At 39.0% G+C, this 277,631-nt stretch overlaps 72 protein-coding genes and 1 pseudogene across 73 annotated transcripts; 34 read left to right on the forward strand and 39 right to left on the reverse strand.

Annotated features, from left to right (window-relative positions):
• Positions 1–5,179: 5,179 nt before the first annotated feature.
• Positions 5,180–11,078, forward strand: GCK72_007053 (uncharacterized protein; the record flags this gene model as incomplete). The annotated part of the gene is made up of 22 exons (XM_053725957.1): positions 5,180–5,201; positions 5,253–5,321; positions 5,384–5,461; positions 5,520–5,843; positions 6,228–6,317; positions 6,372–6,512; positions 6,562–6,621; positions 6,669–6,761; positions 6,811–6,918; positions 7,331–7,423; positions 7,822–7,881; positions 8,204–8,290; positions 8,747–8,833; positions 9,123–9,200; positions 9,382–9,483; positions 9,554–9,676; positions 9,744–9,806; positions 9,876–9,974; positions 10,115–10,261; positions 10,329–10,676; positions 10,730–10,846; positions 10,903–11,078. The coding sequence occupies 22 exons, from the start codon at positions 5,180–5,182 to the stop codon at positions 11,076–11,078; spliced, it is 2,565 nt and encodes an 854-aa protein (XP_053590151.1).
• Positions 11,079–14,792: 3,714 nt separating this feature from the next.
• Positions 14,793–16,958, reverse strand: GCK72_007054 (uncharacterized protein; the record flags this gene model as incomplete). The annotated part of the gene is made up of 3 exons (XM_053725958.1): positions 14,793–15,155; positions 16,303–16,632; positions 16,713–16,958. The coding sequence occupies 3 exons, from the start codon at positions 16,956–16,958 to the stop codon at positions 14,793–14,795; spliced, it is 939 nt and encodes a 312-aa protein (XP_053590152.1).
• Positions 16,959–19,117: 2,159 nt separating this feature from the next.
• GCK72_007055 (uncharacterized protein) lies at positions 19,118–19,535 on the reverse strand (the record flags this gene model as incomplete). The annotated part of the gene is made up of 2 exons (XM_053725959.1): positions 19,118–19,402; positions 19,452–19,535. The coding sequence occupies 2 exons, from the start codon at positions 19,533–19,535 to the stop codon at positions 19,118–19,120; spliced, it is 369 nt and encodes a 122-aa protein (XP_053590153.1).
• Positions 19,536–19,976: 441 nt separating this feature from the next.
• GCK72_007056 (uncharacterized protein) lies at positions 19,977–20,386 on the reverse strand (the record flags this gene model as incomplete). The annotated part of the gene is made up of 2 exons (XM_003109885.2): positions 19,977–20,202; positions 20,310–20,386. 2 exons carry the CDS (start codon positions 20,384–20,386, stop codon positions 19,977–19,979), a joined length of 303 nt encoding a protein of 100 aa, XP_003109933.2.
• Positions 20,387–25,668: 5,282 nt separating this feature from the next.
• On the reverse strand, positions 25,669–26,067 carry GCK72_007057 (uncharacterized protein; the record flags this gene model as incomplete). Its single annotated transcript, XM_003110195.1, has 1 exon — positions 25,669–26,067. One exon carries the CDS (start codon positions 26,065–26,067, stop codon positions 25,669–25,671), a length of 399 nt encoding a protein of 132 aa, XP_003110243.1.
• Positions 26,068–28,811: 2,744 nt separating this feature from the next.
• GCK72_007058 (uncharacterized protein) lies at positions 28,812–30,950 on the forward strand (the record flags this gene model as incomplete). Its single annotated transcript, XM_053725960.1, has 3 exons — positions 28,812–28,954; positions 29,386–29,665; positions 30,816–30,950. 3 exons carry the CDS (start codon positions 28,812–28,814, stop codon positions 30,948–30,950), a joined length of 558 nt encoding a protein of 185 aa, XP_053590154.1.
• Positions 29,354–31,777, reverse strand: GCK72_007059 (uncharacterized protein; the record flags this gene model as incomplete). The annotated part of the gene is made up of 3 exons (XM_053725961.1): positions 29,354–29,716; positions 31,122–31,451; positions 31,532–31,777. 3 exons carry the CDS (start codon positions 31,775–31,777, stop codon positions 29,354–29,356), a joined length of 939 nt encoding a protein of 312 aa, XP_053590155.1.
• Positions 31,778–34,376: 2,599 nt separating this feature from the next.
• Positions 34,377–34,772, reverse strand: GCK72_007060 (uncharacterized protein; the record flags this gene model as incomplete). The annotated part of the gene is made up of 3 exons (XM_053725962.1): positions 34,377–34,466; positions 34,515–34,629; positions 34,672–34,772. 3 exons carry the CDS (start codon positions 34,770–34,772, stop codon positions 34,377–34,379), a joined length of 306 nt encoding a protein of 101 aa, XP_053590156.1.
• Positions 34,773–35,520: 748 nt separating this feature from the next.
• On the reverse strand, positions 35,521–35,942 carry GCK72_007061 (uncharacterized protein; the record flags this gene model as incomplete). The annotated part of the gene is made up of 3 exons (XM_003109791.1): positions 35,521–35,640; positions 35,687–35,798; positions 35,863–35,942. 3 exons carry the CDS (start codon positions 35,940–35,942, stop codon positions 35,521–35,523), a joined length of 312 nt encoding a protein of 103 aa, XP_003109839.1.
• A 1,095-nt stretch (positions 35,943–37,037) lies between these two features.
• On the forward strand, positions 37,038–38,606 carry GCK72_007062 (uncharacterized protein; the record flags this gene model as incomplete). The annotated part of the gene is made up of 6 exons (XM_003109910.2): positions 37,038–37,098; positions 37,144–37,233; positions 37,280–37,435; positions 37,833–38,204; positions 38,250–38,357; positions 38,470–38,606. 6 exons carry the CDS (start codon positions 37,038–37,040, stop codon positions 38,604–38,606), a joined length of 924 nt encoding a protein of 307 aa, XP_003109958.2.
• A 641-nt stretch (positions 38,607–39,247) lies between these two features.
• On the forward strand, positions 39,248–42,050 carry GCK72_007063 (uncharacterized protein; the record flags this gene model as incomplete). Its single annotated transcript, XM_053725963.1, has 7 exons — positions 39,248–39,361; positions 39,650–39,799; positions 39,847–39,972; positions 40,218–40,322; positions 41,482–41,619; positions 41,674–41,872; positions 41,920–42,050. The coding sequence occupies 7 exons, from the start codon at positions 39,248–39,250 to the stop codon at positions 42,048–42,050; spliced, it is 963 nt and encodes a 320-aa protein (XP_053590157.1).
• A 1,977-nt stretch (positions 42,051–44,027) lies between these two features.
• Positions 44,028–45,715, forward strand: GCK72_007064 (uncharacterized protein; the record flags this gene model as incomplete). The annotated part of the gene is made up of 8 exons (XM_053725964.1): positions 44,028–44,287; positions 44,437–44,573; positions 44,622–44,808; positions 44,856–44,954; positions 45,001–45,144; positions 45,194–45,334; positions 45,377–45,535; positions 45,583–45,715. The coding sequence occupies 8 exons, from the start codon at positions 44,028–44,030 to the stop codon at positions 45,713–45,715; spliced, it is 1,260 nt and encodes a 419-aa protein (XP_053590158.1).
• A 1,298-nt stretch (positions 45,716–47,013) lies between these two features.
• On the forward strand, positions 47,014–47,961 carry GCK72_007065 (uncharacterized protein; the record flags this gene model as incomplete). Its single annotated transcript, XM_053725965.1, has 2 exons — positions 47,014–47,402; positions 47,451–47,961. The coding sequence occupies 2 exons, from the start codon at positions 47,014–47,016 to the stop codon at positions 47,959–47,961; spliced, it is 900 nt and encodes a 299-aa protein (XP_053590159.1).
• Positions 47,962–49,769: 1,808 nt separating this feature from the next.
• On the forward strand, positions 49,770–50,675 carry GCK72_007066 (uncharacterized protein; the record flags this gene model as incomplete). The annotated part of the gene is made up of 2 exons (XM_053725966.1): positions 49,770–50,158; positions 50,207–50,675. The coding sequence occupies 2 exons, from the start codon at positions 49,770–49,772 to the stop codon at positions 50,673–50,675; spliced, it is 858 nt and encodes a 285-aa protein (XP_053590160.1).
• Positions 50,676–52,543: 1,868 nt separating this feature from the next.
• On the reverse strand, positions 52,544–52,976 carry GCK72_007067 (uncharacterized protein; the record flags this gene model as incomplete). The annotated part of the gene is made up of 2 exons (XM_003099892.2): positions 52,544–52,650; positions 52,706–52,976. The coding sequence occupies 2 exons, from the start codon at positions 52,974–52,976 to the stop codon at positions 52,544–52,546; spliced, it is 378 nt and encodes a 125-aa protein (XP_003099940.2).
• A 7,755-nt stretch (positions 52,977–60,731) lies between these two features.
• Positions 60,732–61,693, forward strand: GCK72_007068 (uncharacterized protein; the record flags this gene model as incomplete). The annotated part of the gene is made up of 3 exons (XM_003099873.2): positions 60,732–60,806; positions 61,243–61,495; positions 61,578–61,693. The coding sequence occupies 3 exons, from the start codon at positions 60,732–60,734 to the stop codon at positions 61,691–61,693; spliced, it is 444 nt and encodes a 147-aa protein (XP_003099921.2).
• Positions 61,694–62,876: 1,183 nt separating this feature from the next.
• Positions 62,877–64,613, reverse strand: GCK72_007069 (uncharacterized protein; the record flags this gene model as incomplete). The annotated part of the gene is made up of 4 exons (XM_003099841.2): positions 62,877–62,968; positions 63,016–63,457; positions 63,831–63,929; positions 64,512–64,613. The coding sequence occupies 4 exons, from the start codon at positions 64,611–64,613 to the stop codon at positions 62,877–62,879; spliced, it is 735 nt and encodes a 244-aa protein (XP_003099889.2).
• Positions 64,614–69,348: 4,735 nt separating this feature from the next.
• GCK72_007070 (uncharacterized protein) lies at positions 69,349–71,360 on the forward strand (the record flags this gene model as incomplete). Its single annotated transcript, XM_003099825.2, has 3 exons — positions 69,349–69,667; positions 70,683–71,204; positions 71,251–71,360. 3 exons carry the CDS (start codon positions 69,349–69,351, stop codon positions 71,358–71,360), a joined length of 951 nt encoding a protein of 316 aa, XP_003099873.2.
• A 1,134-nt stretch (positions 71,361–72,494) lies between these two features.
• GCK72_007071 (uncharacterized protein) lies at positions 72,495–73,863 on the forward strand (the record flags this gene model as incomplete). The annotated part of the gene is made up of 2 exons (XM_003099877.2): positions 72,495–72,509; positions 73,606–73,863. 2 exons carry the CDS (start codon positions 72,495–72,497, stop codon positions 73,861–73,863), a joined length of 273 nt encoding a protein of 90 aa, XP_003099925.2.
• Positions 73,864–74,176: 313 nt separating this feature from the next.
• Positions 74,177–75,484, forward strand: GCK72_007072 (uncharacterized protein; the record flags this gene model as incomplete). The annotated part of the gene is made up of 3 exons (XM_003099812.2): positions 74,177–74,388; positions 74,473–74,825; positions 75,237–75,484. 3 exons carry the CDS (start codon positions 74,177–74,179, stop codon positions 75,482–75,484), a joined length of 813 nt encoding a protein of 270 aa, XP_003099860.2.
• A 338-nt stretch (positions 75,485–75,822) lies between these two features.
• On the forward strand, positions 75,823–76,068 carry GCK72_007073 (uncharacterized protein; the record flags this gene model as incomplete). Its single annotated transcript, XM_003099843.2, has 1 exon — positions 75,823–76,068. One exon carries the CDS (start codon positions 75,823–75,825, stop codon positions 76,066–76,068), a length of 246 nt encoding a protein of 81 aa, XP_003099891.2.
• A 1,119-nt stretch (positions 76,069–77,187) lies between these two features.
• Positions 77,188–77,559, forward strand: GCK72_007074 (uncharacterized protein; the record flags this gene model as incomplete). The annotated part of the gene is made up of 1 exon (XM_053725967.1): positions 77,188–77,559. One exon carries the CDS (start codon positions 77,188–77,190, stop codon positions 77,557–77,559), a length of 372 nt encoding a protein of 123 aa, XP_053590161.1.
• A 652-nt stretch (positions 77,560–78,211) lies between these two features.
• On the reverse strand, positions 78,212–78,601 carry GCK72_007075 (uncharacterized protein; the record flags this gene model as incomplete). Its single annotated transcript, XM_053725968.1, has 3 exons — positions 78,212–78,256; positions 78,300–78,441; positions 78,495–78,601. The coding sequence occupies 3 exons, from the start codon at positions 78,599–78,601 to the stop codon at positions 78,212–78,214; spliced, it is 294 nt and encodes a 97-aa protein (XP_053590162.1).
• A 2,581-nt stretch (positions 78,602–81,182) lies between these two features.
• GCK72_007076 (uncharacterized protein) lies at positions 81,183–85,185 on the forward strand (the record flags this gene model as incomplete). Its single annotated transcript, XM_053725969.1, has 6 exons — positions 81,183–81,326; positions 82,051–82,316; positions 82,369–82,477; positions 83,774–84,025; positions 84,751–85,130; positions 85,176–85,185. The coding sequence occupies 6 exons, from the start codon at positions 81,183–81,185 to the stop codon at positions 85,183–85,185; spliced, it is 1,161 nt and encodes a 386-aa protein (XP_053590163.1).
• A 44-nt stretch (positions 85,186–85,229) lies between these two features.
• On the reverse strand, positions 85,230–87,210 carry GCK72_007077 (uncharacterized protein; the record flags this gene model as incomplete). The annotated part of the gene is made up of 6 exons (XM_053725970.1): positions 85,230–85,246; positions 85,290–85,583; positions 85,817–86,117; positions 86,378–86,575; positions 86,619–86,727; positions 87,164–87,210. 6 exons carry the CDS (start codon positions 87,208–87,210, stop codon positions 85,230–85,232), a joined length of 966 nt encoding a protein of 321 aa, XP_053590164.1.
• Positions 87,211–87,270: 60 nt separating this feature from the next.
• Positions 87,271–89,077, reverse strand: GCK72_007078 (uncharacterized protein; the record flags this gene model as incomplete). The annotated part of the gene is made up of 6 exons (XM_053725971.1): positions 87,271–87,561; positions 87,616–87,896; positions 88,082–88,418; positions 88,472–88,657; positions 88,703–88,971; positions 89,014–89,077. The coding sequence occupies 6 exons, from the start codon at positions 89,075–89,077 to the stop codon at positions 87,271–87,273; spliced, it is 1,428 nt and encodes a 475-aa protein (XP_053590165.1).
• A 205-nt stretch (positions 89,078–89,282) lies between these two features.
• GCK72_007079 (uncharacterized protein) lies at positions 89,283–91,843 on the reverse strand (the record flags this gene model as incomplete). The annotated part of the gene is made up of 6 exons (XM_053725972.1): positions 89,283–89,327; positions 89,878–90,173; positions 90,223–90,580; positions 91,267–91,473; positions 91,525–91,724; positions 91,780–91,843. The coding sequence occupies 6 exons, from the start codon at positions 91,841–91,843 to the stop codon at positions 89,283–89,285; spliced, it is 1,170 nt and encodes a 389-aa protein (XP_053590166.1).
• Positions 91,844–92,346: 503 nt separating this feature from the next.
• GCK72_007080 (uncharacterized protein) lies at positions 92,347–93,922 on the reverse strand (the record flags this gene model as incomplete). Its single annotated transcript, XM_003099885.2, has 5 exons — positions 92,347–92,524; positions 92,587–92,714; positions 93,090–93,263; positions 93,316–93,409; positions 93,774–93,922. 5 exons carry the CDS (start codon positions 93,920–93,922, stop codon positions 92,347–92,349), a joined length of 723 nt encoding a protein of 240 aa, XP_003099933.2.
• Positions 93,923–94,391: 469 nt separating this feature from the next.
• GCK72_007081 (uncharacterized protein) lies at positions 94,392–97,573 on the reverse strand (the record flags this gene model as incomplete). The annotated part of the gene is made up of 6 exons (XM_003099898.2): positions 94,392–94,484; positions 94,551–95,057; positions 95,235–96,416; positions 96,537–96,804; positions 97,237–97,486; positions 97,534–97,573. The coding sequence occupies 6 exons, from the start codon at positions 97,571–97,573 to the stop codon at positions 94,392–94,394; spliced, it is 2,340 nt and encodes a 779-aa protein (XP_003099946.1).
• A 6,090-nt stretch (positions 97,574–103,663) lies between these two features.
• Positions 103,664–107,210, reverse strand: GCK72_007082 (uncharacterized protein; the record flags this gene model as incomplete). Its single annotated transcript, XM_003099850.2, has 8 exons — positions 103,664–103,767; positions 104,421–104,636; positions 104,888–105,047; positions 105,565–105,650; positions 105,841–106,003; positions 106,469–106,584; positions 106,631–106,830; positions 107,131–107,210. 8 exons carry the CDS (start codon positions 107,208–107,210, stop codon positions 103,664–103,666), a joined length of 1,125 nt encoding a protein of 374 aa, XP_003099898.2.
• A 2,651-nt stretch (positions 107,211–109,861) lies between these two features.
• Positions 109,862–112,728, forward strand: GCK72_007083 (uncharacterized protein; the record flags this gene model as incomplete). Its single annotated transcript, XM_053725973.1, has 5 exons — positions 109,862–110,200; positions 110,247–110,362; positions 110,411–110,625; positions 111,295–111,701; positions 112,585–112,728. The coding sequence occupies 5 exons, from the start codon at positions 109,862–109,864 to the stop codon at positions 112,726–112,728; spliced, it is 1,221 nt and encodes a 406-aa protein (XP_053590167.1).
• Positions 112,729–112,836: 108 nt separating this feature from the next.
• On the reverse strand, positions 112,837–113,958 carry GCK72_007084 (uncharacterized protein; the record flags this gene model as incomplete). Its single annotated transcript, XM_003099901.2, has 3 exons — positions 112,837–113,064; positions 113,117–113,427; positions 113,901–113,958. The coding sequence occupies 3 exons, from the start codon at positions 113,956–113,958 to the stop codon at positions 112,837–112,839; spliced, it is 597 nt and encodes a 198-aa protein (XP_003099949.2).
• Positions 113,959–116,275: 2,317 nt separating this feature from the next.
• GCK72_007085 (uncharacterized protein) lies at positions 116,276–118,123 on the forward strand (the record flags this gene model as incomplete). Its single annotated transcript, XM_003099902.2, has 7 exons — positions 116,276–116,489; positions 116,597–116,650; positions 116,824–116,886; positions 117,000–117,670; positions 117,731–117,904; positions 117,949–118,023; positions 118,070–118,123. 7 exons carry the CDS (start codon positions 116,276–116,278, stop codon positions 118,121–118,123), a joined length of 1,305 nt encoding a protein of 434 aa, XP_003099950.2.
• Positions 118,124–118,279: 156 nt separating this feature from the next.
• Positions 118,280–118,975, reverse strand: GCK72_007086 (uncharacterized protein; the record flags this gene model as incomplete). Its single annotated transcript, XM_003099861.2, has 2 exons — positions 118,280–118,547; positions 118,599–118,975. The coding sequence occupies 2 exons, from the start codon at positions 118,973–118,975 to the stop codon at positions 118,280–118,282; spliced, it is 645 nt and encodes a 214-aa protein (XP_003099909.2).
• Positions 118,976–121,689: 2,714 nt separating this feature from the next.
• On the reverse strand, positions 121,690–122,351 carry GCK72_007087 (uncharacterized protein; the record flags this gene model as incomplete). The annotated part of the gene is made up of 2 exons (XM_003099869.2): positions 121,690–121,924; positions 121,975–122,351. 2 exons carry the CDS (start codon positions 122,349–122,351, stop codon positions 121,690–121,692), a joined length of 612 nt encoding a protein of 203 aa, XP_003099917.2.
• Positions 122,352–124,462: 2,111 nt separating this feature from the next.
• On the reverse strand, positions 124,463–126,609 carry GCK72_007088 (uncharacterized protein; the record flags this gene model as incomplete). The annotated part of the gene is made up of 7 exons (XM_053725974.1): positions 124,463–124,534; positions 124,588–124,740; positions 124,785–124,964; positions 125,152–125,352; positions 125,440–125,595; positions 126,311–126,454; positions 126,553–126,609. The coding sequence occupies 7 exons, from the start codon at positions 126,607–126,609 to the stop codon at positions 124,463–124,465; spliced, it is 963 nt and encodes a 320-aa protein (XP_053590168.1).
• A 1,065-nt stretch (positions 126,610–127,674) lies between these two features.
• GCK72_007089 (uncharacterized protein) lies at positions 127,675–128,804 on the reverse strand (the record flags this gene model as incomplete). The annotated part of the gene is made up of 3 exons (XM_003099807.2): positions 127,675–127,822; positions 127,870–128,670; positions 128,725–128,804. The coding sequence occupies 3 exons, from the start codon at positions 128,802–128,804 to the stop codon at positions 127,675–127,677; spliced, it is 1,029 nt and encodes a 342-aa protein (XP_003099855.2).
• Positions 128,805–129,970: 1,166 nt separating this feature from the next.
• On the reverse strand, positions 129,971–130,635 carry GCK72_007090 (uncharacterized protein; the record flags this gene model as incomplete). The annotated part of the gene is made up of 3 exons (XM_053725975.1): positions 129,971–130,205; positions 130,257–130,371; positions 130,431–130,635. 3 exons carry the CDS (start codon positions 130,633–130,635, stop codon positions 129,971–129,973), a joined length of 555 nt encoding a protein of 184 aa, XP_053590169.1.
• Positions 130,636–132,291: 1,656 nt separating this feature from the next.
• GCK72_007091 (uncharacterized protein) lies at positions 132,292–133,440 on the forward strand (the record flags this gene model as incomplete). The annotated part of the gene is made up of 5 exons (XM_053725976.1): positions 132,292–132,397; positions 132,452–132,573; positions 132,622–132,759; positions 133,106–133,179; positions 133,224–133,440. 5 exons carry the CDS (start codon positions 132,292–132,294, stop codon positions 133,438–133,440), a joined length of 657 nt encoding a protein of 218 aa, XP_053590170.1.
• On the reverse strand, positions 132,469–134,357 carry GCK72_007092 (uncharacterized protein; the record flags this gene model as incomplete). The annotated part of the gene is made up of 9 exons (XM_003099854.2): positions 132,469–132,564; positions 132,613–132,765; positions 132,818–132,873; positions 132,943–133,186; positions 133,240–133,436; positions 133,484–133,799; positions 133,844–134,031; positions 134,082–134,294; positions 134,342–134,357. The coding sequence occupies 9 exons, from the start codon at positions 134,355–134,357 to the stop codon at positions 132,469–132,471; spliced, it is 1,479 nt and encodes a 492-aa protein (XP_003099902.2).
• Positions 134,358–135,482: 1,125 nt separating this feature from the next.
• Positions 135,483–137,657, reverse strand: GCK72_007093 (annotated as a pseudogene). The gene is made up of 9 exons: positions 137,642–137,657; positions 137,382–137,594; positions 137,150–137,337; positions 136,790–137,105; positions 136,546–136,742; positions 136,249–136,492; positions 136,125–136,180; positions 135,968–136,068; positions 135,483–135,597 (listed from the first exon to the last, which is right to left on the reverse strand). Coding segments are annotated over exons 1-9 (1,446 nt in total).
• A 426-nt stretch (positions 137,658–138,083) lies between these two features.
• Positions 138,084–140,948, forward strand: GCK72_007094 (uncharacterized protein; the record flags this gene model as incomplete). Its single annotated transcript, XM_003099844.2, has 8 exons — positions 138,084–138,249; positions 138,295–138,534; positions 138,584–138,771; positions 138,815–139,130; positions 139,178–139,374; positions 140,371–140,614; positions 140,687–140,742; positions 140,787–140,948. 8 exons carry the CDS (start codon positions 138,084–138,086, stop codon positions 140,946–140,948), a joined length of 1,569 nt encoding a protein of 522 aa, XP_003099892.2.
• Positions 140,949–143,631: 2,683 nt separating this feature from the next.
• On the forward strand, positions 143,632–145,543 carry GCK72_007095 (uncharacterized protein; the record flags this gene model as incomplete). Its single annotated transcript, XM_003099855.2, has 8 exons — positions 143,632–143,791; positions 143,839–144,078; positions 144,128–144,312; positions 144,356–144,671; positions 144,719–144,915; positions 144,969–145,212; positions 145,282–145,337; positions 145,382–145,543. 8 exons carry the CDS (start codon positions 143,632–143,634, stop codon positions 145,541–145,543), a joined length of 1,560 nt encoding a protein of 519 aa, XP_003099903.2.
• A 1,314-nt stretch (positions 145,544–146,857) lies between these two features.
• Positions 146,858–149,493, forward strand: GCK72_007096 (uncharacterized protein; the record flags this gene model as incomplete). The annotated part of the gene is made up of 10 exons (XM_053725977.1): positions 146,858–146,873; positions 146,920–147,159; positions 147,216–147,400; positions 147,444–147,756; positions 147,804–148,000; positions 148,054–148,297; positions 148,367–148,422; positions 148,485–148,622; positions 148,670–148,738; positions 149,251–149,493. The coding sequence occupies 10 exons, from the start codon at positions 146,858–146,860 to the stop codon at positions 149,491–149,493; spliced, it is 1,701 nt and encodes a 566-aa protein (XP_053590171.1).
• Positions 149,494–149,911: 418 nt separating this feature from the next.
• Positions 149,912–150,532, forward strand: GCK72_007097 (uncharacterized protein; the record flags this gene model as incomplete). Its single annotated transcript, XM_003099823.2, has 2 exons — positions 149,912–150,300; positions 150,352–150,532. 2 exons carry the CDS (start codon positions 149,912–149,914, stop codon positions 150,530–150,532), a joined length of 570 nt encoding a protein of 189 aa, XP_003099871.2.
• Positions 150,533–159,189: 8,657 nt separating this feature from the next.
• GCK72_007098 (uncharacterized protein) lies at positions 159,190–162,307 on the forward strand (the record flags this gene model as incomplete). The annotated part of the gene is made up of 10 exons (XM_053725978.1): positions 159,190–159,312; positions 159,366–159,428; positions 159,581–159,736; positions 160,187–160,360; positions 160,414–160,482; positions 160,544–160,654; positions 161,407–161,561; positions 161,608–161,733; positions 161,783–162,022; positions 162,073–162,307. 10 exons carry the CDS (start codon positions 159,190–159,192, stop codon positions 162,305–162,307), a joined length of 1,452 nt encoding a protein of 483 aa, XP_053590172.1.
• Positions 162,308–163,260: 953 nt separating this feature from the next.
• GCK72_007099 (uncharacterized protein) lies at positions 163,261–164,092 on the reverse strand (the record flags this gene model as incomplete). Its single annotated transcript, XM_003099834.2, has 3 exons — positions 163,261–163,371; positions 163,420–163,494; positions 163,547–164,092. The coding sequence occupies 3 exons, from the start codon at positions 164,090–164,092 to the stop codon at positions 163,261–163,263; spliced, it is 732 nt and encodes a 243-aa protein (XP_003099882.2).
• Positions 164,093–167,912: 3,820 nt separating this feature from the next.
• Positions 167,913–168,246, forward strand: GCK72_007100 (uncharacterized protein; the record flags this gene model as incomplete). Its single annotated transcript, XM_003099832.2, has 2 exons — positions 167,913–168,058; positions 168,105–168,246. The coding sequence occupies 2 exons, from the start codon at positions 167,913–167,915 to the stop codon at positions 168,244–168,246; spliced, it is 288 nt and encodes a 95-aa protein (XP_003099880.2).
• A 1,356-nt stretch (positions 168,247–169,602) lies between these two features.
• GCK72_007101 (uncharacterized protein) lies at positions 169,603–170,252 on the reverse strand (the record flags this gene model as incomplete). Its single annotated transcript, XM_053725979.1, has 3 exons — positions 169,603–169,815; positions 169,863–170,036; positions 170,085–170,252. 3 exons carry the CDS (start codon positions 170,250–170,252, stop codon positions 169,603–169,605), a joined length of 555 nt encoding a protein of 184 aa, XP_053590173.1.
• Positions 170,253–170,970: 718 nt separating this feature from the next.
• GCK72_007102 (uncharacterized protein) lies at positions 170,971–171,827 on the reverse strand (the record flags this gene model as incomplete). The annotated part of the gene is made up of 4 exons (XM_053725980.1): positions 170,971–171,132; positions 171,277–171,305; positions 171,353–171,512; positions 171,612–171,827. 4 exons carry the CDS (start codon positions 171,825–171,827, stop codon positions 170,971–170,973), a joined length of 567 nt encoding a protein of 188 aa, XP_053590174.1.
• A 1,526-nt stretch (positions 171,828–173,353) lies between these two features.
• Positions 173,354–174,122, forward strand: GCK72_007103 (uncharacterized protein; the record flags this gene model as incomplete). The annotated part of the gene is made up of 4 exons (XM_003099893.2): positions 173,354–173,517; positions 173,564–173,701; positions 173,750–173,935; positions 174,050–174,122. The coding sequence occupies 4 exons, from the start codon at positions 173,354–173,356 to the stop codon at positions 174,120–174,122; spliced, it is 561 nt and encodes a 186-aa protein (XP_003099941.2).
• A 3,530-nt stretch (positions 174,123–177,652) lies between these two features.
• GCK72_007104 (uncharacterized protein) lies at positions 177,653–179,484 on the forward strand (the record flags this gene model as incomplete). The annotated part of the gene is made up of 8 exons (XM_053725981.1): positions 177,653–177,716; positions 177,905–178,002; positions 178,049–178,102; positions 178,146–178,211; positions 178,259–178,345; positions 178,869–178,946; positions 179,101–179,307; positions 179,359–179,484. 8 exons carry the CDS (start codon positions 177,653–177,655, stop codon positions 179,482–179,484), a joined length of 780 nt encoding a protein of 259 aa, XP_053590175.1.
• Positions 179,485–180,814: 1,330 nt separating this feature from the next.
• On the forward strand, positions 180,815–182,703 carry GCK72_007105 (uncharacterized protein; the record flags this gene model as incomplete). Its single annotated transcript, XM_003099818.2, has 6 exons — positions 180,815–180,881; positions 181,002–181,513; positions 181,563–181,677; positions 181,722–181,865; positions 181,918–182,028; positions 182,531–182,703. The coding sequence occupies 6 exons, from the start codon at positions 180,815–180,817 to the stop codon at positions 182,701–182,703; spliced, it is 1,122 nt and encodes a 373-aa protein (XP_003099866.2).
• Positions 182,704–183,301: 598 nt separating this feature from the next.
• GCK72_007106 (uncharacterized protein) lies at positions 183,302–183,612 on the forward strand (the record flags this gene model as incomplete). The annotated part of the gene is made up of 2 exons (XM_003099837.2): positions 183,302–183,428; positions 183,479–183,612. 2 exons carry the CDS (start codon positions 183,302–183,304, stop codon positions 183,610–183,612), a joined length of 261 nt encoding a protein of 86 aa, XP_003099885.2.
• An 8,109-nt stretch (positions 183,613–191,721) lies between these two features.
• GCK72_007107 (uncharacterized protein) lies at positions 191,722–195,042 on the reverse strand (the record flags this gene model as incomplete). The annotated part of the gene is made up of 7 exons (XM_053725982.1): positions 191,722–191,793; positions 192,036–192,304; positions 193,605–193,670; positions 193,810–193,921; positions 193,984–194,099; positions 194,574–194,768; positions 195,003–195,042. The coding sequence occupies 7 exons, from the start codon at positions 195,040–195,042 to the stop codon at positions 191,722–191,724; spliced, it is 870 nt and encodes a 289-aa protein (XP_053590176.1).
• Positions 195,043–196,804: 1,762 nt separating this feature from the next.
• GCK72_007108 (uncharacterized protein) lies at positions 196,805–200,722 on the forward strand (the record flags this gene model as incomplete). Its single annotated transcript, XM_003099864.2, has 5 exons — positions 196,805–197,116; positions 197,168–197,282; positions 198,008–198,140; positions 198,186–198,980; positions 200,611–200,722. 5 exons carry the CDS (start codon positions 196,805–196,807, stop codon positions 200,720–200,722), a joined length of 1,467 nt encoding a protein of 488 aa, XP_003099912.2.
• A 678-nt stretch (positions 200,723–201,400) lies between these two features.
• On the reverse strand, positions 201,401–211,169 carry GCK72_007109 (uncharacterized protein; the record flags this gene model as incomplete). Its single annotated transcript, XM_053725983.1, has 9 exons — positions 201,401–201,590; positions 202,204–203,195; positions 203,846–204,727; positions 205,187–205,576; positions 205,624–207,207; positions 207,679–208,816; positions 209,097–209,913; positions 210,448–210,680; positions 210,958–211,169. The coding sequence occupies 9 exons, from the start codon at positions 211,167–211,169 to the stop codon at positions 201,401–201,403; spliced, it is 6,438 nt and encodes a 2,145-aa protein (XP_053590177.1).
• A 338-nt stretch (positions 211,170–211,507) lies between these two features.
• GCK72_007110 (uncharacterized protein) lies at positions 211,508–212,498 on the reverse strand (the record flags this gene model as incomplete). Its single annotated transcript, XM_003099798.2, has 4 exons — positions 211,508–211,677; positions 211,907–212,099; positions 212,151–212,319; positions 212,368–212,498. 4 exons carry the CDS (start codon positions 212,496–212,498, stop codon positions 211,508–211,510), a joined length of 663 nt encoding a protein of 220 aa, XP_003099846.2.
• A 3,433-nt stretch (positions 212,499–215,931) lies between these two features.
• GCK72_007111 (uncharacterized protein) lies at positions 215,932–220,647 on the forward strand (the record flags this gene model as incomplete). Its single annotated transcript, XM_053725984.1, has 15 exons — positions 215,932–215,977; positions 216,173–216,948; positions 217,062–217,141; positions 217,194–217,394; positions 218,116–218,307; positions 218,358–218,447; positions 218,492–218,536; positions 218,593–218,655; positions 218,701–218,763; positions 219,233–219,289; positions 219,337–219,492; positions 219,764–219,934; positions 219,978–220,076; positions 220,132–220,177; positions 220,540–220,647. The coding sequence occupies 15 exons, from the start codon at positions 215,932–215,934 to the stop codon at positions 220,645–220,647; spliced, it is 2,193 nt and encodes a 730-aa protein (XP_053590178.1).
• A 298-nt stretch (positions 220,648–220,945) lies between these two features.
• GCK72_007112 (uncharacterized protein) lies at positions 220,946–222,833 on the reverse strand (the record flags this gene model as incomplete). Its single annotated transcript, XM_053725985.1, has 6 exons — positions 220,946–221,053; positions 222,046–222,132; positions 222,189–222,434; positions 222,492–222,575; positions 222,626–222,676; positions 222,762–222,833. 6 exons carry the CDS (start codon positions 222,831–222,833, stop codon positions 220,946–220,948), a joined length of 648 nt encoding a protein of 215 aa, XP_053590179.1.
• A 930-nt stretch (positions 222,834–223,763) lies between these two features.
• On the forward strand, positions 223,764–227,396 carry GCK72_007113 (uncharacterized protein; the record flags this gene model as incomplete). Its single annotated transcript, XM_053725986.1, has 5 exons — positions 223,764–223,882; positions 223,930–224,026; positions 224,071–224,650; positions 226,924–227,108; positions 227,154–227,396. The coding sequence occupies 5 exons, from the start codon at positions 223,764–223,766 to the stop codon at positions 227,394–227,396; spliced, it is 1,224 nt and encodes a 407-aa protein (XP_053590180.1).
• A 1,206-nt stretch (positions 227,397–228,602) lies between these two features.
• GCK72_007114 (uncharacterized protein) lies at positions 228,603–231,804 on the reverse strand (the record flags this gene model as incomplete). The annotated part of the gene is made up of 11 exons (XM_053725987.1): positions 228,603–228,669; positions 228,723–228,862; positions 229,068–229,180; positions 229,349–229,463; positions 229,527–229,712; positions 230,036–230,134; positions 230,230–230,352; positions 230,547–230,571; positions 230,820–230,891; positions 230,938–231,077; positions 231,754–231,804. 11 exons carry the CDS (start codon positions 231,802–231,804, stop codon positions 228,603–228,605), a joined length of 1,131 nt encoding a protein of 376 aa, XP_053590181.1.
• A 6,294-nt stretch (positions 231,805–238,098) lies between these two features.
• Positions 238,099–240,436, reverse strand: GCK72_007115 (uncharacterized protein; the record flags this gene model as incomplete). The annotated part of the gene is made up of 3 exons (XM_003099822.2): positions 238,099–238,850; positions 239,142–239,427; positions 240,248–240,436. The coding sequence occupies 3 exons, from the start codon at positions 240,434–240,436 to the stop codon at positions 238,099–238,101; spliced, it is 1,227 nt and encodes a 408-aa protein (XP_003099870.2).
• Positions 240,437–241,106: 670 nt separating this feature from the next.
• On the reverse strand, positions 241,107–242,343 carry GCK72_007116 (uncharacterized protein; the record flags this gene model as incomplete). Its single annotated transcript, XM_053725988.1, has 6 exons — positions 241,107–241,179; positions 241,227–241,366; positions 241,468–241,580; positions 241,660–241,906; positions 241,983–242,249; positions 242,299–242,343. The coding sequence occupies 6 exons, from the start codon at positions 242,341–242,343 to the stop codon at positions 241,107–241,109; spliced, it is 885 nt and encodes a 294-aa protein (XP_053590182.1).
• A 1,697-nt stretch (positions 242,344–244,040) lies between these two features.
• Positions 244,041–245,337, reverse strand: GCK72_007117 (uncharacterized protein; the record flags this gene model as incomplete). The annotated part of the gene is made up of 5 exons (XM_053725989.1): positions 244,041–244,113; positions 244,169–244,308; positions 244,406–244,518; positions 244,862–245,243; positions 245,293–245,337. The coding sequence occupies 5 exons, from the start codon at positions 245,335–245,337 to the stop codon at positions 244,041–244,043; spliced, it is 753 nt and encodes a 250-aa protein (XP_053590183.1).
• Positions 245,338–246,086: 749 nt separating this feature from the next.
• Positions 246,087–246,748, reverse strand: GCK72_007118 (uncharacterized protein; the record flags this gene model as incomplete). The annotated part of the gene is made up of 5 exons (XM_053725990.1): positions 246,087–246,159; positions 246,206–246,345; positions 246,398–246,510; positions 246,599–246,665; positions 246,713–246,748. 5 exons carry the CDS (start codon positions 246,746–246,748, stop codon positions 246,087–246,089), a joined length of 429 nt encoding a protein of 142 aa, XP_053590184.1.
• Positions 246,749–247,804: 1,056 nt separating this feature from the next.
• Positions 247,805–248,269, forward strand: GCK72_007119 (uncharacterized protein; the record flags this gene model as incomplete). Its single annotated transcript, XM_053725991.1, has 3 exons — positions 247,805–247,884; positions 247,942–248,019; positions 248,065–248,269. The coding sequence occupies 3 exons, from the start codon at positions 247,805–247,807 to the stop codon at positions 248,267–248,269; spliced, it is 363 nt and encodes a 120-aa protein (XP_053590185.1).
• Positions 248,270–254,537: 6,268 nt separating this feature from the next.
• Positions 254,538–255,943, reverse strand: GCK72_007120 (uncharacterized protein; the record flags this gene model as incomplete). Its single annotated transcript, XM_053725992.1, has 7 exons — positions 254,538–254,610; positions 254,794–254,933; positions 255,036–255,148; positions 255,228–255,303; positions 255,350–255,520; positions 255,576–255,854; positions 255,902–255,943. 7 exons carry the CDS (start codon positions 255,941–255,943, stop codon positions 254,538–254,540), a joined length of 894 nt encoding a protein of 297 aa, XP_053590186.1.
• Positions 255,944–257,425: 1,482 nt separating this feature from the next.
• GCK72_007121 (uncharacterized protein) lies at positions 257,426–257,803 on the forward strand (the record flags this gene model as incomplete). The annotated part of the gene is made up of 3 exons (XM_003099838.2): positions 257,426–257,433; positions 257,482–257,559; positions 257,605–257,803. The coding sequence occupies 3 exons, from the start codon at positions 257,426–257,428 to the stop codon at positions 257,801–257,803; spliced, it is 285 nt and encodes a 94-aa protein (XP_003099886.2).
• A 1,505-nt stretch (positions 257,804–259,308) lies between these two features.
• Positions 259,309–260,861, forward strand: GCK72_007122 (uncharacterized protein; the record flags this gene model as incomplete). The annotated part of the gene is made up of 4 exons (XM_053725993.1): positions 259,309–259,376; positions 259,487–259,813; positions 259,943–260,605; positions 260,690–260,861. The coding sequence occupies 4 exons, from the start codon at positions 259,309–259,311 to the stop codon at positions 260,859–260,861; spliced, it is 1,230 nt and encodes a 409-aa protein (XP_053590187.1).
• Positions 260,862–261,099: 238 nt separating this feature from the next.
• GCK72_007123 (uncharacterized protein) lies at positions 261,100–262,207 on the reverse strand (the record flags this gene model as incomplete). Its single annotated transcript, XM_053725994.1, has 5 exons — positions 261,100–261,229; positions 261,274–261,342; positions 261,386–261,579; positions 261,628–261,952; positions 262,152–262,207. 5 exons carry the CDS (start codon positions 262,205–262,207, stop codon positions 261,100–261,102), a joined length of 774 nt encoding a protein of 257 aa, XP_053590188.1.
• A 554-nt stretch (positions 262,208–262,761) lies between these two features.
• GCK72_007124 (uncharacterized protein) lies at positions 262,762–263,826 on the forward strand (the record flags this gene model as incomplete). Its single annotated transcript, XM_053725995.1, has 4 exons — positions 262,762–262,888; positions 262,947–263,305; positions 263,355–263,510; positions 263,560–263,826. 4 exons carry the CDS (start codon positions 262,762–262,764, stop codon positions 263,824–263,826), a joined length of 909 nt encoding a protein of 302 aa, XP_053590189.1.
• A 398-nt stretch (positions 263,827–264,224) lies between these two features.
• Positions 264,225–269,024, reverse strand: GCK72_007125 (uncharacterized protein; the record flags this gene model as incomplete). The annotated part of the gene is made up of 9 exons (XM_053725996.1): positions 264,225–264,340; positions 264,386–264,534; positions 265,262–265,440; positions 265,660–265,799; positions 266,162–266,434; positions 266,484–266,911; positions 267,859–268,203; positions 268,251–268,422; positions 268,526–269,024. The coding sequence occupies 9 exons, from the start codon at positions 269,022–269,024 to the stop codon at positions 264,225–264,227; spliced, it is 2,301 nt and encodes a 766-aa protein (XP_053590190.1).
• Between the last annotated feature and the right edge of the window lie 8,607 nt (positions 269,025–277,631).

The raw sequence follows: 277,631 nt of genomic DNA on the forward strand, positions 1-277,631 counted from the left end.
CATATACTTTTTACGTTTCCTGACAAGCAAAAGGCATACGCTATACATATGTCTGCATTTCAAAAAATGTATTTATTGTGCCTTGATATTTATTTCCCAATTCCAATCGTGCCCTCTCACTCTTTTCATCTCATAAACACTAAATGGTGTCCTGTTACCTCCTCACACATTTCGTGTGTTTCTCTTTCTTCGCCTCCTCTGGCCTTCTGGCACGCTGCCAGAACAGACCACTCCCCATGACTCAATCTCGACACCACAAGTGACCTTTTGCGATGAAAGATCCACTGATGCTGGTGTTGGGAAATTGATGATCTCTGATCTGATCCATGTCATTCATATTCAAATTATTAGAATAAAAATGTTGGAGAATGTAGAATGAAGGGTTTTGAATTAAAGTAACTTTTATTTTCAAATGTTCTGAGAAGATTATCAGTGAAAAGATGAATTTATCTGCAGTACAACAAGGAGCCGGAAAAAAGTGACAAAGGATTTGAGCGGAGTGCCGTGTGGCTTGTCACTGTAGTTTTTCACTGTAAGCCGGGATATAGTGTTAAAAAGGCAAACATTGGCAAAAAAATCATACTGGTTTTGAGTTGTCTGGCATATGTGCAAGTACATTGTCAAAAAATTGAATGGAATCGTATGCATGTTTCTCAGTCATTCATATTATGTTAAACACGGTGTTGAAAAATTGTCTTGTTTGTCAAGCCTCGTCCTCCACGAGACCGTGTGAGCAGGACACCAAAACTTTCAAAACATATTCCCAAATTTTATTTTTGTATGTACTATTTGTATCAGTTGACCTTGCAATCTGTATTACAGACCTTTAACATTCCCTTGAGGTCATTCCACAAGTTTCAATTATCAGAATTCCATCCCCATGTCATTTTTTCCTGACGGTCACCCTCCCTGCCGCCTATGGCATTCAAGTTTGCAGTTCGACCAATCGCTGCATTTTCAGAACTACCGTACACACCAGCAACAGACATTTTTCACATTCATGAAAAATGGAAATGTTATTTGTTTTCCAACTCACCTCCCAACACGGTGGTTGGGGAAGCAGCGAGGGGCATCGACCACGAGTACATGATAAAACGTGGGAATCTCATATCGCATTCAATAGCGATCGCTCCAGAATCAACACGAATGTACCTCGTGGTATGATACGAATTGTGTACATTATTTGGAATCTGATAGCCTTTATTGTCAGAGGTGAAGGGTATACATAGAATTTAGGATCCTGGATTATCTAATCCCCGCCTAGCTACTGAAATTGTCCTTCTAAATTAGTACCGAACAGTTTTCCCTAGTCATTTCCCAGTTCTCAACACTGCCTTCTATGTACATTTACACTTTCTGGTCAGTTACCCTTTTTCATATACTTTTTTCATCACTTTGTCACTATTTGGCCCAACGACCAAACCCCTACATGTTTCCTTTTGGTGTTTTTCATTTTCCACCACCACCTGTCATTTTTATTAGGGTCACTTGCACTTTTTCATAAACTTTTTTCATCGCCTCGTTATAATTCGACCCCACTCACCACCTGCTCATCGCTACTTTTCTGGCCTTGTCATGTACTTTCCTTTTTTAAATTTATATACTTTCATGTCTTTTCTCTCATAAACAGGTCAAACTTTTTTCTATTTTCATTATATGGCACTGACCCCCACCCCATTCAGTTTTACGACTGGGTGGTGCCTTGGAGCCGAGGACAGATCACAGGTGTGGTATAGTTCATGTTTTCAACATAAAATAAATAAATTGTGTGTCATTTCTAGATCATGTGACGTTCAGATTAACAGCGAAACAGAACAAAAGAAAAATAAACCATTTTATGATATGTTTTTGTTTTGATTGCGAACACTACACTCTTTTCGTCTATTTCCTTTTCTCCTTTCTTTTATATCTTCTGTGTCATCGTTCATTATTTATTTCATCACTGGTATATTGTTAACCGGGAGGTCCAAAAAATGTAAGTGCGCTCCATTGATAAACTGACCATCAAAAGAATTTTTTTGGGAGTTTTCGTATGTTTGAAGACTTCTCTTTGGTTTTCGAAATTAGGTGAAGTATTGTTTTTTTTAATTCTAGTAATATGAATTTTGATGTTTCGCCGTATGAAAGCGTTCTTGTGTCGCCTCAAACACATGTTTGTACTCTTTTGTATCTATACAACATGTCTGGAACATTTCTATAGTCTCGTTTGAAAGTACAATCTATAGATATTCATTCTCATCCCTTCATCAATAACGCATTACATCCTCCCTTTTTTATTTCGAACAATCAACAACTAGCTGGACCAGGTGGCCTAATAGTTGTACGAATCTAGCTAATCCGTCGCCACTGGGTACTGCACAAGTCCCGCCCATTCCTTTCTAATACCGTCTCTGTGTACACCCCGCCACCGTTCATGATGCGCATCAACAGATGTTGATTGGTGCATCTATTCCTTTTCTCAGTGGCGACGTAAATAGTATTTACTAAAACTGTGACGTAGAAGACCAATTTGGCGTACAGGAATACCGCAGGAATACAGACTCTATGTTATGATAGGACCGTGTGAGAGTCGTAACCATTACCATTTTCTATATATATATAGACACCGGTACTGACCACCTAATAAACTAGTAGTCACTCTGCATAAAATTTGAATTCATCACATAGTTCATAGGTATAAATCATAGGGTCATACTTTAATAGCGGGTCGTTTGATTTTTATTGCTCATTAATTGGGCTCATTAACATCATGCAAGTTGTCACTTTACACTTGTCGAGGACTTTGAAAACTTTTCATCACAATTTGTATCCTTTCTGTTTCTCTTTGTTACTCGTGATATCTGCCCGTATGTCTATTCATCCCTTGGCTCGTTGTTACCAATACGCAAACGACCTTTTTTTCCTAAACGCACTTTGCTCATTTCACTTTATTCTGATGTCTCTTCTCCCCTATTTTCTACACAATCATGTACCCCACTTGCACCCACTTACAACCGCCCGCCTTTTGCTATCTGCGTCTCTCTTCCGTATAGACCTCACAGGAAGACGTTCAATGGTTAACGCCTCCCCATTCCATGTTGTTGTTTGTGTCAGAATGGTCAGTTACTAACGAGAGTCATCCACCTCCAATATCATAAAACGCATTTTTCGTCTATGGGAAAAAAAGACCATATCTGAACAAACCCAGAGTCAATAGAAAAAATTTGATGGACAGATGTGCGCGTAGTCATTGATCATGAATTTTATGCTTGGGTCTTGTAGCGAAATTTTAGGGTGAGATAGCCTCTACCACACTTTGCTTAAACATTTTTTTTAAAGCGGCCACCTTTTCAACCTCTCCGTCATTCCCAATATTCTGACGATCATTAAAGCCGTTTTAAGCTTTTCAAATTCGTAACCTGGCTCGGTCAGACTTACCAACAACTTAGAACCGTCGAGTCCATGTTCATCCTGAGTTCTTCAAATGTATCCTCAAAACCGACACTCCAATCATATTTCTGTCTGTGCATCTTTTTGTCCACCTCTCAATGAGGTGAGACACACCTTTCTAAAAACGGCGACCATTTCAACTTCTCCGCTATTTCCCACTACATATTTCGAAAGATTTTATTTTGATAGACCGCTTATGTCCTAACTATTAAGATTTTCAACTTTGTAACCGGACTCGTGCAGACTGACCAACAACATCAAACCATTTCTTCCATGTAGTGTTCATTTTGAATTATTCAAATGTATCCCATTTCTGTCTGCGCACCTGTTTGTCCACCTTCCAAAAGTCTCTCTTTCATTACTCCCCCCGTTTCTCAATCAACCATCTCAAAAAATTTCAAATCAACAAGACTTTTTCTAACTACATGCCTCCCTTTTATCTTCCCGCCGTGCCAAACACAGCAAGACACAGAGGGACTTATTCACCCTCGGAAATGAAAACATACCCCCCCCCCCCATTGACCGCCATGGAACTTCCCGCCCAGACGATATTCAAATATTTCTACTTTTCTCTTGCAGGACGTTCTCTTTTCAATTTTCAAATCATTAAGCGTAGTATACATAAAGGGCGACCGACAGGGTGGTCGACACAGTCATTTGCACTTTTTGCACATTTTTCAAACTTGGTTCCCTTCAAATTTCTTTTCAAAACGTTCTATCCACTCAAATGTCTGTCTATACCCCTGTTTGTCCGTCCACCCCATAATTCCCCGCTTTTTATTTCGAAACGTACTCCCAAGCTGATTACTCATATCAAATTTTTAGCCCCTCCCCCTTCTTTGCCTCTCACTCGACACTTTGTCATCATTTTGTAACCGCAACAACACAACCTTCTCTTCCCCAATTTTCATCCCATACATTATTTTCACATTATTTTGATATTTTGCAATGGTTTGCTCTCACTTGTTTTGCTGATTGTGAGATCAGGTAGAAAACTCTTCTGACTCCCTAGAATACAATTCTTCTGGGAGCAACCTCATGCAGAGTAGTCTCTTCTGATTTTGGAATATCTGACATCTTGTAGTCTGAATAAGACTACAAAACGCTCTGCATACTCAAATAGGTTTCTAGGTACACACGTTTTTTCTATTTTTTAGTTTTCTCATATGACTCACTGGTCGGAAATGTTTTGGCTTACTAACGATACCTCCTCTGTTCCAAGAAGTGTATCAGTACCCTTGAATTATAGAACTTCATATTTCGGACTACTACACACGGATGCGAGGCGTAAGGTCCGCAACGAAAAGTTTCGTTGCGTGCGCGTCGTGTTTTTCATTGAAAGATACGACAAACACGCGCTAAACTTCCATTTGGCACTCAGCCAGGTCTTTTTGGCACCATGCCAACCGCTGTGCGACGGTGCACGTTTACGTGACCTTGAGCTTCGCATCCCTGTGCTAACATACTACTTTTCCCCTCCACTCCCTTCAAACAATCCTTTTAATTTCATTCCAATTTTTGAATCTCGTGTCAACAGCTCCACTTCGACTAATCCCTGCTCCCATAGCTCTCATTATTACCATCAATTGTGAGTATTTGGTTCTTGCTTTACATTTTCCAACCCTGTAAACAAGGAACCATTTTTTTATTTCTCTCGTGAACTCTTTGTTATCGTCACGAGCCTTATTTTTTTCTTCAAAACTACATAGTTTTTTCCCAGATCAATCCATACTTCAATACTTTGCCTACAATGCAAAACTTCAACCACCAAGGTAAGAGTCACATCGTTTGAATTCCAGTTTTCATTATAATATATTTTTCAGGACAAGGCCCTCAAGGTCAAGGTTTTGCTGCTGGAAACTGGTTCCAGCGTCAAGGAGCTCCACAAAGAGGTATGCTTTCTATATCCTATCTCTGATATTTTCAAAATCAGGCTATTCATATTTTGTTTCAGCTCCTCAAGAGCACGAAGTCATCGTGCTTGATGATGACAATGATGATGTCGTGGCAATTCCACCAGCCACTCCAGGAGGTGAGTTACTAACAGAAACTGATGGCTGAGATTTCTATACATATGCTTCATATTTCAGCTCCACGTCATCCTCAAGGGATGCCAGCTCCCCACCCATGGGAAGGAATGCCAGGTTTCCGCCCTGAACAGGGCGTTCCGGGTGTCCACCCTGGACATGGGGTCCCAGCTGCCCACGCTGGGTATGGTATGCCGGCTCCTCATCCAGTCCAGGGCATACCAGCTCCCCAAGTCGGCATGCCTCATCCACCATTCGCCATGCCACCGCCACAGGAAGGAGGAGCCGCCCGTCAAGAAGGTGGCCGTCCGGCCAACAGAGCCAATCGCCCGGCCAACGATGGACAAGGAGCCGACCGTCAAAGAGCAGGGCGTCGAGGAGGAAAAGGTAGGTTTTTGAAAAGCTTGTAATAATTCTAAAAACGACTTTCGAAATTTTCAAAGCCCTATTTATGGGTTGTTTCGAGAAATTGAGAATGTACTGGACATTCCTATGCTACTACCCAAAAATCCTGAAAAACTCCTCAAGCCGCGAAATTTCGGAATTTCAAATTCCAAAGTGATCACTGCTGGCTGAACTTTTTGTTTTGTGATTCTAGGTCATTGAAAGTGACCACTTTGGGATTTCCAACATTTCCAGGCTGAAAGTTTGCGGCTTGAGGAGTTTCCAGGTTTCTTAACATTTTGTAACATATTCTCAAATTCCCGAAATCTACCTTTAAGTCGAATTACGATTTATGTATACAAAACACATAGATTTTCTAATTTTCAGCTCGTGGTGAGCGGGAAGAGCGGGCTGGTGCCCAAAGACATCGGGCTGTCCCATACCCAGGACGACAGCCAACACCACAGGAAGTGGCAGGTGAGTTATTTAATCTCGTTTTGTCTATGACAGGTTATTGAATACCTGTTTCAGCTTTTGAGCAGCAACGGGCTCTCATGGAAGCCCAGCACCGTCACCATGTAATGGCCTTCAACCAACGCCAGCAAATGGCTCACTTTCAAGGAGCCCCAATGCACCTTATGCTCCATCCTCGGGGATTCCAAGGCCAAGAAGGTAATTTTAGAAGGGTTAACCTGCAAATTCTCTAATCCTGGTTTTTCAGTCCCTCCGGTCCAAATGCAAGCCCCACTGCTCCATCGTGCTCTGATTGGAGAGCCAGGAGGTAATTGGAATAATTCATTACTATTTGCTAAAATTAATCAATTTCAGTTGGACAGCAGCACCAGCACCCACAGCAGATGCAACAGCAACACCAAAATCAACACCAGCTGCAACAACACCAAATGGGAGGCAACATGCCGGGTTTGTTACTCCTTAATCACCAACTTTTATAAAAACCCAATTATTTCAGCCAACTACCCACCACCACCATCTCCCGCACTCTACCAACACCAACACCACCATCAACAACAACAGCAACAACAACGGGAACATGACTTCATGGCACCAAACAATCCAGGTATGTTTTCAATAAAACTTCGACTAACCCAAGATCCAAAAAACATGAAAAAACTGAAAAAAAAAAGATTTTTTCTACATAATGCAGGAGAGCTAGAAATTAGTTGTCAATCAATAAAATGTTCAAAATAAGACTGGTGATTCATTTCGGGAAAGATTTTAATCCAATCTTTAGAAAGAAAAATGTCCGTTTACCTGAGCGAGACGTTGTCTCTTAATACCATTTCCGCAATCCTGCCAAACCGCAAAGCTTTATCACCGTTTCAAAATTAAAAGTAACCCAAAAGTACCCATTAAATAATGTTTCCGGGACTTCAAGAACCATCAAGAAATTTCCCGTCATGTCAAAAAGATACAGATACGGATTTTCCCTTTTTCGACAATACGAAAACATTCATAAATATTCATTACAGCTCACCACTTCCCTCCACAATCCCCTGCACCCCACATCCAACTCCAGCAGCATCAACAGCCACATCAACGAATTCAGGCAGTAAACGAGCCTGGTATGTTTTTCTAATTTAATTTTCAGAATCAACTTGTAAAACCGAGCCGGGCTGAACTTTCTAACGGACCGATAGGCCTGGTCAACCTGGATTCAAAAACGGATACCTATTTTTTGACAAAATCCTTCCAAATGTACTGAAATTATCAAACATATGCAGCTTTTAGTTGAAAACTAGTTTTTTTTTAAATAATTCAAAATTTTAAAGTTAATCCTGTTAAAGCCAAACCGCAAAGCTTTATCACCGTTTCGAAACCAAAGGAAACCCAAAAATGCCCATTAAATAATGTTTCTGGGGCTTCAAGAATCATCAAAAGTTTTCTGAGCACATCAAAAAGATACAGATAGGGTTTTTCCATTTTTCGACAATTGAAAAACATTCATAAATATTCATTACAGCTCACCATTTCCCTCCACCATCTCCAGCACATCTCCAACTCCAGCAACATCAGCAGCCACGTATGTTTTCTATCTTGATTTTCGAAATCACCTTGTCAAACCGGGCCGGTCTGAACTTTCTCTGACCCGCAAGGCCAAGTCAGCCCGAATACAAAAATATATACCTATTTTTTGACAAAGTTCTTCAACATTTTCTGAAATTTCTATCTTGATTCTATGAATCAATTTGTAAAAACGAGCCGGTCTGAACTTTCTAACGGACCGAAAGGCCTGGTCAACCTGAATTCAAAAACGGATACCTATTTTTTGACAAAATCCTTTTTTCACCGTTTCGAAACCATTTTTCGACAATTAAAAAAACAATCATAAACGTTCATTACAGCTCACCACTTCCCTCCACAATCCCCTGCACCTCACATCCAACACCAGCAACATCAACAGCCACACCAGCAGCAAATGCAGGAGCCACGTATGTTTTCTATCTTGATTTTCGAAATCATCTTGTCAAACTGGGCCGGTCTGAACTTTCTCTGGGTGGGCCCGCAAGGTCAGGTCAGCCCGGATACAAAAATGGATACCTATTTTTGACAAAATTCTTCAACTGTTTCTGAAATTTCAGAGAAAACATGGTTAGAATGCATATGCAGCTTTTTATTGATAGACTTTTTCCAAAAAAAAATCCTAAAATTTCAAAAAATTTTAAACTTTGGTTCGAAACATGTTTTTTGTTATGTTTTTCTATCTTGATTCTCCAGATCAATTTTTAAAACCGAGCCGGGCTGAACTTTCTAACGGACCAAAAGGCCTGGTCAACCTGGATTAAAAAACGGATACCTATTTTTTAACAAAATCCTTTTTTCACCGTTTCGAAATTTTTTTTCCCATTTTTCGACAATCCAAAAACAATCATAAACGTTCATTACAGCTCACCACTTCCCTCCACAATCCCCTGCACCCCACGTCCAACTCCAGCAACATCAACAGCCACACCAGCAGAAAATGCAGGAGCCACGTATGTTTTCTATCTTGATTCTCTGAATTAATTTGTAAAACCGAGCCGGTCTGAACTTTCTCTGGGCCCGCAAGATCCGGTCAGCCCGGATACAAAAATGGATACCTATTTTTGACAAAATTCTTCAACATTTCCTGAAATTTCAGAGTAAAAGTGCATACATATAGCTTTTTATTGTATTCTGAATTTTTAGCTGAAAACTAGACTTTTTCCAAGGTCCGGCCCGTGATTAGTCTGGTATTTTAGATCGTTATACAAAGCAAAGACCTTTCAAAATAATTTGTTTCAGTCCATTTCAAACCTCAAGATGCCTTCCCCCACCACCAAGAACAACAACCACAACAACCACCACCACAAAATCAACCCAGTAAGTTTTCTATCTTGATTTTATAATTCACCTTTCAAAAACGTTGAGTACTTTTACTTTATTCTTATAAGGGAGCTACATTGAGTTTAGAAAATAATAAAATTTAGAAGGGTCCTAAAAATAAAAATAGCATTTCAGATGTTTATCCAAACCCAAAACCTTGCAAAATATTTCATTTCAGTTCACTTCCCACCTCAAGATCTCTTCCCCCATCAGCAACCACCACAACAACAACATCTACAACCACAAAATCAGGAGGAAGTGATCCTAGAAGAAGCCCCATGTATGTTTTCTTTTCGAGTCAGAAATACATATTTCGATATAGCGGAAATCATTCAAATTCTCCAATTCAGATCATTTTCCAACACAAGAAGGCTTCAACCATCACCACCAACAGCAACAACAACCACAGCAACCACAGGAGCAACCACTGGAGCCACAACCACAGCAAGAGATTATTGTAGAAGAAGGAGCATGTATGTTTTTCTCACTTTTTTGAGTCAGAAATAATGGACATAGATAAACGTAAAAACCAAGTTTCAGTCTACATGCATCCACACGAACCACATCACCAACAAGATCCAGAGGCCTCCCAAAACCAACCAAGTAAGTTTTCAAAACTTTTATTAAAGAAGAAATCAATACTGGTTTGTTACTACGAGTGATTTATTTCAGTGCTCCCATCACAAACGCCGTCCCCCGAACAGAATGCCGTGAAGGAATTGGAAACCATCAATCGAGATCTCCAAGAGAGATTGGGCCAGAGGGAGCAAAGTCAGTTTAATTCGAAATTATAGAAATAGTCAAATATTACAAAATGTTTATGATTTTTGAGTGGAGTATTTCCTTTAAGTGCAAAAGTTTTGTTGATTAAAAACAAGCATCACTGATAGTCAAACCGCAAAAAATTTTAGGAGTGGCTGAGCTGGAGAGGAAAATCAAGCATACTGAAGAGAAAGAGGAGATAAGGAAGGTCGCGGATGGCTTCAAAAAGGAGGAAATGGAATTGAAAGATGCTGAAATCGCTCGCCTGACCAGACAAGTCGAAATGCTTCAAGGAGGTTTGTTATCAGTTTTTATTCATTTTTTACTGAAAAAATCTGCCGTTACTCAACATTTGTTTTCCAGAGCTCCAAGTCGCCCTCTCCGTTCGCCTGCCCTCCAAAATCGACCAGGAGACCCAGTCCAAACCCACTCAGGCCACCCACTCCGCGCAAACCTCACCACCACCGTCTCCGCCAGTCATCCCGAGAACGATGCCCTCCACATCGGACCCATCCACGTCTTCTGCTCCGCCACCTCTCCAGATTAAGAAAGAGGAGGACGACGTCAAGGAGGACGACGTCAAGGAAGTCGGCGTGGTTCTCGCGCCAATGGCCCGGCGGCGTGTGGAGGCCCATCCGGAAGCTGTGGCGGTATGGAGGGAGAAGTTTGAGGGGTGGCAACATCCAGGACTGGCCATTGGAGAGGAGCTCGGTGAGTTTTCAAATATAAATATAGCAACGTTTATAAAATTGATCAGTTTCCAGATCTCGCCTGCTACTTCTTCCGGCCGGCGGATCAGGAGTCACCAGTGCCGCAGGTGGTGAAGAGGGCGGCCAATCCCAAGAGCCTCTACCAAAACCAACACCCGGTTGGGGCTAACAGTGAGTTTTGATATAGAGAGAGGTGAAATAGTGGCTAAATTAACTTTTCATTACAGATGCCCCATGGTCCGTTCTCGGGAGGGAGGAGAAGGATAAGTGGCGAGCAATCTGGGATCAAGTGCGAGCCGAGCAAGATCGCCAGGCGGAGGAGGGATTGGTAATGTATAAAAGTGGAGAGAAGAAAGAGAAGGGCAAGAAGGAACTGGTATGGATCAAGCAGGAGCTGGTATAACGGGTTATAAATATGTTTTACGGGTTTAATTTCATTTTCATTGTATTACGGGTTCGATATCTTTGTTTTTTAGTTGTTAGGTTTTTTTCAAGTGTTATTGTATTACGGGTTCTTGTTGTGTGTTGTTTTTTTTTGTTGATTTTTTTTGAATGAATTTTTTTTTTTCAAAAACTGTTTTGAGTTTTCTCACACAGATGGTTTCAGGTATTTCAGAATCATCATGTATCGTTCGGCCTTCTGAATAATATGCGTTATTCTTTTATTCAATATTTTTGAGTGTCCGAATAAATGTTTTGTGGAGAAGAACTGTTTTGAGATTTTCAGAGACCTCAAAATTCAAAATGGGCTTCAGAACTTCTATTTTAGAATCATCACAACCGGAGGTCTCTACCGTTTCAACCATTTTGAGATCACATATGTTCAGTCCAATGAAGCGAGTTTGCATGCCCCTTTTTCAGATTTCTCTCCCTCGACAAGAACACAGGCGACACTCCTGCTTGCGTCCACCCCCATCTTTCTACACAGTATCCCTCTTGCATGTGTGAGTGTATATGTTTTCTAGCGAGTGAGTGAGAAGGAGAGAGTGCGCGCGAGGAAGGGAAAGAAAAGAGGAAATAGTATTGGGAAATAGCGGAGACACACGAAACTTGGATGGTTGCCAGAAAGGAATGATGAAGGGATGCATAGGAATGGTACGGGGGTCGGGGGACTTTCGGGATAGCATGAAAAATGGAATTTGGATCTACTGGAACCTTCCAGAGCAGGATTCAGAATAGCATTTACCATATCAGGTTGTTATTTTGAGACTATGAAGACATCTGGATTATGAAGAATTTCAACATTTCAACAAATTTCCGGATTACAAATATCCTAACATTGATCTGAAAGAGGAACGTGTTCCACGAACCTCTATCAAGCTCTGCCCAATCATCTAATCACAGAAATTGCAATTTCACAAAGAAGGTCTTTGGGGGCGCGGCGTTCAAACTATCTATAAATTTGGTCATAGGTACTTTCTACTACGGGGAGTCTATTTCTGCAGTCAAAACTGGCTAAATGTCTCTGGAAGCCGAGTTATGAGCTCTCAAACTTTTCATATGGTTAAGCTTTTTCGCATGGAATTCCAAATCGCAACCGCGCGGTTCCATTTGTGTTCCACAGCGGTTTACCCGTGCCGGTACGTTACGAAAATGAGAACATCTTTGCGTATACTATTTACCGATTTGGAATTCCATGTGAAAAAGCCTAACTATATGAACAGTGGGTTTTGACGGCAGAAATGGACTCCCCGTAGTCGAAAGTACCAGACCAAATTTATAGGTCGTTTGAAAGCCGCATCTCCAAACCAAAGACTTCCCTTGACAGGATTCTCAATATCACATCAGCATATCCTATCTTTGCAAATCTCTGTCCAATGTTTTAAACATCACAAATTGCATTGAAATATCTGAGATTCTGACTAGGACACCCCAAAAACGTCTTCTTCATAAGCTGCACTCTCTTCAACTCTATCAATTCCCTCTCTGCTTCACAAAGGAAACGTCATAATTTTTGAGTCTCTACACTCTATCATTCGCGAAAACCTTTCAAGGACGACGCGATTCGCAAAAATCTGCGTCGCCTCCTGCTCCCCTGTTATCTCTTACTTTTCTCTGTGTTCTATAATTCTCCCTGATGGACACTTATATCATATAGCTCTGCTTCTTCCCGACACTTTCGACACAGACACCTGCAGATGGGTGTGTGTGTAACTGGTCATCGCAAATATAGACTTGAATGAGTGAATGAAGAGAGACACGGCAAGTAACAACATTGGTTGGGTGTTACTTGAGAAACGAGTTAGGGGAGGATGGAAAATTTATAAGGAATATGAACAGGAGGTGCAATAGAAAGACTTGAACTTGCTTGGAGGACAACCTGGGGTTATGGAAATGCGCCATGTTTCCAGCACTGAGAATAATAGAAGGTTTAATTGAGTGCCCAATATACGAACCTGGAGTACAAAAAATTATGTATGGGCTGAACAGAACAAAAATAGGACATCATTTTTGTAGTTGACCATTTTTTTGTAGGGGCACTACAATGAAAGTTACAGGTTGTCAAAGTGAACAGCTCCAAAATTGCACTGAAATTTTTCGATCTCAGGGAGGTATGATTTCGACAGCCTGTAACTTTGAAGGTAGTGTGCCTACAAAAAAATGGTCAACTACAAAAGTGATGTTCTATTTTTGCTATCTCCAACCCATACAAAATGAAATTAGTCGGACAATCAGATGACACCGAAATACACTGTCAAAATTGATAATTTTCCACTAAAATCAGCCAAAGTTGGTAACTTTTTGAGCGGTGCTGTAGGTTCATCTGTGTCTTTTTGTACCGGTTATGGTTTTTCATGTCCCTTTTCCACATGTTTTTTTCTGTTTTCAATGCAGATTTTATGTAATTTTTTCTACATCTCAAGTTTTCAACAACTCGCTCTCAAAAAATTTATCGTTCCATATTTTATGTTTTACAGATGTTTTTGTAGTAGAACCAATAAAGTTTGTGAGTTGAGAAACCTCAGAATGGGCCTGACAGGTCTAAAAATGCCTAAAAATTGACAAAAAATTTACCTAAAATGCCTAAAATTTCTGACAAACCTGTAACGACTGAAATTTCTCAAAAAACAAATTTTTTTTGAAAAACGGGTAATTTTTGAAAAATAGGGCTGGGCCTGAAATTCCTGAGATTCCTGAAACGCCTAAACTAGCCTAAAAATCTGAAACTGCCTAAATTCACTCAAAATATTATTTTTTTTAATTGCCTGAAACTCCTGAAAACCGCCTGTAAATGACCTGAAAACCCTAAGTCTTGTGACCGTAAAACGTCTGAACAGCCTTAAAAAACCATACCTACAAGCCTACAGGCTTGAAAGGACCCACAAGCCTACAGGCTTAACTACATGCCTACAAGACTGCAGGCCTAAAAGGATCTACAAGCCTATAGGCCTAACTACAAGCCTACATGCCTAAAAAGGTGCTCCGCGTTCATTCGGACTCAATATCGACAGATTAGGTAGATCAGAAGGGGTGTGGCTTGGCGAAAACGTTGTGGTCGGTTTTCGAAGCGTTGTGGTCGCGCTCTTTTAGATTTCGGTGGAGCGCAGTCGCATTGAGAGAAAGCGCGCTCCACTGATAAGGCGCTACGACGATCCACGCGGTATCCAACTATAAGGAGAGGCCGTTCATCTGACAATGAGCACTCAACCGAATCCGATTGTAGAGGTACCGTACCTCCTGATTGACGACTACACGCCGTCGGTCGATATGAATGTGATGTTGTTGCCGCAGTTGTTGAGCAAATGGACTAAAATTGTTTTAAATTTATTCACGATTTCGTGAATTGTATAAGAGAAAAAGAATACAAATAGCAATACAATTCAAATAAGAAAGAGAGACACGTACACAAGAATTGGGATATGGGGTCGGGTTGGTATTACACGTAATAGGACGATGAATGATTGGAATCTAGAAATCTGAACGTACCTAAGAAAGACCTGAAATACCAAGATTCTTGAAGAGTCACCGAAAATGGTGTGACAATAAAAGAGTCAGACGGTATTCATGAAGGAGAAGGGGATCGAGATATTATCGAAAGTGGGGGAGTGCTGGGAGGAGGGGTCAAAAAATTCACAAAATTAAAAATTGGGAAAAGAAAATAAATCAATAAAGTGAGTTATTGGAGCGAAGTGGTGGCCATCATTCCAGCGAGACTCTGCACAATGTTGTCGTTGAGCATCTTGCTCACTTCATCGGCGATGTGTCGCTTTGGATCCATTTTTCCGACGTTCTTGATCGCGAGCTCCTGATCCGTCATGTCCTTCTCGTCCTCCAACGTCTTCTTGTAGTTCTTCGCCAGCTTCAACATCGCCTTCAGATGCTCCTTGTTCGCTTCGCCACACTTTGTGTAGTTCTCCACACTCACTGCGTCCATCCACGATAATTTGTTGAGATTCAACAACATCTTCTGCTCCAGATCGTGTGTTCGGTACGCAATGGGAATCGAGTAGTAGTGACGATTGAGGCCATGGATCAGTGCCTGAAATGAAGAGAAAATTAGAGAGTTTAGAGAGAATTTCAGCTAAAATATCGATTTTTGAGCGGAAAACTAGGAAATTTGACAGAAATTCAGGATTTCGGAAGCGTTTTCGGATGGAAATGAGGAGATTTTTAAGCTGGAAGCGCAATTCATCGATTTTCAGACATTTCTAGCAGAAAAATATGGATTTTGAGCGGATTCAAAGCGGGAAGTCTATGTAATTACGAGAAACTACAATTTTGACAAGAAATAATGAAATTTGTACGGAAACACGGCATCAACGCAACAAATAGTAACCAAATGACACTTCTAGTCGTTACGAAACGAAAAGTTGTGAATTAGAGTGTTAGAAACCTACTATAAGCTCGAAACGCTAGTTCAACCATTTCAAAACGGAAAAAGGTAAATTTGAGACATAGTTATAGAAAATGTTCTCGAAATCTTCCGTTTTAGCGTCGGAGACGCGGAAAACAGCTTTTGCTTTTGTTATGTGAAGAAACAGAGAAATGAACACGGAAAGCAACAAAATCTATGAAAAAATTCGTTACGAAATGGAATTCCGATAGATTTAAGACAAAAAATACTACGGAAATACTGTTTTCAGCTTGAGCCAGAAAATTGGAGCAAAAAAAACTAAATATTGGCTTCTAAACATCGTAAAATAAATAATTTTTCCAATTTTCGGCATAATCTTCAGGTAAATTAGATGTCCGAACGTTCTAACATCTGGAGAATGCCAATCCTTGCGACTTCAGCGGAAAACGACGAAATTTGAACAAAAATTGCAGTTTACAGCAATAAAATGCTTGCAAAATGCAACTTTTCCGAGTGAGTGAACCGAAAATTGAAAAATTTAATCGATTCGAACAGAAAATGTGCTCAAAATACGATAACTTGGTGTCCGAGAAGCAGAAAACCTAGTTTTAGGAAGAAACTATCCGATCAACGCCGTCAAAAGCTGGATTCCAGTGTTTGAGATAGAAAATCAGCCCAAAATGATTTAAGTCGGCTCTTGAGTGCGAAAAGACGTTATTTTCGAACTAATTAGCAAAATTAAAAGATTCCTAGCTCAATATATCGATTTCAGCGCTGTGAACGACGAATTTTTCCAATTTTCCCGCTGAAAAAGCCCGATTATTGTACAAACCTGTATGCTGGGCTTCTGCAAGTGTCCCAAATTGCTCGTCGTCTGGCGCGGCTCCTGATTGGGGGCCATCGACGGGGGGTTGATGGTCCGGAACGCATCGATGACGACTTTTCCCTTCACCGACTGGATTGGGTCCACGACGACTGCGACTGCACGATCGGAGAGCGCTTCGAACGACTGCTGGGTGTTGACATCGACTCCAGACAGCCAGCAACCGAATCCAGGATGGGAATGGTACCATCCGACGACCATTTCGGGGCGGCCCGTCTGCTTAAGCATGTCGAGCATCTTCGCTTGGAAGACTGGATCCACGGCTTCGACGGAGACTCCCTGAAAGCAAAAACAATAATTAAAATCGTCATTTTTCAGTGAAAAACTTGAAATTTTCACTAAAAACTCCAAAAACTCACCGTTCCGGACTGTGGCATTGCGAACACGTCGATGACGTTGACAGTGTAGTCGTCGACAAACTCTCCAAGCATCAGACCCATCACCTCCATCGGTACTCCGGCTCTTCCGTGTTTGAGCATCTTCAGGAGCGCCAACGACGAGATGTACACCGTCTCGGAGGTGTCCACTTGATTCGAGTCCTGTGGGCTCGTGCCGAATTGTCCGATACCACCGCCCATATTACCGAGTCGGAAGAATCGTTCCATTCTTTTCTGAAAATTGGGAAAAAAAGGTTTTGAAGTTTTCACTCAAAAAAAACGAAAAAATTACGATTCCAAGCACATTACGACATGAAAAACAATGAAAATTGCCATTTTTAGATGAATTTAGTAAATTTAGTGCTGAAAATAGTCGAGAAACTCAAAAATAGATGAGAAATGGTGGAGGATGACAATTGGGGTGTACGCAAACACCGCGACGCAAATACTGCGTACTTTGCATTATATTTGCCGCGCAAAACTAAAATCAACATTTTTAGATGATTTCAGATGGATTAATTCGGATTATTCTAGTTTTTGCAGATTTGCAGATGAAAAATTATTAAAAATTATTTAAATCCAAAATTTTAAATAATAGGGGAACTCTAAAAAGTCAATAATATCGGTAAAAAGTCAGTGAAGCCAGAAATCGAAGTTGTAAAATGATTATACGTAATTTTACCGCTAAAACTTAGCTAAAATGATGATTTTTTAAATAGAAAATAGAACAAAAGTGAATAAATTGAATGATTTTCACTAAAATATTCTAAAATACTCCAAAATGCCTGAGATTTTCACCGAAAAATGGAAAAATCAACGATTTTAACCAATTCCAGCTTTCAAAGAAATCAAAAAACAATTTTGAGCTGAAAGCGATGCAACGAACTTACTCTAGAAAGTAGGTAAATATAATAGAAACATTTTCAGTAGCTCCATAATTTTGTCAACCAGGTGTTACAAAAAACATTTATTATTCATTATTCCTTATTATATTATAATTTTTACAAGCAAATATATAGCTTCGGGAAGTAGTGCGCCCTAATGAAAAAATAGAGAGACAACTTTCTCTGCGTCTCCTAATTTTCAGTGCTATTCTCATATCATCATTGGGGCGCACTTGACTTCTTATTAAAGGAAAAATAAATTTTAACATGCGAGATGGAGAGAAAAGAAGAGATCATCAGAATTGCATATCGTGCCACACGAAGAAATCAATCCAGCCAGGTTGATGCATGACTGTCCCGATCATTCCATCACTCTTTCTCTCGAAATCCAGACCATTCTTGCAGTCAATTTCTTTCATATAAGACGGTTGAAATTTCAAAAGTTCAGAAAGTTGAAGAAAATTTTCAAAAATGCAAAATTTTTTGGACCTCTCTAATTAATACTGAGCAGATTTATTAAAGTATAAAAAATGGACAGAAGAACGGGGGCAGATTTTCCAAGTTTAAAATTCTGGACCAACATTGAGGGGCAGATTTTCCAAGTTTGAAATTCTGGACAAAATTTGAAGATCTGAAAAAAAGAAAAATTTCACGTGAAGTTTATTTTGGAGCAGATTTTTCAATTTGAAAAATCTGGACAGAAAAAATAAATTTTGATATTTTTGCCGTGAGTTCCAACTCATCCGTTTTTCGTGGAAGTTGAAAACTGAAACTTTTGGATCGGGCGGTGTGTTGAGAAGCTGAAAAAATGTAAATCTTCTGCTTCTGAAATATAAAATATCTCATTCAACACCGAGCTGCAAATATTATTAATTTTTTTGAAAAACGAAAAAGAAGAAGAAAATGCTGAATTCTCAAAACACTTGAAGTCTAATCAAGTGTTCTGTAAATTTTGAAAGATTTTGTTGCTACTGTTTCGGTTCTGTTCAAAAATTAATAATATTTGCAGCTCGGTGTTGAATGAGATATTTTATATTTCAGAAGCAGAAGATTTACATTTTTTCAGCTTCTCAACACACCGCCCGATCCAAAAGTTTCAGTTTTCAACTTCCACGAAAAACGGATGAGTTGGAACTCACGGCAAAAATATCAAAATTTATTTTTTCTGTCCAGATTTTTCAAATTGAAAAATCTGCTCCAAAATAAACTTCACGTGAAATTTTTCTTTTTTTCAGATCTTCAAATTTTGTCCAGAATTTCAAACTTGGAAAATCTGCCCCTCAATGTTGGTCCAGAATTTTAAACTTGGAAAATCTGCCCCCGTTCTTCTGTCCATTTTTTATACTTTAATAAATCTGCTCAGTATTAATTAGAGAGGTCCAAAAATTTTGGATTTTTGAAAATTTTCTTCAACTTTCTGAACTTTTGAAATTTCAACCGTCTTATATTGTAGATGAAACGCTCTCTGAAAATTAATATGAATGAGGTTTAAGAATTGAAATCTTACTTGAAATTTCTTGGTCCCTTCTTCTTTTCTTTCTCATCCCATACTCCATATTCAATCCCTTCCAGAATGTGTTCCCAATTCGGCTCCTTTTTGAAACGGTTCAGTCTAAGATGCTTCAGTTTTGGATTACTCCCAGCCATCCAATGGCTTATGAACTTTTTGACGTCTTCCACTGTGAATGAATGATGTTTCAAAAATGCCGTCTCACATTCCATATTCAGTAGATCATCGAAAGTGAGCCATCGAACCTTGACAATATAGAGCCGTGGAAGATTCAGAATCTGTAGTACATTAGGGAAACAATATGAAAAAGTGAAAGGTTGAACTTACGTTTCTCGGACTAAAACCTTCTTCGATATGACACTTCAAAGCGATCCCAATCGTGGGTTTAAAAATTTCCAGTATTCGTGACATACCGTCACTTGACAATATATCAGATTTGCCACTGGCAACTTTAATTAATTGACAATTTTCAAATTGGAGATTTGAAAAAAGAAAAGAAGAAGTTTCAATATGAGATGGTCGAATCCTGACAGTGACAGTCTTATTATGGAAAAGATCAGACACATAATTGAAGAGATGCACTAATTGAAAATCAAAGTCTTCCTCTTTCAGTTCGTTGTGGAGAGAGCACCTCAAGCTTTTCTCATTTTTCTCACTGAAATACTTTTTCTTTTCGAAATTTCGGTCATGTCGAGAGTGTATTTAATGTTCTCACTATGTCTGTTTGTGAAGTTATGTACTCGATTGTACACTGTACACTCTCCCACTTTCGGGCCCCAAATTAAAAAAACAAACTAAGTCCCTGCTGTAAGTCAACAATACAAAGTTCTTTGCTCTACCGAAACCATTGACCTACCAAACATCAAAGACTGTCTCTCCCATTCTCAACTGTCTCAGCACATCCTTTTCCACGTTCTCCGATGTCAGATAAATAGCGAACTGCGAGTTCTCATCATTTTTCTCAATCACACGAATCATTAGATGCTTTTCTTTTTTGAACAGATAAATCGGTTCGATTCGGCGTCTTGAATATTTGATACGGGCGAACAATCGGTTCGATGTATGGGAAAGTTCAAACCTGAATTCTTCAATTTATTCTACGAAAAATTATTCAAAAACTACTACCCAGCACGAATTTGATTACCAGGGTGAGAAAAACGTTTGTGACCATAACTAATAACTTACACGTCAATCATATCCATCAGTTTTATAATCTTTTGGAATACTATAAACGGAGTATTCATTAATTTGAAGGGCTCCATTTGGAAGGGAAAAAGAATAAATGTATCGATTTGGCTACTAGTGAGGGAACCCCTCTGCGCGGCTGGACAGTATGTAAAACTCCTCTGTTGGTTTAGGGTGTAATGCGGTGGCCCTCCATCAATTTGAATGTAGCAACTGCCAACGGCCCGGGCTAGTGCAACAGGTGGCCTCGAATTGAGTTTCCTCGTCCGCGATGGCGGTATATTCAAGCACTGATTCTAGGGAACCTCGAAACCAGTTTCTTGGCAGATTTTAGATTTTTTGACATTTAATTAAAGAAACTGACAATATTGACTTTTATCGGTGAATCAAATGTGCATAAAACAGGTTCGAAATCGATCGAAAACCGAAAGCCAAAAAGAATGGCCCATATCTAAAGAACTGGATTGGATTTTACTTTGAAACTTTGCGGGAACACGCAGTGTGACTCGTTAAATCTTATTTCATAGTCGGTATCAGCATCGAGCGTCTCAAAATTTCGTTTTCGGGCTGAAAACCCACTTAAACATTTTACGAAAGGCTATAGATTGTCTCAAATTTCTGGAACTATCAGTTACTTACTTGAAATAATTAAAGAAATAGTAATTAGTGATTGACAACTAATTAGTTAAAACAAAATAATTGATAATAATTTTTTTTAAACAATAAACAAACTAACACTCGTGCTGGAAATACGGTTTTCCTGATGTCAATGACTCATGGACCCCCTCGCTCCTCCCCTGTGTGTTGCGGTGCCTAAAACAATCTGTAAAAGTTAATGGTACTTATTCAGAGAGTCGGTCAGAAAAAAAGATATTCGCAGATTGGTGTTAACTGATAAGAGTTTTGAGTTGAAAGATGGTGTAGTATGTGAAAAATGATAAGTTAACATTTTAAAGGTTCTCAAAGATTATTTTTTCTAGCAGAAATGCCTCCCATCAAATAGAAGGTGAAGTCCTGCAAAGAAAATGGTCACAAAAGTATTCAAAGACAACTGGCGAAATCAAAAGTAGAGAACTCTCTGATAGAAGCGAGCAAAAAAACTGATTTGACTACTATCGAGAACATAATCATGACAATGACAAGAAATGATATATCGATGTCAATGGATGAAGTAAACTTCTGGAAGGAGAGTACAGTGAAGTTGGGATAGGAGAAGGACATCATAAAATTTGAGATATCAGAAAAAACTCTTCAACTGCAGCATCTTGAAAACCAGAAAACTTTTATGATGAAGGAGCGAAACGACGAGAAAAAGTGTTGAAGAAGAAAGAAGAGTCATTAAACACCTTTCAAGATGCATTAGACAGAAGTACAGTAGCGAGCATAAGTGAGTATACCTCCATACTTTCATATGTATCTCAGCTGAAACAAGTCCGTTTTGCATAAACTTTTTTTTACAAGATAGCTGAAGTATCCAGTAAAATTGATATAAGTTTTTTGTTTAAAGTGATTAGCTGATTTTTAAGATTATCGATTTTTCCTGATCTTGATTTGAAAATCCGAAAAAAACTTTTTATTTTTGAACTGGACCCTATGATTTTTTGAGTTGGAAATGTTGAGCAACGTTCATAAAAACAAATAATAATGTTTGAATGTTTCTGTGAATCTTCATCATCGTGCTACAGCTCCAGAAGTCCAAATCGGTATGCTTGGTTAAATCGTTATTACTCATCGAAAAATAAGTCAAATTGGTTGAAAATTGCGGGAAAAGATGCGTTATATGTTAATCAACAATCCTAAATTCAAAAATAATAATTTTGAGAAAAATGTTTTTCGAATTTTTTTCACTCGAAAAATTTTGGTTTCCAACTTTTGCCCAATTTTTCATGTTTTTTGATTATGAAACAGCTGTAATTAAATAAATGAAAATCTAAATTTGATGTTTCATGTAAAATTCAACACAAACTCGCAAATTGTTACTGTTTTATAGTCAAAAAACATGAAAAATTGGGCAAAAGTTGGAAACCAAAATTTTTCGAGTGAAAAAAATTCGAATATTTTTTTTTCAAATCTATTATTTTTAAATAGAAGATTGTTGATAAACATATTACGCATCTTTTCCCGCAATTTTCAACCAGTTTGAACCATTTTTCGATGAGTTATGACAATTTAGACAAGCATACTACTTTGGACTTCTGGAGCTGTAGCACGATGATGAAGATTCACAAAAGCATTTTAACAGCATATTTTGTTTTTATAAAAGTTACTCAATATTTTTGACTTAAAAAATCATAGGGTCCAGTTCAAAAATAAAAAGTTTTTTTTCGGATTTTCAAATCAAGATCAGGAAAAATCGATAATCTTAAAAATCAGCTAATCACTTTAAACAAAAAACTTATATCAATTTTACTGGATACTTCAGCTATCTTTGAAAAAAAAAGTTTATGCAAAACGGACTTGTTTCAGCTGAGATACACATGAAAGTATGGAGGTATACTCACTTATGCTCGCTACTGTAAGTTACAGTCTCCAACTGCTGGAAAACGTCTTGCTCTTTATGAAAGTGTTTCAGATAGAAAAACGAAGCTCCAAAGATTTGGACTAGCAATTAATGCTATTAAAAAATTGTTGGATCCTTGAACATCGATTCATTTTTGAAGATGTTCTTCAAATATGTGAATGATTCGGCAGATTTCAATATTAGATATCAACTAACAGACTTGGAAACGTTTTACTGCTAAGCTCGGTTCAATTTACCTGACGGATTCTTCCGGTTGTCCAAGAAGTATTATAAGGAGATCACTGGATTTGATGTATTCAGTTCTAGGCACGACATTGCCGATATCCAGCGTAATATTTCTGTCTCTAGATTTTATCATGTATCAACAAAATCCATCCAAACAAAAACCTTATCTGAGGCCGTACCCATGAACGTTTTCCGTGTGGAAAATGAACTTGGAAAACCATTTTCTTAGAAAAAGGTTTCGCAACGAAAAATTGCATCATCTTCTGCCAGCTTCTCATTTAAGACGTTGGCTAGACAAGCCGTGGACTCGCAGCGGCGGTACTTCTCTTTTCTTCTTTTTCTTCTTTTTCGTTTTTTAATTTGTCATAACCTTCCAAAATTTCATAATACGTATCACGCGACGTCAAACTGGCAGAAATTCGCTTCTTCATTTTCTAAATTTTTCAACATCTTCTTCTGTCCAGCCAGCGAGTCTGGAAAGTCAATTTCTGCTTCGTCATTGTTATATCGTTAGGTGGCAGGAGAGTGGAGTATAAATAACCATTTATTTACATAAGGAATAACCGAAAACTATTAGTTCTCTAGGCTTATATAGGCAGATCTTCTTGCCACGTGTGACCTCAGGGTTAGGCGATCACTAGGCTAGGCCATGCTAGTTCACGCCACAACACCTCTTCAACGAAAGTACATTTGTCTACTGTCTTCTGAATCGTCATTCTTTCACGACAGCCGCTGCTCAGACTCCACAGCTTTTCCTTCAACTGGACATCTGTCCCGATCTCTGTCCTTCTTCGGTCCATCGACGCCACGACACACAATCGGAGACTTTTGTAACTGTAGGGTTCCGTGGAAAACATCCCTTCCACTCTATCGATCTTTTTTCTTCTCACTGCAATTTTATCGTTTGCTGTCCAAAATGGAACGAGCAGGAAGGTCGTCAACCTTGGGATCTACAGATGAAGTTGAATTGGAGCTTACAGTGGAACATCTGCTACGATTCATCTTGATATGACTAAAAGTATTTGAATTTTTTTTTTCTTCTTAAAAATTGATTTCAAAAGTTGAACTTTCAGGTGGAACAGCTGGAACCAGACTATAAACAATTTTTTGTCTAGTGGGAATTCTAGTGAAAAACGAGTCAAATGGGGGGTCTCTGTTGCTCCAAATTTGTCAACATTCTCTCAACTTTTTTGAGTTGAACTTCTTTCTTCTTTCGAGGAAACAAGATATATTGTTTGACTTGAAACGATTTTTTGATTAATTTCAGATAACTCACTGGCCTTCGTTCGAGAATTTTTGAAGGAAAAATCAGATCCAAGTAAGTTTTTATATTTGCATTCAATCAGGAATGGGGAAATTTTATTTTGGGAAAAACTCTTGTCTGGAAGACACAGTATTATTTAGGAAATGAGGCTACTGTAGTTTTAGAGATTAGAAAGTTAAACATTTAAAGAGTTCTAATTCTTCAATGTTATAATGGTTTTTCAGTCCCATCTAGTTTTAAAATCCAATTTCTTTATTTTTGTTTTTTCTAAACTTATTTTTTCAATGAATACTTAAGTTCGACCAAACGTATCTGTGAACTGCTTTGGAAAATTAAAGATAATGCAACTGAACCTTTCAAGTCGGTAAGTTAGAGCTCCACCAGATTTCAAAAAATCAATTGAAATTTCAGATATAAAAACATCTGGAAATGATTTGATGAAGAATAACAATGGGATAAAGACGAGTTTGTTTGCAGCTGGTTAAGCGGATAACTTTACAGTCGATGGAATTCAGTTTCAATAATTTGAGTACAGCACAGTCTCCCAAATTCCGAGAAAGAACTACAAGAAAATGTTTGATCTCCCCTCATGAAACGAAAAATTTCAGAAATTTGCAGGTCTAAAGTATGTTTCTAAAAAAACATTTAGCGTAAAGCTCAAGGTCGGAAAAATCACTTCAATAAAGGTCAATGTGGTGAATAAATCAAGAAAAACTATTATTCTTCTAAAATCCATGATATCATGTCATTTGTGTGTTGCATTTGATAATTTTTCTAATAGTAAGTAAACACCACTTTCCACTGAACATTTTTTGACCAATTCTCGACTTCAAACTGTATCCAGCTCTCTATTTCTTGACGTTTCCATCTAAATTAAATAAAGCTGACAAAATCCGCAATAAATAGATCTTCAATTTCTGATGGATGGGAAACTTTTGTATTTTTGCTCCAAAAATAGTTTTCTTTTTTCCGAAATGTTATTTTTGCCTTTCTCGTTTTCTGTAATGGACAATTTTTACTATTTACTTCCTTTATTGTTTGTAATTCAAATAAAATCAAAATTTTCAGTTGAAAAACTAATTTAAAAAATGTTCTGACTACTGTAGCGCGCGGTGTTTGCGCTCTGCTGAGAAATTTCGCTTGCAGTCTTTTTTCGCTGTGTGGGAATAAAATAAATTTTTTCTTTATATACATAAATGATACTCCAAAATGAAATTTATCGTACATATATGTCAGATCGCGTGAAAATACCATTTGGAAAGTCAATAATGCATGAGAGATGAGAATAAAAACCAGAGAGAAAGTCGGATTCAGATAGGAATAGCTGCGTCTTCAGCAATTGCTGGTTCTCAAGCAATATTAGAGTTTTTTGCAATAGCTTCTCTCTCAGCAATCAGATCATAAACGTCATAAGATGATTCCATTAAACGATCAAAACGTTCCTTCGGTTCTTCTCGATTCCATTCTGTTTTTGGTGTATCACTGGTAATGTATGAATAGTCCCAATCTTCCAAATCGCGGATAGCACGGTCACATAGCCTATCCAATCTAATTGCGTATTTGAAACCATCGGCAATTGTAGAAGCAGTATCAATGGGTGGATACTCATCCCATACTTCTACTTCAAGTTTTGTCACGGACGACTTTGGCTTCCGAGCAGACGTTAAACTCTGAAGTAATCTGGCTATCATTCCAAGACAACCACGAGATGGAGTCTTTTGTATATCAGTCGGCTTGCCGAGTTTCATTTCTGAAAAAAAAACATTACGCGATGAGACCAAACATGAATGGCTTACGGAGATGTAGAAATTAGTGATAAATGAAGAATACACGTTCAAACTGAGTAACAGAGATACAATAAGTAATATTAATATTAGGGGGACACGGCAATCAATCAATTCGAAAATGCGTCTCTTCCAGGGCACTTTTGCAATAGACACTGCGTGCGATGTTGAGGATAATGTTTTGTTTCACATCCACGACGCAGCAGCGTGCGTCGCGTATTTGTGGGCGGAGCCTCATTAGTCAACAATCAATGAAGTGTGGCGCAGTGGGTGTGTACAGCCAATCAACGCGCGTCCACTGCCTCTGGGAAGGTATAACACAAGGAGAGTCGCCCCACGATACACAGCCTCCCGCACGCGAAATGCGCAAGCAAACTGTGATTTTCTCTAGCACTCTCCACTCTCTCGCCACCACGCCAAATTTAACTGCTCAGTGGAACAACTTAGAGAGACCGTAACTCGCTAGAAAGCGTTTGTGCAAAAAAAGTTGTCAACTGTGAAAATGAACCCCTATGTCTGATCTACGGCCCGTTTTAAAATTAGACCGTTGCAACAATTATTTCACTCGTTATGAATTCATAAAAACTGCCGGGTTTGACAGTGCGTCACCGCGTCCCTGATTGTCAGAAAGAACCAATTTTTGAAGGGTATGTAGATTAGGTGTAGAGCTTCACTTTTTTAGTTGATGACTTTTTTCTACAAACGCTTACTAGCCAGTTGCAATCTAAAACAGTAGTCTCGTGCAGAGTTTGGTAGATTCGATGGAGGAGTATAACTTTTCAGAGCAGAGAAATAAAAGAAAGTTTCATGAAAAAGTGAAGCTCTACACTTAATCTACATACCCTTCAAAAATTGGTTCTTTTTGACAATCAGGGACGCTGCGTCCGAAAATCGTTCCGAAAATCCGAAAATCGGCTCATTTTCGGAACGGAATTCCGATCGGAATATTCCGAAAAAATAATTTCGGAATGAAATTCCGATCGGAATATTCCGAAAAAAAAATTTCGGAATGAAATTCCGATCGGAATATTCCGAAAAAAAAATTTCGGAATGGAATTCCGATCGGAACGTTCCGAAAAAAATTCGGAATGGAAGAGAAAGTACTGTATTAAAGGCGCATGCGCACTTTTCATGACGGGTATCGAGCAAATTTTTTTCTGCAGTTTTCAGGCGGTTTTTTTTTTTAATTTTCGTCTTTTCGCAGTGTTTTTTTAACAATAAAACGGTTTTCAGCATTCGATATGGGTAAATGGGACAATCTGTTGAAAAAAAATGACGAAAATCCGAAATTCGGAATATTCCGACATTCCGAAAGTCCGAAAATCCGAAATTCGGACAATTCCGAAATTCCGAAATTCCGAAAATCCGAAATTCGGAATAGTCCGAGATTCCGAAAGTCCGAAAATTTGAAATTCGGACAATTCCGAGATTCCGAAATTCCGAAATTTTGAAACTCGGACATTTTTTAGTGTCCGAAATTCCGAAATTTTCCTGTCCGCACACCCCTGGGGACGCTGTGACGCACTGTCAAACCCGGCAGTTTTTATGAGTTCATAACGAGTGAAATAATTGTTGCAAGGGTCTAATTTTTGAACGGGCCGTACATCAGACATAGGGGTTCATTTTCACAGTTGACAACTTTATTGTACAAACGCTTTCTAGCGAGTTACGGTCTCTCTAAGTTGTTCCAATAAGCATCAGAATTTGGCTTGGTGGCGAGAGAGTGGAGAGTGCTAGAGAAAAACACAGTTTGCTTGCGCATTTCGCGTGCGGGAGCCTGTGCTAGTTTAAGCATTTCAAAACGGAAAAAGATTAACTTGAGACATAGTTACAGAAAATCTTCTCGAAATCTTCCATTTTAGCATCGGAGAAGCGGAAAACAGCGTTTGTTATGTGAAGAAACAGATCAATGAACACTGAAAGCAACAAAATCTATGAAAAAATGCGCTACGAAATGGTATTTTTCTAGCGCTCCGATTGATTTGAGACGAAGAATAGCGGAACAACGATTCAGCTCATCATCTCGATTTTCAGACATTCTTTTTGCAATTTGTACGACAATCACATGAAACTAACGATTTGTCAAAGGAAAGAAAAAATAAATAATGTATCGATTTGACTAATGGAGAGGGACCCCCTCTGCGCGGCTGGTATGTTTGAGGGACTCCTCTGTTGGTTTACGGTGTAATGTGGTGACCCCCTCGATTTGAATGTAGCTACTGCGCAAATTTTGTGAGTTGTGACACCTGAGAATGGGCTTGACAGGCCAAAAATGTCTAAAAATTGGCAAAAATTAATGTTTTGAAAAATAGGTCTGTAATTTGGATGAGCCTGAAATGCCTAAAATTTCTGACAAGCCTGAAGCGGCTGAAATATCTCAAAAAATAAGTATATTTTTGAAAATCGGGTCACTTTTGAAAAATAGGTCTGTAATTTGGATGGGCCTGAAATTCCTGAAATGCCTAAAACGCCTGAATCAGCCTGAACATGCCTAAAAGCCCAAATTCACTTAAAATCTTTATTAAAAAATTGCCTGAAATGCCTAAAATTTTGCCTGACTAGCCTGAAACTCCTGAAAACAGCCTGAAAACGAGCCTTGCGTTGTGACCGTAAAACGTCTGAGCAGCCTTAAAACCATGCCTACAAGCCTACATGCCTTAAAGGGCCTACATGCCTTAAAGGGCCTGCAAGCCTACATGCCTAAAACCATGCCGAAGCGCACTTGCGATGAGAGAAAGTGCGCTCCACTGATAAGGCGTGTCGCCTCATTGTCACTTTCCAGACAATGCTACGACGGTCCAACTACAACGGAAGCCGCCCATCTCACAACGAGCACTCGACCGAATCCGATGTTGATGGACTAGAATAAAATTTCAAATGGACTAAAATTGTTTTAAATTTATTCACGATTTCGTGAATTGTGAAAGAGAAAAAGAATACAAATAGCAATACAATTCAAATAAGAAAGAGAGACACGTACACAAGAATTGGGATATGGGGTCGGGTTGGTATTACACGTAATAGGACGATGAATGATTGGAATCTAGAAATCTGACCGTACCTAAGAAAGACCTGAAATGCCGAGATTCTTGAAGAGTCACCGAAAATGGGGTGAAAATAAAAGAGTCAGACGGTATTCATGAAGGAGAAGGGGATCGAGAGATTATCGAAAGTGGGGGAGTGCTGGGAGGGGGGTCAAAAAATACACAAAATGGAAAATTGGGAAAAGAAAATAAATCAATAAAGTGAGTTATTGGAGCGAAGTGGTGGCCATCATTCCAGCGAGACTCTGCACAATGTTGTCGTTGAGCATCTTGCTCACTTCATCGGCGATGTGTCGCTTTGGATCCATTTTTCCGACGTTCTTGATCGCGAGCTCCTGATCCGTCATGTCCTTCTCGTCCTCCAACGTCTTCTTGTAGTTCTTCGCCAGCTTCAACATCGCCTTCAGATGCTCCTTGTTCGCTTCGCCACACTTTGTGTAGTTCTCCACACTCACTGCGTCCATCCACGACAATTTGTTGAGATTCAACAACATCTTCTGCTCCAGATCGTGTGTTCGGTACGCAATGGGAATCGAGTAGTAGTGGCGGTTGAGGCCATGGATCAGTGCCTGAAATAAAGGGAAAATTAGATAGTTTAGAGTGAATTTCAGCTAAAATATCGATTTTTGAGCGGTAAATTAGGGAATTTGACAGAATTTCAGGATTTCGGAAGCGTTTTCGGATGGAAATGAGAAGATTTTTAAGCTGGAAGCACAATTCATCGATTTTCAGACATTTCAAGCAGAAAAATTTGGATTTTGAGCAGATTCAAAGCGGGAAGTCTATGTAATTACGAGAAACTACAATTTTGACAAGAAATAATGAAATTTGTACGGAAACACGGCATCAAGGCAACAAATAGTAACAAAATGACACTTCTAGTCGTTGCGAAACAAAAATTTTCAAGTTAGAGTGCTAGAAACCTACAATAAGCTCGAAACTGTTCATTGTCAGCAACGGAGCAGCAAAAATTGCTTTTGGCTAAACAAACTAACGTTTTCATTAAGAGTGAAATACAGAAAAGATGAAATCTGGGCGAAACCTGATAAAACGACAATCTTGGAGCGAAAAAACTTCTTCGGCACGCTAGTTCAAGCATTTCAAAACGGAAAAAGGTAAATTTGAGGCATAGTTATAGAAGATCTTCTCGAAATCTTCCATTTAGCATCGGAGAAGCGGAAAACAGCGTTTGCTTTTGTTATGTGAAGAAACAGATCAATGAACACCGAAAGCAACAAAATCTATGAAGAAATTCGTTATGAAATGGCATTTTTCTAGCTCACCGATTGATTTGAAATGAAAAATACTACGGAAACACCGAATTTCGGGTTCAGAATAGCGGAACAACGGTCCAATCATCCCGATTTTCAGACAACCTTTTTTTGCAATTTGTACGACAATCAGATGAAACTAACGACTTGTCAAAGGAAAACTACAAATTTGAAGGATTCTGACACAAAATTGAGATGCAAATCTAAATTTCGGCTTTTAAACATCGTAAAATACAGAATTTTTCTAATTTACGGAATAATCTTCAACTAAATTAGATGTCTGAACGTCCTAACGTCTGGAAAAAGCCAATCCTTGCGAATCCCGCGGAAACAACGAAATTTGAATAAAAATGCGCAAATTCTCCGAGTGATTAAACCGAAAATTGAAAAATTTAAGCGATTCGATAAGAAAATGTGCTCCAAATACGATAATTTGGTGTCCGAGAAGCAGAAAACCTATTCCGAATGGGATTGTGCTAATATCAGAGCAGTTTTGCGTGAAAACTATGCCACCAACGCCGTCAAAAGCTAGATTCTAGTGTTTGAGATAGAAAATCATCCCAAAATGATTAAATTTGGCTCCTGAATGCGGAAAAAAAAGAAGCTATTTTCGAACTAATTGACAAAAATTGAAAGATTCCTAGCGCTTCCAACACGATTTTTTTAAAATTTTCCCGCTGAAAAACCCGATTATTGTACAAACCTGTATGCTGGGCTTCTGCAAGTGTCCCAAATTGCTTGTCGTCTGGCGCGGCTCCTGATTGGGTGCCATCGACGGGGGGTTGATGGTCCGGAACGCATCGATGACCACTTTTCCCTTCACCGACTGGATTGGGTCCACGACGACTGCGACTGCACGATCGGAGAGCGCTTCGAACGACTGCTGGGTGTTGACATCGACTCCAGACAGCCAGCAACCGAATCCAGGATGGGAATGGTACCATCCGACGACCATTTCGGGACGACCCGTCTGCTTGAGCATGTCGAGCATCTTCGCTTGGAAGACTGGATCCACGGCTTCGACGGAGACTCCCTGAAAGCAAAACAATAATTAAAATCGTCATTTTTTCAGTGAAAAACTTGAAATTTTCGCTGAAAACTCCAAAAACTCACCGTTCCGGATTGTGGCATTGCGAACACGTCGATGACGTTGACAGTGTAGTCGTCGACAAACTCTCCAAGCATCAGACCCATCACCTCCATCGGTACTCCGGCTCTTCCGTGTTTGAGCATCTTCAGGAGCGCCAACGACGAGATGTACACCGTCTCGGAGGTGTCCACTTGATTCGAGTCCTGTGGGCTCGCGCCGAATTGTCCGAGACCACCGCCCATATTACCGAGTCGGAAAAATCGTTCCATTCTTTTCTGAAAATTGGGAAAAATAGAGTTTTGAAGTTTTCACTCAAAAAAAAACGATAAAATTACGATTCCAAGCACATTACGACATGAAAAACAATGAAAATTACAATTTTTAGATGAATTTAGTAATGTTTGTGTTGAAAATAGACGAGAAACTCAAGAAATAGATGAGAAATGGCGGAGGATGACAATTGGGGGTACGCAGACTCCGCGACGCGAACACTGCGTACTTTGCATTATATTTGCCGCGCAAAACTGAAATCATCATTTTCAGATGATGATTTCAGATGGATTTGTCTAGTTTTTGCAGATTTTCAGATGAAAAATTATCAAAAGTCAATTCTAAAATGTTCAAATTATTAGGGGAACTCTGAAAAACCAATAATTTCAGCCGAAAGTTAGTGTAATCAGATATTAAAGAAATAAGGAGATTTAACCGCTAATAACTTGCTAATATAGTGAAAAGTTAATAAATGGAATGATTTTCACCGAAATAAATAGAGTTGTTAACTTCGTGGCAAAATATCTTTAAAACTGTGCTGTCAGGATAGAAAATGAGTATTTCAGAAGAGTTTTCGCGGATAAAATTTTGAAGGATTCTGACACAAAACTAAGATGTAAGCTCAAATTTCGGCTTCTCAACAACGCAAAATACAGAATTTTACCAATTTTCGGCATAATTTTCACCTAAAATAGATGTGTGAACGTCCTAAGGTCTCGAGAAATCCAATCCTTGCGAATTACGCCGAAAACGACGAAATTTGAATCAAAATTTCGTTTTTCAGAGATGAAATGCTTGAAAAACGCTAATTTTCCGAGTGAGTACACCGAAAATTGAAAAATTCAAGCGATTCGATAAGAAAATGTGCTCGAAATACGATAATTTGGTTTTTTTGGCATGAAATTTATAGGAAAACGGCACCAACGCAATAAATGGTAACCAAACAACAACTTCTAGTGGTTTGAAAACGAAAATGTGTGAATTTTAGTGTTCGAAACCCAAAATAAGCTCGAAAATGGTCACTTTTAGCATCCGAAAAGCAAAAAATACCGAAACGCAATTTTCCGACAGCCCAATTAAAAATTTGTACGAAAATCAGATGAAACTAACGATCTGTCAACAAAAAATGACGAATTTGAGAAATTGAGGCAGAAAATTGGAGAAAAAACCAAATTCCCGCTTTCAAACACCGAAAAATACAGATTTTTGTCAATTTTCGGCAAAATCTTCAGCTAAATTAGATGTCCGAACGTCCTAAGGCCTCGAGAAAGCCAATCCTTGCGAATTCCATGGAAAACCACAAAATTTGAATTAAATATCCGATTTTCAGCGAAAAAATGTTTGAAAAACGCAACTTTTCCGAGTGATTGAACCGAAAATTGAAAAATTTGAGCGATTCGAAAAGAAAATGTGCTCGAAATACGATAATTTGGTGTCCGAGAAGCAGAAAACCTATTCCGAATGAGAATTCGCTAATATCAGAGCAGTTTTCCGTGAAAACTATGCGATCAACGCCGTCAAAAGCTGAATTCTAGTGTTTAGGATAGGAAATTGGTTCAAAATGATTAAATGTGGAAGAAAAAACTTCAAAACGGATTTTTCATCGAAAAAAAGTGAAGAAAAATTCCAAAAACTGGGAAGAATGACAAAAATCCGCTTGAGCTAGAGAGAAAAGTGAAAAAAATTGGCGCCGGCGCCGCTGAGGATTACGGTGGGCATTAAAGGCGCATGACATTTATCGAGAAGTCTTCTCGAGACCCTTCAGTCTCGTGGATTTACGATCCTTTGAGTTTACCGAAAAAACCGAAAAACTGAAAAAAAAAATTCACTGAAAAATAATAAATAAACTCTGAAATATCAATAATTTCGGCGAACAATCAGTAAAACCAGAAATTTAGAAAAAAAAGTGACTTTACCGCATGAAAATTGCTCAAATAATGATAAATATTTCAATAGAAAATAGGTAAAACGTGAATAAATTAAATTATTTTCACAGAAATACAATAAAATACTCTCAAATTTCTGTGATTTTCACAAAAAAATAGAAAAATCATCAATTTATCTTATATCAATTAGGTCTTTTGACTTTTCTCATAGCCCTGGAAGGCTTAAAATTAGCCGAAAGAGCGAATTACTGAAAAGGTGACCGATGGATAAGAAAATTACTGAAATGGTTACTGTTAAATGATCTGGGTATATCGATTTCTTAATTAATTGAAAACCTATCCATCCGCCTATTCGAATATTATGTCTGTATATCCTGGCTGATCAGAAATCATAGAAAATCTACAGTACTCCAAAACTAAAGTCCTATTACTAGACACCTAAAAAGGTTATAAATACCCGCTCATTTCCTCGAAAATGTGTGCTTTGAGCCCTCACACTCAGTTTGTAGTTTCAGCGGTTATTTCTATCTCAAATAACGATTTCTGCACTTTTCATCCGACAAAAAAATTGTTAGAAATGTATAGGATTAAGGACTTACGTGGGTGACGATGACCTACTACAATCTATCAGAAGCAGGACGAAGATTTTATTTAAGTTTTTTTTCAATTTTGGAATAATTCATGGATTTCAATAATTACACTTCAACAAACCTTAATTAGTTCGACCTCTGCTGCAAACACAAATCTCCCTGCATTTGTGTTGATAAAGCTCATCCATAACCACATCGTTGAAGTTGTCCGGCTATAATATAAATCAATTTATATTTGGACAAAGGAAATTGAAACCAACTACGTGTTCATCAGAATTCAGCATCGAGTTCAAATATCGAATGTATTTTATAGCGAGACGAATAACTTTGTATTGAGGAATTGGTTTTTCAATATCCCTGAGATACGGTATTGACCTGAAGTTGAATTTTTTTCTGAAAAACCCAAACCAAACTCACATTTTCAAAGCCATTATACCACCTGATAATCTCTCCACATAATTTCTTTGAATCTCAGATCTTCTTCTTCTTCTTAATCTCTCTTCTTCAGTTAAATCCATTCCTCGAATAAACACGGTAGTACATTTAGAAAAATAAGAAATATACGAAAAGCCAAAACTAAGGGCGACTACAAAACGAAATCTCCAGTTAGCAACAAAATGAATGAAAGTAAGAAAGCGATGCAAACGCGATATGTAGAAGTCCGCGGAGCATGACGCTGGGTTTATCACAGACTAATACAAATCTTCTGCTTGAAGTTGGGGTTTTACGCCTGAAATTATTTGTGTTTTGTGGCAGTTGCAGATTTTGCCACTACAAAATCTATTCATTTGAAATCCCTGATTTCAGGTTATAGGACTAGTATTTCTTTTAACGATTAGGTGTCATGGTGGCATTCAGAAACTTCTTATTCAGTAGTATCTGTTTCAGCAATAGCCAACTCATATTTTCAAATTCTACTAGATTCTACCACGTTTGATTTTAGTGTATACATTACAGACTCCTACAAAAAATATTATATTCACCCCAGCTATTTCTGTCTAGCACCTTCCAACCACTGCAATCATTTTTTGGATGGTCGAATTTGTATCGGATTTAAGTCAGAAGCGTGACGAAAAGAAAGAACTACGGAGTCTTGGTTCTGACCTTGTTGCCAAAATTTGCACCTTTTTTAACGGGAGTATGAGAATCACTCTAATTTAAATATTTCCTGTTTATTATCAAATTCACAAGTTAGAACCGACATATTTGGATACAATAGAAAAAATTTCGTGTCAAGTTGATAAATGACATGGAACAAGAATATAGTTAGGCGTACCCGTCTCTCAAAGAGACCCTGCCTCTGTAGTATTTATCTAATCGTGGTTTCGATTGCCTCCATTCTATACCATACACTTTGACCATGACAAACTCATGGAAGTTCCCAACCTGAAACTAAATCTCGATTAGAAACAACAGAAAAGAAAATAGTTACCTGTCCATTAGGCTGAAGACATTTCTCCAGATACTTGATGTATTCCGTTGCGCACTCATAGATTATGGAACGAGGCACAATGTGCTTCACGTCTTTAAGATAGCGTATTGACCTAGAATTGCCTTTGATTAGGTGAATAAACTTACTCTGAAAAAATCGGAAATGAGACAACTAACCTTTTCAAAACCTCCGTCGCCTCAGTTACTTGTTTTCTTATTCTCTTTCTTTCAAACTCGTAATTTGGCTTTGTTTTCATAATTTTACCTTCTTGGGGATAAAACTTTAATCTTTTTAAAACCAAAAAAGGAACAAGAATTATAAAGCAAGAACGAATAATCACAACCTCCCTCTAAAGCTTCAAGATAACTCAATATCAAAGAGAAGAAAATGTAGACAGGGCAAAAGAGCGGAAGCGGAAATCCTCTAATTTGAATTTGCACAGGTAGGAAGAGACAGGTGACAAACCTGCCCATTACCTAATGTCTCCCGAAATGTAGACGGGCGGTGCTCTTTGAGAATTCACTTGAGAAAGAAGGAGTCTTTCACGTCGTCATTTTTTTAGAAAAAAGCCCGTATCTTTTTATGACGTGGATCAATCTGGAAACGGACGACACGTTTGGAATCTCCTATTTTTTCTGAATCCGATGGTATCAAAAAATCTTTGACGTCGTCACTTTTTAGAAAAAAGCCCGTATTTTTTTATGACGTGGATCAATCTGGAAACGGACGACACGTTTGGAATCTCCTATTTTTTCTGAATCCGATGGTATCAAAAAGTCTTTCACGTCGTTACTTTCATAGTTTCTTTCTTATGCTCTCTCTCTCTCTGTAGCTAAATTTGCCGAGTGTCTTTTTCTTTAATCTTCCAGGACGGATCCCTGGTCTCTGGTAGGTCTCAAAATAACCACTGCATTCAAGACTGAACTTTTTAAATTTTCACAATTTTTCTAGCTCTGTCTCTTTAAAATTCTCATATTTTCTCATTCTCTTTTTCGTCAATTGAAAACTTTGAAATTATTCAAATGTCACTAAAATCACCGCCTTATAGAACCTCGTGCTACATGTCTCTAGGGGTCTTCAAGATAATTGAATAATATCATTATATTTTTTCACTGTTATTTTAGGTTCATTTGATCTACATAAATGTAGACAGATGAAGAAATAAATCAGGAATATCACGTAGCTCAAGGCTAGAAGATTACCTTCTATTTGCATGTCGCTGATCATACTCGAATTGCCTACGTGATTATTTCTATAAAGTATTCAGACCTGTCCTTTTCTTTCACTATATAATTTATGTACCTCTAGCCACAATTAAATAACTTCCTGTTTTATTGTTTCAGATACAGAAATGGTTACTACTGGACAAGACCAGCAAGCAATGTTGAACCCATACTGGTTCCAATGTCAAGGTAAGAAGCTTGTCTATTTGATATATCTAATTCACTGATTTCCAGAAGAAACAATTACCACTCTTCGCCATCAACTAGAGCAGACGAATCATTGGAATAAAAAACTAAACAATCATCTTTATACTCTGACCACGGGTATTTTATGATAGTTGTTTTCTTTCCATAAAATATTAGTTTTCAGAAAACAAACAGCAGGAGCAGGAAATTTTGGGTTTGAGGTCACAACTCGAAGAGAAGAATCAAGAGATTTTATATTTAAAAGGGAAGTTGCCGAATCCAATGAAGAGAATTCGGAGACGAAGATCCCCGGAAATCAAGAAACAAAGAGTGTCTGATGGTGAGTTGATTAGAAGTGTGTCAGTTCTTGCTAGGGAAGGCCTCCAGATGACTGCGGAATTATAGGACGTGACCTATATCATGGCAAGTTAAGAAAACCCTGATTCCAAATATGTGTTAAGTCTTTGCCCTCGTGACCTCGTAATCAAGAAAAACGAGGTAAACGTTTTCTGATTACGAGGTCTAGAAGACAAAAACTAAATATGTATTTGGAATCAGCGTTTTCTCAGCTTTCCAATGATATAGCTCACAATTTTTATAACTCCAGGGGTCACCTAGAGGCCTTCCCTAGTCAGTTCTATTTGCCCGATAGTTCAATACATAGGCTGCTCAATGCAACTTCAGACACCTCCTCGTTTGTCCTGATGCTCATTTACAATCTTTTTTGTCTATTTCAGATTCCTCATCCCTGACAATGAGCTATCGTACTTCCCAAGAAAGCCCAGAAACATCAATGACCCAAACATCAACCCCTTCCTCTTCCAATACTCTCTCAATGTGCGAAACTCCATTGGCTACTCTGGAAATGCCCCCGGCTCCCGACTTCACGAACTATACTTTTACTGGTAATGTCCATTTTGATGGAAAGCAATTCACATTTGATATTGGAGGCGACAATCATGACTCTCTCCAAGTCGAAGAATCGACACTAGATGAACAGGACCCGAGGATCAATGAAAACCCAATCACTCCATTCCAAGATGCGTTGGCTTTCTGGAACCAGAACTACAAAGAGGTCGATAAATTTGGAACGCCGCTTTTTGGACTGGGTAATTTAGAATCATTTGTGATTTAGATATGTAACCTTCTTTCAGACATTTCGACCTTATTATTCAATCCAAATGGACCTCAAGTCATTCCCCAGCGAGTCATCAAAATACGGAATGAGAGGGAGTTCCAGGAGATGCAAAGAGAAAAACGAGGTGAGTATGAGAAGTTACTGAGAAGTGCCACTAGGCATAGAAACATATTGAACCTCAGCTTTAAAGAACAACATAAACAGAATTCCGGGGCTAAACTATGTTTTTTTTTCAGGTCAAAAATGGGAGAAGCTCTCAGACTTCCGGAAGAACCAATGGAAAGAGAAATTGGCATATATGACCGAAATTCAAAAGGAACAGTTGGCTGCTGGATTAATTGTATTTTCGAATGAAAATCACCGATCAACATGAGTTTTTTTTCTTTTACCTGAATTGTTATTTCCTGATTCTTACCTTGTTTTTTTTCGTGTTGTCTCATTCTTGCTGACAGTGTAGCCTCTAATCAGTACTGCTATGAATCAGGACTCCACCAAAATCAGAAAACGAATTTTGACTCTGGCAGTTCTGATTTGTATCTATTCTGATCAGAGGAAGCAGCGCCATTGTTTGTTGGGTATGAAGCAATTTCTCTTTGTGTCGTTTAATTTTACCTTTAAATTCTTTTTCCAACTAAACTCAAAATATCTTCTCTGGTTTTTGTTTTCTGTTTTAATATGAAAACCTTCTGAAAATATCCAAATTCTGTGTATACTGTAATTGGCGGCGAGAGAGTGTGCCAAAACGAGAGAGCGATGAGAAACGAGCGCATTTTCTGCAAATTTTCTTTTTTTTTAAATCGCCGTTTTTCATTCAATTTCTCGAGTTTTTAACCGATTTCTATACATTTTTCTTCGGAAAATAATTGAAAACACTTTTAAATTTAATAAATATTGTCTTTTTTCAGCCAATTTATCGAAAAACGGCACAAAAATCGACTCCGATTGGTTTATAACTTCAGGTAAGTGGTTTATAGGCATTCAATTACTCATTTTTTTCAATTTCAGGTTCGAAAAATGCAGAAAAATCGAAAGAAAACGAAAAAAGCAATTGGAAATTCGAATAATCAAAACAATCAAACGAAAGAAGTCAAAGGAATCGTTGCACACGTCGAGTCGCTGAATGATTTAGTCAGTTTTCGGAATTTTTGCTGTAAAAATCGGTTTTCAGGATATTTTACTGGACAAAATCGATTTCTATAGCGAAACAATGCGATTAAAAGCTCAAAAAACTGTTAAAGATAGCGAAAATAAGTAGTTTTTGAGTAAATTGCAGATTTTCTAAACTTTGTCGCATGCTTTTTAAAAAAATAGTTTTTCTAAGCAATTTTTATTAGTTTTTGTGAATTATTTTGGCCTCATTGTCTGCAAAAATTGTATAAAGTTCTTATTTTTTCAATACCAACATTTACTTTTCAGATTTCTCTGCTTCCTCTTCCGCCGTCCCATCAATCGGAGTCCGAAGTCAATATCAGTTTTGGAGAAAAATGCGAAGAACAGAATAATGAAGTGTCAATCATAGTATCCGATGATGATGATACGAATGAAAAATCATCTCTTATTGAACAGGTTTGTCGAAATAATTCAATTTTGTTCAAAATCGCATAAATTTTTAGATTTCTGAGTTGCAATCGGCGAACGAAACTCTCGTAAAGGAAAAACGAGTGTTAATCCAACAGATGGAAGTACATAAAACCGAAGAGCTGAAGAAAAATGCTTCGATTGAAGAACTACAGCAAATTGTGAGTGAAAATTGTAAAATCGCAACAATTTTCATTTTCAGGTCTCTACGCTACGATCAAGAAACGAATTCCTCGAGCGACCCCTTCCCGGTCGAATCTATATGATTAAAAAACATCAAAAAGAGGTGGCGGAACTCAATCAGAAGATCGATTCACAAGCAAAAGACAATGAGAAAGTTGTAAGAATATTTTAACCTTGAATTATGAAAAAAACTATTGAAAATCCCTATAATTTTGATTTAAAGGTCTCCACACTTCGATCAGAAAACGAAATCTTGGAGTTATCGATATACAAGAACGACCAATTGATGAAAACACAGGAGAAAAAGACGGCGGAATTCAATGCAAAGGTCAATTTGGAGGCAAAAACTCATTGTCTACAGAGATGCTCCTTTAAAACTATGTTGCTGAGTTTTTAGAATTTATAATATATGCTTACAACTTTTTCATTCTCCATCGCTTGCAAATTGGGACCATTTTTCTCATTGACTACACTTTTCTCATTGACTCCACATTCACAATAACTACAAAGTCTCTGTGACTACACAATTCGTGGGATTCTCTCATTGATTACATCTATCTAAATGGCATTAGCCGATCTGAATTTATCACATATCTCAGAAGCATTATCTTCCGAACAGAATTAGAAAAAGTAGCGGACTGATCAAATTAAGATTCAGTTTGCATTCATGAAGGACACTGGATTTTTCTTCCGCAATTCCGAGTCAATGTGCTGAAAGAGGAACAAAGTTTACACAAACTTTCCACCATTCTCTTAGGCTTAGGTTTCTTAGCAATTCCGAAAAAAATTGACAAAAACGGTTATTAATCGTTTTTGTCAATTTCTTTTCCCCAATTTCTAACTAGGGAATGACTTACACAAAGTATGGAGATACACAACATGACCTATATCGCTGGAAAGCTGACGTTTCCCTGATTCCGAATCTATATTCAGTTTTTGCAGTGGCCCTCTCAGTTTTGAGAAATCCGGCTCCAAAGTTTGGGTAAATGGAGCCGGATTTCTCAAAACTGAGAGGGCCACTGCAAAAACTGAATATAGATTCGGAATCAGGGAAACGTCAGCTTTCCAGCGATATAGGTCATGTTGTGTATCTCCATACTTTGTGTAAGTCATTCCCTAGTAAGAAACGTAAGCCTAAGAGAAAGCGCAGGTAACAAAAAAAGGATTTTTTTAAACTAAAAACTGAGTATCGCATTCTTTTTGGAGAGTACTGTAGATGTAGTCAATGAGAGAATCCCACGAATTTTGTAGTCATTGTGAGCTGTAGTCAATGAGTTTTTGCCCAATTTGCAAACGATAGAGAATGAAAAAGTTGTAAGCATATTTTATAAATTCTGAAACCTCAGCAGCATAGTTTTAAAGGAGCATCTAATTTATTGGAGATATCGCGGAATGGTCTCGTAGTTGAAAAAGATCAAATATGTCGTTTTCCGCTTCCATACCATTCCGAACAAATTAGATGCGCAATTAGTGATTCTCATTTATAGATCTCAATGCTACAATCAAGAAACAATATCTACGAGCAATCGATAAGCTACAAAAATCAATTAATAAAAAAACAAGAAAAGGAGATGGCGGAACTCAAGCAGGAGATCGATTCGCAAGCAAGACAAAATGAGAGAGTTGTAAGCATGACTTAACCAAGCATTATGAACAATATTGAGACAAACTGATTCCAGATGCTGTCAAAACAACAGTGGCATGAAAAAGATAAATGTGTTTTGATCAGAAGACACGAGAAAGAGATGAGTGAATTGAGAAATCGTATTACGAGCAGTTTTCAAAAGGAAATCAATACACTTCGAAAGGAGCAGAAGTCGTTCATTCGATGGCTTCTGAGCGGCATTTGGAGTGGATTCTCGAATTTGTGCGGGAAAAGTAAGCTTGTATTTTTATTCTAAAAACTAAATTCATTTGTTTTTCAGTCATGAATCACTTCTGGAGACAACGACTGCGCTGGAAAATCGTCTATATATTTTTGTTGTTCATCTTGTTTGGCTTTTATATAGATCGGGAGTCAGTGTACTGCCGCAATTGTTGGATTCGGATCCGATAAATCAGAAGAGTTCAATATTTTTTGAGAAAATTGTATATAGATTTGAATTTTGGAATTTTGTATTTTTCGAAAAGCGAGTTTTGAATAAATTCTTGATGTTTATGAAATTTTCGAATAGGTAGAATTTAAAATATTGAAACCAATCATTTTACAAAAAATTCTTTCTTCGGATTCGGTTCTCACTTGGCCATTTTGCAGATTGAACCGTTTGGTAGCGGTTTTATATTCGGAGAAGGACTTGATTTGGCCAAACATTTGGTATGACTATTTTAAAGTAAAATAAAAGTGTTAAAATACTTATGATTGGGGGTTGTACGGACCCGGGTATATCATAGTATTAGAAGATCTGCATCCTCATCTCTCGATGAGAATCCTAGGCTTCATGTGTTTAGTGGTTCATCATTGTAAGACATCTCTCAACACTTTAAGTGTTTATTAAATGAAATCAAATAGTAGATAAGACTAATCTAAAACGGTTGAATCTCGTTAGGACACCTTATTAACACGTTGGTCAATTCTACATATTTATTCAAATATAATCAACTAAAATCAAATAAAGATAAGACTAATCAAAAACCGACCTCGAATACTCTGACAAGGAGTCTTTTAGACAATCCTTATCCGTAGCATTCTCGGTCGGAGAAACATCTAGTAAAAGGCGTTGACGTCAGAGCTTGCGTCCATGACATCCCCCACCCTGAAGACAAGCACGTCCCGGGCGTAAAAGAAAATTATACATCATTCCAGGATTCATCCAAGAGTTTTCTTTTCAGGGCCTCTAGTTCTTCTTTCATTCGCAGTTAGAGCGTCACGATTTTTCCCATTCCTGTCTCAATGGATGCACAAGTCTTTTCGATGTTCTTTAGCTTGCTCTCTGCCAAGGATTCTTCCAGTAGATCCTCCATTGGAGATCCCTCTGTCATTTTGAGGTTCTGAAATGTACTTTGTTTGACATTTCAAAGCCATGAATATGGATAGAAAAGGAACAAAAAGTGACAAACAAGAAGAAAAGGAAAGTAAATCGGTTTCAGTTTTCTCCTTGTTTCTTTCTCCCGTTTAGCAGCATTTTTATAGGCATTTTCTCCGATTCTCTCGTTATCATTAGAGATATTGTGATATTTTATAAAAGTAAGATCACGAATTGAAATCTCACTATGACTTCAAAGAAGCTCTTCGCTGACATTAACTACCTTGATCGAAACACCGAGTCGTTTGCAGCTCTCATTCAAGAATAAGAATAATAAGAATCCGAATAAAAATGTTTAGAATTTTAGAAAAATCAATAAGAGAGAAACTACCATTCCGTTAGGCAGTTTGAGAGGGTGTATGGTCTTATCAGTATTCGAAACGATTCATATATGTGCATAGTTATTATGTGTTTACTCTGAGGTTGATGAGACAACATTGTAGTGGACATAAAAAGAAAGAACACAGTTTGCTGATAAAATATCAAAAGAAAGGGTGAATTTGGAGGTAGACAACTGGGTATCTACAGTACCTTGCAATATATAGATTTGAGGGAGAAATTACTTTGTTGATATGCAACTCTCTAGGAAGTGACCGTACAAAAAAGTTGTCAACTACAAAAATGGAGCTCTACCTTTGTTCTATCTGATCCATTAAAAATCTTACTGGGTGGGACAATCAATGATACCGTAACACCCTCTCGAAATTGGTCATTTTCATGTGAAATAGTCCAAATTGTATATCTTACTGCACTGCACTGTAAGTATGCTAGTGAGCTAAAAAAAACGTTTTTGAGATTATAAGCAATCACTGACACGTTTACAATTTTACATCAGAAATAGCTATTTTTTAAATGTTCAGTTTTGAAAATCGCTCTGATAAAGATCTCTAGAGTTTCAAGATAACATCTCAATATTTTTCTTTGAACTTTGATAAGAATCTTATCAGATCTATACTCCTATATAAGCTCCTTTATAGTTAAAGAAGATTCAGTTTGAATACCCTTCAAAGATGAAACCTCTTTGGTTTTCGCTTCTCATCCTCGTCCCCTACTGCATTGGACAACGTCTCACCAGGGAATATTGTGTCAAAAGAGTCAACGGTTTCCGAGCTGAATTGGCTATGGAGCGTCAAGTTGCCAATATGAACGAGTTGGTGTACAATCAAACATTGGAAAAGAAGATTCTGGAACAACTGTCGATTATTAATAGATGCCCAAAAAGAGGAATGACAATCACTCATGACGGTTTCAATATCTATTTGCCTGTCAAGTTCATTCCTAATGACCTCGGTGCATCACGGATTACGGCAATAGCTTGTTTTGAATCTTTTTGTATGGAAAATGGCGAAAAGTTTTTGAGTATTGTGACTGATCATTCGTAAGTGAATCCTCTGAAAAGTTTGTATCTTCTGTTTTTAGTGATTCCTCCCCAATTTCTGGAACTCCAGGCTCCCAATGCCCCGCTGGAAGATCTTCTGGTTCGGACAACTTATGTAGCCTTGGAAAACCTAAAGTACACAGTGCTTATATTCGTAAAGGGTCTCGTGACATTCTTAGTAAGTTTTTATAAACTGAGCTAAAAAGAAAACTTTATGAGTTTCTAGAGTTTTCTGATGAAAGCCAAGAGAAATCAAAGAATCAATATGTCCGGAAAAATGTACTTGGAGACTATCCTGATGCACTTAAGAATGGTATACTGGTCTCCTACGGCCCCCTTCCTCCGACGAATAAAGGCGCTTACATGCGAAAAAGTGGATGGGACTCACAATCAGAATGGAAATCTCAGAATGAGTGAGCTGAAAATAGTACCTGAAAAGAAACTGTATTTGAAATTTCAGAGAATTCGGTGGTATTTCTGATGTGTGGGTAGATGGTGGTTCTGATTACTCGCAAGAAGCTGACAATGATTTCGAAACCACAGAAGACCCTCTGGATCAGTAAGCTAGGGAATGAGGAAGGACATTTTTTAAACTCTTAATTCAGGAGTGTTCTCGGCTCTCGTGATGCCGAAAAACCGGTTTACACTACTACTGATTCTTATGATGATGATGATGATGATGATTGGTTCATAGTAGTTGACAATGATTTCGAAACCACAGAAGACCCTCTGGAAGGCCTTCTGGATCAGTAAGCTTGGGAATGAGGAAGGACATTTTTGAAACCCTTAATTCGGGAGTGTTCCCGGCTCTCCTGATGTCGTAAAACAGGTTTCTACGACAACTGATCCTCATAATGATGACAATGATGATGTCTGGTTTTTGCCTTTTGAGGCAGAAGTTGACAATGATTTCGAAACCACGGAAGACCCTCTGGATCAGTAAGCTCGGGAATATAGAAGGACATTAAAAACCGTATTCAGGACTGATTCCGGCTCCCCGGATGTCGAAAAACCGGTATTTACTACGACCACTTTTCCCAAGAATCATTATGCGTCACATGTAGGCCCTCTTGATGATGATTTCTTGGATGCGGCAGCAGAAGACTATGATTTCGAAACCACGGAAGACCCTCTGGATCAGTAAGCTTGGGGAATAAAGAAGAAAGTTCTAGAAACCTCTTATTCAGAAGTGCTTCCGGGTCTCCTGCTGTCGAAAAACCGGTATTTACTACGACCCCTTTTCCCAAGGATAATTATGCGCCATATATAGCCGAACTCTCGGCTGCAAGTAAAGAGTTGTTTAAAGCAGCAGAAAAGTGAACTCAAAAATATAACAAAATTGTGAAAATATTTATTGCAGAATCAATTGTAAGCCTCCTGCTGCCCTTTTTCCCAATGACCATTATGCGTTACATGTAGCCGATCTTCAAAAAAAGAAGGAAGACTCGGATACCCTTCAGTCCAATATTGATTCGTGATAATAATTGTGTTTCTGAATAAATGCGTACGAGTGCATTTTTTTTTCAAATTTTTTTTCATGATCGGTTTAGCGGTTCTTAGCCGTACGTACTCAGAGGATGGATGATATTCTGGAATGATAAAATGTTAGACGGAGCTACGAATGCTTGCCCCCTGTAGAGCAATCCACGTCCTTTTTCGAATAGTTTTAGTCAATCAACAAACTAGTGAGAATCGAAACTTAGTTCATAGCAAATGACGGATTTTGAAACAGAGCTATTATCGAAATAAAAAAGTTCCGACATTTTTTCCTCGTCGGTGTTTGCGGACTCAAGCCAAAATTATCAAATTTTGGCTTGAGTCCGCAAACACCGAGGGGGAAAAAATGTCGGAACTTTTTTGTTGCGACAATATAGTCCCATTGACAGTTTTTAGTTGTCAATACATCCAGAGGATGTTAAACGACAGTAGAAAACATTTTCCGTTTTAATTAACTATTTTCTTCTTGAAAAGTGTACAAAATGTAGTCAATCGCTGTTAATTGTTAATTGTTAATTGTTTGTTTTGACTTCGCGAGTCGTGAAAATAGACCAGAATCAGTACATACATAATACATAATTAACACGTAGGCTGTGGGGGTGGTATTGTGACAGAGAGTTAAAAAGAGAGAGGGTGTTACAAAGCTTCTCACTAGAGAAGGTCACCGAGTTACCGTGGAGTTATGGTACGTGACTTGTATAACTGGAAAGCTGAGAAAACGCTGATTCTAAATATATAATCAGTTTTTGCCCTCAAAACCTGGTATCGTATTCAAGTATTCAAGAAAAATGAGGTCAACGTTTTACCATTGACAAGGCATTGTCGGCCACGCTGACGATATTTTTCCCGGTACGGTAATGACTTGTCAGGGTTTAAAACGTTGCGTTTTCCTCGCCTTGTTTTTCTCGAAAACCAGGCTTCAAGGGCAAAAACTGATTATATATTTGGAATCAGCGTTTTCTTGTGAAATAATTGATAAAGATCTCTCGAGTTTTGAGATAAAATCTTCTCCAATTTTTTAATTGACTTTGATAACGATCTTATCAGATCTATCCCCTTATATAAGCTGCTTCAAAATCAATCTTCCTCAGTTCAAACTTCTCCCACGAAGTCCCTCAACTATGAAATCATCATGGCTGATTTCCGTGCTCCTCCTGGCTCCTGCCCTCATTTGTCTCGTTAATGGAGCCCAATTCACCCGTGGATTCTGTCTCCAACTGATCAACAATGGGAAGAGTGTATTCGCTGAAGAATACCATGTAGCAAACATGAATGGTCTATCGTATGATAAGAAGTTGGAAAAGAAGATTCTGGAGCAACTATCGTTCACTAATGGATGTCCTGAACCATCAATAATCTCTCACAAAGGTTTTGATATCTATTTGAATATCAATAACGAGGAATCGATTATTGATTTGTTGTCTGGAGTTGGCAAGACAACTATGGCTTGTATCAAGACAAAGTGCGAGGAGAGTGGAGAGGAATTCATCAGTATTGTCACTGATTACTCGTATGTTACACATTTATTAATTTTTCAATTTTCAATTGTTTTTTTCAGTGACATACCAGCCATCTCTGGTGCTCCAGGCTCCCAATGTTCGGACAGCAAAACGGCCAACTCTGATGGATTGTGCATTCGTGGAAATCATCGTAATGGCTACAAGCGTAAATTCCTCGATGCATTGGGTAGCATACTCAAAAAAGGATATGAAAAAACAGGAGAAATCGGTATTGGTATTGGTCAAACAATTTTAGATGGTACGACTGCTGTAGGAAAGGAACTAAGCAAAACCGTTGGCGATAGTGAGACCAAAGTTGTTCACAAAACGAGTGTGCTTAGTGAAGGTGAAACATCGTTGGGAGACATTGTTAAAGATGTGGTCAAAGATATAACAAAAATGGCAGAGGAACAAGGCAAATCTAATAGAAAATACGCTCGTAAAGGATTATGGGGTATGGCGTATACTTCACCACCATTCGTTCCATATCCAAAATATCAGAAAAAGGAAGACAATGAGTACCTCTCAAATGAAAGAACATACTGGCCCCATAATCCATTCTTGGCCTAATATAGAACTCATTTTTGATATTTTTGTGTGTGTCAATAAATAGTATTTTATGACTCGGATTTTTTGTTTTACATCTACTTAAAGTACCGGTTAGAAGGTTTCGGAATTTGGCCGTTTTCAGTTAAAAATGTCCAATTTTGAGAGTGTTTCATGTTGATTCTGAGTGTTTCATAAAATAGATGTTTGATGAATAATACAGACCAAGAATATAACTCTATTTTTGTAGTTGACAACTTTTTTGTACGGACATTACCTAGAGAGTTATGGTAACTTTAAGACAACAGCTCAAAAATCATTATATTTTGCGCTGAAAGTGATCGATTGGTCTTGTTTATCAAAAAATTGAAGAATATGAAATAGTTATACGGGTGACAGTACGGAGATTTAGTATTCAAAGGAAAATTGGAATTCGAGTATTTATTTATTGAACATACTTTTTGTGTAAGTTAGACACTCACGCGATTTCAATTATGTGTGTTTTTTCTACTTCAGTAGTGAACTCGCCTATTACTAGGCGAGTTCACTACTATTTTTGCCTGATTTCTGAGGTTTTCTTCTCATTTATGTAGTGAATAGCTTCTTGATCTGCTCCATAAAAGCAATTAGAACTCATGGTGAGAGAAATTGTAAATACCACCACTAGAGGAACCACGAAAATTATACTTCGAGATTGAATCGAGTTGGAAATGTGGTAAACAAGAACACCTGCACGGTCTCCTAGGATGATTTTAGGGGCAGATTACGTCATCAAACGTGGAATATCACGAAAAATGAAAAATTACAGAAAATTCACACGTGAGGGCTTTTTTGAACGGGGAATGAAGTGGGCATCCATTTTCTCGAGAACCAACGCGTTTTTCTAAAATCGGCTCACTCAGTTTTGTTCGAAACCGTGTTCTGAACCCACCAGTAATTTTTTGTGTTTTTCTGTTGGGTAACTTTTGAGTTATCCTTTGTTGAAAAATCAACTGAAAACACCCGCCTTTTTTAATAAATTTGAAATATCTGACCTCATTTTGCATATATCCAAAATCCATTCACTCTACTTTTTTCTTATGTTCATTGGCTACCATTTGCACTCATTCATTACGTGTTTGCTTCTAAACTGACCGAGTTATATCACTTTATGCTTTGACACTATTTTCTTGTCAGAACTGGAATAGCTGTTATAACTCGGTCAGTTGAGAAGCAAACACGTAACGAATGAGTGCAAATGGTAGCCAATGAACATAAGAAAAAAGTAGAGTGAATGGATTTTTGATATATGCAAAATGAGGTCAGATATTTCAAAGTTGTTGAAAAAGTAGGAAATTTCAGTTGATTTTTCAACAAAGGATAACTCAAAAGTTACCCAACAGAAAAACACAAAAAGTTACTGGTGGGTTCAGAACACGGTTTCGAACAAAACTGGGTGAGCCAATTTTAGAAAAACGCGTTGGTTCTCGAGAAAATGGATGCCCACTTCATTCCCGTTCAAAAAAGCCCTCACGTGTGAATTTTCTGTAATTTTTCATTTTTCGTGACATTCCACGTTTGATGACGTAATCTGCCCCTAAAATCATCCTAGGAGACCGTGACCTGTTCAGATTTTCGTTCAACTCAACTCTAGTAGTGAAAGAGAGAGACATTGTTTTTGGTGATTTGAAACTTGTGAAATAATTGATAAAGATCTCTCGAGTTTTGAGATAAAATCTTCTCCAATTTTTTAATTGACTTTGATAACGATCTTATCAGATCTATCCCCTTATATAAGCTGGTTCAAAACCAATCTTCCTCAGTTCAAACTTCTCCCACGAAGTCCCTCAACTATGAAATCATCATGGCTGATTTCCGTGCTCCTCCTGGCTCCTGCCCTCATTTGTCTCGTTAATGGAGCCCAATTCACCCGTGGATTCTGTCTCCAACTGATCAACAATGGGAAGAGTGTATTCGCTGAAGAATACCATGTAGCCAACATGAATGGTCTATCGTATGATAAGAAGTTGGAGAAGAAGATTCTGGAGCAACTATCGTTCACTAATGGATGTCCTGAACCATCAATAATCTCTCACAAAGGTTTTGATATCTATTTGAATATCAATAACGAGGAATCGATTATTGATTTGTTGTCTGGAGTTGGAAAGACAACTATGGCTTGTATCAAGACAAAGTGCGAGGAGAGTGGAGAGGAATTCATCAGTATTGTCACTGATTACTCGTACGTTACTAATTTTTTCATTTTTCATTTTTCAATTGTTTTTTTCAGTGACATACCTGCGACCTCTGGTGCTCCAGGCTCCCAATGTTCCGACAGCAGATTGGTCAACTCTGATGGATTGTGCATTCGTGGAAATCGTCGTAATGGCTATGAGCGTAAATTACTAGATGCAATTGGTGGTTTACTAGAAGAAGGAGCTAAAAAAACAGGAGGATATGGTCTTGGTATTGGTCAAACAATTAAAGATGGTACGACTGCTGTAGGAAAAGAACTAGGCAAGACCTTCGGCGATAGTGAGACCACAGTTGTTCAAAAAACGAGAGTAGTTAGTGAAGGCAAAGTATCGTCTTCAAAAAAAACAGTAGCAGACATTGCTAAACAACTGAAAGAGGTAGCTGAAGAAGTGGCAAAAGGGGCAGAACTTGCGCTACCTGATAGAAAATACGTTCGTAAAGGAATCTTCGATGACCTTACGTTTTCTTCGATGACCTTACCTCCACCAATCATCTGGAACTAATTTCTGATATGTTTTGTGTTTCAATGAATAGTCTTTTGTGACTCTGTGTTTTGTTTTACATCTACTTACAGTACCGGTTAGAAGGTTTTCGGAATTTATACAGATAAAATGTAGAACTCCATTTTTGTGGTTGGCAACTTTTTTGTACGGACACTCCCTGGAGAGTTAGGGTCACTTCAAGACGACAGCTCAAAAATCACTATTTTGCACTGAAGTTGCTCGAGTGGTCTGGTTTATCAGAAAAGTTGAAGAATATGAAATAGTCATGACAGTACGTTAGTTCAGTTTCCCGCAGAATATTGGAATTCGAGTATTTTTCATTGAAAATAAATTGCGCCTTATTTATTTTTTGTTAGGCACTTTCGCCACTTTGAACACACCTATTACTTTACTTTTTCCTGATTTGTGAGGTTTTCTTCTCATTTATGTAGTGAATGGCTTCTTGATCTGCTCCACCAGACCTCATGATTTGAACTCATGGAGAGAGATATTGTAAATACCACCACTAGAGGAACTACAAAAAAATTATACTTCGAGATTGAATAGAGCTGGAAACGTGATAAACAAGAACACCTGTTTCGAAAATCTCCAGTTTTTTGGACAAGAAGAAGAAGAAGAAAGATAAGATCAGCAACATTAAAGTACAGAGTGAATTAAGGGAAATTGAATGGGATGTTTAATTTACCGTAAAACCTGAAATCGCTAACAAGAGTTTATAGCATCCTATCTCGGCTGTCTTTAAAAATATGAATATTTTTTCAACTGAAGAAATGTTCTATGATTATTAAGCTATATTTTGTTAGTTTACAGGTTTTTGATATCTCCTCTGGGAACTGAGATATACCGCTGCGAACAGGCACTCTATTACAGGGTTTACGGTATGCTTTATTCACAGACAAGCAACCTTATATTGTTACGGAAAAATTAACTTCAGATTGGACATTTTCCAGCAATTGTCATCTGAAACGAAGTGAAGAGAGTGATTTGACAGTTGTGAGGAATCCGTGAAGAGATTCTAACGACAGTCGAAGTTGGCATGTTTGATGTTAAATATGAACTGGTTGCCTGCGAATGGCGATTACGCAAGAATTTCAAAACGAGCTATAGTTATGAACTTACTGCAGTGTACACAAAATACAATAGCAAAATTTGTTCTAGTGTGATAGTAAGAACCACAGAATGGCAAAACTCAAAGTCGCCAAAACGCGCTACGTCGCACAACGATTCCAGAAAAGACTTGGCTGAGTGTCAAATTTGAATTTGGAACAGTGACAATAGTTTATACGTTCATTTTTCATATCTTTGAGCCGCGGTGCGGCCAATATTACCGACGCAAAGCGACTCACTATCAGAAAAACTAAAATCTGTTCATTGCGGACCTCACGTCTCGAAATTCTGTAAAGAAACCCTAAAAAGCAGAGTAGGGGGCCCCCGACGGCTTCACACACTATTTTTGGAAAACCAGATGCGGACGATGTCTCTCCTCTTGCTACCATCGCTATAACTAGTTCCATTGCCCTAGACTCTTCTGAAAACCTTCGAAGATTCTCTCAACTCTATCTACCACATTTTCCTCGCTTCCTAAACCCCACCCCCTCCTTGCTCCAACTAGACCACCCCCAATCCTTTCCCTTCCAACAAGCTCCCCACCATCCCAAGAACGACCCGGCTGCCAAATAAATGAATTTATTGCTGACATTGTTACTGACTGAAGGTAAGAATTACACTAATTATAGGTTTTTTGCATTACAATTATCAAAAATCAAACAAGAAAGACAAGATTTAAGACAAGACATTAAGATACTTCGGGAATGGTTGAGACATCGGGACAAGACGGGACAGGATCGAACAAGAGAGGATGAGCCAATTTATACGTTCTTCTTCTCTGGGCACGCGGCGGTCTTGATGAAGTCCTCGGTGCAAGCCTTCTCTTTTGAGCAGCAGATGGTGGAGAGGTTGATGTTGGTTCCTGGGCCTGGAAACATCACAATGAGAAATATGAAAGGGGTCAATTGACTACTGTAACTTACTGAGTTCTCCGCAAACTTTCAAGGTGAGGTCCACAACACGACGTCCACAAACTGTACGTCTTCCCCGAATCTTTGCCTCTCCTTCTGAGTACCTCTTGAGCTCATTGATCTCAGAGAACATCTCTGCATAGGCGACCAGTTGTTGATGCTCATAGCCTTCGAGTTGCATTTCGAGTTTCTCCAGTCTTTTGGCGGCCTTCTCGAGATTGAAGGAATGAACGACGCACAAGGAGAGAGTAAGAGTAAAGGCAACGAAGAAAAGGAACTTCATGGTTAGGGCAGAACGACGACGGGATAATATGTACCTTTCGAATTCATAACCCATTTTATACATTTTGAAACGAGGGCGGAGCATAGAGGAAAATTCTGAAATTTGACCAGAAGACAAAAATTTGAACTTTGGGGGATGTTGGGTGGAGTCAAAGGTATGAGTGTTTTTTCAGAAGTTGCTCCGCCTCTGGAGATACGACAACGTCATGGTCAGAAAGGGAAGAAGGACTAATGAAATGGTTATGAAGAGAAGGAGGAGTAGATTGAAAACGTATAGAACCTGAAGCTTGGAAATATGAAGGATAGTTAGTTTTCGAGTTGGAAGCGTGTGGTTATTCAATAAATATGGAACAGAGCATTTATGATACTGGATTGAATATTGTAGAACGGATTTTTTTACCCTATGACTGATGAAATAATTCAAACTGTTCAGGAAACACACCGAGCTCACGAAATTATCGCAAACAGAAGAAAAAACGATTCGACTGGGTTCGATTAGATTTTTTGTGCGCTTGTGCCCAGCAAGCAGTGGCTGAAGCTCTGCAATTCAAACTTACACTGACACTTTTTTTAAACTTTTACACTGACACTTTTACAAAGACAATTTTTAAATTCACACTGATCAGTTACAGGGGCCAAAATTTTGAGTCTTTTGAATAAGGACTTTCCTTATAAGTCGTTCTGGAAGCAGGGACGATCAAACAGGTGTGGAAGATGTCGCGGAATTAATAGGTCTCAATTCACGACCTAACACAATATACCAAAGCCACTCCGGCACAAACACACTTACAATGGTCCCCACCGGACTACAACTTCACATGAACAATATACTAACTAATTCACGTGGCCTTTCAACCTTCCTTCCTGGCAAAGCAACTCCTCTCGATTCTATCAAATACCCGTGACCTTGGCCTTCAATCGTGACCGCCCGACGTGCCCTGGAGATAACGATCTGCCCTACTTCCAGTGCATATAAGGAAAGAAAATCAACCAGAAGATCACTCTCAACCAGCTTCCTGCGAAGCCGCTTACTGCCAATCTCCCCGCCATCAACATGTCGTTGCCGCCGTCATCCGTCAAGAAGGAGTCGTCTGCGTAAGAAGAGAAGAAGACCGTCCAGGCCGTCCCTATGGAACTTGGAGACGCTCCTCTCGTGAAACCGAAGATACCTCTCACGAATGAACTCGGTTAGTATTTGTATCCTTGTGTAATAAAGTTGTTAACCTCTTCTTGTTTTACCTCGCCAAACTAGTATGACTTGGGTCCACTCCTATAAGTCGGAACAGAAGACGTCTGGTAGAATCGGATATCGGTACCGGTTATAGCTTGAATACTGCAATTTGATGGCACCGACTCAAATCTCAAAATTCTACAGTTATACACTCAATTTTTGCCAATAAATTGCAAAATTTTGATGTGAGAGCATCAGAAAAGCATAGATTGAAATACAGTAACAAAAATACAGTGACCAAGTTACACCGTTCAATCTTGTTTGTCAGTGTAACTTGGTCACTGTAGTTTAGGTTGATGTGGTCGGACTAGAACGGTTTTTTTTTGCCATTTTCCCGTATTTTTTTTAATTTAATAGTTGTGGAATGTTTGAAAATCATGGTATTCAGCAATTAGAATCCTAATTGAACAACCGATATGAACCATTCAGCAGAATCTAGAAAGCGGTATTTTGATAGCCGTGATACATATCCAGTCAAGAATTCTAAAAACTTCAACTTTTTACAAAATCCATTTTTGATTTTTTGTTCCATGATTCATGATTTCTTGAACAACCATAACAATTCTAGGTAATGACGTCCTAGCATTTTCCCCAGAGACCTGACGACATCGTCACCAAACTTCACTTTTTCCGTCAATGCTCGAAAGATAATTGGTACTTTCAAATCAAGCTTGATCCTATTTTCGGAACCAAAAGGTCTGTCTATCACCTTTCCATTTTCTTCCTGATCACAGTTTTGTATAATCCAGACGAAAGTTGTACTGGTAATCCAATCCCCGATTTCAAAACTTCAAATATGTGTGGTTTCTCTTCTTGATCTACTTTAGTAGTGGACACACCTTCTATGTACTGTACTTTTATTTCGATATGGAAATAAATGTCTTCGTGATCTGTTCCTCAAGAACTCATGATTTGAAATCCGAGAGTGTTGAAATTGTGAATGCCTCCACTAGTACAACTACGAAAAATTAGATTCAAGAGAGAGGGGAATATAGTGGTAAACAAGAACACCCATTTCCAAAATCTGCACGGCTTGCATTCAAAAGTATACAGGGAGTTCAAGGAAACAAGGATCAGCACCGCTGGAAGGAGGAAGTATGAAGATTTTCAGAGAAGTTATGGAGCATGACAGCACCCACAGGGTCATAAAAATTTGTGTAGAATTAGCGCGAAATTCAAAAAATTATCCAAAAACTTCTTCTGTGTGTTGAAAGCTTCTATTTTCCTTTTTTTTTTTGATGAATTAAATACATTTTGTGCGAAAAAATGGAAGAACCGTGAGGTTCATTCGAAAATTTTTACTTCCTATTGTTTGTCCACGTTATAAACACGCGATTTGGCTGAGCGGCGACTCAACCTGCCAAGTAGTGTGCAAACGCGCTTCACTAGACTTCCGGTTTCGCGGGAAAATCATTTGAATTCATATGGACTAAGAATGACCATGTGAGCACGTTTCAACGGTCTACACTCTATTAGTAAAATTCTTTTAAATTAGATTGGATTACGGTATACGAACTCAGATACTGTAAATCCTTGTGAATGTGTTTATCGGTTAGTGCTATAATTATACCATACTCCTCAAGTCTATCTTGAAACTCAAGAACAAAGATTCGAACTCATTGGACACAATCTCTTTTCCTATCAAAAAAAAACTCTTGTCTCTGTCTTGTGTACTTTGAAGTTATTGTAGTTCAAGCGGATTAGTGGTATTATTATCCGAAATGTTAGAACTTGTTGTTTTTAATTTAGTTGCTTCTGACCGGATATACGAGCCTACTGTAGTGACTTTTGTTTTTTAGAGCGAAAGGAGGAAGTTGTAAACTTTGAGAGCGTGTGTCAGTGTAGTTTTACTGGAATAAGGATAATCCAGATAGCAGAAAACGTAGAACCTTGCGTTTAATTGAACAATCCTTGATAGGATTCCCAAGGAAGATTTGATTTACAAAAAACACTAGATGGATTCAATGCAGAAATGGTCGATAGCAGTATGAACTGTCGAGAGTGACGTTGAATTACATTTTATTAATTTCTGTAAAATGTCAGTGTAACTTTGTCAGTGTGCATAAATTGGTCAGTGTAACATTCATCAACGTGCCACAATGTATTTTTCTGCTCAATTTCGAAATGTTTATGTTAGTTTTGCAGCGCAAAAGTAGCTCTTCATTGTCCTATCAATTCAATTCCTATCAGATAGGATTTCAAAACATTTAAAAGCTGTTAGTGCATGCCTGACTTACCTCTTAACTCAATCTTTCATATCAATCTACAAACATATTTCTCAGATAAACACTTCCTGGATAACCGCGACACCGTCCATTAGGTCACATGCACTTCCTATAACTTGTTTACATCTCGAATCCAACTTATATTTTGCTAAAATTGAAACATTTCAATATTGAAACTTGATGTTAGAATTCAATTCCCAAAAGATACAAGTGACACCTATCATTAACTTGTCTCAAATGTTATTCCTATTTTCAGATCGAATTTTGACTTGAACAAATGCACTTCACTCCCATTTGACTCTTAATTAACTGAAACCTTTAGAAGAGTTAAAAACATTTGAAATATGAAAATGAGAGAGATCGTCACAAAGATTGAAAATCTCAAAAGACTCAAGGCTATTTTTGATGATGAGAGTGAAACAATGATGATACTTTGTTTCAGGGGAATTACATACTTGAAGGGAAAAACAATGTGACGTGGATCATGAAGAAATATCTTTGAAGATAGAAACAAGTGATCTGTTGGAGGTATTCAGGTTGGAATTTGATAATTTAATAGGAAAAATGTAGTTTATTTAAGACGCGTTACTGTTCAACGCATTTTTTACTTGGAAAGCTGGAAAACGCTGATTCGAAATGTATATTTAATTTTTGGCCTTGAGCACTGGTATTCGAGAAAAATGAAGTCAAAGATCGGACCGCTGGTTAGTCAGTACCCTCCTGGTCTTGAGGCTAATGATTCGCCAACAGTCCGTTCATTGACCTCTTTTTTTTGAATACCAGGTCTCGAAGGCAAAAACTGAATATATATTTGGAATCAGCGTTTTTCCAGCTTTCCAACAATATGGGTCACTGACTCCATGACTTTCCTTAACCAGTTTTTAGCGATCGTATTCCAGGACCTGTGACGGGTTTTTATTTTCTAAAGTGATTGGAATTTCCAACATTATTCTGAAGGATTCATAAGCAGCTCTCATCTTTCATGATGGTATTCCAAAATAATTTGTTCCTTTAACATCACTTGTATCAGTAATATGACTACAAAAAAGTTTATGTTTTCGGAGACAGACGCGCTAATCTTTTTGAGTGGGATGCCTATTCGTTACGTAAGAATACATTTGGAGTGAGTTTTCCAGGTTTTTGTATTCCTCTAGACAGATAGTGATGAGTAATAAAACATAGAACAGGTGGGATAACTCAGGATGTTTAGTTTGTGAAAAAAGAAAAGTCTGGGACTTTCGTTTGGGGCTATTATGTAATTTTTTGTGTGGGATTCCGTCTGCAAAAGTTGTCAACTTCCTGGAAAACGCCCTGCGGTTTGTCCAGATGTCTAAAGACTTAGGCACAGGTTATCTGTTAAACCTTTTACCCCTCGAGAACATTTTCTACAACTTTTTCTACTTTTTCTTGTTTTGCAAATAGTTTTGCAAATAGTTTTCGTTTATTTGTCTGCAATTTCTCTTTTCCAAATTCTACTAAACGAGACTCTGTGATGAATGCACTTTTCTCTCAGTTCTCACTACTCAATTCTTCCTTTCTTGTCAATAACAAACCAATTTTCAGATTAGAAATCCAATATTTCACACACGAATTCAAGATGTAACAATTCCAGTGCTGTGTATAATTATAACTTATTTTGAAACCTGCACTTTTTTCCAGCCAAGTTTTCTAGTTGATGAAGTTCAGTCGAGGATGAGGGAAGCTTGAATTTTTTATTTCCTCACAAAGATCTGTTAGACTTGGGCGACCCCAAGGGTGCGGCGCTGTACATTCCTATTTTCAGATAGATTTTCAGACAAAAAAACAAAGATGATGCAATGAAAACTAATGACAACTAGAATAGCCTTCAAAGATTATAACATTTCCAGTTTGTAGTGAGTGTTTTGAGCACATTATTTGTAGATAAGAGATTGTCTAGAACAATACAAAACTGGTAGCAGACAATTTTTGAACTGCATATTTCAACATTGGGACCAGACAAATCAAAAAATCGAAAAGGACTTCCGGATCCTGTTACTCGTTAGCAGGTTTCAGTTACTCCTAGTGCAGGGGTCTAATTAAAAACCGAAATATTACCCACAACTCAAATTTTCGCCTTCTGTTCGATTATCGCTTTTTTCAATCTTCCGACGTTGTCACAGTTCTCCACGTCACAACCTTCATCTTTTGAACAAAAGTTCCTTTTCTCCAAACCAAGATTCAGAGACTACAAAGGAAACCCTTCATTTATATTCACCGACACACTGGTACCAACTGGCTGGCACCGACTTTTGCCGTGTGCGACAAAAAGTCGTCTCAATAATTTTTGAAGAAATCGGATACAAAAGAGATCAAAGTGTGCTGTACTTTTAGTTAGTACAGAGATCGAAACTACTGGAATCTCTGGGGGCAAAGGGAATTGGAATGTTCCTGAAAGAAAACTTTTTAAGCGTGGGGGATATTGTTATGATATCAGTGAGATCAGTGAGATCATGACAGAGAGCAGTATTGTTTGTGACGTAGGTTGGGAATGGTTATTGAGCCAAACAACGGGAAAAAATCAAATGATTAGATATAATTATTTAGGGGGACTCGCCCCAGTTTCTCAAATTGATGCGTTTTCCTTTGAGTTCAAAATTTTTTGGGGTCAAACGTCTTACTGTAAGCCTTTCGAAGTAACACACACTTTCCATGAATTGTCTGAAAAGGCTGAAATTCGCTATATGTCTAGATCATCCCCGAAGTGCTCCAAGGTTGGGAAATCTGGACCTTTTGGGAGAAATATTAACTTGCAAGTTCAGAAAGAGATTGGTTTTACAGTGAGTCAAGTGTAATGGACATCCGGACTCCCGTAGACACAGACAGACATTGAAAAGGCTTACAGACACACAGATGGACATCGTAGAGTCTTAAAACTTACAAAACTTGGACATCTGGACACACGGATACATAGAAATAATCGAAAATCTCAAATTTTGAAATTCAAAGTATCTTTGGTGAGTTTCCAGTCACATATTGTAAAAATAAAATACCGTAAATACTGTATTATAACGGCATGCCGTTATATTTTTCAACTGCCTCCGAGAGAAGTTTTGTGGTTTCAGAAACTCATTAAAATTGAACGAAAAAACTTTTTTGGACGTTCTATTTGCTGATCTAGAAGTGACCAAACACGTTGCTTTTAATCAGAACCGAGAAAAAAACCCCTGATAAACATTTTTATGGATTCTGAGTAGAGATGGGGTGCCGTTGTAATACAGGTGCCGTTCTATTACAGGTGCCGTTATAATACAGTATTTACGGTATTCGGATACTGTAAGTCAAGAACCTTTAGAAAAGTATTTATAATTATGACAAGGTCTCAATCAATCTTCTCGGAATTCATGTTTTATTTTCAGTATCACCGCTTCCTGGGCTTTCTGATTTGGTGATTCAACTGGCAACTGCTGTAAAAATCTCGTTTATTTTCTAATTATTCATTTCAACTTGAAAAACTAAAAACTCCTGCACCCAACATCAGTCTTCGTCACTTGTTTACCTCTTCCCAAATACCAAGTGTTCAATTCAACCAATTCATTGTATCTATCTCTACAAATGTACATTGTCTACTGTACTTCAAATAAGTCAATTTCGTATGTTGAAATGTACGTGGATTAGCACAAGTAATGCTATTGTCAGAATAGCCGAGTGTCTATGACATTTGGAGTTTGTTAAAATTTTGTGTCGTTAACGACAAGATTGCTTCTGACAAGGAAAGTGAATCATTCCAATGACAAGAAAATATGAAAAAAACTTTAAAAAAGTGAGAAGACATCTGGATAAACAGAAAGACGGACAGACAGGCTTCCTTCACAGATGTGTTCTCCAAAATGCAAAACATTTTCCTAGTATCCAACCGACGTAATTTTAAACAAGGTTCCTTTTTATTGCAGCTGCTCTAATTACATCTTTAGTTTTCCCCCACCCCCCACCAGGTAGACCAAAGATAAGATTTGACCGGACCCTTCGATTCTCAAGGTCCCCTTTCAACGAAATAGTATGGCTTCATAGAAGAGACTTAGAGAGACAGTGGAGTGGGGCCAAATACACTATTCAGGCCACCCCGTGTGTGCGAATACACAAAACGCACTCTTTCTTCTTCTCGTTCTCTATCTCTTTTTGCCACACACGTAGAACGGAGAAAAAGAAAATAAGCCTGAGCAAGGAGGATAAATTGATTTTTGCTGGTTTCTTTTTTACTTTAAACATTTTTTAAAATTGATGATGATGTTGGTTTTTCTATAAATTTCTTGTCAATTTTTAGAAACTTGGCTCAACGAATATGTCGACCACCACTGTCCAAATGCCATCTGGAGTGAACTCGCAAAGAATTGCGGCGCCTGATTCAGAGGCTTTGGTGAGTTTTTCTTTTATAGTTTTTGTTGGAAAGCATAGCTCGCTTAAAACAAAATGTTTTGAGCTGACAAATATACCAAAATGTAGATCTCGGCGAGATCCATGTCACTGATTTACTACAGACCTAGAATGGCTTTTTTGGCACCTTTACCCGGCCCGCGGCACATTTAGAACTCGGTAGTAGGTCACGGACATATAACTTGCCGAGATCTACATTTTGGTATTTTTCAGTTCACAAAACTCAATTTGAAGCAGTATGTAAACTAATACAGAATGATCTAGCAATAATTTGAAATCTCACAACATTCGAGTTACTGTATTACAATTTTGAAAAAGAAGAATAGATTTTTGTAGTCAACCGTTCAATCCTCAAAATCTCATTGAACTATTATAAAACCTGTCAAAAACCTGTCAAAAACCCCGTTCCTTCCTTCCAGACCACCTCCACCCTCGTCGACGACATGTTCCGCACATTCGAAGAGGAGAACTCACGTCTCCGGGCTCTTCTGAAAGAACAGAAGAAGTTCCGTGACGTCAGTGACCAGCTCATCGAGAGCAACAAACAGATCCGGAGAGACATCAATTCCCTACGGGTCGAGCTGGCCCTCGCGGAACAGTCGAAAATGGTTCCCACGGTCAAGAGATTCTTGGTTGGTAATTGGAATGCGGTATGCGATACGTGCAATGCTGGTAAGTGGTTTTTAGGGTTTTTAGTCATCTAGAAACCGTTTAGAACAAAGTGGAAGAAATAGCATAATTTTCTATTTTTCAGTTGACCGCTGGTTCTCGGAGATCGAGGAACCGATCGGCTGGATGGCCTGTGCCGGACTATTCGCCGCAATGACTGCTGTGGCTGTTGTCAGAGAGATCAATCGGAGCGGCTATTAATTTTTCGTATAATTTTCTGAATAATTTTCAAAACCTGTAAATTCTTTTTTATGTAACATCTCGCTTGATCTGTTAATACAATTCTCAGGGATTTCAATAAACAAATTATTTTTCAATCTGATTTCTTTTCATGTCGATTTGTTGGAAGCATAGTTTGTTTTTTTTCGAATAGTGAATTTCCTCACGAAAAAATGAGACAAGAAAAATCATTATCATTCCAATTCAGAATCCTAAAAAAACTTGAACTGATTGGGGTACTGTACTGACGTTTTGGTAGAAATGTAGGGAGGTTGGATCTTGATTGGGAATCAAAACTAAAAACGAAAAAAATCAAACTGAAACTATATGATAACAAAAATCTGGTAAGAAACTTTGGAAAACCCAAAAAACGGTTTGTTCTCAACTTTGATCAGTTATAACTATGAATTTTCGAAAAATTTCAAAAAAAAATCGGGTCGGACCGAACGGTGCAGTAACGCTTTGGAACTGTTGCGTTTTGGAACTGCTACGCTTTGGAACTGCTACGCTTTGGAACTGTAACGTTTTGGAACTCCTTTAGCCTTAGAGCGCGATTGCATTTTCCACTCAAATTGGTGATTTCAAGCCATATTTTAAATATTTTTTTTCTCAATTTCTATCAAACAAAGTAAAAATACCAACTCCTTTGATAGAAAATGAAAAAAAAATTTAAAATATGGCTAAAAATCTCCAATTTGAGTGGAAAATGCAAGCGCGCTCTAAGGCTAAAGGAGTTCCAAAACGCAACAATTCCAAAGCGTTACTGCACCGACCGAACTTTCTCTCAGTCCGGTCAGCCCGGATTCAAACTTTAAAAAAATGTCAGGAAAATTTCTGGCAATTCAGATTAAAAGTTCCTTAATTATATTACACATTCACCTTTTGATTGAATTTTCAATTCTTAGATCAAAAACTAAAATTTTTCGAATAAAAAATAAAAAATTCAAATTTTTTGAACTAGTTTCAGGAGCGGACCGTGACAAGTCTGGCCGCCGTTTCCTGTACCAATAAATTTCGAAGTTCAAAAGTTTCACACATGTATAAACTCTCAATTAAAAAAAGAGACACAATTTCATCAGAATTTTCTTGAGCGGAAACAAAACATGAGTATACAATTATTAGAAACTTCTTGTGCGGGAACAGAGACTGAGTGCATAAAAATCGATTATCTGGCGAAGAGAAGAAGGGTTCCGATGACGGGGAGACCAAACTTGTACATCCAACTGATCGTTTTGGCGGAGAAATAGATGGTAAATGCTGGAAGAATGTCTTGTTTTCATGATGGATCAATTATAAAAGCTTACCATTCTTCACAAATAGTGGGAAAACTGGAATCCGCTTCATCCAATTGTTCCAAAATTGTCTCTTCTGAACTTTCACAACTTCATTCGGAACTTTTTCGATTTTTTCGATGAGTTGAGAGAATTCTTTTTTTCGCTCCAAGTGATGCAATTCGGTTTGTTTCGTTTGTTTCGCGAACAATCCTTGAATATAGTCCCTGAGTATCCGAATATCTTCGTTGCTCGCTGGAGTCGACTTCTCCCTTTTCTCGAATTTCAATTTCAGTGATTCCACAATTTTCTCGTGTTCGGCTCTTGAAATCGAGTCGGATTTTGTCGAATTCGAAGTGGAACGGCCGATTTTTGACTTGAACTTATTCAACAAAGTATTATAATCATCTCTGCTCATGAATTTTGAAGTCGTCTGTGTTTTGAAATCGTTGAATGCATTTTTCAGCTTGGAAGCCTGAAAATTATCAACATAAAGCTGTAATTTTTTAGATTTATATTCTGCAAAACGTCAAAAAGTACTAAAACAAGACCTAAAGAATATTGTTCACCGAGAACCTCAGTCTTTAAAGCCTACATTTCCATCTAAACAAGTTTCATTCAGTTTACAGCCGAAAAATCTTATTTCACTTCTATTTTTTAAGAAATTCATGCTTTTTAACAGAGAAAACGATAAAAACTAGGTGAAATACGACCACAATGCGTTATTCTTAACGATAGACACGTTTCATTGCAGCTTTTTCGGGATTTCTTGTCAAATCGTTGCGCACGAAGTTAAATACTCTTCTAAAACAAAGCTACTTCTGACATTTATTATATCTTTTTCTTACCTGAAATTGTTCTTCTTGCCAACGTTTGTGTAATTCTGTTGTGTACTTCTGTTTGCATGCTGTTTTTACATTATCGAATCCATTTTGTAATTGGGATACCTGAAAAATGATATCTTCGGTAGCTTTTAATTAGCATATGGATTTCTGCTGTTTTGACCTGCTCTACTCTTCTAACGTGTTCTCTCGCCGTGATTTATTAGCAAATTTCAGAAGAAAAATCTCATATTTTGTGTGAATATTGCCTGGATATGATGGGAAAACCTACCGTTCGTTGAAAATTGTTTTGAACATTTCGATTTATTTAGATCATTTTCATGGTTTTTAGAGAAATAATGATTTTTAAACAAAAAATCAACAATCGCTGTTCAGTCACAAAAAACTCAATACAACTATAAATTGCACTTTTTGAGAATTTTTACTGAACAAAACAGAAAAACGTGCAATTTCATCAGGGAAATGCATTTTTCGATGATTTCTCTATATGAGATTTTCTCGCTGTAAAATTGATTTTCTGAAATAGTTTAGAAATCTGTCAATAGTTTATTAGAAGGATAGTTCAAATTTTAAACTTTTTCCAGCAGAAATCGAATCCGAACGTCGACACGCTAAGAAAAGAAACACGCAAGAAGAGTAGAGCTCCTCTGACCACCAGAAATCTGAAATAATAACTATTTTACCTACCGTCTCTTTCATTTTCGCCGCCGCCACGTCACGACTTGGGGCCATCTTAGTCATTTTTGTTATTCCATCGGATAGTTTCTTTTTCAGTGAATTTGAGAGCATTTTCTGAAAATATCAATGTTGGAAGGGTTCTGTATACTTGGAAGCAGAAAGGTGATACACGGCCGCACTGGGTAACAGCCACTGGGTAACAGCGATGAACCTCGCGAAAACGCGCTCCGTTGATACGAGAGCCGCGTCGCCTCGAACGGAAAAAGCCGCGATGCGGCGGACGGCGCTGGACGCTATGAGAAATCTGCTTTTTCCACTGAAAACATAATAGAAACGTGTCTGTTTTGAAGAAAAAAAAGTCAAAATCAATTAGAATTACATTTTCCTGTTTCAGGAAACACCATTTTGAATGTACAGACTTTGAAAAATGCGAGAAAGACAAAGAATTTTTAGGAGATTTTAGACACGGAAAACTGTGAGAATACTAATAGCTGGTGGCGTTTACAACAAAAAACTTTCGAATAACATCAATTTTATTAAAATAGTAAAACAAAAACAAAGAAAAATTAGAGAAATAATGAAAAATTTACACTGAATTTCGAAGAAGCGTTGTTGGTGTGAAGTTGCGCCGAAGATTCGCAATTTCAGCTGCTGTCAAGACGTAGAAGTAGAAACCTGAATGTTTTATTCATGAATCTACGGGAAAACTGTCTAAACGGAAAAAATACGTGGAAAAAATAACCTGAAATGTTCGCCTTGACTTGTTCATTGATAATGTCCTCTTTTCGCTGCATTAGTTGACTGAAAAACGATTTTTTCGGTTCTGTAATAATATTTCGAACGAAAAACAAAGTAAATGTACGAAAAGTCGGTTTTAAACAAGAAAAAATGAAGAAAATTGAGCTTTTTTGACGAAAAAACGAGCTTCGCGGCTTATCACTTGAAGGGAGCCGCGACGCGCACGCAACGCATCTCTCTCGGTGTCGATTTACGAGATTGAATTGAGGTTCATCGCTGTTACCCAGCCGCGGCCGTGCACGACAATGAAACAGAAAAAAATAGAGCTAAAAATGCGCCTAGTCACGTTTTTAGGCAGATTTTCAGCAAATGGAGGGAACATTGCATTAGTTTTGAGAGTTTTCAGCTAAATATTGATCGAAACGAATACGTAGCACCGGAAATGTGAAGTTTTCAGCTGAAAATGATAATTTGAGCCGAAAATAAAACCCAAAAGAAGTTTCGCCAGCAATGAACAAAGTTTTGAGATAAAACTTTTGAATTTTGAAATCAAAACGTTAAAATTGGGCGATTTAATGTATTTTCGTGATGAATAATTGAATTAGAACAAATTAAAATGAAAACCGTGCACATATTCGTCTCAGAGAACACATTTTTTTCTCTACAAACAATTTTTAAAGTAAAATAACGAAAATTCGAACTGAAAAACAATTATTCGTGTTAGAAAAATACTTGTGGTGCTGATTGATATTATAATTAAATTAAAATCTGAATCAATACACAAAAAACGAAGCTTCGACTTGTGAAATACAACAGGGGTGTGCGGACAGGAAAATTTCGGAATTTCGGACACTAAAAAATGTCCGAGTTTCTAAATTTCGGAATTTCGGAATCTCGGAATTGTCCGAATTTCAAATTTTCGGACTTTCGGAATCTCGGACTATTCCGAATTTCGGATTTTCGGAATTTCGGAATTTCGGAATATTCCGATTTTCGGATTTTCGGACATTCGGAATGTCGGAATATTCCGATTTTCGCACTTTCGGAATTTTTTTTCAACAGACTGTCCCATTTACCCATATCGAATGCTGAAAACCGTTTTTTTGTTTAAAAAAACACTGCGAAAAGACGTTAATTTTAAAAAAAACCGCCTGAAAACTGCGGAAAAAAATTTGTTCGAGACCCGTCATGAAAAGTGCGCATGCGCCTTTAATACAGTACTTTCTCTTCCATTCCGAAAATTTTTTTCGGAATATTCCGATCGGAATTTCATTCCGAAATTTTTTTTTCGGAATATTCCGATCGGAATATCATTCCGAAATTTTTTTTTCGGAATATTCCGATCGGAATTTCGTTCCGAATTTTTTTTTTCGGAATATTCCGATCGGAATTCCGTTCCGAAAATGAGCCGATTTTCGGAATTTTTCGGAATTCCGAATTCCGTTCCGCACACCCCTGAAATACAATTTTTGGACAATAAACGAAACTCTGAGTGAAGAAAATGTGTCAAAGCAGTTCGGAGAACATTAAGATGAAAAGGAAAATCAATTATGCACTGAAAAACGGTAATTCGAAGAAAAAGGTCACTAAATTTAAAGTTTTAATTCGTTTTTTACATGAAAAAAGAGCAAAAATGAGAGAATCACGGCCTGCTGCGATTGAAAAAAAGTCGGAGAAATCGCGCGTTTCTTTTCCCTCTCTCGCTGCGCACACTCTCTCGCCGCCACTACAGTAAAATGGAATGAGACGTTTCTGAGTCCGTTTTTCACTGTTTTTCAGAATTTCATATCGAAAAAAGTTTAAACATGGTTGAAGGAAGGCATTTTGAATATTTTCTCACATAAATTTTCTCAAATTTTCAGTAGGAAACATGAAATTTTTACTTTGATCCATTGGAGATCATTGTCGATCTATGATTACATCAAAGTATAAATATTTGGTTCGAAACCATCGAGGAATATTAGAAAATAAGGTTGCCTAGCCCCTTAAACATAAAAAATGTATTCAGTTAATCGAACAAGTATCTCAGTGAGGAGGCACTAGTGAGGTGTTGAGAGGAAGACAGAGAAAAAGTTTGAGGCGATTGTACAGGCTCCGGAACTGAGAAAAAGTTTTGAAACTTTGTGTATAAACAGATCAATCCTTTTACTTTAATTTTCTAGTTGGTCGTTTTTTGATGCGGGTCTTCCCTGGACTGTTGTACTTCACTGAACATAACTGAATATCTATGCGCTACAGTAAGCCAGGGAGGGGTCCTAGGAAAAAAGTGACCAACTAAGAAAATGATATGATAGGTTTGAACATTCTACTCACAAATTTGCATGTTTACCGGTCTGTTTTCGAGCTCAGGGCAAGTTGTGGAAGTGAGAAACGACTATTTCTCAATACATTTTCGCGGTTTAGGAAGTTAGAAAATTTTTGGGCGCTGTCAGTTTTGGTGCTAACAAAATATTTTTTTTGGAAAGGATCCGGAAAGACTTTCTTCTGAATATGAGCGTAATTCTTATTAAGTTTTGTATAAATCTTTGACATTGGACATCCGGAATTCAGGACAAACAGACACACAGACAGAAAGTTTAGTTTTGTTACGCCATATCAAAGCACGGATAAGACAAAAAAGAAAAAGAGAATTGTAAAATTGACTAAAATACTGAAAAAAACGCCTCAAATATTATCAAAAAATCTCTGAAAAAGTTTTGTTTTGCTTTTTATTCAATTTCAAATTCCATGAGATCGATAAAACAACTCCTCCAAAAGTTTCCGCAATTCGAAATTCAGTGATGAGGACTATTGTACATGTAATAACTTTGAGAGCACATCCCGCCATGATCAGTTGTCTTATCATTTTGAAATTTACCGATCTTATAAAACTGACCCTTATCTTCATTTTTGTAGTTGACAACTTTTTTGTACGGACACAAGAAATTATTTTGTCGATATGTAACTTGCTAGGAAGTGTCCGTACAAAAAAGTTGTTAACTACATAAATGAAGAACTAGGTGTATTCTATAAGTTACAGTAAGATTTTGAATTTTTTAAATTTAGTTTTTAAAATTGTTTCTATTCCAAAAAATAGTTTCCCTCAGCTTTCCCTGTGTGATGGCCGCATTCTACCGTACTCTCATTTTCTACCGTATACCTCTTTTTTCGTTGTGAGACCTAAAGAAAAAAGACGCGTCGTTCATCATCATCTAGTCTGTCTTACTCATTCATTTCACTCTGTGTACGTTCAGTCTCCCCCCGTTTTTCTCTCTCATTCCCTCTCTTTTCCCGCAGACGACACTATTTCAAATGTCATTTTCTCCCTCCCTCTCCCCCATTCTCCCGCCGATTCCCCCCTCTTTTCGCGCTGGCCTAGAATTTATGTGTTGCGAAAGTTAGTCCTCGGCACTTTTTTTTCTATGGAATAAGTTGAAATTGGGGTTGTCTGTTGGTTAATCATTTCGAAAACTATTTTTCAATTTTCTGAAAAATTTTAAACATTTTTTAAAAACTATTTTTCGCAATTTTTCCTCTGAAACTCCCTTTTCCTTCATATTTCACCCCTTTTCGGACAGTGGCCTAGAAAATAAACTTTCGCAAAAACTAGTCCCTCTTTATCGAGTGATTCAGAGACACCCACAGTTTTTTTTTGTTGATTCATCCAGTTTTAGTCCGAGAATAAAATTCATTTCCGTCAAAAATTCCAAAAAAAAAATCCAAATTCCAATATTTTTTCCAAAAGTCCAGAATTTTTATACAAAAATCTTTTTTTAGACTCCAATTTGTTTTCCAAAATTCCAAAAAAAAAAGTTGAGATGTATTTTCTCATAAATTTAGAAAATTTTCCTTATTTTCAGATTCTTGACCTAAAAACCATCTTTCCAAAATCTAGTCCATCTAATTTATTGAGTGACTCTCAGTTCTTCTTACTATCTCTACCACCCTCTTTCCTCTCTTCCATGTGGCCGTGGCCTAGAAAACCAACCCTGTAAAAACTAGTCCCCCAGAAATTTTGTATTTATTCTGTTTGTTTTTTAATCGAATTTTTATATTTTAGACCAAGTTTTCTTACGGTTTTCTATGTTTTTTCGTTGAAAATTCAAAAAAATTATTCAAATTTTCAGAGATGTCATACAGCACTCGCCGCAGCACTTCAAAGACCGCTCCAGTCGAAGAGCCAGTCGAAGAAAAGAAGAAAGATCAAGAGATGGAATCGGAGGATGAGAAGGAAGTCGTCGAATTGGAGGACGAAGACGACGAGGATTCAACGCCACCAGTACTCCAGTTGGAGTCTCCAACTCAGGAGGAAAAGAAAGATGAAAAGAAAAAAGAAGAGGCATCCGATCTGGCGACCGTACTTCGAAACTGCTTCGGATCGCTGATGGATAAGAAAAAGAAAAAGGATAAGGAAGAGGATGTGACAGATCCATTCCCAAAGGATGTCGGTAAGTGATGGGAATTTATTAAAGGAGAGTAAAATGTTATAGAAGTGATATAATTTCCGACTTTCTCACTTTTCAGTTGAAAATTACAAACTTTGAGAATGTGCCCCGGAGCTACCAAATGTCGTATTATATCAATTTTGATTGAGTTTTGTAGATTAAAAATAGCACTTCATTTTTGTAGTTGATAGGTTTTATGTACGGTTTTTTTTTCTAGAGAGTTCGAATCCATCAAAACTTCAATAGTTTGCTTTTTAAAAAGGATAGCACGTAACTTTGCTGAACTGTAACTTTCCAGGGAGCTTTCTCACAAAAAAGTTGTCAACAACAAAAATACAGCTCTTGTTTTGATCTTCATTTTTATAGTTGACAACTTTTTTGTACGGACACTCCCTAGAGAGTTATGGTTATTTTAAGGAGATAGCTCAAAAATCACTCTATTTTGCACTGAAATGGGATGATTTGAGGAAGAAATTACTTTGTCGATACGTAACTTGCTAGGGAGTGCAAAATGAAGATCAAAACTTTAGATTTATTTTTGTAGTTGACACTGTTTTTCTATGGTCTTTCTCTAGAGAGCGATCCATCAAAACATGATTTTGCTCTTCAAAAAAATATTTTTTTAGTGAGAAATATTTTTGCTGAACTGTAACTTTCCAAGGAGCTCTCTCACAAAAAAGTTGTCAACTACAAAAATAAAGCTATAGTTTTGATCTACAATCCCCATATTCATACTTGTCAAGGCCCGGCTCGAAAGTCCTGGTACTTGGCGCCAAAGTTTAAATTTCAAATTTTTTCGAATTTTTTGAATTTTTTTCGCGAAAAAGTCAAATTTTCGACTATCTTTCAGAAATAGAAACACATCTGAAAAATCATCAAAAAAGTTCAAATTTCCAATGAAAAATGTGAAAAAAGGTTCATTTTTTGAAGCCCGAGCCTTGACAAGTATGCCAAGATTCAAAATTATGTACAGCATCTGGTTGAAGATTCATCTGTTTCCAACTCTTCCATTTTTCAGATCCACTCGCCCTGCTCAACAAACAGCAGGCAGGTCCATCCCGCGCCGCTCAGATTGCCCACGCTGCGAAAGTTGGAAAAGGACCACAACGTCACCTCCAACCGCGCTCCTACCCGGTCCCGATTGCCCCGGCTCGATTCGTCGTGGGCTCCAACACCACCAAGGGACCCGCGCGTCTTCTGGAAAACCGGAAGAGGGAGATGGGGTTGGCTGGATTGAGACCACCACCAATGGTCGTCAAGAAGGCCACCCCGTTGGCGACCTATAATGGAGGTCAACCGGGACAAAAGTTCGGAAGACCGTCGACGTCTTCTGGCTCTTCCGGAGACTCGGTGTCTCCAAGATCGTCCCCACCAGCCATCGTCGACATTCAAAAAATGTTGGGTGCAACGCCACCGGTGAAACTGGAGATGAAAAGAGACGGATGCCACGAGAGCGAGAAGAAGAAGGAGTTCGAAGAGCTCCAAAAGGAAACATTGTCTCGAGTCACCAAAGACTCGAGCAATCACACCGTGCTCCTTGGTGAGTTAGAGGATCCTACGTTATCATATTTATTTCATTTTTTCAGGGACGATGGTGCTCAATGGACTGAACCAGCTCAAGGAGCGCGGCGGAGAGGACTACCGCGCCTTCTCAAAGGAGGTTTTTGGGCTGCTCCAGAAGTACAAGATCCAATAGAAGAGATAATTTTAGTCCCCCCCCCCCACCCGTTTCCTGATCTCCGTTTGTTCACCATCTCTACCGTAATCTCTTCTTTCTTTGTTTTTTCTTTCCATCCATCTCTAATTCATCTCGATTGTAAACCCATCCCATCCATTCCTCTCCTCTTCTGTCTCTCATATTTTTTATACGATTCCCCATGACTTTTCATGTTATAGGCACACAATCTGCTTCGATTACCTATTTTCGTGTTTTATTTACATTTCACTTCCTCTTTCTTTTTTTTTGTTAATATTTCAAAACATTAATAAAGTAATAATCTTGAAAATCGAGAAAAACTGTTTTTTTTGATTGCAGAGATGAGAAAAACTGGCGCTTCTTAGCAGAAAACGACCAATTTAGAGAGCATGTCCTGAAATGGCTAATTGTCTGAAATTATCAGTTTTTTTACGACTTGTAGATAAAAACTAGAACTCCATTTTGGTAGTTGTCAACTTTTTTATGCAGACACTTCCTGAAGAGTTACAGTACCGACCAAATTAATCTCATATTTTGCCTTTTTCAGTTTGAAAATGCCTAACGTTGAGAACGTGTTCTAGTAAAAAAAATTCCCACAAAGTAAATTTTTAATGTATTGCACAGATCAAAACTACAGCTTCATTTTTGTAGTTGTCAACTTTTTTGTAGGAACACTTCCTGAAGAGTTATGGCCATTCAAGCTGGTCACACGTAGCGGGTCAATTTGTGGGAGGACTTACTTTGATGAGTCGGAACTTCCTAGGAGGGTCTCTTACAAAAAAGTTGTCAACCACAAAAATGAAGCTGTAGTTTTGATCTATAAATGACATATATTTTCAACATTTTCGGATAATATGAGGAGACAGGATGCACTTTAAAAAACCGACTACCGTAAAACCTGTAATTGAGGCGCACCTAGCGGTACCTGTTCGCAGCGGTATATCTCGGTTCCTAAAGGAAATATCAAAAAACTGATACCAAAATATAGCCTAATATTCATAAAATATTTCTTCAGTTGAAACAATTTTCACATCTTTAAAGATAGCCGAGATAGGACGCACCAAACTCTTCCTCGCGGGAGTTTTTTTTTAATTTCTGAGAACAGAAATTGTCGCATTTTTATAACCATTTGAGATGTTGGAGTTAGCGGTAAGGTTTGATTTAACCTGTTAAAGTGTTTGTAGCCTTTATTTAGTCTGAAGATCAGCCTTTAACATACTTTATGCGAACTTCGCCCCTGAATTGTTAGCCACAATTTTGTCGGTCTTCCCTTCATTGGTAAGACACTACGACTTCCAGAAAACAAGTCGATTTGAAACCAAATCCTCCAATTAGCAACTCAAATGTTTTCCCCATATCATGCTTATCAAGGCCTAGCTCGGCATGGCCCGGATTTAAAAAAATCTATTTTTCCTATTTTTTTTGTCATTTTTTTCAATTTTCCATCGAAAATGTGAACATTTTTTATGCTTTTTCGAAATTTGTGCTAAAAAAGGAAGATGAGAAGAGAAAAGGAGTCGATTCAAGACATACGGGATGTGTGGGCCGAACATTGCATGGTAAAAATGCAAGTTCTACAGCGCCAAAACAAAATGAAGAGAAGAGAAAAGGAGTCGACATTGTACATTCAAGTCATTCGAGGTGCGTGGAGGAATCTTCCGTTTAAACGTGTACTAAGGTCATTTCTGATTTCATAAATAAAGTATGTGTGTTTGTGAGTTTTTTTTCATATCAAAAGAATGTTTCATTCGGTTTGAAATCCGCTGAAAGCGATCACAGGTGAGTTTGGGCATTTCTGTGCCCTTGGAGCATACTAGAAATTTCACTTTGAAAATGTTGGTTTTTCAGGTTTTTATTGTTATTTTTTCTTTCATTCTTGTAGCATTCCCATCAATTTTTAGTTATTTAATATCAAATTCATTTAAAAAAGAAAAAATTCGCCCCTAAATTGTCGGCCACGATTTTGGCGGTCTTACCTTCATTGGTAAGCCACTTCGACGTCCAGAAAGAGAGACAAGTCAAAACCAAATCCTTCTATTAACAACTCAGATGTTTGCACACCCTTCCCACCACGTCATAATTGCCGCACTCAACGTTAACATCTGCTGCCACCATGCAGAAGACGTATCGACTCATCTGTTCTCCTCTCCATTTTCCTTTCTACGTCATTTGCGAGTCTACCTGTTTGCCATACCGCCTTTCTTTTCTTGCCTAGTATAACACAAAACACCTCTTCACTTTTCAGAATCTCCGAATCTCCACGATGGCTATGACTGGAGAAGTTCAACTTCCACTACCAGCCGATGTCCTCGTCGCCATCGCCGAAGGAGAAGAAAAGAAGCTCAAGTCAAAGATACAGCGCCAGAAAAGAAATATAAGAGAAGAAAAAGAGTCAATTCAAGACACTCTGGATGCGTGGGCTGGACTCGTCATGACAGTTTATTTGGTTTCTTTTGTTTGGATCGTCCTCTGTTTCATGGAGGAGAAGCGTTATGTGAAGTGAATAAATAATTCCTCTGTAATTTGTTTTTTTTCATTGTTAAGTTATATCCAGAATTATCACGCCCAGTCCTATGTTAAGAATGGGGTCTCGTAACCACGTATTGCAGGAGGTCATCATTAGCGCAGATGTGCCTCCAATTTTAATCGGTTCTTCCCACAAACCTCCTCCGTCCAGCTCTCGTCGACGTCTTCCCTCATTCTCCTCCAAACGTTTTGCACAATCTGTCGTATTTTTCCTCTCCTCTCTCCAACCTATTCCCTCTTTTATTGATTAGTACATCTTCCAATCATCTTAGTTTCAAGAAATATTCGTCATGCCCACCGAGGAAATCCTCCAACGCCTTGACGAGACTCAAAGCATCATCGAGACGAGAAACACGATGCTCGTGAAGAAGATCCGCACCGAGAAGCGGAAGAATGATTTGAGAAGGCTCGCCATCGAGGATCACGATCGGGATGCGTTAATTGGACGCTTGATGATAATGATTATATTTGTTTGGATTGTCCTCTGTTTACTTCATAAGACGTGAATAAATGTTTTCTCTGAATTTGTTTTTTATTCATAGTTAAATTATCAAGATTCATCACATCTAGTCCTAATGGATATTAGATACAATGCGGGCGGGACAACGGAACCTCGTAGCCACGTCACCAGTAGCGCATACGAGACTCAGAATCTAATCGGATCTTCCCACAACCCTCCTCCGCCCAGCCCTCGTCAACGTCTTCCCTCATTCTCCTCCAAACGTTTTGACCGATCTGTCGTATTTTTCTCCACGTTTCCAGAAATGTCCGTCATGTCCACCGAGGAAGCCCTCCAACGGCTTGACGAGGCTGAGATCGTCATCAAGGAGAGCAACACGACGCTCGTGAAGAAGATTCGCACCGAGAAGCGGAAGAATGAACTGAGAAGGCTTGCCATCAGGGAACAAGAGGAAGAAGAGGACGAGTTCAGGGACTTTAGTCGGGATGCGTGGGTTGCGCTCTTCATGATACTGTATTTAGCTGTTTTTGTTAACTTCTGTTTAATTCTTAAGAAGTGAATAAATATTTCCTCTGTAATTTGTTTTTTATTCATAGTTAAATTATCAAGATTCATCACAACTAGTCCTAATGGATATTAGATATGATGCGGGCGGGACCACGGAGCCTCGTAGCCATGTACTGTAAGAGGTCATCAATTAGCACATACGAGCCTCAGAATCTAATCGGATCTTCCCACAACCCCTCGGCGTTTCCCGCCCAGCCCTCGTCGACGTCTTCCTTCATTCTTCTCCAAACGTTTTGTACGATCAGTCATGTTTCTTCTATCATCTCTCCAACCTATTCCCTTATTTATTGATTAGTGCATCTACAAAGTATCTAAATTTCCAGAAATGTCCGTCATGCTCACCGAGGAAGCCCTTCAACGCCTTGACGAGGCTGAAAACGTCATCGAGACGAGCAACACGATGCTCGCGGACAAGATCCGCACCCAGAAGCAGAAGAATGGCTTGAGAAGGCTCGCCATCAGGGACCAACGGGAAAAGGACGAGCAGTTTGCCGAGGCCGCCATCAGCATCTTTGGGGCCGCAATCATTATGATAACATTTGCTGCGATCTTCGTTTTTGTCAAATATTGATTGTCTGTATTTTTCCGAAACTAAAAAAAAGTAAATATTTTTCAAATTGTGTGCGAAATTGAGAGACTCAGAGAAAAAGAGACATTTCTCAAAGGCATTTCGGTGGAGCGCAGTTGTAAGAACCATGCCGAGCTAATACTGTAAGAGGTCACTATTAGCACAAAAGATCCTCAGAATCTAATCGGATCTTCCCACAACCCCTCGGCGTTTCCCGCCCAGCTCTCGTCGACGTTTCCTTACCAGTCCACCTCATTTCATTCCCCTCCGAATGTTTTGTACGATCTCTCTTCACTGTATTCCTTTTATTATTGATTAGTTCATCTTCTAAACTTTCAGGAATGTCCGTCGTCAGATCAACCGAGGAAGCCCTCCAACGCCTTGACGAGGCTGAAAACGTCATCGACACGAGCAACATGATGCTCCTGGACAAGATCCGCACCCAGAAGCGGAAGAATGGCTGGAGAAGGCTCGCCAGGGACCAAGAGGAAAAGGACGAGCAGTTCGCTGAGGCCGTCATCAGCATCATCTGGGTCATAATCGTCATGCTAGCTCTTGGTGTCAGCTTTGTTGTTCTCAAATATTGATTGTCTGTTTTTTAATACTCAATAAACTTGTGACTCAAACTTTCGTGTTCTGTTATTCACATACTCTCACAAAAAGTAGTCATCATTACTGCATTTGCCCGCGATAAATCCGATTCAAATCTTGAGCAAGAATCGATATTGTACCGTCGGCTCGCTATGGCCCTTTTTTCTGTGCACACACCTCTACGTCACCGTCTTCATATGACGATTGTCCCATAGGCAGAATTCGTCAGATCAGCTCATTCCATCAGCTCGCCTGTCCCTCATCGTCACGGAGAACAGATGTTTTATGACAAGATAAATGAACAATTAGGCCGATCGTATTATTTCTTTGAATTGGAATGAAGGATTAGTATAGTGCTAGAAAATTCAGATGGAGACAGGAGGGAAGTGTTAATAGAAGGATATTATTGAAGGTGAGATGGTGGGAACCAACAGGATCGGAGAAGAGGGATTAGTGAAATCGGGAGAAATTTTAAATCTAATCCAAACAGAGTTCTTTTACTTTCGATAATTAACTGAATTTCATTAAAACCACTCCGAGGATCCCAAGCATGACTTTTCAAGCATCTGACCATTCTTTTTGTGCATCCGACCATCCGGATGTCATTCTATGCACCCGACCGTCCGGATGTCTGTCTGTTGATCCGACCGTCTGGATGTCTGTCTTTTCATCCGACCGTCCATATCTCTGTCTGTGTATCCGAGGGTCCGTATCTCTGTCTGTGTATCCGAGGGTCCGGATGTCTGTCTATGCACCCGAGCGTCCGGATGTCTGTCTGTGAATCCGAGCATCTGGATGTCTGCCTGTTCATCCGACCGTCCGTATGTCTGTCTGTACATTCGAGCATCCGTATGTCTGTCTGTGCATCCCAGAGTCCGGATGTCGGTCTGTGCATCTGACCGTCCGGATGTCTGCATGTGCATCCGACCCTCCACTCATACATTGATTTTTCTCCTGTCCTCCATTTTTGCTTGTAGCAATGTCTCTGGGGAAAATAAAATCTACACGATCTCAATTCTCCCAATGACGTCTGTCAAGAAGACCTCCTTTTTGTTTACTCATCCATTGATTTTTTCCAATTTTACTGTTTTTTTTCCAAAAACTCTCTTTACAGAATGGGTAACTTGCACTCCAACATCACCCAGCGAATCCAACAATTCGAGTTTTTCGACAAAAACTGGTTCTCCGGAATCATCGGAAGACTACGAAGACTTCGGGAGGAAATCGTAGAAAGGGCTTACGCCCTCGTACGGAATTTCCAATTTCAACAAGAGCCTGCTCATCGTCACATTGCCTCTACTGGAACCGGAGGACCGGTGACTAGAAGCAGAAGCAGAAGCAACGTGGCAATCGAGAATCCATCAGACTTTGGTGTGCTTCAGGACAGAATCGAGGTTTATAATAACAATGAGATGAAATTGGTTTATTTTGTGTGTGTTGTCAATTTGCTCGTGTTGGCTTTTCTGTTCAATTGGGTTTTTATTTGAAGAAAAAAGCTAATCGAATAAATCGTTCTTTTAAATCTTTTATCGTGTTTCAGTTTTCTATACCAATAAGACATCGCACATTTCTGCAAGAGCAAAGCACACAAATTGAAAACCATCGTCTGCACAACTTTATTCATTTTGATCACTAGGGTTATCCAGAAGAGTAATAATCAGTTCTTTTAAACTTCTTCTCATTTTGTATAATAATAACAAATAATTATAATAGAATGTAAATTACAGTACCCCTCCAAAGGTTATCAACTTTGGCTGTTTCCTATGAATGAGGATCAAGTTTGTTAGTGTATTTTGGTGTCACCTGATTGTCCGATAAATTCAATTTTGTATGGGTTGGAAAGAGCAAAAATAGCACATCATTTTTGTAGTTGGCGATTTTTTTGTAGGGATACAACCATGAAAGTTACAGATAATCAAAGTAATTTTTCCCTGAATCCGAAACTTTGAAATTTCGGAGTTTTTCCTTTGACAACCTGTAACTTTCATGATAGTGTCCCTACAAAAAAAGATCAACCACAAAAATGGTGTGCTATTTTTGCACTCTCCAACCCATACAAAATAAAACTTGCCGGACAATTAGGTGACACCGAAATACACTCTCAAACTTTTATTTTCCTGTGCTATTCGGAACAATGACTTAAGTACCGTTAGAGCTGCTTGTCACCTTGGATTCCTTCATCAGCTGAAAATAAGATTAATTTTTGCTAATTTTCCAAAAAACTTACTTCAATCTTTGCTTTGATACCCAAAAAATTTTTAACCGTGTTCCGGTATTGAGTAGAAATTGCGAAGCATATCGGAAAATGAGTGATGGTAGTGGCGGAGGAAATGACAATGGTCACTAGCATCATGTTGAACGCTTCACTACTGGAAATTGAAAAAAAGATTTTGAATAAATTGAATTCCAAAACTTATCTCACCTACAAATATTGTTTTGACAAAGAGCTTGATGCACGTACAAAACTCCTAGAGGGAGCACAGAAATCATATAGGAAATCGCCATGCAGATGACTAATCTCGTAGTCATATTAGATCTGAAATCAGCGGATTTTCATTGTGAGACAAGTGAGGTATCTTACTGTTGCTGATTTTTCCCTGAAAACATCCTTTCCCGATTTGTTGCAAATTTATGCAATTGTCTGATCAAAATGAAAGTAAACACAGGGAAAATTATAGCTGGAATGATCTGAAACATGCTCAGATGAGTATAAAAATTGAGTTATATGTAGCAATTCACTTTTGACAGAACGCCATCCACAACCAAATAAATTTTAGACAATAGAGAACTCTGCCAAGAGGACAAATCTGACGCTATCTGTCCGTAAACTGGCCTTGTATAGTTTTCCGAAAAGAGACCTTGACATCTGTAATAGAAATGTTCAGAATCATCCTATCTTGTCAACATGCTACTAACGCCAATGCTCTTGGTGTCCAATCACTTATGAATCCTACTGTAGATCGTAAATGATAACATAGAGAGATAAGAGAGCTGAATAGAAAGACAACAAGACAAGTTTTCCAGCCAAATGATTGCCGAGAGATGTCACCGAACCTGGAAGATCAAGAGGTCAAGTTAGTACAGTACCGCTCAAAACGCTCAGCTTTGACTGTTTTCTGTGGAAAATGACCCACTTTGACAGTGTATTTCGGTGTCACTTGATTGTCCGATCAATTTTATTTTGTATGGGTTGTACAGAGAAAAAATAGCACATCATTTTTGTAGTTGACCATTATTTTGTAGGGACACTACCAAGAAAGTTAGAGATACATACATATTCAAAGCCATTTCTTCCGACTGATTTCAGGGCATATTAGCGAAACTTCGGAGCTTTTCAATTTGAAAGCCTGTAACTTTCAAGATAGTGTCCCTACAAAAAAATGGTCAACTACAAAAATAATGTGTTATTTCTGCTCTGTCCAACCCATACAAAATAAAATTTGTCGGACAATCAGGTAACACCGAAATACATTGTCAACGTTGGTATTTTTCCACTAAAAACAGCCAACGTTTGAGCGATACTATAAAAGACGGTTTAACAGTCAAAAACCTGAAACCCCCAAGTCCAAACCAAATGTGTACTTACTTCTTCGAAGCATTTCCAGTTGGATTTCTCAATACAATAACTCGAATCACAGCCATAGATGCACCCAAGAAAGCACTACACCTATTGAAATCATCTTGAAATGAGTTTGCTGTCCAAGACAAAACTACGGTCATGTAAGAATCGGGAACCCAGCTGAAAAGAGTACTTGGCATTATCTAAAACTTTTTATCATTACCACGGACTGTATAGAATCTTGTTCCTGACGAATTTCCAAACGGAATGAAATGAAATATAGAGATTACATATAGCTATCCCAATCATTATAACATTTGTAGAGGAGGTTCTCATTGATTTTTGAAGCAATATTGTCAAATGGACGGAATTAGTTATGAAGGAAACCATTGATATGTAAGGGTCTGTGGACATTAAGTTTATGAGCCATCTTCTGAAATTCAAATAGTTGAGGAAAAATCCATCTAAAAAAGAACTCACGGCATTCCAGCAGACATTGTTTAAGATATACGTTTCAATAGTTCTCAAAAAATAGAAATTGACTTTAATTAGGTTGACACCTATTCCTGATTGGATTTTCAATCTTTTTCAAGGTTTTGGTTATTCTTGCAAGTTACTTTTTAATTGGTTAAAGACCAATGAGATTAGAACATTTGGGAGCAGGCAGATGTGTCTGTCTGTTTGAATGTCTTTCCTTACTTTCTTTCTAATTAGTTCAATGGATCTAGTTTTTGTATTCGATCACGGGGTCTGGAAGTGAGTACTGAAATTAAACGCGTTCCACTTTATTTGAAGGGAAATTCAAATTGTAATGTTTTCAATTCAGCCTTTTACACTGGCTTTTGATACGCAGCTTAATCGACCACTTTTTGAGCCAATTTATTTCAGTTTTCCCCATTTTTGGTCAGTTTTTTTGACTGTCGCGCGTCTTCGCTAAAATTTTCGCTTATTTCAGCGGAGCGCGGTTGACTCACTTCCAGACACCATCATCAAAGTTGTTTTGTTATAATTTCAGTACGTCTAACAATAATTGGTCTAAGTTCAAAAAATTACATGCTTCATACCTTATCATTATGTCTAAAAATTTTACTTCAAAACTTCTATTTTTCATTCCAATTTCTTTTTCCTCCACATGGTTTTCGTGTTGAATATCACAAATGATGATGATTTGGTAGTTTTCGAATGTGATTCCTCCTATGATCCTTGGATTGAAATTCTAAAATGCATACTTCAAATTTCCTATCTTATACCTGGAGGTAAGTGTGTCCAGTGTTCTCCAGACATTTTTACTTTCAGCTTATCTCAATTTCAATCTATTCAACTGATTGTTTCGTAAGTTTCCTTATGATTTTCTGTGACATAATCAGTCGATTCATTATGTACGTACCGCCCCTTTGTCCGATATTATCCCCATATTTCTTTGGTCCCCAAATATTCTTCAAGGGTGTTATGATTGTGGTGAATCACTCGAAAACTTGCAAATTTATAATTCAATCTTTGCTGGTTTTGAATCGAATGACATGTGTAATGTATCCAACTTCTCATATCAAAATGTGGATGAAGCGAATGAAATGGTTGATGGTCTTGATCTTTGTGACACCAGCGGCTACTGATTGGAACCTAGTTATTTCAAGAGTTTACATGCAACCATTGTTCGGTGGATTTGCTTCTGAATACACGAGAAAAGTTCCATGGGTTTGTTGTTGACATCTACAGTACTTGTCTAAGGCCCTGAAGTCAGTTCGGAGATATGGGACGCATCTTATATCATTGGAAATTAGGAAAAACGCTGATACTAAATGTATATTCCGTGGGTTTGACCTCGTTTTTCTTGAATACCAGGCCTTCAGTGCTCAAACTGAATATATATTTAGTATCTGCGTTTTTCCAGCTTTTGAAAAATATTGGTCAGATCACAAAACTCCAAACTGACTCCATGAGCTTCCCTAGTAAAGGTTATGGAATTTGACTGTTTTCAGTGAAAAATGACCAACTTTGACAGTGTGTCATGGTAATTCTGATTGTCCCATCAAGTAGATCTTTAATGAATCGTACAGATTAAAAGTAGAGCTTCATTTTTGTAGTTGACAACTTTTTTGTACGGGCACTCCCTAGAGAGTAATGATCATTTTAAGGGGGCAGCTCCAAAATCACTCTATTTTGCACTGAAATGGATCGATTTGAGGGGGAAATTACTCTGCCGATATGTAACTTGTTAGCAAGTGGCCGTACAGTAAAGTTGTAAACTACAAAAATGAAGCTCTACTTTTGATCTGTATAATTCATTAAAAGTTTTTTTTGGTGAGACAATCAGTGATACCGTAACACTTTCTCAAATTTAGTAATTTTCATCTGAAAGACCAAACTGTACCTCTTACTGCACGGTCCTGTACTCTAGACTGTTCAGAACTGTTTCCAGGCCAAACAATCTCGTTTCCAATTGTTTTTCATCTCCGTTGCATTATTCTTCACTATCACCTGCTATTCATACACTCTCCACTCCCTTATAACCCTTCCCAACCGGATCATAACTGCAGAAAAAACTTTAACGATAGCAACCGCCTATGTATCCATCGGATATGTGGTTCTCGCTGGAATGCAATTTTTCTTTGCCTTTTTCCCTTATCTACTTAGCGATGCATTCTACGCAATCTCTACACTTGCATATGACTTTTTGAATGTTGGGTAAATAAAGGAAATTGTGAAATTGAAGCATTTGAAGGAAAGTTTATTTCAGGAGCCCCGTCATTATGATAATGGTGACTGAAAGTTTAAGACACCATGTATTCAGATCGAAATCTGCTACACAACAAAATCAGAATTCAGGAGATCATGTGTTCTTGGTGGTGAGCAGTCGCAGGTTGGTTTCTACAGTACTGCTCAAAAGGTTATCAACAGTGATCATTTTCAGTGGAAAATGCCCAACTTTAACAGTGTATTTCAGTGTCACCTGATTGCCCAGTGAATTTTATTTTGTACGCGCTGAGCAGAGCAAAAATAGCACATCATTTTTGTATTTTTTTTTGTATTGCACTATCATGAAAGTTACATGTAATCAAAGCCATTTCTCCCTGTAGCCGACAAATTCAAATTCATGTTGGCGAAATTATGAAGATTTTCACTTTAACAACCTGTAACTTTCAAGAAAGTGACAACACAAATTATGTGCTATTTTTGCTCTGCTCAGCGCGTACAAAATAAAATTCACTGGGCAATCAGGTGACACTGAAATACACTGTTAAAGTTGGGCATTTTCCACTGAAAACAGCCAAACGATAACTTTTTGAGCGGTACTGTAGCTTTATTTGAGAATTGAAAGTAAATTTTCCGATTTCAGTATATCTTGAAATTTTTATCGTACAATGGAGTCTTCTTTTCGGTCGAAGACACAGAATGAGTAATTCGTCAATTCCATATGTGGCTTTTTCAGCTGAAATTTATAAACTTTTATACTTGAACTTCTCGAATCTCATTCACCTTCTCCCCTTTCCCTATAATTTCCAACAACAATTCCTTTTTAGTTCTACTTGATTAAACAAGCCCGCGCCAATTTTATCAAAGAGAACATTTATTATCACGAACGAAATATTTACAAAATTGTAGGTATCGTTCAAATCGAATTACTAATCATAATTAAAGTTGTTTTGTTAAAAATTTCGGACATAATTGATCTAAGTTTTAAAAATTACATGCTTCACACCTTATCTTTATGCCTAAAAATTTTACTTCAAAAAATTCTATTTTTCATTCCACTCTCTATTTCCTCCACATGGTTTTCGTGTTGAATATCACAAATGATGATGATTTGGTAGTTTTCGAATGTGATTCCTCCTATGATCCTTGGATTGAAATTCTAAAATATATCCTTCAAATTTCCTATCTTATACCTGGAGGTGAGTGTGCCCAATTTTCCAGACGTTTTTTTTCTTTCAGCTTATCTCAATTTCATTTTATTATTCACAATATGGTTCAAACATCGGGACACCTACCTTACAAGTCCGTTTTTTGTAATCTATTCAACAGATTGTTTCGTAAGTTTCCTTATGATTTTCTGTGACATAATCAGTCGATTCATTATGTACGTACCGCCCCTTTGTCCGATATTATCCCCATATTTCTTTGGTCCCCAAATATTCTTCAAGGGTGTTATGATTGTGGTGAATCACTCGAAAACTTGCAAATTTATAATTCAATCTTTGCTGGTTTTGAATCGAATGACATGTGTAATGTATCCAACTTCTCATATCAAAATGTGGATGAAGCGAATGAAATGGTTGATGGTCTTGATCTTTGTGACACCAGCGGCTACTGATTGGAACCTAGTTATTTCAAGAGTTTACATGCAACCATTGTTCGGTGGATTTGCTTCTGAATACACGAGAAAAGTTCCATGGGTTTGTTGTTGACATCTACAGTACTTGTCTAAGGCCCTGAAGTCAGTTCGGAGATATGGGACGCATCATATATCATTGGAAATTAGGAAAAACGCTGATACTAAATGTATATTCCGTGGGTTTGACCTCGTTTTTCTTGAATACCAGGCCTCCAGTGCTCAAACTGAATATATATTTAGTATCAGCGTTTTCCCAGCTTTTGAAAAATATTGGTCAGATCACAAAACTCCAAACTGACTCCATGAGCTTCCCTAGTAAAGGTTATGGAATTTGACTGTTTTCAGTGAAAAATGACCAACTTTGACAGTGTGTCATGGTAATTCTGATTGTCCCATCAAGTAGATCTTTAATGAATCGTACAGATTAAAAGTAGAGCTTCATTTTTGTAGTTGACAACTTTTTTGTACGGACATTCTCTAAAGAGTTATGGTCATTTTAAGGGGACAGCTCCAAAATCACTCTATTTTGTACTGAAATGGGTCGATTTGAGGGAGAAATTACTTTGTCGATATGTATCTTGCTAGGAAGTGCTCGTACAAAAAAGTTGTAAACTACAAAAATGAAGCTCTACTTTTGATCTGTATAATTCATTAAAAGTTTTTTTTTGGTGAGACAATCAGTGATACCGTAACACTCTCTCAAATTTAGTAAGTTTCATCTGAAAGACCAAACTGTACCTCTTACTGCACGGTCCTGTACTCTAGACTGTTCAGAACTTTTTCCAGGCCAAACAATCTCGTTTCCAATTGTTTTTCATCTCCGTTGCATTATTCTTCACTATCACCTGCTACTCATACACCCTCCACTCCCTTATTACCCTTCCCCACCGTATCATAACTGCAGAAAGAACTTTAACAATAGCCACCGCCTATGTATCCATCGGATATGTGGTTCTCGCTGGAATGCAATTTTTCTTTGCCTTTTTCCCTTATCTACTTAGCGATGCATTCTACGCAATCTCTACACTTGCATATGACTTTTTGAATGTTGGGAGCCCCGTGATTATGATAGTGGTGACTGAAAGTTTGAGACACCATGTATTCAGATCGAAACCTGCTGAACAAGAAAATCAGAGTCACGTGTTCACGGTGATCAAGAGTCGCAGGTTGGTTTCTTATTTGAGAATTAAAACTAAATTTTCTGGTTTCAGTGTATCTTGAAATATTTATCACACAATGAAGTCTTCTTCTAATTCCATAACAATTTATGTGGCTTTGTCATCTGAAACATATAAATTTTTATACTTGAACTTCTCGACTCTTACTCACCTTCTCCCCTTTTCTTATAATTTCTAACAGCAATTCCTTTTCAGTTTTACTTGATTCAAATTCCAATGGGCATCCATTCAAAGTCTCTTCCAGATCAGTCTTCTCAACCATAGTATAAAAATGAGGATTTCTTTCGAAAAAATCAAGTATGTTAAGCTTCACGACATCCTTCCAAACTTCTACACAATGACACGTGGATTCCAGGTCTTGATATTGATGGTATTGGGTTTCCAGATTTGAAATTATTCTTTCGATGTAGTCTTCTGGAGTTTTCGAGGTGTTTTTGCTTTCTGAAAGATTAGAAAAAGGTATTAGCTCGGCACAGTTCTTACAACTGCGCTCCACCGATATACCCTTGAAAAATGTCTCTTTTTCTCTGAGTCTCTCAATTTCGCACACAATTTCCTTCAGTTTCGGTAAAGTGCGGTTGAAAGAAGTGTGCCGTCCTAATAAGATTCGAAAAATTTGTTTTTGCCATCAAAGAACGGTCGAGGATCTTTCGCCCTCCGGATAGCTTCCTCACTTGTCATTATCATTCTCATATGCCTCAATTTGCATTTCAACTGATCTTCATCTACTTCCAACTTCCTTTCTAGAAGTTTTTCTAGTATTTGTACAGTCAAAATTCGCATTGATAGTTTTGATTGACTCGTGTTATTTGACATTTTTGCTGTCTCATGATCGGCGTGGTCATCCAGAATGCAATCCGCACAGAAATTGAAAGTGTCGAGATTGAGATGAAGAGTGTTTAGTTCGAACCAGGTAAAATCGAAAAATGGATTGGTGGTGGCGTTGTGGCAGATTCGACATTCTATAGGTTTGTTCTGCAGAAATTGTTTTGATCTACACAAGATTCTTGACCCACGTAAAACCTGAAATAGAGGCTCACCAGCTAACAAAAGTTTGGAGCATCCTATCTCGGTTGTCTTTAAAGATGTCAAAAAATTGTCAACTGCAGAAATATTCTATGAACATTAAGCTATATTTTGCCAATTAGCATTTTTTTATATTTCCTTTGGGAACCGAGATATACCGCTGCGAACTGACTAGGTTCGCCTCTATTACAATTTTAACTGTAACTTACCTCATCCTTCAAATAGCCACGATATTTCTCCTGCTCTTCCTCACTTCCCTTGTCAAACCTATACCTATCTTGACACTTCTGACAATGAGCATACTTCAAAATGTCAACGTCCTTCAAATCTTTTTTCTTCTTACATGTCATACAGATTCTCAATAACTTATGATCCAAGCAGTTACAGCAAACTCCTATTCCAGAATTCTGAAATTCAAACTTAAAGAACATCAAAACAAAATAGGCTCACAAATTGCTGCCACCACTTCTTGAACAGTTGAAATACATTACTTTCATACTGCTCAATGATGTTTGTGGATCCATAGTTGACTGTTCCATTGATGAATGCATTTGATCTACTGCAGATTGGGCAAGATATATTTGGATTTGATTTGGCACAAGTTAAACAAATGGAATGGCCACATGTGCCGACAAAAGCTCTTCGTTTTTCATTGTCTGATAAATAAAAAGGAATTACAGAACTTTCTTTGGAAAACTCACCAAAGAAATTCAGATTTTGATTGGTTCGACAAGCGTAACAAACCAAAGATTCCAAGTGTAACATTTTGTAAGAAAAGACAAAATAGAAAATGCTTGGTAAGAAAAGAAGAAGCAAACAGATCAGAGATAGATTTATTGGATGATAGAAATCAAGAGAGTACAGAGATACAAACAAAACGTCGGAAGAAGGAGAATACTTAACATTTGATGGAGGTTAAAAATCATAGAAAAAGATTTGTTTTCAAAACTTTCCGCCCGGCCAATTTTTAGCCGTCTGTTGGAGGGAATTCATACCTGTCAAAGCTGGCGGGCAGGGCTCGAGACGAAGCTTTCCAAGCCATGTCCGACCCGTGATTTGACAATTATGTTAGAAATAGATGAGAAACCAGACAGAAGCAAATTTATTCCGTCCCTCTCAAGTTCCACGGCGTGTGTTCCTCGAATCGCCAACTATCAGCTGCATCTGGATAAATCAGATGCCCAGGATCATTGTAGACGGAACTGGGTAGGGTTTTTATGTGCTTTAAAAATGACTCGGATTGCTCTCTTCCTTCCGCGAGGTGTTGACTAAACTCTTTGTCTTCTGAATATATATTCGATTTCTCATTTCTCTTCGCTGGAAAACAATAAACATTTCGAAAGCGGCCTCGTCTAACTTCTTTGAATATATCCATTTTGAATGGTTGAGTCAACTGTAAAGACTTCAATTTAGAGTAATCTATGTATATGTTTTGAAAATTACTCACCGGTTTCCCTTTCTCAATTAGTTTTAAAAGAGACCGTTTCTCCGGTCCGCTTGTTGGCAACTGATACGGACAAACGTCAAATTTCTTCTCCAAATGAGCCTTATCGGCCATTGAGTGGAAGTGGGGAGATCTTTCTTTGAAATCAAAAATGTTTAGTCTGACAACATCATTCCATAGGCCGACGCATTTGCATACTGAATCCAACTTCTGGAATTGATCATACTGAGTGACCAAGCTTGATAATGTTTTTTCGATTGTTCCTTCTCGATTCCGATATTGATCTGTGAATCAGGAAGGTATTGTTCACAAGTTTTGCTAATTTTTCGTAAGTTAATAGAGTACTGCGTTTACTCGAAAATTTCCAAACGATACAAAAAAATTCACTCACTTGCTCTCACTGTATCTCATTCTATCCTTCCCATTGTTCCATCTTCCATCTTTTCCGCCATTTTATCTTCTACGTAACAGTACGGGTTTTTCAATAACTTGATAAGTTCATCCATAGTCAGCATCATTCTTTTGTATCGAAGTCTGCATTTGACCTGTTCTTCATCCACATAAAGTTTCTTTTTCAACAGTTTCCTCATTATTTCTGCAGCTGTATCTCGAACCGAACGCCATTCTTTGCTTAGATGAAGATGAATTGTCATAACCACTTGGTGCCCCTCATGGTTATCCAAAGCGCAGTTGGCGCAGAAACAATATTTTTCGAATGGATAATCCGATCTACGTTCAAGTAAGCTACCATCAAACTTCAGGTCCGTTGTCTTCTTGTGGCACAAGTGACATTCACTTTTCTCACTCTGAACTAGTCAATGAATACTGAAAAGTGGTTAAAAGAGGTTCGAACAATTACTGTCGGTTCCATGTGATCTCGATATCTCTCCAGCTTTTTATCACCATATTCAGCAACTGCACAACTATCACAAACTGCATAACTGAGAATATGCATTCCTTTGTACGGTTTCGTGTCTTTGCAAGTCAAACACAATTTCAAGTTGTCCTTTTGAAAGCAATCTGCACAATAACCAGGATATCGAACCTGAAAAATATAGTAAAATTCCGAGAGATCAAGTTTTCAAGTTACCTCTCTACCAAGATCTGAGTGACCATACTCATAAATTTGGTCTTCAGTTGTTGTTGTATCCAAATATCCTTGCCACCACTCCTTAACTTTTTCGAAGATGTGCTTCTCGTATTCTTTCGGTATATCCAATGCAGCATAGTTGACGGGTTGATTCAAAAATGCTTCTCGTTTATAGCAAGTCGGACATTTCACTTTAGGATCAGCTTCTACACACACTTCGCATATCGAATGGCCACATGTGCCACGAATCGGACGACAATTCTCATTATCTGAAATATGGAAAATGACTAGAATTTACGAGCTATTATTACCAAATAATGTTACATTGGATTCATCTCGACAGCCATGACAAATTAATGAATCCAGTCGAATCATTTTCTCTCAATGAGTAAAATGATGAAAAGAGACAAAAGGATGTGAAGAAATAAACATTATACGGGAGATATCGACCGGATGTCTCAAAGATTGTTTATAATGATTTTAAGTTTATTTGAAAATTTTATAAACAAATTTGAAAAAACGATTGATAGAATATGTACATATAACCTGCGTTTATGAGATCTGCTCGCTTCAGGCATAGTTAGTTTCTGTCAAGCACGAAGATTTGTTCATGAGGCGTAGTTAGCTGAAAACAAAAACATTTTCCTTATTGTAGCTGACACTTTTTTTGCATCAAACCTCACTGTAGATCAGGGATAAGTTAAAAATTTGTTTCTCAACTTCAAGCATATCTGAGAAGAGTGTCTTACTGTACCTACATACAGCACCGGTCAAAATGATATAATCTTACCTTTACTTGAAAATTTCCAACTTTGAGAGGGAGTCATGGTAAAACTGATTGTCTTACAAAGTGAGTTAAGTGTACACCATACAGAACAAAGGTAGAGCTTCAATTTTGTAGTTGACAACTTTTATGTGCAGGCTCTCCCAATTATAGTCATTTTTGGTGAGCAACTCAAAAATTGTACAATTTTTTTTTGATGTGTAACTTGCATGGAGTACTACTTTGTATGATTGATGAAAAATGTACTTTTTAGACAATCAATGATACCGCGATCATTTAAAGTTTGACATTTTCAACTGAAAAAGGTCAAATGGATACATTTTTGTCCGGTACTGTAGATAAGTTTCAACTAAATTTCAGGTGGTTTCTTGATTCAGACACCAAAACTCACCACTTCTCCCTTTTCAATAATCGTCAATAACTGTTCTCTATATTTCCGACTTGTCTCGAAATCATACGGACAACCATCCAAATCTTCTTCTGACTTTGGTTTCTGTGCCATTGCAAGGAAGTGAGGAGGTAGTCTATGGATATCGAATATGTTCAGTCTGACGATTTCATTCCAAATTTCCACACACGGACACGTCGATTCCACCATTTCCAGTTTACCGTATTGCTTCTTTACGTTAACCAGTATATCCTCGACTTGGCCTTCACAGATTTTCGGTCTTCCGATTAGTTTGGGTTCTGAAAATTAGCCTTGATAATGGGGACATCTGGGCTCACCGACACGTACCAGGACAATCCTCCTCCGTATACAATGGATAGTGACAACTTGCCCAATAGAGCGCTTCCCTTGCACTCAAATCCAATCTCATCTGCCTTAGCTTGCACTTCATCCCAATTTTCTCTTCCAAACTTCTCAATTTTATCATCAACAGTTTTTCAACAATCCCCACAGTATTGTGTCTAATCGAGTAGTCCTCAGCAGCTTTGGTGGTTTCATGACCCCGATGGTTTTCGATAACACAGTCAGCACAAACAGAGAACGTATCCACATTTATATTATTTGTGGAGGCGTGGAAGCAAGAGGTGCAAACGTGGGGGTCGTCTGTTTCTTGTTGGCAGTTATAGCATTGAACATTTTGGGCGCCCTGGAATATTTGGCAGTATAGAGAAGTCGTATCCAAATGCAATATCCCACATCAGTGCGAGGCGTAAGGTCGTGAAAACGCTCTGCGTCGCACAACGTTTGGTACGGAGCCAAAAAGGTTGGCTGACAAGGGAAATCTTTGGAGACGCGGCTTTCAAACGATCTATTGATCTGATTATAGGTATTTTCGACTGCGAGGAGTCCGTTTCTGCCATCAAAACCGGCTAAATGTCTCTGCGAATCGAGTGATGAGCTCTCTAACTTTTCAAATGGTTAAATTCTTTCCCATGGAATTCCAAATCGGCAAATAGTATACACAAAGATGTTTTCATTTTTCCAACGTTGGGAAACACAAATGGAACCGCGCAGTGGCGCATATGCCGCCGATTTGGAAATCCATATGAAAAAGCTTAACCATTCGAAATGTTTGAGTACTCATAACTCGACTCGCAGAGACATTTAGCATGTTTCAACCGCAGAAATGGACTTCCCGTAGTCGAAAGTACCTATAACTATATTCACCGTGTCTTCAAAGACTTCCCTTGTGAGTGCCACATTCAAAGTTTTCGTTTATTTGTCGTATTTTTCAATATAAACCGCGACGCACACGTAACGCGACTCGGAAAACAATTCAATTCAGTTCGTTGCGGACGTTACGCCTCGGTCTGCTGTATGTCCAGAACTCACTCTCATCCACTCTTTGGCTTCAATTTTATCACAATAATGAACGGTCCGACCTCCTTTCGACCTTTCTATCTTTTCATCAGCACATTTGTGACATAGAAAAAAATTAGTCAAGCTGACATCTTTCAAATTCTGAGCCTGTTGACAAGTCACACAGATTCGGAGGACTTCTTCCGAAGAGCAACTCGAGCAGACACCGATTCCCGTTTCCTGGAGCAGAGATATACAAATTTCTAGAATACCAAAATCCCAAAGACTTACCAAAGTTTTCCACCATTTCCCGAAAATCTCGAACGCCTTCGTTTTGAATTCTTCGATTTGACGCATCGCTTCATAATTAACCGTTCCATGAATAAATGCATCAGGTTTCCTACACAACGGACAGTTTCTATCGGCTCTCGAGCATGTCAAGCACACGGAATGCCCACAAGTCCCCACGACTGCTCTTCTTTCTTTCTCATCTGATATTTATATTCTCATTTTTCATGTTTTTTTGGCCTTTTAAAGATTTCCTACCGAATAGATTCCTGGTGTGCTCAGTTTGACAAGCATAGCAAATTAGAGATTCCAAATGGATCATGCTTTTGAATTTCTGTTAGAATACTAGTGAAGAGAGAGAGAGAGAGATGTTTAGAGAGGAAAAGAAAATTCGAATGTTGCTTGAGGCAAACAAGATGGAAAAGAGATGGAAGAAAGAGATATTTTTGTTTAGAAGCGGAGTGGAGAGGCGAGAGAAAAGGGGGAAAAGAAGAAGAATGATGTGTCGGTGACATTGAAACTATGTGTTAAAAATTTGAATCGAAACAGAAAAAAAAGTTTGAAACCAAGGGGAATCGAACCTTCGATGGTTTACCAAGAGTCAAAAGTGGAACCTATTGCGCCATGCAAACACTCAAGACTGACATCACGACGACAGTGATAAGCGGGTAGAAATTGAGTTTGGAACACGACGTTGTTGCGACTTGCTGTTCAACTTTATTCAGAGCTCACAAAACATAAGTTTCATAAAAATAGATACTTTTATTATAGATTATCACTAAAAACTGACAAAAACAGAATGATAAACCTAAAACAAAAAGAAAATCAATTCTCCTCGGGTATCGGTTTCAACTGAATCTCCTCCTCCTTCGCTCGATTCGTCACTTTCGGCAAATCCCGACAAATTATCGATATTCTTCGGTTTCTCGGCACCTTTTCTCCTTCCCAACAGCTTTCCGACTCGCCGAGCACTTCATGGGTGAACTCGTATCGACCGGGGCCTCTGAAATTTCGAAGTAAGACAAAATGCATGTGTGTTGTGTCTGAAAGTCCGCATGTCCTTACCCTAATCGATATAGACTTCTTCTTGGCATCAGCAAGTCCACAATCAATTCCTCTTTTCGGTTTTTGTGTCGTAGTCGCATGATGGCGTCGGAGAGCAGGGAGACACCGGTGATGACGTCACCGCAGTACTGAAATTTTTGACATTGTTGAGTGTCTGTATGGACTGGGAAAGATCGAAACCCCCCTTTCTGATACATAGTGATGACACTGTCTTCCAAAATCGAAATAGCAAAATGACAAAAAACAAAATGTCGTGGGAGAGGGTCGAACCCCGAATCTCCCACTGGCGTCCCCGCTTACTACCACTTAGCCACTGAAGCCGAAGTGAAACAATAACCCGGAAGGGAGTGACAAGAGTGTGAAGCCTTGCGGAGCAAGTTTCGAGCTAGTTTTTTTGAGCTCCGGAGTGGGAACGGGCAAAAAATTTTGTTACCATCGTATTCAGAATTGTTGAAACTATTTACTTATGAGCCAATTTTCAGCAAATTCTAGCAAAATCTCACCCGAATCGAGTCGATATGGGGCTTAATCACTCCATCTTTATGCAAATCCAAAATATGCACATATGTCAAATGTTCCGTGTTGACACCGAACGATTCGCTCCGAATCCGGGAGATCACCTCCAGATTCTCGTCTCGCCATTTCCTTTGCTCTCGTTCTCGGTAGAGGTGAATCGCCTGAAAATATGTCTGTCTGTGTGTCTGTTCTGTCCGAATGTCCACCACTCACGTCGTCCCAATGACTTTTCTCGTATCGTAGTCGTTTCATGTGTGGCTCGACTTCGGTGAGCAGCGATTTCTCCTCGACTTCCGTGATGAAATCTCTGAAAAATATGAAATCTGTTTATGCTCCGGTTTAACCGGATGTCCGCACAAAAACGCGTCGATGGCACGCCAGACAGAAGAAATTCACAATCTGGCGCACCTTTAGCGCTTTTTTTCTCTTCATGTTTGCATTTTCTGCCTCATAGACGGTGAAATGAGCTCAGAAGCGTCAAAGGCGCGCCAGAGAGCCGACAATTTCACAAACTGGCGCGCCTTTAGCGCTTTTTTCTCTTAATTTTTGCTTTTTCTGCCTCATAGTCAGTTAAATGAGCCCGAAAGCGTCAAAGACACGCCAGACAAAAATAAAATTCACAATCTGGCGCGCCTTTGGCGCTTTTTCCTCCTAAAACCTCAAATACTCACTTTTTGACATAACAGCACGTTTTCATCTCTTCCGCCAACTCTTTCGGCCATTTTTGGAGATTATGGAAGTAGATGAGCGCCTTCTGAAGGTTGCTTCTTGAGATTCTCATGATTTCTAAAATATTCCAGCCTCGAATACCCTGAATCATCTGAAAATCTGTATTTATTTTGGTATTGTGACCTCTGAAAGCAACGAGTAGAAAGGGGGATTGTAAAATCACAATGATTTTATCTTGTCAGGGTGCATATTGAAAGAGAACAAAAATAGAAGAGATTATGCACACAAAAATACATGCAATTAGAGAAAAATTACAGAGAAATAATTTCAGTATTGGATGGGAAATTGAGCGATTTCTTATGTAGAAAGAGATGTATTTACAATTGAATTGTTACCAGTCAGAAGAGTTTTTTGAGGGGGGCTTTTGGTAGAAATTTGATGAGAAGTTTTTTTGGGGGGACATTTTTTCAGGGCACAAGAAGGGGAGATTTCTAATAAACAAGACAAAGAAATGGGCATTGTACACGAAACAATTAGAGAATGAAGACGATAAAAATGAATGAACTAAAAGAAATGTGGTTAGGGGGAGATGAAAATCAGAGAAAGTCTTCTTTGGAGCATTATTGAGCCTTCTTTGGAGCATCGAGAGCCTCGGCAAGCTTCTTCATGTCGTTGAGAGAGCGTTTGAGCTCTTCTCGGAACTCACGGGAGCTCTGAAATAAATCAAATTTAGAAATGGAAGAGAAATCGGTTTTCTCGGCCGTGGCCTAAATACTTACCGTATTGTCAGCGGATCTCTTGCTGGAGATGTGGAACGAGAGGGTGTCTTCTCCGGCGACGATGTAGGACACTCCGTATCCTCTATCAGCAACTGGTCCGAATCCTCCTCCAGCGGTGATGAGTCTCAATCTAACTTCGTTAGAGAGTCCCTTCGCATCAGCCTCACATTGATTCATTGGAGTTTGGGAGGTGGAGAGCAAGTAGGTTGGCGGGAAAATGTTGTCGAAGAATGGCGACTCCTCTTCCAGATATCTCTTGATCACGTAGAGCGCGAAGAGATGGCGATCTATTCCCTGGCCACACATAGCATCTCGATAGAGCTCTTGATGCTTGTCGCACGCTCTTCTGAGGAGTTGGAGACGTTCCTGTGGAGTCTTGGAGTCGTCGAGCATGGAGCGGACGAAGTCAGAGGATTGGACGGTACAGGAGCGGACGGTTTCCGTTCTTCCTTCACGGAACAGACGGGTCATGGATGCTTCGTAGGTTAGGGAGAACTTGTTTTGGTTCTGAAAGAAATAAGGGATTATATGTGTAATTTTTATGATTTTCTTGGTGAAATTCACTAAAATTGTTTGAAACTATAGGGAAATTTCAGCAAAAAGTCACGAAAACGCAGCCAACACATGATTTTTCAGGACTTTTTTATTAGTTTCCACACAAAAAGTGTTTTAAAATGTTCTCACCTTGAAGTACGTATATTGGAGCGTCATTTGCAAGAAGGCATCTGGCGAAACCTTCAACTTCTTGGCGAATCCTTTTCCATAGTCCGTCCAAACCAACAATGACATCTCGACGTCGGCAATCAACGCGTTTGCCACCTCCATAGATTTCCGAATCTGATCCAGTGCCGGAGCCGGGATATCCCACTTCAGTCGTTCCGGAGTCAGCTTCTCCTTCGGCTCTCCTTTGCAACGTCCATTCTCGTCGTATCCAATGAAAACGATGTCTTGAAGAAGACTCCATTCAGTGAAGTGAGCCATAACAGCGGCGTCTCCCCAAGAGTGCTCAGTGTTGATTCCGACGTGTCCGTTCTTTGAGATGATAAGATTGAATGATTTATCGAACCAACGATCATGAGCCTTTCCGTGAAGCAGATTGTGTGCCCAGTGATCCAACTTCGATGGGTCTTCTGGATCATAATGCGTCTCCTCATCATCCAAAATCACAACGAACGCGGCTCTCTCAATATCATTCAAAGACGTCTTGTTTACTCCACTTCTGAAGTGAGCTCGACGAGTCTTCGCCCAATCGGCACGTTCTCCAGCGGTCAACGAAGCAAGGTGCTTCTCTCCCTCAGATGGCTCGTGGGTATGTGCAAGAATGGCATCATATTGGAGCTGAAGTTCGCAAGCATCAAGGAGTCTCTTTCCATTGTGCACGACGAGCTTGAACCAAACTCCTCGGCAATAAACGGCGACGTGTTTGGCATCATCCCAATGAAGAAGTCGGTCCACTTCCTCTCCTGGCACACGACAAGTGTTGAACAGTCTCTCGTATTGCATGGTGCAGAATGGAACTTTCGTTCTTGGCGAGATCGAGAATGGCGAGACTTCTTGACGGTCGACCATACGACGGAATTGGAGTGAAGTATAGGTCAAGTTGGCGGCACGAGCAGCTTGATTCTTCGTTGGATGCTCATTCAACGTGTCGAATCCGTAGTAGTTGGAGTTGATCATGATCGGTGATCGTTGTCTCATGTAAACAAACTCCTCCCACCAATCGGTGACATAGTTGGAAGAGAACCACGACTTGAGGGTGAGGTATCTTTGAAGACGGCGTCCAACTCCCTTGCGGAATCGTTCGGAGAGGAATTCCAGCTCTTGGTACTCGTCGTCACTGAGGATTGGTTTCATGGAGAGAAGATGCTGAAAATTTTCAGTGAAAAGGGAAACGATTTAGTTGGTTATTCTGAGGTTTTAGGAAACTGAAAATGCTTCTAGACTTCAGAATGCAACTAATAATCAAAATGATATCCCAAAAATTACCTTTCTCACGGTGTCATCCAGGTTTGGAAGTGGGAGACGTGGCAGAGCTCCTTGAAAAGAGTGAAGCATTGGTCCGGCCTTTGAGATGATGTGCAAGACACCAAGCCAGAGTTTCGTGGCTTTCGACACTGGTTTTCCGGGTGACTCGTACATCCATCCTTTGTATTCCAGAAGAGTTTTGATTGAGAGACGGAGCAATTGAACGAAGATGAGCCAGAGGAGTGCTCCGGCGACAGCGATGGAGATGCTTTGGCCGAGATAGCCATCTCTGAAAATTGGGAAAGTTGAGTTGATTTCAATGATGTTATAGTGTATTCTAGGCACTCATGTTCTCTTACTAGGGAAGATTATGGAGTCAGTTTGGAGTTTTTATGGGACGTGACATTTCATTTATTATTGAGAAGCTAGGAAAACGCTGATTCCAAATATATATTCAGTTTTTACACCTCGAGAAAAACAAGGTCAAAGTACAGAAAAATGCCAAAATATTACCTTCGAGGGTCAGAAAGGTAATAATTTTCAGAACTTTGGTAATAATTTTCAAAACCTCGTTTTTCTCGAATACCAGGCAACGAGGACAAAAACTAGATATATATCTGGAATAAGCGTTTTCAGAGATTTCAAATGATTATAGGCCACGTCTCATAACACCAAACTGACTCCATGACCTTCCCTAGTTAGTTTTGTAGTCAAAACTCACCCAAACACATAGTGAACAATATAATTCTGGATAAACGGGAAAATTCCGAACGATAAATCGTGTTTGATCACCGAGAACACGGCGACTGCTCCGACGACGAGCCCGAGAGTCCACGAGTTGGCCGGGAACATTCCATTCATGAAATCATTACGGAATCTTCCGGTACGTCGCTTGTACGACCGACTGATTCCGTGCCAGATATCACGGAGAAGCTCCTGGTCGTAACTCACCGACACTCCATCGTGAGTGACTGAAAATTGAAATTTTGTGCAAAAAATCGCTGTTAAAACTACTTACCGGCAAAAGAAAGAGCGGCAGCACTGCGTGCCTCAGCCATGGCTCTTCGATTTCCTTTGGAAGGTGTATTGGGGAGTGGTGGTTAGTGTTTCTTTTGAAGAATGGCACAATTCGAGATTTTCCTTGAGGTGTGATGTTAGTGTCCCGTATTAATGACCCTGAAAATTTATGAAATTCATGGATTTCAATAATATAAGGAAGAAGTTAAAGCGAAACTAAAGAAAGTCGAAAGAACAACGTTAAAACGTGGGAAAAAAACGGGCGGTGCAAAGATTTTTTCGGATTTTGATGAGGCCACGCTGTATTTAAAAACAATTTCACTGTTTTTTCGCGGCTATTGGGGCTATTCACGAACGGTGAGAAATGTACTTTTTTACATGTTTTTCTCCCGTTTTTCTCCCATTTTTTCCCTTTTTCTATTATAAATTCACAACACTGCGCCGCATGGCTTTAAAGGCGCATCCCACTTATTAGAAATTTCGCGGAATGGTCTCGTAGTTGAAAAAGATCAAATACCCTATTTTCGAGCTTTGCAGGTCTAAAAATAAATGCAAATAATGTTTTTCGCTTCGAGACCATTTTGAACAAATTAGAGGCGCCAAAAGCCATGCGGCGCAGTGTCGTGAATTTATAATACACTTTTTTCACCGTTTTTCTACAGTTTTCCGTCATCATTTTGGCAGTGAACATCAAAAGAATGCCACCCGCGTTGAGATATTCCTAATTTAATAATTCAATGCGCTGTTTGGTGTTCACTGCTGATATGATGACGGAAAACTGTAGAAAAGCGGTTAAAAAACGTATAGAAACAGGGAAAAAATGAGAGAAAAACATGTAAAAATACATTCGTGAATAACGTAAAATATGCATTAAAATACATGTTTACATGACGACCTGAATAACCCAATAAATGAGCAAAATAACAGCTAAAACTGCGTCAAAATTGTGTTTATTCCAGCAACCAGACAGTGTCTGATCAAAGTGATCAACCGAAAAAAAGGGAAATCACAAATAAAATGTTTTGTTTATGTTATTCTTTTCTCATTTTCCATTTATCAGCCCGTCTTCTCTCCCCCAAGGGACGCCAAAACTGATAAATAGAACTAGAGAAGAAAAAGGTTACAAGTTGTATCTTTCTCACAACGTGCGAAAGTGTGGAAGACGGAAAAATAACGTTGTTTTCCTTCTTACCACGTCTTTTTCTTCAGTTTTTTTCTTCGAATAAAAACAAGCAAGTCGAGACTAAAAACTAGGTCAAACTTCTTCCAAATTCTTGGGATATTTAGGATATCTTGACGCCTTTTCGCCCAAATAGAAGTTATCCAAACACTGGAGATATGATAAGATAAGCTGATCAGCTAACATGGAGATCATTGAAATGATTCGTTTTAGGTCAGATTCATGAAAAAATACCGCGTCGAGCGGAAGATTTTGGAAGAAAATCGAAGGATATCGGAGCTGAGTTTCGATTGACACAGAGGAGTTTATTCTCAAATCTCATTCAAAAAACCAGTGAAACCCACAGAAAAATCGTTTTTTCTTCACAGAACCCCATACAAAACGTTGAGAGTATATAAAATTTCTCCAATAAACTTTGGGAGCCCCCAACTTTTCTATTTGAAAAACGAGAGCGGGCAAAATCGACAATTTTCTCTCGGTGAAAGAGAGAGATGAGACACAGAAAGCTCCGCGGGAGAGAAAGAGAGGGTAAACAACAACAAACGCAGCTAATGGCCGAATTTTGTGCCGTGTGGCCGAGTTTTCTCAGTGAGCCGCCCGATTGTGCTCAGATTTTGCTCAGTGCACGTGGAGTAAATATGTACTTTATGATAAAAAGAAAGTACATAGACTAACCGTTTCTATCTTTTTCTCAATTAAATTTCAAAAAGAGAAGTTAGTAGGAGTGTCTAACCAAATGTACGAAATAAAGTGAACTTGGCGATCTTTTATCATACTGCGGGAGTGTCTACCTTATCACAACGATTTAGTGTACTTTCGTACATTCAAAGAAGCAGAAAACCCAAAAGAAGGACAAGTGTGGCAAAAGTGACTCGGACACGATTATAATTAGAGACTGTTTACGATTGATAAGGACAAAATTCAAACAGTGAAAGTTGATGACTGATAAATGAACACTTAATAGTCGAGCACGTGGTCAGCGGAGCCCGAAAGACGTGGGAATGAACTTTGAACATGGTGATTTCAAAAGTTCAAGCTATTGGTTGACTGGAAGAACAGTCAAGATTTCGTTTTTTTTACGAAATCCTAAACTTATTGAAGACAACTCGACAAAGTCTGAATCCGTTAGATTTTGAACCATTCTGAGAACTGAAAATTGTTTAAATGACAATATCAATTTGAAAATGACTGAAATAGCCAGAATAAGTCGTGTGAATTTTCCATTTTTATGTGGAAAAAGTCCATTCTTGAATTTACAGTCGATTTAATGAGCCTATTCACAAGTGAAATCAGGGAGCTTAGTTTTTAGATGTGAACCAGAGCTGTGCGGAAGTAAAATTTTTGAAAAGGGAAGAAGGAAGAAGGAAGTAAATTTTTCAAAAGGGAAGAAGGAAGAAAGAAGAAAATAGTGAAAAAAGCCCGGAAGAAGGAAGAAGGAAGGAAGAAGGAAGTTGAGTTCCGAACCGGGAAATTGGAAGTTAATTTTTAAAATGACAAATTTGAGGAAACTTTGTTCTAGTCATCTCTGAAAACGAATTTTGATGTTGTTTCATACAAAATTCCGTCAAAAACCACCAAAATTCCGCCAAAATTCCGTCGAAAATTACAAAATTTTAGTAAACTTTTCAACGGAAAAAGGAACAAGGAAGAAGGAAGTAAAATTTTAGAAAAGAAAGAAGGAAGAAGGAATAAAAACGTGAAAAAAGCCCGGAAGAAGGAAGAAGGAAGTCGAAGGAAGGAATTCCGCACAGCTCTGATGTGAACCGTAAAAAATCTGCTGGACGTCCCAAAAAAATTCAAATGAAAATCAAGAAAAAAATCAACCAGAATCCACGTCATTCTCATAAACTTTTGGCATGTTCTGCTAAACGACCAACGTACGACGGTCACGGACACACACAATCGGACCGACGTGGCGGGGAAAAGATATGAAACAGACGGTGCAAAGTACATTTCACTCCTCCCTTGATTTTGTTTCGCTTCCTGCGTCTCATTAGGCGCTCGGTGTGTCTCATTTCCAACGAGCGGGAGGAGAGGAAACGTAAAGAAACGAGTTGATGATGCTGAAGATCACGAGGAGGAAAAATTGGGGGGTTGTCAGTTCGGTTATCAGTGATAAAATAGTGTGCGAGACAGAGAGACGCAGGAGGCAGTTGTGTTCGAACTGCATGAATGATGAAAGGAATAGGAGGAAGAGAAGAGGTCTCTGAACCGATGGAACCCCAGAGAGGACAAAGTACATCAAGGTCGTCAAGATTTGAATATTATACCTATATTCGGACATTCCGGTGCTTGGAAGCATACTTGCAAACCGGGCCACCGCGTAATTCGCTTCAAACACAGTTTTATGAGCTAAAAAATATACCAAAATGTAGATCTCGGCGAGTTCTACCTCGTTGATAAATAACGGGCCAGTAGTTGGCCAGTGACATTGAGCTCGCCGAGATCTACATTTCGGTATATTTCTGACCTTTTAACATTGAGTTTTAGCGAGTTACGCGCCAGCCCGGTTTGCCAGTATGCTCTGATATAGTTCAAAACAGTAAAAAAGAAACGATAGGTCAATATAATGGACATTTTCCGGAACTATTGTAGAAGAACATATTAAAATCTAGAATAGTCGAAAATCAGGAACAGACAGGAACAAACTCACACAGGTCGACCGATAATGAGACTGGCTGTATGGCGAACACCGTTCAGAGATCAATATACCACATTGGACGAACCCGTTCCTCCTCCTGGCCATTCTAGAATGTTCGCTATCTTCCTCTCTCACCCTATTAATCTAGTTCAACATCTATTCACACCATAATTGCTGTCGTAAATCAAAATGTCAACTACAGAATGGTGCACAAAGTGACTACGTGTAGTTTGGAGTGTGAGAAACTACTGCCAAGAGAGAAATAAGGTAAACTGGCTCCGACGCTAGCTGTATAATCTTGACAGAACAAAGTCCAACTTAGTTATCCGAAGTTTTCGTACCCACTTCTCTGTTGTTTTTTCCTTTTTTCTCTTCTTTTTTCAGTGCAGTGATACGAAAAAGTGTAAAATGACGCCACACTGACACCTGTCGAAAACCAAAACAAAATATCATCTTTATCGAGACGAAAAATGTTCAAAAACGTCGGAAAACCAAAATAAACAGTGATTTTAATGATAGTCAAAAACGATTTTTGATGATCGCTGTTTATACTTTATTTGTAAACAAATGTTTCGAACGAGACGAAGATCGGTGTTTTGGAAAATGCAAGAAAATTGTGGTTTTTAATTATTTTTTGAAGAAAACTGTGTAGTTTGAGTAGTGAATTCGGGGTTTTGGACGAAAAAACTTCATAGAAAAACGTCGTTTCGTCATGAAATGGTGCTTAAAATGCAAAAATATATTGGAAATGTCACTTTTTGACAGAATCTTAGTTTCAAACAATTATGCTACGAAAATTCCGAGGCCGAAGATTTTCAGCAATTTGTGAGTGGAAATTGAGAAAACTGGGAGAATATATCATGTTTGGATTCAAATTTCACTATTTCCTGACTAAATTTTTCAGAAATCGGCAATTTTTCACTATTTTAGTCAGGAAATTTCGCTATAAGCAGCGCTAAACTAAATTTTTCTAGTTTTAACGATGTTTAGCAGCGCTGAGTTCAAAAATCGCTAAAAACTTCATTTCTGAGTCGATTTTCTCGGAAGTTTGTCATTTTAGTGTCATTTTAGTGGGTAAATGCCTGTCCCGGACCGAAAATTCGCAAAAAAAAAAATGTTCGTTCTGGACGAATTTTCTTCGAAATCATTGTTTTTTTCCACTATTTCACTTGAAAAATGTCAACTTTTGAGCGATTTTCAAGTTTTTAACGCATTTTTAAGGCAGCGTAGCATCGCTGAAGTTAAAAACGTCAGTCAAAATGCGATTCTACATGAAAAAGCTGAAAATCTCAATGCTGGATGTTGGAATTCGCTTTCAAGTAAAAAATTGAAGAAAATGCTGAAAAAAAGGTTTTCTCAAAGATTTTGAAGAAAAACCTGCTTCTAGCAACAATTCTGACCAGAAAGCTTGATTCTGAGCATAAAAAACGAAAGTGCTTTTGATTTCGAGTCAAAATTCTAGCTGAAAGCTGAAAAAAAACGAGTTACGCACTTATTTTCTCATTCTTCGACTCAATTTCTACAAATTTCGGCGAAAAAGAAGCTTTTGACCCTGAATTTGTAATTTTCAGTAGAAAAATAAAATAATTTCGTGCCGAAACAACGCAATTTGAGTTTTTCGAGAAACCAATAACGAATTTTTGACAGAAGTGAAAGTTTCTAGCGCACATTTTTAGATTAAATTTGAAAAATATGGCTGAAAGCTGTGAAAATCAGTTACAAAAAGGAAAAATGACAAATGGAAAGACGCCAAAAAATTAAAAAATGATGACATTGAGTGTTTCAGTAAACATGCTCCAATGAACTACAGTAACCTTTTCGGAATTTAAAACTTTTTCGCGCGAAGATTTATGCATTTCTCTGCGAATTTCTTGTACTTTTCCTTCGTTGTAGCCTCCACAAGGTCGCATTTCTTCTCTCACTTTCTTCTTTATCTACGTGTGTCCCCCACGTGTGTCAATCCCCGGGACAAAGTGCGTCGATAGGGGGGGTACAAAGTACAAAGGAGAAAGAGAAACAGTGAAGAAAAACGGCAAAAAAATTTATTTTTATTGGGCTAGGTGAGGGTTTCCGCTGCAAAAAAACTATAGTGAATGTTTTTGATTAGAAAGAAAGAAAAAGAAGAACCAGTGACAGAGAAAGAGAGGGAAAGAATTACAAAAAGAAGCGGGACCTGCCCATAAATTACAGGAAAAAGGGGATTGGAGACAAGCATTTTCATACAAGAAAACGAGGGGAAAATGCAAATAGAAAAAAATCTGGGATACAATAAAATGGGTTCTCTTTTTCAAAAAATCTGTTGGGAATGTTCTAGGCATCCGGATCCTCCGCCGGCTTGGAGATCTTCTCCCACGATTCCTCCGAACCGGAGTCCGACGAGATGTTGAGTTCGTCGAGCTCGTCGACGAGGAATGCTGGAATAGGGGTGAAAATTAGGGAAAAATCAAGAAAATTCGATTTTTGGAGTCAACATTAAGCTGAAAACGTTAAAAACAGCTCATTTTTCAGATGGAACCATGACATCTACTGAAAATCTGTCTGTCCGGATGTCTGGATGCGCAAAGTAGCAATTTTTAGATGAAAAATCACGCTGGAAAGGCACATTTCTTTGAGAAATAAGGATCTGTAGGTCTGTCTGTAGATCTGTTTCTCCAGATGTCCGAAACTACAGTTTTGTATCAATCTGCTGAAAATCTGTCTGTCCGAATGTCCAAAAGTCCAGATTTCCATTATTTTTACCCGATTTCCGCAATTTTTTAGTCTGTTCGTGTGTCTGTGAGTCCGGATTTCCACAATTCGATCATTTCCAGGCGAACTCGGAAAATTCCGTTGAAAATCCGAAAGTGTCTATCTGCTGAAAATCTGTCTGTCCGGATGTCCAACAATTCAGATTTTCTCCATTTTCAGCCTTTTTTGAGCTGATTTTTCATATTTTTCAACTGAAAATAGAAATTTCGGCTATCCGGATGTACAGATACACCTCAATGGTTATTTTCTTGTAAATATTAAGATTTTTTCAGATTTTTTGCCCATCAATCCTAAATTATTCCATTAAAACTACACTTACACATATCAGGATCTGAATCCTTCTGCTCCTCCTCGTTCTCTTCGTTTTCTTCTTCGACTTCTTGCTTCTCGTCTCGCATCGAAAACGGGACGAAATCGATGTCCCGTTTCAGCACCCGACCCTCTAAATGAGCGATGAGCGTCGTTTGAGGAGGGATGAGTGGGCGACGGTTACGGATTTCCGTTATACGCTCTTTGAGAGACGGATCCGTTATGCCTGAAATATAAATTTGTGCTTTTTTTGTAGGTTTGAGGGATACGTACTTGAACATTTTTGATGATCTTTCAGAATTTCGTCTAATTCTGAATGATAGTAAAAAATATGACTTTTTCGCGTAAAAAAATCAAAAAATTCGGAAAAACTTGAATTTTGGTGCCAAGGCTTAAGGTCCGGGCCCCTTGGCAAGTTTGAAGGGATATAGGCTATCTGTCTGTGCATCCAGCTATCCGGATGTCCTCTCAACTTACTCTGAGAGCTCAACCCGAGCCATTGAGCCACAATATGAGCCAACAATCGATCCGACGATGCCGGATAGTGGCCGATGAAGACGGCCTCCGTATCCTGTTGATTCCGAGCATCGATCCGGAAGACGTTTCGCAGCTCCTTCTCCAGGAAATCAACGAAGGCCTGGAAAAAAGATATTGATGGAAAAAAAGTAACGAAAATCGGGTTTTCAGTGGGAAAACGCGAATTCTTTAAAAAAATGAATACATTTTCGAATTTTCGAACGCTTTTGACCAAAAAACGAAGGAATTTGAAGGTTTATGATGATAAAAATAATTTTTTGATTAAAAATCCCGGAAATTTTAAGAAAAACTGTGAATTCGGCGATTTTTCGTCTAAAAATCTGAATTTCCGATCGTTTTTCGGTGAATTTGAAGGTTTTAAGCGGAAAAAATCGACGACAATTGGGTGTTTGAACTGAAAACTCGGATTTTAGTGGGAAAAACTTGAAAATCATAGTTTTGAGCACTAAAATTGAATTATTTCACGAATTTCCTTTCAAAATTGAACGAAATCACGTTTTTCTTCTATCGAAAAGAGTCGAAAAAAAAACAATTTTCGATTAAAAAAATAGATGATTTTCTGTCTGAAAATTGTCAAAAATCTGTTTTCCGGCATTAGAAAAACAGAAAATGCTTACCCAATTGACCTTCCGACCGAGAAGAGCCATCCGACTCTTGTAGTCGATACGATCGAAGCACGCAGCTCCAGAATACGGAGAGAAGCCTGAACAGTTGGAAATTCGATAAAAACTTTTGCAAACGTTAGCACGGCACGCTTTTTACAACCTCGCTCTACCGAAACCGAAGAAAACAGTGAGCAAAAGTGAGAGACTCAGAGAAAAAGAGACTTTTTCGAGGGAATTTCGGTGGAGCGCGGTTGTAATAAGCGTGCCGAGCTAATAAAAAAAACTCACGCTTCGCCGGCTTCTTGGTGGGACTTTTCCCGCTGCACGAAGTCGCCGGAGTTCCTTTTGAAGTCGTTGGCGTGTCGACGACCGACGGCTTCTGGAGAGACGACGTCCCATTGAGGATTCGACGTTGCTCGACTTCGTCTCTCGAGCAGAACTCGTTCCAGAGCTGAAAAATGAAATGTTTTCAGTAAATCACATGGCTGGCGCACTTTTGACGCGTCGTATGGAAAAATATGGAAAATCTCATACTTGCAAACCGGACCGGCGCGTAGATCACTTTAAAAAAAACGCAATCTTATGGACTGAAAAATATACCAAACTGTAGATCTCGACGAGTTCTATGTCAATGACCTGAAACTGGCAGGATGGCGGATCGGTATTGTGCCGCTGGCCGGGCTAGAATGGCTTTTTGGCGATTTTCGCGATTTTTGGCACCTTTTCCCGGCCCGCGACACATTAACGACTAGTCACCCGGCCCGTACTAGGTCACCGACATAGACTTCGCCGAGATCTACATTTCGGTATATTTTTCAGTCCATAAGATTGCGTTTTAAGCAAGTTGCGTGCCTGCCCGATTTGCGAGTATGGGCCTGGCGCACTTTTGACGCGTATTTCACATAGAAAATCTCACTTTCATGTTCTCCTTGTCGGCAAAAAGCTTGTCGAATGCAGTCGTTGGCTGGGAGGCGATATCCGAGCCATCCTCACAGATGTCCTCGAGATCAGTGAAGGTGAGCATGATTCTGGCTGAAAATTGAATTTTTTTTAATTGTTTCGAGACTTTTCCTCTTACCATGCTCCACTCTTCTCCACTTTCTCATTCCCATATTCCTCTTGACATTCACTCCATCCGTATCGATTTCATCGAATCGATGGGTTTTTTGAGCCATTTTCATTTTCTTCGCATTTTTGTTGCGGATCGGATGGAGCTGCTCGACGGAGATCCGACGAGCCAAGTCATTCATCTCGTCGGCGGACTCGGCGAGATCATAGCTGGAAGATGGTTGAGATGAGGGAATGAGAGAAGTGAAGGTCTTTTTGAATCAGAAAAACGCGACAGAGGCGCGCCAGACTCATGTTTTGTATCTTAAGCCTTATAGATGACTTTGAGCGCCGTTTTGAAAGGTATTTGAGCTTTCTGAGCCAGAAAAACGCGTCAGTGGCGCGCCAGACCCTTTTAAAGCTGTGAATCAAGCTTCTGAAGGCTCTAGAGGGCCTGTATGTCACCCATATTGATTGAAAACTGACAATTAGCGACCATTTTTCTCTTTTTTGAAAATAAATAAAGCTTACTTTGCATAATTATTGTATTCATCCGTGTCTTCGACACGAATTGGCCGAAATTCGGCAGGTTCCTTGCGTGGGACTCCCATGATTGAAGTTGTTGGGTAGCTGAGGTGCTGCTCGGAGCAGAAGTGAGTGTCGAAAGCTGGAATAAAATAAGGAAAATTGACGGGAAAACACGAAAACAGATGAGTTGGCAACGGAAAAAGGTTTTTTACAGAAAAAAATCGATTTATTGGGAAAAAAATTACAGAAATCAATTTTTCATCAATTTCATGGTCTCCCACTCTGCGAAAAAATAACTTTTTTCACGTTTTAATTCAATTCTTTCATTTTTTGCAGTTAAAAAAAACAGTATTTTCAGGTTTTAGACATCACAATGTATGAAAAAGGTCCCATCGATCAGAATTTTAGAAAGTAAAATTATCTATCTTATGAGCCAAACAAACGATAATTTTGGTAAAAAATTGACTTTTAAAATACAAAAAAACTGGTTTTCAGAAAAATGAGATTGTCAGCCATCTCAGCCAATATTTCATTTTCAAAAAAAATTGTAACAGTTTCAGAGGATCTTCAAGTACATTAAGTGCAATTTTTATCAGAAACCGTTTTCTGCCAAAAAAATTATACTCAAATTTCTGAAAATCGGTTTTTCTGTTTCAAGAAAGTCAATTTCAGACCAAAATTCACGTTTTCTGGCTCATTCGATAGAGAATTTCATATTCTGATGGATGGGACCTTTTTCATCCATTTCGAAGTCTGAAAACCTGAAAATACTGCATTTCCAAAAATGAAAGAATGAGATTAAGTTTCTCGCAGTTCTTTTTGCAGTGTGGAAGACCGTGAATTTTCATATAGCTTTTTGTAAAAATCACTAATCAATGAAGCGCAAACAAGCTTCCGATCATGTGACAGTTCTCACCAAACACGCATAAAAAGTGAACAGAGAGAAACCGATGGAAAAATCAATTCACAATGCATTTGATTTCCCATCGCGTGGCGCGAGGACGCGGAGGCGAAGAGAAGAGAAAAGCAGAAACAGATAGCCCTCGTTTTCCACTCATTCAACAGCAGTTTAGCGCTTTTGTTAAATATTTCTGAGGAAAGATTGAGGAAAAGTAAATAGATAATTGAGAGGAATAGATGAAAGAGCGAAGTTGAGTTGATCGGAGTGAAAAAAGTGGAAAAATGCAATTTTGATAATTTTCCGAAAAATCAAAATTATGGCTGGTGTCCTTTCGACGCGTAAAAAAAAAACAAACTTATCAGAACGAAATTGTAGAATTACCAGAACCAAAATGAAGAAAGAAAACTGGAAAAATCAGTTTTTGATGGAAAATTCTGATTTTTTGGATTAAAATCCAAACTTTTTCGCTCAAAAAACCCTATTCTTGAGGCATCCGGACATCCGAACATCCAGACACACATCTCGTCAAGAAAATAATATTTTTTGGTCTTAAAACCCCGAAAATTGGACACCCGGACACACGTTTGGACATATCAGTTTTTTTGGAAATATCAGTTTTTGGCTGGAAACTTCGGTTTCTAGACTGAAAACGCTCGATTTTAGACTAAAAATGACGAAAATTGGACATGAAACGCGCTTGCTGGCATTTATTATGGTCAAAAGCTGACAGAAAACTGACCAATAAGACGAAATAGCCTCTTCTCCTAACATCCTATTCAGTTTTCCTTGGGTCTCCAAGATCTTTGTGACGTCATCGTCATCTGATGCAACACGGAGAACACATGGAATCTACCATCTGCACGATTCTCCTTCTCTTCTCTATTTCTCCTAACACGCACATGCAAACGCACACACTCTCTCATTTCAAAGACAGAAATGTGTATAGCGGAGAAAGGGGGAAATGTTCTCCGGAGTGTGGCCATGGGCTCCCCCGGCAAAGAGGCGTACAGAGGAGCGCATTTGTTGAGGAAACAGAAAACGATGGAAGGGGACCTTTGAGCATTGAATAAATGGATTTATGTACTTTTTGAGAAGAGGAAAGAGTAATGTTTGTTTTTCATATAGAATTTGTTTTCAGGTAATCATATTTTTCCAATTCTCCTTTTCTAAATACACTCCTTTGAGAAGAACTTTTTGCAATAACTTTCCAAACTTGCTCCAGTGCTCTGTAGATCATAAAACGGTCGATATGATATCTTATCACTTTTTCTACTATCGCTATCTCTAATGTGGCGACCCCAGGCGGCTCATTCTGCACACTACTTACTCTTTTCTTTTTTTGCTTTGGTTTTTGTCGTCTAGTAGTTAGGAATCCCAATTTTTAATCAATCTGACGAGAAATATTTGGAGACGCGGCTTTCAAACAATCTATAAATTTGGTCATAGGTACTTTCGACTACGTGGAGTCCATTTCTGCAGTCAAAACCGGATAAATATCTCTGCGAGCCGAGTTATAAGCTCTCAAACTTTTCATATGGATAAGCTTATTCACACGGAATTCCAAATCGGCCGCATATAGGCTACCGCGATGTTCCCTGGGTATTCCCCAGCGGATTTGGAATTCCATGTGAAAAAACTTAACCATATTAAAAGTTTGAGAGCTCATAACTCGGCTCGCAGAGACATTTAGCAGGTTTTGACTGCAGAAATGGACTCTCCGAAGTGGAAAGTACCTATAAAAGGTTTATAGATACTTTGAAAGCCGCTTCTCCAAAGACTTCCTTTGTTAGAAACTAAATTCATACTGTAGCCAACACTCCCAGTTTCAGAAAAATGGACAAACTCCACAAGGGATGGTTCACCGAGTTCTCTCCAGATGATCTGGAGAAGATGAATTCAAGTGGAGAATCCCAGGAATCATCGTCAAAACTTCTAAAGTCAGATGGACAAGAGATGGGCGGTGCATGGCCAGGACAAGCGTTCTCACTTCAAGTGAAGAAGGTGTTGTACCATGAGAAGAGCAAGTATCAGGATGTGCTCGTTTTTGAGAGCACTACCTACGGAAATGTTCTTGTCCTCGACGGGATCGTTCAAGCTACTGAAAGAGATGAGTTCTCTTACCAAGAAATGTTGGCTCATCTCCCACTTTTTGCTCATCCAAACCCCAAGAGAGTAAGCTATCAATTTTCGAGGTTCAAATAAAAAATTAATATTTTAGGTTCTAATCATTGGTGGAGGAGACGGTGGAATTCTCAGAGAAGTCTTGAAACACGAAACTGTTGAGAAAGTGACAATGTGCGAGATCGATGAGATGGTTATTGATGTTGCCAAAAAGTAATAATTTTTTAGAAAATCCGTCAAAATCTTATCTTATTTTTCTAGATTCCTTCCCGGAATGTCGTGTGGCTTCTCACATGAAAAACTCGATCTCTACTGTGGTGATGGATTCGAATTTTTGAAGAATCACAAGAATGAGTTCGACGTCATCATTACTGACAGCTCGGATCCGGTTGGACCGGCAGAATCTCTCTTTGGACAGAGCTATTATGAGCTTTTGAGAGATGCTCTCAAGGAAGACGGAATTTTGTCGTCGCAAGGTGAGAAATAGGTGGAAATCATACTAGGGGTACTTGGCGCAAAAGTGTTGAAATTTCAAAATTTTTGAAATTTATTGCGAAAAAGTCAGATTTTCCACTATCATTCAGAATTAGAAGAAATTCTGGAAAATCATATAAAATGTGAACATTTTAGATGAACAATTGAAAAATAAAAAAAATATTCCCTTTTTGAAGCCGGGTCTTGACAAGTATGAATTTTACGTCCGATAGTGCCTTCGAGAGCGAAAATTCTAGATAATTGGGAGAAAAATCACAGAAATTTGATTTTACACTAAGAAAAATGAGAACATTGACGAGAAAAGTGGGAAGAATAGCATTATAGAAAATTTTTGCTTTCAAAAAAGGATGTTCATTACAAAAACTTTTAAAACATTGATAAATTAAAGCGAACACTGAAATTTTAGTTATAAAAACGCAGAAAATAACGAAAAAAAACTACAGTACTTTAAAGGCGCATGCACTTTTTTCTAACTGGGTTTCGATACGATAACGTAGTTTTTTACTAGTTTTGCACTAGTTTTACCTGTTGAAAAAATTTGAAAACAACGAAGAAAAGGTTTAAAATTAGGAAATAAAGCAAAATTTTGAAAAAAATCATTATTTGAAGAAACCTAGAAAATCAGGTTTGACAAGAAACCCTAATTCTAGGCGAGTGTCCATGGCTTGACCTGAAACTCATCTCCACCGTAATCCGTTCCGCCCGTGAGCTATTCCCAGTGTCAAAGTATGCAGTTGGCAGTGTGCCAACATATACATCTGGGTTGATGGGATATATTGTATGCGCGAAAGATAAGGTGATATATGCATGGCTACTTATTGGTTGTATTGGTGCTAACAAAATTGATAATGGAATGCCCTATACTGTGGAATATCGTAATCTTGTGTTTGTACCGTGCTATTCAATTTCAGGAGAATCCGTGTGGCTTCACCTTCCACTAATCGCACATTTGGTGGCATTCAACAGAAAGATTTTCCCAACGGTCAACTATGCTCAGTCAATCGTCTCAACCTATCCTTCAGGAAGCATGGGATACTTGATTTGTGCTAAGAGTGAAGTGAGTGTTTGCGATGATTAGGGAAATCCGGACTTCCAGGACCTACAGTAACCCGGGGAGCCGCTACAGAAAAGTTGTCAACTACAAAAATATAGAACTAGACTATAACAATTCATATACCAAAAATTGGAAATACATCACATTTACAAACGGAGATACACACAGTCAAAATTAAACATCTATAACAAAACGAGGCCAAAATGGAAATTTCAAAAAAAGTACAAAACCATTAGACCAAAATAAAATGTGACTAAATGAAATGTGACTAATAGTCTTCTAACACTAATATTGTGCAACAAATTGATTTTTGATTCGATTCCTATCCGTCCGTCCCCGTACTTTTCGTGTTTTGTAAGATTTCGCAATCTTTCGCAAGGAGGAACACTTCTGACCGGCTTGCGTGTTCTAAGGAATTTTTGAGTGTTGTGATGTTCTAGAATGGAGATAGACAGATTAGAACCATATTGGGACGTTTCGGAACTTTTTTCAGTTTTTCTTTGTTTACTAAGGAAGGTCATGGGTCAGTCTAGAAATATGGAACATGACCTATATCACTGAGAAGCTTTAAATCACGCTGATTCAAAATATATATTCAGGTTTTCCCCTAGAAGACTGGTATTCGAGAAAATCAAGGTCAAAGTTTGGACTGCTGGCAAGTCATTACCTTCCTGAAGTGGGAAAAATATTGGCAGCGTGATAGTGAGACACCTTTTTGAGCTCGTTTTTCTCGAATACCAGACATCGAGGCAAAAACTGAATTCATATTTGGAATCAGCGTTTTCTCAGCCTTCCAACGATATAGGTCACGCCCCATAACTCCAGACGGACTCGGTGACCTTTCCTAGTTAGTGATCCTAATCAAAATAATTTTCATCATTTTCAGAACCGCGATGTCTCCACTCCAGCTCGTGTGCTGACTGACGATCAAGTCAAATCTCTCAACTTGAGATTCTACAATTCGGAAGTCCACAAAGCCGCCTTTGTGCTTCCCCAGTTCGTCCGAAACGCTTTGGAGGAGAAGAAATAAATTCCGAAAATTGTGATTTTTACTAATTGTTCGCTAATGTGCTAATTAGGAAGAATAAATTAATTGTGAGATGATTCTTTGATGAAAAAATAAAAAATTTATTCATTATCAATCATTCGAAGCATAATAATCAGGATTTTGGATTGGAGATACGGGAAAAAACTGACGAATTCTCGAATTCTTGTCATTCCCGGGGAGCAAACGGGATGCATGTGCCAAATTGAATATCGGAGAGGATGATGGAGAAGAAGTGGACGGACGAACCACCAGAGCCTGAGCAAGAGATGAGGTGGGACCCGGTAGAGAGTTCCAGCTAACCTTAGCCTTTTCAAGATCCTGAAAAGTAGAAATTTTGGACATCTGGACATACCGACACACACAAACTAACGTTCAGAACCTTCGCCTTCTCTACCAAACCATTGACTTCCCGAGTCAACTGTTCATCCGTCTTGCCGGTTATTGTCTTCGCCAGAGCCATATTCTCAGCATGTCTTTTCAGCTGAGCATCATAAATAATCTGACGAATCGCTGCGTTTTTCAGTTCCATATCTTCAATGAGCTTCTCTTGCATTAAAGCTATTTTCTTGGGGCTGATTGGAGGGGAAGACAACGGAGACGATGGACTTCTCTTGAGAAATGGCTTGATGAAGGAAGAGGAAGAAGTCGCTGCGTGAGATGTGGCGATTGTCTGGGGAAGTTCTGAAAATTTTTGAAATTATACATACAGTACCGCTCAAAAGCTTGTCAACTTTGGCTCTTTCCAGTGGAGAATGGCCATCTTTGACAAAGTATTTCTGTGTCACCTGAATGTCCGACAAACTATATTTTGAATGATTTAGACATAGCAAAAATAACACATAATTTTTGTAGTTGACCATTTTTTCGTAGGGACACTATCTCAAAAGTTACAGGTTGTCAAAGTAATTTTCCCTTGAAACCGACTAATTTCAGAGAATATTTGCGAAATTTTGGAGCTTTTCACTTTGACAACCTGTAACTTTCATGATAGTGTTCCTACAAAAGAGTGGTCAACTACAAAAATGATGTGCTATTTTTGCTCTGTCCAACCCATACAAAATACAATTTGTCGGGCAATCGGGTGACACTGAAATATACTGTCAAAAAAGATCTTTTGAGTGGTACTGTAAGAATTTTCTCTGACTGAAGCTCACCTGGATTCCGAATGTTCGAAGCAGAAGGGGTGCTGGTGCTATTTTGTTGTTGGCTCATCTTGAAACTTTAAAAATTTGCAATATCTGCCAACGGAGGAAAAGTGACAAAATCGTATCCGATGTTTTCCACGTGTTGATAGGCCAATCCAGTACATCCGGTCATTTGAGTTCATGCCGGCTGACCTTTACGTTTTATCTTTTTCCGTAGTTTTAATCAGAGCACGGTCACCAACACAGCGAAAAAAGAACTGCAAGAAACGTGAAGTCGATTTTTTCGCGTTTTAATTCAATTATCTTATTTTTTGCACTGAAAATGCAATATTTTCAGGTTTTTAGACGTCGTAATGAATGAAAAAAAGTCCCATCCATCAGAATTGTAGAAAATAATATTCTCAATCGAATGAGCCTGAAAACGTTAATTTTGGTCTGAAAAATAACTTTGTTGATAAAGAAAAACAGATTTTTAGAAAAATGTATATATTTTTGGAAGAAATCATTTTCTAATAAAAATTGCAGTAAATGTACTTGAAGATCCTCTGAAACTGTTATAATTTTAGAAAAAGAAATATTTGATGAAACGCTAGAATGAATCCAAGAAAAAATAAGCTTGTTCTGATTTGTTTCATTCAGAAATTTTTCTCTCTTTCTACCCCTGACAGCTGTCCTCGAGAGTCGGTTGACCCACATCAAAAGATTATTCTCTCCTCTTTCTATTGGGAACCTCGTTGAAACTTCTTGACATGAAACCTTGTTTAATTCTCTAAAAAGTCCAGATCATGGAGGTCAAACATCAAAAGTTGGACTCGTTTTCCAGAGTTCTTATCAGTGTCGCTTCGTTGCCAGTCGCCGTGCTCTTTTGACCATCTCATTTCGTTGAAATAGTAGGTTGCATTTCAATGTTCCCACGACCTCAGACTATATTCTAGTGTATAATTATATTCATTTAACTTTCTCAACCTTGCTCCTGGTTCTACCTCATTATGTATGCAGGTACACTCAAGATCTGCTAGCAGCCTTCATCCCCTCACCGGCTTGATTAATAACAAGGTGACCATGTGTTCTTTTTTTCCTTCTCTAACCCCAGAAAGAACAAAGGTAGAGCTCCATTTTTGTAGTTGGCAACTTTTTTGTACAATATACTGTAGGAGGTTACTGTTAGAGTCTATTCTGATTTGCTCATTTTTTGTCGCTATTTGCAAATTTAGTTTGAGTCACACATAAGGTATCATAAGGTAAACCATCATAAGGTAAACTATCGGTTTCACCTCATCTATTCCTGACAGGCGGTACTTTTTGTTGTCGTTTATCTTCGTATTTGTTCTGAACAGTTTTTTTATTGTTTCTTTGACATTATTTTCCAATAAATTCACTTCCGTCGATAATCGAATATACACATTCCTCCTACTCAAAGTTGATGATTGTTTGCCTTCATGCAAATTGTATTGTCTTCTTTTTCTTTGGTTTCTCACTTTTTTGCTGGGCGCCCTCTCCTCTCCAATTTTTCCGTTTGATAGTTTCTGAACGACTTTTTCTCTGCTCAAATCGATGTTCCCGTTTTCTTTATAATCTGACACTTGTCAACTGGTAATTCTATTCGGCAACGGTTGTAAAATCTTGCTGTCATATAAATTGCCAGATGGACTCCTCCCCCGAAGATTCTTTTCTTGCGCATTTTCAACGAACCATCGTCTTTTTTTCTCTCTAATACAAACAAGGTTATTGCTCTCTGATTCCTCCTGACTCTGACTCTCATTGCATCATCATAAACCAGATTGTGTGACTCCTTCTCTGACACATCAATATGCCTTCACTAGACATTTTTCGATCTTCTTCTCTTTCTCATCTCACTTGACCAATTCAACATACTTGTACACTCCCACAAGACGTTCTGCTTCTCTCGTTTCATTATGCATGTCTAACCATTCTTGTCAGGACTGTATTGCTAGGCCACGGCCACCGAGACTACCATCTAAAATGATGATTTTAAAAGTTCATCAGTGTTTGGAAGGATATTTCGCTTCTGAAATCTCTTCACTCTTTCATAGTTTTCTTTGAGTTTACTATTATCGGTTCACGGACACTTGTCGGAAATGTTAAAGGCGCATGGAATTTGCTCGTATGGGTCTCGTAGTTGAAACCAAAAAAAACCGTAGTAAAACTACACATTTCAACTACGAGACCCATCCGAACAAGTTCCATGCGCCTTTAACACCCCCGTGGAGATCGGCGTCGCATAGTTGTTTTAGGAGCTCCCCCCTTTTCGCACTGTCTGTCTCATTTGTTCAAATGTTCGCCCTCTCTTTCTTGCTCTTTTTTGTTCACCAATTGTTTCTCCAATTTATTTTCAATTTTCCAGAAACTACCGATTTCCTAAAATGAACCAGTTCTCAAAATTGAGACAAAACGAATCTTCTCGCGAGGATTTGTCCGACTCCAGAGAAGCCATTGGAACCGAAAAAGATCCAATCGTGATCGAGGATTCGGTAGAGAAGCCAAGGGATTACTCCCATGTTGTTTTCAAGAAGGGATCCTTCGGAGGATCTCAAGCTAGTGTGGAGACAACGCCACCTGCTTCTTCACAACCGATTGGTAAGATTTTTCAGACAGTACATACTTCTTTTAGTAGTAGAGATGCACTAGGAAAGTAAACACGGATTGCCTAAAATATTGACGCAGATAAACTAAATTTTTTACAGTAGCGCCTGTCCGAACTCTATTCGAAGCTCCACAACAACCAGTTCGACGTAGAAGTAAGTTTTTTTGAATCTGCTTTCGAGAATAGTGTTCGACAAACTGACACAATGACCTTCATTAGTTAATATCGACAACCTTTCGTAGTCTATAAAAGACAGACCCGGGCATAACTCTTATGATCAAGCGAATTACCAAAAAACATATTCCTGTTCAAATTTCAAAATTTCAGTGCTCTCCGGAGGACGAACGGCGGCAGATCCCGAAATCTACGAGAAGGAGGCAAAAGCAAAAGGTCCGTTTTTTCACAACGCCTTGGTTTCTCACTGAGTATACTTAAAGAAAACAAAAAAGTGTTTTTCTGAGTCCTTGGAGTTTTTAGTCTACTTTTCAAACGTATTTTTTCAGCACTTCGAAGAAGAGATGATGCCGCAAGGAAGGTTACTTCCAATGTTTCGGAAGGATGTGAAAGAGGAGAAAAGGAAGAAGAAGAGAAAAATGAAGTGGAAACTGAAAAGGAGGAAGATGTAGAAGAGAAAGAAGAAGAAAAAGAAGAAGATGCACAAAAGAAAATGGAAGCTGAAAGTATGGAAAAGAAGAAGAAGGAGAAAAATAAGAACGAAAGAATGAGAGTCAAGTTGGCAACAAGTCGGATTAACCAGGAAACTGACGAATTTCAGTTGGAGTGTGCAGAGAAACGACATCTACTAGCCACTATAAAGGAGGATGAGTTCATCAAGGATAGTCAGGAGGAAAAAGACATGGAGGAACAGATTCGGAAGATAAAGAAGCAAACCCAAAAAAGACGTCTCAACCAGGAATTAAAAAAGAAGGAAGATGCGAAAAAAGATGAGAAGGAGTATGAGACGATTAGAAAGCTGAAAGAGGAAGCCATCAAAATGGAGAAGAAGACTGCCCGACTTCAATTGGAGTCTGCCAGACTGGTGCTTGAGAAGGCCGAGAAGGAAAAAAAGGAGATGGAAAAGAGTCTGAAGAAAAGACGTGACGATATGGAAGAAGATAGTGAGGATGGAGGACAACCTGGCCTTTCAAATAGGTTGACTAGACAACCGTCTGGAGTAAGTTCACTTAAAAACACTTTTACACGGACATTTTTTCTCATAAAGTTTATGTTTCAGAGAGCCTTGGCACCAGGGAGATGCTCGTCGATCTCCAGAAATGTCAAGAAAGAGCTGGAAGAAGAAAAAGTGGAGAAGAAGAATTTGAAAAGGAGACTCCAGGTGGAGGATGTTGAAGATCTGGACGAAGATCAACCCGGTTCATCCAGCCAGGAGGTCACGAGATCGCCAAAAGTAAGTTCCCTTTGGACATTTTTTTCATGAGGTTTATGTTTCAGAGTCCGGCTACTCCAAACAAGAAACCTTCTTCTCCGCGAAAGAAGTCATTGAAGAAGGCCAAAAAGTGGAAAACTGTAAATTTCCAAACATTCTAGCAAGAAAATAAGAAATTGTTTACAGGACGACGTGTACAAGAAAGTCTACCCAAACAAGGCAACGCGCTACAATAACTGAATGGAAGAGGAATCCTACTTCGATGTAGTGCAGATAGACAAATCAGATAGAAGAAAAGCAGGTATCCTTACAAAAATCACAGATGAAAAACAAATTTTCACAAAAAGAACACTTTATTCTAATTTTAAGATGGTTTTTTAAGACTTTATTCTAATTTTAAGACACTATTCTAATTTTTTTTGATGGTATAATAATGGATGGTATAATAGATGGTGCCCTGACTTCAACATGCACTACATGATACTCGGTTGTCTGCACGTACATTGTTTTCTTAGGGATGATGATGTCGACCATGTCATCCCATAAATTTTTTCGAACATAACCGTCACGATTATTTTTCACTTTGCACAAGTTTCCATCAAAGTCAACTGTTCTACCATCCGAACACTGGGAACCGGGAGTTCCAGAGATCGCTGGAGAGTCACTGAAAATAAATGTTCAAGTTATTTGAAATTTGGGATTCTGGGAAACTTACGAAAAATCAGAGATAATACTGACAAAGTCTTCTCCATTTTCCGAGCATTTTGTAGTGATACAAGCCATCGACGTGATACCAACTCCCGAAAGCAACTCAATCATCGAATCGTCGTTTTTGACATTCAAATGATTATCAAATCCTTTGTGAGAGATAATTGATGATTGTGGACATCCCTCAGTCAACGATAGTTGCTCCAGAATCTTCAACTCCAATTTTTTGTTATAGACAAGGGCATTCATGTTGGCCAGTTGATGTTTCTCAGCGAATTTGCCTCTTCCTTTGTTGATCATATGGAGACAGGATCCTCGAGTGAAATCTGTGGCACACAGGACGGCAGGAGCCAGGAGAAGCAGGGAAATCAGGAGTGACTTCATGACTTCAGAAAGAAGTTTGAACTGAGGGGAACTACAGTAGTCCCAGCTTATATAGTGGGATAGATCTGATAAGATTGTCATCAAAGTTCAATGAAAAAAGTTATCAAAGAAACTAATCTGAAGATCATTATCACTGGGGTGACACGTTGGCGAATTGTTATGATGAAGTTCCATTATTGCGGGGGGCTTCACGGACCAAACAAATGCCCCTCCTCCACAGAAATGAGAAAACTACAGTAACCCAGCATGTCTGGAATTGTCTGGGAAAAATTGGATAATGAATTGTGTTTCAACTTTGGAACATTTATTTGGAAACAGCACCTTTATAACGGATTTCACAGTAAACAATGTATAAACCACACAGAACAAAAGTAGAGCTTCATTTTTGTAGTTGACAATTTTTTTGTACGGACACTCCCTGGAGAGTGCAACATTTATTCGGGAACATCGCATAATAAAGGATTTCATAGAAAATTCATTTAAAATTTCATTTCATTTAAAAAGAAAATCTTTGGTCAAACTTAATTTTTTTTCATAGTATAACGTGCTCATTTCAGAACTTCCAAAAGTACAACTGAGCTCCGAATTCTTCGACTTCTCATCAAATTCTCTTTCGTCGGCGCTGGAACTCCACTCCCCAATCAACTTTTTTTTCTTACACAGGTTCCCCTGCTTCAATCATGGCGTCTGTTATTTTCTTTTCTTTCCCTTTCACACAGCTCCTTCCACTACTCTCCCTTCGTCCTCTTCTTTTCTTTTCTTGTCTTCTCCGCATCAGTTTCTTAAAATTCAGTACTTCATTTTTTTTCTCTCATTCGGAGCTCCCCTCTTTCCAAAGTTCAATTTCTCTAGATCTTCTACCAAAGTCACGATTGTCTCTTCTGTCCCTCCATAACTGCCCAATCAACTGATCCTACTCATAGTTTTAAAGACTTTTAAATTTTGAAATTCTCTCTTTTTCCATTCAGTTCTCCTTTGCTTTTACTTTTAATACCCTCCTCTAATTTTCAACAATCCTTGTCCACTTCTCTTTCATCTGAAACTTCCAAAGCTACATTTTTCTCCATCACAATCTCTGTTCTGTTCATTGTTCTTCTCTACTTCTCTTCGAATAAAGAATATTTGTTTTTCAAAAAAAGTTTCATTTTTTAACATGCACAGGGAAATCACTGAAACACTACATTTTGTAAACTAACGTGTTTTCCGCCGGTCGCGTTCAAAAAAGAAGGAAAGGACGATCTCTTTTTTAGTAAGAGAGTCTTCTCGCCGTTTTCTTTCTTAATAAGACGGTCGAAATTTCAAAATTTCTTGCACACGAACTTACTTTCTTAAAAATTGAGAAATTTTGTACTAGTGCATATTTATTTTTTAGTTTTAAACTTCGTTCAAAAATGTGTGAAAAATCATGATGTAGAATAAATTTGCTTCACTTCGATCTGTTCACGTCATTTTCTGTTCTTTTTACAAAGTTTGTTCAAAAGTACGGAATCGGTATCGATACCGATTCTGTACCAAGAAATTCCTCCAGATTCGGTATGCATACCGATTCTGTACTCTGCATAAAAGGTCACGTGAAAAAAAGATTTCTCCAAGTATATTCAAAAGTACAGAATCGGTATCGATACCGATTCTGTACCAAACAACAATTCTGTATAAAAAGTCACGTGAACTATTGAAAATCCACAGTTTCGATGTGTCAAATTTTATTTATGATATTTTCGTTTACGTGGATTCAAATCTGATGTTCATTGAGTGGTCAAAATGACAAAAATGACAATTTTCGATTAATAATCACCTAGATTTCTTTATTCGTTTTCGATCAACTTCACATTTTCTTACTTTAAAAGGAAATACTTTATCAAACTTTTTTGTGTTGTTGAATAAGAAAATGGGAAGTTAATCAAAATTGAATAACAAAATGTAGGTGATTATTCATCGAAAATTGTCATTTTTGTCATTTTGACCACTCAATGAACATCAGATTTGAATCCACGTAAACGAAAATATCATAAATAAAATTTGACACATTGAAACTGTGGATTTTCAATATTTCACGTGACCTTTTATACAGAATTGTTGTTTGGTACAGAATAGGTATCGATACCGATTCTGTACTTTTGAATATACTTGGAGAAATTTTTTTTCACGTGACCTTTTATGCAGAGTACAGAATCGGTATGCATACCGAATCTGGAGGAATTTTTTGGTACAGAATCGGTATAGATACCGATTCTGTACTTTTGAACAAACTTTGAAAAAAGAACAGAAAATGACGTGAACAGATCAAAGTGTGAAAACTCTGTGCTTCACGTGCAACTTTTTCTGGTAATTGCCAATTTATTGCATAATCGTTCAAATTCACGGAAATATTGTATTTTCAGTACAGATTATTTACAGAAATCTATTTTTCAATTCGCTAGCAAAAAATTTTGAAATTTCAACCGTCTTATATCATTTTTATTACAGAGGTCTTTGTTGTTTATGCGTTACCGTACCCTATTTTTTAAACAAATTGCTTGACTGAAAGAATTTCTTGTCTAAATGCAAATTGAAGCGTTCGTTATTCCAGAGATTCATAGGCGTGGTTTGCCTACTTTTCGTTTACAGATTTAAAAACATGTAGTGCAGATAGACAAATGAGATAGAAAAAACAGGTATGCTTACAAAAATTACTGATGAAAAACAAATTTTCACAACAAAAAAAACACTTTATTCTATTTCTTTGATGATGCTTTGACTGGTACAGACACAACATGATACTCGATCGTCTTGTGTGTTGTGATCGTCACTGTTTTCTTAGGGATGATGATGTCGACCATGTCATCCCATAAATTTTTTCGAACATAACCGTCACGATTATTTTTCACTTTGCACAAGTTTCCATCAAAGTCAACTGTTCTACCATCCGAACATTGGGAGCCTGGAGTTCCAGAGATCGCTGGGGAGTCACTGAAAATAAATTTTCAAGTTATTTGAAACTCAGGATTTTGGAAACTTACGAAAAATCAGAGATGATACTGACAAAGTCTTCTCCATTTTCCGAGCATTTTGTGGTGATACAAGCCATCGATGTGATACCAACACCCGAAAGCAAATCAATCATCGAATCGTCGTTTTTGACATTCAAATGATTATCAAATCCTTTGTGAGAGATAATTGATGGTTGTGGACATCCTTCAGTCAACGATAGTTGCTCCAGAATTTTCAACTCCAATTTTTTGTTATAGACAAGGGCATTCATGTTGGCCAGTTGATGTTTCTCAGCGAATTTGCCTCTTCCTTTGTTGATCATCTGGAGACAGGATCCTCGAGTGAAATCTGTGGCACACAGGACGGCAGGAGCCAGGAGAAGCAGGGAAATCAGGAGTGACTTCATGACTTCAGAAAGAAGTTTGAACTGAGGGGAACTACAGTAGTCCCAGCTTATATAGTGGGATAGATCTGATAAGATTGTCATCAAAGTTCAATGAAAAAAGTTATCAAAAAAACTAATCTGAAGATCCTTATCACTGGGCTGACACGTTGGCGAATTGTTATGATGAAGTTCCATTCTGTGTAACTCCTCGGCAAGTGTCGCCAAGTCTAGGCCAAACCTTTCGCTTCCACAAGTCTGGGAGAAGGCTGCCACAAGTCTTGGCCAAACTTTGCGCCTGTCGCCGCGTTGAGAGACTGGTTCCCAAGTCTTGGCCAAAGTTTGAATATTGATTTTTCAGCATTCAACCTCTTTATTAATTATTCGATTTTTATCACTTTTCACTTATTTTCAGTCTCTTTCGAATGTCGTTTACCTTATTTGAGTTTTTCTAACTAATTTTTTCCACTACCGTATTCAGAGAAAAAGAAAAAAACATGCACTACCGATGGGACGATGTGAAGGCGATGCGACAGAGACGCCGAGAAGCAGGTTTAGATGTGGAGGATTACACAATTCAAGATGTTATGAGAATGTATGAATATTCGAAAAAACTGGAAAATATATTAATATTTTTATTCAGGGCTCGCCGAAGCACATCGGATTCTCCAATCAACGACGACGACATGGACCCGTATCCCATCGACGAAAACCGATAAATGTTTTCCCGTTTCCTTTTTTCATGTTCCCCATTATTACTTTCATTACTTGTTATTTTGTTATTTCCTATTTTTCTACCAAATAAATTAAATCGATACAAAAGTAATTACAACAAAAATGAGAAAGCCAATACAACTTATCTACAAGTTTAGGACAAGCCTCCCACAAGTCTAGGCGCACATCTCCCACAAGTCTTGGCCTGCTTTTACGTAACACTTGTGGGAGATGTGCGCCTAGACTTGTGGGAGGCTCGTGCTAGACTTGGCGACACTTGCCGAGTCATGATTAATGAAAATACTGGAAAAACAGAATGTTCAATTTAAAAATGGTTTAACTATGTACAGCACCGGTCAAAAAGATATACAATTTGGCCTTTTTAAGTTTGAGAGTGTATCATAGTAATTCTGGTTGTCCCACACAGTAAGCTATGTATAAACCATACAGAATACAGGTACAGCTTCATTTTTGTAGTTGACAACTTTTTTGTACGGACACTCCCTCTCTTCAGAGTTACATAACAACAAACTAGTTTCTCCCTCAAATCGTCCCAGTGCAAAATAGAGTGATTTTTAAGCCAAATTAATAGAAAAAAGATTAGGATGCAATTTTTAAAAAAAATTAGTGAAAGGTAAGTTTGGGTGTGTGTAAAAAAATGATCTAGCTCTCAAATTTATTTGGCTACCGAATCGTAGTTGCTTCTCCTCAGCTTCTTGTGCAATTCGAATTGTCAGACTATTCCGGAGCAGAGGATGCAGATGATGATGAGGACAAACACGGTGATCTGGAAAATGGAGAAAATTAGCGATTTGTGTAAACGCGCTCCATCGCACAACGGTTGGCTGAGTGCCAAATTAGAATTTGGAACAGTTGGTCGTATTTTTGACCTCAATATAAACCGCGACAAATTTTGTGAATTTTGCTGCGGCTGACTGACTACAAACTACGAAATTCAGCTAGCCTCTGTAAAACTTAATTAGCTTGTATCTTCGTTGTTTTTCCACCGATTTTCATGATTTTTGGCTCAAAATAAAGGAAACAATATACTTTTTTTTTAAAATAGAACCTACCATAGTGGTGTTAGAACCATCAGGAATTGGTGGTTGAGTCGGCTCCTCCTCTTCGATTTCTTCATCTTTTTCCTCATTTACTTCCATTTGTTTCGCCTTCGATTTTTGAGATTCTCTGAAAAATTTTCTTATAATATTGTCAATTTTCTCAATTTAAGAACGCGCCAGTAGCGCATCAGATTTCAAACTGGAAAAATTCAAGAACGCGCCAAAAGTGCACCAGATTCTCGCGCCACAGCCACCCCAGCCAGCCAAATTTCCAGTTTTTACTAAAATTCAAGTCTCTCTGTGTGTCTTTTTGTACGTTAACAAGTAAAAGTAATACGCGCCAACGACACGCCAGACAATTTACTCTGAGGACCCTTTAGAAGGAATCTGCTTCGAGGCCAACGCTCTGCTTACAGCGCTCTTACCAGAGGTCTAAAATTTTTGTAGTTTGTAGTCTTTGTAGTTTTTGTAGTTTGTAGTCTTACCTTAAAACACGTTTCTACTTCCACGTTTTCGGAGCTAAACACGGCGCATCCGGTTGGATTCAACTCCTCCGGAAGTGGGTCTTCCGCTGTGAATGAAGCACATCCAAGGGTATGGTACGACGACATTATTCCGAGTTTTGATTTGATGGTGGCCTGGAAGAAGAAAGTGTGCTCTATTGAGAATAGAGCGAACTCACCGTAAAACAGTACTCTCCACTGCATGAGATGTTCCTTGATTTCATGTTTGTTCCCATTGTTGTCACCTCTATGAATGCAGTACATTTCTCCTTTTCGGGTACTGTAGGTATTGGCTTCGCAGTGTTACAGTAATCCGTACCACATATACATGACTCGAGGGGCAGAAGGTTTGGTAAGTGCTGAAAATAGGGCGAGAGTTTGAAAATTTTGGCAAATTATTGTTTTGCCAACATTTCAAAGCTTACTGAGGCTAACTGACTACAAGTACAAACTAAATAAGTGAGTTAGCCTCAATCAGCGAGTTTTTGTATGATTGTCACATTTTTTGTGTCAAAATCCTCCTAATCAACCGCATTTTAATCCTACCCTTGCTGTATGATGCATGGCTCCGGTAATGGGCGGCGTCATACACGATCCGATAGCTCTTCGTTCAATGAGTGGAACTGAAGCATTCGTACATCCCTTCTCGACTTGTTTTGTCGCGTGATTAATCACATACGTGCAAAATTCTCCAATACACGTTTTTTCGTCGGTCCGACAATGCGCTCCGTCGCACACACATTGGACCTGTAACTTTTTTTGGTCACTGTGTTTTTTTGCTCTCTATTAGTGTATTATCAATGGAGCGCACTCTCTGATTCCTGTGTGACCTACAAACTCAACATCCTCTTTTTCGACTTTTCGTAGTTTTCCACGTGTATTACACAAATCTTCTCCATTGCAGAAACACGTGAACGGCTTATCAGAACCATTTGCATACTCACAGTGGTCACGGATGTCTTTCGCCAACATTGATCCGTTCACACAACCCTGAAATAATAATAGGTGATGTTTAGATAGACTACAAACTATTTTTCTTAGTTAGCCTGAGCAAAAGGTTGTGTAGGCTCACTGACTACAAACTACAGAAGTGGTTCATTCTTAGCACAGGCTCCCCCGCTTCCGGTAAAGCAAGGTGCGGTGTTGCGCTTTCCGCGTGTTTTTGTTTGCGCACTTGCCGATTTTTGTTGACGCATTTCACAAATTGAGCGGAAATTCAAATTTTGAACCCCATTTTTGGCTTGAATTGCAGTTTTTTGGGAAATTAAAGTTTCTGGGGCAATTTTTCCCAGAACAATTCGCGAACTTTTTTAAGTTAGTGTTTTTCGAGTCTATTAAGCACAAAAAGTTGAATTTTTATTCAGCGTAGGAGGAGTTCTATACTTTTAAAGTTTCATGAATTTCACTGTGAAAACGGCCGTATCTTTTTATTTGCTCCACCAAAATTAAAGTTTTTACACTTTTTGAACGTCTCTCAGTCTAAGGAATGTCTTTCTAACAAAAACAATCCGTGAAATGTAACAGAACAAAAGATCGAAAAAGGCCAAAAGATCGAAAAAGGTTCGTAGTTTGTAGTTTGTAGCCTCAACAATCTTCACAGAGACTTACTGACTACAAACTACAATACAAAGTTAGCCTTTGGCAATCTTCTCCAGATTCTTTTCAAATTTCCTACTAAATTTATAGTTTGTAGTCTCCCACCTACCTTCACAAGTTCTGACACTTCCCATGGCAGAATTCCCCATCGTGGTGCATATTGTGACATCATACAGTAGTCTCCGTTACAGAAAGAACCCGTACAATCCATTCCGACACAATCGTGACATTTCACCGCATCTGAGATGGTGATCTAAGAAAACAGCGTTTTGACTCTTTATCAGTGGAGCGCGTTGTTTGCAGTCACCAAGTTTCTATTGAGAACGTTATCAATGGAGCGAGTTTGCTTACCTGAGCAATGAAGAGTAGTAAGCTGGAGTGGCTTAATCGCCACTTTGTTTTTGGCATTGTTGTCAGATCTTTCACGTTTTTTGGTGGTTCTGAAAAGATATATAGGTTGCGTGAATAAGAAGGGTTATGGTAGAATAAGAGAGTACATCGGAGCGCGATTGTTTCAATTTTGGTCACTGTAATGTATTTACACTGACCAACTACACTGGCCAAAATATTTGTCAGTGGAGCGTAATTGCTGATGGTTACTATAGCTGACGTGTGTTGTCACATAGTGTGACAAATGTAACGAAAAGGGTTACTAGGGAAGGTCACCGAGTCGGTCTGGAGATATGGGATTTTGCAAAATTGCAATAAAATATTTCGCGTGTCAATAAGGCAATAATACTTCCAACTTCTGGCCTCGTTTTTCTCGAATATCAGGCCTCGATGGCAACAACAGAATATATTTTCCAATGATATAGGCCACGTTTCATAACTCCACGGTCACCTGGAGGCTTTCCCTAGTTAGTGCTTTCCATAAACCTCGTTAACGGGAGAACTATATTCTGTGTGAATATTCATGAGTAGATTGTCTTTTTTGTGACTTGGCGGTATGATGGAGGCGGTATGGAGGCGGTATGTGACGGTATGATGGAGCCATGACCGCTTGGAAGAAACTCAGTGAAAAAGAAGGGAGCTGAGGACGAGGAAAGATGTTGGATGTTGAAACATTCTCCATCAGATAAAAATATGAACAAAACAAATGGGCTCTCCCTCTCCTCGGCAGCTGCTTTGTCCTGGTGTTGATGAAATTGTGAGATAGCTCGGAAACAACAACTGTCGAGTCTCTTACCAATAATTAATTAATTAATTAAAAGGGAAGACTGCAGTAACCCAGTAAGTCTGGAGTTGTCTGGAAAAAAAGAATGATGAATTGTGTTTCAACCTTGCAACATTTATTCGGGAACATCGCATAATAACGGATTTCATAGATTGAAGATGAATTGATGACAGCATTGAATATTATCAATATAGGATATTACAACATTTTTCGAGAGTTTTCCTATCATAGCATGTATTAGAGCACAATTAAACAACTAGATCAGAAATAAACAAAGAAAAAACGGTCGCATATAAAAGTTATAAAGGTTTGAAGTCATTGTAAGTAGTCTCTGGCCACACCACAATAACTAAACATCCTTGTTTTGAATCGCTTACTGTAGCAGTGACACCATCCTCACGTTGAATATCATATCCATGTTTCAACCGCGGTGTGAATCGAAACGGGCTGAAAATATTACATTGTTATGAGACTCAGAAGCAAACAGTGTTTACCTGGTATATTTCCGACGTTGCTCGAACAAAACTGCATCTTCGAATAGATCAGTGAGCACTTCCAAAATATTCACGGTACCAGTTCTAGCCAAGAAAAACTTAAGTCTCGGACACCCTCCAGCAAGCCAGTGCTTCAGAAATACATTCAAATCAGTATTAGTGAGACTAGATGATTCCAGACAAATATCGATTCCATCCATTGTCAGCAGATTCTGAATTGTCACCCATTTTCCATCGATGATATCTAAGCAATCGATCTTCCGAAACTTTTCAGAATAACGAAAGTTTGGAGGAGCAGTTGTATACAGCCATTTTTTGACGGAGGCGGTGCAATCTCTCAGTATGTGTAAATATTGTTCTTCTGACAGCTCTTCTTTTCTGTCTACAAAAAGAGCAGAATGTAATGGTGCCCCTTCTTGTCTACTGTTAACCCAGTCGACCAGCCAAATCGACTGTTTGCAGAATGAAATTTCCAACATATAAATGTTGAGAAGACTGGTGACATAAACGATGAATGTCCTCAATCCATCTACTTCATCTATTTTGAATGCCTTCAGATACCCGTCCACTGGGTCTATTTTGATTGGTACTTCTTCTTTTTCCCAAGTAATAAACTCTAATATTTTGCTGCTTGGTTTGATGGATGAATCAAAGTCCAACGCAGAGAATACATAACTGTGTCCCGAGAATGAGAAAACGAGAGGAGTATCACGTGAAGTATGGATACGCCCATTGATTGGTTTTCTGTGATGAGCTTTGATTACAGAGTGACTTTTGCGAGAGGCTAAGGACAACGCGATTCTGAAAAATAAATTCTGTAGTATAAAACAAAACTAGATGGGAGGAAAGACTCACAATGAATTCAGTTCCATAGAATCGATAATCAACTTCAACGCGACAGAAGGCATACGGAGAAGAGGGAAGGGGGACGTCATACTGGGAGAGAAGACGTGAGAGAAAATGAATAGGAGAGAAAGGATGGGGGAAGGTGGGATATTTATGAGAGAAACTGTTGTAAACAAGCAGAATGTGAGTGACATGGGAAAACTACAGTAGCCCGTTCACCAGAATTGTTGATTCTATGGACTGTTTGAAAAACTTTTCCAACATAATTTTCCAAAAACTAGAACAAGTTTTTCGCATTTTTGATTCATTTCAAAATTGTTATTTCAATGTCTACATAGATGAAAAATCCCCTGGTGAAATCCCTGGTGAACGTGATAAAAGGATTTTTCTTACAATTTACAACACAAATAAAAATATCGATTGTTTATGGAGTGTATAGATCACAAGTAAAGCTTCATTTTTGTAGCTGACAACTTTTTTGTACGGGCACATCCTAAGAAGTTATAGGCAGCCAATGTAAACAGCTCAAAAACCTCTCCTTTTAGCACTGAAGAAGGGCAACAATTGTGAGAAATTACTTTGGCGATTGCTAACTCACTAGTGAGTGCTCATACAAAAATGTTGTCAAATACAAAAATAAAGCTCTACTTTTGATCTATACACTCCATAAACAGTCGATATTGCGATACCAGCTGGGAGGCCGTGGAACACTCACAAAGTTGACCATTTTCAACTTAAAACTGCAAGTTTCGCATTCTTTATGGCCAGTAATGTATATCTACTTGCTGATAATTTTTGCATATAAGACATATAAGAAAAACTTTGCACATAAGAAAAACTGAATTTACTTTTACTTAAAATAGATTCCTAAATAATAAAAAAACGGAATTTTTAGCTTAACTACATGTTTTAAAAAGTTCAACTATTTTAGCAAATGTGCTAGGCGAGCTAGAATGGTGACAGTAAAAGATTTAGCCGAAGTTGTGGTCCGGCCTGACTTATTGCATTATACCTTTTTGAGAAATGGGTCCACAATTCAGCAGCCTCCATTTCAAAATTCAGAGAGCCCGCAAATTACGGCAAATTCTTCAAAGCTCACTTTGAAGAAAACTAGCGTTGTAAGAAAAAGGCTGATTATTTATACAGGTCTAGTACAAAACGAGGCACCAGGGTATCAACGGTAAGGCTTTACTAATAAAAAGTTCAATGTATTCACATTTATTCAGAAACTCGAAATAAGAAACAGGGAAATAGTTCATCCATCCAAGATTTCTGCAGTGCCGACGAGAACTTTGCCAGCTTCCTCTTTTGCATCTTCATAAACCTCATCGGTCTTTTTAGCTAGAATTTCGACAGCTAAACCGATAGGATCAAACCATCCTTTTCGGACATAGCCGTCACGATTATTCTTCAGATTGCACAGATTACCATTGGGGAAACTACCATCCGGGCATTGGGAGGCTGGGGGACCAGAGATAGCTGGAGTGTCACTGAAATTAGCAATTTCTACTTTTGAAAGACTGGGATTGGCAATCACTCACGAAGAATCAGTCACGGCACTGATGATACGAACTCCTGTCTTCATACAAGTTGAGATGTAACTAGCCATTGTTTTCTTTCCAACTGCAGATACTAAGTCATACATCACCGACTTCCCTTCATCAACGTTTCCGATATCAAAATAAAATTATGAGAAATGATTGACGGTTGTGGACAGGTATCAGTAAAAGCGAGTTGTTCCAAAATCTTCTTCTCCAGTTTCGGATCGTAGGTGAGTTCATTCCTATTGGCAACTTGGTACTTTTCAGCGAATTTACTTCTCTGTCTGTTGACAGTCTCGAGATGGATTTTCCAGGGAGAGCGAGGATCACACAAAACGGCAGGAGCCAGAAGGAGCAGGGAAATCAAGAGTGATTTCATGATTGAGCGACTTCAGAGAGAAGTTTGAACTGAACGAAACTACAATAGACCCAGCTTATATAGGGAGATAGATCTGATAAGATTGTTATCAAAGTTCAATAAAAGAGTTATCAAAGATACTAATCTGAAGATCCTTATCACTGGGCTAACACGTTGGCGTGATGAAGTTCCATAGTTCAGCGAATCGAATAAATCATTATGAGCTTGCTGATAAAAGAGTTACTGTCGAAACTTTGGTCCAATCAAATCCCCAATGACCGTCAGCCTTGCAGTATACACACGTCTCCGGCTAGTCGGTTTCTCTTCCATTCTCATTTGACTTCGGTTTGTCGTTGGTCGAATAGTTGCTTGAGATTCTCATTTTCGAGTTATCCTTGGAAGATGACTTCTCTAAACGGTCCAGCTTAATACTTTCTGTCGAATTATCGAAGATGTGATTTAGTCCAGAAAGATTTATTGTCCAGAATAATATCAGAATAAAAAGGAAACGCGTGTCTGTTTTCATACAACTCAAATAAAAACATAAACATAATTTTTAATATAAACATTCGTACATATAAAATATTACTATCAACATAACGTTTGACGTATCGTCATCGCTGACGACTGCAGCAAGAGAATTACCACAAGAGACGAGAAGAAGAGATATTGTTGATGCATTGTTGAAATGACTTGAATATCCAAAAAAGCCATCCATAATAGCGTCCCAGATAGTGGATAATGCCGATATCGTCAAATACGGTATCAGACGATATTAATTCTAGAAACTTGATGAATTGGTAGTCCTGTGCAATGAGTGTGCGGTGATCTATTGATGATGAAATATTAAGCCTCTGATCCACATTTGCCAGTGCAGTTTTCAATGTTGATTGACGAATAGGCGTATTTCATTCTTTTGTCCAGAAATTGAGCAATTGACATATGCCTAAATGGTTGGACATTCAATCATAGCTACAATTTTTTTGAAAGGAGACGATTGGCAATTAACCAGAAGTTGTCCGTACATGAGTAACATTCGTGGATTGAAACTTAATATTATATCTTTGGTCATCTCCGCGTCGAGTTTACCTTTGTTGTAGTTCAACTGGGACCCGATGATTGTGATTGTGTCCAGCAGTTTCCTCTGATCAGCTGTTGTCTCTGATTTTGCGTACCTCATGTCCTTAACTACTTGGCCAATTCGGTCACGATTCTCTTCTTATTGTAGTACTTCTTTCGAAGTAGATCCACGGCCTTCTAGTAGTTCTCTTCTGTCAATTTGAATTGTCTCATCAGCTCTTTGGGTTCTCCCTCCAATGCATTGATGAGGCAGTTGAACTTCAGTAGATCGTTTTGGTCGATTTCCATTGAATTTTGGCACGTTCGGCATGCTTTGTGCCATCTGCTGATTGATGCGCCATGTACAAAGAAGCTTTCAATGGGGGACGCTGCTCTATGTGACTGACTGAAAAGTTAATAACAGATGCGACTTACAGTGAAAAGTTTATTTTCAACGCACCTCATGGATAACCTCATGATACATGAAAAAAACAAAATTCACAGAAAATAAAAATACACAGGTTTAGGGCAGCCACCTGGCGCCCAGAGGGGGAATACTGAATAGAAATGAAAGTTGTGGAGGTTGTCTTTCACTCGGGCTTCTATCAAACATGACGCATGGTTGCATTTGTTCCGATGCCGTTTTTTTTGTGTAAAAGTGTAACAGTAAGTTGGCTGAAGAGAGAGGGAAAGATTGTTGGAATCAAAATAAACTTTAATGAAGGTAATTCTGCACAATGAATCCCATTGTAGCATTTTAAAATGGTAATATTTTCAGTGTTGATACAGCAAGGGCTATCCAATTCGCATCCAAACTTGAACCCCGGTTGGAATCCATTCCGGACACGTCAACTCGAGTTTTTGCATATAATAGAACTGATCCCTGTTGTGCTGAAAAATGTCTGTCTGTAAATCTGTTTATCCGAATGTAAACTATACCCATTTCAGATGAAAAGTCCACTTCTGGCTGTGCTTATGCGTATGAATAGCGTCATCGGGCTTAGCGGGTTCCGGACTTGTCACAGTGTTCATTTCAAAAGTGGTGGATTCGGTGGCAGGGAATTTGATGGTGGACTGATCCAAATTGTAGAGCTGAAATTGTGACGAATGCTATGATACGTAGATGGGAATGGGGTGTGATCACCACAAGACTAGCATTGTCTAGACCATAATCATACATCATGGTGAGACGGATTTGGGCTGAAATAAGAGCGTTTTTGGTTTCAAAACAGACCTACAGACAGTTTTGGATCTCAAAGAAGAACTTACTCAAATTCGTGGCATTTTTCGCTTCACAAATGTTCACTTCCACATATCCATTCATAGAAAACTTTTGAATAAAATCAACGGTTTGGTACCAGCGAACTGGTGGCTGTCGACCACGCACCTCCTCCAAAAAGTTTTCAGTTATCAGCTCAGGCATATGTTTCAGAGATTCTTGCATATAGTCGATGGTGGCTGGACAGAGGGCATGGAACTTCGTGATGTACCAATGATTGTCTCCGTGTTTGTTCTGTTATTAGATATTGAATTTATGTTTTTATATTCAGGAAGACAATGACTCACAAAGGAAAGCCGAATCTTGAAATTCCATTCATGTATGCTCGCATTCTCTCTCAATCCGATTTCAAGTCTCATTGTGATTCTGGCAGTCATCTCGGTGTCATGTACACTCAACATTTGGACTGTCACATAATCCGTATCAGTTCTATTTGGAGGCTTCCACATTTGACTCAATCTTCGATACCAGGATCTTATCATTTCTGAAACATACTTTTCGAGTTCCTACTACCCTCATGATTACACTCACTTCCAGTATATGCTGGAAACTTGGTTTCTTCGTTGTGACTACACACTCCTGCTTCCAAATACTCATCATTTTTCTCCAATGCATCCAACCAAAGCGACGGGATCTCATAATCTGTTTGCTCCAAATACTTGACCGACGCGGGTGACATGACGTCGAAAAGCGCACGAACATCTACGTTGTTCTCCTCTTTCAATGCTTTCAGAGACTCTTTTTGTACTCCAACATCTGTGTATTCATGGTTGACTATTCCGTGTTCAGTACAACCACCACCGACGACGATGTGCACGATTTTGTAGGAGCCTTGCTTGTTGACTACCTGCAACGAATGGACTGTACAAACAGACGGTTTTTGTCTCTCACCTGATACTTGAACTCCACATTATAGATCATTGTAACATTGTATCCCCACCAAGAAGACAATTGAAATTTGGAAAATAATTTCAAAACATCTTTGGTAGTGTTTGGAAAAGTGTAAAATGTGTATGGAGCGTTCGGCTCGATTGGTTTGAACGTGTTGCGATTTTTGTGAAGGAACATGTTGAATTGGACTGAAAACTGGGTACTGTAACTATGAGAAGTCCATCTGGTTCTACCGTACGTTGGTTCAATTTGAACGGAGAATTGCAGATCTCTGCCACCATATTCTCATCTTGAGCGGCGTAGATCAATGCGGCATGACTTTTCCATAACGGATCTCTGAGCGAAGATTGCCAACGAAAGTTCTGAGAGATTTCTTCTCCCAACTTGTTCTTGACAGACTCTACATATTTGTCATCTTTTTCCATCCAATCTCGAAGTACTTGCGCATTCACTGAAATATTTTTTAATTTCCCAATATTTTGAAAAAGATAAACTCACTTATCCTCGCCACCATTTTTGGATCTCTTAGATTGAATCTCTTCCCGATGGATTTGAAAACTTCATTCACTTTTTTGGTCCTATTTCCATGTTTGTTTTCATGTTGATAACAAAAATGGAGTGGAATGCAGATGCAGTAAAGTAGAAAGAGAGTTCTAAACATCATAGCGAGGCGAAAGTTTTTCGAACTAAATTTGCAAGTGTTGGAGTTTGGAAAGAGTGGAAAATAGGGCTCACGTGAAGGTCAGAACAACTTATTTCACTGGAAAAATGACAAGTTGGTCTGAATAGCCATACTTGTCAATCCCGGGCAGGCTCTGCACGGTCCGGAAAAGCCCGAAGATCCAGTCCGGGTAGAACGAAAGTTTTGAAGGCCCGTCCCAAACATCGGTTTAAAAAAAGAAACAATATTTTTAAAAACATTTTTTATTGAAAATGTGAACTAATTCTGAAAAATTGTCGAGCGTTTTTTTTTTAAATTTGATCTTTGAATTTTGGCGCCAACTACCCCACTTTCTTTCGAACCTTTGTGCCTTCTGGCCGGGCCTTAATTTCGCTGACAAGGCCGGGGCCGAACCATTCCTTTCTTCCTTCTTCTCTGCTGGAAGACTCATCTTGTTCATTTCAGCCGGCGCCCTCGCCATCAAACTGGTTGCTGCATCCATCGGTTCAATGATCTGATTGATGCACCATGTACGGAGATGCTTTCAGTGGGGGACGTTGTTCGCTCTTTATGACTGAAAAGTTAGTAACAGATATGACATATTTTTACGATTTTTTTGATGGAGACAGACACAAATCTAGGAACAAAGTCTTCTGAGGGCTCCATGGTTCTTTATGGATTGTACCCGATCGGTAAGTTTTTACGATAGACCATTCCATCTCCCTGGAATTACTCACGACGGAACTGCTTGACCGCACCATCTGGAGTGTTGGTACATTCGACGGTGATACGGTTGGTGTCCTCCTGTCCAAAGGCGAAAGCATCACGGGACACAGCCAAAAGAACATCTTCCTTTGGGTCGAGAACTCAAAATGGTGGATCGGCTCCAAGTCTCTTCATGTTGGTTGTCTTGATTCCATACCCAATACGACGAGCCGAAGAGTTGATCACATTGATGTGGTAGGTGTGATTGTCATCCTAAGGAGCATTGAAGACAATCTTGGTTCCTGACTGGGTCTGGATGTCTCCTGGTGGGACGGATTGGGCCATAGTGTTGGTTGGTTGGAAGGAGTTGTTGAGAATACAATTGTATCTAGTAAAACGTGAAATAGTAAAAAGTTGATTTTCAACGTCCCTCATGATAACCTGTTATGCACGAAAAAACAACATTCGCAAAAAAAAATAGTGGGATTCGGAATCAAGTTTATTGAAGGATTTTATGCATAATGAATGCTACTGTAGCATTCCAAATGTTAATATTTTTGATACAGCAAGACAAAAAACTATCCAATTCGTAAATAATTTGGAACCTCGCTTGCAAGAATTTCCGGACACGTCAACTCAAGTTTGTGAATATAATAGAACTGATCCCTGTTGTGCTGAAAATGTCTGTCTGTACATCCGTTTATTCAAATGTAAACTATACCCATTTCAGATGAAAAGTCCACTTCTGGCCGTAAAACCATCCATCGTCCTTTTTTAGTGGTTTTGTCACAGTGTTCATTTGAAAAGTGGTGGATTCGGTGGCAGGGAATTTGATGGTGGAAGGAATCAACCTGTAGCCCTGGAATATTTCAAAGCGTTAAAATACGTAGATGGGAATAGGGGGGGGGGGATTACCACAAGAGTAGTGTTGGCTGGAAGATGTTTATGCATCATGGTCAGACGGATTTGGGCTGAAATAAGAGCTTTTTGGTATCGAAACAGATCTACAGACAACTATGGATCTCAAAAAAGAACTTACTCAAATTTGTTGCTTCTCTTGATTCACAAATGTTCGCTTCCACATATTCATTCATCGAAAACTTTTTAATAAAATCTACGGACGAGTACCATTGAGCCGGTTGCGCTTGACCACGCACCTCCTCCAAGAAGTGTTCAGTTATCAGCTCAGGCATGTGTTTCAGAGATTCTTGCATATAGTCGATGGTGGCAGTACAGAGGGCATGGAACTTTGTAATGTACCAATGATTGTCTCCGTGTTTGTTCTGTTAATAGATATTGGTTTTATGTTTTTATATTAAGGAAGACAATGACTCACAAAGGAAAGCCGAATCTTGAAATTCCATTCATGTATGGTCGCGTTCTCTCTCAATCCGATTTCAAGTCTCATTGTGATTCTGGCAGTCATCTCGGTGTCATGTACACTCAACATTTGGACTGTCACATAGTCCAAATCATTTTTATTTGGCGGCTTCCACATCTGACTCAATCTTCGATACCAGGATCTTATCATTTCTGGAATAAACGTTCCAGGTTTCAATTACCCTTATTCTCATACTCACTTCCAGTATATGCTGGAAATTTGATTTCCTCATTGTGATTACACACTCCTGCTTCCAAATACTCATCATTTTTCTCCAATGCTTCCAACCAGACCCATGGAATCTCATAATCTACCTGCTCCAAATACTTGATCTTCGCCGGTGACATGATGTCGAAAAGAGCTTGAACATGTCGATTATTCTCCTGTTTTAGTGCTTCCAGAGCCTCTTTCTGTACTCCAACATCTGTGTATTCATGGTTGACTATTCCGTGTTCAGTGCAACCACCACCGACGACGATGTGCACGATGTCGAAACGACCTTGCTTGTCGATAACCTGAAACAAATGGACTGTTCAGACAGGCGGTTACTATCTCTCACCTGATACTTGAACTCCACATTATAGATCATTGTAACATTGTATCCCCACCAAGAAGACAATTGAAATTTGGAAACTAATTTCAAAACATCTTTGGTAGTGTTTGGAAAAATGTAAAATGTGTATGGAGCATTCGGATCGATTGGTCTAAACGTGTTGCGGTTCTTGTGAAGGAAATAGTTGAATTGGACTGAAAACTGGGTACTGTAACTCTGGGGAGTCCATCTGGTGTACCCTGGTTCAATTTGAACGGAGAATTGCAGATCTCTGCCACCATATTCTCATCTTGAGCGGCGTAGATCAATGCGGCATGACTTTTCCATAACGGATCTCTGAGCGAAGATTGCCAACGAAAGTTCTGAGAGATTTCTTCTCCCAACTTGTTCTTGACAGACTCTACATATTTGTCATCTTTTTCCATCCAATCTCGAAGTACTTGCGCATTCACTGAAATATTTTTTAATTTCCCAATATTTTGAAAAAGATAAACTCACTTATCCTCGCCACCATTTTTGGATCTCTTAGATTGAATCTCTTCCCGATGGATTTGAAAACTTCATTCACTTTTTTGGTCCTATTTCCATGTTTGTTTTCATGTTGATAACAAAAATGGAGTGGAATGCAGATGCAGTAAAGTAGAAAGAGAGTTCTGAACATCATAGCGAGGCAAAAGTTTTTCGAACTAAATTTGCAAGTGTTGGAATTCGGAAAGAGTGGAAAATAGGGCTCACGTGAAGGTCAGAACAACTTATTTCACTGGAAAAATGACAAGTTGGTCTGAATAATCATGAATTATGAAAATTGACATTTTCGCAAAAAAAATATATAAAAAATTGAATTTTGGCGCCTACTACCACTACTTCACGTGAGCCCTATTTTCCACTCTTTCCGAATTCCAACACTTGCAAATTTAGTTCGAAAAACTTTTGCCTCGCTATGATGTTCAGGACTGTCCTTGTACTTTTCTGCATCTTCGTTCCACTCCATTTTCGTTACCAACATGAAAACAAACATGGAAATAGGACCAAAAAAGTGAATGAAGTTTTCAAATCCATCGGGAAGAGATATATAATGAGAGATCCGAAAATGGTGGCGAGGATAAGTGAGTTTATCTTTTTTAGTTTTGGAAAAAAAGAAGATATTTCAGTGAATGCGCAAGTATATCGAGATTGGATGGATAAAGATGACGACTATGTTGAATCTGTGAAGAACAAGTTGGGCGAAGAAATCTCTCAAAACTTCCGTTGGCAATCTTCGCTCAGAGATCCCTTATGGAAAACTGCGCTCAGAGATCCGTTATGGAAAAGTCATGCCGCATTGATCTACGCCGCTCAAGATGAGAATATGGTCGCAGAGATCTGCAATTCTCCGTTCAAATTGAACCAACGTACAGTAGACCAGATGAACTGCCCAGAGTTACAGTACCCAGTTTTCAGTCCAATTCAACATGTTCCTTCACAAGAACCGCAACACGTTCAAACCAATCGAGCCGAATGCTCCATACACATTTTACACTTTTCCAAACACTACCAAAGATGTTTTGAAATTATTTTCCAAATTTCAATTGTCTTCTTGGTGGGGATACAATGTTACAATGATCTATAATGTGGAGTTCAAGTATCAGGTGAGAGATAGTACTGACGGTATAGACAGTCCATTCGTTTCAGGTAATCAACAAGCAAGGCTCCTACAAAATCGTGCACATAGTCGTCGGCGGTGGTTGCACTGAACACGGAATAGTCAACCATGAATACACAGATGTTGGAGTACAGAAAGAGGCTCTGAAAGCATTGAAAGAGGAGAACAACGTAGATGTTCGAGCACTGTTCGACGTCATGTCACCCGCGTCGGTCAAGTATTTAGAGCAAACAGATTATGAGATCCCATCGCTTTGGTTGGATGCATTGGAGAAAAATGATGAGTATTTGGAAGCAGGAGTGTGTAATCACAATGAGGAAACCAAGTTTCCAGCATATACTGGAAGTGAGTGTGATAATAAGGGTAATTGAAACCTGGAACGTTTATTCCAGAAATGATAAGATCCTGGTATCGAAGATTGAGTCAAATGTGGAAGCCTCCAAATAGAACTGATACGGATTATGTGACAGTCCAAATGTTGAGTGTACATGACACCGAGATGACTGCCAGAATCACAATGAGACTTGAAATCGGATCGAGAGAGAACGCGAGCATACATGAATGGAATTTCAAGATTCGGCTTTCTTTTGTGAGTCATTGTCTTCCTTAATATACAGGATGGCTGATAAGTATTGAGACATGTATTTCACTGCATAGAAAAAAATCTAGGTGTCCATTTCAGAAAATAACTATATTTTTTGAATCAGTACAACATTATGACCAGCTTTTTAAAAAAAGTACTATTTTTGATTCCGTGGTCGCGTGCCAAACGTCCAGATGTGACAAGGGAAAAGTGACTCTGCGCCGTAGGTAGTTATCACATTCATTGATTGGCTCATATCTACAGGAGCACAAATTTTTCGAGACTAGGAATTTGGTTGGTGACAGCTGAGATGTTATCCTCAAAATTATATTAAAACAAGAAAACAGATAAACGCATGGTCACGGATCCACGAGGGCTTCAAGTGCAACTTGTAGTAAAAAAGAAAAATGAACAAAATAGCGAGTTTTGAGATAAACCGTCACAAAAATTGAGGACAGAATATAGGAAGAATTCAACAATTCTGAACTGAATTTACAATGTCTAATACATGTTTTGATCATATTGTTTTCAGGTTATCGCATTCTTATGAGTTGATAATCATGGTTCTCCATTATTTGCTTCAAAAGCTAGACCTTCGGATATCAGAGAGGCCCCCACTCTCCTTAATTCCGAAAAATTCGATTTGAGGGCTGAGAAATGTTCAGAAAGTCTACCGTAAGCTATTTAGACCAATAATAAGACAATCGAATAATTGTTGACCGCTATATTATTGAATCTCCTTGGTTGATCTTGAAACCTTCTTACCCGCGGCGCAGAGTCACTTTTCCCTTGTCACATCTGGGCGTCTGGCACGCGACCACGGAATCAAACCTAGTATTTTTTTTCAAAAGCTGGTCATAATGTTGTACTGATTCGAAAAATATAGTTGTTTTCTGAAATGGACACCTTGAGTTTTTTTCTATGCAGGGAAATCTGGGAAATACGTGTCTCAATACTTATCAGCCACCCTGTAGAAACAAAACCAATATCTAATAATAACAGAACAAACACGGAGACAATCGCTGGTACATTACAAAGTTCCATGCCCTCTGTCCTGCCACCATCGACTATATGCAAGAATCTCTGAAACATATTCCTGAGCTGATAACTGAGAACTTTTTGGAGGAGGTACGTGGCCAATCGCCACCAGTTCAGTGGTACCAATCTGTAGACTATATTCAAAAGTTTTCGATAAATGGATATGTGGAGGCGAACATTTGTGAAGCGAAAGATGCAACGAATTTGAGTAAGTTCTTGGTTTTTGAGATCCATAAGTGCCTGTAGGCCTGTTTCGATGCCCAAACGTTCATGTTTTCAGCCCAAATCCGTCTCACTATGAAGTATATCTATGGTGTAGCCAATGCAACGCTTGTGGTAATTCCTTCTTGCTTCCTTCTTTCATAACTTTAAAATTTAAGCTCTACAAATTGGATCATTCCACCATCAAATTCCCTGCCACCGAATCCACCACTTTTGAAATGAACACTGTGACAAGCCCGCGAGCCCAGGAGCCATATGGATGGTTGTACAGCCAGAAATGGACTTTTCATCTGAAATGGGTACAGTTCACATTTGGATAAACAGATGTACAGACAGACATTTTTCAGCACAATAGGGATCAGTTCTACTATATTGAGAAACTTGAGTTGACGTGTCCCAACTTGTACAAGACTTATCTGGAATTTCACGATATTCAATCTTTTATAAGATTCAAATAAGAGAAGAAAAATGAGTATGGCATTGGAACTGTTTTAATGAAATAAATTTTGAAGCATTTGGATTTTTTGAGATTATACATTTTTGGATTATTTAGTTTCCCTCTCTCCTCAACCAACTCACTGTTACACTGCTACACAAAAAAGCGGCCCCGGAACAAATGGAACTATGCGTCATATCTAATAGAAGCCCGAGGGAAGGACAACCTCCACAACTTTCATTTCTATTCAGTATTCCCCCTCTGGGCGCCAGGTGGCTGCCCTAAACCTGTTTATTTTTATTTTCTGTGAATTTCGTTTGCTTTCGTATATAAAAGGTTATCATGAGGTGCGTTGAAAATAAACTTTTTATTGTAAGTCATATCCGTTATTAACTTTTCAGAATCAATCAGGTCATTGATCTGACCAATTTGGTGGCGAGTGCGCAGGCTGAAATGAAAAGGATGAGTCACCCTGCAGAGAAGGAGGAAGAAAGGAATGGGGGAGAATCCTTTTTCCCTTACCGCAATCAGCAGATGGCACAAAGCATGCCGAACGTGCCAAATTTCATCCGATTTCGAAAACTTCTGGTTACTTTTCGAAACGTCATTAAAACAAAATGGGATTCAAAACGAACTATTGAAGTTCAACTACCTCATCAATGCATTGGAGGGAGAATCCAAAGAGCTGATGAGGCAGTTCAGGTTGACGGAAGAGAACTACCAGACGGCCGTGTGTACTCGATGTACTTTGTACATCTCCCACTTTCTTTTCCCCGCTCCCATCCGATATGATTCATAGGCTTTTAGTCTTGAATCATTCTTTCTATCTGTTTTAATTGAATTCTTTCACCCACACATTTTCTGTCTGGCTCCGCCTCTGCTCAGTATAAAAGCAGAGGCGAGAGCTAATCTTTTATCTTTCAATAAAGGTTCAATTACCCAAGTTTGATGTCTCTACAGATCATCGCCCTGCAACCACGCAAACCAGTGGGATGTGCGGATGATTCAGTACTAAAATCAGTACTGTAGAGAAATAACTGTACCTTGCTTGACCATACCCGAGTTGTGACTGCTCTCTGAGCGAGCATTTTAATGGCCCCTCACAAAATAAGCTCCCCAGCAACTGGTGGCCCGGCCTAGGCCGGCAATTACCACTATTGCGCCCCAGGCTCGACGTTATTGGTCGAGAAGATTTTAGTCAGAGCGAGCACCCCCCAAAGGACACCTTGCGTTTCACAGTGGATCTACTTCACAAAAAGTATTACGACAAGAGAACGACTGTCACAGACTTGACCAGACAACTCAGAGCAGTAAAAGCAAAATCTGAAACAATATCTGATCAGAGAAAGCTACTGAACACCATAACAATAATTGTGTCTTAATTAAACGAAAATCGAGGTCAACTCAACGCAGAAATAACCAAGGATGTAATAGTGGATGAGAATTCGTGAGAAAATCGAGGATCTGAAGATGGATTCTTAGGAAGACAGGACAATTGGACAGCTCCTGGAAAAAATGGATGCAGTGATTACCAGAGAAAAACAACTCAATATCATTATTCACGTCACACTTTCAGTCAAAAACAGAACCAATAAAGTAACAAAAGAAGTCAAACTTATCAGAAAAGCTGACTATGCATCTATCAACTATTTGTTGTGTAACACTGATTGAATACTTAGGTTCTGTATCCTAAACGTCGATGGAATGTATGAACATCTCTACTCATTTCTACAAAGACAATCAGGAGATCGGAAGAAAAGTAGAAGGAGGGTTCTGAACATCATAGCGAGGTGAAAGTTTTTCGGACTAAATTTGCAAGTAGAATTTGGAAAGAGTGGAAAATAGGGCTCACGTGAAGCTCAATACAAAGTGGTTCGCGGGGAAAATGACAAATTGGTCTGACTAGGGAATGGCTCACACAATGGTTGGAGATACAGAACATGATATATATCACCGGAAAGCTGACGTTTCCCTGATTCCGAATCTACGTTCAGTTTTTGCAATGGCGCTCCCAGTTTTAAGAAATCCGGCTCCAAAGTTTGTGTAAATTTTAGTGCTAAAACTCGAGTTTCCAACCCGCGTGTTGCCGCAACACGTAAACCCATTCGGGGAATAGTACTATTTTACCCCACCTGTAACCCCCTCGACGTACTACCCCACCTGTAACCCCCTCGACCATTCGACCACTGGTTTAACTATTCCCCGAATGGGTTTACGTGTTGCGGCAACACGCGGGTTGGAAACTCGAGTTTTAGCACTAAAATTTACACAAACTTTGGAGCCGGATTTCTCAAAACTGGGAGCGCCATTGCAAAAACTGAATACAGATTCGGAATCAGGGAAACGTCAGCTTTCCGGTGATATATATATCATGTTCTGTATCTCCAACCATTGTGTGAGCCATTCCCTAGTGAATAACCATACTTGTCAATCCCGGGCTTTTTGGCGCCAACTGACATGTCATTTTTCCGTGAAATAATTAGTTTTGTCCTTCACGTGAGCCCTATTTTCCACTCTTTCCATATTCCAACACTTGCAAATTTAGTTCGAAAAACTTTCGCCTCGCTATGATGTTCAGAACTCTCCTTCTACTTTTTATCATATGCATTCCGCTCGATTTTTGTTTCCAACATGAAAACGGAAATAGGACCAAAAAAGTGAATGAAGTGGTCCAATCCATCGGGAAGAGATACATAATGAGAGATCCGAAAATGGTGGCAAGGATAAGTGAGTTTAACTTTTTCAAATTTTGGGAAATTAAAAAAATATTTCAGTGAATCAGAAAGTACTTGATGATTGGATGGAGAAAGATGACGACTATGTGGAGTCTGTGAAGAACAAGTTGGGCGAAGAAATCTCTCAAAACTTCCGTTGGCAATCTTCCCTTAAAGATCCGTTATGGAAAACTGCGCTCAGAGATCCGTTATGGAAAAGTCATGTCGCATTGATCTACGCCGCTCAAGATGAGAATATGGTCGCAGAGATCTGCAATTCTCCGTTCAAATTAAACCAAGGTACAGTAGACCAGATGAATTCCCCAGAGTTACAGTACCCAGTTTTCAGTCCAATTCAACATGTTCCTTCACAAAAATCGCAACACGTTCAAACCAATCGATCCGAATGCGCCATACTCATTCAGCGTTTTTAATACTACTAAAGATGTTTTGAAATTAGTTTCCGAGTTTCAATTGACTTCTTATTGGGGATACAATGTTACAATGATCTATAATGTGGAGTTCAAGTATCAGGTGAGAGATAGTACTGACGGTATAGACAGTCCATTTGTTTCAGGTAGTCAACAAGCAAGGTTCCTACAAAATCGTGCACATCGTCATCGGTGGTGGTTGCACTGAACACGGAGTAGTCAACCATGAATACACAGATGTTGGAGTACAAAAAGAGGCACTGGAAGCACTAAAACAGGAGAATAATGTAGATGTTCGAGCTCTTTTCGACATCATGTCACCGGCGTCGATGAAGTATTTGGAGCAAACAGATTCTGAGATCCCATCGCTTTGGTTGGAGGCGTTGGAGAAAAATGATGAGCATTTGGAAGCAGGAGTGTGTAATCACAACGAGGAAACCAAGCTGCCAGCATATACTGGAAGTGAGAGTAATCATGGAGATACTAGGAACTCGAAAAGTATGTTTCAGAAATGATAAGATCCTGGTATCGAAGATTGAGTCAAATGTGGAAGCCTCCAAATAAAACTGATACGGATTATGTGACAGTCCAAATGTTGAGTGTACATGACACCGAGATGACTGCCAGAATCACAATGAGACTCGAAATCGGATTGAGAGAGAATGCGAGCATACATGAATGGAATTTCAAGATTCGGCTTTCCTTTGTGAGTCATTGTCTTCCTGAATATAAAACATTTAAACCAGTATCTAATAACAGAACAAACACGGAGACAATCATTGGTACATTACAAAGTTCCATGCCCTCTGTCCTGCCACCATCGACTATATGCAAGAATCTCTGAAACATATGCCTGAGCTGATAACTGAGAACTTTTTGGAGGAGGTGCGTGGTCAACCGCCACCGGTTGTCTGGTACCAATCTGTAGATTTTATTCAAAAGTTTTCAATGAATGGATATGTGGAGGCGAACATTTGTGAAGCAAGAGATGCAAAGAATTTGAGTAAGTCCTTTTTTGAGATCCATAACTGTCTGCCGGCCTGTTTCGAAGCCCAAACGTTCATGTTTTCAGCCCAAATCCGTCTCACTATGAAGTATATCTATGGTGTAGCCAATGCTACACTTGTGGTAATTCCTTCCTTTTTCCTTCTTTTATAACTTTAAAATTTAAGCTCTACAAATTGGATCATTCCACCATCAAATTCCCTGCCACCGAATCCACTACTTTTGAAATGAATACTGTGACAAGCCCGCGAGCCCAGGAGCCATATGGATGGTTGTACAGCCAGAAATGGACTTTTCATCTGAAATGGGTACAGTTCACATTTGGATAAACAGATGTACAGACAGACATTTTTCAGCACAATAGGGATCAGTTCTACTATATTGAGAAACTTGAGTTGACGTGCCCCAACTTGTACAAGACTTATCTGGAATTTCACGATATTCAATCTTTTATACGATTTAAATAAGATAAGAAAAATGAGTATGGCTTTGGAACTGTTTTAAATAAATTAAATTTTGAAGCATTTGGATTTTTTGGTATTATACCTTTTTGGATTATTTAGTTTCCCTCTCTCCTCAATCAACTTACTGTTAAACAAAAAAGCGTCATCGGAACAAATGCAACTATGCGTCATATCTGGTAGAAGCCCGAGGAAAGGACAACCTCCCCAACTTTCATTTCTATTCAGTATTCCCCACGATAAGAAGAGGATCATGACTGAATAAACCAGGCAGCTAAGGACAGTCACAGCAAAATCAGAGGCAACAGCTGATCAGAGGAAACTGCTGGACACAATCACAATCATCGGGTCCCAGTTGAACGACAACAAAGGTCAACTCGACGCGGAGATGACCAAAGATATAATATTGGATGAGAATTCGTGAGAAAATCGAGGTCATGAAGATGGATTCCCAGGAAGACTGGACAATTGGACAGCTCCTGGAAAAAAATGAATGCAGTGATTACCAGAGAAAAACAACTCAATATCATTATTCACGTCGCACTTTCAGTCAAAAGCAGAACCAAAAAAGTAACAAAATAAGCCAAACTCATCAGAAAAGCTGACTATGCATCTATCAACTACTTGTTGAGTAACACTGATGAATACTTAGGTTCTCTAGCCTAAACGCCGATAGAATGTATGAAAATCTCCACTCATTTCTACAAAGACAATCAGGAGATCGGAAGAAAAGTAAATGAAGAGTTCTGAACATCATAGCGAGGCGAAAGTTTTTCGGACTAAATTTGCAAGTGTTGGAATTTGGAAAGAGTGGAAAATAAGGCTCACGTGAAGTGGTGGTAGTTGGCGCCAAAATTCAAACTTTTTGAAATTTGTTCCTCGAAAAAGTCAATTTTCATTATTCATAATTATTCAGAACAACTTGTCATCTTCCCGTGAAATATGTTGTTTTGACCTTCACGTAAGCCCTATTTTCCACTCATTCCATATTCCAACACTTGCAAATTTAGTTCGAAAAACTTTCGCTTCGCTATGATGTTCAGAACTCTGCTGCTTCTTTTTTGCATCTGCATTCCACTTCATTTTTGTTATCAACATGAAAACAAACATGGAAATAGGACCAAAAAAGTGAATGAAGTTTTCAAATCCATCGGGAAGAGATTCAATCTAAGAGATCCGAAAATGGTGGCGAGGATAAGTGAGTTTGACTTTTTCATATTTTGGGAAATTAAAAAATATTTCAGTGAATCAGAAAGTACTTGATGATTGGATGGAGAAAGATAACGGCTATGTGGAGTCTGTAAAGAACAAGTTGGGCGAAGAAATTTCTCAAAACTTTCGTTGGCAATCTTCCTTTAAAGATCCGTTATGGAAAACTGCGCTCAGAGATCCTTTATGGAAAAGTCATGTCGCATTGATATACGCGGCTCAAGATGAGAATATGGTGGCAGAGGTCTGCAATTCTCCGTTTAAAATGAACCAGGGTACAATATTCTATGGACCAGATGAGCCCCCTAAAGTTACAGTACTCATTTTTCAGTCCAATTCAACATGTTCCTTCACAAAAATCGCAACACATTTAAGCCAATCGATCCGAACGCGCCATACTCATTCAACGTTTTGAACACTACCAAAGATGTTTTGAAAGTAGTTTCCGAGTTTCAATTGACTTCTTGGTGGGATTACAATGTCACGATGATCTATAATGTGGAGTTCAAGTACCAGGTGAGAGACAAGAACCGTCTGTCGGTACACATGCCAGTTTCAGGTAATCAACAAGCAAGGTTCCTACAAAATCGTGCACATCGTCGTCGGTGGTGGTTGTACTGAACATGGAGTAGTCAACCATGAATACACAGATGTTGGAGTACAGAAAGAGGCCCTTGAAGCTTTAAAACAAGAGAATAATCGACATGTCCGTGCGCTTTTTTACATCATGTCACCGGGGGAAATGAAGTATTTGGAAACAGATTATGAGATTCCGTCAATCTGGTTGGAGGCATTGGAGAAAGATGAGGAGTTATTAGATGCGGGAGTGTGTAACCACAATGAGGAAACCAAGCTGCCAAAATATACTGGACGTGAGTGTAATCATGAGGGTAGAAGGGACTCGAAAAGTATGTTACAGAAATGATAAAATCCTGGTATCGAAGGTTGAGTCAAATGTGGAAGCCGCCAAATAGAACTGATACAGATTATGTGACAGTCCAAATGTTGAGTGTACATGACACCGAGATGACTGCCAGAATCACAATGAGACTCGAAATCGGATTGAGAGAGAATGCGACCATTCATGAATGGAATTTCAAGATTCGGCTTTCCTTTGTGAGTCATTGTCCTCCTGAATATAAAAACATAAATTCAATATCTAATAACAGAACAAACACGGAGACAATCACTGGTACATTACAAAGTTCCATGCCCTCTGTCCTGCCACCATCGACTACATGCAAGAATCTCTGAAACATATGCCTGAGCTGATAACTGAAAACTTTTTGGAGGAGGTGCGTGGTCAACCGCCGCCGGTTTACTGGTACTCCTCCGTAGATTTTATTCAAAAGTTTTCAATGAATGGATATGTGGAGGCGAACATTTGTGAAGCAAGATATGCAAAGAATTTGAGTAAGTCCTTTTTTGAGATCCATAACTGTCTGCAGGCCTGTTTAGAAATCCAAACCTTTCCTATTTCAGCCCAAATCCGTCTCACGATGATGCATAAACATTTTCTAGTCAACACTACTCTTGTGGTAATCCCCCCCCCCCCCCCCCTATTCCCATCTACGTATTTTAACGCTTTGAAATATTCCAGGGCTACAATTTGATTCCTTCCTCCATCAAATTCCCTGCCACCGAATCCACCACTTTTCAAATGGACACTGTGACAAAACCACCAAAAAAGGACGATGGATGGCTGTACAGCCAGAAGTGGACTTTTCATCTGAAATGGGTATAGTTTACATTTGGATAAACATATGTATAGACAGACATTTTCAGCACAACAGGGATCAGTTTTACTATATTGAGAAACTTGAGTTGACGTGTCCGGAAATTCTTGCGAGCGAGGTTGCATCCTATTTACGAATTGGATAGCTTTTCGTTTTGCTATATCAACAGAATGACACTATAGATATTAACATTTGGAATGCTACACTGGGATTCATTGTGCAAAATTACCGTCAATAAAGTTTATTTTGAATCCAACAATCTTTCCCTCTTTCCTCAATCAACTTACTGTTAGACTGTTACACAAAAAGCGACATCGGAACAAATGCAACAATGCGTCATTTCTGGTAGAAGCCCGAGGGAAGGACAACCTCCACAACTTTCATTTCTATTCAGTATTCCCCCTCTGGGCGCCAGGTGGCTGCCCTAAAGCTGTGTATTTTTATTTTCTGAGAATTTTGTTTGTTTTCGCGTATCATGAGGTTATCCATGAGGTGCGTTGAAAATAAACTTTTCACAGCAAGTCATATTTGTTAATAACTTTTCAGTCACAAGGAGTAGCGTCCGGTCTCCGGTTTCTCGACAAGAAAACGGATGAAACATAACCGTGAGATGTATCAGCTGTCTTGAAGAACATCTCAGTGACACCTGTAGAAGATATTGGACAACAGAAGCACGACGGGACAGATTGCACCAGCGTTCAAGATGCACGAGATGTCTCCGTCCTCATCCAAACTCGCCAACCCACAGATTCCCACCACCAAAACCATGTTACTACTGTAACAGCATTGGAAATCATCACCGAAGTGTATGCAGACTACGACCACAGTAATAACCCAGGCATCAGTCAGTCCAGTTGTAATTCAGCTATGTGAGTGTGCTGAATCATCTAGAGTGTGCTGAATCATCTAGATTCGCACTTTGATCAACTCGCAACAGTTTCATTCATCACAATATCTTTATCAAAACATTATTGATTATCATGTGAAATATATTTAATTGAATTCCTGCCCCCCCTCCCACATTTCACCCGATTGGTGCTCAGTGTAACAAGGGTGACTGAATCAGCCCTTTACAATTTTTCCTATTTCATTTGGATTTTTATTTTTGGCCATGGAACTTTATCGTACCTATTCGCCAACGTGTTAGCCCAGTGATAAGAATCTTCAGATTAGTTTTTTTGATAATTTTTTATTGAACTTTGATAACAATCTTATCAGATCTATCTCCCTATATAAGCTGTGTCTATTGTAGTTCCCCTCAGTTCAAACTTCTCTCTGAAGTCGCTCAATCATGAAGTCACTCTTGATTTCCCTGCTCCTTTTGGCTCCTGCCGTTATGTGTGATCCTCGCTCTCCCTGGAAAATCCATCTCGACACTGTCAACAGACAGAGAAGTAAATTCGCTGAAAAGTACCAAGTTGCCAATATGAATGAACTCACCTACGATCCGAAATTGGAGAAGAAGATATTGGAACAACTGGCTTTTACTGATACCTGTCCAAAACCGTCAATCATTTCTCATAATGGTTTCGATTTTTATTTTGATATCGGAAACGTTGATGAAGGGAAGTCGACGGTGTATGATTTAATATCTGCAGTTGGAAAGAAAACTATGACTAGTTACATCTCAACTTGTATGAAGACAGGAGTTCGTATCATCAGCGCCGTGACTGATTCTTCGTGAGTGATTGCCAATCCCAGACTTTCAAAAGTACAAATTGCTAATTTCAGTGACACTCCAGCTATCTCTGGTCCCCCGACCTCCCAATGCCCGGATGGTAGCTTCCCCAGTTCTGATTTTGGTGGATTGTGCAAACTGAAAAAAAATCGTAAGGGCTATGTTCGAAAAGATGTGTTTGATGATTTTGCGAAGTGGATCTGCGTCCCGAAGAAGGGCTTCCGTTGTTATTAACATTGAGTTTCTGAATAAACGTGGATACATTAAACTTGTCATTAGTAAAGCCTTACCGTTAAGTACTCGACAAGGTTTTACGACCCTGGCGACTCATTTTTGACCGAAACTGAATAAAATTCTGCATTTTCTTCAAATTTTTTATTGTCACTTTTCAAGCTCGTCTAGCGCAATTACTAACTTTGAAATTGAAATGTGTATGTAGTTAAGCTGAAAATTCCGTTATTCCGTTATTTTGAAATCGTATTTCACGTAAAAGTAGATACTGGTGTTTTATATCGTCTAGTATGCTCATTTTCTTTCCGTCGTTCAGAATTCTGGCCTTGCTGACCTACAAATTCGGATAAAAATGAATAGGCTCCTATAATCTTAGAGTCCCAACAATATTCATTGTTTGTTCTCACGCCCATCTCATCATTTCAATTCGTGAGCCAGTGCTAAAATAAAACAAAAGGGTGAAGACATTTTTATGACCCCTTTGATGGAGATGAGGCGCTCCGATTACCGCACCATCTTCCCTCACTATAGGGTATCCTTTTTTCTTTTACCGTCCGCTCTGACTCCGCCCACTGACCTTTTCAACAGATGTTCTTTCTTGTAAACATCAAATCGAATCTACAAATGTTCACACTTTCAACATTTCTGTTTTCTTTTTAGGATGATGGAGAGGGGTCAAATATTCCCTGCAGCATGCACCTTTTCTCACATAAAGTGACATCATAAATATTTTGCCACCTATACGTTCTTCGATTCCAAACGATTCACGCAAACACTCAACTCATAGAAGATGTCCAAAGCTGGGGGACTCCTCTCTTTCTCTATCTATCTCTCGCTATCGTTCACTATTATTCTACAGGCGGTACAATTTTCGAATTTTTTGGGTTTTTCGGTCAAAAATGTTCGAAAAAATTCTTTATGTTTTTTTTGAAAATTGTTTAGAAGGGGTTTTTTCGCACAGCACTGACCCCACGAAAGTCCTAGAATCCTCTGCGCACACTTTTTTTCGTTCCCCGATTTACGTGGTGTCCCATAACATGTAGTACTTTTCTCCAAACTGTCGAAGGAGGAGAGAGATGCAATCACATTGCCATTGCTCAGTTGTGTCATTTTTGCCTCCCCATACTATTTCTTCCCCTCTCTCTTTCTCTGTTTTCTCTTTTCTCTTTTCCTGTCATCATTTTTAATTCTTATAAATAAGAAAACGTCTCAAGATCATAAGAAATGTAGGAGATTGAATATATGTAGATTTTATAAATCAGTGGAAACTGTAAAACTGTATTAGACCAGGTGGTTGAATAAGCCGGGATTCGATCAACAGACTCCCAGCCTAGAAATTTAATTAAAAGAAAGCTTCGAGGTGTTTTAGAAGCTCACATTTTAGAAGTTCACAATTTAATTTTTGACAATATTTGTGGATCCTTCTAATACAGGGTTTACGGTAGTTGTTTTTAAGAAAATTCCTCAAGAACTCGACCTTCAGGAATATACAACCATACTAGTCAAAGCCCGGATAGTTGGTGCCAAAACTCAAAATTCAAAAATTTTTCCATCTTTTGAATTTTTTTCGCGGAAAAGTCAAATTTTCGACTTTGACTCATAATTAAAAGAAATTCTGAAAAAATCATCAAAAATGTTTACATTTTTGATGAAAAACTGGAAAAATGTTTTGAAAAAACTAATTTTTGGGGCCTTTGGGGGCCTTCGGGCTGGGCCGGGTCTTTAAAAATTTTTCGAGCTTTTTTCTACAAACCGAAAAATGGCATACCCGTGACAACTCTTCGTATCATGTCTTATCTTCTTATCTTATCAGGCCAACTTATCATGGCTAGGTTTACTGGAGACTTTTCCATCTCAAATTCGTAGTTATCACAATTACACAAAACAGTTTTCACACTACCCTTCATAACAGATTCCGTAGTGTCGAACAAGCCAGCATGCAATAGAACACGTGCACTTTCCTTCTTCATTACCACTTTCTACCTCGTACACACAAACACCAGTCCCTGTTTCCTCTCCGTTCTCTATTTCTCTCATTCCTAATCATAAAGTGACCTTTCCCCTCTTTTTACTTTATTCAAAAGTGGTAAAGAGAACTTTTTCCTCTTCTCTTTTTGCTTCGTTTTTATTATTGATTCTCAACTGAAACTGTGGGTTTTCAGATCTTTCAACTAGCATACGGAATGCAGCGTGGAAATCAATACAGCGGAAACTATCATCGTAAGTTTAGGTTAGAAATTTAAATTCCTAAATAAAAGCAAATTTCCAGAAGGACCACGATTTCGAGGCGCGTATCATGAACATCGTGGAGGACATCGTGGAGGACATCGTGGAGGATCGTGGAGGGTTGGTAAGACTTTTGATTATATTTTTTCAATTTATGTCTTTTAATTCCAGGTTATACTCCACAAAATTCTGGACGTCATCCGAATATTGGATACACCAACCGAGGATATCATCAAAGTGCCGAGAATCGAAACGGCCATCAGAACTTCCAAGGTAACTTTCATAATCCGTATGTACCGTAACAATGTTTCATTTTTCAGCGCCTCACTATCATCCGTATGCTCGTGGCCACGGAAATCGAGGACATCAAAATTCATTCAGTAAGTTCTTGATTTCCATAATGACAATAAATGCTAGATATTCCAGATCGTCGCCGAGAAGAATTCAATCATCAAAATTACTATCAGGATCAAGGACGCTTCGGACAGGGTGAGATTTGAAACTTTCAGATTTGAAAATACTTGAAGTCGATATCACAATCAAATTTATAATTTCAGATCAGTCGCTTCAACGTCCATCACTGGAAGGATACGATCATTTTTCCCAAAGAAATTCACAACGTACGTTTTTTATTTTTTCAAAAACGCAGTTTTCTGAAAATCGAAAATTTCAGAAGGCATCTCAAATCATCGCCAAGACTATAGCCGACCAATTGGAGCTTCTGCCGGTGGAGCTCCACACTTCCCCCAAACACCAAGATTCGAGAGTCAGCCAGGCCACCGTCAAGAATTTGGTAAATTTTACCGTCGATACCCTGGAAATTCGTCACGTAAGTTTTCCTTTGATTCAAAATGTTTTCCAAATATTCGAGAATTTCAGAAGGTATTCCCAATTCACGTGAGGACTACAGACGTTTTGGGGACGTTGCTTCAGATGGCGACCCGCATCGACCACTACGATCCAACCATCGTCAAGAATTCGGACGTTTCGACCGGTCATTTTATGGAAGCTCCCAACGTACGTTTCCCATTCTTTTATTCTAATGTCCCTGGAAAATTTGAGAATTTCAGATGTCGCCCCAAGTCATCATCATCAAAACAATCATCGCTTTGTTGCAGCTATCCAACACGGAGATTGTGAGTTAAAACTAACCAGATGGATCATTTACGCTAAGCACCCGTTTTGTTTCAGATCAAAATCCACCTCACCGTCAATCAGGAGTCGACACCACGCCGCGCCCACACCAAGACCCACACCAACGCGTCGAGGATGAGGACCTCCGCGTCGCTCTCTTTCGTAAGATTTCTTTTTTTTCAATCCAATTCGTTATGAAAACCTAAATATTCAGCGACAGAAACTCGAGCCAGTGACTGGGTCGTTCCGCCAAGAAGAGACTCCCGAGTGGCATCTCATGCCAAAATTGATGAGGGTAGGTGTTAAAAGAAATTCTCTAAATTAAACTTATTCGTTTCCAGAGTTCCAACCGCACGAAGTCTCGGGAGCAGTTCTTGAATATAGAAGAACCCCTTCAACTCAAACCTCATCAACCCAAGTCTGTGAAGACTCGCAAAGTGATGCGAGCAGTGGTACGTATAAATAAATAAGATTTAGCTTGTATAATTAGAAAAAAATCAGTTTTAGAGTTTAAACATCCGCTGACATTTTCGGATGATGAAGAAGTTGATCCCGAGGAACAAGAAGACAATGGAGGATCTGAAGTTCCAGAGCTAAGACACCTCACCCCGCTGCTATTTTCGGATGATGATGGAGAAGATGAGGGCGAGGAACAAGAAGATGACGAAAAAGGTAAGGACTTCGAAGTCTGAAAAACATTTTTTAAACATTTTTAGAGTCTGAACGTAGATTCCGGATGTTATCTTCAGGCGAGAAGGATGAGGAGGAGGACAATCGGAATGACCTGGCTGAAGCAAATGGAAATGGTGAGATTTTCTTTTTAAATGATTGAAAGAGAGAGAGAGAGAGAGAGAGAGAGAGAGAGAGAGAGAGAGAGAGAGAGAGAAAGAGAGAGAGAGCAAGAGGAAACTTTTTTGTGTAATCTCTAGGAAGAAATCAACCAAAATAAAGAAATCAACCAATAACTACAGTACCGTGCAAAAAGATACCAACTTTCAGTTGAAATTGTCCAACTTTAGAGGGTGTTACGGTTTCACTGATAGTCCCACTAAGTAAAATTTTTAATGGGTCATATAGAACAAAGATAGAGCTTCATTTTTGTAGTTGACAACTTTTTTGTACGGACACTTCCTAGAAAGTTATGGTCATTTTAAGAGGACAGCTCAAAAATCACTCAATTTTTCACTGAATGGGACGATTTGTGAGAGAAATTAATTTGTCGACATCTAACACTCCAGGGAGTGTCCGTACAAAAAAGTTGTCAACTACAAAAATAAAGCTCTCCTTTTTTCTGTAAGGTTTATACAAAATTTACTTTGTGGGACAATCACTAATACCGTAACACCTTCTCAAAATTGATCATTTTCAACTGACACAGGCCAAATTGTATATCTTACTCCACGGTGTGCATATGCGAGCAGAGAAAGATGGGTCTAATGTGACCGCTCATAAGATAAAACTGAGATGTAACAACAAAAAAAGATAAATATATTTCCAGTCACATTCGAGCTAAATGATAACGAGTCAGAGGGAAATGATACGTCGATGGTGGCTCAATTTGAAGAGGAAGAAGAAGATTTCACATCGATGGATTATAAAAAGGAAAAAATTGGTAAGAAATTAAAATCAACATTTTCTTAGAAATTGTAATTTCAGATCCTCATGTGTCCAACAAATCGGAAGAATTCGAAGTGGAGACTCCTTATGAAGGAGAAGAAGACGACACTCCCTCATCTAGCGAAGATGCCGGTAAGTACTCTCAAAATCGATAAAATGATATACCCTGACTTGTTTCAGGGGACCAATTCTCCAAATTTCGGGAGTTTTCGAAACTGGAGGAAGAGTGTGATAGTAAGTTGAACTCACTAAGCATATGAAACAAAAAATCATTTAACTTTTTTTCAGATCTCCTAGCTTCCGCCGACTTATCGCCTAACGAAAAAAAGATAATGGATAATGAAAGGTGGCAAGCCAAGCTCAAAGTGCTTCAAGAGCGGAGTGGAACCCGATTTGGTGAAAATGGAATGAAGCAAATCAAGAGAATCATCCAGAAGATCAAGAATCTCAAAAAAACGAATGAGCCCCAGGTGAGATATACCCATATAATTGAGCAAAAACATATTTTAATAACATTTCCAGCCGACATCTGATGCTCCATCACTCACCAGGAGCCCATCAGGAATGAGCCCACCAGGAAGAGCAAATCAGGTAACGGACTATAATCTGTTGGCAGACTAATAAATTTGATTTTTCCAGCGATTCCCACTTTTTCCTCGGAATGGAACGGACGAGGAGTACCTGAAGGGGGATCGATTCGTCCGAATAAATCTCCCGGAAGGCGTCGAAGTCGGAAAAATATTTTTTGTCGACGGAGCGTCAAAATCTGCTGGAAAGGTTAGTTTTTTTTTCTGCTATACATTTGACTCAAAACTCAATAAAAAACCGTCTTAACCAATTAGAGAAGTTCAATTTACTGTCGTCCAAAACCATCTGTAGAAATAGGCAGCAGGTCCTTTTCTGAATGCTTCTCAATGATCTGAGTCTTCATAAGCTATGAATACTTTTCAGAAACATTTCGAAAAAGAAGGTTCATTTTCAGCAGACATTCCGGACACCGGGAATGATGAAGAAATGAAATTGAAGAAGGATTAGCAAGGCACCAACCTTTTTAAAATATTTTTCTCCTGGATCTCCATTTTCGATCTTTCTTTTACATTCCTACCTCTCATGCATTCCGATTGTATTCTTTTTTGTTTTTCTCGTTGTTCTGTTCCTAATTTTTTCCAATTTATTGTTTCTTCATATGTAGATAAATTGCCCCCTCCTCTTTATTACTCATTTTCTACCTACCAGGTAAAGTAATCCTCCACCAAAATGCATCGCTCTGTCATAATAGCCCAGCTTCTGTCGGTCTAATTGTCACACTAATTAGTGTTTTATCTCGGGTAGGTCACGCGGTTCGACATAAGCGATGGTTTACGTAACTCGGGCAGATATCCGTATTCGAGCAAAATAAGCGGATTAAACAACAGGTGCATTATCCGCGTGGGTAGGTTAAGGACGGTGCTCGTTTGAATTTATAATGATGGTTTGAGAGATAGTATCTGGTATAGTAGAAGAAGAGTGCACTGGAAACGATTAGAGAGTGGCCATGCAAATAGAAAATGAGCTATGGAAAGCGATTTTTTCAAAAATGTTTTCAATTTTTGATGATTTTTCAGAATTTCCACTAATTCTGAATCAGAGTTGGAAATTTGGCGAAGGATCTCGGGGAGTTACAGTTCGAGACATATATCACTAGAACGGAAATTTTGCGCTGATTTCAAATCTGTGTTCTGTTTTTGCCAAAGTATCGCGTTTTTGTGGCTTCTCAGTGCAGAAATGAGCATTTTCAAGACTCACAAAATTAACGTTCTTCTTTTTTTTTTCAAAATTTCTTGTGTTGTGCATTTATTTCTAGTCATGTAGATTGTATTGTTTATGTTAGGACTTTTGAAAATTTTCAGAAAACTTTTTGTAGATTTTTCTGAATATAAATTCTGAAATCAAATGACCATTTTTGCACTGAGAAGCTACGAAAACGCAAATAACTTTTTTCACAAGATCGTTCTGCAAAAACTGAATACAGATTTGAAATCAGCGCGAAAGTTCGGTTCTAGATCTCGACCTGTAATTCCAACTCGGCTCGGGATCCTTCCCTAGTGAGTACCTTTTATTTGATTTATTCCTCTTCTATTATCGAAATAAAAAAGTTCCGACATTTTTTCTCACGCGTTAATTGAGCAAATAAAAATTTTGTACTAAGTCCGCAATCACGCGTGAGAAAAAAATGTCGGAACTTTTTTGTTGCGACAATATTCCTATCTAATTAATCATACTAACACCCATCATCTCTCATCTGTCATCCTTCGCACCTTCACTCAATATTTGTTCCCCCCCTCGACCGGTAAAAAACAAAGATTAGTGTAACGACACATGTCCCCTCTTCCCTTCCCTCTCCATGACCGTTGAATCTATGACGGTCTCCTCTGGCGAACCCTTCGTGTGTCTTGGCGGTGCGCACACACTGACACGTCGTTCGTCATTTTCTGTTTCGTTGTCTTCTTTTTGTGTGTGTGTGACCGAAGTAAGTGTCCAACGACAGGGTCGCATACTAGATTCAATAGGACCTGATATCAGTTTTTATTTGCTCAATTAACATTTGTGAAAACTTGATTAGGGATTTATATAGATACTTCTAGTTTAAGTTCTGATTTTTATATCAAAATTAAATTTTTTAGTTAAATACGTCGAATATATTTTCAAGCGACTTTTTCTAAAATTTGCTAAAAATAACTGTATTTCGTGACTTTTGAATAATTTTTGATCGAAAAATGGAATTATTGAGTGGAAAATGACTGGAAATTGTGATTTTTGGAAATTTTTGAGCAATCCTCAGTCATTTAGCACTCAAAAATTTAACTTTAGAAGTAAATTTACTGAATATCGAGCGATTTAACAGTTTTTTTTTTCATAAGGAAATGACTGTAATTTGTGATTTTTGGGCGAAAAAATGATATCACAGAGTTTTTGACTGAAAATAACTGTAGTTTGTGATTTTTTGGTGATTTCGGTGCCGATATTTGAATATTTTTGCTCAAACAATTAAATACATCTGTACATTCTCAAACCTCTGTTCATCAACTTTTTCTATCGCCTTATTTACGCTTATACATTTTCAGTTCAACTCCAATTACTGTTCTCGTCATTTCCGTGATCTCCAACGTCCAAAGTTTTCCAGCTTTCAAAGGTATGCATTTATTTTGCCAGAATATATCTTTTCGCCTTTGCCAAGAGACATTGAGAACAGGTCTCGCAACGAAAACGGCCATTGGTGTCGATTTACGTAGAGATTTATGGCGTAAATCGACACAAGGTGCGGCTCTTTCACTGGAAATCTAAAGGGGCTATTCATGTCCGGGGAAAACCGTTTTTCTCTCGATTCATTTGCCGAAAAAAACAGTTTTTTTTACCTTTTTTGCCGTTTTTTCTGGTAAATGAATCAAGGGAAAAAACGTTATCCAATCTCCAATAGTTTTGCCTAATGACTGGTCACAATGAGAATTGTTTTGTTGAGGGAATCATATTTCATAAACACTCCCGCCCTCTGAGTTCTTTTTTTTTCAAAATTTATGAGGTTGAGTTATAACGCGGTTGCTAGCTATCACTTTTCGTAATCGGTAGTTTCAAATTTTCTTTTCACGCAAATAACACTTATTTTTCTTTCCAGTTCACACAACCACCGATTCCTAATTGAAAGAATGTCTTTCGTCTTCAATGTGATTTCCAAATCTCAAAATGAAGAGAATGTTGAACCGATGGACCCATTCAAGGAGTCAACAATGGATGCTTCTCCAATAAAAAAAACAGATTCGAGTCTTCAGGTAAGCTTAGAAATTTGAGCAGGACTTATCTAATTTGTGGGTGTGTATTTCAGGTAAACCAGCAAGATTCATCGAAAATAATAGAGTCACCAAAACCTGCTGAGGACGGCTTTGTGGTAAGTTTTAGAACCGAACATTTCCATTTCAATCACTAGAAATGAAAACTGACAAAAGAAAAAGGATCTGGTCATTTGATTACGTACATCAAAGAGAAAACCTTTTTATTACTCTATTAAATGTTCTAACGAATCAGTAGAATATATTTCAGAACCTTCCATCACCTTCAGCTAAGATGACTCCAATTTGGACTGGAGGCATTCGAGGAAGTGAGCGAGTGGCCACAAAAAAGAGCCAACTCGAAGAAGTGAAGAGGACACTTCAAGAAAAAGAAAAACCTCAGATGAAGCCTTCAGCTTCAGTAGTGGTGAGTTTGAATCGCTTGACTAAAATTAGAGCTTTAATCAGAACTAGACGTAAAAAAGTTGATGATAGCCTAATTCAAAAGTTGCCTTTTTCAAAAAATTGACGGGGTTCTAAAAGGGAAGTGTGTAATTTAGGCTCCGCGAATATTCGCAGCTGCGACGTTTTGCAACTTCGGCATTTCAAAACTAAAACGTTTCGCAACCATAAAACTAGCAATAGTGTAACCTAGTTTGGTCAAAAATGGATCAGAAAAAAAATAACTTTTTCTTCTATCAGGCTTTTTGGTACACTCAACGTTCTCAACTGACCCAAATATGCAAATGCGGTGTGGTTGCGGAACGTAGTTTAGAAATGTCAAGGAACCGCAATTTTTTTGAGGTCGCCTGCCAAACTTAGGGTTCGGTCTCAATAGAAAACGAATTCTTTCCATTGCCAGTAAAATAAATTTCAGTGTAAACCACCGACTCCTGCACCAAGTCCCCCGACTTCTGCGTCGAAGTCTCCTGCACCAAAGTCTCCAAAACTACATCCCGTGTGGACAGGAGGAGTGCGAGGAAGCACTCGTGTTGCTGAAAAAATGAGTGTGCTCGAATTGGAGGTGGAGAAACAGAGAGCAGAGGAAAAGGTTTGTTCATATTCTGTTGTTGGTGATAATTCGCTGAACTTATATTATTTCAGATAAAGGCACTTAAGAAGCTCCCCAAGATTTGCCAAAAATGTGCGGAGGCGAAGAGAAATAAGAGGAAGGTGAGTTGGGAAAAACGAGTCTGTAGGGAGCATTCAAAACTTTCGTAATTCCGTTTTTCAGCTATCTACCTCCACTCCCTCGGACCCCATGGAGCGAGTCTGGAATAAGCCAATTCCAGATTTTTCGGATTCCAAGCGATGGGTAAAGATCAAACTCCCCGAAGGTGTGGAAGTAGGAAAGTTATATTTTTCTTAAATTAAATTTTTATAGTTAATATTTTTTATCATCCCAATTTAAGGGTACACCACTATTTGTAAATTTAAGATGTAAATTCAAGATTTTTTAATTTGAATCGATTCAGAAAGATAGAAAAAAGAGAAATTTTTCCTAAAGCCATGCCCGAAACCCCATTTTTAGAATTTTTCTGGAAACCTTTTTGAAAATATTCTTTCACGCCCACGAATAGAAGAATTTCATTTGAAATGTACTGAAAAGTCTGCACAAAGCGATTTTTGGGACTTGGTCTCATAAATCCTTTCAGACTGATTTGCAGACCTAGCTCGAAGATAATTTTCTCTTTTCCCCGAATTTCTGAATCGATTCATGTCAAGAATCTTAAATTTTGAAACATTTCTTTTCTCTCTTTCTTGATCCCCCTCCACTATCTCTAGATTTCAAATTGTACAATTCTGTTTTCAAATTCCTTTCTTATAGTCCCTATTTCCTCCGATCTCTGTGTTTTGTTATCTGTTTTCCATAAATAAACAATTTTCGGTTTTTCAACAAACGTTCTGTCACTTTTTATTTGTGTTGTCATTCAAGAAAATAAAGACAAAAGAATGAGAATCTTTCTCTATTTAATTTGACAGGAGGTGAGATCTTCTTCGTTGGGAAGAATACCTTGTCAAGAGGCAACCAGTGCTTTATAACCCCTCACTGTCTACGATTAGTAGTGAGTTTATTTAGAAGAATATTATTCTTAGATGTCGTCTTCTGAATCTTTTGATTCTCCAATATCATGGAAGAAAAAGGTTGAGGATTTGAAGGTTTCATTGGAAGCAGTAATGAATTCCAATCCAAATAGTCCAGAAGAGCTGGAGCGGAACAGAGAAATCTTAGAGAAAGGGCAAGCAGTAATGTAAGTTGGCAGCTGATCTCAGAAGACATAACATTCCTTTTTTCAGGCTGGAACTCTTAGTCAACCAAGCTTCTTCTCCTCCAGAATCAAAAGAAGTTCTAGTCTCCATGTTTCCATTCGTCAAGTTTGAGAAACAAATTTTTCCAGCCACTAGTCCAGAAGTTGAAGCGGAGTGAGTTCGTGATGAAATCAGAAGAGATTTCAAGCAATTCCTATTTCAGCCGCGCATCGAGTGTGTCCCCAATGAGGGAGGATAGATCATCATCTTCTTCTTCTACAACTAGCTCCGGATCGCTGAGCTGGCCACAGGGAAACCAAATGGTAGCTCAGATGTTCCGGAATGAGCAAGAAGCAACGTTTTATGCCTCAAGTGCTCCAACCTTCTACCAGGCGCACCGAAGTCTTCAGCACCCAGATTTTTCCAATAATTACCAGTGGAATCATTTCTATGCCAGTCTCAAGTAAGTATCACATAAAAACTCAAAAAGAGTTTCCTAAATCTTTTTTTCAGCCCATGCCATCCACAATATCCAACGTATTATACCATGCAAGTTCCTTCCCAACCCAAGAATCTCAACAACACATCAAGGTTTTTGAAGAACGAATACCATTCGTCTCACACCGAGCAACACTTGATTAAGCAACAACGTCTTCAAAAGTGGAAAGTAATTTTCAAGAAAAATCCATTTCCTTCTAAAGAAGAGCTGAAGCACTTGGCTGAAGAAGCTGGAATGAAAAAAAACTAGTTCGGGATTGGTTCAGTTCGAACAGGAAAAGACTAAATATCAGTAAAGAGTAATTGAAATTTCATTTGCGAATCAGTTGTCAGTAATTTCACCATGGTCCATTATTCTATGTCCCTAATGTTCAGTTAATTTTTGAGTTCCACATATTGTTTGGTCACCTCGAATCACTCCTTCATTCAACATACCCTATCCAAATGGATCATAAATCATACTGAAAAATTCTCTCACCTACAGATCAAGAGGACAAAAGGATGAAAGAACCCATGTTTATTCAGTAAATGCACCAGTGGGATATGTAGTTTGAGAAGATTTTTGACGTCATAGTCTTACATTATCATCTGTTTTCAACACAAACAAAAAAACTGAGTTTCGCCAAAATTATAGTTACTTCGTCATGTTCTATCATCAAGAACTTTATTAAAGACAAAACATACAAAAAAGAAACAAATGCGAAAAAATAGGATTAGATAAAAGTTAAAAGGAAAATAAAAAAGAGAAAAACAGAGTTTTATGTTGAAAGATTAGGCAACTTTCTGATAAAAAGTACGTTGGTGTCGAAAAAGGATATGGTGGTGTAACAGAGAAGGGAGAGTGAGAGACACAGAGAAGCGAGGGTGTATGACTTCTCTGAGTCTATCTTTATCACTTCTTGTCTTTGAAGGCATTTATCTCAGAAACTGGAATAGGTTGAAAAAATTGCACAACTAACAAAATGTGTAAAACTTTCTTGTTTTCATTTTTGTAGTTGACCATTTTTTGATACTATTTATGGTTTAGGAGATATGATTCTTCAAAGACAAGATACTCGAGGTTCGCGAGGGATACGCAGAGAAGAATATGGTACAGAGAGTACGGAAAAAGTATTTGGAGAAAAAAACGGCATTGTGTTGATGGAAATCGAAACTTTTAAATATGAACTGACAAAAATGTTACTCTTCATCCACCGAACTTGCTTACTTCGCAGCTTTGACTCGTTTTGCCGCTCCTCCTTCGCTTAGCGGCGGACGACCTCTTTTTTTCAAAGGAGCAGCCATATTCTTCTGTTCTTTGACGAATGCAATGAACTAAAAATGAGAAGTTAGGGATCAATGTGTTGTTGTCAGTTAACTTACTTCATCAGAATTGTTCCGGACATTCATAACTTTTTCGCATAGAGCAATGAGCTCTCTTGCCACCTGCTCTTTTTGCTGAAAATAATGAAATTTGATGAGTTTTTGGCTTTTTTTGGTAAAGACTCACCGTAAATTCCAATGAATACATCTCATCTCTTTTCTCCGCCAACATCTTCTTTATATATCTGCAGCTTTCTATAGTTTCACTGCAAGTCTTCAAGCTGTCAGTGATGGAGACCAATTGCTTTTTTGATTCCAATAACTTTTTGAAAATTCCATCGATATTCTTCTTATCGTTTTCGATTTCTATTGCGAGATCGTTGACTTTCTCAAGAGCCAATAACGAAGCATTCAGATGATCCCTCATTTTATCTCTGGATTCCTGCGTATCGAACATTCCTTCGCTCTTTTCTGTTCCATAAGCTTGCAACCCTGTCTCTTTGAGCGCTTGCAAGTTTTCTTGTTTTCTCTCTAATTCCTGTTCCCGTTGGCTTTTTTCGAATTCCAAAGAGCTTACGATGTTGGTAAGCACCATTCTATCGTATATTATTTTATCTTCAAGGAAGTCAAATTTATCCGTCAGAAGAGTATACGAGTGGGATACTTTTGCATGTTCTTCTCTTGCTTGACAGACTACTCCTGAAAACACATCTGTTATCGTGAGTGCAATCATTAGCATAAAACAATAAGAAGGAAACGCCAGCTGACTAGGAATTGAGTGGGAGACAAGAGAGAATGGCTCTAAGGAAGATCCCACAATATAAAATTTAAAATTAACGTACCAGAGAATCGAGAATTGGGAAGTGGTGCTCTGCCGACAAAGGGAGAGGCTGGTGGAGAGGAGGTAGGCTCTGTAAAGTTTTGTATAAATTGTAATTATCTTCATAAAAGTTAATCAGCCGTGAAAAGCCTTTGAGATTTACGAATTTTTATTTCTAATAATCTGACGTTCACCCAATATTGTGGCACTATGCTAAAAAGATCTCAACATGATTCTCAACATTTTCCCACTATCAGAATTTCAATCAGTGATGAAATGTTACTGCATGTATGTACGACCGATTATGGAGTATGGATTCGGGGTTTTTCCCTCTATTCGAAAGCTACAAATTTGAAAGTTAAAATCCCTCAAAAAGTAATTTGTACATAAGTACTGTAGAAAATAGATCATAAGCTAAACTTTCCAATTTTAACATCTTGTTCAAAACTCGATGTATTTGTCCTTTCAGATCCATTTGATAGAGCAGGAGACTCTCCATCATTTCCAGAACGTTTGACTCCAGCAAAGTCCTGGTTTTGATTGAAGACTGATGGAGCGTTCTTGTTCATGTTGACTTTTGTACGTTGTCTGGAAAAGCGGATTTGAATTGTTAATGAGAAAGAGAAGAGAAGAGGGTTCACGAAAACAAAAATATGTACAGTACCCCTCAAAAGTATATTAACTTTTGCCTTTTTCAGTTGAAAATGCTTAACTTTGAAAGTGTGTCATAGTAAAACTAACTGTCTCACAGAATAAATTTTTATGGCATCATAAAGACCAAGAGTAGAACTCCATTTTTGTAGTTGACAACTTTTTTGTACAGACACTTCCTAGCAAGTTACGTATCGACAAAGTCATTTCTCCCTCAAATCGACGTTTTTTATTTCAAATTAGTGCGATTTTTGAGCTGTCCGTGTAAAATTACTATAACTCTCTAGGGTGTGTCTTTGTATTAATTTTATTGACTAAAATGTGTATTCATTTCACATTTATTTGTCATTTGTGACTAAATTTGTGTGTTTTCCTTGAAAATAAAGAGGAAACAAACGGTTGTGGAAAAAATAAACTATATTTTCCTAAGATGTCCGAAAAACCACAAAAATATACTATTTTTCCACAGAAATAGATTTGCCGGCATGCTTTCGGGCTTCTTGGGTAGTTAGAGAAAAATTAACGGGAAATTACATATAAAAATATATAGGAATAATTATAACTACTCATTACATAAGAAAGCTAAGGAAAAATAGAACATATAAAGAAGAAAGGTGGAAAATTAAATTAAAAGTATTTGAACTGCCGGCAGGCAAGCAAGTGCGCTCCGCGTGATGAGACGAGATGCAGACACGGACAGACAGACGAGACAGACGGTCGGCCGATGGCGGAACAGAAGTTAGCTGGCGAGGTCTCCAAGAATGACAAGATGGGAAATCTGTAAAAAAAGGATTAGGGAGACGGAGATTTCCTCCTTTCTCTAGTTGTGACTGTTTGAGCTTATATATTATTATTTATACTTCATTATCTGGCTTGTGGGTTTACAGAAACCACAACGTGAAATAGGATGTATATTTCTAGGGTGACGACTCTATTAGAGACTAATATTTTCCGCAGGTGTCAGAGTATATCTGGTCTGCTGCCAGAGTCAATCCCCTCTTTCTTTTCTTCCAAACTCGCTACTCAGGGAATTTTCGGCAAGGGTTGGGCATCGGGTGGGCATCAGGTAGGCGAATTGCCTACAGTATCGGCGATGAGCCTTCATTTAGGGCGAATCGCCGGTGTTTTGGGCGAAGTGCCCAGTGGGCGAGGGTTGGGCGACGGTTAGGTCGAAGAATTGAGAAAGGAGGAGTGGTGGGGCAGGGCGAAGTGCCCATTTGTAGGGCGATTCGCCCAGTTTATGAACGCGCGCTCTATCGTACTGGAAAAATCATTTCAATTTTTCGTTTCTTTCATTACTATTCTGCATTAATTCTTTGTTTCAAACACACTATTCTTTTATGAATATGAGAAAAGGGCACCGTGCGACCAATGAAGAAAGGTTTGTAAGTGACAAATTACACAAATTAATTCTAAAAACATGTTTAAAACTTCGGAAAATTGTTAGTCGGAAAGGATAGGGGGTCATTTTTTTGTTGCTAACAACAACCGCGTTAGTTGCTCAATCTGCAACTCATGCCCCGAGGATGGATTTCTAATTGAGGTTAGTGTACTTTGATAGAGTAAAAACGCTCGCGAAATTTATGAAAATATATTTTTCAAAATGTCCACTCTGCTAAATCGTTTCTTTCTGCAAGTGATGCGCCGGTTGATGGGAAAAAAGATTTCAAAGAGGACCAAATGTTATATGGTTCTAACTCTTTATGCTTTCATAATTCATATTACAGATTTCTCCCCAATGAATACGGATCATCATGAAACCATACTCCCACACCAATTCGTGAATCGATGGTTTTCTCTCAATCACCAACTCCTTCCACAGCCAACAACAAAAAGAAGTGCCAGAGACTTGATAAATTTTTTCTTTTTAATTGAATTAATAAATATTGATGAAAACAATAACTGCCTTCTGTTTTTACAAGCAAAATATATGAGAATCGGCAAGGAAAGCGAGCGCTAAAAACATCACACGTTGGGCGATTCGCCCTTGATTTGGGCGGTAGTGCCCAACCCGGGTGGGCACGGCCGCCCAATTGGTGGGCAAATCGCCCAACCGGTGGGCGATTCGCTCAAAATTCCCTGAGTAGTGAAAATTGCGTCACCGTTTCCCACATAAACAGGTGGCAGAATAAGAGAGACTCTAGTCTACCAATGTCTTGTTAAAGGATATGAAGGCACAATCCATTTCTGCGACAAGGATACTTGTAGAGGAAGTTGTTCGAGAATGTTGTATGGAAGTTGTATGAGAATAAAACTGTTAGAACACGGAATTCATGAAATTTCAAAAAGGTAGTTTTGGCTGCTGTCATAATTCCCCCATCTGGCGTGGAAATATGTAATACTCCATCATTATTTCCACAACTGGTATAGTCTAACTCGTAGACTTTCTTACGTCATACAAGGTGAACTTATATTGTTACCATCAAAGGTTACACCCTCTAAATGACACGTGCGACATGCCCACATCTGGATGATCTTTGATACGTGTCACTGTGGATGTAAGCTACATATATATTGATTTGCTATATCAATTAGTATCGGAACCGATCGACTATCAGACGTTACTCGCCCACCGGAAGTTCCATCAAGACGATTTGCTCCTAACAATTACTATAATGACACCGGATTCCAGAACTCTCTAACCAAGATGCTCGATCTTTGGGAGTACAATAATAAACCGTTTGTATTAAATGTTGTCTTGTTAGCTAAGTTTCTGTCTCTCTCTCTCACTTCTTGAGGTGGTTCAGGCTCACCAACCATATAAACCTTCTCAACACCATCGTAAAAGAAACCCTTGGGGGATTTCTTCTTCCCCAGATGTCACTAAGTGTGAAACTGTAATACTTATCTGCCTCCCTCAAACCATCAAACACCTTAAGTAATCTCTCAGCGGGGTGCCTAGAATAAACTACATCTACCGTCATCCGACAATAGGAATTCCGTTTGTTTGTGCTCATCTGTATTAAGGCCCTCCTCTGTCATCTCCCCCGGGACAGTAGCTCCGCCCTATAGTGCCCTATAGGATATCTCTCTAGCGAATGATATTTCTCAGTCAGTAATTCTGCCTAAAACTATATTCAAAATGTCTATTAATTCTATTTTTCAATTCCCGGAAATCTCCAAAGAGCTTCTTCAAATCTGGAGAGAATCGCTTCTGAAATTGCTCTCCACGCCTTCTGAAGACTCAAAGAAAATGGAGACACTCCGTGCAACTGGAAAATCATTAGTGTAAATTTTTGATATGAAAAATTTCAAATAATGTATTTGATTCCAGACTCACTTTTCTTGAGAAAGGAGACTCTTGGAAAATTGGAAGTGATCCGTGCTCTGCGGAAGTAGCAATTCCAAAGTCCCCGGTCCAGAAGGAAAACGTTGCACCGGCTCCAGAGGTATATTTGAGAAGAAATCGTAATTGAAAACAGAAACATTTTTATAGGCGTCTGTTACAAGAAAGTCAAAGAGGACACACAAACCGACACGGAAAATATTGGAAAACCGAAGCAAGTAAAATGGAATAAAAGAAAAACGTGAGTTGGTTGTTTTTCGAGGATTTATATGTAGATAGCTGGAAAACTGGGGTTGTGGAGATTCTGGGTTCGTTTTTCACACACTTATCCCGGGCCGGGCCGGGCTAGGCCTTGTCAGCGAAATTAAGGCAAAAATTTAAGAATTTTAAGACCTTTTTAAAGGGTTTTAAGGCTTTAGGTTTGAAAAGCCAATTGATCTTTCAATTGGTGTTAATTTCAATGTAAACTTTATGATAGTAGCTTTGACACCTGGTTCACAATTCAGAATCCACGAATTCAGCTTTCCATCGATATATAATTCCTCTGAAAACTACAATACATGCGTTCCTCTTTGTTATACTGTTTGATTTTGAATGTTGTTTTAAGTTGTACAGTACCGGTCAGAAGGCTGTGGACTTTGGCCGTTTTTTGTTGAAAATGTCTAATTTTGAGAAGGTGTCATGATAATTCTGATTGTCACACCTAGTAGGTTTTATTGAATCATACAGATCAAAAGTAGGGTTCTACTTTTATAGTTCACAACTTTCTTGTACTGGTACTTCCTAGTAAGTTACGTATCGACAAAGTTTTTACTCCCTCAAATCGATCCTTTTCCGTGCAAAATAGTGCAATTTTTGAGCTGCTGTCTTGAAATGGCCATAACTCTCTAGGGAGTGTCCGTACAAGAAAATCGTCAACTACAAAAATGGAGTTCTACTTTAAATCTGTATGATTCATTTTGAATCTAGTAAATGGGACAATGTGTACTATCATGACACATCCTCAAAGTTGGACAATTTCAACCGAAAACGGTCAAACACCATAATTTGACCGGTATTGTACATATAGTTCTTTTGAAAACTACAATCTATACGTTATTCTCTATTGTTTGATTCGAAATTTTGTTTTATTATGTACATGGTTTTGTTCCTTCACTGTTTTTATTGTTTATACTTGTTACTTGTTGCGTCCTCTCTTAACTCACTAGTCAGAACTGTAGTCTATAGAAAATCAAAATCTTCTTTCATCTCAGATCCCATTTTTGGTGATATTAGTGTCCTGGTTCCCATAGATTCTTATTGAAGGTAATTAAGGTTTGTGACGCATTGTGTGCAAACACCGTCACGATAAAATACACGCCTCGCCTCCGTAGAAACACCCAAGCTATCTGACCTTTCTTTAACATTTCATTTTATCATGTGTTCCGAATAAAACGTTTTTGAAACCTATGTATAGAAATCAATCTTTATTCAAGTCATATTTAAATCACAATTTCTTATACAAGGTATTTGGAGACAATACAAACACGTTTTTCTTATTCAAAAAAGTCTTCTTGGGGTGTTTAGTCTTCTCCTCTTCTTTTTTGAAAATTTGGTCTTTATCACTGATATAGAGAAGATTATCGTTGATGATAGCTCGTATATCAAAAAGGAAGACGAACAGGTAGATGCTGAAGTAACTATGAGCCATCCAAACTGCCTGGAATAAATAGCTTTGTAGATCATTTGAAGAAAAACGAAACTTACTGCACTGCTTGACAAGATGCCTGCTGGAACAGCCGAAAGCATAATCAAAACTGGAGTAACAAAATCCACAAATCTGCTGCTTGCACACGCATATTTTTGATTGACTTGGAAAATGAACAACCAGGATGATACCATTGATAAGAGGTGATGGAATGCAGTGATGACAATTCCCACCTAAAAAAGGTAAATATGTCTAACCGTGTTTCTAGTAATATTCATTACCTCCAAATCCCAATTGATCCACCATAATAAGAATTGAGCAACTAAAGTGTAGAAAACAATTCCAGAATATCCGAATACTTTGTTCCACATTTCATATTTCTCCATTCTTCCATCCCCATAGATTTCAAAAAACTCAGAATCTCGGAATATCAGAAACAACAGTTTCATGGAAATTAACAATAAAATCAATACAATTTTGACTAATAAAAAGGCCAAAAACATGTTCAAATTCGACTCTGTTTGAAACCATTTGTAAATCATATCATGAACTAAAATGACCAAGAAAATCAGTCCTGTGGTATGTAAAGCATAAAATACGTGAGGCGAAGAATGAGTGATTGGTTGAAACATGTTGGGTAAATGAGATTGAAGAAGAAAATCTGAGTATGTAGGAAATCGATAGAAGGTGTGGAGGAGACTAGACCATATGTCTTCTTCCCAGTGAATTAGGTCGTCGTTGGCAAATATGGAGATGTACGACATAACCGAATTTCGCCGACAGGCCATTCTGATAAATCGAAATAATTTTCAAAAAAAAAGTGAATCATGCAAAAAAGAAACACTCGGAAGGAATCGAACAAACACAAAAACTTCTCACGATCAACAGCTCAAAATTTTTTACATCTAAAAGCGGTAATGAGCAAGGTAAAAAAAAAGATATTTTTTTCTATGATAGAAGATACCGAACTCTGAGGTCTAGTTTAGGAACTTTACAGATTTCGTAAGCAGAAAAAATTGATTTCAAAAAACCCTCTTTCGTTCCTTGTTCGTGTCATCTTTATGTTTTTTCGTAAAAGAAAAGTCAGATTTCAACAGGGTTTTATAAAAAACGACACAAAATAAATAAACATAAATTTTCAGAATGGGTTCTTGCCAAGACGATCATTCAGGCAACGAGCAGGAGTGTGTCGGTCGACGCGTGATAGCTGACTCCTCTCATCCCCTGGGTGCTCTCTTCCTGGTCTCCTTCGTCTTGCTGCTCCAGATCTGCTTCGTCATCAATAACCACGTTCCTCATCGCATCGAGATAACGCTTTGTTTCGTGCTCCTGAAATTTGTATTCATATTAAATTAATTAATTGAGCTGAACTTATAAAATAAAACTGAAATTCTTTTTTTCTGAGCGTAGACTCCTGGATGTGCAACCAGCTTGTCTTGGCGATCCAATTCTGTAGGTGACAGTATAGTGAACCGTATGCACATCACTTTGGAATAACTCTCCTGAAAATTGATAAAAATTGAAACTGGAAAGCGAAATTCAGTTTTACCGTAAACGAATGCGTAGGAGAAGTTCACCAACCAATAGTGCAGAAGAGGACTTTCAGCTTGTGGGAAGAGGAAGGAGATGGCATAGCAGATGGACGCCGAGAGCAGGGAGAATGGAACCTTCCGGATGCACGATAGGCCATTGTTGACGAACTTCAGATTCTGAAAATGGAATAATCAGGAAACATGAGATTAGAAAAAGAAAATTCAGAATCCAGAAGTTTCAGAAAATGAAATAGATTTTTGAAACGAGATACTCACTGTCCAAAGTTCCATCATTGCTCCGGCCAGAAGACAAGGAAGCATCGCAATTCCCAGCGACTTGTACAAAATGCCAAGTCGTGTCCATGCGTCCTTCTCGGTCTCATCGTTCACTTCGAAGGAAATCCCCGCGAAGCTCGCAAGAAGCAGCAAGCCAAAGCATATCCATGGTTTCTGAGGCACCGAGTTTGAGGCAAGTGGGTTGTAACGAGGCATGCTGGATAAAAAAACGTAATTTAGGAAACAAGAGAAAAATATGTTATGAATAAAATGAAATTAAAAATGAAATTAGTAGAATATATCACTGTTTTACCGCTTCTTCTTTTTCTCATTGGCATTTTTGAAGCAAAAAGTGCAAAAGAAATTGTTGATCTTCTCTCATAAAACAACAATTTTGAGATAATTGCAGGTCTAAAGCTTTATTTCTTTAGCTTTTAGTGTAAAACTCTAGGCCGGAAGTAATGGCAATTTTTCATTTTGGATTTCGTAAGTATCTATCAGTGTTTTTATTTCTCAATAATATCAAACTATTGATAGCTTGAAACTCGCTCCTGTGGTTCTTACACATATCTGATGGGCGGGTTTAAAATTTGGCTCATCATTAAACCTCGAAAAATTGATTTCTTGTTATTTTCCCGGAAACTAAAAAGCCAAATTTGAAACCCGTCCATTAGATATGTGTAAGAACCTCTGGAGCAAGTTTTAAGCTATCATTCGTTTGATACTGTTGAGAAATGAAAAACAAAACACTAATAGACATACTTGTCAACCGGGCCGAAACCGACCGACACGGGCCGACTCGTAACTCGCGTCAAAATGAATATTATTTTTCCCGGCACTTTTTCCCGGCTCACGGCACATTAACGAATATCCATCCGGCCCGTAGTAGGTCACGGGCATAGAACTCGTCGAGATCTGCATTTTGGTATATTTTTGAGCTCATAATATTCATTTTGACGCGAGTTACGAGCCGGCCCGTGTCGGCCCGTTTCGGCCCGGTTGACAAGTATGCTAATAGATTTTTTTTTTGAAACTCTCATAGTTTTTTTGCAAACAGAAATTAATGTTATATAGTTTTTGATCGAATAAAACTCTAATGGAAATATGTTTTTTTTTCTCTGCCAAAAAGTGTGAGTCATCGAAGCAACAAAATGCCAACATTCACTCTTGTCCTTCAGAACAGATTTCTCCTCTTTCCACACGTCCCTCTCTTTTCATTTTGAGTTTTCCCTTCTAGATTTCATTTACTCACTCTCACAATTTTGTAGTAATGACCTTTATCGAAGTGTCTCGTCTCTTTTTTCACAAGTTCCCACCACATCTGCTGCTCACTCGTGTCCTTCTTTTTTTGTGATCTCTAATTCCCTTTGAAAGGTCAACTGTCTAGCTCCGACAAACAATACTATCCGCGTCTTTCCCATCATTTTTACAATCGTTATTATACTCATAACCATTAGTTTGAGGGGCGTGGACAGCGACACATAACCGAGTTATTGTACTCGAGTGTGTAATTTTGCTCACTTTACTTTACTTTTCTATTAGAGAGAAATGCAGAACCGGGTTGAAACCGGAGATTTTGTTTCAAGAATTGTTGATTACTGTCAAATCCTCATTTCACCAGTTGACAACTTTTTCGTAGATGTTTTCTTACACAAGAAAAGTTTCCATTTCTCCCTACCAATCTTATTGGCTAACTCCCTTTCTATCACTCTACTATCCCGGAATATCAATTTTCAGTCAAGATGATCACACCAGCCACCACATCTCTTCTAGAATCTCAAAAAGCCTACAAGAATTTTATAGCTACCCAAAAAGCATCTCTTCTGAACTATCTTGCAATCAAACCAAGGAATCAAGAGGAGAAAGAACAATTGAAGATAGTACATGACGTTGGACAAGCCGTAGTGTAAGTTTGAGATCAGGTCCTCTTTCAACGTCAATTTTTATTTCAGACGATCTCTCCTCTACGGCGATGTGAATGTCGCTGATTTGGGGACAACTCCAAAACCACCAGTTCCAGCTCTCACCTGGAACATTCCACCTCCCAATATCTCAGTTGGCGAGATGCTCAAACGCCAGCTCCAAAACCAGTGAGTTTTCTGTCCCTCGTTCTAGAAACCAAACTAGATTCTATTCAGAGCATATCTTCAAAACCAGCCGTTGCTCTTCAATCTTCTCTCGAGTCCATCTGCTCCCATACCGCCATCGTCTTATACAGGTGGACAACAGCTGATGCCAGGAGGTACAAACCTCCCAGCAACAATTGAAGCACATATTCTTGCTCACCTCGCACAGTACTATGGCTTGTTCTCTGAGAATGGATAGTGAGTTTAGTTTCATTTTGATGGAGGGAAAAGGGGGTGGATGTCTGACCACATGGCATAAGAAAACTTAGTCCTTCCCGAAGTTAAAACTCAAAACTTATGTACCTCTTTCAGTCAGTTCCCGTCCTCCTTGTCAGCAATCGGAATTCCACAAGAAAACATGGCTGGCGTCATCCCAAAACTATAATGCTGGTGAATCTGGAAAGAGCGTCTTCATTTCATTTTTCCTTAATCTCAATTTTAAAAAAAATTTCTTCAATGTTTCCCTGATTGTGTTCATTATATTGTTACATCTTTTTTGTTTGTGGTATACTATTCTCAACGAAAAAGTCCCAAGGATTACTGTATTATTTGCCAAAATAGTTCAAAAACATTTCCCGAACCTCAAGCAAGTCTCTAATAATCTTCGCTCAGCGGGAAGTCCTAAATCCCCTCTGACCTTCGACGAGTTCAAAATATACAGTAGCCATTTCCCGCCAATAGAGCAAACATCATCCGTTTCTTCTCGCATCGACTCCTCGGTTACCGCACAGCATCTGGCGTCTTTCCTTTTTTCTCGGGAAGGAAGGGACTATCCAATGTACTATAGCCGCAACATCATAACCGAAAAACGACCCTGTCTCCTCACCAGTCCTAAAAATATCAAGATTTGAATACCCGCTCTATCCATACACCTCATACACTTTCTTCCACTTTTTCTCTCTCTGACTTTTCGTCATTTCGCTCACTCCGCTCCTCCGACATTGTCTAATTCTCCGGGAGCGCCTTCCTCTTTCCCGATTCCCGACAGTATTTTGATGTCTGCTACTCCGTCTCTCCGCCATTCTCTCCGTTTTCTCTCTATTTGATTTCGTTTTTGTAGCGGGTGGTTACGGTAACACCTGGTGAGAATTCACAGGATTTGGGCCTGAAAGGACTAAAATTGGCTTAAATCTAACATTACTTTCAGTTGTTTTTCGTTTTGAATGACTAGTAGATATAACAATGAGTCATCAACAGAATGCTTTTACAAAACAATTGATTTTTCCTGAATAGTGGAAAACAGTGATTAAGAAAATGTTGCATGACTTCATGTTTCAACTATTTTTTTTTGATTTTGCTGATTTTGTATGATGATCTCTCATCGGTCCCAAAGTTGTCCATTTCCTGGATATGATATACATATGTATATCCGATTACTCTCAATTTGTTTATATGAACACTGTCGATGTCTGTTGCTCATCGACACCTCTCTCTTCTCGATCTGTCGATGTCTTTGGCGGTGAGCCGATCATCTGCTAAAGGTCAACCCAAGCTCTTCCCGACTTTTTACGATCTCTCCACACCCCTTCTCAGGCGGTTTTGAGTGACGGGCGGCTCTTTTCTCACTTTCGATTTGTGCTGATACATTTCTGTTGAAATTGTGTCTTTTGAATTTGAGACACTTTCCGGTTATCACTTGAGTCCATGCTCCTGAGTTTTTACTTACCGTTTTATATTTTTTGCCTGGTTTCTGTTACTACCATTCCATTTTTTTTAAACATTTTTGGAAAGGTGAGGAAGGTCTAACTTGAGACTTGTCGCTTCTACTGTCCATTCTCGTATCCCCTACCGTAGTCTCCCCTATCTTACTATCTCCCTACCGTAGTTAAAGACCTTTTCCATTTTTTTGTTGATATTTTTGGCGATGAACCGTCCAAGCTCTATGGGAAAGCCTGAAGACTCAAGGGATAGACTCTGGATACATAAAACTTCTAAAAGAGTGCTACAACGATTGCTCCACCACAATCACACCATTCTATAACCCAGTCAATATCCCCATTACCAGAGGTGTCAGACAAGGTGACCCCATCTCACCAAACTTGTTTTCTGCTTGTCTCGAAACGGCCTTTAGTCGAATGTCATGGCCACATATAAAAGATGACAAAGATGACTATGATAACTCCCCTGGTATCAGAATTAACGGCAGAAACCTAACACATCTACGATTCGCCGACGATATCATTCTTATCTCGAAAACTCCACAAATAGCGGAAAAAATGCTACAAGAGCTGGTAAACAGTTGTGAAACAGTCGGTCTGGAAATAAACGCAAATAAAACAAAAGTGCTGAGGAACAAATTTGCGTCAAGTCACCAAATAAATATCAGAAAAAACAACACCATGACTGCAATTGAAGATGTTGAGGAATACGTATACTTGGGAAGACTGCTCAATACAAAAAGCGATCTAGAGCCAGAAATTCACAGAAGACGACGATCAGCATGGGCGGCATTCAACAACATCAAAAACACAACAGATGCCTTGACATGTCCGAAAATCCGAGCGCAACTTTTCGACTCCATTGTTCTCCCCGCACTGACACATGGATCAGAAACATGGACTTTCACTAAAGCTCTATCCGAAAGAGTAAGAATAACACATGCCGCACTGGAACGTAAACTCGTCGGAATTACCCTCACGGAACAACGAGAGAAAGACCTCCACCGAGAAGATATAAGGAAGATGTCCCAAGTGAAAGACCCTCTTGTCTTCATAACGAAACGAAAGTTAGGTTGGGCTGGCCACGTGATGAGAAGAAACGATAATCGGTGGACAACGTTACTTCAAGAATGGATACCCAGAAATGAGAAAAGACCAGTAGGAAGACCACCAATGCGATGGGCCGACTCCCTGAGGAAAGAAATCTCAGTGCGACAAGGAACTCAATTGATCGAACCTTGGAGCACAATCGCCAAAGATCGGAAAAAATGGATAGCTGTGATCCGCGCCCACACCAACTGAGCGAAGAACGGATCGACTAAGTAACTAAGTAACTAAGTAACTGGTTTCTGTTTCTACCATTCCATTTTTTTTAAACATTTTTGGAAAGGTGAGGAAGGTCTAACTTGAGACTTGTCGCTTCTACTGTCCATTCTCGTATCCCCTACCGTAGTCTCCCCTATCTTACTATCTCCCTACCGTAGTTAAAGACCTTTTCCATTTTTTTGTTGATATTTTTGGCGATGAACCGTCCAACCACTAAAAGGCTACCCCGCGCAGCTGCACCCATTTTTTACTAACTCTTTGAATTCAAAGCATACATATCTTAGACCCTCACAGGATCGTGATTCAGCGGTTTGGCCCTTCCTTCCACAGAAAAAGAAGATAGTGGCAGATGTTGCGCAATAAACAAAGCGTCTAGGCAAAGAGAGGAGAAATAGACAAGCAGAAATACATTTCCCTGTGCTTACTGTACTTGTTTCATCCTTCTCACTTTTTCTCACAACTTTCCTCTTTGTCCTCATTACCACTCCGTTCCCATGCATTACCTTTTTATTACTCTCATTCTTTCAACCTTATTGAATTTGCTCGGTTTCCCATTATACCATGTTCTTTCTCACGTTTTATTGGCGGGAAAACGGTGATTTGGGAGCTGAGGACGAAACATATAGTGAAAGAAACAACGAGTGGGGAACAAACATTTCGAAATGTTATATTTTTGTATAATAGACACAATTCTTGACAAGAAAACTTAAAGTCTTCGTAAATTGTTTGCGGTTGATTGGAAGATAGTAGCAATAAAAAAGAGGGAATGAGCGTGAGTCTAGAGATTCAAGGTCACTTTTTGTAAATGCTTGATATTTTGCTTTGTGAATAAGATACATGTGATATTCGTTTTTCTATTCTGTACCATCCATGACCTTCATTTCACATAATTCGTTCATTCCAGATAAATTCACTCTTCCTGCTAGAAACCATGAATGGAAGAGAGGACGACGACAATCAGTCCGACGTTTCGGACTACGAAATGTATGAAGACTGTAAGTTAAGAATTTTATTTTGTGAACTGACTGTCTTGGTTGTTGCTATACTTTACTTATTAGGGTTAATTAGGTAGAACTCGATATTTGGGGGGATGAATACTCCGGACAAACGAACAGACAAACAGACAGACAGACAGATAGATAGACCCAACTCGAAAACAAATTATTTACATTTTGCTCTTCAGACGCCCCTGTACCACCCCTTCAACCACTGCACACACCACCACCAGCTGTTCGTCGACTTGATTTTGGCTACCGTGTCATTTTCGGAGAAAATGAAGATGTTAGTTCAAAAAACACCCATGTCTTTACTATATTTCAAATTTTAGGATGTTCCATTCGTACCGCCACAAAGACACTTAATTGATGAAGGATTTGAGGAGGTGAGAAGCTGTGATACGTTCTGGCTATGAGATAATGTTTCAGCCGGAACCCCGAATTCCAGTGCCCACACATCGTCAGGAGTCGCCACCGGCGCACCAGGACCCGCCGGTAATAGAAACTGAAGGCTTTTTTGATAAAACTTTACGGATTTTCAGATGGAGGTGAGCGATGATGAAGGTCACTTCGGTGACCTGGAGCTCTACCCGACGTCTCGCCGTCTTCTTCATCGTTCTAATGATTATGTGAGTTTTTGGCACTTATTGGTTATGCTAGACGCCGTCAAGCCCCGAGATCAAATTTTTCGTTCAGCCCGAATGTCTGTCTGTCTGTCTGTCTGTCTGTCTGTCTGTCTGTCTGTCTGTCTGTCTGTCTGTCTGTCTGTCTGTCTGTCTGTCTGTCTGTCTGTCTGTCTGTCTGTCTGTCTGTCTGTCTGTCTGTCTGTCTGTCTGTCTGTCTGTCTGTCTGTCTGTCTGTCTGTCTGTCTGTCTGTCTGTCTGTCTGTCAATTCATGAGCTTCCTTTGTCTGACTGCACGTTGTCTAGCTGTTTATATTTTTGGTCTATCCGCATGTCCGCATCTCCTTTTGATCTGCCATTTTTGTCTAGTATTCACTTCAAAGCAAGTTTGAAAATGCAGTGTTTTCCAGGGAACCGAGGAAGACATCCAACGCCTCCTTCTGGAAACTGTGAGTTCACCTTCCTGTAATCGGAGTGCTACCGAGCAGAAATACCTGCTACGATTCTCGAATAATCAAAGTGTTTCCAGGCTCAAGAAGGTCAAGATCAAACTGATGGGCTCCAAAAGGACAAGGAAACGGCGCAGAGAATCAGTGAAAGTGATGCTGTAAGTCTTTTTCTGTCTATGTGTCAGTTAGTACACAGTGGTGGAAGGTGTAAGGCCCGTAACAAAATTTTTTCCGAGTCGCGGTTTATAGTGGAAGATACTACAAATAAACGTTAAATTTGAATTTGACCCTCAACCAAGTCTTTATTTTCAGCTGACCGATGAGGAGTATCGGGTGCTTCTCCATCAGTTGTCGATTGAGGAAGCGAAGAAGAGAAATCCTCTTCGTTATGGATTGCTCCCGTTGAGCAATCCCGAGGAGCCAGCTTCTCAGCTTCTCCCGGTCGCACCACGTCGCCCACGCACCGAGCCCTCGTCTGGCTTCTCCTTCAACCCGTCTCCCTCCGCTTCGAATCCCGAGGTATTCAGAACATGTATCAAAACATTTTTCTTAGTTATGAACTTTTTTCAGCCGCTGCCATCCACATCGGGGTACTCTGAGGAGGACGCCAGACGCGCCAGCGAGCGTTTCGAAGAGGAGATGTTTAAAGCTATTGAGGAGAGCAAAAATAGAAAGAGAAAAAGAGAGGAGGAATAAAAGTGAGCTAGGGAGATGGGATGGGAATTAATGGGAAAAGTAAAACTGATACAAATACAAATCGGCTGGTACCAAGATTACTCGATGAGTAGACATTAACACGGAAATCGGGACAGGCGTACATGATTAGAGGCAGATGGGCACACAAATTCTGAAAATATGAATATATAGAATACGGTATCTGAACATTTGAGCAACCGGAATACAAAAAAAATTACTTGAAGGACTTTAGAGGCTCATCAATATTCGAATAACTGGCTAATTTTCAGTCTTGATTGGCCGAACCGTCTCCTCGCCTGCTGTTTCCACATGAGTTCTTTTAATTTTTGTTTATCTAGTATTATGTTGTTCACTTCTCACTTCTTTTAACATGTCCTGTGCCCCTCAACTGATACAATGATATTACCCTTTCCAACTACGGAAATTCACTTTTACCTGTCTCAAAAAGTTCGATTTCTCCCTAATTTCTTAACGTTCCTTTGTCGGTCCTGATTTTTGTAGTTGTTTGTTCATAATCAGACATTAACTTTATTTCATTATTTTTCAACCACTCGATTGCTTCTTCTCACTTCCATCATCCACACCTCATTTACATGTGATTCTCCTTGCTCTTCTTTAAAAATTTTTTCCTCTCTTTGCGTTTGTCTTCTGTATGAGTTTCTCGGTGGCCCGCACTTTTAAGTAATCTTTTCCCATATCTTACTTTTTTATACTCATCATTAACATATCAACCATATCTCTTAATGACACCCCGTCCCGTTCTCTCTACTTTCGTGCTCATCACCCAGTGGCTCTTTTCTGATTTCTGTACGTACTATCTCTCTCCCCCCCCCCCCCTTTCCTCCTTTTTACCTTTGGGTGCCCTCCCTTTCTTTCATGTCCCCCTTTTCCTTCTTTACTTCTTCTTCTTACTCTCCGAATCCTTATCAGATTTGAATTCGAATTCGGGTGTCGTTACGAATAAACTTTGACACCCACACACACACAACCTTTTGGCTCTTTTCTAGTCTCATTCTACCTCAGCAAGCCCTATATAATTAGTAGAGCCCGCGGATTAGGCGAAGAGGTCTCATGTTTCTTTTCTCTTAGTTACCCCTACTTTCTCGTATCAGCATCCTGGCCCTGACAACATAGATAAAATGTTTTGAATGAAGAAAACTTGTCATTAGTGGTGACTCCGCCCAATCGGTCAGTTAGCATCTATACCATCGGCCAGGCTATAATAGTTCGGCCAATGTAAAGCAGGATAAGATTATTAACGATAAATGTTCTGTCTCATTTCTTTCTGTTTATGTGATTCTTGAGTTAACGCTCATTTCTTACAGAAGAGATGGAAAACAACCACCAGGCAGAATCTCAGACTGGAGTTTTTGGACTCAACTTCAATAAACTTCAAGGTAAATTTGAAAACATTCTGTTTGTTCTCATACATTTTTCGTTATATTTCAATTATTAGTTCTCAGATTGTCTGACCTTGTTACGATTTCTTATTCAAGTTAATGTGTTTTTAATTTCAGAAGTTGTGTCAAAACTTTCAATTCGCGATCGAACAACGCATTCAGCGTTGTTTGAAAACGTGCTCAGCTCCAGCGAATGCTTGAGCCACTTCCAATCGCTTTGCTGCAGAAGGAATGAGGAAAAAGTCCAGAAGAAGCTTGTAGAGCAATTGGCTCAAAAAGTGAAAGATGAAGATCTGGAAATCGATTCAAAAGTAGAAGACATCGAAACTATGAAAGAGCTAGTTTGTGCTCAAATTTCCGTCCCTCCAGGAGCGGAATCGGGGACTGTTTTGATGAAATTGATCGATTCAAAAAAGAAAACAGTGGAAATTATTCAAACGTTTAATGAAGATCTGGAAACAATGAAAAATAATCGAGATGAAACATCTCAAAATCTTTCGAAGGAAGAGATGCGTTTGATCGAGATTGGAAGAGAGGTGGCTGCTGCTCAGCAGCTTTACGAAGAATCTTTCCAACTGTTTCTGATTTTATGTAAGAAACAGGAAACGTTGTTCCATGCGAAGGCATACGTAAGTTTCTAAACTCAAATGAATCAATCGAATAATCTGTCTCATTCAGAACGACGAGACAGCGAGGACAGCGCTCGAATCGTGCTGCTTCCAGGCAACGGAGCGACGAGGAGCATTGCTTGCGAAGTCAAGTGTCTCCAACATTCTACCTGCAGAGATTCAAGGTATGAAAAAGACTATCCATCATTTGGAAAATATATTTTTGCAGCAACTCAACCTGTTGGCAACGGTTCTCTGACTTCAGGCAACGGCTCTCTGACTCTTCCAGAATCCGAAGAAGGATCGTCGCTTCCAGCTGTCAACGGGTCTGGAAATCAGCTGAATGTCTCTGATTCTGTCTCTGATTCTGGAGGTAGAACATAATTTAAATCTTTCAAAAATTTAAAGGTATTATACTTTTTCAGAAGCTCCTGTCAGTGCATGGAACATGGAATCAGCTCGGAATGATGGAATTCTTGGAGAACCTTCACATGCTCCATCTTGTCCACTTCCAACTTCCGTCACTGACTCCTCAGGTAACTTGATTCTTATAGTTACTAGTAGTGCAGAGTTCTAAAAACGTTTCTAATCTACAGTACCGCCCAAAAGGTTATCAACTTTGGCTGTTTTCAGTAGAAAATGACCAACTTTGACAGTGTGTCATGGCAATACTGATTGTCCCATCAAGTAGATTTCGATAAATTATACAGATCAAAAGTAGATCTTCATTTTTGTAGTTGACAACTTTCTTGTACGAGCACTCCCTAGCAAGTTACATATCGACAAAGTAATTTCTCCCTCAAAGCGGCAAATTTCAGTGCAGAATAGTGCGAAGTTTAACTACAAAAATGAAGATCTACCTTTGATCTGTATAATTCATCAAAATCTACTTGATGGGACAATCAGTATTACCATGACGCACTCTCAAAGTTGGTCATTTTCAACTGAAAACAGCAAAAGTTGATAACCTTTTGGGCGGTACTGTAAAAAAGGAAAAGTGAAAACAAGACTAATAATATGATTGCCTGATCTTATCAGATTTGTCCAATGCCCTCGAACCAGTTGCTGCACATCAGAACTCCGAACGTGGGCGCGTCTCGAAGAGCAAAAAAGCAACCGACGACGCATCTGGTGCTGAAAATGTTCAGGAGCCTGATGGTTCATCAAAACCAAAGAAACCTCGTGCTCAATCCAGAAAAAGAAGATTCTGAGCCGAAGACTCGTCATCTTATCACTGAGCTTGCTTTTTTTCTCTTTTTCTCAGATTTTTAAAATATGATTCCGAAATTCTCATCGTTTTCTTTTCTACACTCCCCTCTGATTGAGTATCTAAGTGGCATCCCAACTTTTCCCCAATTCAAATGTACTTTCCTTGTCCATCTCTTACTTTTTTTGTACTCATTAACATTTCAATCATTACTCTCAATGTTACATCTGTCACGCCTTTCTTTTTTTTTGTACTCACGATTCAGTTATGTTATACCATCCTCCTTCATAAAAACTCAGACATCTCATGGTCTAAGCGACCAAACACCATTCCACTTTTTGAGAACCCTTCGTACTTTTCTAAGTTTCCTCCTTTTCCCCACTATCTCTCTGGCTCCTCCCCTACAGTTCCTAGTATAAAAGCGGCCCCGTTCCATCCCTTCTCCTCAGTTTTCCTCTCTGAATAAACATGAATAAACCAGCTCATAGAAAGAACTCGCAAACTGTTTCATTTTTACAAGCTTTCACTATAAGGTTTCTTTCAATAATGGTAACTAGTGACGTTCCTTTGAGTTTCTTTGAGTAATTTGTTGTGTTGCTCAAATGTTCACATTTTTCGTCTATCTGATTGCCCTCAATTTGTTTATATCAAGATACTACTGTCGACGTCTAGGAACTAAAGGTACCCAGCTTCCAGACTTGAGTGACCAAGTGTCAGTTACTCAACCAGGTAAGATTCAATGAAGCTTTTATTCATATCAAAATGATTTCTCATTCCAGTCGAAACTGAAGTTCCACAATGCAACAAAAGAAATCTTGAAGTAAGAGAGCGAGTTGAGACTGTGAATGACTCGGCTGGTCGATCAAAGCCTCCTCCGTCCATGAAGAAACGCAGAACAACTAAAAGAAGATAGATATCATTTGTTTTTCTCATTTTATGAAAACTTATCCTCCAATTTTCAACACGGGCACGTGTATGTGGCTTCTTATGTATTTCGCACTAATAATATTTTCAATTTATTCAATTTTTTTATTTCTTTCTGAATGAATGTTACTGCTCGAAATTCCATTGTTAAAACGATCCGAATGCGAACTATTGAAATAGATACAGTGCTTATCAAATAACCAAATTAGGAAACGACTTTCAAAGAATCCATTACTTTCCCTGTGAAATTTGTTTTAATTAGCTTATTCCATGTTCAAAAATAGACTCGTATTGATCAAAATACTCTTATTGATTCCAAAAATTCCTTTCAATGCAAAAGATGCTAGGTAAAAGAGCCTAAGCGGAAGCTTGCACCTGCTTATTACTACTCCTTCCTGCTCTTCTCTCGGAAATGAATTCTCGTTAGGAGAAAATGACATGTTTCTGCTGATTATATGTTGCGGGCGGTTGGGTAAAAGATGAAGAAGGATTTAGGGGTTTTGAGGAATATCTTGTCGGAAAAAGGTTACGTAACCTAAAAATCAGGGGTATGAGAATTCTGTCTGTTTTTCAATAAAAAAACAAAGAGAGACTCACGAAATTCTGGTAAACTAGTGCCAAAACTTGTGAATCTCTTGATTTAATTTAATTTAATTTATTGACTAAAAAAAATAATCAATGATATACACTAGAGACCTGATCAAGCCCCTCACGAGGCGACAGACCAGGTAGGGGTGGGGGGAACAAATAAAAAATAAAAAATTGAGAATCATAATGGCAAGATAGGATTGGGGTAAGGATTATAAAACCGAGCTGTGAAAGTGGTAGTGGAAGAATTTCGAGAAGGATAAATTAAATTAAAGTGACAGACCGTTAAAATGGGAGAGGCGGGTGAGTGAGCAATATAATACATGGGGGTGGGAGAGAGAGAGAGAGTTCAAAGTTATAATCGATTAATGGATTGTTCAAGAAGGGAGATAAATTTACCGGGGGAGAGAAATTCAGGGCAATTAGATGTGATGGAATTCCAGATGGGGACAGTGGAGGAGAAGAAATCATTTACTTGTGGTCTAATACAAATGAGGGTCATGGGTCGTCGGTTAGAGTTAGACAGTCTGACATAAGAGTGGATTTCAGGAAAGAAAGTGGCGCCGCAAATTATTTTATAGAGGAGTATTAATTGAGATTTAAGACGACGGTGACGGAGGGAGTATAAATCAAGAATCTCAAGACGGTTTAGATAGGAAGTATAGCGAACGTTACATCTCTGAAGAACTTTCCTGGTGAAAGATCGGAGAGGTTTTTCTAGTTTATGAGAGAGAATGCTAGAGGGAGAAGGAGAGTAGACAGCTGAGCAATATTCAAGAACTGGAAGGACGTAGGTGTTGAATAAGTGCTTGTAGAGAGGAAGTGATCGAGATCGGAATGACTTGAGTAGTTGGCTGCAGCGAAGGATAGCTAATGAGGAAGTTTTGGCGATATGGCTATCAAATTTCAAATGAGAGTCTGTTAATAATCCTAAGTCCCGTACTACTGCGGATTCGGTAATGGGGATGGAGTCTATATGGTAATGATGACCCGGGTTTTTAGCACCGAGCCTAAGGAGAGTAGTTTTTGTGTGAGCCAGAGGGAGGGAGTTGGCAGAGGCCCATTCGGAAACGATGTCAATACCAGATTGTAAAAGAATCGAGTCATGAGAATACAGCTTGATATCATCCGCAAAAGCGGCAAAGTGTATGCTAGAAGGGAGAGAAAGGAGGAGATCGTTTATAAAGATTAAAAAAAGGAGAGGGCCGGCTACTGTACCTTGGGGAACTCCAGAGGGTATGGGGGAGATTATACTATCGATAGATCCGTTAACAAATAGATCCGTTAACAAATAGATCCGTTAACTCGATAGATCCGTTAACTCGATAGATCCGTTAACATTTGAAACTTGTCGAAAGAAGTAATTTATTCTAAATCTTGCAGTGGTATTGTGCTGAATGAGTTTCAAACTTTAGTTATCTCAAAAAGTGAAGGAGCAGAGGATGAAGTACAGTACCCCTCAAAAGGTTATCAACTTCGGCTGTTTTCAGTGAAAAATGACCCAGTTTTGACAGTGTATTTCGGTGTAATCTGATTGCCCGACAAATTTTATTTTGTATGGGTTGGAGAGAACAAGAATAGCACCACAGGTAAAGTGCGCTTCAACCGTATGCGGATGGACCAGGTTTCTGGTCCGTAACTGATCCGTTATGGCTATTTTCACGACTGGCCAGTCGCGTACGGTCCGTTTCCAAAAATAGCAAACGGATAGAATACGGCTCTGCACTTTAGCGTGGAAAAGCAATTGCCTCGCGCGCGGATGGTATACGGATTCGCGTACGGATCCGTTACCGATGGCTGAGGTCTGAGGGACTAAAGACTGCACCCTCTTCCATCTATTTTTTTCTTGCTGAATTATTTATTTTTCTTGTTTGTTTTCTAATTTTGAGCTTTTTTCATTCGCGATCGTTCAAAATCTTGCTTTAAAAAAATTTACTCGCATGAGGATTGCATCGGAAGCCGTCGATACATTTGACTTTCCATGGAATTATCCTAAATGTATTACTTTTCAGAAAATGATTAACGGCGACAGAAGGAAAAGATGGACGTTCGGGCCTCCGCCAACTGCATAAAATGGATAAACGACTAACAATGGAAGTAAGTATCGCCAATACAAAATAATATTTTAATCAAATTTTTTCAGAATTTCGGCAGTTAACGAGGGAAATGGTGCAGAGTTCAAATGGAATAATGTGGTAAACGGAGCTACAAAATTGTACCGTACTCTCAATATTCCGATTTAAGGGGTCAAGAACTGTCAAATCAGAAGTCATCCGCCGTCTCCGTCTCAGATTCGAATTTAATTTTGTGAACCTAATTATTCCAATTTTTTGTGATTTTTTTGTATTTATTTATGTATTAATTATGTATTTATGTATCAAAAGTTATCTTTTTCAGAATAAACAAAATAAAATATCCATTTTGTATGGTTTGACTGGAAAAACGGGGGTTTTGTAGTAAATGAGAACAAAAATAGAAGGGAGGAAGCGCTCGCCGTTACATTCAAACTGTTCGCGAATCGATCCGTTACTGATCGCATACGGAACCACACATGATTCCTATGCGGACCGCGCGCGACTTGCGGTGCATCCGTAACGGGTCGTTCGCGACTCACCTGTGACATCATTTTAGTAGTTGACCATTTTTCGTAGGGTCACTAGCTTGAAAGTTACAGGAAATAAAAGTAATTTATTCCTGAAACCGACTAACTTCAGTGTTTATTAGCGAAATTTTAGAGCTTTTCACTTTGACAACCTGGAACTCTCAAGATAGTGTCCCTACAAAAAAATGGTCAACTACAAAAATGATGTGCTGCTTTTGCTCTGTTCAGCCTCTACAAAATTTAGTTTGTCGGACAATCAGTTGACATTGATAACCTTTTGGGCGGTACTGTAGTTCAAGAATGTTCTAGAAAGTCAGTTCCACCTTATATCTTAAAATCTGTCAGACTGTGTTTTGCTTCGGAAACTTTGGCCTCTGCTCTAAAATCGAAAACCAAGAAGAAAATCAGAGCGCAGAATACCGGACAATAGTTCTCCGATTTCACTATCTCTCTCCATTCTTCGACCGCCCTCTCTGGCCCCCCTTTATCAAGAAAAGGAAAAGAAGAAACGAGAAGGAACCCTCTCTCTTCCGGAGGTTTTCTTTTTCTCGACTCCTTCTGTTCCAATGTCTGCGTCTCCAAAAAACACAAAATATTTACTTTATTTCATTTTCTTCTTCTGGGAGACAACTGATGAGAGATTCGTTCTCTTTTTCTTATGTGACGTTGCACTATTGGAGCTCAATGGGTGGTACTTCGTTCCTTTGCTCGAGATTTCTTCACAAATATCTAACCAAAATGGCTATGATAATTGGTTTGACGATAAATTTATTACATGTTACGTGGCCTTCCCGAGGAAATGCTCAACAACTCTCGTCGACTACTTGTGTGTCCCTGACCTCTGGTTGTACCGAGCACATAACGATCCCCCTCGATTATCTGCATATAAGAAAACGGAATCGTCATTTCAAACTACTATTGCACTCTTGCTCTTTCACTCATGCTCTCTGGAAGACGGAAACTCTACTCAACTCCTCGATCGGAATCTCTCAACCGTGGCTCCACCAACCGTCTCCAACAAGGATTCCACCAATGCTCCGGCTCCCCAAGAACTCAAGGCACCATAAGTATCCTCCTTCCTTTTAATGTCATAACACTGTTCCCGTTGATTCTCCGAAAATTACAATGTCAAAGAAAAGTGTGCCTGGCAGAGGTGCAACTATCTCTCAATTGATAAGATTCTCTCGATGCACTTCTTCTCCGCACATTCTACTCGATTGGACAAGGTCGACGAGGAAAGCAGGAATAAGAATTGATAAGAAAAAATTGAATGAGAGAATTGGTTGATCGAAGAAAAAAGTAAACTCTGATGTTATTTCTGTCGGTGTGTTCGGGTGTCCGGATGTCCTTTGACTAGGGAAGGATCCCGAGCCGAGATGGAGTTATAGGTCGAGACCTATATTATTAGAACGGAAATTTTGCGCTGATTTCAAATCTGTATTCCAATTTGCAGAACGATTCAGTGAAAAAAGTTGTTCGGTTTTTTGTGAGATCTCAGTCAAAAGGCCAAGAATGGCCACGAAAGCATATGAAGAATCTGAAGATGAATAAGCAGATGAAGGTTTGTAATGTAGTGTTTATCTGGGCTACAAGGGAACTCACTGTGTGATAACGTAACTTACGTAAAACCTTTAAAGGAGGACTGAAGTCGTATTTTTTTATTGCAGATTATGATACTTCAGAAAATTCTGAGCAACTTTCGTCATTGGAGCATATGCTAAAAATCGCTCTAAATGCCCTAAATTCACGTTTTCCCGGCTGAAAAGGAGCCTAGGTGGAAGAGTTTTGAGGGCCGAAATCTCGACATTCTGCGCGGCCCCGCGCTGCCGTGTAGTCCTCTCGGACAAGTTTTGCTTCTCAATTTCTCGTTTTTTTTTGCCTTTTTAGAGGGTTTTCGTTGTTTTTTTTTCAAATTTCATCGTTTTTTCGACAAAATATTACTTTAAGATGCATTATTGATCATATTTATATGTATTTTATACGATTATTCAACTTTTCGAACTGAAATCGTTCGATTTACGCCGTATCTTCTTCTTTTCGTCCGTTTTTTCGATTGTTGCATGAATTTTGCTGTTTTTCAGATTCAAAACGACCCGCAAGCGGCCAATCGACGTTCAACACTCCAATTTTCTTCATTTTTGTGTTAGTTTGTTTCAGAACTTATGTTTTCTCTCCGCCAGTATTTAATTTCAGAGCGATCGCTCCCGATAGACACCAGCCGGACACTCCGCCAAGCTGTCGGCCAGCTCGACATCGTCTTCGACAAGGAGAACAGCGAAATTAGTCGTGTTAGTTTTAGAATAAACTATTGTTGTTCTCTCCGCCTAAAATTCCAGGTCCCCCCGCAGCACAATTCGACTGAAAGAAAGAGAAGTTCAATGGCAATAACGACAAAAAGAAAATGGCTTCTTCTGCTTTTTCAGAATTTATTGAGAAATAGTTTTTTATTAACATTTCAAGAAGATAATTGAGATTTTAAATAAACATTTTTAAATAATTTTTTTTTTCATTCATTCATCCTTCCTTGTCTTGTCACTCAAATCGACGCAATCAATCTTCTTTTCGAATTTCGGTGCGGCGGAATCTGGAATTTTAGGCGGAGAGAAGAACAATAGTTTATTCTAAAACTAACACGACTAATTTCGCTGTTCTCCTTGTCGAAGACGATGTCGAGCTGGCCGACAGCTTGGCGGAGTGTCCGGCTGGTGTCTATCGGGAGCGATCGCTCTGAAATTAAATACTGGCGGAGAGAAAACATAAGTTCTGAAACAAACTAACACAAAAATGAAGAAAATTGGAGAGTTGAACGTCGATTGGCCGCTTGCGGGTCGTTTTGAATCTGAAAAACAGCAAAATTCATGCAACAATCGAAAAAACGGACGAAAAGAAGAAGATACGGCGTAAATCGAACGATTTCAGTTCGAAAAGTTGAATAATCGTATAAAATACATATAAATATGATCAATAATGCATCTTAAAGTAATATTTTGTCGAAAAAACGATGAAATTTGAAAAAAAACAACGAAAACCCTCTAAAAAGGCAAAAAAAAACGAGAAATTGAGAAGCAAAACTTGTCCGAGAGGACTACACGGCAGCGCGGGGCCGCGCAGAATGTCGAGATTTCGGCCCTCAAAACTCTTCCACCTAGGCTCCTTTTCAGCCGGGAAAACGTGAATTTAGGGCATTTAGAGCGATTTTTAGCACATGCTCCAATGACGAAAGTTGCTCAGAATTTTCTGAAGTATCATAATCTGCAATAAAAAAATACGACTTCAGTCCTCCTTTAATAGACAGTACCGGTCAAAAGGTTATAGAACTTGGGCATTTTTTGTTGAAAATGGCCAACTTTGACAGTGTGTCATGGTAATTCTGGCTGTCCCATCAAGTAGATTTTTAATGAATCGTACAGATTAAATAAAAAGCTCCATTTTTGCAGTTAACAACTTTTATCTACGAACATTTCCTAGAGAGTTATGGTAATTTCAAGGGGACAGCTCAAAAATGAAAAATAATGAGTCAACTACAAAACTGAAGCTCTATCTTTGCTCTGTATGATTCATCAAACATCTACTCAATGGGACAGTCAGGATTATCATGACGCACTCTCAAAGTTGGACAGTTTCAACTAAAAACGGCCAAAGTCCATAACCTTTTGACCGGTACTATACCTTCAGCGAAGTCCATTTATCGCGGTATATCTTTTTTTCACTAAGCATATATCAAAAACTTGCCGACCAACAACTTGTTAGTCAACTACCGTAAAAACTGTAATAGAAGCGCCCCTTTATTAGAGGCGCCCCTTTAATAGAGGCGCACCCTAAAAGGCGCTTTGAATAATAGTGGCGCACCCTCTAATAGAGGCGCCCCCTTAATATGTTCGAAATATTTTTCTGGATTTCAGTCATTATTTTTCAAAGTTCGTGAAAAAAACAAAAATAAAACCTTTTTTGTTCGAAGTACTGCAAATTTTGGGGTTTTTGTGTAATTTTGTCAGAGAAACTGTTAGTTTGGTTGAAAATTGATGACTTCAAAGTTTAAAAAAATAGCCAAACGAACAGGTTGAAAAATAGAGGCGCACCCTCTATTAGAGGCGCCCCTGTAATAGAGGCGCACTTTCGGAAGGGGGTTGAAAAATAGAGGCGCATGCGCCTATATTACAGTTTTTACGGTAATATAAACCACTTTTGGTGTTTTTTTTGGGGTTTTTGGCAAGAATACACTGACCAAAATACACTGACCACTTTGGAATTTTGAGGGTTGAAAGTTTGTTCTTTTTTGGTATCATCATAAGAATGCTCATATTTCTCTTCACATTTTGAAGCGGAAGAACCGAAAAACTATCAATTTTCTTACAGATCGATTGGAAAGAAATGCTGCTGGTTACTGGAAGTCAATTCATCTCAAGTCATTCACGATATTTTTTAATGATTTTGGTTGTTTTCAATAGTTGTTTTTCTTATTACCTTACGTGAAATCCCTGCTATCATAGAATTGTATCTTTGATTTCAATTGCTTCCGATCTCATTTTCCCCCAACATTTATTTTACTAATAAATGTTGTTTTTTTTTTAAGTTTTTATTCATAAAACTAATTCAACGAAGTCACATGTCCCCCACAGAGTGTGCTTAAATTGAAAATTGAATACTTTCTAACTGATAAGATAACAAAACGTGGCGAGCGCCCATGGAATGGAAAGAACGTTGTGTAGCGATTACGGAGATGGAGAGAAGGAACAAAACGGACTGAACAATGATGAAGAATATGACGAAAATAATGGCGGAGATCTCGAGGGCGTCTGGGAGAAAACGAGAGCAAAAGAATGAAACGGAGTGGGTGGGAAAAGTGGAGAGAAATCAATAGTGAAATGATATGATAACGAAAAGACATGAATCAATATGAAGAAAAAATCATTTATGAAGACATGAGTTGTTGCTGGATGGCACCGATGGGCACTCCGAGGTTTCTCGGGTTTTCTTTGCCTGAAATTATAGAGAAATAGATTTTTAAAAACAAGAGGACCGTAAAACCTCTAATAGAGTGAGGTGTCTATATTTAACGTGCTATATCTTTTTTCTCAAAAAATATCAAAAATTTGCCAACAGACAAAATAGAGCTGAATGTTTATAGAATATTTCTTCAGTTCGAAAACATTTTATAGCTCTCATGGCAATTGAGATATTGTGATCTGAACTCTTGCTACTGGGGCCACTTAAAAACTCACGTCGGAAGTTTCTCCATCTCCAGTCGCCTCTCGTTTTCTTTTCCGAAGTAGTTTTGCTTTCAACAATTCAATTTCAGAATCTCTTTCTAAAATGGCTTCTGTATACTCAGCGTCCATCTCCTTTAGTTTATCTATGTATTCGCCTTCTTTGATTGTTTTGAATTCTTCGCAACCTGCCGCAAATTTTTCTTTAAAATAGTTGTACCAATGTAGTTGTTGTTCTTCTTCTTTTTGTGTTCCTTTTTCTTTAGTTTTTCTCTGATTATTGCCTAAAAATCATTCTTATATATAAAAGACAATTGGGCGTTGTCTGTTTGTCTGAGGCGATGTCCGCAGCGGTTTTGGAAAGAGAAGAGAAACTGAGCCAGCGGGCAAAACCGAACTGGCGTGCTTTCTACAACGACCGCCGCTTTCACAGGTGAATCGCGGCAAGCGTGTAATTTGTCAAATATTGTTCGCGAACTTGTCCCGATACGTACAAGCGATGATATCTATTATTGGTGTGTAATTGGTAAATCGCGAATATTGACGAATTATTCACATATTGCTCGCAAATCGCGACTAAAATCGTATGATATTTGTGTAATCGCGATCGGTAATTGTTCGCCTATCGCGAAAATTATTTGAATTCGCTGGATTTGAGAAAAATATTTTATGGAAAAAATGAATAAAATAAGAAAATACAATGGGTAACATAAGAAGGGGAAGGATGATTCAAATTATAAACAGTAAAGTCAATAATAAATTATTTTCGTCCTCATGAGCTTCGCCTCCTTTTCGAAGATGCAGCTCCTCTCCAAACAGCTTCCTTGATTCGTGGCCGTCGCTGGTGTTGTTCATGGGGTTAAGGGGATACTAAAAAAATAGCATTAAGTACTTTTAACAAAAAGTTTTTTTTATATTACCTAAAGATATTTCCATATACTCTCAGCTTAGCATTGAAATTAGTCGTTCTTCTTGATCCTCTGGTCGCATTGTGAGTCCATTTCCGACGGTATTTTTCCGAGTTTGTTTGAATTACCATCCTATACTGTCCTATCCAAATCTGAAAATATGTCTCCATTTATCATTAGACTCTCAATGTGATTTCAGACAAACCTCTTCTTGTTGATTGTCCAAGCAGTTTTTAGTTTTTTTAGGTTGTCACATTGAGAGGTGCTTTTACAGGGAGTGGTAAAAATAGGAAAAACAGACGAAAATAAAGAAAAAAGACTTGGAAAATATGTCTCGCCCACATTTTCGCGATTTACCAATTACTTATCATACTTTTCGCGATTGTCCAATATTTCGTCAATAATTCATGGATGTGTATATTTTCGCGATCATGCAAATTACAACTCTTCAATTTTCGCGACCTATGAGCAATTTTCCTATTACTTGTAAACGTATGATTATTCATGAGTCGCGATTCACCTGTGTTAGACCACTCGGCCATGCGGGCACATTCAAAAGTTAATGGCCACGCGAATGAAGAGAGACCAGCCGGCTCAACCGCCGAAGGCGGGGGAGACAGGCTGGTAATAAATAATGGAATACAAAGGTATCTGAAATCTTGAGAAAGAAACTTACCACCAGACGTCGAACATCCCGGCGTTGGCTCCAATGACTCTGTTCCAACATTTGAGAATGAAAATTCTGTAATAAGAAAGTATATTTATTGTTTTTAAGAAATATTAGAATCATACCCAACTCGTCGCATTGAGTACCCGTCTCGGAAGTTAGAACAAAAGTTGGAGGAACGGGATTCTAAAAAACTATTTCATAAAAAGTTTACCATTGTGTCTAACCTGTTGCTGGTCAAAGACGGCGGAGAGCGTCTTGCAGAGCTCCGTATTCAATTCCATTTGAAGGATTGATTGAGCACCAATGCTCCGAAGATGATAACACTGAAAAAAACGAAACTTTTATAAAAAAAATTTAAAACTTCCTAATAATGAAAAAATCTTACTATCAAGAAGCCAACCAGATTGCTAGTGAACTGAACTCTATTATTTATTATTTCTGGGGATCGAAGCTTTTTGAAGGTATCCGTTATGATAGGCCGAAATGAATTAGCTTCGTTTGCTGAAAAGATCAAGATTATGAAGTTTTTCAACGTAAATATTTAATGATGAATGTCAGGAATTATCAGTTTTTTTTTTCTGTCTGAAATTTTAGGATGAGATCTTTGACTGGCTCCAGCACAGGCTTACTAACCATACACATCAGCAAAACTGATCCGTTTTGGTTGATTTTTTTATATGTTAGCAGATTGGGAATTCTAAGAATTTTATATCATACCTCATTAGACTCTGCCAATTTGACCTATGGAAACGATCAATTAAAGTTAAAAAATGAAAAGAAATTCGAAAGATAGGATCAAAATCTTTTCAGAAATGAATTGCCAGTATTATTTGTACATTTTATTAGTCGACAACTAATTTCTAGCTTTCCTGCATCATGTAGAAAAATTCACTTTTTGGAAAATTTTTTAAATTTTAAAAATGTATTTTTTAGGATTTTTCGGTTAGTCAAAATTCCTTTCAAACAAAAACATACCTGGGTCGCCGAGGGGTCCAAAGGCAACAGGCTGATTTGGTAATGGTGCTGGGAATGGAGTATTTGGAGTCTGAGCCATGAGAGTTGGAGCGGGAGGAGCAGGTATAAAGGTTTGAGGGAATGGAAGAGAGGGCGCCAGACCAGATAGAGGGCCGACTGGATGAGGAGCATTGGCAGCCAAGTAATTATTGAGAACTGGAAAATGAAAAAACGCTTTTCACAGGGGTGCGAGGCGTAAGGTCCGCAATTGAAAGTTTGCCTCCCGAGTCGCGTCTTTTTACTGAAAGATACGACAAACGCTAAACTTGAGTTTGGCACTCAGCCAAGTCTTTTTGGCACCATGCCAACCGCTGTGCGACGGAGAGCTTTTACGCGACCTCATGCTTCGCACCTCTGTGGTTTATACACATTTTTATTATAAAAGCTTACCGAATTGGAAATAAGTTGAAGCATCGTAAATTGGGAGCATTTTGAATCAGGTCTGTGGGAATGCCCCTCTCGTCAATTCTCGGAAAATTACAATGTCGTCCGAAAAACGTTGTTTGAGTGTCTGACACCTCTCTCTCTCTCAATTGATAAGATGCTCTTTTCTTCTTCTTTTCCGCAAATTCCGACTGCACAGTTGGTAAAGGTTCGCGAGGGAAAAGAATAGAATTGATAAGAAAGAAGAGAATGTGAGAATTGATTGGGAAAAAAATGAACTGTGATGTTCAGTCAATGTGTTCTGGTGTCCAGATGCCCTTTGACTGAATCTCATTTCTTTTTCATTGAGACTTTTTTCTTTTTTCTTTTTCGTCTTCCCCTTTTTCCCCCTTTTTCCCCTTTTTCCCAGTACGCGAAACCAGCTTTTCTCCTTTTGGGCCCCCTTTTTTTGAACTTTTTTCGCCAAAGAAGAAATGTATCTATCTCTTTTTCTCTTTTTAGAACTTTGTGTCAGTGTACATATATCAGTTTTTTTTTCTTCAGTGAGAGATACGATGAGAGAGTGTTTGTGTGTTTCTTATTGGAGGAGAAAATATTGGAAAGGCTGGGGTGTCGGAGGCGCGATTTGATTTATAGAAATCTTGCATCTTTATCAAACTTTTGTTTGTTTTGACGATTTCACAATCAGTGAAAATGGAAAAAAAAATGGGGTGCCTGACACGCGTACGCGTACGACGTATAGGAAGAGTAGCGATAGAAAGTCAAAATTTCAACAATTTGTTCATTTTTTCTCAACTTTATTCTAAGCTTGTAAGTAATGTATGCAAACATGTTTCTGGGAAAAAATTTTGCTATGTTTGTTCCTGAACTTCACCTGGAATACTTCTCATGAAATACACTTTTCAAGGCTACAGTACCGCTCAAAAGGTTATCATATTTTGCTGGTATCAGTGAAAAATGACCAACTTTGACACTGTATTCCGGTGACACTTGACTGTCCGATAAATTCAAGTTTATATGAGTTGGAGAGAGCAAAAATAGCACATCATTTTAGTAGTTGATCATTTTTTTGTAGGGACAGTATCTTGAAAGTTATAGGTCATCAAAGTAATTTACCTCTGAAATCGACTCATTTCAATGCAAATCAGCGAAATTTTCGAGCTTTTCAGTTTGACACCCTGTAACTTTCAAAATATGTAGTGTCCCTACAAAAAATGCATTTTGAGCGGTACTGTATCTTCGTTAAATGAGAAAAAACCCCTTAAATTGAATTTTGGACATTCATAAAGTATTAAAAATGGGTGGGATTGAGCATCGAGCGTTGTACACTCACACACTTTCCAAATTACAATTTCCATTTCTATTTCCCTTACTCTTGAATTTTCCAAATCCGTTTCCCTACAAACCACCCCCCAATTAATGTACCTCCATGCTTATTCGAACCGCCCGTCCCTCCACTTTTACCCGTCGGGTTAGGAAATAGAGAAGAGTGTGTAGAATGTTACACTTGAGACAGAAAAAGGAGAAAACGAATTCGTTTTCCAGCTGTCATGAAAAGTGAGGGAAAAGGGTTCATCCATCTGTTTTGTTCGTTTTCTCTTTGTGTTCCCAAATGAATGGTGTACTCTTCGGACATTGAAAATGGAAGGGTCTAGAAGTGCATTAAAAACTGGAGAGAGACTTTTTTTTAAATACCAGATAGGAAACATGAATTCATCTCAGACATCCTACATGGAGAATATCACAAATGAAGATACAATTTGGATGGATATGTAGAGGATATCTCCTTCAGAAAACAAGCTTCATCAATGCTGGTCGGACCATTTGGCTCCGTTACACAGTCAACAACTCTACTCTCAAAACCAGTCATGCCGATTGCTTCCACCGAATTTCCAGGGGATGACCAGGCTTCAGCTTCAATAAATCCAGCTGACTCAAATGATACGGCCAAAATAGCTGATTTAGTGTATACTGGACCACTGATGAGCAGATTACACATGATGAAATTGGCATTGGGATTGTGTGGAGCTGAAGCTCAACCCGATATTTCTCGTGTTCTCTGTGAATCACGACGTCGTTCAGCGAAACCATCGGAATTTCTTGCCAAGTCAGATGCCTCTGTGAATAATGAGTTAAAATTCTTATAGGACTATAAAATGTAAATTTTTCAGAAAAGTCAAACTGGTCGGCTGCTTCACAAGCCAAATAGCTGTGTTAAGCCACCAAAGAAGTTGCAAAAATCAGATCAAAGACCGAGTTTGGATCTTCAGACGGGAACTCCAACAGGTAATCAAGTCATCCTATCCTAACAATCCATCTGTTTTCAGTGGCAAATTTCACGATCAAATTTCACGTTCATGAAAAATATGAATGAATGATTAAATGATTTTATTTGACAAAGGGCATGCCACTTATTCGACAACCGGTAATGAAAGTTGACAGGGGTATAACAGAATAAGGGTTAGTATAGGATAGTTGTGGGCCTACTGACAAAGTAGCAAAAGGTATAGCAAAAACCTTTTTTTTTTTGAATATAGATATTAAAAAACCAGTCTGTTCACGTACTTGTTACAATGTTTCCCACGCTTTTAAGAAATGATGTCATTTGCAGAATGAAAAAGTTCTATAAATAATTTTCCCCCGCGAACTCCTACTTCCCTATTTCGGAAATGAAAGCCACTGCTAGGCTTGAAAACCACGTTTTTTGACCTAGTGACCTAGTCGAGACCTATTCTAACTAAAAACAAATAGACGGGCATCAAGTGGTCAAAATTTCTGATATTTTGGTCCAAGTTCGAAGAAAAACGGTTCAGTAGGAAGGGCGGTAGGATCGGCGACAGACAGACAAACATACAGCCCTTTGTGTTTGTTAATAGTAAAGATAACGGTTCTGGGCTCACACCTCCTAGGGTGTGCGGCAAATTGCCAAATCGGGCGGGGCCGAGACACGCCTATTTCTCTGCGGCTTAGAAAGATATCCAAAATCTATGTTTTTATTGATTTTTCTTAAGATTCAACATTGACAGTTAATTTTTTAAATAAAATTCCATTGCCATCATCTCGAATGATCTCAGTTCTCCATCTTTTCCATTTACCTCAAGTTGTCCTATTTGAAGTGTTTCGATTTTTGAAACCGAATGATTTGTAAGTTAACTATTTCTGAACTTCAAAACTAAACGTATTGTTCAGAATTCCAATTGCTTTGTGTTCTCAAAGAGCCTTCAATCTTGTTAGAGTTAATTGGAAAAAATCTACAAAAGCCTTGATATGGATGGATAGTCGGCTTTATTTCAGCTCCCATCTGAAAATCAACTACATTTTTTATAACTTATTGACTGTGTCACGAATCGAAGATGTACCTGGAAACCAATTGGAACTTGTTCAAATCAAAGGATCGAAAGTTCCAATAAGGTACAACAGGGAAAAAAACTCGTTGGAGACTTATTGGGACGATGTATGTTATGGATTCAAAGCAGTTATGGAGTTCGTCACAGAACTTTTTAGTTCTGATATTCACACTGTCGTGTTTGAAAAGAACACATTTTGGTGTGTAGAGTGGGCTCAAAGTCGCCAGAAGCGTTTAATGAATGCACACATCTATCAAGATCAATATATTGAAAACAGTGAATACCGAACAATTATGAATTCTTGCACATCAGAGAATCTTATGATTCATGCTTACCAGCTTGGTGAAAAGTGTTTGAATGAAACCAGCTTCAGAATACGGAATCATTTGTCGATAGATTGTGGACGTTGGGTTCAGGTTGAGCATTTGATGAACATGGACTGTGTCGAAATTGAAGTTCAACAATCTTCTTTAAAAAAATCGGATGTTACTTATTTCTTGAAGAATTGGCTCAATGGAGGGAACTCTCGACTGAAATATTTGAGCATTGCAACGCAATATTTCGGCATAGACTTGTTTTGCCAGGAAGAGTTTCCAGAGAATATGGTCCGTTCGGATAGAGAAATGGAGTATGAAAGGTGAGGTTTGAACATCATAAGAAACACATAACTTTGTTTTTCTATAACAAAACTTGTTTCAGTGAACAAATAGGTTTATGCCGAGTTCCTATTGGTTCCGGTCTCAAACGAAAAGATGGAGTCATCGCTTTTATTTTTTGGAATCACGAAGGAGATCTGCTCATTGTGATTATTTCTAAAGCTTCCCCTTTTGTAATATAGCCTGAAGATTTCCTCATCTCCTCCGAAATGTCTCTTTATAATAACTCTGACTTCATAAATGACTTTAGACGTCATTTTGTACATTTGGGGTGTGGCTGTCAACTCAACAAACAATTCATATTTCCTTTTTGATTTGATTGAATTTCCAAAATCTTCTCTCTCTTTTGCAAATGTCACTCGATTATGTCTACTCAATCTCATTTTTTGCTATTAAACTAATAAATGTTACTCATAGAGAGATTTCAATACGGTAGTGGATAAATTTCCATCATTTCTAATTTTTGAGATTTTCAAGTACTGTAGTGAAAAGTGCTCAATCTAAAATGGGTTATTCGACATGGTAACTAAAGAGGTCACTGTAGGGTGAGGGTATCGGATTACTGTAGGATTACTGTAGCTAGCGTAACCCAAAAAATGAAATAGGGTTCCAAACAGAACAAGGGGAGACCAGACTGGGGAGGTAATAACTTTGACCCCTCAGTATGATACACAGAAAAAAATGGGACGAGTTACTGTAGGACTACAGTATCTTCATCATTGGAATGGTGGTCACTAGATTCCTGCGTGCCCTGGTCGTGAAACATATCTAACAAAAGAGTCAGCCTTTTGAACTCTTTTGTTATCTCTTTTCTATAGCTTTTGTTGTATACCTTTTATTATGCTAATACCGTTCGTACAGTAGCGAGCATGCCTCCTGGATAAGCTTTTTCACATGGAATTCCGAATTGACCGCATAAACGCTACCATTTGTGTTCCCCAGCGGTTTATCTGTGCCTGTACATTGCAAAAATGAGAATATCTTGCGTATACTACATACTTGCCGATTTGGATTTTCACATGAAAAAGGTTATCCATATGAAACGTTTGAGAGCTCATAACTCGGCTCGCAGAGACATTTAGCAGGTTTTTACAACAGAAATGGACTCTACGTAGTCGAAAGTACCTATCAGTGTTGCATAGAATTCCGGCTTCCGACTTCCGGACATTTTTTCCATTCCGACTTCCAACTTCTGTCATTACATAACGGTGAAATTTCGGAAAGTAAATTTCGCAGAAATACATGGAAAAATGGTCTAAAAGGACAGAAAACAGGCTTTTCTTCAGCTAAATACTAATTTTCCACTGATTTTCGGCAATTTTATGATTTTTTTCTTGGAGTTTTTGAAAATTTGAGAAAAAATATAATTCCGACTTCCGGGCGTTTATTCACTTCCGACTTCTGAGTTCCGGATAGGGAAAATCGCTTCCTACTTCCGAGTTCCGACTTCTGGATAAGAAATTTTCACTTCCAAGCAACTCTGGTACCTATGACCAAATTTACAGGATCTTTGAAAGTGGCGTCTCCAAAGACTTCCCTAGTGAGATAACTTTCCCGTCCCCCAACCCCAATATTCATGAAGGATTTTAGTTCTATATTAAGATCTTTCAGACCCTCCCAAATCTATGATGATCAAGCTACCCCTATAACGGCGGAAATCCCAGAGAAAAAGAAAAAGGCTGGAGAAAAAGCAGTTGAGAAGATTGAAGTTGAAGTCGATTGAAGAGACGGATGGAGCAGAAAAACTTCTGCTAAAACTTCTCGAAGGCAACTCAAACTTCCTCCGAAATTTAACGGTTATCAACTTGGAAAAGAATGGTGAGTAGACGTTTCTCAAAAATTTAACTAAAAATCAATATTCTCAGAATATGGGCAACCATCGATTTCAGGCGGCACCTTCCAGAGGACTGCGATCTGCCTCGGGTCAAATGAAACAGGATTCTATGTCATATTTAGTTGTACTTTTTCTATTTACTGGTATTTCTGTGGTCTCACTCTACATCTATTACATTAATAAATGATTTTTTTTTAAACTTTTTGAAGAAGAAACTGGAAATCGCTTCTCGGTAATTGTCCCCATTGAACCTGAAAACGAAAAGAAGTTATGCAAGAAATAGAAAAATGGAGTACAAAAAATAGGAGAGATTTAGTGAAATTCGGAGTGTTTATTGTACAAATTCCGAATTATGAGACATTAAAAGAAGAGGAAATTCTCAGGAAAAAAAGAAACAATAAAAAGTAAAAACAAAAAGAGGATAATAATTTAAGGAGACAAAAAGAAGATCGGTAATTAATGAGTGAAGAAGGATCAATAGAACAGGGAGGGATTCGGGAAAGGGAGATAAATAAGCAAACAAGTTCAAAGAAAATGGTTAAAATAAAATAAAAATATATAAATTACTCAGTTCTCCTCCTCCTTCTCGTGCTTCCTCTTTCGGCTTCTTCCTGGTTCCTCCACTCGGAACTCCACTGGGAACTCTTGATCGGCACCGAGGTACGAGTCGGAGATGAAGAAGAGCTTGAATTCGTGTTTGCCTGGACGTGGAGCGGCGAAGTCGAGTTGCACTGACGACTTCTCGTTGATGACCAATCTGGAAATAGGAAAAATGGATAATTATAACCAGACTTGCAACATTCCGGGTATATCTGAAACATCTGTCTGAAGCGAGTTATGAGACCTCAAAATACAAAAAATCGCTCCTTGCAGTGCAATTTTTCAGTAAATTTCCATAGAAATTCTCCTCGTCTGCACGTGAATGTTCATTTTTCATTTTTTTATTGAAATGTTTGAAAATATTCCTTTCACGAGCACGACGGGGAGATTTTTCATTGAAATGTATTTAAAAATTGACGAGAGACAATTTTTGGCATATTGACGCCTCATTACTCACTTCAGACGCATTTTCAGACATGGCACTAATTGAATTTTCTCATTTCCCTGGCTTCCAGAATTGATTCATACCAAAAATACCAAATTTGGGAAAATTTGTGTCTGTATTTAGGAATTTTTTCCAGAAAAAAATCGGAAAATTTTCGAAAAAAAAACGTTGAATTGTTTCAGTACAGTACTGACAGTACTGAAAATTCGGGCCGGAGATATTCTGATTTCGGCCCGTCCCGGCCCGTTGCAACTCTGATTACAACAAAAGTATGACTGTATATCAGTATGCCAGGGTTCATACATCTGAAAGTTTCAAAATTTACCTCTTGATGGTCAACAGCGCGTTGGATTCCTGATCTCCAACCACAAGCCACCATCCTTCTTCTTTTCGTTTTTGTGGGAAGAGTGGTGCGACGACAGGCGGCGCCAATCCATCGATATCATTGTCTCTTTCCAGTGAGACGGCCAACATCAGATTGTCTTGTGTGGTGACGACATTGTTTTCCAACTCGGTGGCCACTTCGATCGACGGGTAGTGGTTACAGAAGCGTGCGACGTCGGCGAGTTCCGCTCCCTCCATTTGAAGAATCTCCGATCGGTCATCGTTATCCAGCTCGAGCAGCTCGAATACAGAAGTCACATCCTTAGCCTTGGCTCTTTCAATAAGAGCTCCAGTGCAATGTGGTAACTGCTTGAGATATGGCTCACTGGAGTACATAGCTTGAGTGAGCATTTGTGACAATTCCATTGCGTGAATAGCAGGTGAGAGCCATCCATTTGAAGAGAGCACATCGACGCAAGCTTGGACAAGTCGACAGGCTCGGAGAACGATAAGTTCGGTGTCCTTATTGAGCTCAGCTGTCAACTTCACTCGAGACAAATGAGCATGGATGAGCAAGTTGACCTTGACATGAGGATCCGTGAACTTTTGGTTCTTCAACTGTCCTGGGAGTCGCTCAGCAAGTTGTCGCAGGATAACATCCTCCTTGTGTCTCATTGGAACATTGGCGAACTCACTGGAGTTCGAGATAATCTCAATGAGGGCTCTCGATTTGGTCTTCTCCTTGAGCGACATCGAGAAGAGCTCAATAGTTTGATAACTGATATAATAGTAAGAGGCGATCATTCCGAGATTGAGAGACACTGTATCCATGTCGTCTTTGATGGCAATACACTTGCTGTTCTCCAAATCTTTGAGTGTGTTCTCGACGAGTTCTGACAGGGCATCCGACAAATGGCGATGAGTGGTTCCTTGCAGATTGTAGTAGTTTGGATTTTGGGTCATTCGGCGGTAGAGGAGCGTCCATGTGAGGTACTGAAAATGAATACTTCAGTATAAGGCTTGAATGCAGATCGTAGTAACTCAAAAGTGTCTATTGTCAGTATCTGTTGTTTACCTGGCAGTACTTCCTTTTAGAACTGTTACGATAAGGAACTCTTGTGCAGTGGAGGGCGCTTGCTCTTATCCAATATTGAACGTTCCCCAGTTTTTTCCAGTTTTTACCCGAAGGAAGGATGCTTTATGATAGAAACCAAAATAATTCGAATATATCTTTCATAAATCATCCTTCCTCCGGGTAAAAACTGGAAACACCTGGGAAACGTTCAATATTGGATAAAAGCAAACGCGCTCCACTGCACAGGAGTTTCATATCGTAACAATTCTAAAAGCAAATACCGCCGTTTACCTAACGAAAAATAGCAAAACTAATAGCTCGCGGAGGGACTTGAACCCCCATTCCCGGTTCCGGAGTCCGGTGCCTTATCCATTAGGCCACGCGGGCACACTCAACAACATGTTGTTCATTGTCATATAATCAGGTAAACAACTTGTTTACATTTTTGTTTTAGCTGGTAAACAAATTGTTTTTGTTATGAAAGAGTTATGTACAGTACTAGCAACAAATTAGAGGATTTTCAGCGAAAATTTGGTATGATTAACTCAAAAAATGAAAAAAAACTCACATCAATAGCATCCTGCTTGTTCTCGATAGTTTTCGTGACAATTTCAGCATTAAAGTGATCATGAAGACAGTGATCCAAGTGCGATTCGACTGGAAGTGGGTCACACAAGAACTTTCGGTAGTAGGCACGCTTCGACGATTGACACATAACCACACACTTGGCTTCAGAATCCAGAATCGGTCGATTCGCCAATCCAACCATATGAAGCATATCGGCGATTGGATAGTCCTCGTACACATGATACTTTCCATTGTAGAATTGTGTATCCATGATGACGACAAGATAGGCGCTCATCTCGATTTGATAACACATTCCACGTGGCACAACGCATACTTGAATAGCGTTACTTTCAAAGAGTTGCTGGACGATGTGAACATCTTTTGGTGAGGATCCTTCATGCAGGAATCCAACACCACATGAGACTGCTTGACGGAGTGATTCATCGTCAATATCAGCGAGAAGCGCTTGGAAAGTGTCGTCTTGTTCAGCGAGACGAAGGAATCGAGTCGGTGTACCATCCGCGTGAGCCATTGTGAGAAGAGCGATGGCTACTGGTCGAGTTTGACGACGGACTGGTACGAAGACGAGCGCTGGTTTTGGATCCAACTTTCCAGCGTGTCTACAGATTGCTTGATAGACTGGTCGTTCCATGGCAGCGAATCTTGATGCATTATGGGACAAGTTGAAGGACTTGATCTCCAAATCAAGTGGAACTGGACGAGTTGACGGCATGAAGTTGAAGGTGGCAGCTGCAGAGCATCCCAACCACATTCCCAAGTCACGAGCATTTGTGAGCGATGAGGAGAGAGCGACGACACGAACTGCGGATTCGAGTTGAGAAGAGATGTATCTGGTACGCGAGCAGACGACTTCGAAGACTGGCTGAAAGTGAAAAGATTAGGAGTTTTGAATTAAATGACAGAATTTATAGTATACTTGTAAACCGAGTCGGCGCGTAACTCGCTTATACCGCAATATTATGAGCTGAAAAATATATCAAAATGTAGATCTCGGTGAGCTCTATGTCTGTCCGTTAGGGCGGATCGTTAATGTGTCGCGGGCCGGGAAAAAGTGCCAAAAACGCAAAAATGGTCTGAAAGACATTCAAGACCGGCTCGCGGCTCGGTTTGAATCCGCCACCCAGCCCTTAGTAGGTCACCGACATAAGGCTTGCTGAGATCGACATTTTGGTATATTTTTCAGTTCATAATATTGCGTTTTAGGCGAGTTACGCGCCAGTCCGATTCGGCCCGGTTTGCAAGTATGGAGTCTAATGTATGGTATGGAGTATAGAGTATGGATCCTAAGTCTATTTTAATGGAATCTTCTAACCCAACTTACCCCATTACTGGCTCCAATCATGTGCAAATCATCGGCAATGAACAACTTCACATTCTGCACACTCTTTCTTTGCTTCCAACGTCTCGAAATGTTATCCCATCGTTCTGGTGTCGAAATGATCAACTGTCCACGTTGAGCCAACTTCAAATCCAGTGTCTGTTCTCCAGTCAACAGTACAATAGTGTGTCCAATAGCTCCCTCAAGACGACGTTTCCAGTCTGCGTACACTTTTGTGGCCATATCTTCCATTGGTGTAATGTAGACAGCCTTGGATTCTGGAGTGTTTTCGAAGTGACGAAGGATGGCGAGCTCGGCAATAGCGGTCTTTCCAGAACCATTTGGAGCACACACGATGACGTTTTCGTTGGATTCAAAGACAGTACGGAAGACCTGGAAAACAAAAGATTATCATGAGAATTCTGGGCATTTAACGATACCTGTGTCTGAATTGGATTGAACACTTTGAACCCACTTTCCGCAAAAACTGTCTGGAATTCCTTGTTCGATACGGCAGAAATCGGCAATGGTTGCAAGTCCAACAACTCAGTTGGTGGTGGATACTTCTCCGGAAGAATCAGATGACGGAACGAGATTGGAAGAACAGTTTCAGCACCAATCCATCTATCAGAGACTATACGAACGTAGTAGAGTGGCGGCATTGGGTCGAACATTGGAACAATCATCTTGACAACATGCTCATCGGTACAGAACTTCTGTTTCAGAAGGAAGAATTCGTGATGGAGAATCTTCTCTCCGTCGGTGTCCTCAATGAAAATCCAGAATCCTTCGGCGTTTCCGTGCACTTTATCATCCCATTGGAAGTCAGGAGTGATTGTCAACTCGATTCTCATAGTGGTTCTGGTGATTGGTTGAATGAGAGTTGTCATTTCAAGCTTCGGGAATTGACGAATGAATTTGTAGAGTGGTTTTCCCATCTTTGGCATCTTGATGAGATCTCCGAGTTGATGTTGATCCAAGTCATACAAGCGATCGAATGAATAGTTCTTCTTATCAATAGATCTCACAACTTCTGATGGAATCTTTTTGAATTGATGAAGTGGATTCAAGGATCCCCATTGTCTCTGGGTAACCATCTTACACAAAGTCAACACTTTCAGTGCCAATCCAGCCCATCCTCTCCACAGAACAATCTCGTAAAGAGCACGGAACAGACGTCCAGCTGATTGTGCAACAAAGACCATATCAGCTTGAAGAGCGAATCCCTCCAATTTCAGCTGTGAAATGTAGGCTTGAAGAAGGACGTTAGTCTTGGCGGATGCTTCATCCAAATTCTCCTTGATTGGAATCGGAGCGTGCTCAGCGAGCTTCTGGAGTTCCAGCTTCTCCTCATCACGAACCGACAACAATTTGAATTCAGAACTCATTGAGAAGATACGGAAGAGGTCAATATCAGAGCAAGTCTCTATCAGAAGCTTGTTGTAAGTCTGCATGGATTCGTAGGTACAATAGAAGTGGGAGGCGATACGACCGAGTTCTGTGGCTTGGATGATTCCACTTCTTTTGTCGTATTTGATGAGTCCAGCCTTGTCGAGAAGAACGCAAGCAGTGTGAATGAGATCAGCACGACGTTGTTCAAGGAGTGGGTCGGCGCGCATTTGTTCATGAGTGATTCCATAGAGTGTTGGATTCTTTAACATTCTCACAAACAAGAATGTGTATCCCAACCAATTCGTCGCTTCCGATACACTGCTCACAGTTCCCAACACAACTTCCGCATTCAACATATCCGTCAAACGAGAGACCATCTGACTTTCGACTGGAAGTTGTTGATTCATCAATGACAGATAGTATTGAAGTTCCGAGTGATTTGTAATCAGAATTCCTTCTCCTCTCTCATCATATTGTGGACGACCAGCTCTTCCCAACATCTGCATGATATCGAGTGCGCCGAGTTCAGTCCAACGTCCTTTCTCTGGATTGTAGATTTGAGTTCCCTTGATGATGACTGTGTGAGCTGGCAAGTTGACTCCCCAAGCGAGTGTAGCAGTGGAGAACAGCACCTGGAAATATAAAAATGAAATTGGATTGGAACATACATGTTCAGATTCCTGTAGTGCAGGGTGTTTTTTTAACAAAAAGTTCAGAAAAATAACAGTTTTTGATCGGAAATAGCTCAAAATCAAAAAAACTGCTTTTTGGGGAGAAAGACGAAAAATATGGACCTTGGAGCGGAAAAATGCAAAAAATTACTGAAAAAACGACGGTTTTTGAGTGATTTTGATTTAAAAATTGAGGAAAATCACTGAAAATCAACGCGATTTTAACAGGAAATCGTCAAAAATTGCACATTTCTGCCTTAAAATCAGTTTTTTGAGTATTTTTAGAAGAAAAAAAAACCTCAAAAACTGCGAAAAATGTTGATTTTAAAGTTTTATATCGACATTTTCACGATTCGGTAGCTCGTAAAAAATCAATTTTTCCTCCAGCAGGAATCCTGAACACGTATGGATTGGACGATTCTATGTACTTACCTGAATATGTCTATCAGCGAACAAGTCTTCAACAAGTGTACGATCGACACGATTCATTCCAGCGTGGTGAATAGCGAATCCGTATGGTAGCAAGTCCTTCAAGTCCAGATTCTTCACCTGTTCAGCTTCGGTTCTCAGAATTTCAGTACTCGCTGATCCTTCTCGCATGAATGCCGACAAGGTGTCCTTCTCAAGACAAGCGTCACGAATCGCCTTCGCAGTCTTCGCTGTTTCTTTTCTCGAGTGAACGAAAACGAGCACTTGACTCTTTCCAGCGTGCTCCATAATCTTATCATAAACCACTTCATTCATCGCCTGGAATCTCTTCAACGCCTTCTTCTCGGTGACTCCAATATATTGTTGCTCGAGTGGAACTGGACGATAGCTGTTGTCGAAGAAGTGCAAATGCTCGGGTTTCACGCGGAGGAATGTGGCGACATCTTGATAATTGGGAAGGGTAGCAGACAGACCAACCAGACGACACTCATCATGATTTTGTTCCATTTGACGGATTGTTCTGACGACAATTGACTCCAAAACTGGTCCACGATCATCGTGAAGCAAGTGAATCTCATCAATAATCAAGAGGCGAACCATCTGATTATAGGCTCTTTCTCCTCCCTTTCTCGTCACAACATCATACTTCTCCGGAGTACAAACGATTACTTGAGTAGCCATAAACTGCTCTTTGCTCATCTGTGCGTCTCCTGTCATCTCACCAACTGTGATTCCAAATGGAGCAAGTCTCTTCGAGAAACTACCGACCATTTCTTGTACCAAAGATTTCATTGGGGCAATGTAAACGATCTTGAACTCATCCAACTTGACACTTCCATCATCCGCCAAGTGTTTCCCAATCTCTTGAAGCATTGTGAGCAACGCGACGTTCGTCTTTCCGGCTCCAGTTGGAGCACACAGAAGAAGATGCTCATTGGATTTCAAGGCGGAGTCACAGAGACGAGACTGCACACGATTGAGAGATTTGTAGCCTTCGAACGCTGGCTGAGCCCATTTTGGGAGGTCGGAGATGTTGATAAGCTTCTCTCCTTCGGCAAACGGACGTGGCTTGAGTGCTGGCACGTGGATTTCCTCATATGACTTTTTCTGACGACGGTAGGATCCTTCTGGGAGTTCGCATCTGGAAATAAAATGATGAGGAATTGATTGAATTTACTGTTTTCTCGGGGTCCTAGGATTACAGAGATTCGTTGAGAGAGCCCCACTTAGTCAAAAGTTTGACTCAAAATCGGTCCAATTAGCAGCCTCCAGCCTTAAATTTTCTTTCATTATTATCAGGAGTTTGATATTTTCTAACTGACCCAGTTTCAGTTCAACGGACGGCAACAAAACGACAGACTCTGAGGCTGGAAACAGCTCATTTAAATATAGTGTTCATCACAATGCACTCCTCTACTTACCTTTTGTTACTCATCAAATGAGATCCTTGTGAGAACGACAAGTCATTCAAATCCAACACTTTTCGTCCTGCCTGCCACTGTCCGGCACTGATTGCCTCATCAGCAGCAGCGGCGGCCTTTTTCGATCTCTCCGCGTCTCTTTTCGACTTCTCAACCTGCACAACAGATCCATCGTCTGTCTCCTGAAGCAGTGCGAGAATATGATGAAGTTCAGGACGAGATCTCATTTCATCTTCAATGTGGACACGTTCTTTCTCGTTTGCCTGACGAAGAAGTGTACAGTAGAGAATCATGAGACGATTTTGACGAAGACACTTGATGAAATCGAATTGATCGAATCCGAGAAGCAAAACGAGTTGATTCTCGGCGTCACGATCATCTGCAGCATCCTTCAGAATCCCAATGACTTCGGTCTGCTTCTGCTGAGCGATCAGTGGATCCTTGAAATACTTGGCAAGCGAACGCTGAATCCAATGAGCATCGATATCTCTTGGATGCAGAATTCCTCTCGCTTTCTGCTCGTCCTCTGTGAGATGTCCATCTCCTTTCAGTGTAGCTGTGTAGTCTGTATCCACTCCTTCCTCCTCTTCACTCTCATCCGAATCTCCTTTAATCTCGTTGACCATTCCTCCATCGTCTTCTTCTTCGTCCGAATCGAATTGAACGTTCACTCCTTCATTCTCATCGATTTCGTCCCCTTCAACTCGGTTTTCCTCTTCGATCGAGAAGTCGGTGATCTTCTTCGAGAGGTTAATGAGCACGGCGATTCGGTCGTCGGTGAGCTTGCCAAGGAGTGCTTCCACTTCCTTCTTCTTTTCTGAAATGAAATCAATTATAATTCTAGTCAGTAGTTTTACGTTTAAATTCCACATTTTCCAGCTTAAAATCTTCATGAAAAGCTGAAAAATCAAGTTATAAGAGAAAAATTGACCAAAACCTCTAGAAAAAGGAAAAATGGCCTAGGAAACCAAAATCTGGATTTCTAGACCACCAACGTCAAAATGCTCCAAAATAGGCTAGTATGAAGCTCAAAACTTTAGAAATCTCACGGAGAATTCGAATATGTTGTTGGTTTCTGAAGTTGGTGGCCTAGAATTTCGATATTTAGAGTTTCCGTGTTGAATATTCGAATTCACCGTAAGATTTCTAAAGTTTTGAGCTCCATATTGGCCTGTTTTGGAGCATTTTGACGTTGGTGGCCTAGAAATCCAGATTTTAGTTTTCTAGGCCATTTTTCCTTTTTCTTAAGGTTTGATCAATTTTTTGCATTAAAACTTGATTTTTCAGCTTTTCATCAAGATTTAAACTGGCAAATGTGAAATTTCAACACATTCTCTGTATTTATTTTTACCTTTCTCTCGAAACTTGTCATTCTTCAACGTGATAAGCACCTCATCAGCTGCTCCACACAACACCTCTCTTGGAACATCGCCGAGTGCATCGTAGATGAAGGAGAGAATCACTTCATACGTTTGTTTCGTCTCCTGAGTCCGTGGCTTGTAGGCTCCAGTGAGCTCGTGATTGTCAACGAGAACACCTTTTCCGAGTTGTGGCGCTTTTGATTGGTCGTCCTTGTTGCGGCGACTGAAATAATTTCAGTGAAATTTGAGGAAAATTTGTTAAGTTTGGAGGGGAAATTGTGAAATGACATTGTAACTTTTCATCAATTTGAGATATGAAAAGAAACCTGGCCATTTGATTTATTTTCCATGCATCGCAAAAATACTCGAAATCTCAAACTATAGAGGTAGCAAGTAGTAGTAAACATGGGATATCGCTAGTATGTTGAATTTCAGAGAATTCCAAAGTTGCGTGTTCTCACTGCAGACAGACTAGTTTTTTAAATGAAAATTAAATTTACCTCTTCTTTTTCTGGTCCTGAACAGGAGCCTTGCTCTTCAGAGCTCTGTCTCCCATCTTCATCTTTTTCATCTGTGTATCGGTGATGGGTAGAACTTCACCGGTTGGTTCCTCCCTTCCTCTTCGGTCGGTAAGGTTGTAGTCGACCGACAGAACCAAGTTTGAGTTCTGCCGGTATTCATATTGCTGGATTCTGGCGAGTTCGTCGGCCATTCTGGAAAGTTGGAATTGAAATCTGTAAAGAGACAATGGAAAGGAAAGTAGTATAATCGGTTGAGAAAACCGTTCGAATCATAGAGAAAAAACAAAACGGATATTTTAGAAAAAAAAAATATATGTGCAAAATAAATAAAAATATACATCGGAATAAGTAAGCATCGGTGGTAAGTTAGACTAGCGGGACATGGAGAATGGAAACGGGGCGAAGGAATGACAGGGAAAGGGCTAAAGCTGGGACTAGAGAGACTCGGGGCGACTAAACAAAGCTCATTCGGTGAGATAAAGAGAGGGAGATACAAAAGTGGGAGTGGGGGAAAGAGGAGAAAAAATTATTATTGAGCCTTCTGGGCGGCCTCGACGCGCAGCTTGACGTCGTGGGCGACGACCATCTCGGCGGCAGTGTAGAGGTGGACCACCGAGATGGCCGTCTTGACGAACGCAATTGGGAAGGCGATGAGCGGGAAGATCGACATGAAGTGGAAGGAGCCGAAGATGAGAGGTCCTGAAAAAGGAAATTAAGAATGCGCGCGATTTGTAGATCAAAAATTTTTGGCGGTATTCGCAGAACGGTAACATTATAGAACTCTGAGCACTTGGAAATCGACTTACGGGGGAAATTTACGAGGTTATCGATTTACAAGTGATCTGAGGCACAGTTCTAAATGCGAATACCACCAAATTTCTCGATTTTTCCACTGTTTTCATTGAAAATTTAATATCTTTCTACTCACCAGCCCAGAATGCTCTGATGTAGAGCAGAATGTAGAAGGCCTCGTTACCTCCACACATGAACCCAAGGAACATCCGGTCCGTGTAGTACAAGTTGAGCAACCAATTGGTGCTCTGCTTGTGACTACTCGCACCGGAGAGGTCAGTGGCGTGGAGGTGGAGCCAGTGGGAAGCGATGTCGATGACTGCAGAGAGCTGAAAATCGGAATTTTATGATTATTAGTATTTCAAACAATTAGAAAATACCTGGAGGAGGAACAAGTGATCCGGGAAGAACTTGCAGAGAGCCATTACGAGGGCCAGGGTCCCGCAGCGATCAGTGAGCTGATCGAGCATCGCTCCGAAGCGGCTCGACTGGTTGTACTTGCGAGCCGCCCACCCGTCGAAGGCGTCGAGCCCGGCGCTCAATGCGTAACTGAATAATTTCAATAAATCTGAGAGAAATTGAATTTAAAACACTTACCAAATCATCGCGCAGCATGGCGACGATGACATATAGTACATCGCCATAATGGCGAGCACAATACGTCCGTACCCGATGAGATTCGGGTAGAAGAGCCAGACATTATTGTTGTTGGAGGAGGAAGAGTCCATTTTTCAGCTGAAAAATCGAAATTTGAGGTATGACAACACGCAAAATATTTTCGAAATGGTGAGAGCGAGAATAACATAGTTGTTTAGCAAGAGACGCCGATGACTAGAGAAAAACGAGGGAAACAGAAAAGGGAAAACGCCTTCTTCTGGCTCACGCTTCTATGATTAGAATTGGTAATTAGAGGAAAGCTTTTAGCAAATGCTGCATAGAGTTAAGAAAAATAGAAGAAAAGAAGAAAAGAAGAAAGAAAAATGAAAAAAAGGATTAGAGGGTAAACCAAGAAGGCACTGGAGAGGAAATGATGAGGAATGCAACTTTTTGGTTGATAATGAGTATATTTGGTATGAAAAATGTGAATATGAATGACAAAAATATTAATAAGGATGTTGAAGAACGTGATGCATCGATAAACGAGAAAATGTCTGTATAAAGGTTTAAACGCTTCCAAAAATAGGGTAAACTGCAATTTTTCCAATTTTTTTTCTCGAAAAATCCAACAGAAATCAATTTGGAGCATTTAAAGTTATTTCCAATAAGAAACATTCCTCGATTTTGCAAGTAATGACCAAAAATGGGAAATCAACTATCTCCTCCAATTTTAACACAAAAAACAATAATTTTCAGTCATTTCAGACACATATTCAACTCGTATTTCATTTTTTTTATTGTTTTCAATCAGAAAACTTACCAGAAACCAAAGAAAATTACTAAAAATCGTGTAAAAACCAATTTCGAAAGTCGCGGCAACTTGTCCGAGAGGAGTCCACGAGGAGAAAACGACCCCCTTCGCGGCGAGACATCGACTGGGAAATTGCCTGCGCCTTTAAAGTATTAATACATTTTTTGGCGACTTTTTGAAAAAAGATTGCTGAAAGTGCTGAAATCGGTGAAAAAAACTGAAAAATAATCTAAAAATCAAAATCTGCAACGGAAAATACCTGGAATTCAATGATAAATCATGAAAAAACAAACAAAAACGCTGGGAAATCTGATGAATCACGAATTTAATCGTATAAAAATACTGAAAAGAGAGGGAAAGAAAAGAAACAAATATACAACAATATACATTGAAAAATGCATCATCGTTCAAACATAAAGCGCTCACTTTTATGCATTTCCGTACGAAACGACGTCGTTCCGCTCGAATCGAAGGTTGCCAATGGTGATTTTTGGCAGTTTTTATTGGGTTTTTATTTATTTTCTCATATTTTCATCGCGGGATGAGTGCTCAGGAGCTCGATTCTCAGTATTTTCTCATCAAAATACCATAAAAGTTAGGATTTTTGCACAGAAAAACAGATATCTGGACAAACTGAAATCAAATCAGACGGATCGATCTGTGTGTCCGCATTCCAGATCCCTTGACATCTGTACATCTGGAAACACCGACAGACTTCACTCTTCCTCTTCATTTAGATTTCTCAAGTACTTCTCTCCTTCTCTCCGCTTCTTTTTCTTCCCATTTTGACCTATTTTCACATTCTTCAAAAACTCAAAAGTAGCCGTATCCTCTCTTTTTTCCTCTTTCTCTATTAATTTTTTACTATTTTTTTTGTTCGATCGAAAAACAAATAATGTCGTCAAACACCGGGAAACATTGGAAATGACGATGGCAGTCGCTGGATAGTTTCTGTTACAATTTGTTTTTGGATTAGACTGACTTTTTGGTGGATTTTTTCGGGAGAGCTGTGGTTTCTTTATGGTTTTAGATGCTTTCTCATCTCAGGTCACTAAAATAGGGCTCAAACTGTCTGAAATTTTGATATGTTATAGAAAAAGTCTTCATCTCCATTTTTGTAGTTGACCACTTTTTTCTATAACCTCCTCCAAGAAAGTTATAGACGTGAAAGCGCAAAACTTGTAATCGAAATTGTAATTGAGTGGTACCCACATTTATCACAACCCCGAGTGGACTGCGTTGTTTTCGCCCGTGTAGCTCAGCCGGTTGCGGCTTTCTACCCATGCGCAGTCGGTCGGGGGTTCGAGCCCCACCCAGAACTTGGAGCCAAAAATTTTTTTTTGAGTTCTCATTTCAATAATTTGAGACTCTGGTGGCTTAGAGAGAATTTAAGGCCCCAACCTCCAATTCCGAATTTTCAATTTTTTCACTTTTGTTGACTAAAAAACCCCCACATTTCCTGTTCCCTGTCCCCTGTATACTTTTTTTTCAATATTCCAATTTCCACAAAACCACCAATGTTTACTAAAAAAATAGGGAACACTGACACTCACAACTTTCAGATTTTCCTTACATGATATATACACATTTTGAATGTATATAAACTAGAGAAGTTTTGAGAAATCAAGGAATTAACGGGGCCGGATCATCCGGCTCTCCGTTCTCTTTGCTCTTCTAAGAGCTTCTTCTTCTCCGGATGTTTCCTTTTCCTTCCTTCCTCTCTCTTGAATTTCATGTGTTCATTTGAAATGACATGTGTGTATGCACATACTTGTATATGAACTATTTATATATATATATTCTTTTTTTTTTGTTTGTTTTGTTGTTGCTGGTACCAGTTTTGACCTTGCTCTTTGCTTTTTTGACCTACTGAAAAAGAGATTGAGAAGCCATAAATTATGGTCCTAAGCATTAGTTCGTGACGTAAGAATGTAAGATTTGTGGGCTGAAATTCAGAAAGTTGGGCACCTAGAAATCTGAACTTGGTGGACATAGGGCTCCTTGCTCCTGGAACTGACAGTGGTGGCTTAAAACCCCGAAATTGTCTTTCTAGGCCGTCGGTCTGAAATGAAAAATTTCATCTGAAAATCTGGAAACCTCTTTTTACTGCCTGGAATTCCAAATGTTGCCCTAAATACCCACCTAGAAACCCCTTCTTCTTCTTAAAGAAGGTTAGAACTCAACAAAAAAAATTTCGGCTCTGTGGGTCCCGAACCCATGACCGAACGCGCATGGGTACAAAACCGCAAACGGCTGAGGTACATGGCCGAAAAGCAGGTGCCCACTATGGGCTGTGATAAATGTTTTGGATTCGCCACCATGGAGTACCCGGTAGCGAGTCGGGCCGGTAAACCGACATATCCGGGTTCGACCCCCACACCTCCCTATCATTTTTTTTATTTTTGTCAGGACGTTTTTGTCATGTCTATTTCGAAAGTTAATATGTTCTGGAAGGATTTTGGTATCTAGAAAACCACCTCTCACCTCCTGCAAGTTGTTTTTTTTTTCATTCTCATATTTTTTCTTATTCTCTTTCTCTTCATTTTTTTCCTTTTTTTTGTCCTCACATGTGAATTTATATGAAATTCGAAACTTCCCCCCTCTCCGTTTCCTCCTCCGACGTCTTCTTCTTATTCTTATTCCTTCTTTTTTGTTGTCTTCTTCGCTTTTTCCTCTCCTGGTGGTCCCTTGTACAACCAAAAACTAAAATTTTCTTTAATAAAAACTTGGTTTCAGGATTCTGTAGAAGTAGAATGAGTAGTCGAATCGGAAGAGTCTATGATCGTCCGATGGATCGGCGTGAGTTTCCAGACACATATTTTAGCTCGGCAAAGTTCTTACAACCGCGCTCCACCGAAATGCCCTTGAGAAATGTCTCTTTTTCTCTGAGTCTCTCAATTTCGCACACAATTCACTTCAGTTTCGGTAGAGCGCTGTTGTAAGAAGCGTGCCGTGTTAACACAGACTATCCCAGCCCATTTCCTCAATTTGCAGGTTCCCGTTCATCATCCGCCCATCCTCCTCAACCATACCACGCTATTTCTGAGGTCTACACCAAGGAAATCACCCATCACCCGATTGGTCCCGCTTCTGAATACCCTCCAGAAGTCATCGAGATGTTGAGGGAGGAGCCACGGGCGCCCCATACTGAAGGCTCAGCTGAGGAGAGAACTCATACACCACCGTTGATTAGAAGCCGAGAAAACACGTGGACACCTGAAAACTTTCCGATCGTTCGTGTACCATCCGCCCAGTTTACTGATATTATGACGGAGCTCTATGACTATCATGAAGTGGAGGAGAAGTACACCCGTCGTTCAGTAACTCCTGATCCAGCACCTCTCCGATCCCCACCAACCTATCAAGTCATCCCACCGACTCCTGAGAAAACAACGCCACGTCATCATCAAGGAATCCCGCTGACGACGTCCGAGAAGAAGCCTCTTCCAATGTATGAAGAATATGTGAAAATGCAGAGAGACGAGAATCGAAATGTTCCAAGACCCAAGTCTCCATCTTCAGGAGCTTCTGAATCCAATAGGGTCAATAACAATGAGAAACTCCGTCACATTGACTCGTCCTCTTCTGAATCTGTGACAGATTCTGAGGCCACTATTCAGAATTCTGGAGATGTAAAGCATCCAGAAGACTCGGGAAAACGTTACGTGTATACTCATGATGTCTACGTGGATTCAACAACTGGGAGACCGTTTACACCTGGGAGAGAAGATGTTCAGGAGAAGAGGAATTGTGATAAGTTTAAGCTGAATGTGAGTTGAATCTGGCTCCTTTCTTCACTCTCCTTGTTTTTTAAGCGGAAAAGAGTGCGATAGACTTTTTGGCAAAGTTAGATAACTAACTGAATGTACATTTCCAATTTCAGGTCTACTTCAAACCTCCCCACCCTCCAGTCGAAGAATTCTACAAATTAGACGAAATTGAAATTGAGAAGCAAGAGGGCATGTGAGTCACTCATTCACTTTGTTGACTAATATGTACATTTTTCCAATTTCAGTGTTCTCCCGACGCTCCGCCCCTCGCGTTCCTCGACTATATTATCTCGAAGTGCCTCGTCCAATCCATCAGTTCCAATGGATCATCGTCGTGCTATTCCGACTCGCACTTCTGTTCTTCGTAAGGAACACGAGATTCTTACTGTTCCACTGAACAGAAGTCAATCTGTGAGACAATCGAGGATCTCCGAGCAGAGTAGACGGTGAGTTACGGTAATTTCTTGGGTTACGGTAGTTCCTTCTAATTCTTGTAGATTGGGTACGCAAAGTGTCGTAAGATCCAATGCATTCTCCCAACTTCCCAGAATACACCATAACCTACGAGAAGTTGCATACATTAGCCTTCATATTCCTACTGTATGCCGGTTAGTATAAGACACTTTGCGTACCTAGTCTATTCCTTCAAAAACATCTAAACTTTGGAAATAAACATGACAAAAACGTCCTGACAAACGGCAAAAAATTTTAGGAAGGTATGGGGGGTCGAACCCGGATATATCGGTTTACCGGCCCGACTCGCTACCGGGTACACCACAAAGGCGGAAGTGGCGTCGGGCCAGCGAGGGTCGTCATAAGAGTGCAAAAAATCAGAGGAGGCGACGGGGTGTCAGTTAATTTTGTAAATTTGAACATCAAAGCTCCGAAGGTTATAACTTTCTTGAAGGGGCTTATAGAAAAAAGTGTTTAACTACAAAAATGGAGAAGAAGACTTTTTCTATAACATATCAAAATTTCAAACTTGTGCGACCTACCTATGCTGATATATTGGAGCAGTTGCATGACTAGACTGGACGGTCACTATCTGAAGGGGATCTCAAGCTCTTCTTTTCTAGAAAATGGTATCAATAGAGCGCACTCAGTAGTTTTATGCAATGGGAAGATTCGAATTTATCTTTCTAACACTAAGAAGTCTTTTTTTTTCAGTTCCACATCGAAAACCGTCACCGAACGTTCGATCCCAGTCCACCTGGAGGACACCCAATCCATCAATATGGATGAAATTTTCCCGAAAATGCCACATCCACAAACTGTCACCAATGTCCATCATCAACACCCGCAAAGTCGATCTTCAACTATTTCGAGAGCTCCAGAAGTTCGAGGATCCATCGATAAGGGGTACTGTAGTAGGGGTACTGTAGTTTTATCAAACGATTGACTGATTCCAGAGACTACCCACGTCAACATCGTACTCCATCAGTAGTCTCTAGAAATACCGTGCCAGTTCATTCGGGTACCCCGGATCTTCCATTTACGAGGTGAGAACGGGTTCATAAAAATCTTTTAAAAATTCGATTTTCAGAGGAATCTCCAAGACGCCAAGTGTTCAGGACTACAAAGCTAAACGGTATATTCTTTTTTGGCTATTTTGCGAACAAATGTTCAGTGGTTTCAAATTTTCAGACCATCCGAACGCTCACCAAGCTTCCTTTCTTCCCATGCTCCGTCGCATAAAACTACTGAAAGGTAAGTGCGCTCTATTGATAACATTTTCAAGGAAAAGAGCTTCAGATCCCCGTCCGAAGTCCGCATTCCAGTGACCGTACAGTCAACAGCTCCAATATCTCAGCATAGGTAGGTCGCACAAGTTTAAAATTTTGGTATGCTATAGAAAAAGTCTTCATCTCCATTTTTGTAGTTGACCACTTTTTTCTATAAGCCTGTCCAAAAAAGTTATAGACCGGCGGAAAAAGTGATAAGTGGTGTTGCCGCCACCATTGAACTGCTACAGTCTCATGACAACCCTCGCTGGCATAACGCCACTTCCGCCTTTTTGGTGTACCCGGTAGCGAGTCGGGCCGGTAAACCGACATACCGGGGTTCGACTCCCACACCTTCATATCACCTTTTGCTTTTTGTCGGGACGTTTTTGTCATCTTTACTTCCTAGGTTTAGATGTTCAGGAAGGTTTTTGGTGTCTGAAAAACCATAAAAGTCAAGACAAGACCTAGAAAATACCTTACAGGCGCAATCCCAGAAAAAAACTTTGTGTAACTACAGTAATCCTGAACTACAAAACTACAGTAACCCTACTTCTTTTCAGACCTCACGAGAAGCCTCATGAGAAGCGCCCGAGCCCGGAAGAATTGGATTATGGACGGTATGTTCAAAAATCGTTTCGTTTACTTGAACTCTTCGAACTTTCAGATTCCCAAATGGCCAATCTCGTTATCCAGGAGACCACGTGAGGGATCTACAGTATACCAGAGGAGTCTCCAAGACACCCAGTGATAAGGATTACCGAGTGGAGAGAACACCACCATCAACTGTTCATATTCCATACAACAATCCGGAAAAAGAGAGGTACAGTAATCCTGAAACTACAGTAACCATGTACATGGAGAGAGAGGGAGAGAGACGCAGAGAAACGAGACACCCTCCTCTTTTCGCACGCTCTCTCGCCCTTCAGACTTTGAAGGCGCATATCTCAAAAGTGGGCGGAGCTATCAAAAAGTTCTCAACTAACAAAATGTGTAAAATTTTATGTAGATCATTTTTATAGTTGACAACTTTTTTGTAGGTGTGATCTTTAAACAGATAGAGCCATTTTAGCACTTGCAAATAGTACTTTCAGAGCCTACCAAGCCGCCAAATCCATTCCATCTGCCAGGTCCTCGTATAGATCTGAAACCAACAAGTCACTGGCTCCATCTGAGAGGTACAGTAACCGAGTACCTCACGAAGAGACTCCAGAACTACCATTCACTAGAGGCATCTCGAAAACTCCGAGCGATACGGAAAAGAGGTGGGTACAGTAATCCAAGAGGAGCTACAGTAAGAAATTTCAGAAGTCCATCGTCAACAGTGCATATTCCATTCAATGATCCGGAGAAGGAAAGAGCCTACCAACAATCCCAAGCTTCTCCAAAACATCGCCCGTCTGGAAGGTTTGTCATCTGAAAGTACCGTACTCCTTTCTAAAAAAAGACAATTTCATTTCAGGACCCAATCGCCATCAAAGCCACGTGTCCGCTCTCCTAGTGCCAAGGTATCGAATGTTGCAGGAAAAAAACTCTGAAAAGTTTTCAAACTTTCAGTTTAATAGGGTTGAAAGCTGATATTCGTATTCAACTCGTCGAGAGCTTTCAGAAAAGTACAATCATGCCCACATTTGGAATTAATTGGGTCTCACCACGATACTACGGTATGCACCTTTAAAACGGGGGTACTGTAGTATTCGTGGTGGGACCCAAAAAGAAGCAAATATGGGCATGATTATACTTTTCTGAAAGCACTCGATGAGCGAAATACGAATATGACCATGCCAAGGGAAGAAAATTAGGTGGGATCGAGAAATTTCCAATTTTTAGCTTAAAATTTAATTTTTTTTGAAAAGTTCTCTATTTCCAGGCGAGACCCACGTCACAGGGACCATTCGAAGAGATAGTGCACATAAAGGAGAGATACGAGAGAGACGAGACGATTCGCCGCTTTTTCCCGACTACAACTACCGTTTAGCTCTGAAAATTGATATTTATCTGAAGTTTTTCTTATCAAAAAATGCTTTCATCGCCCCTCACGAATCTTGCTACAATTCCGGCTTTCTAAAATTTAACCAATAATAAACCATTGCTTGCCCAAGTTTATTATTCACATAGAAAAGGATCCGAGTAAATGGGAAAATATGGGGGAATTGTGGGGGGGGAGCAAAAGTGAACATACACAGTAATTTACAAAAAAGGGAGAGAGCGAATGATGGAAGTGGTAAAAAACGAGTATTTGAAAAAATATGAGATAAGAAAAGCGAATTATTGAATTATTCCCGTCGCAATTGATCGAGTCGAGCCTGGAGATCGTCGTCGACTTCATTGGATCCACCAGCACCTCCACCACCGCCTCCAGCGGCCACTGCTTGACGTCCAGACTGGAAAAAGAGAGAAATTTGGAATAGTTTTTTTTTTTACTTTAATTCGAATATTGTAGAGAAAAGTGATAGCATTATAATCTTACTATTTTCTAACTATTCTACAAGAAAAAATTGAACAAGATCACGTAAAATTCAACTGTAACGCACAATTGCCAGTTTAGCGCTGCTAAACAGCGCTAAATGTTCAAAACGCAATTTTCGTTAAACTTCAGGGAATTTCTTCGAAATGTTGGGAAAAATGTTACACCTACATCATAATCTTTGTATTTTTAAACTATTTTGTCGAAAATTTCAAACGAAAACATGTAAAATTCAACTGAAACGCATAATTTTCAGTTTAGCGCTGCCAGACAGCGCTAAGCGATTAAAAACGTTCAATATGCACTTTTCGCTCATTTTTAGAGAGATTTTCATCGAAATTTTCGCAATAAAGTTACACATAGGTGGTATTTTCTCTATTATCTTTCTATTTTGTTAAAAATCTCAAATGAAAATATGGAAAATTCAACTGAAAACCATAATTTTCAGTTTTAGCGCTGCTAAACAGCGCTAAACTCGTAACAACGTTCAACACGCAATTTTCACTAATTTTCAGAGATTCCCTTCGAAATTTGTAGAATAAAGTAATCATAGCGATATTATCTCACTATTTTCATAGGGTTTTGATAATAATTCGAAGAAAACACGTAAAATTTAACAGAAACGCACAATTGTCAAGTTTAACGCTGCTAACCAGCTCTAACCGCGTAAAAACGTACAACACACACTTTTCGCGTATTTTCAGAGACTTTTAATGAAATTTTCAGCACAAAGGTACACCTGCATCAAAATCAATGTATTTTCGAACTAAAAAAGTCAAAAATTTCAATCGAAAACATGTAAAATTCAACTGAAACGAACAATTTTCTGTTTAGCGCTGCAAACCAGCACTAAACGTTCGACACTTATTTTTACGAATTTTCTTTCAAATTTTTGGAATAAAATCGAACCTTTTCTCCTCCAGCAGTGAGTCCTCCTGCAGCTGATGGAAGTCCAGCCATCTCCTCTCCCATTTGTATGCCGAGCTCGTCGAGGACCTGAAAAAAGAAAAGAGTTTTTTTTTTGGGTTTTCCATCAAAAATCAATAACTTACCTGATTCACAATTTGATCACTCTCCTCCTCATCACCGGCGTCACCAAGGGCATCATCGATCGCGTCACTCATAACCTCCTCCTTCATATCCATAATCTCACTCTGTTTTTCGAATTCCATCATAATTTTCTGGATCTGGGGGAGGTTGAGCTGGCGATTCATTGATTGCATCGCCTTGGTGACGCCTTTCATAGCCGAGGCCATTGCATCTTGGCTTTTGAGGGTTTGAACCTTCAATGAGACCGCCTGAAATGAAATTCAAGTTTTTTTTTGAAAATTGGGTAATTAAAATTGTTGAAATACCTGGATATTGGCCTTCATCATTATGAACTTCTTCACATAGCGACGAGTGCGGACGAGGTCCTTGGCCATGACCTTCACTGAGTCCTGAACAGAAATAAAAGTATTTTTTTCTTTTCAAAATTGAAAATCCTCACCATTTGGTTCTTTTTCGCCATATTCTTGATGTCGGCGATGATCTTCTTCTCCTGAGCTTCCATGCGAGCTCTCTCACGATCCAATTCACGGATTGCCTGAAAATAATTGAATTATTTGATTTAAAAGTATACAAACCTTGTTGAGGGCTCTCTGATTCTGTCGGAGAAGCTCGGCTGGTGTTTTGCGGCGTCCGAAGAGGAAGTCCATGGCTGAAAAAAAAAATTGTATGACTCATCGAGAACAATTTCACAATAAATTAAAAATGACAGTTTTAACGAATTTTAAAATGAAAACACATGGAGAAAAACATTTTAAGCAAATGAGACATTTAGAATTCATTTATTTGGGCTGAAAATAACAAAAAAACTTCGGAAAATGATAGTTTACAAGCTTTTTCTGAAAAAGAGAAGGCAGGTGACTAGTGAAATGCAAACACGCTCTACACACACTTGTTCATTGCCGACACTTCCAAAAAATTCGGCTGCGTCAAAATTTTGATCACACGGAAAAATGGGAGGAGCCAGCCAATAAAAATTTTGCAAATCCAGCGCAAGAACAATCAGCGCGCAGTGGCCGTGGCCGAAAATAAGTAAGATACAATGAATAGTTTGACAAACTGGCAATAAATAACGTCTCCAGTGTGAATTTGTTTTGCCCAATTTGAAAAATCATAATTTTCAATAATATAAACTAAAAATATGTGATGAAAAATGAAAAATGTTGAAGACTGCAAAGATATTACGCTGTGAGTGGAGTGGAAGAGAAATTTACACTAAATCGATGGTGGCCGTATGGCCGATGTGGCCGAAGAAACCAAAAGTGACATTTTAAAGAAACAAGCTTATTATCAGAATTTTTGGAAATCGAAGTGAATCATTGAGGTAAACCGGTTGAGAAACTGATAATTAAAGAGAAATATTGCAAAAAAACTTGCAGACACAGCTGAAATCTTCAATTATTGAAAAAAGATGCTATCGCTAGAAAGCAAGCGCGCCCCACCGGTCACTTCAAAAATAATTTGCATTTTTTTCGTAAATAAAACAAAAACCTGTCAATTTTCTGACTTTTCGTGCTTCTTCTAGTCAAAATGTTCTCAAAATGAAGAATTTCAGGTTCTAAAATCGACAAAACTTGAGAATGTCGTCATTCTACAGTAGTGGAGACGACAACAACGGCTACAACCCGCGGATTCACTCTCGATACGCCGAGCGCGAAGGATATCATTTGGCGTCGGGATCCGAAGACCCACGGACCTTGTAAGTATATCGTTTTTCAGTTTTAACAACGGTTTGTCTTTTTTCAGATTTGTCGGAAATCTCGATCCAGCCATCACCGACGAGTTCCTCGCCACACTCTTCAATCAGATAGGTGCAGTGACAAAAGCAAAGATTATTTTCGATGTGAGTTAGAAGTTTTTCTAGAAGGATTCATTTTGTGTTTTCAGGGACTCAACGATCCGTTCGCGTTCGTCGAGTTCTCGGACCACAACCAGGCGTCGCAGGCTCTCCAATCGATGAATGGACGTCAACTTCTCGAGCGCGAAATGCGAGTGAACTGGGCGGTCGAACCGAATCAACCCGGAGATCGTAACAAGCCAGAAACCTCTCGTCACTTCCACGTCTTCGTCGGAGATCTCTCCGCTGAAATAGACTCGACGAAGCTTCGCGAGGCGTTCCTCCCATTCGGAGAAGTGTCGGAAGCGAAAATTATTCGAGACAATGCGACAAACAAAGCCAAGGGATACGGATTTGTCTCATACCCGAGAAGAGAAGACGCCGAGAGAGCTATTGAGCAAATGAATGGCCAATGGTTGGGACGGAGAACGATTCGTACAAATTGGGCGACCAGAAAGCCTGAAGAGGAAGGAGGAGAACGTCGGGAGCGAGATAGAAATGAAAGAGGGGATCGACCACATCGAGGTGAAGGACGACATCATCACTTCGAGAAGACGTATGATGAGGTGTTTAGAGAGGCGGCAGCTGACAACACGTCCGTCTATGTTGGAAATATCAACTCCCTCACTGGTAAATTTTTGAAAACTTTTGAAATGTATGATGAACGTAACAACAACAGCAGTTTTAGCGCTGGTTAGCAGCGCTTAACTGACAATTGTGCGTTTCAGTTACATTTGTCGTGTTTTCTTTCGGAATTTTTAGCAAAAAACCATGAAAACAGTGAGATAGCATCTCGGTAATTACTTGACTCTACAAATTTCGCAGAAAATCCGAAAAAATTAACGCAAATTGCGTGTTGAACGTTTAACGCTGCGCTACAGCGCTAAAACTGGCAATATTGCGTTTCTGTTAAAATTTCCATGATTTCGTTTAAAATTTCTGACAAAATGGTTTGAAAAGACAATGATTATGATGCAGATGTAACTTTGTTTCGAAAATTCCAAAGAAAATCACTGAAAAATTATGGAAAATTGCGGATGGAACGTTTAACGCTGTTTAACAGCGCTAAACTGAAAATTATGCGTTTCTGCTAAATTTTACACCTTTTACAATTTCCGACAAAATAGAAAGATAATAGAGAGAATACAATTTAGGTGTAGTTTTATTGCAAATATTTCGAAGAAAGTCCCTGAAAATTGGTGAATGGTGTGTGTTTTAAAGTGCGCGTTTTTAAGCGTTTAGCAGCGCTGAACTGAAATTTGTGCGTTTCTGTTCAATTTTACATATTTTCGTTTGAAAATTCTGACGAAATGTTCGAAAATACAATGATTAGGATGTAGGTGTAGTTTTATTCTAAATATTGCGACAAAAGTCCCTGAAAATTAGTGAAAAAAACCTGTTGAACGTTTTTACTCGTTTAGCGCTTGTTATTATCAAAACAATTTTTCTTGACATTTTTCTGAGCCCGCGAAAGTTGCCGCCTTTGAATTTAATAACGCCCCCTTTTTGCAGTCTCCGGCAGGGTTTTTCGCAATCCGCCGCGCACTTTTTTCGCGATTTATTTTCAGCTTCGATTATCGAAGTATTTGTAAGCTGTAAAACTGTTTTTGTTGCACGTGTTCTCCATATGTAGTGGTAAAAAGAAAAAAACGGAACAAGGCATGTTAATTTCCTAATTTTCGTTTGAAAAAACGCGAAAAGCGTCAGAAATTTGGAAAAATCTGTTGAACGATGACTCGGAAAGCGAAAACTGTAGCAAGACAAGAGAAAGGACAAAGAAAATATGAAAAATAACGTATTTATTGAGAATCAAGCAGTGAATAACGTTGAATAACGTTTTTAAACATGTCTAATTAAATTTTAATGCTGAAAGGAAATTAATTCATTTACGGAGCATGAGGATTCCAGTAAAAACCCCGCAAAACTCTGAGCAAGATCGACTAAGACCGGAATCAGTAGTCACTCCGTGTTTCTTCTTTTTTTGATTGATGATTATACTTATTTATCTGCAAAATTAATTTTGGAAGTAAAATTTTTATTTTTCTATTTTATTGAAGCTGTTGGTCCTCCGTTTGTTGCTTTTAACCTCATTCCGTCTGAAACAAACAAAGAGTGATATTTTCCAACAAATATAAACTATTTTTTAAACAATTAGAATGTATTCAAGCCAAAAACAACGAAAAATAAAGCATCAAAATACGCTGAAAATAAATCGCGAAAAAAGTGCGCGGCGGATTGCGAAAAACCCTGCCGGAGACTGCAAAAAGGGGGCGTTATTAAATTCAAAGGCGGCAACTTTCGCGGGCTCAGAAAAATGTCAAGAAAAATTGTTTTGATAATAGCAGCGCTAAAACTGACAAATGTGCGTTTATGTCGATCTTCTGCAGCTTTCGTCTGGAATTTTCTGGAATTTTCTGCAAAACACTATGAAACGGTGAGAAAGCATTACTATAATTACTTTATTCTACAAATTTCGAAGAAAATTCCTGAAAATTAGTGAAAACTGCATGTTGAACGTTTAGCGCTGTTTAGCAGCGCTAAAATGAAAATTGAGCGTTTTAGTTGAATTTTAGGTGTTTTCGTTTGGATTTTTTGACAAATTAGAAAAATATTTTTAAATAGTGTTTTAAAAAAGGTTATAATGTAGGAGTAACTTTTTTGCCAAAAATTTTCGGAGAAAAACCGTGAAAATTAACGAATGATGAGTGTTGAACGTCTAGCGCTTTTTAGCAGCGCTAAACTGACAAATGTGCGTTTCAGTTGAATTTTACTTGTTTCCGTTCAAAATTTCTGAAAAATAGCTTGAAGTCATTTTACTGTACTGATTTCGAAAAAAAGTGTGAAAAGTTCGTGTTGTACGTTTAGCGCTGTTAACATCGCTCACTTCAATCTTTTTTTTTCAGAGGATGAGATTCGTCGTGGCTTCGAGCGATTCGGTCAAATCGTCGAGGTTCGAATCTTCAAGTCTCAAGGATACGCCTTCGTCAAATTCGAGCAGAAGGAGTCGGCCGCCCGTGCAATCGTCCAGATGAACAATCAGGATGTGAGCGGTCAAATGGTTCGATGCAGTTGGGGAAAGAGTGGAGATGTAAGTTTTCTGACTGAAATTCGATAAATTTTTTTCTGTTTTCAGGGCGGAAAAGGAGGTGGAGGTGACCGTCATGCTTACGGTTACGGTGGAAGTGGTGGTGGAGGATCAAGCAGCAACTTCACACCGTTCGGATCTGGAAGTGGTCCAGCTGGAGGTCCGCCAGCGGCTGGCGGCAACAGCAGCCAGTACTGGCAGTACTATGCCCAGTACTACAATAATCCACAATTGATGCAACAGTGGTCGAGCTACTGGCAGCAAGGGAAGCAAGGACCGCCGCCGAGTTAAATAATGATTTTTTGGTAATATATTTTCAAGCCACGCCCATTTTTAGGCCACGCCCCCATTTGAGTATTTTTCAAACCAATTTAATAATCTAAAAGTTAGCAGAGCTTGAACCTTTTCTATTTATTTGTTGTCACCCAGAATCCTATATTGTCTCCCTTTTATTATAATTTATATAATTTATTTGCTCCACACTTTGCCACGTTCCAACCAATCATTTTCATATTTTCTCACTGCACAGTCTCCCAGCCTCCGAAAACGAACTGCAAGGAAATTTTTGATCTACCCTCATGAAACGAAAATTTTGAGAAATTAGCAGGTCTACAATTTTATTTTTTTGATTTTTAGAGTAAAGCTCCAAGTCAGGAATGATAAAATTCAAGTTTTAGAATTATTCTGAGAGCATTATCCACGCATTCAATCCAAAAAATCCTGGTTTCAGATACTTTTTCAGGTCGAAATGGCAATTTTTCATTTTGATTTTGGAAAAATCTACGGGATTTGTTCATTTCCCAACATTATCCAACGAATGATATCTCAAAACGTGCTCCGGAGATTTGTACACATTTCTGTAGGACGGTTTTTCAATTTGCTCATTAGTTTTCGAGAAATCGATCAAATTCTGAATTTTTTTCGATTTTTTGTTATTTTCTCGAAAACTAATGAGCGAATTGAAAAACCGTCCTACAGAAATGTGTACAAATCTCCGGAGCACATTTCGAGCTATCATTCGTTGGATTATGTTGAGAAATGAACAAATCCCGTAGATTTTTCCAAAATCAAAATGAAAAATTGCCATTTCGACCTGAAAAAGTATCTGAAACCAGGATTTTTTGGATTGAATGCGTGGATAATGCTCTCAGAATAATTCTAAAACTTGAATTTTATCATTCCTGACTTGGAGCTTTACTCTAAAAATCAAAAAAATAAAACTGTAGACCTGCTAATTTCTCAAAATTTTCGTTTCATGAGGGTAGATCAAAAATTTCCTTGCAGTTCTTTCTCGGAGTCTGGGAGACTGTGCACTGGTCTTTTTTTTGTTTACCCCTGCTCCTCATTTCTGTCATCAATTTCGTGTTCCACCCGATTTGTTTTGATAATTGTATCAAAAATTGTATTGAATCCAGTCACCCCGATCTTCTGTCATATAATGTGTATTTCAGATGAATTGTTTTGTGAAACCAGATAACCATTTATTTCGCATTTTATTTATGAAGGCTGGATGCCACAAACTTCACCGCCCATACAAACATCTGTGGTATTGGTGGCGGTGCATCTGAAAGTCAACTACTTGCACTCAATTCTCCTTTGGAATCCACAAAAACTTACAAAATGTTATCAATTGCATATGAGCGATCACTGAAAACTCGAAATGCAAGACAATCGGCAACAGAACCATCCGGTTTTCCTGGTTTGAAAATGTAGCCAGTTGGGTTTTCAGATAGTAATGGGTCGCCGAATGAGAAAGCCTGAAAACGAGAAAAAGCGAATTTTTAAAGGTGGTGAGATCGCAACATTTATCACAGCCCTGAGTTGGCGGCCGGGTTCTCGGCCGAGTGGCTCAGCCGGTTGTGGTTTTTACCCATGCACGTTTGGTCGTGGGTTCGAGACCCACTGATCGAACATTGAGCCAAAACTTTTTTAAAGTTTAAACCTCCTATAATTCAGACTTACACTCAAACCTGAACAACTTGCATTCCCAATACATTCAGTTTTCCGAGCGCCGGAAACCCAGGCAGCATTGAGTCTAACAGTAGAGTTGAACCATCCTGCATCCAACGCTCGCGCTGAAAATTTTTGAATTGTTATCAAAAATTCAAAAGTAATGTTACATAAATCCACGGTCTGCTACCGGATGGTGTTAAAGGCGCATGCAATTTGTTCGGATGGGGGTCGTAGTAGAAAGCAGCGCCTTTAACACCCTCCGGCGGCAGATTGTGAATTTATAATAATACCTCGAACCCATTCAAACTCCTCTGGTGACTCGATTCCGCTGAGATATTTATTGACTGAAGCGCCGCAAATACTTACAATCTTTTCATAGTCTTGACATCCATAGTTCGGAAAAAACTGAAAAAAAGAAATCAAATTGAATTTTTCCTTTTCCCTTCCCATGGGAATTCCCACACTCACTATCATACACCATGGTCCCAGTGGTCTCAGGAACATTTGGTGGCCGGCACTAGGACACATTAGTGGTCCATTTGTCAGGAAATTCCAAGTCTGGGTAGAGGAATCGTAGGTTATCGTGTAGTTTTCGTATATCTGACGACCAGATGTTGAGAGTCCAGTTGATGTGTCTGTTCCGAAGAAGTAGCCCTGAATTATCAAATTATTGGGTTGGTAAAGTGCTTCAGTGTTGAATTTGAAAGCGGAAACTCCTGATTTCGCTATTTTCGGATATACATACGTGAAATATCTAATGGGAGTGCTTTACTCTACGACTGAAGTCATATTTTTTTCATTTCAGATAATGATAATTCAGACAACTCTATGAAACTTTCATCATTGGAGCTTATGCTAAAAATCGCTCTAAAGGCTACAATCCCAGTTCTCCTGACTGAAAAGGAGCCTAGATGGAAGAAAAAGAAAAGAAAATTGCAAAGATTTTGTCAAAGTAAAGTACCATTCTCCATACTCACCTTTCCTCCTATCATGTCATCTGCTGGACAACTCAACATGTCATCATTATCTATTTTGTACGCGAACTTTGATTCAACTGAAACACTCCGTCCAACAGTCTGCAATTGCCCGATTTCAAAAATTCGGCATACTGTATCTTCTTCATGGATTGCCTGAACTGTTAATCTAAATTAATTCTTTCGATCTCTCTTACTACACAAGTGGCATTTTGAGTGCAATAGTTCAAACAATCCTCCCAACCCAAGTCGAGACTACTGGATCCAGTAAAAGCTGATGGTGTCCCACTGGTAACTATCATTGCGGTGTACACTATCATCTGAATTGAAAAAAATTCACATAAAAACTAAGAAGGTGAACTATTAGCTCTGCACAGTTCTTACAACTACGCTGCACCGAAATTCCCTTGAAAAACTATCTTTTTTCTCTGAGTCTCTCAATTTTGCACACAATTTTCTTTGATTTCGGTAGAGCGCGGTTGTAAGAAGCGTGCCGTGCTAATACAATACTCACACTTGAACGGATCAAAAAGATACATCTGAATATAAAGGAGAGCATTTGGAGGGAGAAGATTTATAAAAGGTGGAATAACAAGCAATGACATGAACATCTCCGACTGGCCTCATTATTTGTGTGTAGTCATAGAAATCCGACAAATGGAATAGCATTAGTTTTATGTTTTTGGTGCTGTTGAGCTTGAACTACACCCACCGAAAGTTTGCGATGTTTGCTCGACCTTTTGATCTCCAGAAAAAAGTTTATTACGATTAAAAAATACAGGGTTACGGTATAGGACTAGCGCCACAAAGATGTGCAATCATGCATGTTGAGTTATCAGGAGTGAGACCCAAGTTGCATCTGAAATTCGGTTAATAATTATTACAAATCAGATAATCAATCTCACTGAAAGTTTTCGATTCCCCGACTTATGTCACCTTCTATTGAGTAAGCTAGACAATCTGCTCCGGTTCCATCCGGTTTATTAGGTTTGAATTGATATCCAGGTAGGTTAGAGGATAACGTTGGGTCGGAGAATGAGAAGGCCTGAAAATAGTAAAATAAGCTATGACTAAGTCATAGTTGCTACTTTTAGCTATTCAAAAATATCAAAATTAATTGTTTTCAGTGCAAAACAGCCGAACTATAACGCGTTTGGTACGGTCTTCGTGGAGTTTTTGGAAGACAACCCTGATTTCGAAAGTTTTCCGACCTTTTTCTAAAAAACATTTTTCGAAAATTCGCCCATCACTTGATGGCAAAAAGATGAAGGACCATCCAAAAATATTTGGGTGAAAAAAGTTTATAGTCAGCACGAAATACTTGGTTTCCCAGTCAATCAACTTCAAAATCGCGAGAAAATGACAATGGCAGCCTATACGACATCTGTACATGGTTATTAAAATTTGCAAAAAAAGGTTGTCGAGTAGCAGAACCGAACCCGCAACGTATCGGACACTATCCTAGCAACTTACCATTGAACCAAACCTTCACGGAATTATTCCGGGATTGAGGAGGTACATTTTTCGGTACACGCGGAAATAGCGTTTCAACAGTAAAAGTTTGACGGCTCATAACTTGGTTTACGTAAGCATTTCGCTGATTTTTCTTGCATTTTCGGAATAAGCAGGGTCGAGAGTATCTATGGTCTGATTTATAGAAAAAGTTCAACCCGCCTCGTCATGAACTTCCCTTGTAAGTAACTTTGACGGCCAGAACTTACATTTGTTGTAAAGATATAGGTCTGAATGGAAATATAGTCGATTGTCTCCATGGCTTACCAACTTTTCCATCAACAGTATCATCTTTCGGGCAAGCGGCAACATTACTCAATTTATAAGAAAACTTAGTGAGAACATCATTACTCCGTTTAACAGTCTGCAAGTCCCCGCCTTCAAACTTTTGACACACATTGTTTTCCCCATAAACTGCCTGAAAAATATAAATCATACAGCCACATTATTTTGTCTGATCACATCAAACACGAGGCATTCTGAGTACAATAACTCAAACATTGATCCCAACTCAATGGGAGACTACTTGAGTTGGTATACGTTTCGGGCTTTCCATTGATTACTATCATGATGCAGTTGACATTTGCATAGATTGAAAAAGCGGTTAATAGAGTGTAGGACAACATGCAAATAGGAGCCGAAGAGAAATAAGAATGACGAGAAGGAGAACAGCTGAGACTGGATTCTAAGGGCATGTGGGATTATTATATTTTGAAACCATGGAAGTCCGAAGATTGAAACGTTTCATTTATTAGAGGCATAGAGGCTACCAGCAGAAAATTCGCGGCTACGCCGCGATTTTCGCTGGATTTAATTTGACTCGGCTATTAAAAAAGCTTTAAGTGAAGACCGAAAAACAATACAACTTTTCTCACAAAACCAAACATTTCCATATGAATATATAACCCTTTTACTTCGTTTGACTTTCTCCAACACTACAGTCACGCAAAGATCCAAACTTTTCAAAAAAAGGCATTTTGGATGTTCCCTCGAAAGTTCGACTCTTTTTTTCAACTTTATTGACTGTTTCTTCATGATTTCGTCTTGGTTGAGCCGCATAGCACACGATATACTTTCTTGCTGTAAATCAGGCCTCGACCTTCTTTGGTCGGCCCTATGACAGCTTCACAAATATGGCGGTCACACCTCAAAACTTCAAAAGAATTATTCTCGACGTTCCGGGGTTCTCAGGGAAAACTTTAGATTCCCTCTACATACCCGTTGTCAAAAAACCAAAACTAAAGCGTCTAGAAACATCTTTTTGACGTACTTGATATAAAGTCGCAGCGACGCTGCTGAAAACTCAAAAGTGAGACGATTTTGGGACGTCTATTACATTTCTTTACATTTCTTCGAAAGAGTTTCTCTTCTAATCAGCTTTGTTGGTTGATTCTCTATATTCCATTTCCCGATTAAGATCTTTTGGCTCTATCCCAGTTTAGATGTCCTTAAAAAAAAAGAATTTTCCCTTTAAGAGACAATGTCTCGCTCAAGCCACCAGGCCATGTTACACATAAACAAAAGTGATCCGTTTTGGCTGATTTTTTGACATGTTAGTACCCTAGGAATTCTAAGAATTTTATACCATGCCAAATTAGGCTCCGCCCCCTTTGACCTACCGAAACGATCGATTGAAGTTGAAAAATGAAAATTTTTCTTTCGAAAGATAGGATCAAAATCTTTTCAGAAATGGATTGCCAGCCTTATTTTGTGCATTTTATAAGATAACTATTTTTTTCTAGCTCTCCTGCATCATATAGAAAAAATCACTTTTTTGAAAAATTTCTCATTTTTTTCATGTTTTTTGGATTTTTCGGCAGGTCGAAGTACTGTGGTCCGAAGTAAATTTATGATGGTAAGATACATATTAGTGATAACTATCTGAAAATATAAAGACTTTCCCCAGATTCCACTGTCTAGAGGAGTTCTGATCAAAAAAGTGACGAAATTTCAAACATTTTAACGTACCCCCCCTCCATGGTAAAAAATGGCTGGGTTACGAAAATCAAAAATATTCATGATTTGAGTTATTCAGAGCTAGATTAATGCTCACACATCTTTTCAGACAATTCTGGCCATGTTTCAGTGAGTTACAGACACCTCCTCCATTTTTTTGACTCAAAAAGTTTGAGCTCTTGTAACTTTCCAGATTATGACTCAAAATTTATGAAACTTTGAGAAAACACTGGAATATACTTCGAAAACACAAGTAGTTAAACAAATGTCAAATGTTGTCGTTTTGTTCAACTTTCGTTTCATTTCATATCTGATAGCTTCATGGGTCTACGATAGGGAGGTATTCTGGCACAAAAAATGCCAGCATTCTTTTTTGTAATCAACTTTTAACTATTTATTTGTGTTTTTGAAGTATGTTCCAATGTTTTCTAGAAGTTTCTTAAACTTTGAGTAATAATCTTGAAAGTTACCAGAGCTCAAACTTTTTGAGTCAAAAAAATGGAGGAGGTGTCTGTAACTCACTGAAACATGGCCAGAATTGCCTGAAAAGTTGTGTGAGCTTTAATCTTGCTCTGAATAACTCAAATCATGAATATTTTTGATTTTCGTAACCCAGCCATTTTTTACCATGGAGGGGGGTACGTTAAAATGTTTGAAATTTCGTCACTTTTTTTATCAGAACTCCTCTAGACAGTGGAATCTGGGGAAAGTCTTTATATTTTCAGATAGTTATCACTAATATGTATCTTACCATCATAAATTTACTTCGGACCACAGTACTTCGACCTGCCGAAAAATCCAAAAAACATGAAAAAAATGAGAAATTTTTCAAAAAAGTGATTTTTTCTATATGATGCAGGAGAGCTAGAAAACAATAGTTATCTTATAAAATGCACAAAATAAGGCTGGCAATCCATTTCTGAAAAGATCTTCTTCCTACTAATGGAATAGTTCTGTGTGTGTGTCCGTCCGACGCTTCTCCCTGAATAACTTTTTTCTCTCTGAACCGTTTCAAAAGAAGTTTCGGGGTAAACACATGAACCTCCGAGCGCTTCAATTTTTTGGACCCTGGGTGTCAGATTACTGTAGGATTACTGTAGCTACCGTAACCCAAAAAATGAAAAAGGGTTCCAAACAGAACGAGGGGAGACCAGACTGGGGTGGTAACAACCTTGACCCCTCAGCATGACACCCAAAAAAAGTTGGGTCGGTTACTGTAAGATTACGGTAGTTACAGAGTTTTGAGCTTTAACAGTCGAACCTGAATATCTTGGAAGGCTCAAATCCCCACTGATCGAGTACGTTGATAAATTTATTAACTCCGTAGTCCCGTACTTTTCCTTGAAGTAATTTGCAGGATTTCCAGTACCATACCCCTGAAAGGGTACTGTAGCTACAGTAACCCAAAAATCGGAAACGCAGGTTAAAACTGAAAATACGGGGCCCATACTTTGGTTGTGACTCCCTGGGCACCTTAACACAATACTCCAAAAATTTGAGCCAGATTGGCCGCAACATCCAGAAATTTCCAAAAGTTTCCAGAATGTTCCAGAAACTTCTTGAAACTTTCAAAAACTTCTAGAAACTTCCAGAGAGTTCTAGAAAATTTCAGAAATTAATAGAACCGTTCAAAAAATCTAGACTTTACAGAACCTTCCAGTTCAAAATTTTGAATTTCGGCGGGAATTCAAATATTCTGGAACCTTCTAGAAACTTCTAGAAAAAACTTTTGAGTTTCAGCGGGAGTTCAAATATTCCAGAACCTTCTAGAAACTTCTAGAAAAAAGTTTTGAATTTCGGTGGGAGTTCAAATATTCCAGAACCTTCTAGAAACTTCTAGAAAAAAGTTTTGAATTTCGGTGGGAATTCAAATATTCTGGAACCTTCTAGAAACTTCTAGAGAAACTTTTGAATTTCGGCGGGAATTCAAATATTCCAGAACCTTCTAGAAACTTCTAGAAAAACTTTTGAATTTCAGCGGGAATTCAAATATTCCAGAACCTTCTAGAAACTTCTAGAGAAACTTTTGAATTTCCGCGGGAATTCAAATATTCTAGAACCTTCTAGAGATTTCTTTACACGAGTTTTGACTACGGGTAAATGGATGAAATCCAGTTTTCCTGAACTGCCCAAAATTGTTAAGCGGCAAAGCGGCGCACTCAAAAAGAAATCATGAAGCAACAGTCCACAAAGTTGAAAGGAAAAGTAAAACTTTCGAGGAACCATCCTAAATGTCCATGTTATGAGAAGTTCCGGTTTTTGCATTGCTGTAGTGTCGGAGAAAGTAATAAACGTAGTAAAAGGGTTATATATTCACGAGGAGTTCTTTGGTTTAGTGAAAACACTTTTATCGTTTTTTGATGTTTTCTTAAAGTTTAGAAAAAAAAGTCAGAGAAATTTTTTCGGCAGCATCCTCAAAAAAAATGAAAGAGAAAGAGAGTGAATCATATTAACATTACATTCATCTGAAAAACTTATTTGGATTCAGAAAATGATTTCCAACAACTCCTACTCACAACCTTCAAGCCAACTGAATCCAGCGAAAATCGCGGCGTAGCCGCGAATTTTCTGCTGGTTTTAATCCTATCTTTCGAAAGAAAAATTTTCATTTTTCAACTTCAATCGATCGTTTCGGTAGGTCAAAGGGGGCGGAGCCTAATCTGGCATGGTACAAAATTCTTAGAATTCCTAGGGTACTAACATGTCAAAAAATCAGCCAAAACGGATCACTTTGGTTTATGTGTAACATGACCTGTAGGCCTATGCTCGAGCCAGTCAGAGATTGTCTCTTAAACACTTACCCGTCCTTTCAATTGTTTAAGCGTTCCAAAAAACATTCAGAAGTCCCAAAAAACGTTTGAAAGCCCGCCAAAATATAAAAGTTTTTCAGGAAGTTTCTGTTTCTAGAAGATTCCAGAATGTTTGAATTCCCGCCGAAATTCAAAAGTTTTCTAGAAGATTCTAGAAGATTCCAGAATATTTGAATTCCCGCCAAAATTCAAAAGTTTTCTAGAAGTTTCTAGAAGATTCCAGAATGTTTGAATTCCCGCCGAAATTCAAAAGTTTTCTAGAAGTTTCTAGAAAATTCCAGAATATTTGAATTCCCGCCGAAATTCAAAAGTTTGATTTTCCGCCTAAATTAAGTTTTTCTAAAAGTTTCTGGAAGATTCCTTTATATTTATATTTTAAAATCGGAAGTATTTCTGAAGTTTCCGGAAGTTTCTAGAAAATTCTGGAAAAATCTAGATAGTTCCGGATCCTCTGGAAGCCTTCGGAATTTTCTCGAATTTTCTGGAAGATTCTGGAAGGCTATGGGAAGTCTGGAATTTTCAGGACATATAAACTTCTGAAACTTTCTGAAAGTTTCCAGATGTTACTGGAAGTTTCTAGAAGTTTCTGGAACTATCTGGAATCTTTTCGAAATTTCTGGAGGTTGCGGCCAAACTGGGTCAACTTTTTTGAAGTATTGTCTTAAGGTGCCAAGGGTGTCACTGCCAAAGTCTGGGTCCAGTATTTTCAGTTGGAACCCCCTTTCCCGATTTTTGGGTAACTGTAGCTACAGTACCCCTTCAGGGGTATGGCAGTGGAAAATACGCAAAGTGTTCCAAAGAAAAGTACGGGAATACAGAGTTAACAAATTTATCAACGTACTCGATCAGTGGGGATCTGAACCTTTCAAGATATTCAGGTTTGACTGTAAATGTTCAAAACTTTGTAACTACCGTAATCCTACAGTAACCGGCCCAATTTTTTTTGGGTCTCATAGTGAGGGGCCGAGGTTGTTACCACCCAAGTTTGGTCTCTCCTCGTTCTGTTTGGAACCCTTTTTCATTTTTTGGGTTACGGTACCTACAGTAATCCTACAGTAATCTGGTACCTGGGATCCAAAAAATTGAAGCGCTCGGAGGTTCATGGGTTTACCTCAAAACATCTTTTGAAATGGTTCAGAGAGAAAAAAGTTATTTAGGGAGAAGCGTCGGACGGACAGACAGAACTATTCCATTAGTAGGAAGAAGATATGCACCAAACTATACATACAAGGGATTGTAAACCTCTATTATGAATTCCATACTTGTCAAGGCCCGGGAAGGCCCGGCTTCAAAAAATGAACCAATTCTGAACTGGTAGTCGAAAATTTGACTTTTTTGCGAAAAAAATTCTTAAAATTTCGAAAAATTATAAAAAATTTGAAATTTTAACTTTGGCGCTAAAATGTTCGGGCCTTGACAAGTATCATGAATTCAAATGTTTCTGTGCAAGAAACGCTTGAACCGCCCCACGGGACGGCCACGCCCATTCCGGCCACGCCCATTTCAATTCTTAAACACTGCCGCAAGAAATGGGCGTGGCATTTGTGAGAAATCCAATTTCTGAATTTTTGAAATCCAATTTCTTGATGCATAACGAGCTTTTGATTGAATTCTGTGGTATAGTCAAAAATTGGACATTTTTGAAAAAAATTCAAAATTTTTGAATTTCAAACACCAGTCATGCTAGTTCACGTCACAATATCTGTGTTCGAAGACAAGACGGTGTGGAATGAAAAATGACAAAAATCACGAATACAACACAACTTCATTTATTAAAAAAAACATTCCTCAATATGTCAATGCAACCGCCCGGAAACCTCTGTACCCGGATTCCCCACTCCCTTGCAAACTGACAGTGACAATGTTAGAACGTGAAATTACAGATCTACTATATCTAACTGCCTCAATCTGAATTCCGTACTCATTATACACGTAGATAGTGTTATAAGTGTCAACATCAGTGAAAAACAGTCTGACACGATAAGGTCCGAGTGTCACGATCCGCCAAGTACAGTTTACTTCGGGAGGTGATGTGCTGAGATATCCATAGGAAGTGATTGTTCCAGGAGTCATGAGAAAAGTGGTGTTGCAATTGGAGAAGTCGGATGGGTTCTCAGTGGGAGCAACTTCTGCTTGAGATGGATTCCCAGTGATATATCTCTTACAAACAAACAAGAGTGGACGGTCACAGACGGCTCTGGTCCATAACCCCGTTACAGAATTCATAGTCAAGCAATCGATATCTTGTGCCCCTCGATCCATTGGATCCCGGTAGTCAAATTTCTCCCAGGGGAAACCATCAACCCAAGTGTAAATGTTTGGAAGGGTTTGTTGAGCTCCAATCAATATATCCACGGGGTCAATGGTACCACGATACAAACTTTTGATGTAGTCCACTTCACGTTTGGAGTGAATTGTGACAAGATCCGAGTTGTTGTCCTGACAGATCTTACGGGCATCCGCAAAGTTTGCAGATAAGTTTGAAAATTGAGAAGAGAGAGTGTAACAGTAACCATTAAAGTTGTGGACACATGTTGGGTCTGAAACAATGAATATTGATTGAAGCTAACTAACTAGGGAAGGATCCCGAGTCAAGATGGAATAACGGGTCGAGACTTATATGGTTGGAAAGGAAATCGTCTGGGATTTCCAAAACTATTTTCAAATTTTGCTAAACGGAATTAGGAATCTAGAAAATTGAGCTCAAAATTTACCTCTGAACTCGTTTCTTAACCATATAAATCGTTTAAGCAAAATTTCTAACCATAAAGGTCTCCACCCGTAACTCCATCTTGACTCAAGATCCTTCCCTAGTAAGAGCCCCTTCTTACCATAACTGGTAACTGGCATTTGACATATCGCCGGAATACTTTCTGCTTCACACTTCACGCTGACCCACTTTCCAGTCAATGACCCTGTTGTAGGCATGTAGACACATCCTCCATAAATCCCATCTACCATTGGATATCCACTAGCAAAACTGTTGTAGTCCATGAGGGTTCCAGAGGCGTCATCATAGTAGCACATGGATGTATTGCGGTTTTCGAAACAGAATAAACCAATCCAAGTTTTGTTGATACCGGCGTTAGAGGCGAATTGGGTCACAGCACGGTTGATCTGAAAATAAAAGAGGCTACAATCACCCTAGTAGGTCAAAAATCTAACAAGGGAAGTCTTTGGAGACGCCGCTTTCAAACGACCTATAAATTTGGTTATAGGTACTTTCGACTACGCAGATTCCATTTCTACAGCCAAAACCTGCTAAATGTGTCTGCGAGCCGAGTTATGAACTCTCAAACTATTCATGTGGTTAAGCTTTTTCACATGTAATTCTAAATCAACAAGTAGTATACGCAAAATATTTTCATTTTTGCAACGTACAAACACTGGTAAACCGCTGCGGAACAGAAACTGAACCGTGCGGTGGCGTAAAAACGACCGATTTGAAATTCCATGAAAAAAAGCTTAATCATATTAATAGTTTGAGAGCTCATAACTTGGCTCGCAGACACATTTAGCAGGTTTTGACTTCAGAAATGAACTCCCCACGGTCGAAAACACCTATAACCAAGTTTATAGGTAGTTTGAAAGTGGCGTCTCCAAAGACTTCCCTTGTAAGGTGTCTGATTATCAGATATTATCTCTGCAGTCGTGTTGCAACTTTAGGTCGTAAGTTTAGGCCGATTTGGGTTTAGATCGGATCTTGTTCACCTTCTGGCCAAAAGACCCAAACATGGACCAGCCACGGTATGAACTTGGACTTCGAACGCTTTTTTACCCGGAAGTTAAAGGAATGGCGGCTTTAGCTCAGACCTTGGTAGGCTTTAGTAGCGGTCTAGTCCTGAATATGCCCAATTTCTGTGCTAAAGCAATCGGTGACTACCGAGATACGTCAGAAATCCCTAATCAACCAAGTGTTATGCTCCACCCAACTCACAATAGCACTATCAATGTTCGCCAGAGTTCCTCCGTTATAAGTACAATCGATTTCAGCTTGAGAATGTGTCAGAGGCGTCTTGATAATCATTAGACACTTGTCAATGACCAATGTGTAATTAGGTGGACATGCTAATTGAGAGCTTACTATTACAGGTAGAATGAGAATGATTGGAAGCAGCAGATTCATAACTCTGGAAACGTTTTTAGTAGAGGTTTTTGAAACGTCTTTAAAAAAGAAACTATCGGTGAAACACAGAAACTGATTCAAGTTTTCGATTTCTTTTCCTTTTATTAGTGGCAAGCCGGTGTACTGATAAGAAATAGAGTACAGAAACTCTCTTCTTGTGTACTTTTTACGACTCCTAGCTGTGATTCACCAATAAAATAATGAGATGACGAACATCCGACACTCATAAACACTTGACCTCAACTGAAGAGAAAATTTTCGAAACAAATCATTCCAGACGTCCAACACATTATCGACGGAAACATTGGGGCGGTGTCTCTCACTGATTACACACACAATATTTCCAAAGACAAAGATCAATTTCAACTTTTTTCTGATGATGATAAGGTTTTCATAATTTCTTGGCAGTGCAGACGAGTTGTCCGGGTACTGGTTTTAACAGACTTTTCTTTCCTGATCTTTCGCTCAGATTTCATTCGGGTGAATCCAGAAACTTTACTAACTTCGACTGTTTGTGAGATGTAAAAGAACAGAATGACATGATGAAGCACATTTGGAGAACTGCGATCATGTCATTTCAAAGCTAAAAGAAATCCAGAACTATGTAATTAGCACATGTTTTTTATTTCCAATTCATATAATTGCAAAAGACAACATTGTGGCGCACATATCAAGCAGGTGGGAGCCCGCATACTTGTCCACCAAGGCATGTTGAATTATCTGATGTTCTAATCTGATCACACCTGGAATTTAGCTATAATCTTCCATTATTTTTTTTATAAAAACCCACTGGATATTATCAATTCCACATGTTCTGTCACTATTAACTCGGAATGCAAGACAGTCCGCACCGGTTCCATCTGGTTTTCCCGTGTTGAATAGATAACCGGTCGGGTTGGCAGATAGGGTTGGGTCGGCGAATGAGAAGGCCTGAATATGCTATTATACATCGACGAGTTGTCTTTAGTTTAACTATAGAAAATCTAAAGATAGTAAATGTTCTATAACTTTCTTGCTGTCTGGTTCCTCACACTTAATCCTTGGCAGATCGGATTTCCGACACATTCTGGTTTTTTAACACCGGATATCCACACGGCATACAATGGATATGAAGCATTGAACCATCTCATAGCAGCAGCTTGTCCTAAAGAACTTTATAGATTTAATATGACTTGACAACAGACCTTTGATGTATTTAAATTCTTCCGGTGTATCGATTCCACTAAGAGTCCTAGTAGGCGTCTTGGTACAAATTGATTCAATTGCAGTATAGTTCCGACAGCCGGAGTTAGAGGTAAGCTGAATAAACCAAGGTCCCAATGGCCTCTTGAACATTTTATATCCAGCACTGGGACACAAGAGTGGTCTCGTTGATTGAAAATTCCAGGATTGAGATGTTTGGTCAAATGATATAGTATACTCTATATAAACTTGACGACCAGAAGTCCCATTTATTCCGATGATGGAATTCTGAAACAATGGGATATAAACAACATGCTAGAAGAGTTTCAGAGAAAAATCGGAATTCTTGTACCGTCTCTCCTACAGTATCATCTGCCGGACAAGTAGAAGCGTTCTCATTTTTCACTTTGTAAGCAAACTTGGATTCAATATCATTGCTCCTTTTAACTGTCTGCAAATCTCCAAACTCGAATATCTGACAGTTCCCATCTCCAATTGTATGGACAGCTACACACAAGTCGTTTTGAGTACAGTTGGTCAAACATTCCTCCCAAATCAGTTCGAGACTGATGGAATCAACATAAACTTCAGGCGTTCCTCTTGTTACTATCATCACACTGTCAACACTTATCTGAATTTACGACTTTTTGTTTAGTGGTAATCACTGTTCTCAAACTTACTTTTACATAAAAAGCAAGAAGCAATAATAGAGTGTAGGACGACATGCGAAGTGCAGAAAAAAAGAAATGGAGGAAGCGAAACAGATGACTGACTGAATCCTCAAGACTCGGAGGTTTGTTTTGAAACCATGGAGAACCGAAGATTGGAAAATGTTATTTCTTTTTAGAGGCTGTTGACATCAAACTACATATAATAATAATAATTTATTACGATCGTGAAATTATCGTGAAAGTATAAATTGGTGAATAAAATTCAATACAAATACAATACATAGGTTCAATACATAAAGTGAAGACATTAAATCATACCAGAGAGAGCATGCGTTACAAAAGAGACATAAAAAAAACCACCATAAATAATCAGAATAGGAGACACTGACAATGAAAAGGCGGGTTGATGAGACTACGGGACTGTGTCAGGATTGCTAACATTCTGGAGTTTCATAGTTGGAAGGGTTCTGTTAATAAAAATATGGCTTCGTAGTTTAGTTTTGGACTTTTCCCAGATGAACCTGGTTTTAGAGCGTGTTCTAGTGCATTCATTTAAGGCAGACTTGTCAAAAATCAGACGAAATTTTTTCAAAAAAAAATTGAGTAAAAATACTTAAATTATCATACATATTCCCATTTTGATTCAATTTTAATTTTTATTCGAAAACTATACTTTTTTCAAAAAAATTCCAAAAATTTCCAAAAAAAAATTCAAAAACTCAAAATGTTTTTAAAAAAATGTTTTAAAACGGACCGGGCCGAGATTTTTCCTGATTTTGGCCCGGCCCGTGACAAGTCTGATTTAAGGTGAAAAAGTTATTGGTTTCAAGATCCACTTTGTTTAATAACATTTTATGTATGAATGTTTGATCGATTGCAAGCCTCCTGGATTCTAAGGAACTTAACCTGTATATTTGATTACGCTCTGTCGCAGTTTTGTAATCTGGATCATCGATTCGTATGCACTTGTTTTTTAGTCTACGGGGTAGTTTGCGCGTAAAAGCGTTCTGTACTGATTCAATGGCTTTTACATCTCCTAATTTTATGGGACTGCTAACTACGGTACCATATTCAAGAATTGGGCGTACAAATGTTTTATAAAGCAGAATATGTAGTTTTTCACTGTGACTGTGTTAAAAGAAAAATATCTGAGAGATCATGAATTTCGCTGAATTTGTGAATTTTCTCCAGTGATCAAAGAAGGTTAGTTTGGGGTTGATAAGAAATTATAGGTTTCTGACCACGGACTCCCTCTTCATTTCATCGCCATCGATATTGTAACTTTTATTGTGTTTTTTTGTTCCCAGTGTTATGGTTACTGTCTTTTTTGGTTTAGTGACAGTTTCGCCTTATCTGCCCACTCCACTTATATATCTAAATCTATCGGTAAAAAAGAGTTCTGTAGTGTTGCATTTCAGAGAAAACATGACCCGATTGAATTATAATTGGTGCATACCTTTTGACACGTAGGACATACCCACATCTGTATGATATTTGCTATGTGTCACTGTCGATGTAGGCTTTTGATTTGGAATCAATTAGCATTGGATGTTAGTATTCACCGATTGACCATCAGAACGTACCCGCCTACGGGAAGTCATACCAATTCTGTGACCAAGGTGTTCGAAAAATGAATGGAATGTTTGATAACTCTGTGCGATTGAAAATGAACGATGAAATTTGCGGGATGATATGGATCTGAGTGGTTCCTTACACTCAATCCTTTTGCGGGATGATATATGGATCATATATCAAGTTGGTGGGAAACCGCATACTACTCCATTAAGGCATGTTGAATTATCTGATGTTCTACCCTGATCGCACCTGGAATAATATTCTATCTTATAGATATAAAATTTAGTTTTAAATAAAAACTCACTGGACATTATCAATTCCACATGTTCTGTCACTGTTAACTCGAAAAGCTAAACAATCTTCTCCAGTTCCATCTGGTTTTCCTGTGTTGAATAGATAACCGGTCGGGTTGGCAGATAGGGTTGGGTCGGCGAATGAGAAGGCCTAAAATATGTTATATCAAAGAGTTGTCTTTAGTTTAACTGTAGAAAATCTAAAGATAGTAAATGTTCTATAACTTTCTTGCTGTCTGGTTCCTTACACTCAATCCTTGACAGCTCGCATTTCCGACACATTCTGGTTTTTTAACACCGGATATCCACACGGCATACAATGGATAGGAAGCATTGAACCATCTCCTAGCAGCAGCTTGTCCTAAAGAACCTTATAGATTTAATATGACTTGACAACAGACCTTTGATGTATTCAAATTCTTCCGGTGTATCGATTCCACTAAGAGTCCTAGTAGGCGTCTTGGTACAAAACAATAATCCGCTAGTAGTGTATTCTATACAGCCGGTGTTCATTGGGGCGTCCAACTGGAAACATACATCATGCTAACTTCTTAAATAAACGTTAAACATACTGCTATACACCAAGGTCCCAATGCTCTCTTGAACATTTTATATGCAGCGCTGAAACACCTGAGTGGTCTCGTAGATTGAAAATTCCAGGATTGAGATTTTTGGTCAAATGATATAGTATACTCTATATAAACTTGACGACCAGAAGTCCCATTTATTCCGATGATGGAATTCTGAAACAATGGGATATAAACAACATGCTAGAAGAGTTTCAGAGAAAAATCGGAATTCTTGTACCGTCTCTCCTACAGTATCATCTGCCGGACAAGTAGAAGCGTTCTCATTTTTCACTTTGTAAGCAAACTTGGATTCAATATCATTGCTCCTTTTAACTGTCTGCAAATCTCCAAACTCGAATATCTGACAGTTCCCATCTCCAATTGTATGGACAGCTACACACAAGTCGTTTTGAGTACAGTTGGTCAAACATTCCTCCCAAATCAGTTCGAGACTGATGGAATCAACATAAACTTCAGGCGTTCCTCTTGTTACTATCATCACACTGTCAACACTTATCTGAATTTACGACTTTTTGTTTAGTGGTAATCACTGTTCTCAAACTTACTTTTACATAAAAAGCAAGAAGCAATAATAGACTGTAGGACGACATGCAAAGTGCAGAAAAAAATAAATGGCGGAAGCGAAACAGATGACTGACTGAATCCTCGAGACTCGGAGGTTTGTTTTGAAACCATGGAGAACCGAAGATTGGAAAATGTTATTCTTTATGCTTTAGACGATGTTGACACCAAACTACATATCTAATTGTATTGGCAAACAATAGTTCTGTAGTGTTGCATTTCAGAGGAAGAATGGCCCGATTGTATCATAATCGCTGCACACCTTTCGACACGTAGGACATACCCACATCTTTATGACCTTTACGTGTCCCTGTCGATATAGGCTTTTGATTTGCAAGCATTTAGTATCGAATGTTAGTATCCACCGATCAACCATCAGAAGCAATATCGGAAGTTCTCCATCATCAAGCCAATGTGCTCTCAATAACTACGACAATGGCACCGGACCCTAGAGTACTTTGGGAGTACAATAATAAACCGTTCGTATTAAATGTTGTCTCGTTTCCTAAGTTTCTGTCTCTCTCTCACTTCTTGAGGTGGTTTGGGTTCACCAATCCTATAAAAATATTGGAATGTTTGATAACTCTGTGCGATTGAAAATGAGTCATGAAATTTGTGGGATACTACGGATCTGAGTAGTCAGACATTTCCTGACTGCAAACGCAATGTTTTGATTATTTTTCTGTTGGATTAACCTTTCAGTATACTACTTAAGGTTAAAAGGAATCCAGAACTATGTAATTAACACATTTTTATTTTCAATTCATATCATTTTATATCAAGATGGTGGGAATCCGCATATTTGTCCACTAAGGCATGTTGAATTATCTGATGTTCTAATCTGATCGCACCTGGAATTAAGTCATAATCATCGATGCTTTGTCCATCAAAACCCACTGAATATTATCAATTCCACATGTTCTGTCACTATTAACTCGGAATGCAAGACAGTCCGCACCGGTTCCATCTGGTTTTCCTGTGTTGAATAGATAACCAGTCGGGCTGGCAGATAGGGTTGGGTCGGCGAATGAGAAGGCCTGAAAAAAGACAGAACACATTCTATAATTATCTTGCCATCTGGTTCCTTACACTCATTCCTTGACAGCTTGCATTTCCGACACATTCTGGTTTTCTAACACCGGATATCCAGATGGCATACAATGGATAAGAAGAATTTAACCAGTTCCACCCAGCAACTCGCTCTGAAGACCCTCTTGAAAAAAATAAGACCGGTCAGCATACCTTTGAAGAATTCAAACTCTTCCGGCGTATCAATTCCACTAAGAGTACCATTAGGCGTTTTGGTACATGAAACTGCAGTTGCAGTATAGTTTTGACAGTAGGTGTTAAAGCTAGGCTGGAAACAAGCATAATGGAAGTTTCTGAAATAAACGTCAAACATACTGTCATACACCAAGGTCCCAATGCTCTCTTGAACATTTTATATCGCAACCTGGGACACAAGAGTGGTCTCGTTGATTGAAAATTCCAGGATTGAGATGTTTGGTCAAATGATATAGTATACTCTATGTAAACTTCACGATCAGAAGTCCTATTTACCCCGATGATGAAATTCTGAAACAATGGGATATAAACAACATGCTTCTGAGAAAAATCGAAAATCCTGTACCGTCTCTCCTACGGTATCATCTGCCGGACAGGTAGAAAGGTTCTCATTTTTAATTTTGTAAGCAAACTTGGAATCAATATCATTGCTCCTTTTAACTGTCTGCAAATCTCCAAACTCGAATATCTGACAGTTCCCATCTCCAATTGTATGGACAGCTACACACAAGTCGTTTTGAGTACAGTTGGTCAAACATTCCTCCCAAATCAGTTCAAAATTGATAGAATTAACATACACCTCAGGTGTTCCTCGTGTCACTATCATTGGGCAGTATACCAGAATCTAAATTTACGATATTGTCCGTAGACAACCTCTGCTGAATTACATACATTTGACTGGATGGAGAGAAATAATAGTTTATAGAGCAGCATCGAAAAATGAGAAAATGAAAAGAGAAGTGAATAAAAAGCAATTGAATACGTTCTCGGAACATGCTCATTATTCTCAGAAACCATGGAGATCGGAAGATTGAAACATGTTTATGTGGAACAAGTGTAGTTTGTTTTTCTGGTATTTCAGTTTCTACAACATGAGTCCAACATTGCGCCCCCGATATTACAGTTATCACGACAAACCCAATCAATTCCGTTTCTGAATTGAGTCAAATATTCCATTTTTTCCCATGACTGTCAAAATATTCCAGTCCATTTGTTTTAGTGACATTTTGAGTGCAATACATGTCTCTTTGAATACAAAGAAATGGGGGACAGGTGTGAGGTGAGATATCTTCATCGGATGTCATGAGCTCTGGGATGAAAGGGGCTGTCACCATTCATTCCATCGGTAATGCCTGATTCTCTAGGCAATATTCTGTTCACTCTTCCCCATTATTTCCCCATTACTGATTTCTCTACGAGTCAACAAAGGCTATGCCTGCTGTGAAAACAGAACGAAAAAATGGACGAGGTGCTGGAAAGGCAACTGCCAGTAGCTACGAAGCGCTGAAGATGTGAGTTTCAAATTCTTCAAATTCTTCAATTCATTTTCCTATCCTACTTTTTTTCAGAGCCAAACAACGAAAGATTGCAAAGAGGGAGCGCGAAAGATGTGCAACGATTAATAAAGAATTTGACGCTCTGAAAGGGTAAGATGCCACAACGTTATGTCAACAATACAATATTTATTTCAGAAAAATTGCATTCCTGACTGCTGGAATCCCCGTGAAACAGTTATCAAAGAAAATGGTTCTCGAAATCGCTACCGAATACATAACTCATTTGAAAAAAATTCTGAGATCTCCGAGTTTCGAACCAGCAGGATCCAGCTCTACAGACGATTTAGTCGTTGATGACCATGACTACTTTGGAACCACCGTGAAGAAATTAAATTATTGATTTCTACTAATTTACAATCTCATTGTTTAAGTTTCAATAACAAGAATAGAATGCTTTTTGTATCATTCTGTTGCAAAGCCGTGAAACTAATAAAACGGATACTTTCTAACATTCTATTTTATATGAATATTTGGCTCTATTCCAGTTTAGATGTCCTTTAAAAACTTGAACGCCCCAAAAAACACTTAGACGTCCCATAAAACACTTAGACGTCCCTTGAAACACTTAGACGTCCTTTGAAACATTTAAACGTCCTTTCAGATCCCAAATATGTTCAAAAATGTTTAAACGTCCCTTAAAACATTTAGACGTCCCAAAAAACGTTTAGACGTCCCATAAAATATTGAGACGTCCCTTGAAGTCCGAAAATTTGGTTTTAAATAATTAGACGTCCCACAAAACATTTAGACATCCCAAAAAACATTTAAACGTCCCAAAAAATGTTTCGACGTCCCTTCAACACTAAAAGCCACTGAAAGTGTTCAAGGGACGTCTAAATTTTTTTTGGGATGTTTAAATATTTTTTGGGATGTCTAAATGTTTTGTCGGACGTCTAAATATTTTTTGGAACGTCTAAATCTTCAAAACTGTATTTTGGGATTTCAAGGGACGTTTAAACATTTTATGGGACGTTTAAACGTTTTTTGGGACGTCGGGACGTCTAAACTTTTGAAAGGACGTTTAAAAAAAATTAGAGTTTGAAAGGACGTTTAAGTGTTTCAAGGGACGTCTAAGTGTTTTAATGGACGCTTAAGTGTTTTAAGGGACGTTTAAGTTTTTAAAGGACATCTAAACTGGAATAGAGCCGACTATTTTTTTATAATTAGGTGTAACTGATAACTAGGTGTACATATTATGTATACAATATAAAGTTTATTTCAGAAACATTGCATTCTTGACTGCGGAAAAGTTGTCAAAGATGAGAGTTCTCGAAATCGAAGACATAACTCATTTGAAAAAAAATCTGAGATCTCCGAGTGTCGAACCAGCAGGATCCACAGACGATTTCGTCGTCAAGGACCATGACTAACTTGGAGTAGGAAACCATCGCTAAGGCATCGTACTTCTCTTGTTCTATAATGCAACTATGTAATAAAAACGGTATTGCAACACTTTTTACATTCCATCACTTGAGATTGAATTGATTTCAGATCTTCTTGAGTCTGCCCGTTTTTTCTCTTGTGAAAGAATGAAGCAAATTTAGAAAAGAACATTTATCAAGTACGTATACATATGTTACGGAATGTTCAAATCTTCAACATACATGAATCTGAAGTTAAACACTTTATTGCTTCCGGGAAGTGTATTGATGTGTTCCGTACCAATCAGATTTTGAAATTAACTGAGTCTAATGCGATTTTATTTATTTGTTTAATGCGATGAAAAAGAAAACTACAAAAGACTTGAAACGATCTCTCACGAGACAGTTTCGAGTGAAAAAAGAGAGGAGGACCATGAAATGTAGGAATCGAGGGAATGAGGAAACAATAAAACTGAGGGTAGTAAAAACAGACATAATGGCAAGGGAGAAGTGAATACCGGAACGAAGGATAAGGTCAAAAGTCTTTTTCAAGGACTTATGCTTGAAACTGATTAAACCCGAAACTTGTAGATTAATCATTTTTGGCATTAGGTAACTCAAATTCGATCAATTCCACCTTATATGTTTTGTTGGTTTAGCCAAACTTTATTTGGGATTACTCATACCAACTTCTACATTTCATCTCTAAGTTATCATTCTCAATTCTCCTTCTTTTCATAATCAAAACTTTTATTTAACATATTTTCCTTGTCTTACTAGGGAAGGCCTCCAGGTGACAGTGGAGTTACGGGACGTGAGCTATATGTATCATTGGAAAGCTGAAATCCCGCTGATTCCAAAAAGCAAGGAGCAATAATAACGTGTAGGACCACATGGGAAGTGCAGAAAAATAGAAATGGCGGAAGGAAGACATTTAACAGGCTGAATCCTCAAGACTCGGAGGTCATTATATTTTGAAGCCATAGATAGAGAAATGTGGTTCTTTATGCTTTAGAGGATGTTGACACCAAACTACACATCTGAATGTGTCCAGAGTTCTGTACGCAGAGTTGTACGGATTCCGGTGTTTCGGGTTTTTTCTCATTCCGATTTTGGATTCCAAGTTCCTCAAAGTTGAAAAGAATCCAGAAGTACAGTGTTCCACATAATCTTAGCCTCACCTCATGAAAATTCGAAAACTGAAATTTTCGAAATTTTCGGGAATCCATCCAAGAAGTAAAATATGACAACTTGGGTCACAAATGTGTATACAAATGTAAATTTGATAAGAAATTAACAAAAAATTTTTAGGTTGAATTTTATGAAAAATGTGTTTTTTCTGTTCCACATAATCTTAGCCTCACCCCTCTTATTTCATAATTTTTGAATAATTTTTTGAACTTCTGGTTTTTTCTGCATGTTTTAGTAGAAGAAATGTTGTTTTTTATAAAATGGGTAAAGGATAGTCCCTCAAAAGTTAGAAAAGGTGTCCCAGTAGGGCCAAACTTGCACAGGGGCTATCCAAACGTCAGATTTCTCTCTATCAAAGCCGAAGTTCAAAATTTATTGACCAAAACTCCGAAAATGAAACTGTTTCTGGTACTGCAAAGTGTCCAGATTGTCAATCATCACTTTCACTCTGAGAATAATGAACCATACGGTTTGAATAATAGAAACTTTTGCTGGGAAATTGAGACAAATTTCCGATCTAAATGATCTCCTGAGTCAGTCCGCAGAGTTAACTTGAATAATAATGTTCTGATCCAACGAAAAATAAACAAAGCGTCATATTCGACCCAAAAACATTGTGGCCAGAACTTGGAATTTGCTCGTAAGGATCAGTAAACAGATTGGCAAAAAGAGAGTTATCTCCATAGGGACTATGGTATCAAACTTCAAAATGAAAACAAGTCTAAACAATTTCAAATTGCTTTATCTGATGAAGACGTTTTATTGTGATAGAATTGACAGCTAGAAAAGTTCGTGACACTGTTAGCTCTCTTTTCATTTTGAAGTTTGATACCATCTTCTTCCTACTAATGGAATAGTTCTGTGTGTGTGTCCGTCCGACGCTTCTCCCTGAATAACTTTTTTCTCTTTGAATCGTTTCAAAAGATGTTTGAGAGTATAACCATGAACCTCCGAGCGCTTCAATTTTTTGGACCCCGGGTGTCAGATTACTGTAGGATTACTGTAGCTACCGTAACCCAAAAAATGAAAAAGGGTTCCGAACAGAACGAGGGGAGACCAGACTTCGGTGGTAACAACCTTGACCCCTCAGCATGACACCCAAAAAAAGTTGGGCCGGTTACTGTAGGATTACGGTAGTTACAGAGTTTTGAACATTTACAGTCGAATCTGAATACCTTGGAAGGTTCATATCCACGCTGATCGAGTACGTTGATAAATTTGTTTACTCTGTAGTCCCATACTTTTCCTTGGGACACTTTGCAGATTTTTCACTTCCATACCACTGAAAGGGTACTGTAGCTACAGTAACCCAAAAATCGGGAAAGCAGGTGCAAACTGAATATTCGGGGCCAATACTTAGGCCGTGACACCCTTGGCAACTTAAGACAATACTCCGAAAAATTTGAGCCAATTTTGGCCGCAACATCCAGAAATTTCCAAAAGTTTCCAGAATGTTCCAGAAAATTCTAGAAACTTCTGAAAACTTCCAGATACATCTGGGAAGTTCTAGAAAGATTTAAAAATTAAAAGAACCGTCCAGAAGATTCCAGACTTTTTCAGAGCCTTCCAAAAGATTCCAGAAGGTTCGGAAGTTTCTAGATTTTTCCCGAATTTTCTAGAAACTTCCGGAAACTTCCAGAAATATTTCCAATTCTAGAATGCAGATATTCCAGAACCTTCTAAAAACTTCTAGAAAAAACTATAGAACTTCGGCGGGAATTCAAATATTCCAGGAACTTCTAGAAACTTCTAGAAAAACTTTTGAATTTTGGCGGGAATTCAAATAATCCAGAACCTTCTAGAAACTTCTAGAAAAACTTTTGAATTTTGGCGGGTATTCAAATTTTCGAGTTTTGCCGATAGTTCAAACGTTCTGGAAACTTCCAGAAACTCCCAGAAAAACTTTTTAAATTTGGCGGGCTTTCGAACGTTTTCTGTAACGTCTCAATGTTTTGTTTTTGGGACGCTCAAACAATTGAAAGGATGTCTAAGTGTTTCAAGCGATATTTCTTTTTTAAAAAGAACATCTAAACTGGGCTCAATAGGCAAAGAATGGTCCCAACCGCAATGAATGGTCCCAAAATTTTTGGGTACACAGTTTTGAGAGTTGAATGGTCCCAACCGCAAAGAATGAGCAAATACACATTTACTACTTTTACTCATTTACTACCGTACTGCTTATTTACTACTTCACTTTTCACCATTCTCTTAGGCTTAGGTTTCTTAGAAATTCAGAAAACATTTGACAAATACGATTAATAATCGGTTTTGCCAATTTTTTCCAAATTTCTAAGAAACCTAAGCCTAAGAGAATGGTGAAAAGTGATTTCCAGAATATCGCTATAAAGTAGTAAATAAGTTTAAAATTAAATTTAAAATTAGTTCTGCTGAAAAATTTTAAAATTTTGAGTTGGAACCATTCTTTGCGGTTGGGACCATTTTTTGCGGTTGGGACCATTCTTTGCGGTTGGGACCATTCAATTCCTTGGGACCGTTCTTTTATTTTTTGGGACCGTTCTTTGCGGTTGGGACCATTCTTTGCCAATAGAGCCTTAAACTTTAATAGAGCCAAAAGACTTCAATCAAAAAACAGAATATAGAGAAGCAACCAACAAAACTGATTAGGAGAGCAACCCTTTCGAAAAAATGCCCGTGAATAGATGTCTCAAGATCGTCTCACTTTTGAGTTTCCAGCAGCGTCGTTACGATTTTTCATCTTTCTTCAAACACGTCGAAGAGGTGTTTCTAGATGCTTTAGTTTTGATGCTTTGACAACGGGTAAGTAGAGGGAATCCAAAGTTTTCTCTGAGAATCCCGGAATGCCGAGATTAATTCCTTTGAAGTTCTGAGGGGTGTGACGGCCAAATTTGCAAAGCCGTCATACGGCCGGCCGAGGATGGCCGCGGCCTCGAGTCAGCTTTGCCTCCAACAACTAAAAAAACAGCGGCCGGGTGAGCTGCTGTGAAACTGACTGAAGTTTTGTGTTAGAGCCGGAATCAGGAATACCTATAGTGAAAAGGTCAGAAATCTTTTGTACCGCACCTAATGCTGAACGACAAAGCAGTGCAATTAAGAAGAGATAATGAAAAAACAGATAAGTCGAAACGAACAGTAAAGTTATAAGAACATTACATTATTACATTCATCTCAAAAGCTTTTTTTGGATTTAGAAGGATTTTTCCAGCAGTTTCTACTTACAAACTTCAAGTCATCTAAGTCCAGCAAAAATCGCGGCGTAGCCGCGAATTTCCTGCTGGTAGTCCCTATGGAGATAACTCTCTTTTTGCCAATCTGTTTACTGATCCTTACGAGCAAATTCCAAGTTCTGGCCACAATGTTTTTGGGTCGAATATGACGCTTTGTTTATTTTTCGTTGGATCCGAACATTATTATTCAAGTTAACTCTGCGGACTGACTCAGGAGATCATTTAGATCGGAAATTTGTCTCAATTTCCCAGCAAAAGTTTCTATTATTCAAACCGTGACAGAGAATGGTTCATTATTCTCAGAGTGAAAGTGATGATTGACAATCTGGACACTTTGCAGTACCAGAAACAGTTTCATTTTCGGAGTTTTGGTCAATAAATTTTGAACTTCGGCTTTGATAGAGAGAAATCTGACGTTTGGATAGCCCCTGTGCAAGTTTGGCCCTACTGGGACACCTTTTCTAACTTTTGAGGGACTATCCTTTACCCATTTTATAAAAAACAACATTTCTTCTACTAAAACATGCAGAAAAAACCAGAAGTTCAAATAATTATTCAAAAATTATGAAATAAGAGGGGTGAGGCTAAGATTATGTGGAACAGAAAAAACACATTTTTCATAAAATTCAACCTAAAAATTTTTTGTTAATTTCTTATCAAATTTACATTTGTATACACATTTGTGACCCAAGTTGTCATATTTTACTTCTTGGATGGATTCCCGAAAATTTCGAAAATTTCAGTTTTCGAATTTTCATGAGGTGAGGCTAAGATTATGTGGAACACTGTATGTAAATAACACATTTTTATTTCCAATTCATTTCAAGAAGACAACATTGTGGCGCGTATATCAAGATGGTGGGAGCCCGCATACTTCTCCAGTAATGCATGTTGAATTATCTGATGTTCTGTCCTGATTGCACCTGAAATAAAATTCGGTATTGTAGCTGCATTATCAAAACAAAGAAGTTCCGACATTTTTTCTAACGACAAAATGCAGACTCAGAGCAAAGTTACTAGTGAGTCTGCATTCTGACGTCACAAAAACTGTAGGAACTTTTCTTTTCGGCAATAATCTTCAGTTGTTAAAATCAATAAAAACCCACTGGATATTATCAATTCCACATGTTCTGTCACTATTAACTCGGAATGCAAGACAGTCAGCACCGGTTCCATCTGGCTTTCCAGGGTTGAATAGAAAGCCCGTCGGATTGGTAGATAGAGTTGGGTCGGCGAATGAGAAGGCCTAAAATATGTTATATCGAAGATTTTTCTTAAATTCAACTATAGAAAAGACTATCTAAAGATGGGAGATTTTATATAATTTTCTTGATATCTGGTTCCTTACACTTAATCCTTGACAGCTCGCATTTCCGACACATTCTGGTTTTCGAAAACCGGATACCCAAACGGCATACAATGGATATGAAGCATTGAACCAATTCCAACTATCAGCTCGTTCTGAAGACACTCTTAAAAATAATAAGATTCATCAGCTTACCCTTGAGGAATTGAAACTCTTCCGGCGTATCGATTCCACTTAGAATACTAGTAGGCATCGAGGTACAATAAGATGCACTTGAAGTATAGTTTTTACAGTCGACGTGTACGACAAACTAGAAACATACATCATGCTAACTTCTCAAATAAAGTCAAACATACAGCCATACACCAAGGTCCCAATTCTCTCTTGAACATTTTATATCTATGATTGGGGCATAAACGTGGTCTCATTGATTGAAAATTCCAAAGTTGAGATGTTTGGTCAAATGAAACAGTGTACTCTACGGAAACTTCACGATCAGAAGTTCCATTTATCCCGATAATGAAATTCTGAAACAATGCGATGTAAACAACATGCTTCTGCGAAAAATCTGAATTCTTGTACCGTCTCTCCTATGGTATCATCTGCCGGACAAGTAGAAGCGTTCTCATTTTTCACTTTGTAAGCAAACTTGGATTCAATATCATTGCTCCTTTTAACTGTTTGCAAATCTCCAAACTCGAATATCTGACAGTTCCCATCTCCAATTGTATGGACAGCTACACACAAGTCGTTCCCAGTACAGTTGGTCAAACATTCCTCCCAGATAAGTACGAAACTGATGGAATTGACATAAACTTCAGGTGTTCCTCGTGTCACTATCATTGGACAGTATACCAGAATCTGAATTTAAAATATTGTCCTTAGACAATCTCTGCTGAATTACATACATTTGACTGGATGAAGAGAAATAATAGTTTATAGAGCAGCATTAAAAAATGAGAAAATGAAAAGAGAAGTGAATAAAAAGCAAATGAATATGTTCTCGGAACATGCTCATTATTCTCAGAAACCATAGAGATCGGAAGATTGAAACATGATGTATTTCATGCTATGAGTTGTTTATGTGTATTCAAGTGTACTTTGTTTCTGGTGGTTCAATTTCTACATTTTCTACTATGAGTATGTTAAAGGAGGACTGAAGTCATATTTTTTTATTTCAGATTCTGATACTTCAGAAAATTCTGAGCAACTTTCATCATTGGAGCATGTGCTAAAAATCGCTCTAAATGCCCTAAATTCACGTTTTCCCGGCTCAAAAGGAGCCTAGATGGAAGAGTTTTCCCACGCGAATTTTTGCCCCTGTGTAGTCCTCTCGGACAAAATTATTTCTTTTTATTTCTCGATTTTTCGTTTTCTTGCTTTTTTCAACAAAAATTCGTGTTTTTTCAATTTATATCGTAAAAAAGAAGAAAAAACACGAACATTTGTTGAAAAAAGCAAGAAAACGAAAAATCGAGAAATAAAAAGAAATAATTTTGTCCGAGAGGACTACACGAGGGCAAAAATTCGCGTGGGAAAACTCTTCCATCTAGGCTCCTTTTGAGCCGGGAAAACGTGAATTTAGGGCATTTAGAGCGATTTTTAGCACATGCTCCAATGATGAAAGTTGCTCAGAATTTTCTGAAGTATCAGAATCTGAAATAAAAAAATATGACTTCAGTCCTCCTTTAAGTAAATCCATAGGGTTGGTGAACCCAAGCCACCTCGAGAATTGAGAAAGATATATACTTACTATTAGGAAGCAAGACAAAGTAGAATACATTCCATTTGTTTATTAAAGTTACAATCAAGATGATAGACACTTTAAGATGTAGACTTCGTGGATCTCACACTCATTATAACAAAGACCTAAGACTGAAAAATTCAACTCAAAAACAGACATTCGGACCTCCGGACGCCCAACATCAATTTTCAGACCGATCGTGGACAATTCTCGACAAGTTGTAAATGAAAAAAAAGGAAATATGGATGAAAGAATATTTCCACGACAGAGTGTAACAGTGTATTCTCGCTAGTACAGTTATCACGACGAATCCAATCGATCCCCATTTCTCAGCCATACCACAGATGACACAATCTGATATTCCACGTTTTCCCATGACTGTCAAAATATTCCAGTTCATTTGTTTTAGTGACATTTTGAGTGCAATACATGTCTCTTTGAATACAAAGAAATGGGGGTACAGGTGTGAGGTGAGATATCTTTGTCGGATGTCTCGGGCTCTGGGATGAAAGGGGCAGTCACCATCAGTAAGTCTTATTCTCTAGGCAATATTCTGTTCACTCATTCCTATTATTTTCCCATTACTGTTTTTATTCAGAGCCAACGAAGGGTATGCCTGCTGTGAAAACAGAACAAAAAAAATGGACGAGAGCGTGCTGGAAAGGCAACTGTCAGTTGCTACAAAGCGATGAAGATGTGAGTTTCAAATTCTGCTATTCATTTTCCTATCCAATTTTTTTTCAGAGCCAAACAACGAAAGATTGCAAAGAGGGAGCGCGAAAGATGTGCAACGATTAATAAAGAATTTGACGCTCTGAAAGGGTAAGATCGAACAACGGTATGTCAACAATACAACATTTATTCCAGAAAGATTGCATTCCTGACAGCTGGAATACCCATGAAACAGTTATCAAAGAAAATGGTTCTCGAAATCGCTACCGAATACATAACTCATTTGAAAAAAAATCTGAGATCTCCGAGTGTCGAACCAGCAGGATCCACAGGCGATTTAGTTGTTGATGACCATGACTACTTTGGAACCACCGTCGAGGCAATGAGTGATTGATTACTACTAATTTACAATCTCATTGTTTAAGTTTCAATAATAAGAATATTATGCTTCTTGTACCATTCTGTTGCAAAGCCATGAAACTAATAAAACGGATATGAATCTTTTTTATAATTAGGCGTAACTGATAACTAGGTGTACATATTATGTATACAATATAACGTTTATTTCAGAAACATTGCATTCCTGACTGCCGAAAAGTTGTCAAAGAAGAGAGTTCTCGAAATCGCTACCGAATACATACAGTACCGCGCAAAAGTATATTAAGTTTTGTCTTTTTCAGTTGAAAACGCCAATCTTTGAGATTGTGTCATTATAATACTTATTGTCCCATCAAGTAGATTTTTAATGGATCATACAAATCAAAAGTAGAGCTCAATTTTCGTAGTTGGCAACTTTTTTGTACGGACGCTCCCTAGCAAGTTACATATCGTCGAAGTAAATTCTCCCTTAAATCGACCAATTTCAGTGCAAATTAGTGCGATTTTTGAGCTGCCTCCTTAAAATGACCATAACTCTCTAGGAAGTGTCCGTACAAAAAAGTTGTCAACTGCAAAAATACTGTCGAAAAAATAAAGTTTCGACAAGGATTTTCAAAAAAAATTTCGCGCGCTGAAACGCGCAAGCGCATAAAGTTCTGGGCGGAACTTAAACTGCAAGCTTAAATAAGCGGCGCGGTTCTAATTCCAGTTGTTTTTTCCAAATAAAGAACCGCGCCGCTTGCAGTTTAAGCTCCGCCCAGAACTTTATGCGCTTGCGCGTTTGAGCGCGCGAAATTTTTTTTGAAAATCCTTGTCGAAACTTTATTTTTTCAACAGTAAAACACTACTTTCGATTTGTATGACCCATTAAAAATCTACTTGATGGGACAATAAGTATAACCATGGCACACTCTCAAAGTCGGAACTTTTCGACTGAAAAAACTAAAACTTAATATACTTTTGAGCGGTACTGTTACTCATTTGAAAAAAACTCTGACATCTCGGAGTGTCGAACCAGCAGGATCCACAGACAATTTCGTCGTCCTAATTTTAAAAAACATTTATCAAGTACGTATTTTACAGAATGTTTAAATCTTCAACATACATGAATCTGAAGTTTTCCAGAAATGAATGCTTGAGACAGATAAAAACCGAAACTTGTAGATTGATCATTTTTGTCATTAGGTAATTCATACCAACTTCTACATATCATCTCTAAATTATCATTCTCAATTCTCCTTCTTTTCATAAGCAGAATTTTTATTTAACATGTTTTCCTTGTTATTTCTTAGTTGTCTACTTTTCATATATCCCTCTTTCTCTCTCCGACCAACAAGCTGCTGCGGGTGGCTTGGCCACCCAGATGACCTTTCATATTTGCTCGCCAGTCAACCGCTCTTCAGGCACTCGTTGTAACTTCGCGCTCGGCGAGCTATCGATACTCATTGTCATTGGAATCTCATCGATTCACTGTTCTATGTTGTATTCTTATATTCCGTAAGAAAAGAAAGCTTAGAAGTTATGAATTCAAAGCCATTGGCATATGAAAGCCTGAAATGTGTTTTGGAACATATGGATGGAACTAAACGGTTAGTTTATTTTTGTTTTCTAATTTAATCAATTGCTTTAGCTCCCTGACAACCGCACCGGTTGTTGGTGTTGCAATGGCTTTCTCTCATATGAATTCTTGTTTCTTTAGAATCCAAGCATCAATCTCAATGCCTTCGATTCGAACAGCTGAAAAAGCAGCACCTCTCAGAATAACCAATTTGCAATTCAAACCATATCGATTTGAAGCGAACAACGACATTTATCAAATTGGAATAATTCGCAAATGCAAAGAACAAGATGGAAAACTTCTGACTATAATCGAAGAATGGAATGAACGAGGAGGTGTAAAGTGTGACTTGGATCGATTCGAAACGGAAGATAAATCATTCGAAAATACTCCATTTGAAGGGGATCTTGTAGTTGGAAATGCGAAATATAGAGAAAGAGAAGTGGCCGGAACAATCAGAGGTTTCGAGTATGATATAAAGTGTTTGATAGAAAAAAGAGCAACAATAAACGAAAAGAAGAGAAAAGTAAGGATAAGAAGATATGGAATAGACCCAAAGAAACCCTTGAATGACCAAATCAATTATCTTGAATCCAGAATTCAGCAAATGCGTCTGAGAAGTGAGAATGAATCATCTCCATACACCCAATATATCCGATTCTCCATCAAGTCTGAAAACAGTGAAAAAGTCGAATATATGGAATACAACAAGAAATTGCACGAAGCAATGAAATATTTGATGCAGCGAGTATTTGGCGGACGTCTTCGGTCAATCAGAGTGAATCGATTCTCGGTGAATATGGCGAATGATACGATACTTCGATTTGTGAAGGAAACGAAAATGAAAATTGATAGACTGAAAATGGAAGAAGATGTGACGGCAGTAGTAAACTCTTTGGAATCAATTATAGACGAATCGAGTTATCCATTGAAGTCAGTTCAAATGAATATAAATACTCATAAACTTTACAAAGATGCTCATTTGCATCCGATTGTCAAAGAAAGCCAAGTGTTGATTATTCGTCAACGTGGATTTTGGAAACAGTCGGTTCCAACGAATAACAAAGTTTTTTGGAAGTTTGGATTAATTCAATACTCAATATTCACTGGTATCATCGAGAGTTGGTTGATGAATGGTGGATCAATCGGATCATGTCACTCATTCTATATTAATCTTTGTAAATTCAATCTCATTCAGCGATTCATCGAATGGACTCTACAACTTCCGAATGCAAAGAATGCGGAACTTGATGGAAATAAGTGAGTCGCTTATCACTAAAAAATTGATGTGTTATCATGAAACAGTCTTCCGAAAAATGTTTATTCTATAAAATTTATTTTCAGATGTGAGATTTTCAACACATGCATATCAATCCCTCTGAACGATACATCAGAAATGAACGTCTTCGGAGAAGATAATACCTGCGAAGAAACACCATGTTATTTAGACATAAAACCAGACATGTTTGTTCTCAAACTAAGAATCATGCCTATTGGAACGGTCCAACCCATCTGACCAACCCTTCTATCAATCCAACTTTTTGATGTTGTCGATTTATCAACCTTCGGTAGCGCGGTCGGGTGGCTAACGTTTGAAAGCTCGGTCATATATCTAAAACTCGCAATACCGGAAATTGATATATTGATTATAATTGTTTGCATTCTGGTACAGAATTCAGCCAACAACCGCTCGAAATGTTTTCGGCAATTTATGTTTCATTATTTTTAATTCAATTTAAAACAGCATTCACAACTCAAATAAAAAAATTTAAATCTTTAATATGCTGGGTAGATATGGACTCTTCTGCCTCATTCGAGTTAACGAAATCTGCCCATGGACAATTAACATGGACGGGTGGTTCTTCGAATTGGAATAGCTTGTTTCTGGAAAAAAACCTATATTTTTGGTCAGATACTACTATAGTTACCTTCTCGAATAACTTGTGAAATCAGCTAGCAAATCCTCCACCAAAACTCTGTTTGTTCGCTTTCTCGAACTGAAAAATATCTTGTTTTTGGTTTATTTGAAGACTAACTTACATGAAGTTTTTGGTGGCACCTCTGATTTTCGTGACAAGCTGGCCCATTGTGAACACAGAGTCTGGGACTTTCAAGCCTTTTTGCAAGACTTGACCGAAAACATCGTAAAATCGTGTTTCAATTTGAGGGTATTGACACGATCTAGCGGAAACGGAAGTTCCATAGATGATGAAGAACGGGTCCCGAATGGAAACCTGTAAAGTAATTACATTTAAAAACTTTTCTAATTAGGTGTAACTGACCTCATTCAGAAGAGTGTTGATGGTTTTCTCTATTCCCTGTGTTACAGTCTCTCCTGAACACTGCTGCAAAACAGCAGGTGTCAGAAGAGAAGTGAGGAATAGAGATTTCCCACCTGGGAGGAACGCTCCAAGATCGTGTTTTTGAGCTGCTTTCAAATCGAAATGCACACCTCCCTCTTCATTTTCTGCATATCGTACATCTAATTTCTCATTGAATGCTTCCTCCACATCTTGTTCTTTTTTTTCTTGCTCTTGCCCTTCTTGCTCTTGTGCTTCTTCATAATAATGCTCCTCTCGTTCCCCTTCTTTTTCGACCTCTTCTTCTCTTCCATGACTTTTTTTTGTTTATACAGGTGAAAGGCGAGAGTATGAAGAACGTCCTGGATTCCTGTCGTTTTCACTTCTTCGGATTCCGACAGGAGCAGGAGATCGTAGAAGTCGATCTTCACCTCATCTGCTTTCTGCATATTTTCCTGAATTTTTTTATTAATATATATTTTCTTTCAATTTTCATTTCGACATACGATGCATTCTCGTCTTGGTAGAAGGCGATCCCCTTCGAAGCAATGAAGCTGTACATGACGTGTAGCGGACTGAAAAAATATTTTTGTCATGCCGAAAAATACCGGTGAAAAGATTTTTTTGTTGCCGAAAAAAAAGTCGCCTAAATACCCCCGAAAAACACGAAAAAACGAAAAAGAATTGGAAAACAGTTACTCATAAAATGATAAAATGGGAAAAAAAAGACTTTTTCCGAAACCGACAGCCCTGTGGTCCGCAATATTGCGTCACTGTGTTGGTACTTTTATACCGTAGTCCTCTTGAAAAATGATGACAATTTGTCAATATCCCCCAGTGAATGTTTGAGGAAAAGCGGAGCAAAGCTCGAGTCGGACCTCAAAACTTTATTTTGGACCGATCGGAAACGAAACCAGTGAGTTTCTTCGTTTCCCAATATTAACAAAATTTTCATACCTAACAAAATTTTCATCCAGAGCAAGACCTCCGCTCGATCTTGAAAGACTTTGGGTCAATCAAGAAGATGAGATTCCGAGGAAAGTACAATTGCTTTGCCGTTCGATTTGAGGAAAAGAAGGATGCGGTGGATGCGATTCACGAATCCCACCAAGAAACATGGAACCAGATGACAAGATGCGAATGGAACCGGGTTTCATTCAGAAATCAGATTCTGCCACCTGGAATTGCTGGATATCCAGCTCAGCAAGCGATTTTGACGTACTTCGAAATGAATATCAGGTAAGTAAGTACTGTAAGTACTTTATTTTTCACAAAACAAATAGTAAATACTTTAATTTCAGACACAAATGCAACCATTTCATCACCTTCTTCCCCCATCCACCACAAAACTCCAAGAAGAGCGACGACACTTGAGTTCACTCCTGGCTTTGTTTCAATCAACAACTCAAAGTATCGTCATGGGCGACTGGAAAAAGTGATGGGACCAGTCCCAAAGGACAACGAGGAGGTGATTGTGTTGGTGGATTACATGGTCGTCTCTGGAATTCAGGATGCCATCCCGAATTGGATTCAAATTCGTACGAATCGATTGAAGATCAACACCCCATTCTGGATTTTCGAGGAGGCCGTATCTCCCAGACTGGCACTCCCGATTGAATCAGTCACCATCGTGGATCCCCCAGCGGTGAATACTGAAATGGTGAGATACTACTGTTTCTAAAATTTAAATAACACTTTAATAATTTCAGATTCGAGCCACCAGATTCGTCTCGTTCGAGGACACTGGAACCATGGAGAGATCACTCCTGGACATTCTTCGCGAGCTCCCACACAATCCAAGCATTCAATTGGAGATACAGGAGAGACGGTCGTTCCCGAATGCCGACTTCATTCAAATGATTCAGGTATAAATTTGTTTTAAAAATTGAATTTTCTAGACATTCTTATTTTCAGACGTGGATTGAGACTCCTCAACAAATCGGTAGAAGGTTCTCGGTGAACATCCGATTCAACTGGAGACTCCAGAAACGAATCCAAGAAACCTTCCCGATGTGTCAGAAGCAATGGATTCAGATGAGCGAGAAGAAGGCTTCTTCTCGTCGAGGCATCTCCATCGACACTTTTCCAGACCAGAGACTCGTCATCCACGGAAGAAATGGAATGGATGGAGTCGAGAAGCACACGTGGACGACAATGGAAGTGTTTCCACGACACGTCTGAATCCATTTCTCTCTTCTTTTTCGTTCCCGTCCTGATCTTCATTCCAGTCCAGATTTCTCGCACTCCCCGTTTCACTTGTTCGTCTAATCCCGTTGTTTTTGTTTCAACTAAACCTATTATCTACTTTTTTCCAAAATTGAATAAAATCTGAGATTATCATTTCTCATCATACTCAATAAAAAGACAAAGAAATTAAATAAATACCTATAAAAAGGGGGAAAAAGTCATATACAATAAATTATGAATCGCAAAAGAGTTCTATCACAAATCAGTTGGGGGGAAGCAGAAAACGAGGAAAAATTATGCAATAAAATGGATTTTTGAAGAGAAATAGACAAATACTCGTATACAATTTACAGAAAACGAAGCGAAAAGTGAAAAAGAATAATTTAAGAGATTCAGATGACGGAGACGTCACCATCCAACTCGATTCTGGTGATGTTGTTGCCAGAATGCGTGATTCTCGACGTGGCTGTCGAGATTTGAGTGTTGGCAGTCGAGTTCCAGTCACCGTCTGAAACAAATCTCTATAAAAACTGCTGGAAATGGGCGGAGCTACCTCTCTGATTGGTTGTCGGTGAGGTGACATCAGGTTCCGAGTCACTCGCACGACTCAGGAGGACCATTTGTCCATTTCGTTCGTCACGAAGTCGTTGTGCCGACGGGGTGCCGCCACGAGATGGATTCGAATTGTGGTGGTTTTGGTATCTGGAAAATTAGGGAGAGGTTGAATGTGTGGACATCTGGATAGACCGATATTGAAACAGACAGAAATTCATTGTTATGGGATTATACGCGTCCAGAAAAAACGTTTTTTTCCCTCGATTCAGTTACCGAAAAAAAGCGAAAAACGGTTTTTTTTCGGTAAATGAATCGAGGGGAAGACGTTTTTTCGGACGTTAATAGCCTCATTGGGTGAGTAACGCAAAAATTGTGTGCATGTGTGTCCGATTGTCCGAATGTTTGTTATTTCTGTTTCCGGAACTCCGCCTATTCGTATTAGCAGTCCACCCTTCTTACAACTGCGCCCCATCGCAACCGAGAGAGTATCGGCGAGAGACGCAGAATTTTTTCTCGCGCCAACACAAATTTTCAGAGTTTTTGACCTATTTTCGCACTTTTTCGTAAATTGTTACGAAAAACAGCGAAAATAGGTCAAAAACTGTAAAAATTCGTCGATACGCTCTCGTTTGCGATAGGGCGCATTTGTAAGAGGGATGGACTGCTAATATGTTTGTATGTTGTCTGTGCTTCTCTCCAGAAGTCTTCTTGCCGGACATCCGGGCACAAAGATTTTCGAACAGATTTAGTTGTTTTAGTTAAAAAGCACAACAAAACCACACACGCATACAAAAAATAAATGTTACAGGAATGTTATTTATTATATGACACAAAAATAGGTGATTCTTTATTTATTCACATTAAGCACACGTACCGATGGGTGGTGGAGGAAGTAGTGGGAGTGCCTGCAGCGGATGACTGGACAAAGTCTCGCTTACTGGGTCCGGTGGGTGGAAGAGCTGATGACGATGTGGTGGAAGAGCCATTGTGATGGTGTGGTGGTGGATATGAATCGGAGGCAGCTGGGGAGCCGGTGACACGTCGGGTTGGGATCTGGAAGGATACATGAAATACGATTTTCGAAAACGTATTAGCACGGCACAATTCTTACAATCGCGCTCCACCGAAACCGAAGAAAATAGTGTATGAAATTGAGAGACTCAGAGAAAAAGAGACATTTTTCAAGGGAATTTCGGTGGAGCGCAGTTATACGAACTGTGCGGAGCTAATAAAATGTCTGTCTGTAGATCTGCATGTCCAGATGTCTCTCACCTCAAACGGCACCTCTCTTCCATTTCCAATAATCGAGTCTTGCGATGCGTTTCCATTCCATTTGTGTTGTACTGGCGGCGGCCCTTTCGATGCTCCGCGAGCCGACTCTTTTCGTTTCGGATGTGGTGAGCGGCCGGTGGCTGGAAGAAAAGGGAAAGTAGACGTGGAAAATTATCGCACTTTTTCAGAATTTTGGAGCTTTATATTACGGTTAATTGGTTAATTGGTTGGTTAATGAACACAGGACATCATCACAAAGGGTTTATCTCATGCACACAATACAAAACAAAAAGTTAAAAACGAATCACACAAAAAAAATAATTTAAAAAACATGCAAGTAAAATAAAAACTAGCATTCATCAGACGTCAGAATCTTCTGAATCCGAATACTCAGAACTCTCATCAGAATCAGAAGACGTGGTATCATGCACACCAAGTTGCTCCCGAAACATTTTCACATAAATCTGATATTTCTCCTCGTAAATCCGACGATTAAACTCACAATTCGCTCGGCTTCGTCTCGATTGAATCTCATGAATCTCTTCTCGAATGGAGGCCATTGGCTTCTGGAGAATCGGACCGAGAGCCTTCGTTGGCACTTCTGAGAGATCTTCAGGACGGGGTGGTGGGGGTACGTGTTGACGGTCTCCTTTCAATTTGGTAAGTGTTTCTCGGAGAGAATACATCACTTCGTCATCCGAATATCCGAAATCTTGGGCTATGTCGTTTTGAATGAATTCCATAAACGATTCCATTGAGTGCTTACGAATGCTTTCTAAAAGAAAAAATATATTCAAAACGCGCCAAAGGCACGCCAGACTCACTCTCATGCATTTTCATAATATTGTATGCCATTGCCAATAGAATTGAATCTCCTTCCACCAGAAACACATCCCATAACCGAAGAGCCAATGAGAACGGCACTCGATCCAAAAAGCATCCGAACCACCATTTCGTCAGATAAATATACGGAATGTCTTGTTTTTCCAAATATTTATAGACTCTCGGTTTATATTTCTTCAGTATCTTCTTGAAATGCTCTTCGAATCGTTGAAGTTTCGGAAATCCGGGTACGAAGAATCCGTGCATCGTGTGCTTTGGAGAGACCATCAGTTGATGTAGACACCAAAACGCGTCTTCTTCATCGAGATACATCAAGAAGAGTGCAGCGATTTGAGACATTCCTTGGCAATAGCCGACTTCTGTATTGTACATCGAATAGGCGGCGAGCACATTTAGAAGAGATTTTTGTCTGAAAATTGGGAGAAAATTAGTCAAAAATGAGTGTGAAAATGCGTCTTGAACGTTTAGCGCTAAAGCTTGCAATTTAGCGTTTCTGTTGAATTTTACGGATTTTCTGCGGGGATTTTCAGCAAAAAACCATGAAAATCGTGAGAAAACAACGCTATAATTACATTAACCTACAAATTATGAAAAAAATCTCTGGAAATTAGTGAAAAGTGCGTGTGGAACGTTTAGCGCTGGTTGACAGCGTTTAAGGCTGTTTAGCAGCGCTAAACTGAAAACTTTGCGTTTCTGCTGAATTTCACGCATTTCCCGTTAAAATTTCTGACAAAATAGTTAGATATTCAAAAGATTATAATGTCTGTGTAACTTTGTTTTGAAAATTTCGAGGAAATTCTTTGAAAATTAGTGAAAAGTGGGTGTTGAACGTTTAACGCTGGTTAGCAGCGCTAAACTGACAATTGTGAGTTTCTGATGAATTTTACGTGTTTTCGTCCGGAATTTTCAGCAAAATAGCTCAAAAATGGTTAGATTACAATGATGAAAGGATTTTACACCACTAATTTCGCAGAAAATCTCTGAAAAATAGTGAAAAGTGGGTGTTGAACGTTTAGCGCTGTTACGAGCGTTTAACGATGTTTAGCAGCGCTAAAACTGAAAATTGTGCGTTTCGGTTGAATTTTACTTGTTTTCCTCCGGAAATTTGAGAAAAATAGCCCAAAAATGGTTAGATTGCAATAATGAAATCACTTTGCACCACTAATTTCGAAGAAAATCTCTGAAAACTAGTGAAAACGCTTGGGGAACGTTTAGCGCTGTTAACAGGTTCGCAGCGCTAATGCGCTCTATTGCACGTGAAATAAAACGTTTTGAAGCACGCCAACGATTAAAACTTCTTTCCCGAATGAAATCTCTATGCGTTTTCATGTTTCCCAAACTCAAACTCAAACTCACTTGACATCATATCGTTTCCTAAAAGCCAAATGATCCCTATAAGTCCTGTTGATGTCCAAATCAATCTGTTTGATATCTTTCGACACGAGTCTCGCCCGTAACAGCAATTCCGAATACATATCTCTTCTCTCATGTTTCATTCGTTCAGCCCCGAGGAGTCGAGGCCAAATCACAATTCTCAACTTTTCCGGGATTCCCTTCCAAATTCTATCTTCCATTTTCTTCGATGGTCCACCCGATTTCCACACTTCAATCATTTTCAACCATTTTTTCTCTCGACTCAGCTCTTTGATGATCCGCCGCTTCTGCGCATCTGTCCGTTCATCGGTTTTGTCTCCTTTCTTACTGAAATTACTACTTTCTATTAGGGGAACTCATCAATGAAAACTTACTGCACAAAACCGAATCGATCAAGATTAGTGTAGACTTCGAAGTCTGGATTCTCCCAGGCATCGACGTCCACTGCATCCGGTCCCTTTTCATATCGATTGATGATCGAGTCTCTTTCCAGAAGTTCCAGATACTCCGGATCGTCTTCATCACTCGACGAGCCAGCGTCTTCAGCTGAAATATAGAAATTAGTGAAGAAAATCTAAATTTGTAATTTGTAATTTTCTGAAAGCATTTTCTTTCTTCCTCCTCCCCAAATGACACTAAATACACAAACCTTCCCCCTGATTATTATTATTACACCCTTTCAGCGTCAACCCATGCACAAGACTGTAGTGTTGAAACTGCTCGTCGTCTCCATCTGGCTCCGTCGTCAGCAGTTTCGAGATTCGATTCTCCGCCTTTTTCAGTGGCTCACTGAGCCGACTGGCCAGCTGATTTTTGACTCGAAGTGATGCAGTCCGAATGATTGGAGATATATCAATGAATGACGGGGTTGGTGAGGCTGCTCGAGAGCTTCCAGGAGTTCCCGATTCATCTTTTTTCGTAGAACTCTTTGCAGCCGGAGGTCTCCTCAACGACTGTGATCTACCGAATCGTGAGAATACAGTATCCAGTGTACTCGGGGAGCCAGGTGCTTCTCCGATGGCCACATCCATTTGAATTTCTCTAACTTTCCGGACAGATCCATTTCGTCTAAAGTTGTTTGGATTGTTCTCATCCTCATCGGTATCCGTGGCGTCCAGTGAGATCACCGGAACCTTCATCGACTTCATATCGAAGAGGAATTACTAGAAAACAGAAAAAAAGGATTTTTCTCACGATTTCTTTTTTGAAAAGAATAAAACCAAGACGAAAACAAAGCTAGTGTAGGAAATGGCGGCTCGATGAGCAAAACGGGCGGGAGGAGAGAGTTGTTACATATTAAATGGTTTCTGGGGGCCCCTCTTCTTTCCTGCTGAAAAATAGAAGAAAACAGAGAGTGAATAGGAGGGGGGACACGTTTAAAATTTCCAAAAAAAAAACAGGAAGCAGAAAACGTTGGAAACAAGAAAAGACGACACTTTTTGTTTGGTTTTAAAATGGATTGGTGGTGTAAGAGGACTGGAATAGTGAGAAAGGTCAAAGACGAGGAGGAACTGAAATTGGGCCCGCAAATTTCCAGTGATTAAAAGTACAGTAGTTCAGGGTTACTTTATCTACTTTGATTGAATTTGTTACAGTGACCAAATATACAATGACACAGTAGCTGCCTGACATTGAAGCTGATACAGTGATTACAGTGATCCTGTTTTTGTCACTGTCACTTTGTCACTGTAACTTTGTCATTGCCACTTTGTCACTGTAAGTATCTACTGTGATTCAATTTGTTACAGTGACCAAAATTACTGTGACCAAATGGGTTACACTGACCAAATTTGTTACAGTGACCATATTTATTAGAGAAAATGGCACAGTAGCTGACCGACATTGAAGCTGATACAGTAGTTACAGTGACAATTTCTACACTAACCCAGCGCTTTAGGATCTCGAACGAAGAGACACTCCAGCCGCTATAACTGAGATCCTCTTCTAGCAAGTTGTAATTTGATCGAAAAACTTGAAAATTGAGCCGACTAACTGCTCTAACATGAACGATCAAATCATAATCGGGAAATTTCTTTTCTCCGAGTAAATTGAAGAGAGGATTAAAGAAGGAATGATTCGATTATAGTGGTGGCTCTCTCTCGTGTCAAAAGATTTTTGACTCAAAAGTTTTTGATGTTTGGACTGGAAAAACATCATGTCAATATATCTAGAAATTGGAATTCTGAAGAAAATCCATCTCCAATACAGAATACATTTTCAGCTACAATCCGAGAGCATCGGATAACACGAGAAATTCCAAATTTTCAGTGTATCTCACGTTTTACAAAATGTGTGAATAGCGATATGAATTCGGGATTATTTGTAATCAGAGAAGAATAGAAAAAGAGCTGAGAAATGTGGTGAATAGAAGCTCAGATTAATAAGAGAGAGAGTATACACCATGTAGTTCCCACGAGTAGGTGAATCATACATGTGTTTAGCAGAAATTGGAAATTGAGGAACTGAAAATATTTTGCATTTTTTGTGGGAAATCTAGCAGGAAATGAATCCAGTTTTGCAGGAGGACAGCTAGGATTCGTCAGTGTCTTACTGTAGCTGATATCCATCATCTTTCGATTTGATCTACTACAGTAACCCCCAAGACAATACAGTACCCCAGCGAAACACCTCCAGAAGCCTAAAGAAGCCTGCTTGCTCCAGAAGCTTTCCTCAAAATTAAAATCCATAAAACCCATGGAAAAACAAAACAAGATCCATTCAGGGACCACCCGGCGCGACTTTTCTCATTTATTTGTGTCGAAGGGTATCCGTCGTCTGTCATCAAAAAAGGACGACGGGTGGGTGAAAATTAATTCCCGAAAAATACACTTCTCTTCTTCTTCTCCGGGAAAAGCTCACGGAGCAGCAGAGCCAAACACATATTCGGATGAAGAAGAAGAAGGCTATGAAGCAGTAGAAAAACTAGAAGACAGAGAGACGAAAGGAGATCTAATAAATAAAGTTATGGGAAAGAAGAAAAAAAAAAGAAAGAAGGAAGAAGCGGAATGGAAAATGGAGAACTTGGGACTGAATCGACACCTTTTTCTGGAAATTCGAACCTAATATCTAAAGCTTTGATCTGAAACCAGAGAGAATCTGAGCCTATTCATTGGTCACTGTATTTTGTCAGTGTAAGGTTCAAATTGAATCTTACAATGACAAAATACAGTGACAAAATATTCTAGGTAACCATGCCAGAATTAGCCGATTTTCAGCATTTTTATTTATAAATTCTGGCGGAATAGTACTTTGTTGTTATTCTTGGCACTGGTACTAACTTTAGCCCCCTGTTTGTCATGCCTGACCATTGAGCCAAGTCATGATGTTCTGAAAGGGGCGGAGCCTCTAGAATCGAAAAATTGAACCTATTCTGGAAATTCGAACCAGAGATAGGCTGGAACGACCAAAAAGCAGAGGTGAACCTATTATCTAAATTTTTAATATTTATTGGTCAGTGTATTTTGTCAGTGTAAAGTTCAAGTTGAATCTTACAATGACAAAATACAATGACAAGTCCCGCTGAACTTTCTCAAAAAAACCTTCTAAAGTGCACCTTCTCACTTTCGAGCAAAAACCGGAACAGAAGCTTCAAAGAACCGAAAAAAGCGAATGAGAGACATGAGAAAATGAGAAGACCTCCAGAATTTAATTAAAAACCACCCCAAGTTCTCTCTTCCGAGCCAGAAACATATGTGCTCATTGTGCATCTCACAGGAGTCATATGGGTATCATAAAGTGAAGGGCGGGGAGGGAGACAACTATAAATTCATGAATTTCGTCTCCGTGTGTCATCTGACATCGAATTAGGCGTCTTCTTATAAAGGAAGTGGGCGGAGTTTCACCAAAAACGTAACAACCGGACGAATATTCGAATTGACAAGTAGCTTTTCTTATTCTTGATTTGAGAATCTCAAAATAGAAACATGTCGGAGGCCACGCCCCTTTTGAGCTTTTGAGCTCTGAAAAAGGCGGAGTTTCAGTACGAAAATCACATTTTCTAAAAAGTAGCAAACCCATTTCCGAGTCATGTTCATTTTATTGTTTTTTTAAAGGGGCAGAAAAGTGTCCAACTCAGGCTGCGGTGTGGTGCTTCTAGCAAAAAGAAGAAAACACACTGAATTTGTTATTCTGGGAGAACTGCTCCGCCACACCAATTTTTGAGCCCTTCATTCAAGTTATGCTCATATTCCAAACAATTGGGAAAGGATTGAGTTACACTTGGAAGAGGGGGGGGGGGGGGGGAGAGGGGGGAATGGAGAAGAATGGGTAATTGATGAGAGAGGTGTTAGGAAATCGGGTCAGTCTGTGAGAATCCATAGAGACCATAGGTGCTTTTGAACTGGAAAAAGTGCTGGATTGTTACAGGGATGGAAAACATGTTTTCTCCTTGCCTAAAGATTTCCGTCCATTGATTCTAAGGACATGTGAAAAATCCAGAAAATCCAGACGTTCTCGGTAGAGTCTACTGGGTAGACGGGGGCACCAATCAGAAGACGTGGCTTGAGATATGGATATCCGGATGACTAGAAAGTCTATGAGATAGGACAGATCTGGGACTTCAGATAGTTGTCTGAAGAGAGATCCGGGCTAAAACGGGTCGGCGCATAACTCGCTTCAAACTCAATACTATGAACTGATAAATATACCAAAATGTAGATCTCGGCGAGTTCTCTGTTGCTGATATAAAACGGGACAGATGGCTAGTCGCTAATGTGTCGTGGTTCGAGCCTGAAAGGATTTTTTTTTTGGGTATTTTAGCGTATTTCGCTGCTCCGAATAAGAACTTCAGTCGAATTGGAATCGGCCGAATTAGAATTGGTACGAATCAGAATCGTCAAATCTAGGTCTAGTACCTTAACTTTAAATCATCTTTCGATTGGTTCTGATTCGTACCAGTTCTGATCCGAGCGATTCTAATTCGGGCTGTTCCGATTCGGGGCAGAGAAAAACGAAAAAAAAAACCAAAAAAATCCATTCTAGCCCGGCCCGCGGCACATTAACGATCCGCCATCCGGCCCGTAATAGGCCACAGGCATGGAACTCGGTGAGATCTACATTTTGGCATATTTTTCAGCTCATAAGACTCACAGATTGAAGCGGGCTACGCGCCGGCCCATTTCGGTCCGGTTTGCAGGTATGAAATCTAGAGGATGGAATGGGCTCGAAAGAGTGAAACCTGTTCACACCTGCTAGTGCCCAACTTCAAAACTCCGATTCTCGTTTTTTTTCAAAGTCACGCTATCTCAAATAAGGATACACATTGCTGGTCGTTACCATGACGACTTCTTTTCTCAAGACACCAAGTTTCTACTAAAAGCAGGCTCTCCTGAGAATGAAACGGAGTATCGCGTGCTGATTGACAGAGGTCCGTCAATTTGACATCGTCATCATCTTCAGCGTCTCCGTCATCTATTTGATCTACGGATCTTCTGTCTACGGCGACACAAATGGAATGTAAAGTGTCTAATCTAAAACAAAATTTCAGAGATGAAATGAAAACTCCTTGGAAAAGGAAAGGATAGGAATATGATGAAGTGGCTTCGCCGAAGTTCTACATTCTCGAAACCCATTGGAAGAGAAGAAACAAAAGGAGAAAAGGCACGTGGAATCTGGACGACCCAAGCCACGTCAAAGGCTGATGTGAAAGTGAACTTTCCTTAATTAATCAGTTCTAAGTTTGCTTTTGGCAACGAATAAACGCTCTTTGACTTGTAAGTTTTAGTGGTGTTCTTAGTTCTCGAAGTCTGTTTCTGTCCTAAGCGATAGAAATAGATAACTTGGGGGCCGAACCAAACTAGTTGTAGTAGTAGAAGTCAGACGCTGGTGAAGGTGATAAGACCTGATCCGAGCTCCTTCGCTATTAGAACTATTTCTCAATTCGAATTCGTTTTGAGAGAAAAAAAAACGGTGAGACCGTGGTGAGATACTTTGGTGAGATACTTTGGTGAGACGGTGGTGAGAAACGGTGATGTCGTTCAGTGTGGAGAGAACTAAAAAGGGAAGCTCGAGTGTTACTTCTTCCGAGAAGTCATGGGCTGTCCAAATGAACGAGGTGAGACTGAAGGAGAGACGCAAGTTGGTGAAGGGATTCACTGACTTTTTGGAGTCTTCGGGTCGTATGGAGAGTGATATGTATGAGGCACTCAAGGCGGCGTGCAAAGGCAATGAGAGACAGTCAGAAGTGCTTGTAGAGCCGGTGAAAAAGTACTGTCATGAGTTGCGAGAACGATTTGAAGAGCTTGGCGGAGAGAGATGGCCGCTAGAGATTATTGGAGTAATGAGGGAAAATGGAGTGGAAACGGTAGAAGAGTTGCGTGAACTCTGTGAGAAAGGTGTAGAAATGGTGCCAGGTGGCATCGTGGAGAATGCCAACAAGGCCCAGGATGAGTTGGCATTGTTACAAGATGCTTGGAATGAGGAGAGAGAGACGTTGTTTAGAGAATTGAACAAGCTGAAAGAGGAGAAGAGATTGGCTGAGGAGGCTGTCTCGAAGTACAAAAAGACGCTAAAGGAGGAGCGTGAGGCAAGTAGCGAGTTGAGAGGACTGCTCAGAAAGCAGGAAAGTGAGCCTAAGAAGGCTGGACAGGTCCGTGATACTAAGGAAGTTCCGGTGCCCTCGAGGTTGGAGGTGGTCAGAAAGTGGTCCCCAAGGGATTCGGATGACGAATTCTCGATGCATGGCAGGCGTGGTGACCGGAAAACTGTAGGGGAGAGAAGAGATAGTGGAGCGAAAATGAAATGCTTCACTTGTGGAGGAATTGGACATGGTTCCTGGCAATGTGTATCGAAAAGAGTCGATAAAGTGCAGATCCAGGAGGGGACTGTCAAGAATGCTGGGGTGGAAACCGTGGAAATGGTGGAGATGTTGGGACAACGGAGACGGGTTGTCATTGATAGTGGGGCAGTCGTATCGGTGATATCGACTACTGCTTATGAGAGGTTGAAGGCGGGGTGTCGTGACTGGGAAAAGGAAGTTGAAGTGTTCGGGAAGCCGACATTCACAGTTTTGAATGCGTCAAACTCTAAGATGAGAGTCAGGGGGCAGATCAAAATTCCCATGGTGGTCAGAGGGCGGAAAGTGAGAGTAGTTTTCCAGTTGGTTGACAATTGGGTGGAGAGGATACTGATAGGAACTAATGCTTTTGAGAGCATTGGCGTTGAGCTGAAATGGAAAGATCCATATGGTTTGGTGAATGCCGAAGAGAACTCGGCAGAAGTACAGTTCATTGGAGGTGAGAAGAAACTGGAGAGATCAGGAGAGAAACTTCGGAAGGTTCCGACGGAGGTATCAGAGATACAGTGCAAGAGCGTTGCCGTGCGTGGAGAGAGGGGGAGAAGGGCAAGCACGGGTGACGTGGGAGAGGTGTTCAAGTCGGAAGGGGAGGAGAAGGAAAGAAAGAAGGTGAAGATTCGGGCGAGTGTGGCGGTCATCGGACCTAGATTGGAGGCGAGGGGGCCAGGTGTTCTCGAGTATCGTAATAAGACGATAACGGGGTGGACTCAGAAGTTCGATTGGGGAGAAGTGAAGGAGGCAGTGGTGCTTGTTGAGTACACTGATAAGGAGGATGAGAACAGCAAGAGAGTTGAGTTCGTAAAATCAGTTGCGAAGGAAGTGGAGAAAGTCTGGATGATGCCGAGAAGTCTACAATGTGAACTCGGGGACGTCGACAAGGTGGCCAAACAGTGGAAGGAATGGCTGAAGACATCAGCGAACGTGGAAGTTGTGGATCCGTTGATGCCCGTCGGAAATCACAAGACACCGTTGATCTTGGAGAAATGGCATCGGAAGTCGCTGGATGGTCTACAGAAGTACTTGCACAATGCGTTGCCGAGCCATTCAGTCAGATGTCAGTGGGAGATGAACGCAGACAGAAGACCACAACCTGGATTGAAGAAAGACCTCGGAAAAGGATGCCCGATCGCCGAGAGGAGGGGGAAGTGGCTTCGCCGAAGTTCTACATTCTCGAAACCCATTGGAAGAGAAGAAACAAAAGGAGAAAAGGCACGTGGAATCTGGACGACCCAAGCCACGTCAAAGGCTGATGTGAAAGTGAACTTTCCTTAATTAATCAGTTCTAAGTTTGCTTTTGGCAACGAATAAACGCTCTTTGACTTGTAAGTTTTAGTGGTGTTCTTAGTTCTCGAAGTCTGTTTCTGTCCTAAGCGATAGAAATAGATAACTATGAGAGAGGTGTTGTTGTGTCTTTGGGGCTAATCCTGTGATGAAATTCTAAATTCTTTGTGCTGTGGAATTTCCTGTTATTTCCAATTCGAATTTATTTCTTGTTTCCGTTTTAGAGAAGTCTTCTAATGGGGGGAAAAGATGGGGTCATCATATTTTATGATGTATACCAAAAGACGAAAACACTCTAGAGAAAGATATTAGCACAGCACGCTTGTTACAACTGCACTCCACCGAAACGACCTTGAAAAATGTCTCTTTTTCCCTGAGTCTCTCAATTTCGCACACAATTTTCTTCGGTTCGGTAGAGCGCAGTTGTAAGAAGCGTGTCGAGCTAGTAAGTTCGAAAAAACGAAAAAAACTCAAAAAGATAGATAAAAAGTTGGTCTAGATCAATGACCAGAAGGAAGTCCTATGGAAACGTATTGTTTCCTTTGAAGGAGGACAATTTCCGCCGCGGAAATGAGAAAGAGAAGGTGGAGAGGAGGGAGTGTATTATCATGAGCCACCACCACCCATGTGAGACTTCAAAGGGGAGGGATAATAGAGGGAAAACGTAGGTTTGTAGTTTTTCACACCGCTCGAATTTGTAGTTTTTGAGATAAGTTCAAAGTGATCAAATCTGAGTTTTTTTTGTATTTTTCAGGTCAGAATCAGCAGGGAATTCTTCTCGTGAATTCTATTAGCACCGCACGCTTCTTACAACCGCGCTCTACCGAAACCGAAGAAAATTGTGTGCAAAATTGAGAGACTCAGAGAAAAAGAGACATTTTTCAAGGACATTTCGGTGGAGCGCGGTTAAAATCCGATCAAAACCCAAAATCCAAACCACTACTAACTTTGAATAGCGATTCATTTGCAAGTTGGTAACAAAAAAAAGATGGAAAACTAGATCGAAACCGTGGGAACAAGTGGCGGAGCAAAAATACTCCCACACACGGCGTGATTCCGCAATGAGCCAGGTTTTGGGAGCTTGTGAATGAGCTGCTCCGGGGCTCATAAGGCTCCAGATCTCCGGACGTCCGGTCTATGGGTCTCGTGATAACAAAATTAGAGAGTATTCATATATGATACATACATCCGGAGAAGTCTCATCGAGTACTAAAAGTATAAGTTCAGGGATCACATTCTATTTTAGAATCTGATATCAAGATATGTACCGAATGAGTCAGGATCAGGGCTGTGCGAAAAAATTTACGGTCCAAACTTTTCGAAAAATTTTCGGAATTTTCGAAAAAAAAAACCGATCGAAAAATGTTGAAAATTTCTAATGAAATTGTCAAAATATTAGTAACAAAACAAGAGATTTTTCGATTTTTCCCGAATTTTTTCCAATTTTGTAACCAAAACAGGGTTTCTTCTTGAAATACTTACAATTTTCATACAAATTCAAGATTTTTGTTTCTGAAAAACTAATTTTTTTCAGAATTTTTTTGTTGAAATTCTTTCTTTCGAATTTTTCGGTATTTTCGGCCAAAAATTTCCTAAAAATTTCCCGAAAAGTTATTTTCGCACAGCCCTGGTCAGGATCTTGCCCTAGGTTCACTTTGTTTAGACGCGTCTCAGGCGCGCC

This window comes from Caenorhabditis remanei, chromosome II (genome assembly GCF_010183535.1).
Source record: "Caenorhabditis remanei strain PX506 chromosome II, whole genome shotgun sequence".
NCBI lineage: Eukaryota > Metazoa > Nematoda > Chromadorea > Rhabditida > Rhabditidae > Caenorhabditis > Caenorhabditis remanei.